Source organism: Heptranchias perlo, chromosome 1 (genome assembly GCF_035084215.1).
Source record: "Heptranchias perlo isolate sHepPer1 chromosome 1, sHepPer1.hap1, whole genome shotgun sequence".
In the NCBI taxonomy this organism is placed as follows: domain Eukaryota; kingdom Metazoa; phylum Chordata; class Chondrichthyes; order Hexanchiformes; family Hexanchidae; genus Heptranchias; species Heptranchias perlo.
This window is the reverse complement of record NC_090325.1, coordinates 172,784,955-173,028,892: the sequence shown is the minus strand read 5'-3', so window position 1 is coordinate 173,028,892 and position 243,938 is coordinate 172,784,955. Positions and strand designations below refer to the sequence as shown.

The 243,938-nt window shown below is 43.0% G+C and overlaps 1 protein-coding gene across 1 annotated transcript; it reads right to left on the bottom strand.

Annotated features, from left to right (window-relative positions):
* Positions 1-21,327: 21,327 nt before the first annotated feature.
* rnf150a (ring finger protein 150a) lies at positions 21,328-182,680 on the bottom strand. Its single transcript, XM_067993870.1, has 7 exons — positions 181,616-182,680; positions 138,550-138,800; positions 85,783-85,854; positions 84,426-84,508; positions 81,645-81,741; positions 66,874-67,087; positions 21,328-30,617 (listed from the first exon to the last, which is right to left on the bottom strand). Exons 1-7 carry the CDS (start codon positions 182,067-182,069, stop codon positions 30,499-30,501), a joined length of 1,290 nt encoding a protein of 429 aa, XP_067849971.1. The 5' UTR covers positions 182,070-182,680; the 3' UTR covers positions 21,328-30,498.
* Between the last annotated feature and the right edge of the window lie 61,258 nt (positions 182,681-243,938).

The window sequence follows — 243,938 nt, the reverse complement described above, 5'->3', positions numbered from 1 at the left end:
TTCTTTTTCATGAAAGTGAGGCCTTAATTTTGCCACGAGGTCCATTTTCCACCCCGATAAGTTTCAGTTAGCAGTACGGTGAGAAAATTAAAATAAGTCAGAGGAAAAACCCAATCTAGTTCTAAGAGGCAAAAGCAAAATACTACGAATACTGGAATTTGCAGAATCTGCAGTATTTTGCTGTTGTTTTTTTGTTTAATTCGCTCCCTTCCAGAAATGCGACCTCGAAGGAGTTCTGCTCTTCTCTTCAAAATGATTTTCATTTGTCTCTTTTACTCTGATAACCTTCATTGCAAGCTGTCTCCCTTCTCATGTTTGATCATGCGTTCACTAAAACTCGCTTTCACAGCAACATCTCTTTTCTCAGCAACTGTCTCCGGCTCCGATTTATTCCACATGGATTCCAACTTAAATTCCACCCTTCCTGTTTCTGATCCACCCATGATCACAGATATCGCCATGATAGTCAAAACAGTTCTGATGAAAGGTCATCGACCTGAAACGTTGGGCTTGATTTTGAAAGGGCGGCGGGATGGCAGCGGGGGGGGGGGGCGGGGGGGGGGCGGTCAATGGGCGTGCGGGTAACCCGGCTAATAAAATCTTACCATTCCCCACACGATCGCAAGTTAATTGGTGGCCCTTAACTTGGCTTCCGGGTTTGCCGTCCGAAAGTTGCACAGCGGGCAGACTGTGCACCCGCATCTCAGGCTGTCAGCTGGAGCGGCTCTATTTAAAGGGCCATTGCTCCAAAGGCTTTTGCTGCAGCAAAGACTAAAAAGGCACAATGGAGCAGCACAGGGGCAAGGCTGCTCCAAGGTTTAATGATGCCTCATTGCAGCAGCTACTGGCCGGGGTGAGGAGGAGGAGGGGAGTGTATTACCTCGCGATCAGAAGGAGGCGCCCTGCCTCTGCCATAAGAAAGCCTGGCTCAAGGTGGCAGAGGAGGTCACCAGCAGCAGCAACATCTCCCGCACCTAGATCCAGTGCAGGAAGAGCTTCAATGACCTAATTAGGTCAGCCAGAAGTGAGTACACTTATTGATTCTCCTGCATTCTGTGTTCCACATCACCGCCCCCACCCCCCAACTCATTCTGCACTGCCAACACCACTCCATCACATCACTCCTCACACCCACTTAAAGCTCATCCTCAACATACCTGCCCTTCCTGAGCAATTCCTCACCTCCCCATTAGTCACCCCACCACTACCACTCACCCCAATCCTGATCCAATGTAATGGCTCTGTCTCATACTCACCCCCTCTGATGCACCTCTTTGACGGTCAGCCTCACCCAAAGCAATGCATTCATTGGTTGGCCATTTCACCCTCGCTCACTCATACGTCTGTTCTTTCTCCCCTTCTAAGAGAAGAGAGCCCAAAATGCACGCGAGAGGGCGAGGACTGGAGGGGGGCCGCAACAAGTAGTGGTCCTCACAGACACGGAGGAGGAGGTGCTGCAGATCAGCCACATTGTCGGGGAGACTGGCACCCACAAACATCTGAAGATGCAACTTTAACATTCATCACATACCATGAATTGATGTTAACAATGCTTGGCATGTTGATAACCTCAGTATGCTCATTGTAACATGACACATCTGTGATGAAGCTTAATATTGCCTTCTGTTCTCTTACAGGCCCTTCAACGACCACAGTGATGGCAGAGGGTGATCCCTCAGAGGAGCTCCAGGCCTCTGTGGGTGCATCGTCGCATCTTAGCAAGCCATCCACCAGCGCAGATACTCACACCTCAGTGGGTCCTAGTAGTCAATTAGTTGGGTTGGCACCTGGTGAGTCACCACGCACGAGTGAGCATGAGCAGACACTGGTGGCAGGGGCAGCTATGGAGAGTCCACGTCGGTGGGTAAAGTTGGTAAATATGCGTAAACAGAACAATTCTGAGTTAAAACCAAGAATTTTCAGTCTAAGCACAAGGATCTCCCAGCCAAAAGTTTGACTGAGAGAACTGAGTGCCCTGCTGTAATAACTCACCTTTTATCCCCATATGTCCAACTGGCTGCTGCCTGAAACACGGCTCCTTCAACATGGATTTTTTCCCACAGCATGGGAAACACACTGAGGTTGAATTAAAATTGCACCCCTGCCTCAATCTCCACAAAATTAACGACAAGATCAACGATGTCAATAAGTGATTTAACTATCGTCCCGCCAGCTTTAATTGCCGGCGGGACTTCCAAATTCGTGAAGCGCGCGCACACAGGTGCGTCTGTGGCAACCCCGCAATTCCATTTTAAAATCGGCCCCGTTAACTCTGTTTCTCTCTCCACAGATGCTGCCTGACTGGCTGAGTGTCTCCAGCATTTTCTGGTTTTATTTTTAGTTCTAAGAGGCATCAGTTAGACAAGCTTCTGACTAAATATGGAAATGCTGAGGAACAGTGGTGCAATTGTTCTGTTCTCCACTGGCAGACTCTGTACTCTGGCAGACAAAGTATATAGGTCAGACTTTTATCAATCACTTAAATCTGTGAGTTTAGCATCTATTTGGAACAACTTGTGCAATGAACTGCAGTAGCAGTTTGTGTGATAAAGCTAGATACTTATGTGGTTTTATATTCTCCTACGTTGTCACTGGTTGGGGAGCTCGCCTTCTAATTTACCACCTAATGGAAATTACAGACATTTACAGCGTGGAACATCCTCAGTTCATCATTACTTTTCTTTACTGTATTTAACTGTCACCTCAGTGCTTGTTTTTAGCCTTTTGTGTGGGAGTGGAAAGTAAGAATGGTTAGTAAACAATTTTCTGATTCAAAACTGTAACAGTTATGTGAGTTCTAAAATGTTCACAACAGTAGTTGGAATTACAGCCAATGTATGTTTCTTCTGAGAGTGTATTCTCTCTGTATCCTCCTGTGTCAAAACCACTTATAGTTGAGTAGCAGAGAGCATCAAAGACTCAAATGAGGTACTGTCAAATGAACCAAAAGCCAATTCAGCCTGAGGAATATGTAAGAAAGTCAACCAGCAGCTGTAGATACGGCAAAACCTTCTGCAAATCATGGTGTACAATAATTGTAAAATTGTAGAGGGAAATGTAATGGTGCGGGACGATGCATGGTTTATGTTCACCCATCTCCAGACACAAGTTGGTCATCTCAACTATGGGCATTTTCCCATGGGGAGGAAAGGAAAATCGGAGAGTCACCCCAGTCCGTCCTGATATAACTTCTCACAATTGGCTCAAATCCAGTGCTGGGGGAGACCTGGGGGTTATTTTAACATCGAGGTGGGAAGAGAGCTGGGGAGGGGGGATTTCCGGATGGAAAACCAGGTAGTCTGAGTTTCCCAGAGGTCCTTACAATCTTGATGTAAGGACATCATTCAATTTTTTTTCAGTAGGTTTCCCAACTGACAGCCAGCCAGATTGACAGACTGGGATGGATGCCAGCAAGTAAATCTTAGATCGGGAGGGGGAGTTGGTGATTGCAGTGGGAGGGCGGGGTTTTGTGGTCATCGCGTCGGTGGATATCTGGTGGGGGAATGGGTCATCAAGGGCTTAGTCCTGGGGGGGGGGGGGGGGGGCGTCAGAGCTTGTGGGATTGCGGCAGGTAGGCTTGTTAGGCCTGGAGGAAACACTCCTGCTCCTCCTGGCCCTCAAGCAGTGCAATAAAGACACATACCTGTTGATCCGGGCCTTCCTGCCTCCTTTTATGTGGCGAGAATCAGAAGGCCCGGGAATCCAGGCCCCCAGGAGTTAAAAATAAAAATGCTGCTAAAATGGAGGCCTGCAGCCTCCTTAAAAGATTCTACTGGCTGACCTGCCTCCTGACAGTGGGTTGGTCGCCCACCCCTCGTCCTGCCTCCGTTAAAACTGGAAGTGGGTGGTTGGGGTCGGGTTTTACATTTTTACTTTCCCACCTGCCCCCAACCCACCCATTCTTGGGGTTAAAATTTACCCCCTGGTAACAGGTCAGGAGGGGTGGAATTAAATATCTGTAAAGGTGCCTCAGTTTGGGTGGGGGGTGCAACAATGCAAAAAGAACAAGAAGTTTCCTATCTGAAAAATGATTAACTTAGATATGTATTGTGGTGATGGCAAGGATTTAGAGCCAATTTTTTAGTGCTGATTTTTTTCTTGCTCACAGATTTTTCTGGGTTTAAACAAAACATTCTAAACTTGTACCACACGGTAAAGTAAATTGGAGAACAAACTTTAAAAATAAACCATTCGGCATATATTTTATGTTTACAGAATCCTCTAGCAGATTTAGCTTGTAAGTTCATCACAGGACATTTACGGCACATCATTTGAATCTCTGAGGCACTCTACTTAGAGACTCTCTACTTGGGGCTTAGAGTGCTAAATTATGAGAACACGTTGCATATACTTCACTGATATTCCCTTGATTAAAGGAGATTGAGGGGTGGTCTTATCAAAGTGTTTAAAATGTTAAAAGGATTTGATAGGGTAGATACAGAGAAACTATTTCCTCTGGCAGAGGGAAGTCATGAACAAGGGGACATAATCTTAAAATTAGAGCTAGACCATACAGGAGCAAAATCAGGAAGCACTTTTTCATACAAGGGGTAGTAGAAATTTAGAACTCTTGCCCCCTAAAAGTCGTGGATGCTGGGTCAGTTGGAGCTTTCAAGACTGAGATATATGGATAGATTTTTGTTAGGTAAGGGTATCAAAAGATATGGAGCAAAGGTGGCAAAATGGAGTTGAGGTGTGGATCAGCCATGGTTTAATTGAATGACGGAGCACGCCTGAGGGGCTGAATGGCCTTCTCATGTTCCTAATGTTCATACTGTGTAGTAAACTGTAAGACATCAGTAGGTAGTTCTGACAGAAGGGACGTTGAGAGAATACACACACAGAAGAAAGGTAAAATTATTATACTTCCAATTATCAGTTTATAAGCCTAACATCAATAGTAAGTAAAATGATGGGAAATATTCCAAAACATAAGACCATATAGCAATAATTTAACAAGAAATTGTTAGCATAGTTTTAGAGGGCAGAAGATTGTGACAGAAAAATCTCCTTGACTTCTTTGGGGATGTTGCATATAAATTATTTGGACCTGTAGAAAACATTTGATGACGTTTTGTAAAGCCATAAGAATCCAATGTTGAAAATAGGACTGGATAAGAAAGGAAAAAAAGAGGAAATTTAAAAAAATATGGAAATGAGAGAGAGGAGAAGCAAATAAATTACAAATATACGTCATGTTTATACTGTGCTGAAGGGTGCAGTATTTATTCCATTTTCACTGCCTGCTTGCATCACTGTGAATTTGAGGGAGGCAGAGCTCCATGCATGGTACTCAAACTGCTTACCCCACTCTCAGCACCAACAAGTTTTCATGATCGAAAACAGCTGCCAAGTTAGTCGTTCTTTTCAATCAAAATGTGAATGATGGTGGAGCAGGTCACCAGAGTTCAACTTTAACGGCACACCTTTTTTTGATGAAGCTTCACACCATTGCTGATTTTATTATCAATGTTTATCCCTCCCAGTGTGAGACCGGTTCTTCAAGATTTTCTCCGTGTGCCAGACGCAGCCTGACACTTTTAACCAGATTTATGTTTTTGATGTGAAGTGACATCAGGAGTATGGAACTGAAAATTTCGCATCTGGCATTTGCCCATTGTTGACAGCCTTGATTGTTAAAATTCAGGCTCTCTCCGAACAATCTTTACTTGGCTTCACGTCAAAAAGCAGTTTCCATAATCAGGCTCTTGTCTCCTATAAACTGAAACTTGCAGCTTTATACATGATGTGAATGGGATAGCGTGCCACAGGACTAACAATTACCTTTTTACGGTAGTATATCATACTGGAGATTGTTCAGGCTCACCCACCACAGTCTCCTGTCCACTCTGAAAAGTGGAAAGCATCACATGGTCAGTCGCGTTCAGACTAAGATGAATATATTTATTTACAAGTTATGTAACTACAAACAAGGGAATTTTTTTTTATTCATTCATGGGATGTGGGTGTCGCTGGCAAGGCCAGCATTTGTTGCCCATCCATAATTGCCCTTGAGAAGGTGGTGGTGAGACGCCTTGAACCGCTGCAGTCCGTGTGGTGAAGGTTCTCCCACAGTGATGTTAGGAAGGGAGTTCCAGGATTTTGACCCAGCGACGATGAAGGAACGGCGATATATTTCCAAGTCAGGATGGTGTGTGACTTGGAGGGGAATATGTAGGTGGTGATGTTCCCATGTGCCTGCTGCCCTTGTCCTTCTAGGTGGTAGAGGTTGTGGGTTTGGGAGGTGCTGTCGAAGAAGCCTTGGCGAGTTGCTGCAATGCATCCTGTGGATGGTACACACTGCAGCCATGGTGTGCCGGTGGTGAAGGGAGTAAATGTTTAGGGTGGTGGATGAGGTGCCAAAGAAGCGGGCTGCTTTGTCCTGGATGGTGTCGAGCTTCTTGAGTGCTGTTAGAGCTGCACTCATCCAGGCAAGTGGAGAGTATTCCATCACACTCCTGACTTGCGCCTTGTAGATGGTGGATAGGCTTTGGGGAGTCAGGAGGTGAGTCACTCGCCGCAGAATACCCAGCCTCTGACCTGCTCTTGTAGCCACAGTATTTATGTGGCTGGTCCAGTTAAGTTTCTGGTCAATGGTGACCCCCAGGATGTTGATGGTGGGGGATTCGTCAATGGTAATGCCGTTGAATGTCAAGGGGAGGTGGTTAGACTCTCTCTTGTTGGAGATGGTCGTTGCCTGGCACTTGACTGGTGTGAATGTTACTTGCCACTTATCAGCCCAAGCCTGGATGCTGCATGCGGGCACGGACTGCTTCATTATTTGAGGGGTTGCGAATGGAACTGAACACTGTACAATAATCAACAAATATCCCCATTTCTGACCTTATGATGGAGGGAAGGTCATTGATGAAGCAGCTGAAGATGGTTGGGCCTAGGACACTGCCCTGAGGAACTCCTGCAGCAATGTCCTGGGGCTATGATGATTGGTCTCTAACAACCACTACCATCTTCCTTTGTGCTAGCTATGACTCCAGCCACTGGAGAGTTTTCCCCCTGATTCCCATTGACTTCAATTTTACTAGGGCTTCTTGGTGCCACACTCGGTCAAATGCTGCCTTGATGTCAAGGGCAGTCACTTTCACCTCACCTCTGGAATTCAGCTCTTTTGTCCACGTTTGGGTCAAGGCTGTAATGAGGTCTGGAGCAGAGTGGTCCTGGCAGAACCCAAACTGAGCATCGGTGAGCAGGTTATTGGTGAGTAATACAGAAAGCATCCAGCAATGCAGTGCTTGACTTACATAACACTTGAACTAATAATAATGCACTTAAAAGCTTAGTGCCTTTTTCAAAATCTTTAGCTGAGTCTCTAATGATATGTTACATAGCAAACACATTTCACAAATTCCCTTTGGCCATCCAAACCGAGATCTGGAGATACAAGGAAAGCTTAGATCTAACCTACACTTTTTGGAACTCTAAAAGATTTGAGAGCTCAAAGAGATCTGTTCCACTAGGTAAAAATGTTATTATTCAATTCTACTATTCAAGCAAAAAGGAATGCGAACAGCAATATTTTGGCCATTCTGGTGGGTTTTGTTGGCTTAGACACCTGACTTCCATATCAAACAGCCTGCTTGCTCTCATTTATGATGTGGAGATGCCGGTGATGGACTGGGGTTGACAATTGTAAACAATTTTACAACACCAAGTTATACCTGAGGAAGGAGGAAGTCTCCGAAAGCTTGTGAATTTAAAATAAAATTGCTGGACTATAACTTGGTGTTGTAAAATTGTTTACAATTGCTCTCATTTAGATAGCTTGGCTCCTGGAACAATTTGAGGCCCCGGTATTTACGGGGAGGGAGCGGGGGAGAGGTGTAGCAGCCGGGAAACCCTGAAGTACGTGTTTCCCGGAGGTCCTGCTGAATTTAACGGCAGGATCTCATTTAATTTTTGGACTCCGTTTCCCGGCCGCAGCCAGACAGATCGAGAGGCTGGCTGGCTGTCGGGAGGGAAGGCCTGCGGCACCGGGCTGCAGCCGGTAAGTGGAAAGGAGGGAGGGAGGGAGAGATCGTGGGTCGGGGGAACGTGGATCGATCTGGGGGGCTGGAGACATCGGGGTGGCTGGGGACATTGGTTGGGGGGGTGTCGGAGACATCGGGGGGAGCGAAGACATCGGGGGGAGGGGCCGTGGATAGATCGGGTGGGGTCCGATTGCGGGGAGGTTAAAAGGTTAGCTTGGGAGTCTGGGGGGGAAGCACTCCTGCTCCTCCTGTTGGATCCAGCCGTTCTCGCCTCCCTACAGTTGTCGGTTTTCCCGAGGCCTGGAAAACCCGGCCAGCCAGCGTGAAATCTGAAACAGAGGTAAAATTTGAGGCATCGAGCCTGTTAAAATATTTAAATTAGGGACCCAGCTCCAGATAGCTGATTAGTCACCCATCCCCCAACCCTCCTCTTTAAAACCGGAAGTAGAGGCAGGTTGGGGTTGGGTTTCCCATAAATTTTAACCCTCCCCCCCCCATTCCCACCTGCCTGTCCTGGGGGGTTAAAATTACCCCTTGAGTGTTTGATACAAATCTCCAAGCTTGTATGTGTTAACATTTCAAAAACACCAGGAAATTTTGATGCAATTAATGTGTCAACACATGCGATTACATCACTGCAGGAAACTGGTTGGATAGCTCCACAGAAACATAGCTGTCCCTAGATGGTATTCATGTACTGCCTTTTTCTCCACAATGTCAAAGGAATGTTTAAGAATACTGTTGAAAACAATTTTAAATTTACAATATTTTACCTGGTTGAGGTAACATAAAAAGATATAGGCTCTGAATTTCAGCAGGGGTTCTCCTCATCTGTTGCCATAACCTCAGTGGGAGATCAGGGCAATCCCCGGGGAAATGATGATGGGGTTCACGGGGTCCTGGCTGCCATTGGCATTTGGTGTAACACGTAACCTGATTAATTTAGTTAGATAACGTCAGGAACATTGCCAGCACTGCTGTCACAGTACATTAATCTCCATGGACTGTTCAAAAATAAAACAAGTTAAAAATGTTCCCATTTCAGATCACATAGAGCAGGATCCACATAGATCACTTCACTAGTAAGCAGTTCCGCACAGTCTGTAGCTTAACTGTTCATCATTCCAAGAAAGTGACTGATAGCTGCAGTCAACGGGATGCAGAGCTTGCTTCCCAATTGACAAGGCTGAATTTTAACTCAACGCACGTAAAGTTTTGGCTACTATGTTGTTCTGCAAAACTAAACCATATTTTTTTAAAATTTAACCAGTTTGGAGAACAGTTTGTATTAGAGGCACAATAAAATCTTTTTTATATTTCGTGGGTGCAGTTACCGTGGCCCTGAAGACCTGCGGGAGGCCCGGCAATAACTCCTGGGGGACCACCAGGAAATGGCAGAGATCTGGTTGTGCCGGGTCTCCGCCACTTCTGGAATTTCCCAGCCAGCCTTGTAGGGGACAGAACCTCTGGCCACTCCTTACATGGTAAATGATGCTAGGAATTCCCACTTTCCTGGTTCAGTTGGGAACCAGCATTAGAGGCACGCTGGACTCCAGAAGGGCAGTTGTAGGCCCAACTGGAGGTGGGGTGGGGTATCTCGGCCAGGAAGTGATCCTAGCAGCAGCTGAATGGCCCGAACTTTAAAAAAAATAATCAGGAGACTGTTGGAAGACTGCGAGGGTTCTGGGGCGGGTCTGGGTAACACCCCTCGCCCACACACAAAGGCAGCCAAGGCACCAGATTTTTCAGCTGCATGGGGCAGGCGGGTGCCAGAGATGTGCCCACCGGCCACGTGCAATTTAGGTACTGAACCCACAAACTCTGGTGGGTTCAGCACGGGAGAGCATCGATAGGCATGATCCTGGCAGAACCACTGGGATCATGGTCCCGGGTATTTTTAGGGCCTGTGTTTAGTGTTTCCAATAATTTTATATGTTTAGAATAATTACTGTGGCAAATAGAGAATAGTTCGTGAAATATAACAAAAGTTTCCTCAATTTCATGTGACCTCAATTATCACAGCACGTAATAATCAAAGCAGATGAAAGAGTGTACACCTGAAATATTAAACAGATCCTGACTGACTTCTTGTATAGTTCTAGTATTTTCTATTTCATCGTCCAGCATTTGAAGTCTTTGTTTTTATTTGAAGCAAATGAAATTGTTCTGTATTTATGAAACCTGAAATTCACCTGATACAAAGTCAGATTATGAGGATAATGAAACACTCGCAGATTCTTGAGTTTCACTAAAGAAGGTTCATTGACTCTAGGGGGAGCCTGTTTCCGTGCTGGAATGATTTCTTTTGTGGTTATGGGCTTCCCTCTGGTGGTAAAATTATTTGTATCTAAACACTTGCTACCGTAAATTGTGCTGACTGAATATTGAGTATTCTTCACAATCTGTTAATTGGGTAATGTTTTCTGTCATTGAAAATTAATTTTCCCCTAATGTGCTCGATGATGCCTGTCACAATGTTAATCTTGGAGTTGTGTCAGAAGTGAAAACCACCACACCATAAATGCAATTTTTTGAATATAGAGTGGATCTATAGAGTGTAGCATTACAACTATTGTCTTCAAGTTTTCACTTCTTCTATTCAGCAATAGATATGACGATTAATATCAGTGCATCAATATTGATCAGGGGGCAAGAGGAAAAATATACAGGGTGTATCAAAATATTCTGTGTCCTTTTATAGCTTTGAGGTCATAAAAACAAATTTAGATAGTTTGAATTGTTTAAAATAAATGTATCCTCCATGTAACTGATTGAGAACTGTCAAGTAAATGGTTCATTTGGGGATCTAACTTTCAAAATAATATGTTTGTGGCATGCTGTAAATTTACACAAAAACATAAGAGCTTTTATCTATCTTTATTTGAGAGAGAGCACACTCCACAGACTTTTGAAATGAATCAGGCCGGGGTCCTATTCTGTAGAATCTACTTGAGGCAACATCCTTTAAAGGTGTTTCTGATGTTGGTGCGTGCATGTGTCATATGGCAATGGCTCCTGACAATACCTTCTCACCCCTCTTGGGCATCAAAAATACCTACATGTGTGTCGGAACGTCAGCACATTTTGACCAATACTAAACAAAAAGGATTATAAAAATTATCATATGAATTCCCCACAAAGCTGATTCCTCCACTGGGTGTGATTGTGATATGTAGAAATTGCCTTTTTTGAAGAAAGGTTCTACAAAGTAGATACTTACTTTCATTTTCATTTGTCATTCTTCACAGAGCTCTAAAGCAATAGAACTTGGTACAAGGAGTAGAAGGGCCTTTGGAACATAGGAATTGCTAGACGAGAAAAGACAAAGGCCCATCTAGTTCGCCTTCTACCATCCTGGTAATCATATAGAATCATAGAATGGTTACAGCACAGAAGGAGGCCATTCGGCCTATTGAGCTCGTGCCGGCTCTCTGCAAGAGCAATCCAGCTAGTCTCACTCCCCTGCCCTTTCCCTGTAGCCCTGCAAAATTTTTCCTTTCAAGTACTTATCCAATTCTCTTTTGAAAGTCATGATTGAATCTGCCTCCACCACCCCCTAATTGTTTAATACAATGATAATAGAGTTGTTGACTAATCATAACAATCAATCTCTATCAATTAGTCTACAATAGACCCAAAAATGACACGAGGAAAACCCCAGTGGTGGAGAGCTTTGGGAACCTTGGGTCCAAAGTTATCTTTTTCCTCCCAAGTATGCTGCACTTACCACATGTCACGTCTTAAATTACTCACAAACTGGATTCCAAAAGGTTATTTTCTGAAAGAAATCTATCTAATTTGCACTTGAATGTTTCAATACTAACTGCTTCCACTGTCTCCCTAGGGAGCCTGTTCCACAGATTTACCACTCGCTCACTAAAATATTGGCCCAAAAATTGCTGACCAAACAACGGGGTACCTCAACAGCGTCCTCTGTCTCCAACGGCGAATCGAAGGAGCAAGATCACGAATTTGCACATTCGCACTAAAACCCGGAGATCATGAACTTGCTCCCATTGGATCGCCGTCGATTTGACAGCTGCGAATTAAAGGGGAATCGCACTCTAGAATCATTGAAATCACAGAAAAATTGTAAACTTGCCCATCTGTCCAGCTGGAACATAACTACTTACACCACCAAAAGGTATGCTGAAAAATACCAGGTCTACACTACGTTTTAAAAGCACAATGACTCTTAATGACTGCCAAGCAACTAAAAATTAAATTTTAAAAATGTGGAGTCTTATATTATTCCTTACTGTAATATTTTTTGGTCATTAAAATATTTATAAAATTTTTTTTTTAAGTTTAAACTTTTTTTTAACTTTTCTGTCTCTTTAATTTAATTAAATTACTTCTTTGGCTTTTTATAAAAAAAAGTATTTTTTTATTTACAATGACTTGCAGAATATTACTTTCTTTGAATGAACTTTGCTTGCCTGCTTCTAGGCGTGACTTCTCTTCCTGACAGATTTTGCAGGCATGTCTTCCATTAGCGGTCCACCAGTCCTCTGGCACTATTCCCTTTTCTAATGAATTTTTATATATATATAATATTGCCTCTGTTTTCTCTTCCCTAACTTCTTTTAATATACGTGGATGCAATCCGTCCGGACCAGGGGTTTTAAGCTCTCAAAGTTTGATTAGTTTATCAATTATCTCCCCCCTTTCTATCTTAAATGTCTTTATATCTTTTTTTATTCTCTTCTTCTAATGTCATGCCCACCATATTAGTCGCCCTGGTAAATACTGAGGCAAAGTAATTATTTAATATTTCTGCCATTTCGCTGTCATTACCTGTGAGTTTAATCTTGTGTATCCCTTAGTGGCCCTCTCCCTATCCTGATTTTTCCTTTGTTATTTATGTGTCTGTAGAATACTTTACTATTTCTTTTTATGCTCCTTGATAATTTAATTTCGTAGTTCCTCTTGGTTTTCCTAATTGTTTTTTGACTTCTTTCCTAACCTCTTCGTATTCCCCTTTGTAATCCTCTCCTTTATTGTCTATGCATTTATAATATGCCTTTTACTTTAGTTTCAATTTTATCCTTATCTCTTTATTCATTCATGGTGTTTCATTATTGTCTAGTTTGTTCTTGTTTTTTTTTAAAAAGAGAAATATATTTCCCCTGAACTCTACTGATCACCGTTTTAAATATTTCCCACTGCTGTTCCAGCTCTTTCTCTGTCAATTTTTTTTCCAGTTTACCTTCCATTCTCATCCCCTCAAAATTAGCTTTTTTCCAATCTACTACTTTAGTCTTTGTCTTACTTATGCCTTTCTCAATCATCATTTTAAACCTCATTATGTTATGATCTCTATTGTTTCCCTAGATGTTCCCCTACGCTAACTTCTCTTATCTCCTCTGGTTCATTTCCCATTACTAGATCCAGCAGTGATTCCTCTCTTGTTGGGCTTTTTACATACTGGGTAAGGAAGGAGTCCAATACACACTGTAAAAACTCCATTCCCTTTTCTCCTTTCCCTACCACTTCTTGCCAGTTTATTTGGGGGTAGTTGAAATCTCCCATGACTATTATTTGATGTCTTTTACTCATATCCATTCAATAGCTGCAATATCCTTTTTGTACTGTGGTGACTAGAACTGTACACGATATTCTAAGTGCGGTTGCACCAATGATTTATAAAGTGGCAGAATTACCTCACAATTTTGGCTCAATATTGACCTTCTGATAAATCCCAACATCTGATTTGCTTTACTCACTGCCACAAAGCATTGTTGCAATAGCTTTAATTTATTGTCAATCAGGACTCCCAGATCTCTTTCATTTGCAGAGGAACAAAGATCTCAACTGCCAGGATTGGCCATATGCACTATCACCATGTGCTGGGAGAAAAATGTCCCTACTGGTGCGTGAGATGGGACTTGGTACCTAGAGCTTCAGTGGCAAGAACCATGTGACCATGGCACTGACCTAGCAGGTCTATGAAGACCCTCATGTCCTTACCAAAGCCAAGAAAGGGCTTGTACTGCTGATCTGCCTGTCTGAGTATGTAGACTGGCTCCTCTGTACCAAACCCGAAGTCACTCCAAAGTTTTTTTTGATGGCGCCTGACAGCTTCCAGTAGATACCCCAGTTGGCTTCCCAAAGAGTCCTTCTTCATCAAAGGGCACCTGAGACGCAATGAAGAAGGGCCATTAGGCCAAACAAACCCATTTAATCACCATATTCCTCAATCCCGTTTTCGCACTGAGGACACCATCCAACATGTTGTGTGGCACTATCATCGTGCTAAATGGGATAGATTCAGAACAGATCTAGCAGCTCAAAACTGGGCATCCACGAGGCGCTGTGGGCCCTCAGCAGCAGCAGAATTGTATTCCAGCACAACCTGTAACCTCATTGCCTGGCATATTCCTCACTCTACCATTACCAACAAGCCAGGGGATCAACCCTGGTTCAATCAGGAGTGTAGAAGAGCATGCCAGGAGCAGCACCAGGCGTACCTAAAAATGAGGTGCCAACCTGGTGAAGCTACAACTCGGGACTACATGCATGCTAAGCAGCAGAAACAACATGCTATAAACAGAGCTAAGCGATTCCACAACCAACGGATCAGATCAAAGCTCTGCAGTCCTGCCACATCCAGTCGTGAATGGTGGTGGACAATTAAACAACGGGAGGAGGAGGCTCTGTAAACATCCCCATCCTCAATGATGGCGGAGTGCAGCACGTGAGTGCAAAAGACAAGGCTGAAGCGTTTGCAGCCATTTTCAGCCAGAAGTGCCGAGTGGATGATCCATCTCGGCCTCCTCCCGATATCCCCACCATCACAGAAGCCAGTCTTCAGCCAATTCAATTCACTCCACGTGATATCAAGAAACGGCTGAGTGCACTGGATACAGCAAAAGCTATGGGCTCCGACAACATCCCGGCTGTAGTGCTAAAGACTTGTGTTCCAGAACTAGCTGCGCCTCTAGCCAAGCTGTTCCAGTACAGCTACAACGCTGGCATCTACCCAACAATGTGGAAAATTGCCCAGGTATGTCCTGTTCACAAAAAGCAGGACAAATCCAATTCGGCCAATTACCACCCCATCAGTCTTCTCTCAATCATCAGCAAAGTGATGGAAGGTCTCATCGACAGCGCTATCAAGCGGCACTTACTCACCAATAACCTGCTCACCGATGCTCAGTTTGGGTTCCGCCAGGACCACTCGGCTCCAGTCCTCATTACAGCCTTGGTCCAAACATGAACAAAAGAGCTGAATTCCAGGGGTGAGGTGAGAGTGACTGCCCTTGACATCAAGGCAGCATTTGACCGAGTGTGGCACCAAGGAGCCCTTGTAAAATTGGAGTCAATGGGAATCAGGGGGAAAACTCTCCAGTGGCTGGAGTCATACCTAGCACAAAAGAAAATGGTAGTAATTGTTGGAGGCCAATCATCTCAGCCCCAGGACATTGCTGTAGGAGCTCCTCAGGGCAGTGTCCTAGGCCCAACCATCTTCAGCTGCTTCATCAATGATCTTCTCTCCATCATAAGGTCAGAAATGGGGATGGGGTTGTTCGCTGATGATTGCACAATGTTCAGTTCCATTCGCAACCCCTCAGATAATGAAGCAGTCCGTGCCCGCATGCAGCAAGACCTGGACAACATCCAGGCTTGGGCTGATAAGTGGCAACTAACATTCGCACCAGACAAGTGCCAGGCAATGACCATCTCCAACAAGGGACAGTCTAACCACCTCCCCTTGACATTCAACGGTATTACCATCGCCGAATCCCCCACAATCAACATCCTGGGGGTTACCATTGACCAGAAACTTAACTGGACCAGCCACATAAATACTGTGGCTACAAGAGCAGTCAGAGGCTGGGTATTCTGCGGCGAGTGACTCACCTCCTGACTCCCCAAAGCCTTTCCACCATCTACAAGGCACAAGTCAGGAGTGTGATGGAATACTCTCCACTTGCCAGCTCCAACAACACTCAAGAAGCTCGACACCATCCAGGACAAAACAGCCCACTTGATTGGCACCCCAGCCACCACCCTAAACATTCACTCCCTTCACCACAAGCGCACTGTGGCTGCAGTGTGTACCATCCACAGGATGCACTGCAGCAACTCGCCAAGGCTTCTTCGACAGCACCTCCCAAACCTGCGACCTCTACCACATAAAAGGACAAGGGCAGCAGGCACATGGGAACAATACCACCTGCACGTTTCCCTCCAAGTCACACACCATCCCGACTTGGAAATATATCGCCGTTCTTTCATCGTTGCTGGAAATCCCTTCCTAACAGCACTGTGGGAGAAGCTTCACCACACGGACTGCAGCGGTTCAAGGCAGCGGCTCACCACCACCTTCTCAAGGGCAATTAGGGATGGGCAATAAATGCTGGCCTCTCCAGTGACGCCCACATCCCATGAACGAATTTTTAAAAATCCCTTCTCTCTCCAGAAAAAAAAATCTAATTGCCTCTTGAAGCTATTTGAGCACTTTACTAGTTTTCTCTTGTAACTTATTTCATAAATCACCTCGGAACTGATTTTAACTGTGGCCGCCTGGTGGCAGCCGAAATGCCATTGGGGCATTTACCACCCTATTTATGTTGGTGTTGCAGCCTCTCTCGGTAGGGGCCTGCGATGGGCGGCCAAAGTGCCTGCCTGTTTCAGGTGGGACGCCACTTTAACCATGCAAATTGGGGTGTACGTCGGACCCCCATTGCGATTTTGAGGTACAAATGGACGGTGTGTGTGTCGTGCACACTCTGCCCATTTGTGCCTGTGTTGAACAACCTAATCAGCGGTCCTTAAAGGGATTGCTGGTGCCCACTCAAAAAATGGCCTGAAATCATTTTCATCCTTTATTTTTGTGGGGCTGGGGGAGTCGGTGACCAGCTCCAGGTAGGAGTCAGATGATTTCCTACCCTTCGCAATCATCGTAACGCCAGTTTGTCTTGCTCACTGGATCCATATAAATGAGGCCTGAGCCTCAAAATGGTTCAGGCTTCATGGCAGCAACAACGGGAGGTGGCGGGCGCATTAGTCCCGCCAACCGCCCTTTTTGCGGCAAATGTCAAAATTGCTCCCTTGCCTTTCTTAGTTAACTTGTGCCCCATGAAATTTGAAATCTTTGTCATAGTTAAAACAATAAAATGGTGGCGTTTTAACGCCCTTTCTGCAAGTTTCGGCGAAACTTCAATTTGGAAAAATTCTGAATTAAAATGTTAATTGAAATTGGGCGTTGAACCAAGGTATCCTAATTGGGAGCTCAAGATTCTAGCAGTGTTGCTACTAGACTGGTGAAGATAATGTATTTTTTATTTTCAATTGGAACAGTGCATGGATAATCCAAGCAGAAAGCAGGATTATGCAAAGATTCCTGCAGGTTGGAACCCTGTCTCATTGTATATGGTTCCTAGGTTTGAATCCTGGGATGTCCCAGACAGCAGTTAAGGTCCTAAATTAAATGTGTGTGTATAATCCTTAGTGGACAAAACTAACCATAATTAATAATTTGCCAATCTAATTCACAAGATCTTAAGGACGGTTGGTAAAAAAAAATGGAAATGTGCAGTTTGAGGTGCTGTTCTGAGCTTGGGTAAAAGGACTGATTCTCAGAATGCACACTTCCAGCGTGGAGTCTCACTTGCCAGAAGCTCAGTTTGGGAAATTGTGAGTGTGCTTCCATTCATCACTGTGCTGGGAGCACGATATTAGGGAAATCGGCCGGTAGAAGTATATCGTTGTAAGGTAGAAGTCAGCTCCACACTCAATCTGAAATGCGAGTGCTTAATGCAGAATAGGCAGAAGACATATTGGGTTGAAGGGTAGTATGGTATACAGTCCCCACTGCTTATAGCAGGTGTGTTGGTGTCAACGTGATTTACCCGCTATAAATGGTGGACGGTGTAACCAAGAAATTTAAAAACAGTACTTTTTTTTTGGCAGAATCCCTTGGTGGATGCTTTATCTTAATTGATTTACTGTGGTGCAAAAGAGTACTCACTTCCTTTCAAACGTAAATCATGTGCGAGACCATCAGAGCCGGAGTCCTCGAGTACCTGACGGCGGAGGTCCTGGAGCTGGTGGTCAACGTGGCACGGGACAAGTCGTCGTTATGCATCACCCCCCGCCTCCTGCAAAGACGAGGAGCTTTCCGCCCCCTTTCTCCGCGGGCCTGAGACCAACCCTCTTCGGTGCACAACGGGTCCTAGGGTTGGCGAAGGGGCATCGGACGAGACCAGAATGAACTCGGTCGGACACCGGGAAGCCGACTGATATAGTGTACCTTGACTTCCAAAAGGCTGTTGACAAAATGCTTCAAGACAATTAATCAAACTCAAAGCTTTGCAGATTCAGGGTTAAGAAACTGGCTTAGGGATAGGAAACAATTTCTAGTCATTAGAGGAGTAATGTCAGGGTGGGGGAAATATTGAGGTGCCCATAGGCTCAGTGTTTGGACCACTACTATTTCTCATTTACATAAATGACCTGGATGTAGAAACCTGATGCAAAGTGGTCAGATTTGCTGCTGATACCAAACTAGGAGGGACACTGGAATTAGGAGGAAGCAATTCAGAAATTACAGAATGAGTTGGACAAAATAAGTAAATGGATAGATCAATGACAGATGAAATTTAATGCAAACAAATGCAAAGTACTACACGTAGGATAGAAAAATAAGTTACACATTGAAAGGTGCTATATATAAATGCAAGTTCTTTCTTCTTTTATGCATGTACTCCATGAACGGTGCCGAAATAACTTAAGGATGAAGTGGAAAGTGGCCAAGAGTCTTAGTAGACTCGACACTAAAGATGTCCAACCAATGCACGGCAGCAATCAACAAAGCCAATAAAATGCAAAACTACACAACTAAAACAATTGAGTATAAGTCAAAGAAAGTTGTGATTAAACCGTACACTACTGTGGTCAGACCACACCTTAAATACTACATCCAGTTCTGGTTGCCGAAACACAAGGGAATAATTCAAGCATTGGAGGTAGTGCAGGCAAGAGTCTAGAGGCTGATTCCTAGACTCAGGGGTTTGACTTATGAAGAAAAACTGATGGAAACGAGGCATCTGAGAGGTCATCTCCTAGAAGTATAAAAGATAGCAAGTGGTATGGAAAAGGTAAATGTGGAATATTACTTTAAATTAAAATGTGGGAGTAGGAAAATGAGACAAAGGTTCAAACTAGTAAAAGGTAAATTTAGGACTGATTACATGAAGAAGAATTTCATGATAGAGAGTGGGCAGCACCTAAAGGACTTTCTGGTGGAGTGGTGAAGGTGAAAACCCTGGATGCATTTAAGAAATACTTGGATGTTGAAAAGGGGGGACTGTAGGGTGCTTCTGGATGGAAGAACTAATATGGGCTGAATGTTCTTCCCTATCCCTAATTCTCCTATGGTCTTGTGACTGAAGCAGCTGAAAAGCACGGTACTCAAATAAATTGTGTGCTGTGCTGGACCTCCACTCAGATCCTCCAGCTGAGGCCCAAGGGAGCTCCCGGAACAACAGCCCTTCCTCAAATGTCCTCCCTCCTCCTCTTCCTTAAAGAAGACAGAGAAATTGGCTTGCTGACGTGGACGCTATGAATTTGTGATGCTGAAGCTGTCCTGATACTGACTGGTGCCCAAACTGGTACTGCTATTGAGGTGCAGTGGATAGGCCCAAGCATGGGGTACACATTTTAATTTGTTTAGTGAGACTTTCAATAACCTTGGGCGTCAAAGTAAATGAGTCCTTCAGAAAACCTCTTAGTGGGGCTCTGTAATCAATGTTTTGTTCTTCCATACAAGAAAGTTAATAATCAATTATGTGGTCAGCTGGAGTGTGGTATCAAAATCAACATCTGTCCTGGACTTGAAGTGACTGACTGTAGTGAAGGTTGCACGTGAGTGCTAGTCAGGGATCACTTGATTGAAACCAACATTAGCCAATACTAGAAGCTGAATCAGTGGGTTGAGCCAATTTATGGACAATGCTGGAGAAGATTATATGAGGCCATATCTTGCTATCTTTAACTGTGACCATGAAAACTAACACCAAGACATTGCTACAGCTTTAAGGGGGAAGAAAGAAAAAAGTAAAAGAACTACTTGCATTTATATATGCACCTTGCACAATTCTGCGACCTTTCGAAAAACTTCACAGCTAATGAATTACCTTTGAACTGTAATTGTTATGCAAACAAATATGGTCCCACAAACAGCAATGAGATGAATGTCTTGATGGGGTTGGCTGAGGGATGAATATTGGCCAGGACACTTGCAGAACACCCTACTTCTCTTCTTCAAAAAAAATTACCATGGGATCTTTTAAGTCCATCTGAACAACACACTTCAGTTTAATGTCTCATCTGAAAAACAGCATCTCTGACAATGTGGCACTCTCTTACTGCTGAAGTGTCAGCATAGATTATACGCTCAAGTCTTGGAGTGCGGCTTTAGCCCATGACCTTCTGGCTCAAGAGGCAAAAGTGTTATCACTGAGCCAAGCTGACATTTAAGGTAAGTGTCTTATGAATGTTCCCTTCTCACTTTCCATTCTCAATTTAACACAGGAATGGAGAAAAGCTTCTGTGCAGAGAACATCTCTGTGTACCAAGAATCATCTAGTTTTGACATTCTGTTAACCAAAATCTCCTCCCACTGGATAATTCAGCCACGTAGAGCTTTTGTGCTGAGCATATGCTTCAAACTTCAAATAATTACACAACAATGGAAAACAGTGAAGGCAACTATTTGCGGAGCCCATTACTGGGAAGAATCTATGGCACTGAATGGAAATATTAAAGCCAGGAGTTGGAGAGACCAGTTGCACAATGGAAGTTGTACCAATTGAAGTAGACAAAGTCAAAAACAGTTAGTAGAAAACTGCGCCAGAACTTTTCAGACTCTAAACAATCAGAAAACTTTTACAAGACAAAAAGCCCACAGGAGAGCTTTTAATTGTTTTGTAGAAAATAGAGGACAAATAAACACTGTCTGAACATTGTTGTAGGAGACAACAGAAAGTGATCTACAGCTAATGATAAGACAAACAGAAATGTAGGCTTGTCTCAGAAAAAGGCCTATATATAGCAGGGTTGGGAAGATCACCTGACTGTTTCTTAAAAGGGGAATCATCCCAAGTAATTTCACCCTGCAATTCCTATTGTACATGGAAACTGAATGAATGAGAATCAATGTTCTGATTCTCAGCACCATCATTTCGCCTCATGATGATCACAACATTCTCCAATGAATAAACCACCTACAATTTGAAGATTCAGGTTGCATGTTGAAGCAGTCCTAGGAAAATTGCTACTAATATGGTTAAAACAAAATACAAACATGGGACTCACTTGTTAAGAAAACCGTTCAATTAAAATTTATTGGAACTCACCAATTTTTTAATCTTGTATAGTTGCAACATCTTACCGAGTACATATCAACACAGCTGCACATATTTACATTTTTTTTGTCTGCTATGTAACAAAATAGTAGTAATAGGCTACTGAATAGTGTTTCCACATTTGAATTTAACCCCTCCCCCTTTATACAAACATCAAGTGTATGTTCAAGCAATATTAAGTACTGCAAACCAAAAAAGAATTATGCTTTATTATTGATTGTATCAGGCAAATCCCTTTTCCCCAGTAACATCCTTGGATGCCATCTTTTTCAAGAGATATAAAGTGCATTATGGGGGAAGAAACAAACACATTGTACTTCAGTAATAACAACTCACTTCAAATAGAAAACAATTGCAACACCATACATAAAGAAAATTCTAGAGAAAAATGCATTACAACCGATAATACAACTACACAATATTTTAGCCTATTATCTTGCAGGCTGCAGCATCTGGCAAAATGCCAACTAAAAAAAAATCTATTGAAATCACTGCCTAATTCGTTTGCCGCTTGGCTTAACACTCAACAAACTAAGCATTTATTTGAAATGAAAGCATCTAGAAGAAATAGCATTGAGAAAGCAAAATAGATGTTTCTCATTGAGCTGATGTTTCTGAGGACAAAAGCAGCACACCCGACAATACAGCGAGCTGCATCATAAAGGAATAAACCCACATCTTTTAATCTATTTAGCATAAGGCAAACAATGAATCCACCTGCACTAACATAACCAATGACTGACTGAATGGAAAACCATGTTTTGCTAAAGTCAGGTAAAACTTGGATTACATGGAGTCAACTTTAACATCCTTTGATAAACACTCGATTGAAAGAAACGAGGTGCCTGGGAAGAGGTACTTATTAAAGTAATGAATGGAACCTTATACATAGTATTGACCACTCTGAAAAGACTGGACAGGCACGGTGCGATATACGGCACTCTCAAATGTTGAAAAACTGGACTAATTTCCTCTCATGTGTGGTTCATTAACACCCCATTTATAGCAGCAATCCGGCAATGAATGGCGACCTAATTCCACTATTGTTTGCTACCAGAAGTGGTTTGATTGGTACAATTCAACTTTCTTTTCAGTGGGTGCCAGAAGATAGGAGCACAATACGACTTCTAGACTTTACTTTTCTACCATGGTAAAAACTGGTTCTGGTGAAAATGAGGGCTTTGGAAAATGAAAAATATGACTACTGTCTATTTTACTGGCTGAAACACTCCCATTTCCTCCCCGCTCCCTTACAAGTAGTAAGACAGCACTTCTCAAATAGTGTTCAACTGGGTTGGCGTTGGGGGGAGACAAAATTGATTTTCTTAAAAAGAAATGCACACCTGTAAACATCAATGGAGAACCACTGTACTGGTAAGTGGATTAGTCTAAATACTGCTGCATTACTGGTATGGGCGAAGAGGATTGGGTGAGCCTCAGCCAGTCAGTCTGGCTATATCCATAATTTCTGGCTGCTGCCTTTCCCATCCTGCTGGTAAAACAGGCCTGTACTATAAAGTTTTAGCAGCAAGAGGGTGGAATGCTAAGTGTTAAGAGCAGCTCTATATCATAAATGGAGTATCAATAGTATTCAAAAAACAACTGTAAAGATTATAAGTTTCTCTTGTCACCTCTATCTGTATAAAGATGTTTCAATTATATGGTCTCAGACAGCAGTAGGCACTCTGCACCTAAACAGCACTTTCTTTTAGTACTTGGAAAATTACAGGTTAAATTCCTAATTTATCCTTCCCACTGATCAGAAATTCTATTGAATGATTTTATTCAACATGCAAATATAATTGAATAACACCGAAGCAGGACTGAATTCGGCATTCGTCTGTTAGACTGCGACAATTCAACAATGGGAGAAGTGGACTGATCTGATGGACCCATAAACACACAAGCGCAGTGCACTGCAGTCAAACATAAAATAAGCTTATTTAGCTTTTTTTTAATATAATTGCCTCAAAGTCATCTGTGTACTGGAAGGCAAGTACAGCTTTTAAAGTTCTATAACATTAACTGACAAGTAGCATTTGCAGCAGGCCAGTGACATTTTTCAGTCATTGGTCATGGTCTTGCAGACTTATTTGAAACCCTGTTTAGAATAAGGGGAAACATGGAAATGGCCAAATTGTGTATGGTTCTCCCATTACTATAGTCACATTTAGAGAGATATTGCAACTACCGTTTCACTTCAAGGATGTACTTTTGACTCTTTGGTTGTTACATTGATGACATAATTCAGTTGGTACTAACCAAGACTTAAACTAACAGTTAAAACTTACCGAAATACTGGTTAATATGCTGCTTTAGTGACCCCGTGCACAAATAATGTGTCTAAATGAACACTAAATGGAAGTGTATTCTGGCAATACAAGAAAAATGATTGCCAAGTGCTTTTTAAAAAATTATCTTTAAAAAACCTTATTGCTTGGCACCTTTGTAGAGCATTATGATAATATTGGTTGAAACGTTTTTGAAACAAAGTTATGTTAGGACAAACTAAATTTTATTTAAAGAAATCCATAAGAAAATCTATTTACAAGTTATCTTCTGTAGTGTTATGAAGACAAAACCAGTGACATCTTTGGTGAATGCAGATCTCACATTCTTATAACCTGTTGAAGGAAACACAAACTTGCATTCAAAATGAATTTTTACACCTTTTGGGAAAATTCATTTGTCACATACATTATAATTAAAAATTGTTTCAATGACATATGAAAAAATTACTATCCTGATATATTCAAGTAGAATGGGTTTTACATGTATATTTATTTTAAAAAAGACTTGTCAAGTGTGGATTGAAATGGTTTCTCTATGCAAATGGCCTAGCAATAAACAGTCACAAATTGATAGTACTACCAACCATTTATAATGCACTGAATTTATATCCTATATTCACAGCAATGTTCTTCCTGACTTATGAACTTAAAAATGTCTTCTAAGTTGAACAATTGTTGTGGAAATGCTTACATACAAAATAGCAATTCAAAATTAATACACGAGAATATCTGCATTGTTTATAAGTAATACATTCCAGAATTGATCCAGATACAAATGTATTTCTTTTGTTCATTTGCTCCTAAATTAAGCCATGATTAGAACATTTTGCAATGTAGGCAGTATAGAATAGGAAAACATGGTTCAAAATACAACAAACTATAGTTTGGGGCGAACCATAACCCTCATGCATTTTTGCAAAATTACTTGGGGCATACTTAACATGCTTGAATAATCAAGAGTTTGAAGTATAGTCATAAGAACATGTAATGTTACTTTTATCTCAGTCATGCTTAACTTCTTCCCTTCTGAACCCTGATCTAATTTCCCCCCCTTTTATGTCTCCCTGCACATCCATTTCCAGCCAGTCCAGCAAAGTATCCCTAGATTTCTGCCAATGCTACTTACCATCAGTGAATTAAAATTGTGAACCTGCATCTAACCTTTGAATAGCATTGCACACTGGTACACGGACCTACCACACAACTAGACAAATAGGTTTTGATGATAGGAAATCACATATAAAATGTGAGTATGATTACCTAGATAGTTCAGAAGTTAATAAGCCTGGGAGTACTGTAATTGATCTATTTGAATTTAATTGTATTGCATCCGGTTCTTAAAAGGAAACATGATTTTTCTGGTGAAACTCATCTACAATGTTCAATAACCTACAAAACTCCAAGAAAACCTTACATGCTACCAGACATCCTTTCTGATGGAAGTCTTGAATTTAATTTGATGGTGATAATCAGGACTCGAGCTACCTGTATGAGATTTGATGAGTGCCAAAGAGTTTCAGCATTATGTTCATCATCGTGAGTTTGATATGACCAATTTGGAAAGGAAGCAACTGTTGCTGTTAAAAAGTCACATGCAAGATATATGGCTAAATGAAACTCTACTGCAGCCAGAAAATATTTACAGTGTTATTTTCAACCACTGTGACTTCAATTTGAATTTAAACGGATCAGTGTCAATTTTCGAAAGAGAACATGATTTTCAGGAGCAAAAAAAGGGTTTAAAATGTTTAGTTAAGATTGAACAATTCAGAGTTAATGGAGTCAAGTCCAAAAGTATTCAAAATACTTAAAAATATTAACTCTCCTCATCTGTCCCTTTTCCCCATTTAAACAAAATCAGAAATCTTTGTGGTATAAAATAAATGGAAGAACTGAGTTTAAGATTAAGGATTTTGTAAAGACAGAAGATTTTCATTAGAGAATGAAGACTGTAGAAAGCAGACGTCCCTTTGGAATGTTTGAACACTTATCCTCAGAATGGTCTTTCTCATTCTTTGACTGAAATTCAACATCTGATACAATAGGATAAGGCTCTAATTCCAAAGTGGAAAAGTCAGCTGGAGCATGAGCTTTTTAGGAGCACAAGCTTTACTCAAAGTTTCTGGTAGAGGCTATGCTTTGCAAGTAAAGCATCTTACCCCAGTTGTCCATTTGTTTCAATTCATTCTCAGGAGAAACTGGAGTTTGCTTTTGGATAAGGAACTTGCCAAACTTTATGTCTGGACCTGGAAGACTACTGGTAAATCAGTTGTTAGCTGTCAAAAAAGGAAGGACGTTTGGTCACGATAGTCTGGCCTGGGCACCAATGTAGCTGTTTGGAATAGATTGTTTTCACTGTCATCCATACTGAAAAGGGATATTGAAATCCTATAAATGTGTGGCTAGCAAAATTATTTGGTAGGTCAAATATGGTGTCTTTGCTGATGCTGCAGTGCACCTGGGCTTGAATCTCCAGCTGTAAGGCAATCCAGGAACTGTAATCCTTGAGTGAGTCTATGCAATGAATCTACGATTTATCTGTGTGTTCCTGTCAATGTTTGTAAGCGGACTGCAATTGCTAGATTATCACCCTCTTTTCCCTTCTTCTCATCTACCTGCTCTTCTTTGGAGAAAATGAAGGGGTGTGCAGCCGGGTTTCAGCAACAAATAATGCCATCTCTTGACGATTCAGCAAAAGGCATGATCTGACTGTCTTAGGCAAAACCGGTGCTGTCCTGGCATCTACTGGAACTGGTGCTACTGAGGAGCATCAAAATGCTTCACAGAAGTCCAAGTGGGTAGGCAGTGAAAGAGGGGACACAACTAATTTAGCCAAGGTGGCCATACAGTGGGAAAGACTCTTGTTGGCTGTCGACATGGAAGTAAAAGGAATTCTTACAGTAAACTAAGTGTAGGGGGGGTGCAGTCCTATGGAAATGATTTGTCCTTCCTCTTCCTATAATAATGTAGGTGGATCAATGCAGTGCCATCGGTGGAACTACATCTGGTTGGGGCTTGGTAAGAGTCAACGCGATTGACATCTGTTTGAAGCTGAGGTAACAGAGTTTGTTGGTGCGGACGTCTATACTTGGGCAAGTGAGTAACACTGGTTGTCAAGCAGGATACTCTGGTCAATCTGTTGATGCCAGCTTTGGCTGACCCTAGGTTGGTAGCTGAATCTGACGGCAGGTTCAACTTATGATCAGTGCTAGAGAAGCTCCCCTCCCCAACATCTTTTTCATGGCCCGCTGAACCTATGCAAAACATTGTTCAAACAGTGCTTCTTTAAGGGAGGAGTGCTGCAGGTGCTCCCTGTTTGTATTTAATTTTTCTGTGTTTTTGTGCCACGCTGAAGTCCTAGGTGACTCAATGCCAAGAAAATTTGAGCTTAACCATTCTGGTGGCCAGGATCACCTTCTAATAGTCAAGCAAAGCTCTTCTGCTAAGACAGGAACAGGCTTGCATATAGGGAAAATCATGCAATGATGGACAGCAGAGGCAATATTAGTCAATCAAGTCACTCAATGAAAATTTTAAAACCAGGAGTCATGATGGGCAGGTAGCCATTATGGGTGTGGATATAAGAACACAAGTAAAGTATAAGGTGAGAAATGGACATCCAGCCCACTGAATCCCAAATTTCTAGCTCCCTAACTTTTCCAGCCTAGCAGCATCCATCTATGTTTTGAACATGTGTTCACTACCTTGTCTAACATATTGTTCCATACATTTATCAGTAGATTTGCATGTAGATGTACCTTGTCATGTCTGATCTAAATATATTTCTGTTGTTCATACTTAAAAACCTCTGCTCCTACCATCCAATAAGCTTCAGGATTGACCTCATCTGAGTCATTTAATATTTTATATAATTCAACACAGTCCCTCCTCCTTCCTGCCCCTCCCAAACATCATCTCTCTAGGCTCCAAAGATTGGGCTTTAAAAATGTATTTTGTCATAGCTCACCCCCATGGACTTGAAATCATTTTTGTTGCTCTTCTCTGCACCTTCTCCATTGTTTGTACTTTCCTTTTGTAGTTTGATGACCAGAACTGTACACAGCATTCCAAGTGTGTTCTGACCAGCACATTGTACAGCCTTAGCATTACCTCAGTAGACTTGTATTCCACTTTCTTGCTGTATATCTTAGCATTTTCTTCAGTCTTTTTAAAATTGCTTCACCTATCTAGACATTGCCCATGACAATCCAACCTGGTCCCTTTCTGAGGAAGCCTGCACTAATTATATTATTTTGTTCTTATGTTGCACATTATTTTATCCAATAGACACAACTTTGCATTTGTCAGCATTAAATTTTATTTGTCTTTTGTACATCTATTTAAATAAATCATTCAAATTATTCTGCAAATCTTAGCTGCAACTTCAGTTTTTACTGATTTTTCTATTTTAGTACCATCTTCAAATTTGACAATCTTACTGCTGCTTTCACAATCCTGCTAATTTATGTAAATTGGAAACAACAGGGGTCCAAGCACTGACCCCTGAAGAACTCCACTTAGCCCCTAGTCCTCAGGGTTGTTCCGATTGAGATAGATCTTCGTAGGATGCAAAATGGCACTGCTGGAAAATGACCCAAGAATTTTGCAGACTAAAACTAAAGTAAATGTAAAGTGCAACCACTCAAACTTTGATAAAGCTTTCTCTCTAAAAGCCCAACAACTTCAGGGGAGAATCTGAAACTGTTTATAGCAATAAAAAACTCCTAATAAGCATCAATTCAAACCCTTTCTGGTGTGGGAGACAGTATAGAGATTTGCTGCTGACACGAGAAGGAGAACCAAGAGTGCAGTCTTCAGCAAGACATCTTGTACAACAGAGCATGTGGCTGTTTAAAGTTTAATTTTCTTGAGGAAATGGTTCAAATGATTTTCCATCTTGCAATGATGGGCTACATCCTATGGTACATGAAGGGTGAACGAGTGAGGAAGAATAATAGCTTACTTAGCATTAATAATGGATATTCTGATTTGTTCGGACAAAGTATCTGCAATTTCATTAATACTTGATTTTTTTCCATCAGTAACGTAAGCAATCTTAATCTTTTGTCTGAGTTGGAAAAAACACTTTAATCCTTTAAAAAGCTAATATCAGAAACAATTCATTATCAGATAACTTTCAGTCAACTGGATTTCTATAATTCATTAGCATGTTAGTATTTTTAACATTTATCATCAAGTGTAAGCCAGCAAATAGTATGCTGCTCAAGAGTCTGCTATATCCAACCACCTTTCCAGTCTAATTCTAGTCCTATACACAAATGAAGATATTTCCTTTCAATGCCAAACAAACTGCAACCTCATAAAGTTTTAAAGTCTTCAGATAACACACCTGGTACTTTGCCTATTGCTGTGCTGCTCTAAGTCCAAAAAAATGCACCAGGGTGATTACAAGCTCTATACAGTATACGATAAATATCCATTATGGTCCATGGGTCAACGTAGGGCTTTTAATTTGTTCTTTACCAATACAATTGTAAAAGATTGCCTATTATCAAATGCTAATGTCTAAACAGTCAATAATCTACATATAGGACAAAAACAATACAGTAGTTTCAAAAATATACAACTTCTGTTGCTTTGTGGTATTTGTCTTTCCATCTGGAGAGAATTTATAAATATTTTTTCAGCATTATGAATTACATTATTGGGTCTTTTTGTGGGAGGGAAGGATCTATCTACAAAAAGGCTGCAGTAGAATCTCACGACTTGAGCAGTCATTTTTTCAGATTCAGTATAACAAATCTGTAATTCTGATAAATTTTCATATGCTTTCACTGTACAATAAGCTATTGTTAGGACAGATGATAAGTAACTGAAATTCCAAATTCCATGAAATTAGAAAATCATTCTTTTGAAGTACAGTATATAGTGTAAATTATCTTTTTGCTGAGGTTGGTTGGTGTAAAGCAATTCTGTAAAGACTAAAATTAATTTTGATTTCCATCACTTAAAAGCCATTATGGGTACAAAGCTTGTGGTTTAACCTATTTGGCCACTTTCTCAATGCTTTGTGTTAATGGCCACAATGTCACAGACATGGGGGAATGCCAAACATGAACCATACACACAAACATTCACACAACCCAGTCTACCATGAATTCTTAGAGTGCAAGCGGGCTGTTGCTGGAACATTCACTCCGTCTAAATTCCCGTCAGAGCACACTGTATATGAACAACATCCCTGTACAATACCACTACTAGCTCTTCTATTGGCAAAGATATGTTAAGAGATGGCAGATGAACTTCTAGGAGTCTTTTCCGCACCTGCAAGCTGCTGCTCTGAATGTTTATTGAGCAAAAAAAAACTTTACTTAAAGCTGACCACAAAAAAAAGCTAGTGATTCACAGGAGTGCAGGACTTGCAGCCAATTTTAAAATTCAGTTCATAACTTAAAAGCACCGACTGAATGTTTTAATGTTGAGGCAGTGATTCCAAGATCAATCCTTTTAATAAAAATATTTTAGGATCAAACTCTGGAAAAGCTGGAGTGAGCCGCAAAAACAAACTTAAAAACACAGATAAATTCTTGACCATTGTTGAAGGTATAAAACAATAAGTAAACACATAAAATTGTTATTTTCTTCATTTAGGTCAGTCACTGAATAGTGTTAACAGCATTTTTAAATATCGGAATGAGGACAGAGATAAGCTTGCAGGTTCCTCGTGAAGAAAACTGACATCAAATGTTAAAGAATCTGTATCTAAGGAAGAGTAAACGATTGTCGCTATTGCTCTCACAATCATCCCAGTTCTGAGTGCACTAGATATTTGTTGCAGTCACTCTGTGGGCTTGCCTGATCCAAATCCAGAGATAAAATTAACCCTCCTCAGGATTTCACTTCCTCGCAATCCTGATCAGTGGAGAGCTCTACATCAGAAAGTCCAACTTCAACAGCCAGAATCAGTGAAGTGTCTGAATCACTGCTCACAACTGGTCCATCATCATCTTCAAGAAGGAAGAAAAAAGAACAAAATTATCAAGTGTGAATTTACTCTATGACTAATATTTGTGACAAAATTCAACAGAAGCCTCAAGCTACAAGTTACTCAATTCTGACCATATGAATTAGGGAAATTGTACTGTGTAAACTTCTATTACAAATCATAGAAATCATAGAATCATAGAAAATTTATGGCACAGAAGGAGGCCATTCGGCCCATCGTGTCCGCGCCAGCTGAGAAACAAGCCACCCAGCCGGTGTGGTCGGTAGCCCTGCAAGTCACGGCTCTTCAGGTGCACATCCAGGTAGTTTTTTTTTAAATGAGTTGAGAGTTTCTGCCTCTACCGCCCTCTCAGGCAGTAAGTTCCAGACTCTCACCACCCTCTGGTTTAGAATAGAAATCTAGGTTTTCAGTCAACACAGGATTAAAACAACTTAGAAGTCCCTCCTGAAATGCTTTGATTATTAGAACCGTCAATTCCAGCATCCCTGTAGACTGGAATGCCATTACCAAAAACATTTCTCCACTGTTAATCAATTCTCATCATAGGTGCAAGTTGAAGACACTTGTCATAATCATGCTACACTCTATCTCACTCCCCACACATTCGCCAAAAAGGGCGTGAGGAGCGGTGAGCAATGCAAAGCAGCATTGATAAAGTTGTGAATACATAGATGACCCTGCTCTCCAAGTCTTGGAGCCTGACTGATGACAAGTATGGTGACTGGGCACTTCCCTATAAGTAAGGTTGGAGGAGGAGAAAACAAAGGAAGTCAAATCAGGCCAGTCACACATGTGAGTAGCTAGTCACAGAATTATAATAGCAAAGTCATGAAAACATCATGTCTGGCCATCTTTTAAGGCAGGGATGGAGTGAGGCACAGATGAACTGCCCCCCCACCAAAAGAAAATCCAGTAAGGCATTAGCATTCAGTGTATAGAGAACAGCTGATAACTAAATATTGTATCAGAACTATCAAGGTATCATGCAAAGACTTCTAGTTTTTCAAAACATTTAGAAAGATTTGCTATTATCAAGTGTGAATTAAAAAAGAAATCACTATGCCAGTCATTGTATCTGCAATAAAGCAATTCTTTCTTTTTAAAAAGGGGGCTGGGTGGACTAGTGAGTTAGCACATTGTTTTTTTCCCTTTGGGCCATGGGTCTAATTCCAGTTCAGACTGTTGGAATAGAGATTCATCTCTGTTGGCTACAAGGAAAGATCTATTGTGTAATGTATTTGGTAGTCCCTTGTAGGATAGGTTCACAGCACAAAACTCCCAGAATTCAGGACAAGCCAGGGCTAACTTGATAATTTAACAAAGAGGTCATTAAATAGCTGGTGTAGAAAACAGAAAAACTCTCGCTGGCACAGCATGGGGTGCTCTTCTACGTTGGGGTTAAAGTATGATGTAGGGGCTGAGTGGAGGGAGCTTCCCCATTCATCAGGCTTGTGCTACAGCTGACCAAACAACAACAACTACTTGCATTCATATAGCGCCTTTAACACAGATAAACGTCCCAAGGCGCTTCACAGGAGTGATTATCAAACATAATTTAACACCAAGCTACATAAGGAAATATTAGGCCAGGTGACCAAAAGTCTGGTCAAAGAGGTAGGTTTTAAGGAGTCACTTAAAGGACGAGAGAGAGAGGTAGAGAGGCGGGGAGGTTTAGGGAGGGAATTCCAGAGCTTAGGGCATAGGCCGCTGAAGGTACGGCCACCAATGGTGGAGCACTTAAAATCGGGGATGTGCAAGAGGCAAGAGTGCAGAGATCTCGGAGGGATGTAGGGCTGGATGAGGTTACAGAGATAGAGAGGGGCGAGGCCATGGAGGAATTTGAAAACAAGTTTGAGCATTTTTTTAAAATCAAGGCGTTCCCGGACCGGAAGCAAGCAAGCAAGTAAGTCAGCAAGCAAAGGGGTGACGGGTGAACGGGACTTGGTGAGAGTTAGCATACAGGCAGTAGAGTTTTGGATGAGCTCAAATTTATGGAGGGTGGAAGATGGGAGACCAGCTAGGAGGGCATTGGAATAGTCAAGACTAGAGATAACAAATGCATGGGTGAGGGTTTCAGCAGCAGAAGAGCTGAGGCAGGGGCGGAGACAGGCGATGTTACAGAGGTGGAAGTAGGCGGTCTTGGTGATGGAGCAGATACGTGGTCGGAGGTGGATAGATAAGAATGGAACCAGGCCAGTGTAGTTCCACCCAGCTGGACGACAGAGGAGAGGCGTTGGAGAAGGATGGAGTGGTCAACTGTGTCAAAGGCAGCAGACAGGTTGAGAAGGATGAGGAGGGATAGTTAACCACTGTCACAGTCACACATGATGTCATGTGTGTCATTTGTAGAAGATAACTTTAAGGTAAACATTAAAAAAAATTAATTTATAATTGGGCCCAGCAAAGTGAAGAATATCAATGCTGGAGAATAAATTACTTTGGGTAGCCAGAGCCAGGAATGAAAATTCCCTGGTCCACAAAAATCACATCGTAATAATATACACTGCATCAAATCTGACAGGGAAAGAGAAAATTCAGAGCAGACTGTTCCTGGAACTGATTCTGCCCAAAACTCATCAAAAGGGCTCTTGATTATGAGTCTGGAATCTGTAAAGTTACAGCCTGTATCACTCTACACTATTACTGTGCCATCTGGCATCACTTTGGCCCAGGGACTGCGGAGGAATAATGCTGCATTGGGTCTTTCGGCAGTGAATGAATTACTGTACAACATCAAATTGCTTTAGAATTTATAAAATTCCATCCTCAGTCCTTCTGAACAGCTTCTGCTGGTAACTGGTGACTTGCCTATAAAATGTTAATATATGGAGCCGAATGCAGGAAGTACACTTAACAATTAAACAGTTAAAGATCATACAGAAGTTGCAGACAAGAGGCAGTAAGTATATTTTTTGCCCCCAAAATATCATTTGATATATTACACTTCAGGGTAAATTGCACGAGCTCTCTTTGTCTCCACCATTCTTTGAAATTTGGCTGCAGTTAGCCATAAAAAACAACTTACACCACTTCAAATATCACTGACATTTATTTTGACAGGAACTAACTCACAGCAATATTCTATAACTGGAGAACTGCAGTCTGCAGACATTAACATCGCAGCACCAGAGACAGTGAACTGCAGTGTCTTCCTGCAGCTGTTAAACACCAGTGGCCATTAAGGCCAGGTCAGCCATTTTTTTGTCTACGTCTGGCACCATGGAGCTAATGCATTCATAACCAGCCTACTTGTGCACTTAAAATATTGACTGCCTCTATCTAGTAGCAAGTGCTGAGATTTAGCCATAAAGTTTGTATTTTTGACTTTCACGTGCATACAATATTACCCCACAACGCAAGTACAGTCTGCATCGCTTACAGCAGGCATGTGAATGATAACGCAATTTGCCCACCATACGCAGTGGACGATAAAACCATAATAGGTTGTACCATTGAAACAGCACATCTTGGTCGAACGAAACCAACAGCATATCTGCACCAAAAACCTCATCTGGACATAAGGATCATTTTCTGCACGTAGTGGAAACATTTCACAAGTAGATTTTTTAAAAATCAGGCTTGATGCAGAACGCCTGAACTCTCTACTAACCAACTGCCTCTTGTAAATGTTGGCAGTTGCATTCAAATCAATACCATTGCTAAGAATCTCATCACTAAGGTAATCGCACTTTAACAAGGTGCAAACAGCTGATTCAAGTCTTCAAGCAGCTTCACTTTGTCTGAAATCAACAGAGCTTATTAAATTGGTAAATACAGGTAATTAAAGAGTGCGAAGAATTTAATGGATTGCCCGAAATAGCTGGCGCACTTATACGTTATAAGCGGCGCCTTTGTAATTGACTTCTATGGTACTGACAAATGGTTAGCGCTATTTACCCGATATAGGCTGCTGCTTATGATAAGCGTGGATGGTGTAAGTGGTGGCGACTGTATTTTGTTTAGGCAACCACACTGTAATGTTTTGTTTCCAACTTTCTCACTTTCCATGGGATAAAACCTTCATACACAAGCTGGGCATGTTCCTGGCTAAGGCTGATATCACTGTGTACAAAGTTGGGATGTTGGAGATGTGCCTCATGGTCATTGTGGTCTCCTGCAACTTGTTTTGAGCGCCTTCAGGGGTCAGAGAAGAATTTCCCAGAATTCTTCTTTGCCTCTGAATTGGCCTAAGATTTTCTTAATATGTTTTTTGCCTCTCCCAGATTATGGGGCTGCTGGCGAGTGGGAGCATTGAGGGCTATGATGATTAATTGCAACATGACTGTATGGAACAGGCTCGATAGACCATCTGGTCTTTTCCTGTCTGTCATTTTCATATGTTCAGCTAAACTAATAACTAAACTAATGAGGTACAGCAATTAATCAAGAGTTGTGCCAACCAATTGTTTTAGAAATTGGATATTTTACTGCTCATTGAAACAACCAAATATTCAGAGACAGAATGAATGTTAGAACTCCTGTGAGCTCATCTCTTACACAGCAACAACAACTTGCATTTATATAACACCTTTAACATAACAAAACAACCCAAGGCACTTCACAGGAGTGTAATCAGAAAAATTGACACTGGGCCAAAGAAGGAGACTTTAGGACAAAGAGGAAGTGGTGGTTGCAAAGTTGGGTGGTGTTCACATGTTCAAAGACCTCAGTGAGCAAGGGGAGGTTAGAATTGGGTTTGTAAAGAAAGAACTTGCATATATATAGCGCCTTTCATGACTTCAGGACGTCTCAAAGCGTCTTAAAGCCAATGAAGTACTTTTTAAAGTGTAGTCACCATTGTAATATAGGAGATGCTGTGGCCAATTTACGCACAGCAAGGTCCCACGAACAGCAATGAGATAATGACCAGATATTCTATTTTAGTGATGATTGTTGAGGGATAAATATTGGCCAGGACACCAGGGAGAACTCCTCTGCTCTTCTTTGAATAGTGCCACGGAATCTTTTACATCCACCTAAGAGGGCAGACGGGGACTCTGTTCCTCATCCGAAAGACGGCACCTCCGACAATGCAGCACTCCCTCTTCTCTGCATTACATCCATGCCTGAATGTCTCCGTTAGGTCTCAGTGGACACAGTATGCAGTCTGACTAGAGCTCTATACAGTTTGATCATGGCATCCTCTGACTTATTTTCTACAGTTTTGGCTATATAATTCAACATTATATTTGGTCTTGTGGAATGTTGCTCTGCAACGTAAAACTTCTAGGTCTCTTTCAACTTTATTCTTAGCTATTTCAACGCCATTAATAGAATACATGTGTCATCCATTTTTCCTTCCTATGAGCAGTACTTTATATTTACTTGTAATTAAATTTCATGTGCTGTGTTCTGCCTACATACATATTTTGTCCAACTCACTGAGGGAAGAATGTTGGCCAGGACCCCAAAAGAATGGCCTGCTCTTCAAATGCCATATCATCTTTAACACCCACCTGCACAAATACAAAGGGCATTGGTTTAACATCTCATTTGAAAGATCGCACCTCAAATAATGAAGCATTGCTTCAGTACTGCACTGAAGTACCGGCCTAGTTTATGTCCTGAAGAGAACCAGGGAAGGAAAAGAAAGATGTTCTGGGCTTGTAGCTGAGGTGGGGGGGGGGGCAGTTGTGAGGGGTCTCAGGGCAGCAGGACCCTGAGGCAGTTGAGTGGATAGTTTAATTTTTGAAAACAAAGAAATCCATCAGCTCCTCACCACTGGCATCAGAAGCGAGGATAGGCCAAGGGCTGAGATTGATCGAAGGATGCAGTCTGTTAGAGGAGGAATCTGGGGTTGCCCTTATCCTCCAGGATAATCCTGGAGAAACTGGTACAGAGAGGGAGAGGTGATCTGACAGTGAACAACCTGGCCAGCTGCACTCAAGCCTGTGTCCCTTAGATTTCAGGTCACAAAGGTGGCTGTTGAATCAGGGGTTGTGTTATGGAGTAGCATCTAGCAAAGATGAGGATTTTAGAAACGGGGACAAGGCAGCTGCTTAGCAGATCATCAAAGACCATAATATCACAACTGTTGGAGACAGGGTTTGGAACTGGAGAATGTCGTTTTTTTCTAGGGTAAGGGAGTCAGGGAAGTGGTTAAACTGTCTTGCCAATGATCGAGACTTCAGAGATGGTGAGGCCTTTTGTCTTGGCAAGACTAAGGAGTGTGCATGGGGGTGATAATGTGCACGGTGAGAGTAAATGAGAATGTTGGGGAGGAGAAATTAGAGGAAACAATAATCTGGGAGAAAACTAATTGGCACTTGGAAAAGTATGGGCTAATAAATGAAAGTCAGCACGGATTTGTTAAAGAAAATCATGTTTGACTAACTTGATTGAGTTCTTTGATGAAGTAATGGAGAAGTTTGATCAGGGTAGTGCGATTGACGTGTATATAGACTTTCAAAAGGCATTTGATAAAGTACCACGTAATAGACTTGTTAGCAAAATTAAAGCCCATGGGATTAAAGGGACAGTGGCAGCGTGGATACAAAATTGGCTAAGGGTCAGAAAGCAGAGAGTAGTGGTGAATGGTTGTTTTTCAGATTGGAGGGAAGTATACAGTGGTGTTCCCCAGGGGTCAGTATTAGGACCACTGCTCTTTTTGAAATATATTAATAACCAGGACTTGGGTATAGAGGGTATAATTTCAAAGTTTGCAGATGACTCGAAACTCTGAAATGTAGTAACTAATGTGGCAGATAGTAACAGACTTCAGGAGGCCAAAGACAGACTGGTGAAAGGGGCAGACACATAGCAGATTAAATTTAACGCAGAGAAGTGTGAAGTGATACATTTTGGTAGGGAGAATGAGGAGAGGCAATATAAACCCGGGGGTGCACATACACAAATCTTTGAAGGTGGCAGGACAAGTTGAGAAGGCTGTTAAAAAAGCATATGGGATCCTGGGCTCTATTAATAGAGGCATAGAGTACATAAGCAAGGAAGTTATGCTAAACCTTTATAAAACACTGGAGTACTGTGTTCAATTCTGAGCACCACAGTTTAGGAAGGATGTCACGGCCTTAGAGACCTTGCAGAAGAGATTTACTAGAATGGTATCACGGATGAGGGACTTCAGTTATGTGGAGAGATTGAAGAAGTGGGGTTGCTCTCCTTAGAACAGGGAAAGTTAAGGGGATATTTGATAGAGGTGTTCAAAATCATGAACGGCTTTGATAGAGTAAATAAGGAGGAACTGTTCCAGTGGCAGAAAGGTCAGTAACCAGAGGACACAGATTTAAGGTGATCGGCAAAAGAGCCAGAGGCGACACGAGGAAACATTTTGTTACGCAGCAAGTTGTAACTATCTGGAATGCAATGGAGCAGTGGTCCTAGTACCGACCCCTGGGAAACACCACTGTATACTATCTTCCAGTCCAAAAAACAACCGTTCACCACTATTCTCTGTTTCCTGTCACTTAGTCAATTTCGTATCCATGCTGCCACTGTCCCTTTTATTCTATGGGTTTCAATTTTGCTGGCAAGCCTATTATGTGGCGCTTTATCAAACGCATTTTGACAGTCCACAAACACATCAACCACATTGCCTTCATCAACCATCTGTTACCTCAGCAAAAAACTCAATCAAGTTAGTTAAACACGATTTGCCTTTAACAAATCCGTGCTGGCTTTCCTTTATTAATCCATACTTGTCCAAGTGACTATTAATTTTGTCCCGGACTATTGTTTTTAAAAGCTTCTCCACCACCGAGGTTAAACTGACTGGTCTGCAGTTGCCGGGTTTATCCTTATAACCTTTTTTGAATAAAGGTGTAACATTTGCAATTCTCCAGTCCTCTGGCACCACCCCCCATATCTAAAGGAGGATTGGAAGATTATGGCCAGCAGCTCTGCAATTTCCACTCTTACAACCTCCCTCAGCAACCTATGAAGCAGCCCATCCGGACCAGGTGACTTATCTACTTTAAGTACAGCCAGCCTTTCTAGTACCTCCTCTTTTTCAATTTTTACCCCATCCAGCATCTCAACTACCTCCTCTCTTACTCTGACTTTGGCAACATCTTCTTCTTTGGTAAAGGCAGATGCAAAGTACTCATTTAGTACCTCAGCCATGCCCTCTGCCTCCATGCGTAGATCTCCTTTTTGGTCCCTAATCGGCCCTACCCCTCCTGTTATTACCCGTTTACTATTTCTATGCCTATAGAAGACTTTTGGATTTCATTTTATGTTAACCACTAGTCTATATTCATACTCTCTCTTTGCACCTCTTATTTCCTTTTTCACTTCTCTGTACTTTCTATATTCAGCCTGGTTCTCACTTGTATTATCAACCTGACATCTATCATATGCCCCCCTTTTCTGTTTCATCTTACTCTCTATCTCTTTTGTCATTCAGGGAGGTCTGGCTTTGGTTGTCCTACCTTTCCCCCTTGTGGGAAAGTAGCTAGACTGTAACCGAACCATCTCCTCTTTAAAGGCCACCCATTGTTCAATTAGTTTTGCCTGCCAATCTCTGATTCCAATTTACCCGGGCCAGATACGTTCTCAACCCACTGAAATTGACCCTCCTCCAATTAAATATTTCTACTCTAGGCTGCTCCTTGTCCTTTTCCATAACTAACTTAAACCTTATGATACTGTTCGACAAATGTTCCCCCACTGACACTTGCTCCACTTTATCCCCCAGAACTAGATCCAGCAATGCCTCCTTCCTCATTGGGCCGGAAACATACTGATCAAGAAAGTTCTCCTGATCACGCTTCAGAAATTCCTCTCCCTCTTTGCCCTTTACACCATTACTATACCAGTCTATTAGGTAAGTTGAAGTCCCCTATTATCGCTACTCTATGGTTCTTGCACCTCTCTGTAATTTCCCTGCAAATTTGCTCCTCTATATCCTTCCCACTAGTTGGTAGCCTATAGAATGCACCCAGTAGTGTAATGGCACCTCTATTGTTTCTTAACTCTAACCAAATAGATTCTGTCGTAGACCTCTCAATAACAGCACTGCAATATTCTCCTTAATCAATACTACCAACCCCCTACTTTTTTTCCTTCCTTATCTTTCCTGAACACCTTGTATCAAGGAATATTTAGTACCCAATCCCATCCTTTTTTGAGCCAGGTCGCCGTTATTGCCACTACATCATATTTGCCTGTGGGCTATTTGTGCCTGCAGCTCACCAACCTTATTTACCATGCTTTACACACATGCGCTCTAAACCTATCTTAGACCTTCTTGTATTCTCTCTCAGTCTGATCCCTAATACTGTACTATTTCTTATTCTGGTACTATCTGTCTCGCCCAATCCTTTGAGCACCTTGTTTCTCCTTTCTAATGCTACATTCCTGGTGCCCAACCCCCTGCCAAATTAGTTTAAACCCTTCCCCATAGCACTAGTGAATCTCTCCATAAGGACATTGGTCCTAGCTCTGTTGAGGTGCAACCCGACCATCTTGACCAGGTCCCTCCTGCCCCAGAACTGGTCCCAATGCCCCAAGGATCTGAAACCCTCCCTCTTGCACCATGTCTCTAGCCGCGCGTTAACCTGCCTCATCTTCCTATTTCTGTACTCACTAGTGCGTGGCACTGGGAGTAATCCAGAGATTACTACTTTGAAATCCTGCTTTTTAAACTTACTCCCTAGCTTCTGAAACTCTGACCGCAGGACCTAATCCCTTTTCTTTCCTATGTTGTTGGTACCCACATGGAGCACGACTTCTGGCTGTTCTCCTCCCCCCCCCCCCCCCCCCCAAGAATGTTCTGCACCCTCTGATGTCATTTACCCTGGCACTATTATTTATTTAAATCTGTAGGTGGGTCACCAAATTCCATGCAATACCCATTAAGCATGTAGATAAGTTTGCAAACTTTACAAACAGCTGCAAATGTTTTCTGGTTTCTGGAGAATAAACTGTATTCCACACACCCACCACCAGGTAGCTCTGCAGCAATGGCTCTGATGTTTCACAAAGCCTTATGAAGTGCTTAGATGATCAAAATTTAAAGAGTTAATTTAAATCTAACAATTCTTAAAGTTGCTGTCCTAGCATCTGACCTAATTTATCTTCAGGACTATTTTCCTTGGCCCTCCGAAATCAAAACTAGGATGCTGAAACCCCAGGCCGTCGACAGATTTGCAGTCTCTTCAGGCCCCTCTCTGTCCCGCCAATGTGGTAGCTGGGGTTGTATAACCCAACCACAGTGAATATTCAAACGCTCAAAGAATTTATTGGCCCAGAACACCTGCACCACTCCCTACTCCCACTCCACGAGAGACTGTACTGGCACTGCTCCTCCCTCCATTGCTGAGAGTGTTTATTGGCCTCCTCCCCTCCAGCTGGGGTAGTCTCCTGGCCTTCCTTAACCTCACCCCATTCCTCTCCCGCATTCCCCTCCTCTTCCCCAGTCCACTTAGCTCCATTTTACTTGAAGACGACACTTGGTCTTCACTTCCCGTGTGCAACACCATGGGAGATCGACTTGTTCAGAAATTCTAGACTGAATCTAACTCATGTGCCACCTTTGTACTTGTGACTGAATAGCGGAAAGACCATACTTCAGACTTTATAAAGCCCAATGTAGTCAGTTTACTGAGTAAAGTGGCAGAGAAACTTGCTTGGAAGTCTTCATTTGACCTGGCCGTTGAGTAATAATCTTGTTTTGTTTCATCTCTGCATTGCAAAACTAAATCTTTCTTTATAGACTGCCTGAACATATCCCATAAGGTTACTTTTACTGCACATTACATATTTATTGCCTTACCCATTACTATCTTCCTTCAACTGGACAGAAAATCCACTTGAGCACAGAGTGCAAATAGGTTTTATGTAGGTCTGGCTCCACAAATAGTAGCAATTAATGATCCTGTAATTCCAAAGTGTTCCACAGGATCTGAACGTACATGCTTACCTGTTCCAATAATAAATCCCAATGTATTCAAACTCCTTAATAAGAGCAAGAAGCACCAATGTCAAAACAAAGACATCTGAGCTAGTGGTATTTTACAGATGCTACAACTGGATCTTATTAAGACCGTGTGTGGATTTTCAAGTTTATATTTCAACATTGGGCACATTATTAATGCTGCTTTTAGTCTGTGTCAAGTGAGGCAGATTCTAGCCATCAAAGAATGCTTCAAAAGAACAAATCTCTCATTGGAGTCCCGCTTCTGCATCCAAATTAGATCTAGGAGCCAAGAAAGCATTGCAAAAATGAACAAATATCTCTGTTAAATAATAAAGCAATTTAGAGATGATTTTCCAGACAACAAGCCAGAGTGTATCTGTTGCAATCTAAACCCTTGGCGCAGGCCTATTAAAGTTAAATGTATAACTCAATTGCGATTATTTTTTTGGTCAGTCACAAGATTTGTCTCTCATCCTTCTGCCTCTCTATCTACCTCTTGCTCTCTCTCCTTCCTCTTCTCCCATTCCCTCCATGCATTATTTTACATCTGGATTTCTGAAATGTAAACATCTTTCAGTGAATGTTTTAATTGTTAAAAATTCAAAAATGTTAGTTTATGAAGATTTTCAGCAGAAATGAGGTACATAAGCTTTGCGAAAGGAATGTCCCTCCTTAACTCTAGATTGTCATCACATCAAAAAGTCAGCTACTTCCAAGGCAGCAAGTTCCTAATCTTGGCAATGTCATCAGGGCAGGCACTTAAACATCAGTAGGAAGAAGAATTAAAGTGTTTAAATCTGAGCCATTCCAATGCACAGATAGACAATTACAGCTTTCTGCAGCAATATGTCCTAGCACCAACAAGGGGGCAGGCCATATTAGATTTAATAATAAGTAGAGCCAGATTTAGTTAACAGCCTAATGGTATGTGAACATTTATCTAATAGCGATCATAACATGATCGAGTTCAACGTTGTGTTTGAAAGGGAGAGACCCATATCAGCTACCAATTTAGGTAAAGGCCGACTTCAATGGGATGAGACAGAGACCGTCCACAGTAAACTGGGCAAATCTGTTAACGGGTAAGTCAACAGGAGATCAGTGGGAGGTGTTCAAAAAAGAATTTACCGTGATACAGAACCAGTTTATACCCCTAAGGGGCAAGAGCTCTACTTACCAAAAAAAAAACAGCCGTGGACGACAAGCGAGGTAAAGGACAACATAAATCTAAAAGAAAAAGCAAACAAAAATGCAAAAAATAGCACAGATCCTGGTGACTGGGATACCAAGAACAGCAAAGGGTGACAAAACAGATAGTAAGAGCTACAAAAAGAGAGTATGAAAAGAAACTTGCAAGGGTTATCAAAATCAATACAAATTTTTTTTACAATTATATAGGAAAAAGAGGGTGGTCAAGAGCAATGTGGGTCCCTTAAAAACTGATAATGGTGATATTGTAAATGAAAATAATAATGAAGGACATGTTAAATAATTACTTTGTGCCAATATTTACAGCAGAGGAAGAGGATAATATGCCGGACACACCAAGGAAATTAATTTTGAATCAGGGACGGGGACTCACCATAATTAACGTAAGCATATTAATGGTAGTGAAGAAAATAATGGCACTAATGAGTGACAAATCCCCAGGACCACATGGTTCCCATCCCAGAGTTTTAAGGAAGTAGGTGAGAACATTGCAAAAGTCCTAACTATAATCTTCCATGTACATGTAATTCCGCTATTTAAGGTGAGAGAGGGAAATCAGGGAATTATAGGCCAGTTAGCCTAACATCTGTTGTCAGGAAATTACTAGAATCTATAATTAAGGATAGAATGACTTAACACCTTGAAAATTTTCAGCTGATCAGAGAGAACCAGCATGGATTTGAAAAGGGTGGGTGATGCCTGATGAACCTGATTGAATTTTTTGAAGAGGTGACTAAAGTAGTGGACAAGGGAATGTCTATGGGTGTTGTTTAGTTGGGCTTCCAGAAGGCATTTGATAAAGTCCCTCATAAGAGACTGTTAGCTAAAGTTGAACCTCATGGAATTGAGTGCAAATTATTGACCTGGTTAGGAATTTGGCTGAGCCTGGAGAACTGTCTTCAGTTCTGGGCACCATACCTTAGGAAGGATATAATGGCCTTGGAGGGAGTGCAGTGTAGATTTACTAGAATGATACCTGCACTCCAAGGGTTAAATTACAAGGCGAGATTACACAAACTAGGGTTGTACTCCCTGGAATTTAGAAGATTAAGGGATGATCTGATTGGCGTTTTCAAGATATTAAGGTGAACTGCTAGTTTCTCTCTATCTACCCTATCTCCGCTGGTTGGGGAGTCTAGGACTAGGAGACATAGCCTAAAAATTAGAGCCAGAACATGCGGGAGAGATGTTGGGAAACACTTCTACGACAAAGGGTGGTAGAAGTTTGGAACTCTCTTCCGCAAACCGCAGTTGATGCTGGCTCAATTGTTAACTTTAAATCTGAGGTTGATAGATTTTTGTTAACCAAAGGTATTAAGGGACATGGGGCTAAGGTGGGTATATGGAGTTAGGTCACAGATCAGCCATGCTTTCATTGAATGGTGGAACAGGCTCGACGGGCTAAATGACCTACTCCTGTTCCTATATTGATAGAAACATGGGGGAGGTTGCCTGCCTGTCCCCTCAGCCTGAAAACAGTACATAGTGGCATATTTCACTGACAGAACAAGAAAGGCTACATCTACAGTGAGTAATTTACAATACTATTCTATATGCACATACAAACAGCAGTACTCCAAATCAGTACTAACTGACGATAGGGCTCTGCTGAACTGAACCCATAATATAGTCTGGAGCAGTGCCGTCTTAGGCAAGTACATGGAGTGCTTGGACCTAAAATAAATCATGCCTGATCACAGCAACTTCCCAATGAAAACAATCCTACTTCTTTTTCCTCTCTTTTTTGGTTCCAGAAAAAAAAGCTATTTCTTAGAACCTTTTTTAAAAACCTTTTTTTCTATCATAAATGCTCAAATGCATAACTATAAACTAACTGGTTCAAATTTCCTCTCTACAGATGCTGCCTGACCTGCTGAGTGTTTCCAGCATTTTCTGTTTTTATTTCAGATTTCCAGCATCTGTAGTAATTTGCCTTGTGTCACCTTTCCAACTCTGGAATGTTCCCAAAACATAATATACACTGTGATGTATTCTCTCACCACCCTCTGAAAAAAGCTGGAATTTAAAAAAAATTTGCTCTCTGAATGAGAGGTAAAGCCACATTTATTGTCCATCCCTGAAATGGTGGTGTTGGGCATTCTCCCATGATATTGCTGTTCATTTTGCTCAGTGTTAGAGGTTGCAAGGGACGAAGGTGCTGTTAAAGTAACCTCGGTGAGCTGCTGCAGTGCATCCTGTAAATTGTACATATTAGAGAATATATGGTCCAGTGGCAAGGGCACCAATCAATTGAATTGCTTTGTCCTGGACAGTGCAGAACTTCTTTTGTTGTTGCGGTTGCACCCATCCAGATGAGTGGTGACTATTCCATCACGCCCCTGATTTGAGCCTCAGAGGTGGATCGACTTTTAAGTTTCGGGCGGTGAACCATTTGTCGCAGAGTATTCAGTTACTGTTCTACTGCTGTAGCTACGTTGCTGCTAAGGCTGTTCCAGCTAAGCTTCTGGTCAATGGAGATCCCACCCTCCACCCCCAAACCGTTGATGGTGGGGGACTCGACAATGATGGTGATACTAAAGGTCAGGGGCGATAGTTGGGATTTCAGTTGCTTGGGATGGTCATAACCTGGCACTATATGGCACGAATGGTACCTGCCACTGGTCAGCCCAAGCCTAGAAATAGTACAGTATTAAGTGGGGTCAGGCTAAGGGAGAATACGAGAAGGTCTAAGAAAGGCTTACAGTGCATGTGTGTAAACGCACGAAGCGTGGTAATTAAGGTTGGTGAGCTGCAGGTGGAAATAGCCACATGGGAAGATGATGTTGTGGCAATAACGGAGACCTGGCTCAAAAAAGAGCAGGATTGGATCCTAAATATCCCTGGATACAAGATATTCAGGAAAGATAGGGAAGGAAAGAAAGAAGAGGGGGTAGCAGTATTGATTAAGGAGAATATTAGAGTGCTGGAGAGAGAGGATGCGCTTGAGGGGTCAAGGACAGAATCTATTTGGTTAGAGTTAAGAAACAATAGAGGTGCCTTTACACTACTGGGTGTATTCTATAGGCCACCAACTAGTGGGAAGGACATAGAGGAGCAAATTTGCAGGGAAATTACAGAGAGTTGCAAGAATCATAGTGATAATGGAGTAGTGATAATGGGGGACTTCAATGCCCTAATATAGACTGGGACAGTAATTGAGTAAAGGACAAACAAGGGGAAGAATTTCTGAAGTGTGTTCAGGAGAACTTTCTTGATCAGTATGTTTTCTGCCCAAAGAGGAAGGAGGCATTGCTGGATCTGGTTCTGGTGAATGAGGTGGGTCAAGTGGAGCAAGTGACAGTGGGGGAACATTTAGGGAACAGTGATCATAGTATCATAAGGTTTAGATTAACTATGGAAAAGGACACAAAGCAATCTAGAATAAAAAATACTTAATTGGAGGAGGGCCAATTTCAGTGGGTTGAGAACGGATCTGGCCCAAGTAAATTGGAATCAAAGATTGGCAGGCAAAACTGTAATTGAACAATGGGTGGCCTCTAAAAAAAGAGATGGTTCGGGGACAGTTTAGATACATTCCCACGAGGGGGAAACATAGGACAACCAAAGCCAGATCTCCCTGGATGATGAAAGAGATAAACAGCAAGATGAAGCAGAAAAAGGGGGCGTATGACAGATGTCAGGTAGTTAATACAAGTGAGAACCAGGCTGAGTATAGAAAGTTTAGAGGGGAAGTAAAAAAGGAAATAAGAGGGGCAAAGAGAGAGTATGAGAATCTACTGGCAGCGAACATAAAGGAGAATCCAAAAGTCTTCTATAGGCATAGAAATAGTAAACGGGTAGTAAGAGGAAGGGTGGGGCCTATTAGGGACCAAAAAGGGGATATACACATGGAGGCAGAGGGCATGGCTGAGGTACTAAATGAGTACTTTGCATCTGTCTTTACCAAGGAAGAAGATGTAGCCAAAGCCATAGTAAAAAAGGAGGTAGTTGAGATACTGGGCGCTAAATTGGGCCATGTAGTGCCCATTGTTTCGGCGCTACCCGGCCTCTTCAACATCCAAGATGGCGTCTTGGATGCACACGCACGTTTCCAGCGTGACGTGCGCCAGACGCCATCTTGGTATAGGAGTTAGCGCAGGCGCAGATAACGAACACTGAAATCATGTAAAGTAGGAAGAAAATGGCTTCAATCAGTGTGCAACGCTGATTTAAAGTGATAGACACCATTTTGGGACTTAATGCTCAACTCAACGCACAGTCTTAGCCCCGACCATCCAAACGTGTCTTAGAGTGCCTGGAGGACCCCCCCCCCCACTGGCGCTATTTAAAGGGACCTTGCAGGATTTACAGGTTAGTGGCTGGATTATTGCTTCTGGCTGCTGAGACATTGCAATTGTTTTTGGAGGTCTATTACACTTGAATACTAGGACGCGGGGTCATAGCCTAACATTTAGAGCCAGGATGTGCAGGAGTGAAGTTAGGAAATGCTTCTACACGCAAAGGGTGGGAGACATTTGGAATGCTCTTCTGCAGATGGCAGTTGATGCTAGCTCACTTGTGAATGATAAATCTGAGATTGATAGATTTCTGTGAACCAAGGGTATTAAGGCATATGGGGCTAAGACAGGTATATGGAGTTAGGTCACAGGTCCACCATGATCTCACTGAATGGTGGAACAGGCTTGAGGGGCTAAATGCCACGGCCACTTGCTGCCTCTTGATATGCGCCGCCTCCTCCTGCAAGAAAGCGGGACGTGTGCCTGGGTGATGTGCCTGTCATGGTTGAATAGCTGCCAGTGTATGTGGCCTGTGAATTGTGGGTGGGCAGCTTGGAACAGTGGTAATGTGTAAGGGTGAGAGGAAGCATCTGATTGGAAAAGTTGAGTACTGATGGAAAGAGTTTGTTGGTATGTGGGGGATGGGGGGTGTAGTGCCTGGTGCAGTTGGTAGGAGACGCCACTTGACAGTTGACCTCACTCACCTTGACCACTCATGTCAAAGCATTGAACTTCTTCCTGCACTGCATCCACGTTCATGATGCTGTGCCCCTGGCATTGACTTCGACCCCCGCTGGCTCCCATTGTCTTTTGAGTATATGTCTGGAGGGCCTCTTGCTCCCCCCCACCGCTGCGGATATAGGATATCCCTGGCCTGGTACCAACTCAGATCGGCAGATTGGTGAGGTCTGGCGTGCAGATTGGAGGATGTAGGATTTAGTGGCACGCAACCTTTATTCAATATTTTAACATAACTCATCAGTGTGTAAACATAGGGATGGGACCTGTATCTGTGTTTTACGTGTGTGATATCTGATGTCTGTTCAGTCTCCATTCAGACAGTAGACTGTTATTTTCAGCAAATAACAGGTACCAGCTACGTTTAAGAGATTTCTAAGAAACATCCTCCCTTTAAGAGATTGAGCTCCCTCTGGTGGTGGAATGTGCAAATTGCATTCATTCCACGTGCAAGGCCAGGAAAGGAACGCTGATTGCAGGTGAGTCCTCGGGTGGGTTGAAACTTGCGTTCTGCCTGTGTAGGGGCCATTGGGCGCAGGGTAATAGCACGTCACTCTACCTGTGCCCAAGAACAGTCCCTATTGATTTTTTTCCCCCCCAAGTGTGTGGGATAAAAATTGATACTGGCTGTACTTAAAATAGATAAGTCACCAGGTCCGGATGGGATGCACCCTAGGTTGCTGAGGGAAGTAAGGGTGGAAATTGCGGAAGTACTGGCCACAATCTTCCAATCCTCCTTAGACACAAAGGTGGTGCCGGAGGACTGGAGAATTGCACATGTTACACCCTTGTTCAAAAAAGGATGTAAAGATAAACCCAGCAACTACAGGCCTGTCAGTTTAACCTCAGTCGTGGGGAAACTTTTAGAAACAATAATCCAGGACAAAATTAACAGTCACTTGGACAAGTGTGGATTAATAAGGGAAAGCCAGCATGGATTTGTTAAAGGCAAATTGTGTTTGACTAGCTTGATTGAGTTTTCTGATGAGCTAACAGAGAGGGTTGATGAGGGCAATGCAGTTGATGTTGTGTATATGGACTTCCAAAAGGCGTCTGATAAAGTGCCACATAATAGGCTTGTCAATAAAACTGAAGCCCACGGAATAAAAGGGGCAGTGGCAACATGGATACAAAATTGGCTAAGTAATTGGAAAGAGAGGGTAGTGGTGAATGGCTGTTTTTCAGACAGGAGGAAGGTATACAGTGGTATTTCCCAGGGGTCGGTACTGAGACCACTGCTTTTCTTGATATATATATATATATATATATATATATATATATATAAATAAATGACTTGGACTTGGGTGTACAGGGCACAATTTCAAAATTTGCAGATGACACAAAACTTGGAAGTGTAGTAAACAGTGAGAAGAATAGTGATAGACTTCAAGAGGATGTAGACAGGCTGGTGGAATGGGTGGACACGTGGCAGATAAATTTTAACGTTGAGAAGTGCAAAGTGATACATTTTGGTAGAAAGAATGAGGAGAGGCAATATAAACTAAAGGGTACAACTCTAAAAGGGGGTGCAGGCAGAGACCTGGGGGTATATGTACACAGGTTGTTGAAGGTGGCAGGACAGGTTGAGAAAGCGGTTAAGAAAGCATACAGGATCCTGGGCTTTATAAATAGAGGCATAGAGTACAAAAGCGAGGATGTTATATTGAACCTTTATAAAACACTGATTCGGCCACAAATGGAGTATTGTGTCCAATTTTGTGCACCGCACTTTAGGAACTATGTGAGGCCTTAGAGAGGTGCAGAAAAGATTTACTAGAATGGTTCCAGGGATTAGGGGCCTCAGTTACGTGGATAGACTGGAAGAGCTGGGATTGTTCTCCTTAGCGCAGAGAAGGTTGAGAGGAGATTTGATCGACATGTTCAAAATCATGAGGGTAAATAAAAAAAAGTTCCCATTGGCGGAAGGGTCGCGAACCAGAGGACCCAGGTTTAAGGTGATTGGCAAAAGAACCAAAGGCGACATGAGGAGTAACGTTTTTATGCAGCGAGTGGTTAGGATCCGGAATGCACTGCCTGAAAGGGTGGTAGATGCAGGGTCAATTGTGGCTTCCAAAAAGGAATTAGGTATGTACCTGAAGGAGAAAAATTTGCAGGACTACGGGGAAAAAGCGGGAGAGTGGATCTTGCTGGATTGTTCTTGCAGAGAGCTGAATGGTTACGGCACAAAAGGAAACCATTCTATGATTCTATAATTCTAGATATTATCCAGGCCCTACTGTAGGCTGGCATATGCTGTTTCATTATCAGGGGAGTTATGAATGAAGCTGAACATTGTAGAATTGTCAGTGAACAGCTTCACTTCTGACCTTGTGATGGAAGGAAGATCATTGATAAAACAGCTGAAGATGGTTGGGCCGAGGATGCTTCTTTGAGGAACTCCTACAGTGATGTCCTACAGCTGTGGTGACTTGACTACAACAACCATAACCATCTTCCTTTGCGTCAGGTATGACTCCAGCCACTGGAGGTTTCTCCCTTTAACCTCAGTTTTGCTAGGGATCCTTGGTGTCACAGTTGGTCTGTGTCCAGTACGCTCAGTCGTTTATTAATGTGATAGGGAGTGAACCAAATTCATTGGACACTTATATCTATGATAGTGGGGATCTTGGGAGGAAATGGAGTAGAATCATCCACGCAGCACTTTTGGCTGAAGGCGCTTTCAAATACATGGGGTGATTTCAGAGCTGGTGGTTTTCTGCATGCTACACAACTATGCTATTCAGAGGGGCCAAACCTTGCAGCTGCCACAGGAGGAAGAAATACAGGAACAAGATGAAGAAGGGGCCAAGGAAGAAGAGGATGATGAAGAAAAGTAAGGCCAAACTGTACTGCCAGCTGCCAGAGCTGTAATGCAATAAATTATTAAGAGATTCTCCTAAGCAAACCCTCCCCCAGCACACCAACAACCCCACCATTTGACCTACTCCTGCCACGCACCAGCAAAATAGTCACATGGGTCTTCCTCTTACATAACTAAGAATATGAAGACCAATGTCAATGTTTAAAAAAAACCTCTTTACTTCACATCATGCACATTGAGGATTTAATAACTTTTTCTTCTCTTAATATTGAACTGAAATCACCCTAGTGCAATCTTTTATTAACTGGCGTCTGCGCTTGTTCACCTATTCTAGTGCATCGACCCATGGTCTCCACATTCCTCTCCATGTTCTTCATGAATTTTAAGGCTAAGGAAGTACTACACCTCAGAGCATAGATATACCTAGCAGCAGTCTGAGTCCCAGTGAAGTTATCAGAACTATCATTGTAGGGCCCACGCACTCGATGGTTATTCACTTTGATAGGAAGAATAGAAAAACAGAATATTTTTTAAAATGGTGAGAAACTATCAAATGTTGTTCAGAGAGATCTGGGTATCCTCGTACAAGAAACACAGAAAGTTAGCACGCAGGTACAGAGAGCAATTAAGAAGGCAAATGGCTTGTTGGCCTTTATTGCAAGGAGGTTGGAGTACAAGAGTAAGGAAGTCTTGCTACAACTGTACACGGCTTTGGTGAGACCACACCTAGAGTACTGTGTACAGTTTTGGTCTCCTTATCTAAGGAAGGAAAAAACTTGCCTTACAGGCAGTCCAACGAAGGTTCACAAGATTGATTCCTGGGATGAGAGGGTTGTCCTATGATGAGAGATTGAGTAAAATGGGCCTATATTCTCTGGTGTTTCAAAGAATGAGAGGTGATCCCATTGAAACATATAAGATTCTGAGAGGGCTTGACAGGGTAGATACTGAGAGGCTGTTTCTCCTGGCTAGAGAGCATAGTCTTAGGATAAGGGGTCGGCTACTTAAGATTGAGATGGGGAGGAATTTCTTCACTCAGTGGGTTGTGATTCTTTGAAATTCTCTACCCATGAGGGCTGTGGATGCTGAGTCATTGAGTATATTCAAGGCTGAGGTATAGATTTTTGGATTCTCGGGGTATCAAGAGATATGGGGATCAGGTGGGAAAGTGGAGTTGAGGTCGAAGATCAACCATAATCTTAGTGAATGGCTGAGCAGTCTCGAGGGGCCTACTCCTGCTCCTATTTCTTATGTTGACTGCATGGTCTTAATGCCATGCTGGACTACCCCACACAAGCTAGAACAGGATTCTGCTATTCCCTGTGCCGTTGTAAGCAAGCTTGCTGGCAGGCTGCCCAGTGCATTTAAAAGGTCCTGGTGTATAGGGATCAGCCTTTAAATGTGAGCTTTGCCCTCGAGATCTTCATCTGTGCCCTCTGCAACAGGGCTAAGATGAGAGTTCTCCCTCCGGCTAGCTGCTTCCTGGGTTGTTCAATCTCCCTGCCTACGCTGCTGTGCACTAATGCTTGGTGAATCTCCCAGTGTAGACCCCTCTAGTCTATGTTCTAAAGTACGCATAGTGCCAGTTTCTGAGCTGATGGTTGTTAAAGTAAGATTGAGTGACGCTGTGTCAACTTGGATGATGCTTTCTGCCAGCTGCTCAGCCTCCTGGCGCTCTATAATTTGTTGACCTGAAAGGGAGGAGAGGAGCAAGGATTAGCATTTAGTGTGAAGGATAAGTAGAGACAGATGAGTGGCTGCTGGAAGCAGTTGCACTTTGTCATGCATAGTGTGAGGGCGAAATTTCAGTGATAAGGAGTAGAGTATAAGATAGCCATGAACCCTTCTGGATGAATCCTCAAGCCTCGCCACGCCCCTGATGCAACCCATCCCCACGATTTGCATTACTTCCTCCTCAATTGGGGAGAGGACCTGAATGGACACTTTGCCTCCCCTTGTCCTTGTTTCCTCATTATTATTGTTCGCTAGCGAGAAAGAAAGAATGTTAGTATTAGCCAAGTGTGATGCTTTGAGGATGTGCATGTCAAGGTCGAAAGAGGTGCTGATGTGTGAAAAGTGACAGAGGTGTGAGAAGGTGAAGGCAGTAATAGAAAGGAAAGTAGGTACAGAGAATGGCAATAGGAACAGAAGGAGGTGGAGTGGTGTGCTGCAATGAATTGAGGAGAGTGCTGATAATCAGAGGTGGGAAGGGTTGTGAGTGCTGAGACTTCAGGTAGTGCAGGGTTATGCAGTGATGAGAGATAGGAGTTAGGAGTCTTACCTTCGAAACCCTGGTCAGGTCACTGAATTTCTTCTTACATTGCAGCCACGTCCTGGGAGCGACGCTACTGGCACGGACGTGCTCTGTCACCTGTGCCCACTACTACTACACAGCTTGGCAGAATGCTTTCCTGCCACCTGGTGGAAAGACGACATTCCTCCTCCTGCTGGCCTTCTCCACCAGGACCTTCAGTCCTAGACCCGGGAAGCGGGGGGGGCCCTTGAAGCTGCTCCTTTGGCTTGTCATCTCCCAAATTGCCTTCCAGTTGCCTGCAGCCAAAGTGCACCTCCCCTTTAAGAAGTGCAGGCTGCCTTTAATCTTAAGGAATGTTCGATATTCAAGCCCCCGATAAGGCAAGCCATCAATCAATGGTGGGACTAGCGCTGGCAGCCTGCCTATTTCAGGATAATGAGAGCCCCTGACTAATTTTGGCTACTAACTGCGCCTGTGTGATTAGGTGCAGCTCAAAAATGAAAACGGACCCACGTGAATTTCTACCCCAATATGTAAGTGGGCACAGCAATGGCACATGAAATTTATGCAGATAAGCACAAAGTGCTACACATAGGACGAAAAAATAGATGACACACATGCTATATGAATGGTGTCAGAATAGCTATGGTTGAAGTTGAAAGAGATCCAGGGGACTTGACACTAAACATGTGCAACCAATGTACAGCAGTAATCAACAAACACAGCAGGATGTTCAACTATATAGCTAACACAGTATTTTTTAGCCATTAATTCCTAAGTTAGAGGAATTCATGATCAAACAATGGCCCGGAATTTGCTTATAAAATAACGGTGAGGCTAACAGCGTTATTTCTGAGCATCTGGTACAGCAACTTCTGGTGAGCGCACATGTGCAGTCAAACGCGGAAATCCGGAAGTTGCTGTACAAGATGCGACCTTCCTCCGAAAGCTGCACTGGAAGGACAGCTCGCCGACTGGAATGAATGGACTAGCGTGAAGTTGCTCTCCTGCCCAAACTAATCGACAGAAAAAGGTAAGCTGGTTTTTTTAGATTTAAATTAACTTTTGACGGCGTGGTAAGTCTTAATGACTGCCAAACAACCTCTCTGGCACTGATAACTAACTTTTAAAAATGTGGAGTCTGATTTTAATTGTTGTTGGACATTATAAAAATTTCTAATTTTATTTTTTCACTTTTTCATTCTGTCCCTTTTCTCTCTGTCTTTTAATTCAATATTTCTCTCTTTATTTTGCTTTCTCTAACTGATTTTACAATGAATTAACTGTCGTAGCTTGCACTTCCTGGTTCTGACTGCGCGGCTCATCAAGGGTGCTTCAATCTGATTGGTTGAGGGGATAGAGAGATCCTTTCCCCGCAGACACAGCTCACAGATGTCCGGGAGAGGACGTTGCATTTTTGCAGCTCGCCATTAGAGAAAGTTCCTGCACTAAAGCTCGTGGATCGTTTGTGGGTAAGATTAAATCTAATGAGCGGCGGAGTCTGTTCATTCGCGCTCAGAGCAAATTCCGGGCCAATGAGTTGGGATTAAAACCCAGAGAAATCCCCACCATGTGGAGGAGCCTTGACACATTCTGTTCTCTGGTTACTTGAATAAACAGCCTCCCCTACAATCCTGCTCCACCTCAGTGACAGTGAGCGGAAAGGACTGACCAGTCGCCACTCACCATCCAGGCAAACACAGGCCTTAGTATCAGGCATTTCACTAACAACTTCTCCAGCTTGCAGCCATCATCGATTCTTGATCTTGAGCAGTTTGCTGCATTGGAGCTGAATTTTATGGGGTTGTCATCGGTGGCGAATTGGCTACAAAACCGGAGAAGGGGTGGATCGGTCCAGGCAGAATGCACACGGAGCACTGAAGTGGGTCGGTGGCTGAAGGTTGGAATTGCACCTGTCTCTTTCACTCAGAACATGTCCCGAAAAGATTTCTCAATAACAGCAATTTCTGAACATTTACTATGCAATCACCATGTGTGAGTGCCTGTAGCACCTTTCACACCCACGCTCTGTGTGGTCCAGGACTGCACGTTCTTTTTTAAGTTTTATTTACCGTTTTCACTCTAGATATGTTTCAGATTGCTCTCCTAGGTCAGCCCCAGCTCCCTATATCCCAGAGTTTTTCCACTTGCCTTGATATCCACAACAAGAGTTTGCATTCATATAGTGTTTTCAACTTACAAAAACATCCCACAGTTAATAAAAGAATGGACACCCAGAGAAGGAAGGAGATGTGAGGAGGGCTGACCAAAAGCATGCTCAAAAATGTAGTCAAAAGTGGGTTTTCAGGAGGGACTTAAGGGAGGAGAGGAAGGTGGAAGGATTCAGGGAGGGAACTGCAGAGCATGGGGCGTATAGACAGCTGAAGGCACAGCCACCAACAGATGAAGGGAGGGGGGAGAGGCACAAGAGGCCAGAATCAGAAGAACGGAGAGTTTTTTTTAATTGGGGGAGGGGTTGTTGTAGGACTCAAGGAGGTTGCAGAGATAGGAAAGAGTGAGGCCATGAAAGGATTTAAACAGAAGGATGAGAATTTTAAATATGAAGCACTGGGGACTGTGAACCAGTATAGGTCAGCGAGTGATGAGGACCAGGACCTCATGCAGGATAGGATGCAGACAGCAGAGTTTTGGAAGAGTTGACATTTACAGAGGATGGGAGACCAGCTCTTAGACCATTGGAATTGTTGAATCTCAAGGTGACAAAGGCATGGATGAGGGTTTCAGCAATGGATAGGATGAAGTAGGTGTGGAGGCCGGTGATGTTATGGAGGTGGAAGTAGTATGCAGTGTTTGTAATGACGAGGATGTGTGGTGGGAAGCTAAGCTTGGGGTTGACTGGGACGCAAGGTTGCAAATAGTCCGGTTCAGTCTGAGATAGTGGTCACAGAGGGTATGGTGTTGGAATGCTGGTAAGGGTACAGGGTTTGTGGCGGGGCCAAAGATTATGTATTTGGTCTTCCCAGTGCTTAACTGGGAGAAACCGTGGCACATCAGAGACTCGATATTGGACAAGCAGTCTGACAATACGGGGGCAGTGGAGGGGTTGAGACATGCGGTGGAGAAGTAGAGCTGGGCATCAGCAGTGTCCACGTGGAAACTGACTCCATGTGGTTGATGTCAGCAAGGGTCAGCATGAAGATGAAGGAGGAGAGGCAGCCAAGGAAAGATCCTTGGGGGAGTCCAGAAGTAATGGTGCAGAGGTGAGAGAAGAAGCCAGTGCTGAAAATGCTCTGGTTACAATCAGCTGGACAGAGTAGAACCAAGTGAGGAAAATCCTACTGAGCAAGGCAATGAAGGAGAGGTGTTGGAGGAGGAGGTATGGTTGACCATGTTAAAGGCTGCAGAGTGGTTGAGGAGGATGAGAAGGGATAATGGACTAGGATTACAGTCACAGAGGATGTCATTTGTGACTCTGGTTAGGGCCATTTCAGTGCTATGGTGGAGTGAAACCGGATTGGAGAGATTCAAACAGGGAATTGTGGGAAAGATGGGGATCAATTTGGGTTGTGACAACACATTCAAGGAATTTGGAGAGGAAGAGGGGGTCAGAGTTGAAGCAGTAGTTTACAAGGATAGAGAGGTCTAAAGCAGAGATGGTGCTGAAAGTGAAATTTGGAAAGTTAAGTATGATTAAGTGCTTTACCTGACCGAAGTAAATTTGTAAGGTGCATAACTGAGGCTAAACATAAGTCAAACATTCTTTCACTACCGCAACAATAGGAGGGCAGTTATGAAAGTAGTAAAAACCGTAAGAGATGCAAATGGATTCAAAACTGAAGTTGAGCATTTAATAGTAAACGTTCTGAATGACTCCTTCCTCCAAGTAATCACAACAAAAACGTGAAGTACTTTAGAAGAGTAATCACTATTGTAATGTAGGGAAACACCAGTCAATTTGCACACAGCAATAGTTAAATGGCCAAGTAATCTGATTTTAGTTGCAGGATTAGTGTTAGTCAGGACAGTGGGAAAATTTGAATGTACCATTTTTAATTTTGGAAGCTTCAATAATTTCCAAGAGTAAGGATCTCCCCTCCCCCAATAAATGTGGTCTCGTAGGCATAATAACTGAACTGGTGGTGGAGAAAACGAGAGGACCCACCTAGGCACAGAGACTAGAGCAACCGTGTGCAACAGTGAACATTAAACCAACTCAGCACTACTCAAAAAACCCAACCCTTAACTATTGGAAGTAGCTGAATTGGTTAGAATAAGCATGGACCTGTGCTCATGTTTTGGACTGAGAACTGGTGCTTGCAGTGCTGAAGCCTGGGGTGCTAGGGATTGATGGGAGCTGACTCAAAGAAGCAGAGACTCTTTCATGGGGAGCTAAGATCTGAGATTTGTTATTATAGATCGCCATCAGGGTCCTTTCTGATTCTAAACATTTACATAGTTACTAAAAAGAAACTCCAATGTAGTTCAGTCTTTAAACAGCCAGGAAGGTGCACATGGTTCAGAGGTCACCTATACTTCTCACTCTGTAAACAGGGTCTGGTCAATTCTCACCTCTCCAAACACAGTGGGTGGGAAAACGTGCTACACATGAAAACACTACAGCCCGGAAATTGTTCATAAAATAACGGTGATGCTAACAGGGCTCAACGTTATTTCAGACAAATGGAAGAGCAAGTTCCGGCGAGCACACATGTGCAATCAAACACTGAAATCAGGAAATTGTTCTACCACTTGCCCTGCTCCTCCGAAAGCTGTGTGGGAAGGACAGCTTGCCGGTGAAATGAATGGACCAGTGCGAAGTTGCTGCACTGCCTAGCTGGAAACAAACTAATCTGCACAGAAAAAGGTACGCTGAGTTTTTTAGGTCTGAACTAACTTAACAGCGGGTAAGTCTTAAATGACAGCCAAACACCCTCTCTGGCATTGAAAATTAACTTTGAAAAAATGTGGCGTTTCATTCCTTCCGATTTTAATTGTTGGAGATTAAAGATATTTTTAAAATTTTTTTTTTACTTTTTATTTTTGCCTCTTTCATCTCTGTCTTTTAATTCAATTTTTCTTACCCTCTCTTTATGTTGCTTTCTCTAACTGATTTTACACTGAATTTACTGTTGTGGCTTTCACTTCCTGGTTCTGACTCTGCACAGCTTGTTAAGGATGCTTCAATCTGATTGGTTGAGGGGAGAAAGTGATCCTTTCCCTGCTTACACATGCCCAGGAGAGGACGCTGCACTTTTTACAGCTCACCATTAGAGGAAGTTCCTACACAAAAGCCCGTGGATCGTTTGTGGGCAAGTTTAAATCTAATGAGGGGCGGGCGCTGTTTGTTCATTGCTCAGACCAAATTCCAGGCCATAATAGTGCACTGGTCAAACTACACCTTGAATACTGCATCGCGTTCTGGTCGCCAAGAAACAAGAGTGACATTCAAGCACTGGAAGCAGTGCAGAGAAGAGCCACGAGGCTGATGCCTAATCTCAGGCTGGTGAGTTATGAAGACTGGAGAAACTTGGGTTTTTCAGCCAGGAAAGGAGGTGATTTGAGAGATGATCATAGAGGTAAACAAGATTGTTACAGTTATAGAAAAAATTAACCCAGAATTTTATTTCAAATTAAACTGGAGTAGAACAAGGAAACAGGTTCAGACTTGTAAAAGGTCATTTTAATCTAATTATCAGTATAATCTTCTTTCACAAAGAATGATCAATATGTTGAATAAACTTCTAGCTAGAGTAATGGAGGCAAAAACTCTAGAATCATTTAAGAAACAAATGTATGTTACAATAGGGTGATGTTAGGATCTCTCTGGATGAAGGAATCAAGAATCTTCATTTGTAATTATCTTTCAATCTTTGAGGGCGAGTGGATAGTATTACTCAATAGGTGAGCAATCACAAGTCAGTGCAATGCCTAGGCTAACATCAGATCTCGAGAGTGAACCATTGTTTGGAGACTTGTATATGCTCAGGGAATTGAGGGCAAATTATTGACTTGGTTAGGAAATTGACTGAACGGCAGGAGACAGAGTAGGTATAATGGGCAGGTACTCAAATTGGCAGGATGTGACTAGTGGTGTCCAACAGGGATCTGTGTTGGGGCCTCAACTATTCGCTGTTTTTATTAACGACTTAGATGATGGGCTAGAGAGCCACATATCCAAATTTGCTAATGACACAAGGATAGGCAGCATTGTAAGCCGTGTAGACATAAGCATAAAATTACAGAGAAATATTAATAGATTAAGTGAATGGGCAAAACTGTGGCAAATGGATTTCAATGTAGGCAAGTATGAGGTCATCCACTTTGGACCTAAAAAGGATAGATCAGAGTACTTTCTAAATGATGGAAAGCTCAAAACAGTGGAGGTCCAAAGAGACTTAGGGGTCCATGTACATGGATTAAAATGTCATGGACATAATCAAAAAGGCTAATGGAATGCTGGCCTTTATATCTAGAGGAGTAGAAGTTATGCTACAGCTAGACAAAGCCCTGCCTAGACCACACCTGGAGTACTGTGTTCAGTTCTGGGCACCACATACTAGAAAGGATATATTGGCCTTGGAGGGAGTGCAGCGTAGATTTATTAGAATGATACCTGGACTTAAAGGGTTAAATTACAAGGAAAGATTACACAAACTAGGGTTGTATTCCCTGGAATTTAGAAGATTATTGGGTGATCTAATCGAAGTTTACAAGATATTAAGGGGAACCGATAGGATAGATAGAGAGAAACTATTTCCACTGGTTGGGAAGTCTAGGATTAGGGGATATAGCCTAAAAATTAGAGCCAGGTCTTTCAGGAGTGAAGTTAGGAAACACTTCTACACGCAAAGGTTGGTAAAAGTTTGGATCTCTTCCACAAACAGCAGTTGTTGCTGGCTCAATTGTTAATTTTAAATCTGAGAATGATAGATTTTTGTTAACCAAAGGTATAAGGGGATATGGGGCTATGGTGGCCAGATCAGCCACAATCTCACTGAATGGCGGAACAGGTTCGAAGGGCTAAATGGCCTACTCCTGTTCCTATGTTGGGACAGGGTTGATACCAAATGGAGACAAGTACTGAGGGAATCCAAGAAAATGCAGATATTGGATGGAATAAAGTTGTTAAAAGAAGCAAGAAAGATAAAATAGCCTGAAAAACTATTCATGAGATTATAATAACCAACTGATTCTAGGCATTGTCCAACACTGCAAAAGGAAACAAGGTCCTGGAAGAAAAGACAGCTAGAAAATTAGAGAGGACAGCTTGGACATAGTTAAAATTTGCAGGTCACTGAGGTTGTAGGGGATTCTTTGCTCAGGAAAATAGGCAACACTGTGTGTCATAAAGGCAAGAATAGACATTGGGCTCAAGCAGTAATTGAGGAAAGGTTAAGAGGGATGCTCAAGGAGACAGAACTGTGCACTGCAGTGGTAGTCCACATAGGGGTAAATAACATTGTGAAAAATAATATCGGTGACTTGAAAGGCACGTACACAAGGATTGCTATAAACCTCAAAGATAGGGGATGCAGTGTACTATTCTCTGGTTTACTTCTGGTGCTTGGGGAAGGAAAGTTCACCAATAAAAGTGAGGATGTAAATGAGTGGTCGGCAACCTGGTGTCAAAACAACAATACTACCTTCATAAATAAATGGGCACATTTTTAGAATATTATTAAAGAAAGGTGAGAGAGAGAAACCAGGAAATTCTAGACCTGTAGTGGGGAAGTTATTGGAATCTATAATTAAGGAAAGAGTGACTGAGCACTTTGAGAAATTTGAGCTGATTAGAGAGAGCCAAAATGGATTTGTAAAGGGTAGGTCATGTCTAACAAAACTAACTGAATTTTTTGATGTGATTTGAATTTTTTGAGGAAGTGTAACTAATAGTAGACAGGAGAATGTCTATGGATATGTTTTATATGGAATTCCAGAAGGCGTTCGATAAGGCCACATCAGAGACTGTTAGCTAAAATTAAAGCTCATGGAATTGAAGGCAAATTATCAACCTTGTTAGGAGATTGGTTAAGTGGTAGAAGACAGAGAGTAGGGATAATGGGTATGTACTTGAATTGGAAGGAAGTGACTAGTGGTGTCCCACAAGGGTCCGTGCTGGTGTCTAAACTAGTCACTATATTTATAAATGACTTAGATAACACAATAGAGAGCCATATATTCAAGTTCGCCGATGACACAAAGATTGATGGCACAGTAAGTAGTGCAGATGGGAGCATAAAATTACTAAGAGACAATGATAGATTAAGTGAGTGGGCAAAACTGTGGCAGATGAATTTAAACACAGTAAGGCAAGTGTGAGGTCATCCATTTTGGACCAAAAAGGGATAGATCCAAATATTTTTTAAATGGTGAAAAGCTAGGAATAGTGGAGGTCCAAAGAGATTTAGGAGTCCATGTACACAGATCACTAAAATGTAGTAGTCAGGTACAAAAAATACACAAAAAGGCTAATGGAATGTTAGCCTGTATAACAAGAGGGCTAGAATAGAATGGGAGGACGTTTAGCTACAGCTTTACAAAGCCCTGAACCCAAGAGTACTGTGTACAGTTCTGGGCACCGCGCCTTAGAAAGGATATATTGCCCTTGGATGAAGTGCAGCGCGGATTCACCAGAATGTTACCAGGTCTCCAAGGATTATATTACGAGGAGAGATTACATAAACTAGGCCTGTCTTCCCTAGAATATAGAATGATGTGGAGATGCCGGTGATGGACTGGGGTGGACAAATGTAAGGAATCTTACAACACCAGGTTATAGTCCAACAGTCACTCACCTGACGAAGGAGGTAAACTCCGAAAGCTTGTGATTTTCAAATAAAACTGTTGGACTATAACCTGGTGTTGTAAGATTCCTTACTAGAATATAGAAGGTTAAGGGGTGATTTGATTGAGCTTTTTAGGATTTTGAAAGGAATTGAGAGGGTAGATAGTGAGAAACTTTTTCTGCTGATGGGGGAGTCTGGGACAAGGAGTCATAACCTTAAAATCAGAACCAGGGCATTCAGGAGAGAAGCTCAATGGAAAGTCGAGGAACAGCACCTCATCTTTTGTTTAGGCACTTCTGGACTCAACACTGATTTCAATAACTTCAGGCTATAACCACTGTTCCCATTTTTAAAAAAATATTATTTTTTTTATTTAAATTTTTTTTGGACTGCAGCTGCTGGTAATGGCTCTGCTGTTGCCATTTACAGCTCCTCTAGACTGACCTTTTGTTTCTTAACTTGTCCCATTACTCCCCTCCTTGCCTTGTGCCATTATCCCTTTTGTCATTTAATCACTCATGCCTTCGAGCCGATCACAGACCTCCCCTTTTGTTCTTTCCTCCTTTCCCCTCCCCCTCTTTCCCTGGCTCTGTACTTGCTTAAAAACTTTTAAATCTTCCAGTTCTGACGAAAGGTCTCAGACCTGAAACGTTAACTCTGTTTCTCTCTCCACAGATGCTGCCTCACTACCTGAGCTTTTCCAGCATTTTCTGTTTTTATTTCAGATTTCCAGCATCCACAGTATTTTGCTTTTGAAGTCAGGAATCAGTTCTTCACACAAAGGGTGATAGAAGTGTGAAACTCTCCCACAAAAAGCAATAGGTGCTAGCTCAATTGATAATTTGAAATCTGAGATCAATAGATTTTTGCAAGCCAAGGGTATTAAGGGAAATGGAGCCAAGGTGGGTGGATGGAGGTAGGATACAGATCAGCCATAATCTCACTGAATGGCGGAAAAGGCTCGAGGGGTTGAATGACCTACTCCTATGTTCCTAATAAAAAGGGCTGCTACAGGAGAGACAGGCTGCATCTGAATCAAATAGGTACAAAAAGACTTATGAGGAATATTGACAATTGTAAACAATTTTACAACACCAAGTTATAGTCCAACAAATTTATTTTAAATTTCACAAGCTTTCGGAGGCTGAATGACCTGAGGAAGGAGGAAGCCTCCGAAAGCTTGTGAAATTTAAAATAAATTTGTTGGACTATAACTTCGTGTTGTAAAATTGTTTACAATTGTCAACCCCAGTCCATCACCGGCATCTCCACATCGAGGAATATTGAGGCAGCAATGGAAAATCATTTAAACAAAGCGGGAGAGGGGGCGGGGGGGCAGGAAAGGAGGTAGCTATCTTAGGCAGCATGAACCGTAGGATAAATGGTATTCATCAGGTGCTCATGTCGACAAACCCCAGACCTATGCAGAATATCAAAATTTAATAAACGAATAATCTATGTTTGAAGATGCAGCAGGTGAAGATGATCTAGTATTGGATAGCCACAGTAGTATCAGGTTTTGTTTTCCTGGTAGCATACCAGAAGAGTACTTAAAATATATACTATAGATTACATATCATCATTTCTTTCATATTTTACATAAATGAGTAGTTCACTATTTCTCTCCTATAGCTGTTTAACTTATATTACATGTCGGGAGAATCAATTTGAGTGGGCACTCGACATCAAGGCAAAGACAGAGCTGTATTCTTCTGTGTATTAACACAAGTTAGATTACTTTTTACTGGTATATACAGTCCATCTATTTCAAGGAAGGAGTAGTATAATATTTCATATAAATGCTTTTGTGTAATTGTGTTACAATTCACACTTTCTCTCTCAACACTTCTAACTTGTGTTCACAGCAAAAAGGCAGTTTCCACAAGCAGACAAGGAACCAAAACCTACACCCTTGTGTCCACTGTGAATGAGACAGCATGCTGCACGTCCAACAATTACCCTTTAATTATGTTATAACATACTGAAGACCATATGGGATAACCACCACACTCTCCTGCCTACTCTGAAATACCATACTTTGAGATTGGTATGTTCAGGCTAAAGCAAATAATTGATGTATTAACAAGTATAACGATAACACCGAAGCAGAAATACAAAGCAAGCTAATTAGAGTACAAATACTTGGAAAACGATAAATATTGAATCAGGCCACAAAGGGGTTAAAGTATCATCTTCAGAAGAACCTCTGAGAACCTCTAAGACTTTTGGAATCAATACTCATTTGTAGACTTCCTGCTGGGATGATTGCAGTGGGCAGGAAAATTGTGTCACCCAAATGCAGAGTCCAAGCGTTCATTCCAGAAATTGAACTGAACTCAAGATATAGAACATGAAACTAAAGACATTTAAAAAAGTTTCCAGTATCTCAGAGAAGACTTATCTGAATAGAGAGCCATCAATCAAATTCAACGGCAGAATAATGCATCCATTGCATGGAATCACGATGAAATGCAGTTCACATCTCTTCTAGGTCTCATGCATCTATTAATGCTTTGATCATGTATTTCTTGATTTGTATCTGGGACAAAGCTACCACATCCTGGCTCAAAATCACATCAAAAAACTTGTTTGTATCTTCTAAGAAGCTGGGCTCTAGCCTCTATGATGTACTTTAGTGAGGAAAGGCTGCTTCTATCTTAATGCTAATTATATCTAAAACACTTTTACTGTGTGCATCTAAAGTCATATATATTAAAAAAACACAAGATTTTTTCCTTTACAGAACAAAACCTTTGCTTTTGCCACAACCACACAGGCACAAACATAAAACTAATACCAATTGCCTAAACTACTCGAATATCTGAAGAGAGGAATTTACATGCAAAACTGGATTAACAATTAAATACTTCTTATGAGGTCATACATCAGTATTGGTAAAAGGAAAAAAAACTACAAGTGCTGGAAATCAAATAAAAACACAAAATGCTGGAAATGCGTAGCAGGCGCATCAGCATCTGAATAGGGTAAAGACAGGTCAATGTTTCAGGTACAGACCGTTTGTAAGAACTAATGTAAAGTCTGCACTCAAAACAGTTGCTCCCAGACCATATATGTCTATGTTTATGGGTGCTGGTATGACTTTCAGCTTACCTATGATAAAAAGGAAAAAAGAACTGAAGAGTAATAGCGTTGATTAAATATATTGTGAATCAAATACATCTCGTTATTGGAGTGACAAGTTAGTAGTTATTAACACCATAAAGGTATGCCATCCAGTTAATTAAACTGAATTCTGTGCAGCCATATATTCCTTAAGGACCTTCATTAAAAAACAAAAGTAATGAGATGTTAATTGTTCCCAATTACTCTCTCTTGTGGATTTTATGCTATTTGTAAGTAGTTCTGAATATATGTGGAGAATATGATGATTATTGACTAATTTTGTACTGATGTAATACATGTAGTCATCAGAGCTCTCTTTCTTCAGAGAAATTCAGTGCTCTGACAAGCAATCAATGACCAAACATAGGTAACACAACCACTACAAAATAAAGTATAAGGTACATGGAAGATGCTAGATAAGATTAATGCTTTTCTTTCAAAGCATACATTGTGATGGCAATTTGTACTCCTTGCATCACACAGTGATATAATTCATCAGGACAAAAACTGTTTTTATTGTACTAGGGTAAGGAGGAAATTTGGTTATCTAACTGCCATTTTTCATAAAATCCTTAAGTACAGCACGACCAAATATTAATGTGTTTAAATATGGATTAAACAAAACTTACCCATTTCCTTCTTACTCAAAAAAAATTGTAAGCCAAGTTTACAACATTAGTTGGATGTACTTACCTCTACACATACACAACAGGAATATTCTTGGGGAGTCTCCTGATCAGCTGCCATAACTACAGCAGAGACACCATCTGTTTGCTTACGCATCTACATGGGGCTTCTGCCGATCTTGTGCCAAAGTTACGGCAGCCGATTGGGAGGTGCCCCAAGGAAATTCCAGGGGATAGTGTTTGAGACTTTCATACACTTGAGCTTAAATGTGAGCCAAGTAGTTTTACAACATGCAGGGGGATGGCATGAGATTGCACTTCATATATTGTACTCTGTTAGTTAGAGGCATAATGTTATTATAAACTATTAACTCACTTGGGGAGGAATAGGCAATTACACATCTAAACACCATTATTGCTAACTCACAGGTACAATCAAAGTAGTTCTATGCATTGAGGTTTTAAATCAATTATGGTCCATAATGATTCTTCTGCAGGAGCAAGGCAAGAATTTGTTAGAAAAGTATTAAATATTTGTAAGTGTTCCAAATGCTCCAGGTGGTGCTTGAAAATACCATTCTTTCCCAGGTGGATTGTTTTTGACTGATGGTGTGCTGCTAGGGTTACTGTGCAGCTTTTACTACACAGATGGGAGATGCCGCACTATATAATGTATTGTTGCATATCTAATCATTTCTCCCAACTAATGGGGAAGTTGTTACTCTCCATTTCCCCACAAGAACTACCCCTCCTCCTCCTGATCAGTCTCCAACAGTAAGTGGGGGATGTAACTTGGAGAAGATAGATTTTGTGGGGTCTTCTCCATTCTTCTGAGCATCCACTACTCTCAATGCTCCTAACCATCCAACCCTGTGAAGAGTACAAATAGGGAAATTCTTTATTTCCCCCCCCTCCAGAGACACACTTGGGCAAAATAACTGACTCTCTAGCATTGGCCACACTCTTTTATACTGTGCGAGAACTGGGTTAGTAACATGGGGACGCATCTGATGCCTTGATGTCACAAAACATTTTAAAGGAAGGGTTATAAATAGATTTCCTTCAGAAAATAATATGTTGGGATACATTATATATGAGTAATTTGAGACACAACATGTGGTAACTGTGGCTTGCCTGGGAGGAAAAAGGTGACTTTGGTTCCCAAAACTCTACGCCACTGGGGTTTTCCTCATATCATTTCTGGGTCTGTTGATAGAGATTGATTGCTATGATTAGTTAACAACTCCATTGTCATGCGACTACCAGGATGGTAGAAGGCAAACTAGATGGACCTTGGTCTTTCTTCATCTAGGAATTCCTATGATCCTACGTTATTCCTTGTGTGATTGGTTCCCAGGGAATGTGAATGAATGCTAGTCCATTCCAGTGTTGTGTGGGGGATTGAGATATGCAGAAGAATGGTGCTTTACAAAATCATTAGCTGACTCGAAATTGCAGGAAAAGGAAAACACATGAACATAGGCAAAAAAATGTACTACCAAATTACATTTTTTCTTAAAATCTGGAGATACAACCAACCCACTAGTGCAGTTCATTGCTTTCCTGCCTCTAAATATATTGCAGTATGGGACGAGAAAGGCAATATAATTCAAAGTTAAACTTACTGTTGCTAGTAGTAATATTAATCTCTTCAACTTGCTGAAGAGCTTCATTGTCCTGAATGATCTGTGAAAGGCCAATAGTTCGAACAGGAGGATCAAGGCTAACAGAACTCTCATTCACTGTCACATCACTAGCACCTGTAATCTGATTAGTTGGTGGCCCTCCTATGGATCCTTCAAAATCAGTCGTTACATCGTCTGCACAATCTGCGTTTGGCTATAAGAAAAAGAACACAAGTTACAAGTTAAACAACTAGTTTTCTCATTTCCTGGTAAATAAAAAAAACATACAGCTATACTGCAACAGGCGTCTCCTATTATGATTTCACCTAATAATTTTCTCATTACATGGACTAACAAATGATTGAAGAGAGCAATCAAAGTTTGGATGGCTACTGTCAGATGGCCAAAGGTAAAAGAATGTTAAGGGTGTGACAAATGCAGAGCAGAACACTCACAAAATAAATGAAACAGATTTTTACAGAATGTGCATTTTTCAGCCCAGAAGATAACACTAATCAAGAACAATCTTTACAAACATTCCCATTCCTTATATGGATGCAACAGAACAGACTGAATGTTTAAATACCAACAGATGTTTCTCTTTCAAACATTGCAGAAAATCCTGTTTCAAATTTTCCCTTAGCAACCACAATGCTACTAATCAGCAGAAGTTACAAGCTAACCAATTAAAATGTACCATGCACTCACAGCCATGATAATTACACAACCAATTTACCCCCACTCCCCCTTTCACTATTTGCAAAAGATGTCACTTATGTCACAACCTTATTATGCCTCTTTTAATAAATCCTTAAGGAGACACTGAATTGCCCCCAGTGTCATTGAACAAAAAATCTAACAAAAGTGCCCCCTTTTTGGTGGGGCAGTACTAATAAAACTCAAATCATGAAAAAGGACAAAGAAAATGTAACAATGTAAATAATATTATTTCCTGTATCAACTACACACTCCAGAAGGCCTCAAGCATACCGGCGGACTCCAGGGCCACAAAGCTGCGGAAGAGAGGCAGGCAGCCAGCCAGAGAGACCACCCCGGACCCGTGGACGGCCACCTTGGCCAGGCCCAGGAGCAGACCCACGAGGAAGTCCTCCGATTTGCCCACCCCCCCCTTCAGACCGGATGGCCGAAGGTTAGGAGCGTGGGACTGAAGTGGAGCCAGAAATTGAGGAGTAGCCCCTTCAAATAATGGAACAGGGGCTGCAACCTCTCACACTCCATATATACATGATACACGGACTCATCCTGGCTGCAAAAAGTACAGGCGGCTTCAGTGTCCATGAAGTGGCTTAAAAACCGGTTTGTCGCTACTGCTCCGTGCAACACTCTCCACCCAGATCCCCAGTGGTGCAGGAGAGGACTCCAGTGAAGAATGCCCTCCATTGGGACCCCCCCCCCCCCCCGCCTCTGCCGGATGGAAAGATGGCATGCCAGGGCATGTCTGCACCTCCTGTAGTCTGCGGTAAATGTATCTTACTTTTATTTGCATTCTGACTTATTATAAACCATGAAGTTTGTATTTATTTCTGTTTATACCCAAACAGAAGACATGTCAAGAGTTCTACTGGAGATTAAATTTATTTAGTGATGTGGCTCAACACTGTTGCACATTATTGACTTTGCTGTTATTATATTAGTGATCTTTTGTTTAAGAATGTACCATTAATTAATTCCTTTTTAAAAAAAAAACACATGTGCTGTATTATAAAGTTGCAGTGGGGGTTGGGGGGTGGGGGGGGGGGGGGGGGGGAGATAATATGATGAACGACAAGAATAAGGATTTGAGCAGTTTATCGATATCCTCTGAACCATGAAATGTGTTGCTATCTTGGAACATATACTTAAGACTGTATGATTCTGTACAATATACAGAGATGCAGCAAACAGTTATCGTTTTCTGGGCTTGGCTATGGTTTTCCACTTCTTTTGCTGGTTGAGGGATGGTCAGCTCCTTGCAATTAGGTCAGAAGTGACATCAGTCACCTGATAGTTCAGTGAGTAAATACAGCACCTGGTGTGGTACTGAGCCACACAGACCAGTAGGTTCAAGGTTTCATCCTTAGTCTGAAGTGAATTAGTTGTAGTACAGGCTACAAGTAGTAGAAGTAGTACAAGTCAGGAGGTGGATATTTTCAGCAACATTTAATGGGACCTCAGTTGCTCTCAGGTTAAGCTGTATAGAATTTTAGGAGACATTTTTCTTGCGATAGTTTATGGGTTTCTCCACTTTAAATGTTTTGAATGTGCTTGTAGTAGGTTCTGAACTGTCAAGGGGCTTCTGACATTGCATTTCTTTCTTCATGGAAGTCCTGCAAGGAATCCAACTCTCAGAAGAGGAGAAAAAGCTGGAACAGGAGGAAGGAGCAAACAGCTACAGCTGGAGGGAGAGCAGACAAAAGGAGGCATGCTTGGAGGAATCCTTACCCTCTAAAGAGTTTAAAGGCCCAGGATAACATACTTAGTTATCCAAGGAGCCGTGCATATGAAGGTTTCAATTCACTCGGGAGGCTGTGACACAGTAATGTAGCTTCCTGCAAGAAGACCTGCAACCAACTGCCACAGATAGCACAGCATTGCTTGTTACAGTCAAGGCCACTGCAGCCCTCAACCTCTTTGCTTCTGGCTCTTTCCAGGCTGTCACAGGAGATATCAGCAAATCAGTTAGTCTGCAGTTCTTTCCTGCATCAAGCAGGTGACTGATGCCCTGGTTGCTAGAAGAAACACATTAATCATTTTCCTCATGGACATCTGGAAGCAGCAGGACAAGTAGTGGCAGCACAACGCATCTGGAAGCAGCAGGACAGAGCTCTGGGATTCACACAGATTACTGGCTTCCCCCAAGTCCAGGGAGTCATTGTCGCCCTGTGGGCTCCTTCACACAACCACACTGCCTTTGTAAAGGCTTCAATTCTTAATGTGACTGACCTAGAGAAAGGGAGGAGGGATAAGGGTTTGCATGTAATCACAAGCGTATGCACCAAACGCGTGGCAGCACGACACATCACCAGGTTCTCATGCTGAGTGTGCAATTGTGCATTAAGCAAAAAGAGAAAAGGGACGAGGCCCAAACACGCTGGCCTCCACCCTCGTCATCTCAGACGTTGTATGTCCTCTCTCTGCCAATGATGATGATGGCAGCCTTTTCTATTATTGTCTATTGTCAGTAACTGTAGAGTGGCAGATCTCCTGTTTTGGAGCCCTCCCTCCTGTTGTGTCAGTTTCTCCTGCAAGAAGCGGGGAAGTGGGTTAATATGTGGCTTGGACAAGAGCGTTCAACATTCTATGAGGCAGGTTACCACAGTGTGCAGGAAGAAGCAGGAAGTGAGGCCAAGAGGCAATAGCAGATAAAACACTGGGACTACAATTTTTTGATCCCAATTAAATTGGGAAGAAACCTCAGATTAAAAAGTCCAGGTGACTACGAAGGGCCATCCTGTTGGAATACAGACAAATACAGACCATCACAATAAATGATTTGTAGACATCCAGCAATGCTGTAACTGCCAATAACCATTTTTTCTCTTCAGATATCAGCCTTGGCTTAGTGGTAGCACTCTTGCCCTGGTGTCCTAAAGTTGTGGGTTCAAGGGAAAATTTGCACTTTGTTTTTATTATCCCGGAGGAGTATAGTCGAAAAGATGCCTGTCTGGTTTGGAATTGGTTCAGCGGCATTATCCTGGATGATACAAAGACCTCTAAATTGACGATTGCTGTCTGAGGGAACACCCATGTTATTGACTGATAGTTGCCTCCTCTAGGATCAGATGTCATCTACCTTCAATTTACTTAAAATCTGTGTCGGTATTTTCTCGGTGGGTGGTCTTGTCTTGGTATCAGTTGTCGGGGAGGGAGGAAGAAGGGACTTGCATTTATATTGCGCCTTTCAAGATCCCAAGACATCCCAAAGAACTTCACTGCCAATTAAGAACGTTTAAAGTACAGTCGCTATTATAATGTAGGGATACGGGGCAGCTAATTTATGCACAGTAAGTTCACAAAAACAGTAATGAAATAAACGGCCAGATAATCTATTTTAGTGACATTGGTTGTTAGATAAATGTTGTCCAGGACATCGAGAGAATGCCGCTGCTCTTCTTTGAATAGTGCCATGGAATCCTTTATGTCCACCTGAGAAGGGCCTCAATTTAGTGCCTCATCCAAATGACAGGACATCTAACAATACTGCATTCACTGAAGAGTCAGCCTAGATTATTGTGCTCAAATTTCTTGAGTGGAGTTTGAACCCACAACTTTAGGACACCAGGGCAAGAGTGCTAACCACTAAGCCAAGGCTGATATCTGAAGAGAAAAAAATGGTTCTTGGCAGTTACAGCATTGCTGGATGTCTACAAATCATTTATGGTGTGTGACGCTGGTCTTCACTCAGCACCGTGATCGATGCAGTTGCACAAGTCCAGGGGCTACATGTAACATGGGAGTGAGAGACTACATAAGGTACTGTCTATCTGCAACGTTAGACATTTTCATGTGCATACCCCTTAAGCTGTCTCTATGGGTTTGCCTAGAACCCATCAGACTAGGCTATGCTAACAATGTATGGAAGATGCAGAATGCCGAATGATCGCTAGAATAAGGTACTGTCGGATATAATGCTAAGATGATACCAAATAATCCTAATCAATTTTGCCAGAAATATGACAACTATCCAAACACATGCTAAAATTAGTCTTCATATTACACAATTTCAAAGTCAATATTGCTTGTTTAATGAAACTCTTCACCCCGTTCTCACTTCCAGTGATAAAACACCTATGCTTCACATTATTAAAGGACATTAATCTTTCAGTTATGGCAATATTGATATAAAAGGATAAATTTACTTTGCTTTTTCTGAAAACATATTTTCATAGCCATTAAGAAAACAAGAACGCATCTGGAAACTTAATTCAAAGCTAATGAAATAGTTGAAATTATGCCATTATTCTTGTAATTAATATATACATAACAATAATTAATAAATAAGCAGAGTGTTGGGTAGGGAGTTATAGGACTTTGACCCAGCAACAATGAAGGGACAATGAAGCTTGTGCAAGTCAGGGTGATGTGTGACTTGAAGGGGAACTTAGATGTGATGATGTTACCCAGTCACGTATAATACAGGCTAGTAGAGTGAAGCTCTTTTTACTCTGCCCCAACAATACAGTCAACTCCAATCTCAAAATAAGCTCCACCACCACACCAACAGACATCATAAACTGTTGCCCTGTGGACTCATGCCACGGTTAGATGGAGTGAGGTTGTTCCAAACTCATTTCACTTAGGGCCCTTATAGTAAACATAGAGAACTTTCATTCTGTCAGTCTCAGGCAGATTCAAAACCAGGTTCCAGAGGTGAATCAATCGTATGCTAATCTAGTCCATTATTGAGTCCCCAGATTAAGGAAAATTAACACAATTCAGCAATATGTTATACCCCTAAAAATGTATTTAAAGCTAAAATGGTTTAAAATATTAACTTTCATCTCAACTTATTAGCCAATTCTAGTGGACGCCGGTAGAAAATTTCTGCTATAGATTGATATCCTATCCATGACTCAAACAATTTCAAACTTTTCCTGGGCTCAGAACAAGCAGATCATATTTGATATTGTAGAGCTGTATCACACTTAAGTAGTTCAACATCAGCTCAAAGTCCCAGTTTAATGAATAATGGGCATAATGCATCGTGTTTTTGACTTCACCATAACCTATCAGAAGCCTCTCTCCGCACCAAGTCCAAATATGAAAAATCCTAGCACCAGCTCATCAAAAGAACAATTACAAGCTATCTTTGAACTGCACAATTTTCAGGTCTAGTGGAACATAGTCAAATATCTAACATCAAGCTCAACCTCACTATTACCCCTTCTTGAGAAGGCTGGAGTAATGTACCACATTTCTGCAAAAGGAAGAGTTGATGGGATACTATGTTTGTTGAAAAGACATTTGTATTAAGGTTAAATACCAAACTTCCCACTGAAGTTTAGCAACATGTAACAAACATATGGATTTATTAGTCAGTTTAAGATGTAGTTTAAACAATGGTTACTGATTAAATCATTAATGGCTACATCAATGAAATAGCAGTATTGCCTGCTTTTTGAATGAGCCAATTGAGGGTGTGCATGCTTGTGTATGTGTGTCCACTGTTCATCTAGTAACACATAAATGAAGTAAAGCTGTGCAGATGAACATATATCTTGGGCTCTGTAGAATACTGTGTTTAATATCATTCAGCATCCAGAAGTAATCTCATTGCTAACAGGATAACTCAAGTCATTTATTTGCCCTTGCCAGTAAAGGAAACATTTGAGATTTCATAGGATGGATGGCTCTGACACCTTAACGTTAGAAATTACAGGTCTCTGTGGTTCAGCAGTTCATTCTGAATTCTGATATTTGGTCAGACAGGAGAACTTTAACTACCCTCTGAGTGAAGAAATTTCTCCTCATCTCAGTCCTAAATGGCTGACCCCTTATCCTGAGACTACACCCCCTAGTTTTAGACTCTCCAGCCAGGGGAAACAGCCTCTCAGTATGAGAATATAAGAAATAGGAGGAGTAGGCCACACAGCCCCTCGAGCCTGCTCTGCCATTCAATCAGATCATGGCTGATCTTCCACCTCAACTCCGCTTTCCTGCCTGATCTGATATCCCTTGATTCCCCTATAGTCCAAAGATCTATCTACCTCTGTCTTGAGCATACTCAATGACTCAGCATCCATAGCCCTCTGGGGTAGAGAATTCCAAAGATTCACAAACCTCTGAGTGAAGGAATTCCTCCTCATCTCGGTCCTAAATGGCCAACCCCTTATCCTGCGAATATGTTCCCTAGTTCTAGACACTCCAGCTATGGGAAACAGCCTCTCAGAGTATAGGCCCATTCTTCTCAATCTCTCCTCATAGGACAACCCCCTCATTCCGAGGACAACCCTCTCATTTCGGGAATCAATTTAATGAACTCATTGAATACATTCAACGCTGAGTTAGACAAATTTTTCATCAGCAAGGGAGTCAAAGCATATGGGGAAAGGGCGGGAAAGTGGAGTTGAGGTAAAAATCAGATCAGCCATGATCTCATTAAATGGTGGAGCAGGCTCGAGGAGCCGAATCTCTTATTAGGGTCTAACCTTCACTGCACTACCTCTAAGGCAAATATATCCTTCCTTAGATAAGGAGACCAAAACTGTACACAGTGCTCCAGGTGTGGTTTCACCAAAGCCCTGCACAATTGCAACAAGACTTCCTTGTTCTTATACTCCAACCCCCTTGCAATAAAGGGCAACACACCATTCGTCTCCCTTACTGCTTGCTGTACCTGCATGTTAACTTTCTGTGTCCCCTGGTTATCGACCCTCCTGCCCGTGGAAACAATTTCTCCCTATCTACTCCATCAAAAACCTTCATAATTCTGAACACCTCTACTAAATCTCCCCTTAATCTTCTCTGCTCTAAGTATAATCCCAGCTTCTCTAGCCTCTCGGCATAACTGAAGTCTCCCATCCTTGGTACCATTCCAGTAAGTCTCTTCTGCAGCCTCTCCAAAGCCATGACATCCTTCCTAAAGTGTGGTGCCCAGAATTGGCCACACCAGTGAGTTAATGGTTTAGCATAACTTCCTTACTTTTGTACTTTATGCCTGTATTTATAAAGCCAAGGATCCCGTATGCCTTTTTAACAGCCTGATCAACTTGTCCTGCCACCTCCAAGATTTATGTATGTGAACCCCCAAGTCTCTATGTTCCTGCCCCCTTTAAAATTGTACCATTTAGTTTATATTGCCTCTCCTCATTCTTCCTTCCAAAATGCATACTGCACACTTCTCCGCATTAAATTTCACCTGCCACGTGTCTGCCCTTTGCACCAGCCTGTCTATGTACTCAAGTCTGCTACTATCCTCCTCACTGTTTACTACATTTCCAAGTTTTGTGTAATCAACAAACGTTGAAATGATGCCTCCCATACCCAAGTCCAGGTCATTGATATTATATCAAAAAGAGCTGTGGTCCTAATACCAACACCACTGTATACTTCCCTCCACTGATAAACCACTACTCTCTGCTTTCTGTCTCTTAGTCAATTTCATATCCACATTGCCACTGCCCCTTTATATCATGTGGGCTTCAATTTTGCTAACCAGTCTATTATGTGGCACTTTATCAAATACCTTTTGAAAGTCCACATAAACAACAGCAGCACTACCATCATCAACCATCTCCGTTATTTCATCGAAGAACTCAAGTTTGTCAGACCGGGTTTATGCCTCTCCCCCTTTTTTAAGCAGGGATGTAATGTTTACAACCCTCTAGTCCTCTGACACCACTATCATATCTAAGGGGCATTGAAAGATTGTGGTCAGAGCCTCTGCTATTTCAACTCTTACTTCCCTCAGCAATCTAGGATGCATCCCATCTGGATTGGGTGACTTTTCTACATTGAGCGCTGCCAACGTTTGAAATACCTTCTCTTTATTTTTATCCTATCCAATTTCTCTACCCCCTCCTCCTTTACTGTGCCATTGGTATCATCCCATTGTTTTGTGAAAATAGATGCAAAGTACTCATTCTGTACCTCAGCCATGTTCTCTGCCTCCACAAGATTATTTCCTTTTTGGTCCCCAACCCTTCCTTTGACTATCCTTTTACTCTTTACACGTTTATAAAAGACTTCAGTGTTCAGTTTGATGTTAACCGCTGATCTTTTCTCATAAATTCTCTTTCCCCTCTTTTTCAGTTTTCCGCTGCACTTACAGTATATAATCAAGCAGAATGCTGAATTATGAATCTGACATTTATCATAACCCTCCTTTTTCTGTTTCATTTTAATCTCTATATCTTTAGTTATTTAGGGAGTTCTAGCTTTGGATGGCCTTCCTTTCCTCCTCATAGGAATGTGTTTAGTCTGTATCCGAACTATCTCCTCCTTGAAGGCCTCCCATTGCTCATGTACTGTTTTACCTGCCAATCTGTTTTGAATCCCTCTTCAACTCACTGAAATTAGCCCCTTTTCAGTAGAGTATCTTCACCTATGATTATTCCTGGTCTTTTTCCATAACTACTCTAAACTTAATGATATTGTTTCCCAAAACGCTGAAACATGCTTTACTTGCCCCACTTCATTCCCCAGAAGTAGATCCAACACTGCTTCCTTCCTCATTGGGCAGGAAACATACTTTACAAGAAAGTTCTCCTGTACATATTTCAGGAATTCCTCCCCCTTCTTGCCCTTAACACTGTTTTATCCGCAGTCTATGTTAGGATAATTGAAGTCCCCCATTATCACTACACTATTGTTTTTACATCTTTCTGAAATTTGCTTGCAGGTTTGCTCCTCCATCTCCTCCCCACTATTTGGTGGTCTATAGTATACACCCAGCAGCATAACAGTCTACTGCTCCTTAACCAAATACAGTCCGTCTTTGAACCCTCAAGCGCATCACCCCTTTCCAGGTCCGTAACAGTATCCTTGATGAATATTGCTACCTCCCCGCCCTCCACCCCCTTTTCTTCCTTCCCTATTGCTCCTGAATATTTGTAGCCAGGTATGTTAAGTGCCCATTTCTGCCCTTGTTTGAGCCAGGTCTCCATTATAGCCATTTCATCATAACCCCAGGTGGCAACTTGTGCCTGCATCGCACCAATCTTATTTGTCATACAATTAAGAATGCTGGCTTAGGAACTGGTTCACGCTGCAGGGAATGATCCCTGCGCCGTAACGGGTAGACTTGAGGCCCAGTCGATATTGGACCTTGGACCAGCGAGCTGCAGATGGCAACTGGGCGTCCCCAGGCAGCTCGCTGATGAAGACGATTTGTATTTCAGGCCATTGCATTGCCTTTAAGGATCGTTGGTTAGGCCACATGTAGACCCGGTTTTCCTGAATGCACCTAGTCTGGTTCTGGCTGCGTGCAGGGCAAACTCATTTGGTAAAGAGGCAAAAGCAAAGAGCCTAATGCCTGCTTCAAGCATGGGCCCTGGACATATCTTTTGATGCCTATGCCAATATGGCGGGTGGCGCACATCCGGCTCAGAGTATATGCGTCAGCCCCATATTAGACATTTTGCATCCGTTTCACTCACTGACTCACCAAATTCCCAAATTTAAAATTCTTAACATTATGTTTAAATCACTCCATGGCCTTACCCCTCCCTGAGCTGTATAAATCTCCCCGAACTTTCTGACTCGGACTCCAGCTTCTTGTATATCCTCCTCCCTTTGCCTCACTATTTTGGTGGCCGCGCCTCCAGCCACCTAGGTTCCACTCTTTGGAATTCTATACATAAACTTCACTGCCTTTTCAACTCCCTCTCCTTAAGACTCTGCTTAAAACCAAGCTCTTTGACCAAGCTTTTGATCACCCCTCCTAACCTCTCCTCCTTTGGCTCAGCATCTGTCATCTTCATGCCTCTGTGAAGCATCCTGTGATACTTTGCTAATTAAAGCTGCTGTAAGATGTAAGTTATTGTCACCTTATCACATCTCTCAGAAATGTCTCAAAAGTGCCACACACACATACACAAACACACTCCCTAGCTAAGCTCTCCTACAAAAAGGATACAAGGAAGTCCCCAATTGATATACACCAGCTGAATACAATTAACACTAATTGATATCATACAATTAACAGATTTCCTTCTCTCCAAATAAAAAATAAACTTTATATATACACACACAAATATAAAATAAAAATTTCAAAAACTTCCATACTCTTTACGACTTATACTATTCACAGCATTATATTGTGAGGCAACCCTTCTCCAGGACCCCTAATAATTTGTTCATACATGTACCTCTTTTAGTGAAACAATCCAACAGCTGATGGCTTGAATTCACCCTTTTGATTTTAGAGATTTCCTTTCTCTCCAGCGTTTGTTTCAAGCCAGCAAGGTCAATCAGTAATCTTTTCTCACTCACATTTTTCGTAGAGTGTGCATTATCTCACAATGAACGATTGTCTACATAACATTCAATGGGTATACTATCTTCAGTACTCCCATTATATGGGATGTCACTCAAAATATTTGCCAAATAGAATCCCATATCCCCAGCGTTGACAAGAGCCAGTGTTTCAGCAGCCAGAGTACTTTTAACAACCCTTTTTATTTTCTTAGCTTCCCAAGCTAATAAAGGACAATATTTCCCATTCTCATCCATAAGAAACACTATGAAGCCAGCTGCATTAGTATACCTATCAGGAAGATTAGCATGCGAAGCATTGCTAAAGATAGCTAGCTTCATTTTCTTTGGGGCACCTAAGGATGGGAACTTAAGTACACATTTATCTATATTTAATTTTCATAATGTTTTATTTGCCCTTAAAACATTCTCTACTATGGGGCGATTCATTGAAGTACTTAACTCCAACACATCAAAACTAGCATCTGGTCTAGTCTGAGTGCACAACCAGTTCAACTGACCAATCAAGCTTTGTGATTGCTCTGTCTCTTTAAATATAACATCACCTTTCTGCGATTCACCAGGATGGGTGAATCGTACTAGGCCATCTCTAAATAGGACTGTTGATTTAAAGTTATACTACACCCACTCTGGGTGTAGTATAAACCAATATATTTAAAAGCCCCAAAGGCCTAACTCCCAATTTTAAATTCTACTCTAATCTTATTAATGACGAATCTCAAATTCCGCTGTACCACCCCATAAGCAATCATCAACATGCATCATGAAGATGCCTGAAAGTTTTCCATTATGGTACCAATAAAACATTGCAGGATCTGCTTTTAGTAGAACACAACTTCTTGTCAGAAAAAAGGATCTCACCGAAAAATACCAAACCCTGGAAGCATCATTCAGGCCATAGATGGGTGCCACTTAGGACCAGTTGCCTGTCCATATGAGACACCTTAGCACAATCTAGTCATTTAAACACTAGTACCAATTCAGGGATTCCCAATTTGAACTTGTCAACCTTTTGTACAATTTGTTAAAGTCCATGATATACTCTTCCATTGAATGACCATCTTTTTCTGAAATCTGTCAAATGCTGACCAGGCCTCTTAGGCACTTAACAGGTCACCCCTTTCTTGTAGATTTGATCCAGATATTCTATTAGAAAGGTAAAACCTTCATCGTTATCCAAAAGATCTGTATCCATCTCAGGAAATACTTTACTTCTGATTTTACTTTGTTCAGGAAGCGACAACGTCAAGGCTATGCCTTGTTTTCTCTTTGGTAGAATAGAAACCAGTGTCCACATATCAACCTCATTCTTCCGCTGGTCATACGGTTCAAACTCCGAGAACATCGGAGGGGAATCGTACCTCGATGATTTAAACTTGCTTTCTGCCACTTTCCACAATGGCCACTGGGCTTTCAAGTTTTGTTTTGTATGTCCAAAAAAAAAATCGTAGTTTCCAACCTCCACCTTTAAGCAACCATTCTCTGCTCCTATGTTAAAATTGGATAGCCATGTGGTGAAGGATCGAATACTAGAGCCTGGACTTTAGCAGCTTCCAAGCCTTTATTCACAGAGATTCCCCTTACACACACACCACACCCAAACGAAGCTCTCCTATAAAAAGGATACGAGAGTCCCCAATTGATACCCACCACCTGAATACAATAAAAACTAATTGATATAAATCATACAATTAACAAAAAGAACCACTTTGAAGTGCAGTAACTGTTGTTATTTCTCATTCTTTGAAAGAAATTCAACTTCAGTGGTCTGAAACCAAAATTTTGTTGGAAACCCAAAACTTTAATTTTTGTAGGACTACTAAGAGAATTGCATACTAGAAAAACACACCATTTTATAATGGAGAAAGACAAAGGAGAAAATATTTTTTTCTTGTATTTAATTGCCAAAATGGCTGCTGATGATGGGGGAAGAAAATAAGAGTGGGAGTTGAACTGAGGCCTTGTACACAGTGGGAGAAGATCACCCGACCCAAATGGCTATGCAAGGATGTAAATTTCTTTAAAGGACAAAGCACAAGGTGATTTTCTTCATTAATTGTATTTATAGACTGGATGAACCCCACATCCTATCTATCAAGGCCACTTACTTCTACCCCCCCCCACCAATGTTATCTGCCTCTGTTCCGCTTCAGCCCCTCTGCCACTGAAACCTTTATCCATGCCTTTGCTGACTCTACTACTCTATCCCTCTCCTTGTTGGACTCCCATCCTCCATAAACTCCAACTTGTACAAAGATCTTCTACATATATTCTGTCCTGTACAAACTCCAAATTGTCCAAAACTCTGCTGCACGTATCCTGTATCCCGTCCTCACCAGTCCATACTGGCTCCCCACCCCTAATACATTCAATTCAAAATCCTTGTCCTCATCTATAAATCCCATTACTACTTTGCCTCACCCTTTCTCTGGAATCTCCTCCAGCCCTGTAATCCTTTCTGAAAGGTCTGTTCCTCTGGCTCTGGCCTCCCGTGTATTCCCCTCCTTTTGATTCACCATGAGTGGCAGAGCATTCAGTCACCTCAGTCCTCTCTTTGCAGCTCATTCCCAAAACCTTTCTATCTTTGCACTTCTATCTCTACTTATAAAAACCTCCTGAAAACCCATCTCTTTGACCTAGCCTTCAGTAACTCTCTTAATCTCTTCCTTCCTAGTTCGGAATCTATCTTCATTGCGTCTATTTGTGAAATGTTGGGCCTTTTTTTAAAGAAAGGTTAACGGAGCTCTGTAAATGCAAATTGTAGTTGTTGAATGAGGAAGAGTCACATTAGCCAATATAGTGCAGTATCCAATATGCCTGAAATACTGATCATCCTGCCCCAGATCCCATATAAACCTGTTAAACTATCAGTATGAAATTTGCAAAAGATTTCTCAAGTTTTTGCATTCCCAGGCAGGCATACGTAAGGACGGAGAAACAAAATTAAAATAACTTCAATTTCCCTTTGTTGGGATGGGGGGGGGGTTAAAAATAGGGACAGTAGTCTTTACTCCCTTCTTGTCCTTACTGAAGGCACAGAAGATCACACTGCTCTGGAGTGACATAATTCAATATTTAGCACCTGCATTAGTACCATCAAGATAGAATATGAGAGTGAAAAATTATTCTGGTGCTGAAGCCTTCCTAACTATTAAAAGAATGAGATTGTGGCATACTGCCAGGGACTTGGAAATTGCTAATGCTTGAATAGATGTAAAGTCTTTGTTTTCCTACAATATTGAAAAAGCAGTAAAGTAATAAGTGATGGACTGGACAGTGCGGCAATTAAAAATTAGAACTGCTCTGTAAAAATAGCATTTAGTAATAATGATCAAAGATATATCTGGAACAGCACATAATACAAGTACTATTTATAGCTTAGAATTTCAGAGACCCACACCCCAATTTTTTTGTTTCTTCACAACACAGTATTTAGTTGGTATATTAAAAAAAAATGTTGAACTCAAAACTATAAAAATAACAAATATTTTACACCTGGTGTCGAATTTTAGTGATTTTCAATTGGAGTCTTGTGCAACTTTAGAAGCCAGTTGCACTTGGTTAAAAAGACAATATTTTCATTTGTGAACACAATCTAAATAGGCAAACCAAAAGGTCACTGGCTCCGAGAGCATGCCTATCTGGCAATCACCATTAAAATGGAGATACTAATTATAGTAAGACAAATGCTTGATATACACACCATTACTTATTTGTGTGTGTTTGTATACGTATATATATTTAAAATGCTTTAAAAAGCCACACAAACAGAAATGGAGGAAATCCTGATCTGTAGAACATCAGTGATTTAATTGATAATATTTGTACATCCCTACCGGAATTCCTAGTGCTTTCAGAATGTTCATTTTGCACATTGGACACGTGCGGTGATCTAGTAGCCATGGATCCACACACGTCTTATGGAAAAGGTGCCTGCAGCAGACAAGACACAAATTTCAGTCAACCGTCACAGTATAATTTGAAGTATCCAAAGCTAAATTGAAAATAACAACTATTACACTCATAGACTAAAGGCTGCAAACTGAAAGCTAATGACTTACATATGTATTTAGAATAGCTCACATGCAACTGATAAATTCAGTGATCAACATTGCTACATAATTTTCTATCTGACTATGCTCTAACTGTAATCACGTTTTTGTCATTGGTGAACTAGGAACAAGATGACCTATATTTTCTTCATGGAGTAGAATCTGAGCAGTACTTCCATCAGTGACAATATATGTGCCTTGTAGTGTTGGTCAAAAAGTCTTGCTAATGGCATACACTTGCAATTTCTTCTTATTCCCCGCCCCATCCCCCTCAAGCACAGGCAACAGGAAGTTACAATAGGTTGCACCAAGCTACAAGTCAGTAGAAGCTTTGCTTCTCTTGATCTAGCTGCCAATATCAATAGAGAAAACACCAACTGGAAGCTGGCCATATCTTTGTCCTTATTCATTTAATAAGGAAAAATCATGTGACCTCAAATGGATTGGTGTTTAAGTGGAGACATAAGTCTTACAGATTTGCCACAAAGCAAAATTTGGGCAGTTTTTCAAAAAACATATTGCTAATTTTCACTACTAAAGCATGATGTGCAAAAAGAAGTTTGCATTTTGACACTTGGTAGCTCCACCTGAAAGGGAAAATAAGAGTTTTGCATGGAATTGGATTTTATACTTGTTTCTACTGTGCAACCACTGCTACCACCAGACCAAGGAAAAATATAAAAATAAATCACATTTGATGTATCCTTCCAACAGATCATAATTTCTAGATACGTGTTCTGGAATTTATGTGCTGAACTTTTTTTTAAAAACATGAATCTAATTAGTTTTCAGAATCAGAACTGCTGTATGTATGTGTGTGGTCTGCAATTAAGTCAGTTATCAGCTGAAATAAAATGCAGTACCAACATGATGAAATTTGCCAGCATCAGTTAATATGTATTGAAAACTCTGCACTGCAACTGACTGAAACTTTAACATGATTTTTTTAAAAATGCATTGTGCACTTTTCTTTTGAGAACTCCAGACAAACACACTATCTTCCTCCATCTGCTACATCACCAAAGGACCACCCACAGGCTTAAATAGGTTACAATTCTGCTGAAATCTATAGCCTTACTCAAATTTCTCTAACCTATCCAGTGAATCATTGCATATTTATCTTGATGTAGTTTGTCAAAAGGCAGAATTTTGCAACAAACCAGCTAGTTTGACTAAGATTATTAACAGCCGGAGCAAACCTTCTGTTGCATTCTATTACGGGAAAGGAGAAAATTCAGAGGGAAATGTCAAATAACCTAGAATTCGATAACGTGAGAAGACACGAATAATGCATTTATAATACCCAAACAGAAGTTTAGAAAAATTAGTTTAATATTTGACATGTAAAAATTAAATTATATATTTGTAAAAATTGCTAAACATTATGTCCAAACCATTAGCATTTTGCTTGAAAAATGTGCTTTTTTTTAATAAAAAGGAATCAAGATTCTGTGGAAAGTTTGGCAGCAAAGCTGCACACTACATGAAATCATCACACTAGTGTGGAATATTTCTAGAATGTGACAAATATAGAAGCAATGCTGTCTTCTAGGTGTAATGTTACTGATTTGATTTCCCATCACAGCTGCACACTGTTCAAAATGAGGGTGCCTGAGTAAACTATTCAAACTTGCTTTCCTTTTAGTGTAGAATAAAATTCGCCTTTCAAGAATCATAATTTCCTATCCTTTCTTTTTCAGTCTGTGTACAATGTAAAGTTGTATGCCCACAGCAAAGGAGGCACAAATTCTGTTTTTCAAATCTAGCTAATCCTTCACATCAATTTGTGGACAGATTGCAGATCCAGTAACATATGTGGACGTCATTGAAGTATGCGTTATCAAGAAACTCAAGGAATTAAACATCTGCAAGGCACCAGGGGCAGCTGGAATACATTCTACAACTTTCATGGAAATAAGTGGAAAAATGGATAATGTCCATGTTAATACAGTTGATTAACATAATTAATATAATTTAATTTCACAAATACAGGACTTAAATCAAGCACTGGAAGATAGTAAATTGCCATCCCAAATAGTCAGAAAACAACTGAGATATAAAGCTGGAAATTATCAACTAATTAGCCTAACATATGTAGTGAAGAAAATGCCCAAGAGCATTTTATGAAATGCTATAAATGCTCATCTAGTGTACAGATGTCATAAGGAGTAGACACCATGGACTTAGAAACAATAAATAGTTCATGTCCCATAAGTCTACTGGAATTCTCTGAAATGGAAATGAAATTAGTGGATATGGTCATTCAATGGATACAATTTTTGAGAGTTTTCAGAATTGGCTTGGGTTAGGGAACAGAAAGTAGGTCATGTAACTAAGTAGTGAATTTCTGAAGGAACTGTTTTGGGTCCCCTATTGTTCACAAAAGATATGGAGCAGAGTTTTTCATGTAATATTAATAGATTTTTGATGATGCTAATCTACATGGGCAGTTGAAAGGTAGTATATCCACAGATTCCTGCAAATTGATATAAATCACAATATTCCATACTACTTCTCATGGAGAAATAGTGCACGATCAAAGCAATATTTACTAAGGTAACTTACCGACATGGTAAAATTCGCACTACGTCATTTGGCTTGTAGCCTTCAATACAGACAGCACAATTATCAAAGTCTGACTCAGTTTCCTGAGGGGAAAAAAAACATTAAAGGGACAGAGTTAAAGCTATGCACAGCCATATTGTTCTCAGTAATCCATTTAGATGATTTACTGGTTGCTTACTTCTATTGCTAGAAAATACACAAATATAAAACTTCATGCACTATATAGTGAAACCCAGAGTATAGTTAGTGGCAAAGTTAGAATCTCAACCAGAAGTGGTTTATTTGAACCACATCCTTTGGGTCCAACTGGAATTCTGCTGCATCTTAACCATGTGCCTCAACCGGGATCTTGGGTTCATGTCATGCTACACGTAACCCCACCAGCGGGAAAAAAAAGTTACCTGTTTTTAATACAACTGGACATTCTCTCTCTCACTCTCTCTCTCTCTCTGCCTTTCCGGTCTCTTTCTCTCTCTGTCTGTGTAGTCTGACCCATTGTCTATTCAGTATACTGGGATGTAATGTTTTCCGTGGCTAACCTGTCTGAACACTAACGACACCTTTGATTGCTGTGATTGTCTCCCAGCCTAATATATGCTATGCGATTTTAGAACCCTTCACTCACTCACCTGACGAAGGAGGTAAGCTCCAAAAGCTTGTGATTTTCAAATAAAACTGTTGGACTATAACCTGGTGTTGTAAGATTCCTTACATGTGAATAAATGGAGTAACGTGGAACAGCAGGGCACTATCTCACAGGGCAAAGAGAAGAGGAAAAAAATGCAACACAGACTGGTCTTGCATCATAGAAGTGAACCTTTGGTTGGTTTATCACAGCGCAGCAGACACTGGCTGAGGAGATTCTAATGACTTGGATTCCCTTTCCACCCTCTCAGGTAAAGGAGAAACTGGAGTGGTGACAGCACTAATGAGGATCTACTGGACAAGAAGAAAGGATATGAGCTAGGCAAAAATATAAGTAAGCAAAATGGAATGTAAAGGCTGCAACTTTTCCATTTTCCTTAAGTAGTCTAAATGGATTAACGATTAGATAACAAACAGTGATGGAATATTGTATCCCTGTTTGAAAGGCCACAATGAAAATCCATCTTTTGCTCCTGGATTCTGTACAGTCCAAAATCATATAGACCACTGGACTGTACAATGTTGATGTATTCCATGGCAGACAATACCCTCTGCAACACTGGAGAGATGTGGCTCAGCTGTCACTACCCAAGGTATTTGGTTAATTCTGTTACTGTTGCCAATTGTAATGTGTGAAGGCCAAGTTGTATGAGTGTTATCAAGCAGAAAAGAAAACAGAATTGAGGGAGCTAATTTTTAAAAAAATTATTACCTTATCACCTTTCTTGATTGTTCTAATTTGAAGTTTACCAATGGCTTTTTTAGCAGCATCTCCAAGACGGCGCTAGCAAAACAAAAAAGTTCAATTTATTATAACAGGAACAGTAAGTGAAATTGTAAATCGCGTAACTGCTACTATATGCTTGGTTCAACATTCATAAAACTGGGTGATGAGATCTGTAAAATCAACACAGTATAATGCATCACTCATTGAGCCCTACAACCTCCACCCCTCTCCCCCCACCTAATTTAACTTTCCATTCCTCTAACTCTGCCCTCTGGTGCATTCCCCCCTCTTCCTCTCGTCCCACTGATGGTCATGCTTTCAGCTGCCGAGGTTCCATGCACTGGAATTCCCTCCAAGAACCACCCTACCTCCTTCTCCTCCTTTAACATCCTCCTTAAAAAGCACCCTTTTGTCCAAGCTTTTGGTAACTCCTCCTAATCTTTCCTTCTTTGGCTTAGTATTGGTTATTCCTTACATCTAAGGCATACAGCATCCTTGACTTTATAAATAGAGGCATAGAGTACAAAAGCAAGGAAGTTATGCTAAACCTTTATAAAACACTGGTTAGGCCCCAGCTTGAGTACTGTGGCCAATTCTGGTTACCACACTTTAGGAAGGATGTCAAGACACTTAGAGAGGGTGCAGAAGAGATTTACTCGAATGGTACCAGGGATGAAAGACTTCAGTTACGTGGAGATGTTAGAGAAACGGGGTTGTTCTCCTTAAAGCGGAGACGGTTAAGGGAAGATTTGATAGAGATGTTCAAAATCATGAAGGGTTTTGATAGAGTAAATAAGGAGAAACTGTTTCCTGTGGCAGAAGGGTAGGTAACCAGAGGAGACAGATTTAAGGTAATTGGGAAAAGAACCAGAGGCGACATGAGGAAATATTTTTCTTGCACTGCGAGTTGTTATGATCTGGAATGCACTGCCTGAAAGGGTGGTGGAAGCAGATTCTATAATAACTTTCAAAAGGGAATTGAATAAATACTTGAAGGGAGAAAATTTGCAGGGCTATGGGGAAAGAATAGAGCTGTGGGACTAATTGAACATTCTTTCAAAGAGCCGGCACTGGCACGATAGCACTCTTTCTGTGCTGTATCATGAATTCTATGACTCTACGATCTACATGAAGTGCCTTGGGACCTTTTTCTACATTAAAAGCACTATATAAGTCCAAGTCGTTGTACTAATCTACGGTTTGACTCAGTTTGGAATCCAATAACCCAGGAGAGGTTATATACAGTGCATTAAATTTTACTGAGGATGAGGACCACATTCACTAAGCTTTCATCTTTAAAATAAAACTGTCATTTTTATTTTCAGTGCTGAATCCCTCCAATTTCAATCTCTTCATTTCCTTTTGTTTTTCGTGCAACCTCATATTTTTAATAAATTATTTTCTACTTTATCCTCTGCTTCTTCTGTTATAGCACCTGACCATTAAATAAAACCATCACCAACAAGTGTACATGAAAGACACTAATCAGCAAATCAAATTGCAATTAAACTGGCACTATAACGAGACAATAAAACGGCAATCGCATGGAAACGATGTGGTTCAATATGTCTATAAATCAACATTCAATGGAGATTTTAGTTTCTATAACTTTGAGATCTTACACACCTGTGTAACACAATGATAACTAAGCACAAAAAAAGTAGGATTAACAGGACTTTTCCCAGATTTAGACCGCATTACTCAAAAGTAGAAATTCAGTTAATTTTACTGGAGGCAGGAAAATCTTTTGTAAGTTCAGTGAGGGAAAACCAATAAATTATTTTGATTAATGGCTGATTTACTAATTTGTGAAAAGATTATGACAATAGACTTTACTTGTTCTTTACTGCTGCCAGGAGGGTAGGGCAGTCACAGCAAAATTAAGTACCTGAGGCCAAAGTAAGCCACAAGATGTACAACATGTTCAGGCTGAGGGCTTGCAGTCAAGTGCATTATTGGGCGATCCCAAAAGCAGCTGATTTTTCTGCCCCTGTGTGAACTGCACAACCTGAGGCTGGAAATGCTGATGTCTGCTCTCAAAATGAATGGTTAACAACTAACTACCTACTCAAGATGGTCACATACCACTGGCTAAAATTTGTATCAATCAGATTGGACATCTCAAACTAGAAGGAGTTATAAGGATAAATTCAATAATCTGCACTCCCAGTGATCATTGAATTAATCCTCATCACTCATTTGACAGCAGGATCAATTAATTTACCAGATACAATAAGGTCAGTTTTAGGGAATTATTGTGATTGGGAGAATGAAGAATAAAAATCTAATCTGTTCCAATAGGCTGTAATGTTATTTTTTTCTCACTTTAGGAAATCACATGATTCCATTTCAGCCAGATGCAGCCTGTGAACCCTGTAAATCTAGCCCATGAAGTTTAGACGACTCAGTTCTGCTTCCATTTTTATTTCATGCTCGCTAGTTCAACCTCTTTGAATATTCTAGGCCTGGAGGTTTGGCAAGGACTGTTTTCAGCATTGTTGCTACATTGGGTAAATTTGAAGGCGTATTCGTATCAGCAGCTTGAAATAAAGGCAAGAACACTAAACTTTATGACCTGGGCTTTCCGCTCAGCTGGTGGAAATCAGGCAGGCGGGTACTTCTGCCCATCTTAGAGATGCCCTCCTCAACCCCAGCTGTAACTCGGGCAATGGGGACGTTACCATATGGAAGACAGGCTCCCCAGCTTCCACCAGAGTAACAGAAAATGTGCTGTGTTGGGACGCAGCAGGAGAAGGAGGCAGCCAGCAAGCCCATGGAAATAATTGTTTAAAAAATTTCAAAATGTTATCTTTCTTTGGCACAAAACTTTCAGAGCACTGCGATGCACAGGCCTCCCTTCTGTATTTGGCACAAGGCGCCCCTCTGATGACACTGGAATACTTGAACATTGGACACTGGGACCAAACAAGCAGCTTTAGCGTCCAGCATTGGAACAGCCAAATAGCAGAGAACACGGCAGAGGCAGTGTTTCCCTCATTACCAAGATTTTCATACACACCCACATATGGGTCAATGCATATTACGCTGGTAGGATTGTCTCCCAGAAAACAGGGTTTGGGGGGGGAAGGCAAGGTGGAGACATGGTAGTGCACGTCCCTGACCGCATTTTCAGCCCCCTCCACCCTAGATCCTTAGGATGGGACTGGATTGCGTAGGCCTACACATGGTCCATGAAGTTGCAGGGTGTGCACCCTAGTTCCCACAAAGAGAAAAAGTTTGGACATTCCTGTTTAAAGGAATCAAAAAAGTACACATTCAACACGAAGTATTACTTATACCTTGAACGTACTGCACTTCAAATATGTTTGTTGTAGAAGAGCAGCGATCGCCAACTGTAATTCTCCAACATGACATGCAGTTTGCTGACGGCACAAACAACTATAATAGGACCCTCAACATTCAGATGTTATGCCAGAATGCATTGTTTATGCTCCAGCTCTTGCTTTTCCCTCCATGTTAAAGAACTATATTCTGTAGTGTCCCAAGTTTGGAGTTTAGTCTCAAGTCATGATCTAGATCACAAGTTACAGTTGGACACTGTTTGAATATGTTACGTACAGTAGAATTAATTGTGTTGTTTGACTTGCCAGTGAGTTATGTATGGATGCTTTGTATGCCTACCCATCCTTATTGTATAAGCCTGAAAATATCTCCTACATAATTATATAATCTTATATAAACAAACTGTTATAAATACAAAGTAAATAAAACTCCCAGTGTATAACACAAGGTTTTAAATCCACAAGCTGGGATTTTCCACTTTGGAGGAAAGCTAGAGTGGCATGCTTTGCGGCTGTTGATCCTGGCAGAATTTCCCAAGTCAGCCTGATTCCTATCTACACCAGAAAGCTCCACTGGGACGTGGGGTAGAAATGGCCGCTGGCTGGCCTTCAGCATCTGCCTTGGCAGAACAGGGACAGCATCTGAAGAGCAGACAGGTTTGTTAAAAATTTTAAAAATTGCAGGGCTGTGGAGTGCAATCAATCACCTCCAGATAGATTGCATTCCTTAATAAGGCCTTTTATAATTTAAATCCTGTCCTACGCACTATAAGAACACTTGACGCTAGGAACATACTGGTATTCCTTGTGTCCAGTGTTGCTATGCCAAAATCGATGGAAAATGTCAATCCAACATTACTTCACTACTTGAATACACCCACTTATATTTGGGCAGAAGTATTGAATGGCTGCCGTCACTTCCAGTGGAAAATCTCAAAGTAACGGTGATCGGTGGAACAGTTCCCTAGCCACTTTGCCACCGCTGCCTTTCATAGATCCACCTGAAATCAGGCAGAATCCAAACATAAAATCATGTCTGCCACACATGAAAATAGTTAAACACTATTTATTTCACTGGTAAGACCTTGATAATTCACTCACACTTTTGTTATTTGTGAGTTACACATTTTCCTTCGTGAGTGGAGTAAACATGCTATCCCACAAAATTACCTGCAGCGTTTCCATTACCTCCAATCAATGCCTCTTCAGGTGATCCAGCCAAGGAAAGAAACTTGTCATGAGGAGAATTGTGGAGCGAATTAACAGTTGTGACATGGAAAGACGAGATACTACCACATTAATGCAATGTTCTTTTTTATTCATTCATGGGATGTGGGTGTCACTGGCAAGGCCAGCATTTATTGCCCATCCCTAATTGCCCTTGAGAAGGTGAGCTGCCTTCTTGAACCACTGCAGTACGTGTGGTGAAGGTTCTCCCACAGTGCTGTTGGGTAGGGAGTTCCAGGATTTTGACCCAGCGACGATGAAGGAACGGCGATATATTTCCAAGTCAGGATGGTGTGTGACTTGGAGGGGAACGTGCAGATGGTGTTGTTCCCATGCGCCTGCTACTCTTGTCCTTCTAGGTGGTAGAGGTCACGGGTTTGGGAGATGCTGTCGAAGAAGCCTTGGCGAGTTGCTGCAATGCATCCTGTAGATGGTGCACACTGCAGCCACGGTGCGCCTGGTGAAGGGAGTGAATGTTTAGGGTGGTGGATGGGGTGCCAATCAAGCGGGCTACTTTATCCTGGATGGTGTCGAGCTTCTTGAATGTTGTTGAAGAGCTGCACTCATCCAGGCAAGTGGACAGTATTCCATCACATTCCTGACTTCTGCCTTGTAGATGGTGGAAAGGCTTTGGGGAGTCAGGGGGTGAGTCACTCGCTGCAGAATACCCAGCCTCTGACCTGCTCTTGTAGCCACAGTATTATGTGGCTGATCCAGTTAAGTTTCTGGTCAATGGTGATCCCCAGGATGTTGATGGTGGGGGATTCGGCGATGATAATGCCGTTGAATATCAAGGGGATGTGGTTAGACTCTATCTTGTTGGAGATGGTCATTGCTTGGCAGTTGTCTGGCGCGAATGTCTTGATGCATGCGGGCACGGACTGCTTCATTATCTGAGGGGTTGCGAATGGAACTGAACACTGTGCAATCATCAGCGAACATCCCCATTTCTGACCTTATGTTGGAAGGAAGGTCATTGATGAAGCAGCTGAAGATGGTTGGGCCAAGGACACGGCCCTGAGGAATCCTGCAGCAATGTCCTGGGGCTGAGATGATTGGCCTCCAACAAGCACTACCATCTTCCTTTGTGCTAGGTATGACTCCAGCCACTGGAGAGTTTTCCCCCTGATTCCCATTGACTTCAATTTTACTCGGGCTCCTTGGTGCCACACTCGATCAAATGCTACCGTGATGTCAAGGCACTGACTCTCACCTCACCTCTGGAATTCAGCTCTTTTGTCCATGTTTGGACCAAGGCTGTAATGAGGTCTGGAGCCGAGTGGTCCTGGCAGAACCCAAACTGAGCATCAGTGAGCAAGTTATTGGTGAGTGAGTGCCGTTTGATAGCACTGTCGATGACACCTTCCATCACTTTGCTGATGATTGAGAGTAGACTGATGGGGCGGTAATTGGCCAGATTGGAATTGTCCTACTTTTGTGGACAGGACATACCTGGGCAATTTTCCACATCGTCAGGTAGATGCCAGTGTTGTAGCTGTACTGGAATAGTTTGGCTAGAGGCGCGGTTAGTTCTGGAGCACAAGTCTTCAGCACTACAGCCGGGATGTTATCGGGGCCCATAGCCTTTGTTGTATCCAGTGCACTCAGCTGTTTCTTGATATCACGTGGAACAAATCGAATTGGCTGAAGACTGGCTTCTGTGATGGTGGGGATATCGGGAGAAGGCCGAAATGGATCATCCACTTGGCATTTCTGGCTGAAGATTGTTGCAAACGCTTCAGCCTTGTCTTTTGCACTCATGTGCTGAACTCTGCCATCATTAACGTGTAACCAAATTCATTGATTTTTTAAAAAAACATATCAGCGTGCAACTACATCACCTTCAGGCAATGTGTCTAACAGGTTTTTCAGTTACAACAATGCAAATGGAATTTTATTTCTAGTACCATATGTGTTAGTGAACTTGATTTATGTACTGTATAATCTCTTGTACCCGAGTTTTAAGGGTAGCTGTGCTTTGTATGGTATATTGTATAACTAACCTAGAAAACTGAAATCAAAAATGTTATGTAGCTTTTTTTTAATGGACTGTAGCTCAAGGAATGTTTCAAAAAAACTGAACGCTAAGCAAAACTGCCTCAAACCATCACAACTCTGTCTCCATAATAAAAAGATCAGATTTGAAAGGAGCCGAGTTATGAGATCTGACAGAGAGCTCACAAGACTCGCTGCAGTGCAAAATCAACATGACTGAATTAGCTCATGGAAAATTATACCCAAAAAATGAGCGTCAGGACTTTGACCCCGATTATATCGCCTACTGTACTAGGCCAATTTAGAGCATACAGGGTAAGGTCAGGCAGAAAAGGAAAGCTTATGTCAGACACCGAGAACTAAATACTACAGAAAGCCTAGAGGAGTATCAAAAGTGCAGGGGTGAAATTAAAAAGGAAATTAGGAAAACAAAGAGAGGGCATGAAAAAATATTGGCAAGTAAAATCAAAGAAAATCCAAAGATGTTTTATAAATATGTTAAGAGCAAGAGGATAACTAAGGAAAGAGTAGGGCCTATTAAAGACCAAAAAGGTAACCTATGTGTGGAGGTGGAAGATGTCGGTATGGTTCTTAATGAATACTTTGCGTCTGTCTTCACAAAAGAGAAATGTAAGGAATCTTACAACGCCAGGTTATAGTCCAACTGTTTTATTTGAAAATCACAAGCTTTTGGAGGCTTTCCCCTTCGTCAGGTGAAGTGTGGGATTCTTTGAACGTTACCGCATTTATAGTCAGAGAACAATACCTGGTGATTACAGATAATCTTTCCAACTGCCCGTTGTCAAGGCAATCAAAGTGTTCAGACAGAGAGATGTTACCTACAGGACCACCGAATATACAAACGGCCAGAACAAAAGACAGACAGAGAGAGAGAGAGAGAGAGAAACATCCGAAAGGAAGAGAAAGACAGAGAATGACCCGTTGTATTAAAAACAGATAACTTTTATTCGCTGGTGGGGTTACGTGTAGCGTGACATGAACCCAAGATCCCGGTTGAGGCCGTCTTCATGGGTGCGGAACTTGGCTATCAATTTCTGCTCGACGATTTTGCGTTGTCGTGTGTCTCGAAGGCCGCCTTGGAGAACGCTTACCCGAAGATCGGTGGCTGAATGTCCTTGACTGCTGAAGTGTTCCCCGACTGGGAGGGAACCCTCCTGTCTGGCGATTGTTGCGCGGTGTCCGTTCATCCATTGTCGTAGTGTCTGCATGGTCTCGCCAATGTACCATGCTCCGGGGCATCCTTTCCTGCAACGTATGAGGTAGACAACGTTGGCCGAGTCACAGGAGTATGAACCATGTACCTGGTGGGTGGTGTCCTCTCGTGTGATGGTGGTATCTGTGTCGATGATCTGGCATGTCTTGCAGAGGTTGCCGTGGCAGGGTTGTGTGGTGTCGTGGACGCTGTTCTCCTGAAAGCTGGGTAATTTGCTGCGAACGATGGTCTGTTTGAGGTTAGGTGGCTGTTTGAAGGCGAGTAGTGGAGGTGTGGGGATGGCCTTAGCGAGGTGTTCGTCGTCATTGATGACATGTTGAAGGCTGCGGAGAACATGGCGTAGTTTCTCCGCTCCGGGGAAGTACTGGACGACGAAGGGTACTCTGTTGGTTGCGTCCCGTGTTAGTCTTCTGAGGAGGTCTATGCGATTTTTCGCTGTGGCCCGTCAGAACTGTCGATCAACGAGTCGAGCGTCATATCCTGTTCTTAGGAGGGCGTCTTTCAGCGTCTGTAGGTGTCCATCGCGTTCCTCCTCGTCTGAGCAGATCCTGTGTATTCGCAGGGCCTGTCCATAGGGGATGGCCTCTTTGACGTGGTTAGGGTGGAAGCTGGAAAAGTGGAGCATTGTGAGGTTGTCCGTGGGCTTGCGGTAGAGTGAGGTGCTGAGGTGCCCGTCTTTGATGGAGATTCGTGTGTCCAAGAAAGAAACTGATTCTGAGGAGTAGTCCATGGTGAGCTTGATGGTGGGATGGAACTTGTTGATGTTATCGTGTAGTCTCTTCAGTGATTCTTCGCCGTGGGTCCATAGAAAGAAAATGTCATCGATGTATCTGGTGTATAGCGTTGGTTGGAGGTCCTGTGCAGTGAAGAAGTCTTGCTCGAACTTGTGCATGAAAATGTAGGCGAATTTGGTCCCCATGGCTGTTCCATGTGTTTGGGTAAAGAACTGGTTATCGAAGGTGAAGACATTGTGATCCAGGATGAAGCGGATGAGTTGTAGGATGGCATCTGGAGATTGGTTGTTGTTGGTGTTGAGTATTGATGCTGTTGCAGCGATGCAGTCATCGTGGGGGATACTGGTGTAGAGTGCCGAGATGTCCATCGTGGTGAGAAGTGTTCCTGGTTCAACTTGTCCGTGGGTGCTGAGTTTTTGTAGGAAGTCTGTAGTGTCGCGACAGAAGCTGGGGGTTCCCTGTACGATGGGTTTCAGGATGCCCTCGACGTATCCAGAGAGGTTCTCACACAGGGTTCCGTTGCCTGATACGATAGGACGTCCAGGTGTGTTGGCTTTGTGTATCTTTGGGAGGCAGTAGAAGTCTCCCACGCGGGGAGTACGTGGGATGAGAGCGCGTAGGATGCTTTGAAGGTCTGGATCGAAGGTCTTGATCAGTTTGTTGAGCTGGTGGGTGTGTTCTTTGGTCGGGTCTGCGGGTAACCGTCTGTAGTGTTCCTGGTTGTCCAGTTGTCGGTATGCTTCTTTGCAATAGTCCGTTCTGTTCTGTATGACGATGGCTCCTCCTTTGTCCGCTGGTTTGATGACGATGTTGCGGTTGGTCTTGACCGCATCGATGGCGTTGCGTTGTGCTCGGGTGACATTCTGGACTGTCTTGAGTGCAGCTGATGAATCTGGCATTGACGCATTTCCTGACAGCTTGAGCATACATGTCAAGCTTAGGGCAGCGACCCTCCGGAGGAGTCCAGTTTGACTCTTTCTTCTTCGATTGCTGTACCGCGGATCCCTCTGTCTGCTGTTCTGGATCGTTGATTGTCTCATTGGATTCGCTGCTGAAATCTTGGGATTTGTGGAAGAATTCCCGGAGCCTCATTCTCCTGATGAATTCCTCTGTGTCCGCCGCGAGACCAATGGGGTCCATTTTGGTGGTGGGGCAGAAATTGAGCCCTCGGCTGAGAACTTCGATTTCGTCTGGTTGAAGGGTGTGGTCGGACAAATTGACGATAGACTTCCCTGTGGTTGCAACCATGGTACCGGGGGAGGCTTGGTTGATGCCGGTGGTGATGCCGAGTTTCTCAAGCTTCCTGCTCTTGGTTTTCATGTAGGCAGCGTAGTTCCGTTGCCTCGTCTGTTTGGCGGTGTCTCGTAGCTGGTCTGCTGTGTCCTGAGTACAGGTTGAGAGTATGGACTCTATCTTGGTTTGTACTTCCCTGGAGCGGAGAAACTACGCCATGTTCTCCTCAGCCTTCAACATGTCATCGATGACGACGAACACCTCGCTAAGGCCATCCCCACACCTCCACTACTCGCCTTCAAACAGCCACCCAACCTCAAACAGACCATCGTTCGCAGCAAATTACCCAGCTTTCAGGAGAACAGCGTCCACGACACCACACAACCCTGCCACGGCAACCTCTGCAAGACATGCCAGAGATACCACCATCACACGAGAGGACACCACCCACCAGGTACATGGTTCATACTCCTGTGACTCGGCCAACGTTGTCTACCTCATACGTTGCAGGAAAGGATGCCCCGGAGCATGGTACATTGGCGAGACCATGCAGACACTACGACAATGGATGAACGGACACCGCGCAACAATCGCCAGACAGGAGGGTTCCCTCCCAGTCGGGGAACACTTCAGCAGTCAAGGACATTCAGCCACCGATCTTCGGGTAAGCGTTCTCCAAGGCGGCCTTCGAGACACACGACAACGCAAAATCGTCGAGCAGAAATTGATAGCCAAGTTCCGCACCCATGAGGACGGCCTCAACCGGGATCTTGGGTTCATGTCACGCTACACGTAACCCCACCAGCGAATAAAAGTTATCTGTTTTTAATACAACGGGTCATTCTCTGTCTTTCTCTTCCTTTCGGATGTTTCTCTCTCTCTCTCTCTCTCTCTCTGTCTTTTGTTCTGGCCGTTTGTATATTCGGTGGTCCTGTAGGTAACATCTCTCTGTCTGAACACTTTGATTGCCTTGACAACGGGCAGTTGGAAAGATTATCTGTAATCACCAGGTATTGTTCTCTGACTATAAATGCGGTAACGTTCAAAGAATCCCACACTTCACATGATGAAGGAGAAAGCCTCCAAAAGCTTGTGATTTTCAAATAAAACAGTTGGACTATAACCTGGTGTTGTAAGATTCCTTACATTTGTCAACCCCAGTCCATCACCGGCATCTCCACATCTTCACAAAAGAAAGGGACGATGCAGACATTGTAGTTAAGGAGGAGGAGTGTGAAATATTGGATGGGATAAACTTAGCGAGAGAGGAAGTAACAAGGGGATTAGCATCTTTGAAAGTAGATAAATCACCAGGGCCGGATGAAATGTATCCCAGGTTGTTAAAAGAAGCAAAGGAGGAAATAATGGAGACTCTGACCATCATTTTCCAATCCTCACTGGATACAAGCATGGTGCCGGAGGATTGGAGGACTGCTAACGTTATACCACTGTTTAAAAAGGGAGCGAGGGATAGGCCAAGTAATTGCAGGCCAGTCAGTCTAACCTCGGTGATGGGCAAATTATTGGAATCAATTCTGAGGGACAGGATAAACCGTCACTTAGAAAGGCACGGAGTAATCAAGGACAGTCAGCATGGATTTGTTAAGGGAAGGTCGTGTCTGACTAACTTGATTGAATTTTTTGAGCAGGTAACAAGGAGGGTCGACGAGGGTAGTGCATGGATTTTAGCAAGACTTTTGACAAGGTCCCACATGGCAGACTGGTCAAAAAAAGTACAAGCCCATGGGATCCAAGGGAGAGTGGCAAGTTGGATCCAAAATTGGCTCAATGGCAGGAAGCAAAGGTTAATGGTCGAAGGGTGTTTTTGTGACTGGAAGGCTGTTTCCAGTGGGGTTCCGCAGGGCTCAGTACTAGGTCTCTTGCTTTTTGTGGTATATATCAAAGATTTGGACTTAAATGTAGGGGGTATGATTAAGAAGTTTGCAGATGATACAAAAATTAGCCGTGTGGTTGATAGTGAGGAGGAAAACTGTCGACTGCAGGAAGATTTCAATGGACTGGTCAGGTGGGTAGAAAGGGGCAAATGGAATTCAATCCAGAGAATTGTGAGGTAATGCATTTGGGGAGGGCAAACAAAGCAATGGAGTACACAATAAATGGGACAATACTGAAAGGTGTAGAGGAAGTAAGGGACCTTGGAGTGCATGTCCACAGATCCCTGAAGGTAGCAGGACAGGTAGCTAAGGTGGTTAAGAAGGCATATGGAAATACTTTCCTTTATTAGCCGAGGCAAAGAATGTAAGAGCAGGGAGGTTATGCTGGAACTATATAAAACACTGGTTAGGCCACAGCTAGAGTACTGTGAACCGTTCTGGTCACCACATTACAGGAAGGATGTAATTGCAATAGAGAGGGTACAGAGGAGATTTACAAGGATGTTGCCAGGACTGGAGAATTTTAGCTATGAGGAAAGATTGGATAGGCTAGGGTTGTTCTCCTTGAAATAGAGGAGACTGAGGGGTGATTTAATTGAGGTGTACAATAGAGTGGATAGGAAGGACCTATTTCCCTTAATACAGAGATCAATAACCAGGGGGCATAGATTTAAAGAGACTGGTAGAAGGATTAAAGGGGAGCTGAGGAAAAACATTTTCACCCAGAGGGAGGTAGGGGTCTGGAACTTACTACTTGAACGGGTGGTAAAGACAGAAACCGTCAACTCATTCATGTGCACCTGAAGTGCAGTGACCTACAAGGCTACGGACCAAGTGCTGGAAAGTGGGATTAGGCTGGGTGGCTCATTTTTAGCCGGTGCGGACACAGTGGGCCAAATGGCCTCCATCTGTGCCGTAAATTTTCTATGATTCTAGGCCAGTGTTACAATTTTGCTCAAGACCAGTCTTGCAGAATGCTCCAACACACTGCAGAGAATTGCAACATGAATTCTCCACATAGAAAGCTCCTGATTTCAATCCTACCACCATCTCAGAGCCAGGCCCTTCCCCGCAGGAAGAGACACAAAAATAATACTGTAGGACCAACAGTTCTATTAACTCATTCAATTTTAACAGGGCTATTTGCCTTGCTCCATAGAAGTTGGAACAGCCATGTCTCTGAATAGCATTCCTTTGACTTCTTCCTGAAGAACAAGAAAGGAGAGGGAACAGTACTGAATCCCAGCTTGGTTAATAGTCCACTAGCAGGATCGCAATAAATGAAGAGAGTGGAGCACACTGAACAGCAAGTCTGCTGCAGGACAGAAGTGATGGACAGACAGACTACAAATGGATCCCAGGTCAAATTCTGAGCATTATTATACTGGTCTAAGGCTTTTTTAAAATAAGGTGTAAATAAAAGCACCAAAATGATTGATGTTAATGGTCAGTCATTTAATGCCAACAGGGTTATTGGATAACAGCAGCAAAAAATGGATATTAAACTCTTTGATAATACAACAAGCTTAGATCACTATAGCTACATAGTCATTTGTGGTGTAAAAAAAAACAGGTGATTTTTCCATTCCTCACCCATCCTAATGTGGGTATAAATTAAGACAACTGTTACATGACTACTTACTTTTAATTAAAACAAAGTTTTTATATGAAAAGCAAACATTGCAAGTATAGTGGATGAATAATGAAAACTCAAAACATTTGAAATGCAGTCCACCATCATTATAACAAAATACAACCAAAAGGTTAAAAAATGCACCAACATTATAAAATCATTGTAAAATTTGTTGCATCTGTTGTGTACGTCATGACCATGTTTTTTATTTATGTTGTAACTGTCCAAATAGCTTCCTCCTCTTTGGTTAAAGGTGCTCAGGTTTCTGTGACTTGCTGCTTTCATCATTCATCAATCCAAAATCATCCCTCCCCAATTTCAATTACCTACACAATTACATTGCAGCTAAGTTTTTCCTGAGCTACAGCTGCCATGACACTACTTATCTAGGCTCAAATAGGGGGAATAGTATTTGATAGTAGCATTGCTTTAAATGTTGTGAATTTTGCAGTGAGTGGATCACATGCTCCAAGGAATAAAGTGGTAGAGAGGTTATCTGCAGAAACTCGTATGTCTATTTACAGCACACTGATGTAGTCATGTCTGGGCCTCGACAAGTTTACACTCAATTTAAAGTATCGCGTGCCCCACTCCACACCTGCCTGTACTTCACTTCTGTATTTAACTTTTTACTTAACTTTCTTTCTTTTGGACATCAATTCACCCTCCCAAAACCAGATCCACTACTCGCACTACCCAAAATTCAACCTGGTAAGTGCCCTCACCCTAAACTCTCACTAGTACATTTTGCACATCATCTTGCTGTGTATCCTCAGCTTTTAAAATGGTAAAGGCTAAAAATCAAATATATAGGTCAAGGAATATATAAAACATAAAGGCCACTCATATACAGTATTCAGTCGCTGTAGATCAGTTGCCTTGATATTATGCCCTACATGTTACAAGACCCCAATTTTTGTAATTGGCTGTATTGTCCAGCTCACAATGAGCAACACCACGGAAGTTCTGCTAGTATTTTAGATGCACATAGATTATAGATATAGAGGACCATGGGTGGGTGAGTAACCAAATTTACGTAAGTATGGTATAATGACTGACACAATTTATTTATGCTACTTGGATGGGTAAGCATTTGACCGAGTGTGGCACCAAGGAGCCCTAGTAAAATTGAAGTCAATGGGAATCAGGGGGAAAACTCTCCAGTGGCTGGAGTCATACCTAGCACAAAGGAAGATGGTAGTGCTTGTTGGAGGCCAATCATCTCAGCCCCAGGACATTGCTGCAGGAGTTCCTCAGGGCAGTGTCCTAGGCCCAACCATCTTCAGCTGCTTCATCAATGACCTTCCCTCCATCATATGGTCAGAAATGAGGATGTTCACTGATGATTGCACAGTGTTCAGTTCCATTCGCAACCCCTCAGATAATGAAGCAGTCCGAGCCCGCATGCAGCAACACCTGGACAACATCCAGGCTTGGGCTCATAAGTGGCAAGTAACATTCGCGCCAGAGAAGTGCCAGGCAATGACCATCTCTAACAAGAGAGTGTCTAAACACCTCCCCATGATATTCAACGGTATTACCATCGCCGAATCCTCCACCATCAACACTAGGTCAACTCACTCAGTTTTGGAGGAGCCGTTGTATTCTTTTCTCTTTTTTTTCTCTGGGTCAACATTAAAGAATAGGTTAGATAGGTGGGTAAGGAAAGGGGAATAAAGGGATATAGAAACAGCATGAGCACATGGGATTAGGACTACTGATTGTGTGGAGAATAAACACCTGCGCAGACTGCTGGGACCGAAAGGCTGGCTCCCGTGTTGCAATTTCTATGTAATTTAGTTTGAAGCAATTTTCCGACTCTACCTTTTTCGTACTATTTATTATCTTATACACCTTTCAGTTGCCTCCTTTTAAAGCTGAAAGGCCTAAGTTTTGAACCTTCTCATGGCAGATTCAGTATGACTGAACTTTTGTACATTTCACTAAAGTTGAGGAAGTCATCTGGTTGCTCTGAAACCTCTCAAGTATATGGCAGGAGTTTAGGGATTCCAATAGTACGGTCATGCAGCAGCACAGCACATGTGGTGGATTTTTAAGTGGTTACTCTTAGTCGTTTACAGTGGGATGTGGTGCAGATGTCAGATTATATTTCATCCCACGGTTCCCCAGATTCTACTGCATCAAAGTGTTTCCCCAAGTCTTCCCATACATGGCTATGGGTGAGGATGGAAGCAAGAGGAACACCAATTTCCCTTCTAAAAGATAGAAAGTTATGAAATTCTTCTCTGACCGGGTCAGAAAGATATCTGGATGCAGCAGTTTTTTTTTCGTTCATGGGATGTGGGCGTCACTGGCGAGTCCGGCATTTATTGCCCATCCCTAATTGCCCTTGAGAAGGTGGTGGTGAGCCGCCTTCTTGAACCGCTGCAGTCCGTGTGGTGACGGTTCTCCCACAGTGCTGTTAGGAAGGGAGTTCCAGGATTTTGACCCAGCGACGATGAAGGAACGGCGATATATTTTCAAGTCGTGATGGTTTGTGACTTGGAGGGGAATGTGCAGGTGGTGTTGTTCCCATGTGTCTGCTGCTCTTGTCCTTCTAGGTGGTAGAGGTCGCGGGTTTGGGAGGTGCTGTCGAAGAAGCCTTGGCGAGTTGCTGCAGTGCATCCTGTGGATGGTACACACTGCAGCCACAGTGCACCGGTGGTGAAGGGAGTGAATCTTAAGGGTGGTGGATGGGGTGCTAATCAAACAGGCTGCTTTATCTTGGATGGTGTCGAGCTTCTTGAGTGTTGTTGGAGCTGCACTCATCCAAGCAAGTGGAGAGTATTCCATCACACTCCTAACTTGTGCCTTGTAGATGATGGAAAGGCTTTGGGGAGTCAGGAGGTGAGTCACTCGCCGCAGAATACCCAGCCTCTGACCTGCTCTCGTAGCCACAGTATTTATATGGCTGGTCAATGGTGACCCCCAGGATGTTGATGGTGGGGGATTCGGCGATGGTAATGCCGTTGAATGTCAAGGGGAGGTGGTTAGACTCTCTCTTGTTGGAGATGGTCATTGCCTGGCACTTATCTGGCACGAATGTTACTTGCCACTTATGAGCCCAAGCCTGGATGTTGTCCAGGTCTTGCTGCACGCGGGCTCGGACTGCTTCATTATCTGAGGGGTTGCGAATGGAACTGAACACTGTGCAATCATCAGTGAACATCCCCATTTCTGACCTTATGATGGAGGGAAAGTCATTGATGAAGCAGCTGAAGATGGTTGGGCCCAGGACACTACCCTGAGGAACTCCTGCAGCAATATCTTGGGGCTGAGATGATTGGCCTCCAACAACCACTAACATCTTCCTTTGTGCTAGGTATGACTCTAGCCACTGGAGAGTTTTCCCCCCGATTCCCATTGACTTCAATTTTACTAGGGCTCCTTGGTGCCACACTCGGTCAAATGCTGCCTTGTTGTCAAGGGCAGTCACTCTCACCTCACCTCTGGAATTCAGCTCTTTTGTCCATGTTTGGACCAAGGCTGTAATGAGGTCTGGAGCCGAGTGGTCCTGGCGGAACTCAAACTGAGCATCGGTGAGCAGGTTATTGGCGAGCAAGTGCCGCTTGATAGCACTGTCGACAACACCTTCCATCACTCTGCTGATGATTGAGAGCAGACTGATGGGGCAGTAATTGGCCGGATTGGATTTGTCCTGCTTTTTGTGGACAGGACATACCTGGGCAATTTTCCATATTGTCGGGTAGATGCCAGTGTTGTAGCTGTACTGGAACAGCTTGGCTAGAGGCGCAGCTAGTTCTGGAGCACAAGTCTTCAGCACTACAGCTGGATGTTGTCGGGGCCCATAGCCTTTGCTGTATCCAGTGCACTCAGCCGTGCAATGGATGCACTATTGGAGTTGCCACCAGCTAAGTGAAATTGTTGTGGTGACTCATATTACTATTCGCAAATTTTATTCATTTAAAAAAATCTAACACTACTGCTCATCTTATCTAGTTCTTTATCTATGTTTACATTGTAAAAAAGCACCAAATGATAATGCATTCGCTCCCCCCACTCAGCAGAACAACATGGGGTTTATTTTCCTCTATTCACTGTTAGCAAAAATGCCACAAGTCGAAAGCAAGGTCCTTCACTTTAAATGCTCATTGCCAACATTAGTGAACAGAGTAAAACAAACCAGAGCAAAACAAACATGGATTAGATCTTTTCACTTGTGGTGGAGCCAAAAACTAGGGGCCATAAATATAAGTTAGGTACTTATAAATCCAATAAGGAAACCAGGAGAAACTTCTTTATTCAGGGAGTGGTGAGAATGTGGAACTTACTACCGCATGGAGTGGTTGAGGCAAATAGCATAGATGCATTTAAGGGGAAACTAGATAAGTATGTGAGGGAGAAAGGAATAGAAGGGTATGTCGATAGGCTGAGATGAAATAAGGTGGGAGGAGGCTCGTGTAGAGTATAAACACCGGCATAGACCTGTTGGGCCAAATGGCCTTTGTCTGTGTTATAAAAATCTAAGTAATACCTGGTTGTTTTTTTAATATTGTAACTGGTTCATTTTGTCTAAATTGTGTTTTTCATGTAGAATCGCTTCAGTATTGGCATAAAACAAATGTTATATCATGCTCTTTTCATGAGCTGTTACACAGAGAATAAAAATGTTTGCTGATCAGAAGCTTAACTGGACCAAAGAAAGAAGAACGAACTTGTATTTATATTGCTCACTTTACAGCCAATTAAAAACTTTTGAAGTGCAGTCACTGTTGTAATGTAGGAAAAGCGGCAACCAATTTGCACACAGCAAGCTCCCATAAACAGCAATGCGATAATGACCAGATAATCTGCTTTAGTGATGTTGGTTGAAGGATAAATATTGGCCAGGACACTGGGGAAAACTCCCCTGCTCTTCTTTGAATAGTGCCACGCAATCTTTTACATCCACCTGAGGGGGCAGACAGGGCCTCAGTTTAACAACTCAACCGAAAGTCGGCACCTCCAAAAGTGCAGCACCCCCTCAGTACTGCATTGAACTGTCAGCCAAGATTTTGTGCTCAAGTCTCTGGAGTGGGGCTTGAATCCACAACTTTCCAACTCAGAGGTGAGAGTACAACCACTGACACCCATCATATCAACTCCACGGTAAGGGAAACCGGGCAGAGGCTGGGCACTCTACAACAAGTGACTCATCTCCTGACCCCCAAGCCTCTCTACCATCTACAAGGCTCAAGTAAGGAGCGTGATGGAATACTCACCACATGCCTGGAGAAGTGCAGCCACGACAGCACTCAAGAAGCTCACACCATGCAAGACAGAGCAGTTCACAAAAACAGACATATGCAATCTAAATTGAAGACTTAAAATTTAAAAAAAAGATAACCAATCTCAATTACCCCCAATTTTTCTTTTAAGACTATCTCAATACTTCTGCTATAATCTGGAGCCTTCTTCTCTTTCCCAAATCCCCCCCCCCCAACTGATCAAAGCTGACTGTGATACATCTAGTGCGTCTAAAACAAATGTTGTGATCCAAATTTGGAATGATCGTGACGGAAGTTGGTCCATGCAAGTGCACAAGCAAACCCTGAATATGGCAATATGCCCCAAAAACAGAGGAGCTTTGAAAGTCATTATTTCTGTTTCAGCAATGATGTTTTGATTTTTCAACTTTCCACCAAATCAGACAACAGCACCATTCACTGAGGAGCATTGTCCACACCCATAATTTGTGACTTATTATGTAAACTATTCTCTCAACACGCTACAGTGCGGTAGCATAGTGGTTATGTTACTGGGCTAGTAATCCAGAGGCCTGGACTAAAATCCAGAGTCATGAGTTCAAATCCCGCCACGGCAGCTGGCGAATTTAAATTCAATTAATTAATTAAATTCAATTAATTAAATAAAAATCTGGAATTAAAATACTAGTATCAGTAATGATGGCCATGAAACTACCGGATTGTCGTAAAAACCCATCTGGTTCACTAATGTCCTTCAGGGAAGGAAGCCTGCCGCCCTTACCCGGTCTGGCCTATATGTGACTCCAGACCCACAGCAATGTGGTTGATTCTTAACTGCCCTCTGAAATGGCCTAGCAAACCACTCAGTTGTAAAATCTCGCTACGAAAAGTCATAATAAGAATAAAACCGGACGGACCACCCGGCATCGGACCACTAGGCACTGGACACGACAACGGCAAAACACCAAGCCCAGTCGACCCTGCAAGGTCCTCCTTACTAACATCTGGGGACTTGTGCCAAAATTGGGAGAGCTGTCCCACAGACTAGTCAAGCAACAGCCTGACATAGCCATACTCACAGAATCATATCTTTCAGCCAACAGTCCCAGACTCTTCCATCACCATCCCTGGGTATGTCCTGTCCCACCGGCAGGACAGACCCACCAGAGGTGGCGGTACAGTGATATACAGTCAGGGGGGAGTGGCCCTGGGAGTCCTCAACATTGACTCTGGACCCCATGAAATCTCATGGCATCAGGTCAAACATGGGCAAGGAAACCTCCTGCTGATTACCACCTACCGTCCTCCCTCAGCTGATGAATCAGTCCTCCTCCATGTTGAACACCACTTGGAGGAAGCACTGAGGGTAGCAAGGGCACAAAATGTACTCTGGGTGGGGGACTTCAATGTCCATCACCAAGAGTGGCTCGGTAGCACCACTACTGACTGAGCTGGCCGAGTCCTGAAGGACATAGCTGCCAGACTGGGCCTGCGGCAGGTGGTGGGCGAACCAACACGAGGGAAAAACTTACTTGACCTCGTCCTCACCAATCTACCTGTCGCAAATGCATCTGTCCATGACAGTATTGGTAGGAGTGACCACCGCACAGTCCTCGTGGAGATGAAATCCCGTCTTCGCACTGAGGACACCATCCAACGTGTTGTGTGGCACTACCACCGTGCTAAATGGGATAGATTCAGAACAGATCTAGCAGCTCAAAACTGGGCATCCATGAGGCGCTGTGGGCCATCAGCAGCAGCAGAATTGTATTCCAGCACAATCTGTAACCTCATGGCCCGGCATATTCCTCACTCTACCATTACCAACAAGCCAGGGGATCAACCCTGGTTCAATGAGGAGTGTAGAAGAGCATGCCAGGAGCAGCACCAGGCGTACCTAAAAATGAGGTGCCAACCTGGTGAAGCTACAACTCAGGACTACATGCATGCTAAACAGCGGAAGCAACATGCTATAGACAGAGCTAAGCGATTCCACAACCAACGGATCAGATCAAAGCTCTGCAGTCCTGCCACATCCAGTCGTGAATGGTGGTGGACAATTAAACAACTAACGGGAGGAGGAGGCTCTGCAAACATCCCCATTCTCAATGATGGCGGAGTCCAGCACGTGAGTGCAAAAGACAAGGCTGAAGCGTTTGCAACCATCTTCAGCCAGAAGTGCCGAGTGGATAATCCATCTCAGCCTCCTCCCGATATCCCCACCATCACGAAAGCCAGTCTTCGGCCAATTCGATTCACTCCACGTGATATCAAGAAACGGCTGAGTGCACTGGATACAGCAAAGGCTATGGGCCCTGACAACATCCCAGCTGTAGTGCTGAAGACTTGTGCTCCAGAACTAGCTGCGCCTCTAGCCAAGCTGTTCGAGTACAGCTACAACACTGGCATCCACCCGACAATGTGGAAAATTGCCCAGGTATGTCCTGTCCACAAAAAGCAGGACAAATCCAATCCGGCCAATTACCGCCCCATCAGTCTACTCTCAATCATCAGCAAAGTGACGGAAGGTGTCGTCGACAGTGTTATCAAGCGGCACTTACTCACCAATAACCTGCTCACCGATGCTCAGTTTGGGTTCCGCCAGGACCACTCGGCTCCAGACCTCATTACAGCCTTGGTCCAAACATGGACAAAAGAGCTGAATTCCAGAGGTGAGGTGAGAGTGACTGCCCTTGACATCAAGGCAGCATTTGACCGAGTGTGGCACCAAGGAGCCCCAGTAAAATTCAAGTCAATGGGAATCAGGGGGAAAACTCTCCAGTGGCTGGAGTCATACCTAGCACAAAGGAAGATGGTAGTGGTTGTTGGAGGCCAATCATCTCAGCCCCAGGATATTGCTGCAGGAGTCCCTCAGGGCAGTGTCCTAGGCCCAACCATCTTCAGCTGCTTCATCAATGACCTTCCCTCCATCATAAGGTCAGAAATGGGGATGTTCGCTGATGACTGCACAGTGTTCAGTTCCATTCGCAACCCCTCAGATAATGAAGCAGTCCGAGCCTGCATGCAGCAAGACCTGGACAACATCCAGGCTTGGGCTCATAAGTGGCAAGTAACATTCGCGCCAGATAAGTGCCACGCAATGACCATCTCCAACAAGAGAGAGTCTAACCACCTCCCCTTGACATTCAATGGCATTACCATCGCCGAATCCCCCACCATCAACATCCTGGGGGTCACCATTGACCAGAAACTTAACTGGACCAGCCATATAAATACTGTGGCTACGAGAGCAGGTCAGAGGCTGGGTATTCTGCGGCGAGTGACTCACCTCCTGACTCCCCAAAGCCTTTCCACCATCTACAAGGCACAAGTCAGGAGTGTGATAGAATACTCTCCACTTGCCTGGATGAGTGCAGCTCCAACAACACTCAAGAAGCTCGACACCATCCAAGATAAAGCAGCCCGCTTGATTGGCACCCCATCCACCACCCTAAACATTCACTCCCTTCACCACCGGCGCACTGTGGCTGCAGTGTGCACCATCCACAGGATGCACTGCAGCAACTCGCCAAGGCTTCTTCGACAGCACCTCCCAAACCCGCGACCTCTACCACCTAGAAGGACAAGGGCAGCAGGCGCATGGGAACAACACCACCTGCACGTTCCCCTCCAAGTCACACACCATCCCGACTTGGAAATATATCGCCGTTCCTTCATTGTCGCTGGGTCAAAATCCTGGAACTCCCTTCCTAACAGCACTGTGGGAGAACCGTCACCACACGGACTGCAGCGGTTCAAGAAGGCGGCTCACCACCACCTTCTCGAGGGCAATTAGGGATGGGCAATAAATGCCGGCCTCGCCAGCGACGCCCACATCCCGTGAACGAATAAAAAAAAAACAACTACACACTGGATTTCAATCCCAAAGCAAAATACATGCAGACATAGTTCAGTTTGGCTATACACAGAATAAGGACACAATTAACTTTCTGCTATCAAGGTTTTTCTGCAGCTCTGGTTAAAGTGCCCTTGTGGCTAATAGAACAACTCAATTATCAATAAGATGACTTCACAATTTTGTCCATATGACCTTGCAATAGGAATAGTAAAAAGAAAACCACAAACACCAGAAAAACAAAAGACAGGTTAAATTTCTCATCAGTACTGAGTTAACCCATTTTTGTTTTACAGCTTCAATTGATCTGCTACACATTTTTGGCACTCTCTGTTTTATTTGTAACAGAAAAGCTAAAGACCCCACCAAGAAATCACCCACATTTTAAATCGGGCATTTGGTTAAATTGGGAAATAGCGCAAACCATTTGCAAATACCATTATTGTTAATTACAAAGTCGCCGCTTACAGTGCGTTATGCATGCTGGCTATTTCAGGCAGAAACGGGTGTTCAGTGAATAGTTTGCACCTTGTTAAGATGAAATTAGCCAATATACTTCTCAGTTATGGAGCCACACACGGCTGTTGAAAACTAGCTGGGTGAAGATGACTGATCTTTGCGGACATCATCAGTATGGAAGTCCAAGCGATGAGTTCATGGTTCTTTGCCATGTGCCACCCGTATGAACATTACACAATAATTATGGTGAATAATTCAGAGAAAAGGATGAGCGGGTCAGAATTCTACAGCACTGAGTTCCAGCAGCGCCTCCCATCTACCTGATTAGTACAGGATAATTCAGGTATAGTCAGCAACAGGGGAAATTAATGGGCTTTAAACGGAACACTTTGAAGTATAAACTGTCCAACGTGTATAATGGGCAAGTGACATTAGCACCAAAGTGTCCGCTATATGCAACTGTATTTATACGAACAGTGTAAGAAAATGATAAGTACTTCTTTTTATATTCAGCTTCTCCTGATCTTTAATGAATAGATTCATTTATAGTTTTCAAGTAAGATCAAAACAAAAGATGAGAACAGACACCAAACACAACTGATTTGCTTTGATAAAGACATGAACTACACAAACTCATTTTTATGTAGACTATTATTGCAAAAAACAGGCTGTTGGTTTTATGATTACCAGATCTACTTTCTGTCACAAAATCAGTAATTTGATGCAATGGTGATGATTGTCCTTTTACCTCTGGAACCAACACTTTTGGTGCCTCTTTGCTGCCCATAATCTGAAGTGAATTCAAGCAGTCCCAATCCAGCTCTTGGTGGGCATGCAACTACAATACAAGCTGTCCAAAATGCATTATAAATTGGCAATCTCGCTCAAAGAAGCTAATCTGGGAGGTAGAAAAATTCATACTTGTGCTGCAGTTGGGGTGAAAGCACATCATTATGATTAGATAGTGGGAGCTTCATTCTGGGCTTCTACAGTTGCTAAATGTTGACACTTGAAGCCCAAAGTGGGAACTCCAGGATGCTTCCCGTGTCCTGGACAACCACATGTGCAGGAAGTGTCGTCAGCTGGTGGAGCTCGAGCTCCGGGTTTCGAACCTTGAGCAGCAGCTGACGTCACTGCAGTGCATCCGCGAGGCAGAGTTTCGTGGGTAGCATGTTTCAGGATGTGGTCACCCCGCAGATTAAGAGAGTGCAGGCAGAGAGGGACTGGGTGACCGCCAGACAGACAAGACGACCAGGCAGGTGGTGCAGGAGTCCCCTGAGGGTATCACACTCTCCAACCAGTATTCCGTTCTGAGTACTGGTGTGGGGGGGAGAGGGTTCCTCTGGGGAGTGCAGCCAGAGCCAAGTCCAAAGCACCATGGGTGGCTCAGTGCAACGGCATAGGTAAAAAGAGGGATGAGGTCCTGCAAGCAGAATATAAGGAGTTAGGAAATAAGTTAAAAAGCAGGACCTCAAGGGTAGTAATCTCAGGATTACTCCCAGTGCCACGTGCTAGTGAGAACAGGAATAGGAGAATAGATCAGATGAATGCGTGGCTGGAGGGTTGGTGCAGGAGGGAGGGATTTAGATTCCTGAGGAATTGGGACCGATTCTGGGTAAGGTGGGACCTGTACAAGCCGGATGGGTTGCACCTCAAGAGATCCAGGACTAATATCCTTGCAGGGGGGGGTTTGCTACTGCAGTTGGGGAGGGCTTAAACTAGAGTGGCAGGGGGATGGGAACCTGAGCGGGAAGACAGAAGAGAGTGAAGTTGAGAGCAGCAAAAGAGGGGAGGACCCAGGGGAAATTTACAACACAAATAGTTGTTAGGAAAAAGCGTACAGCAGCAGAAAGAAAGTGTACTTTAGGCACGACAGATAAAATAAAAACTAGAAGGTGTAAAGCGATTAACCCAGCATCAAAGCTGAAGGTCAGGCTAGGGTGTGTGGCCCAACTAAGAGTTCTATATACAAATGCACAGAGTATAAGGAATAAATTAAATGAACTACAGGTACAAATTCAAATTGGAGGGTATGACATGATAACTATTACTGAGACTTGGCTGCAGGATGGTCAGGATTGGAAACTAAATACACCGGGTTATAACGTCTACAGGAGAGATAGGGAAAATGGAAGAGGGGGAGGAGTAATCTTGGTGATTAGAGATGAAATTACTTCAATGATAAAGGAGGATATAACGAGGGGTAAGCAGCCAACAGAGACCTTATGGATTGAATTGAGAAATAGGAAAGGATCTAAGACTATTGTGGGAGTTGTGTATAGGACCCTTGGCAGTAGCTCTGAAGTGCTAGATTGTATAAATGCAGAGATTAGACAAGCGTGTAACAAAGGCATAGTGGTCTTAATGGGGGACTTTAACCTTCACATAGATTGGGAAAAGCAGACTAGCAACTGTCAGAAAGGTAGTGAATTTCTTGGGTGTGTCCAGGATAGTTTTCTACAGCAGTATGTCCTAGAGGCAACAAGGGGGCAAGCCATACTAGATTTAGTAACGAGTAATGAACCAGATTTAGATAACAGCTTAACTGTGCGTGAACATCTATCCAATAGCGATCATAACATGATAGAGTTCAAGGTAGTGTTTGAAAGGGAAAAAAGTGAATCAGCTGCTAAGATTCTAGACTTGGGTAAGGCCGACTTCAATAGGATGAGACAGAGACTGTCCACAGTAAACTGGGCAAATCTGTTAATGGGTAAAACGACTGATGATCAGTGGGAAATGTTTAAAGAAACATTTAACGTGATACAGAATCGGTTTATACCCCTGAGAGGCAAGAACTCTACTTGCCAAAAAAAAAGCCATGGACAACTAAAGAGGTAAGGGACAGTATAAGACATAAGGAAAGGGCATATAAAAAGACAAAAAATGGCACAGATCCTGGCACATGGGAAAGGTACAAAGATCAACAAACGGTCACAAAACAGATAGTAAGAGCTACAAAAAGAGTATGAAAAGAAACTTGCAAGGGATATCAAAACCAATACAAAGAACTTTTATAGTTATAGTAGGAAAAGGAGGGTGGTCAGGAGCAGTGTTGGCCCCTTAAAAACTGAAAGTGGGGATATTGTCATTGACAATGGGGAAATGGCGGACATGTTAAATAATTACTTTGCGTCAGTATTTACAGTAGAAAAAGAGGATAGCTTGCCGGAAATCCCAAGAAAACTAATATTGAATCGGGGACAGGGACTCAATAAAATTAACATAAGCAAAACAACAGTAATGAAGAAAATAATAGCACTAAAGAGTGACAAATCCCCAGGACCAGATGGTTTCCATCCCAGGGTTTTAAAGGAAGTAGGTGAGCATATTGCAGATGCCCTAACTATAATCTTTCAAAGTTCTCTAGATTCAGGAACTGTCCTTCTAGATTGGAAAATTGCACATATCACTCTGCTTTTTAAGAATGGGGAGAGAGGGAAACCAGGGAATTGTAGACCAGTTAGCCTAACATCTGTTGTGGGGAAAATGCTGGTGTCTATAATTAAGGATAGGGTGACTGAACACCTCGAGAATTTTCAGTTAATCAGAGAGAGCCAGCATGGATTTGTGAAAGGTCGGTCGTGCCTGACAAACCTGATTGAATTTTTTGAAGAGGTGACTAAAGTAGTGGACAGGGGAATGTCAATGGATGTTATTTATATGGACTTCCAGAAGGCATTTGATAAGGTCCCACATAAGAGACTGTTAGCTAAGTTAGAAGCCCATGGAATCGAGGGAAAAGTATGGACTTGGTTAGGAAGTTGGCTGAGCGAAAGGCAACAGAGAGTAGGGATAATGGGTAAGTATTCACGTTGGCAGGATGTGACTAGTGGAGTCCCGCAGGGATCTGTCTTGGGGCCTCAATTATTCACAATATTTATTAACGACTTAGATGAAGGCATAGAAAGTCTCATATCTAAGTTTGCCGATGACACAAAGATTGGTGGCATTGTAAGCAGTGTAGATGAAAACATAAAATTACAAAGGGATATTGATAGATTAGGTGAATGGGCAAAACTGTGGCAAATGCAATTCAATGTAGGCAAATGTGAGGTCATCCACTTTGGATCAAAAAAGGATAGAACAGGGTACTTTCTAAATGGTAAAAAGTTAAAAACAGTGGATGTCCAAAGGGACTGAGAGGTTCAGGTACATAGATCATTGAAGTGTCATGAACAGGTGCAGAAAATAATCAAGAAGGCAAATGGAATGTTGGCCTTTATATCTAGAGGACTAGAGTACAAGGGGGCAGAAGTTGTGCTGCAGCTATACAAAACCCTGGTTAGACCGCACCTGGAGTACTGAGAGCAGTTCTGGGCACCGCACCTTCGGGAGGACATATTGGCCTTGGAGAGAGTGCAGCCTCGGTTTACTAGAATGATACCCGGACTTCAAGGGTTAAGTTACGAGGAGAGATTACACAAATTGGGGTTGTATTCTCTAGAGTTTACAAGGTTAAGGGGTGATCGGATCGAATTTTATAAGATATTAAGGGGAACAGATAGGGTGGATAGAGAGAAACTATTTCCGCTGGTTGGGGATTCTAGGAGTAGGGGGCACAGTCTAAAAATTAGAGCCAGACCTTTCAGGAGTGAGATTAGAAAACATTTCTACACACAAAGGGTGGTAGAAGATTGGAACTCTCTTCCGCAAACAGCACATGCTAGCTCAATTGCTAAATTTAAATCTGAGATAGATAGCTTTTTGGCAACCAAAGGTATTAAGGGATATGGGCCAAAGGCAGGTATATGGAGTTAGATCACACATCAGCCATGATCTTATCAAATGGCGGAGCAGGCTCGAGGGGCTGAATGGCCTACTCCTGTTCCTATATTTCTATGTTCCTAAAGTGAAGAATGGTTTTGCTTCCCAGAATTAATACATATAAAAATCTAAAATATTTAATAAAGAAAAACAACTCATGTTATATATTTTATTAGGTTATTGAATATGCGGCTATTAGTTTTAATACCAGCCAAATATATTTCTATAGCTACATCTTTCTGAGGAGGAAAAGAAGTATTTTCAAAAATCTGCCAGCTGTAAAACAGCCGATGCAAAATTTAAGTGCATGCCTTTCTGATATCTAATACTAATCAAATATATTTGGCATCGGAGGACTTGTACAGGAGTTTTATTTCATTGGTGTGTGCAAACAGTAGTTTTGTTGCTTCTGACCTATGTTAGTGCAGCTCAAAGTAGATAGTGATGACATTTCACCATAATATTAGAACATTTGAGGCTTGAGGCTTGTGTCTTAGCCTCCATCCTTAAAATATTTTCTGATTCAATGCCAAAAGGTACAGTAATTTAGTACAATCCAAATATTACACATGCTACTTAGGTAAAGAACCAAACACATATATACTAGTATGCAATGAAACTTGTTACTTACAGTTCCCACAGAAATGAATATAGTTCACAGGTGACTTTACTGCACAGCTGTCCTGTGCGAGTACAGTAAGTTACAATTCTATCTCAATTATAGATTTTTTTTAAGCTCTGGGGGAAAAAGCCTATAGATGCCTGTTTTTCTTTATTCATTTGAAGTGAATGTGAAGAGTAAACACATCAAGCAATCCATCAATAAAGCTTACCAACCTGATCATGATCATACAAGAAAATTAAGTTTTAAGTAACTACAGGAACCCACAAAACAGGCAGTAGCATAAAAAGAATACAAGAGGAAATGTGCCAATATCAAACTGAGTTTGTGCTTATCCGTTAAAAAGTAAGGGAAAGTAAACAATACCAAGCACCAGCACTGCTATCAGACAGAGGAAAGATTGTTCTACTGGTTACAAAAAACAGATTCTGTCACAATATGTTGTTGATAATCGGTAAAGCTCTGCCATCTTAAGCCTGAAACCTGGATTTGCTTATGCTCATTGGATAACATTAATGATTGTGCTGTTAGATTATGTCATAGATATAGTTCCATATAGTAACTAGTTAGTCGCACAAAATTTGTTGTATCAATTCTTCATGTCTCTAAGGCAAGACAGAGCTTATGTGATTGACGCTTAATGCCCTAAGAGGGGAACTGGGGATGGGCAATAAATATGGTCTTTTCAGTGTCCACATCTCAAGAACAAATATTAAAAAAAACCTCCTAGCTGTGAAACAGTATAATAGGAAAAGCTTTTGGTTGTGCTCTCTTCTTGGTATCTGAATTACTTTTATGGTTTAAGGGATGAAAATTAGAATTACACCAACAGTAACTATTTCTAAATTGACTTCTCCTACAGATCAAAACAAGATGGAGGAAAAGAAAAAGTGTTACAATGAAATAAATGAAAGTTCAGTGTGCAAAATAAGTTCAGTGCATCTATAACAGTATTCGAAAGATGGGGATCATGTTTCAGGAGGGTTCACCTGATTAAGAGGAACTACAGCATTTACTCTGAATATGCAAATTGCCAGACCCAAGCCTCCTACACACTCACTGACAACTGCTTTGGTGTCCCTGGTTTAGGGAGGGAAAAATCAGCCAGTGTTCTCATTCCTGATCACATTCCAGTGATCCGAGTATGGACATCATTGGGTACAACTGTGCTAACCATTGCAGTTGAATAGTCTGCCGTCACTCAGCATTTAGATTTACACATGAAGAATGGTCACGTGGGTGAGGTTCTGGAGAGGGCCCAGCGTCCATTGATCAGTACCCTAGCAAAGAGACAATGGCTTCAAAAGAGGGATCCAGAGAAGACTGAGAGAAAATTAATGGATGGGAGTGGGAAATGCTGAACATTACACTTACAATTAAGCTATGAAGTCCATTTAACTGTTCCATTTTCAGTTTTTCCGCTATCCTCTTTTATTCCTCCCTCCTCCCTTGCAACATCTTCTCATAACTGATCGAAAGTAGTTTGCTGGTCATTTGGGAACAGTGGGGGAAAGCACAAAAATGGAGATTGAGCATTTGACATAGAGACGGCCAAATTTAAGATTTATGAGGACATTTCAGCATTTCACAGGCTTGAACTAGGGAGAAGGATGTGATTTGTTTGTGCTAAATGTATTTCAAGGTGCGTTGTTCCCATTCTTTAGTCCAACCGAACACTATAATTATGCTGCCAAGAGTATGGCAGACGGTCTTCGAACAGGCCCCCAGCAATGTCCCTTTTGACCAGCCAGTAAGAATGTTAAATTGGCATCCTGGCTGGACAACTCTGCTCTATTCTTTCTCGCTGAACCGAGTCAAATCAGTGCCTCCCACTCTATTGGGCACCAAATCATGGGCTTTACTGGGCTATATGGTATAGTCACTCACTAGGTAAACACCTAAACAGAGCTACTTTGGGTCATTGAGCCATTAATCTACATTTGATCTATATAAGGCTTCCTATCCACTCATTTGAAAATGTGGTTTTCTCTACCATGTTTAATATGTGGAGTTAGAACTATTAAAATGAATATTTACCTTATTTGATATATTTATTGCATCTGCCTTAATTTATTTGCCCATAGAAACTCATAAATCAATTTAGTGGGCTGTGGGTTACAAAGGATGAGGAGAAGGGGAGGGAAGTACCTCATCTTGTTTTTAAATGTTACTATTGAGCTTTTCAAATTTTGATGACTAGCCTCCAACCTGGAACATTTATTGATCGAGATGGGAGAACTTTTCCCTTCTGTCTCTTTAATTCAATTATTTCTTTGGCTTTTTATTTAAAAAAAATTAAAATATTTTATTTACAATGACTTTCACAACACTAACTTTAAATGAATGAAGTCTTTTGTATGTTGTCATTCTGCTCTCCTCTTACATTTTATATGTTGAGTTGTTAGAAAGATACAAGATCATTCTTTAGATTACCTAATGGGCTAGAACTATCGCAAAGTGGCGTGGCAACGCTCGCTGCAGCTCCTGCAAATTAAATTAACAAATGTACTTGCAGTGGGCTCTGTGGTGTTGATTTGCTGGACCTTGAACTTTTAAAGGATTGTGCGCTATCAACCCAGCCCCTGAACAGGGTAAGTTGATGTGCATGGAACAGTCTGTGAGAATAGAAGACACGCCCACAAAATCTGTCAGGAAGAGAAGTCACGCCCATAAGGAGGCAAGCAGACTTCATTCATTTAAAGTTAGTATTGTGAAAGTCATTGTAAATAAAAAAGTGTAATTTTTTTAATAAAAAGCCAAAGAAATAATTGAATTAAAGAGACAGAAGGGAAAAGTTATTTTTTTTTAAATTACCAAAACTATTAAAATAAGGAGTAATACGAGACTAATCTTTTTCAAAATTTAATTTTTAGTTGTTGGCAGTCATTAAGACTAGCCACGCTTTTAAAACTTAGCTTAGACCTGGTATTTTTAAGTGTACCTTTTGGTGGCATAATTAGTTATTTGCCAGCTGGGTGGATGAGCAAGTTCGCGATTTTTCAGTGATTTTAATGATTGCAGCATGCCTTTAATTGCTCTTTAATTTGCAGCTGTCAAATCATTGGCGAACCAATAGGAGCAAGTTCACGATTTCCACGTTTTAATACGCATGTGCAAATGCAGGAATTTGCTCCTTCAATACGCCATTAAAAACGGAGAGCACTGTTGAGCTCCTCCGTTATTTCGGGAGCAAGTTCTGCCCCAGTATTTCTTCCCAGTGACCTTGTATAGGTTAAGTCAGAAACCAGTTTCTGTAACTGGTATGTAACAGGGTTACAACACTTAAGTTTCCACTTTCCGATGACACTTGGTTGGATTGTTGTTTCTAATGCCTGTAAATTCAGCATTTTTTTTGCAACACCAAATTTCTCACTTTCTATCTTTCAGAAACTAATGTAAAAAAAATTCAGCAGTACCTATTTTATTTATTAATAGTTTTTCTCAGTCGTGCAAATTGTAGGTGTTCTTTATAAGATATGTATGAATCAGACCGTAGTATTTCAAAATGTAAACATTAATTGAAAAAAAGTGATGGACACATGCACAAGGCCCAGTGGTTTGCAATTAACGTACAGAAATACAATTTAACTTTTTCCACAGATTTTACTTTATTTCGCTTATTTAAACAAAATTCCTTGCATGAAGATACAAGACTACTTAAGCCAGATATTTTGCATGTCCTTGACTGCAATTTTATTCAGATGACCACGAAACGCATTTCAGCTTCTCTTCATAATATACCTGTAAGCTCATCTATTAATAAATATCAGGCTCATTTTATTGATGCTGTATGTTAGACTGAGACTCTTATTAATATGTTTGCTAAGAAATATATTCCTAATAGCTGGAAAAGCAATACTGCTCACCCCACCTTCTGCTTAATGAATTAATCCTTAAATTGTTCACAGGTTCAGAGAAATTTCAGTTTTCCTTGGCCTGACTTTTTTTCAGCTTGTGCATTTTAATGCTAAAATATTACAGTAGTAAAGGTACCCATAGATCAGGTATAGCTTTAGGAAAGAAAACAAAGCCTTGCATCTATATAGCATCTCATGTCCTCAGGACATCCCAAAATGCTTCACAGCGTTTTGAAGTGTAGTCACTGTTGTTTTTATCAGTAAAAGTGGCAGTCAATTTGCCTGCAACAAGGCCCCACAAACAGCAATAAGATAAATGGCCAGTTAATTTGTTTTTGGTGTTGTTGCTTGTTGGCCGAAACACCAGGAGAGTTCCCTCCTCTTTTTTGAAAAAGTGCCATGGGATTTTTTTGTTCACCTGAAAAGGCTGGCAGAGCTTGGTTGAATGCCTCACCCAAAAGATGTCACTTCTAACAAGCACTCCTTCAGCACTCTGCTGAAGTACCAGCCTAGTTTATGTGGTCACGTTCAAATGGGTACACTCCAGCAGTACTCCTGTGCACGCTTAGGGGTTGGCTCTGCATTGCACCTAAGCTCTCTGTACCTAAGTAAGTGGTGTGCCCTATGGGCAATGAGTGCACACTTCAAATTGGACAAACAGAAACTACACCTGTGCAGAATTCACAGCAGTTTGGTTTGGAGATTCTTAAACGTGATTTCCAAGTGTTGGGTGCCCAGCTGACCAAAATAAAAAAAGTCTGGAAACGTGTGAATTAAATGGATCTCCACGAACAGAAATGTATTTTCCTTCTTGTATATATTTAGTCTGTTTGTGTACAATTGAATATAAGTGGGAAGTATTACCTAATCAGGTTATTTGATTTGGCCTGGGAAAGATGATTATTATGATTTTCCAGAATGGATGGCTTCAATACCTAATAAATTAAAAATTTAAGTTTGCACCAGTTGGTCATTTCTTTTAAAAATCCAGCAAGTGAGCAGATGGAAGGTTCTGTTTTGCTTTCAGCATTGAGTGTCATTATACTGATAATGAACATTTGCAAGAATACAAAACTTACTGAATTTTGTGCATCAATAACCAGTACTTTATGAAGCGTAATTGACCCATTGCAGGCAACCTTGTTTTGTGTACATTTAAATATATTTTTAGCATCTGTAAATTTTTCATGCTTTCTGTCATTAAAGACTTTAAAAGCTTTTGTTTAATATCTACCATTTAGAAGTGAATTTTGTGGTGTTGTGCAGAACTACGTTAAATCTAGCAGGAAAAAGATAATTATTAAACATCAAGCACCAACCTCTACCGGAGGTGAATTACAGAAACGATACAACTTACAGGAATCAGTTAGGCTATGGAGTGAGACATTGGCCCAGAAATTCTGGAAAAATAATGGCAAATTAACAACGCTTATCATTATTAGTTTGTAAAAAGTCCAACAGTTTGTGGTGAAGAGATAGCCATGAGTTCCAATTCTCCACAAATTGCTGGATGATTTGCACCACTCCGCCATTAGCCTTGCAAAAAAAACAAAAAAAATTGCAACTTCGCCATGAGGTTGAAATTCAATGCGTGTCATGAAATTGCTCGATTTGCGCCATATATGCGAATTAAGGTTAGTCAGAGGATATGATATTTTATAACAACAGGGGCATATCATGTAACACCCAATATAGTTGATCTCCAATGACTTTACTCACTGACAAGAAAAAAGAATTGCTCTCTTTCCCCATAACTGTCTCTATGTTTCTTTCCTGCCCTCTATTTCTTTTTGACTTATTCCTTTTGTCTTTGTCCTCCCCTCTCTCTGTATGGCTTTCATGCACTTTTCTCATTGTAGCTTCTTATCATTCTGTCTAATGCTTTTTTTACTCAATGGCCCAGAATTTGCTGGAGCAGGGCATCTCACGGTGAGCACCATGAGTTGAACTTTGTTCACCCTTCAGTTCCAATTATTTTTGTGCTGCAAATTGCTGTAAGTGCGAATTGATAACAGTTCAATGGGGCATCCGGGATCTTGGTGAACGACGGGACCAATAGTCTATCTACTTAATCAATGAAATTTAAGGATAGAGAAAGAAATAGAGCGAGCGACGGAGAAGGAAATTGGGTCAATTAGAGTCAAATTAGATACAGAAAGAAAGATTAGATTGGGAGAGAGAAAAAAACAAAAAGAGAAGAAAAAAAATTTAAAATTTAAAATTACTCTAGGAGCAATTCATTACCTACAGGAGTGAGACTCCACAGTTTCAACTGTTCCCTTTCTGGGCCTCCGAGGTTGAGTAGCTTGTCAGGACCATTCATCACGCCATTAACAGGGTCCTTACGCTGTGACATAGCAGCCCTAACTTTCAGCGGCGAGTTTAATTCATACTTATGGCGCAAATCCAGCAATTCCTTGACGCTCATGGGGAGGTTGACGACGAGATTCCGTTTTTGTGAGGCTAATGGCGCAAATCGTCCAGCAACGTGTGGCAATTCGCAACTCACACCGTATCTCTTCCTTGTCACAAATTGCTGGGCTTTTTTACATATTGATAACAGCGTGCACCATGAATTCGCCATTGTTTTCCTAGCAAATTTTGGGCAACGTTCTGTCTCACTTTCTGTAAACCTCTCCACTCTTCTCTTGTTATTCTCAAATGTTTCTGGGTAACACTCATATGTGTTCTTTTACTAATGTACTAAATAATCCGTCTCTTATCTTTTCTAAGGCCTCGGGTGCTGAGAAAGAAGGCAGGAAAGATATACCAGTATGGAGGAGATGCTGTCGGAGAAACGCTATACCATGGGCAACAACTGATGAGAGAAAGTGGGACACAGGGCCAGAGTTAGGAATTGGAGGGGGAAAAGAGAGGCCTTAGCAGGGAAGAAACAAGGGGATGTATTTGGAGAGTGGGAGGGAGCAACCAGAATGCAAAAGGAGTCAATATCTACAAGTAATGCCCAGGTCCCCAGTATGGCCAGACCAGGGAATGGAGCACAGATGCAAGCCAAGAGATTAGCAAGGCAGTCAGATCAGTGAGTAAAGTTTTGTGCAATTCAATAGGGAATTCATCTGGCCCTGGGGTTTTGGCAGACTGCAGGCTTGTGACAATTCTTTGGAATTTGGTAATCAAAATTTGGCATCTCGCACCTGTGGATTTTCTTCTGTAAGGTAGGAGACAAGGAGGTCCTGCTGTGTCACCTGCACCTTAAGAGGTGTGGAGGGAGACAAACTATTTTATTTCAGTAGGATCACTGATGTTTGGTTGTCTGATTTTTAGACTTGATGCAGTGGTTCTTTTTTTACACCCATCTGCACAGGGTATATGGTATGAGTTTTCAAGGTTTATCCATGCTTATATTATTTATCATTGGTATAGTGGAGTTATCTGCTCAGCACCTGTGAACAGCACGTTATTTAGCTCTGTCTTGGCCTATATTAGAAGTTTTTCATACTGGCTATGAGGAACTTCTTGTGCTAGGATTCTAGTTCATCTCCTCTGTTCCAGGTCCTTAGTTTGAAGCTTCTGGTTTTAGGCTGCAGTATAGGGTATTATGTGGCTCCCAAGAACTATGTTGGCACTTTCTGATAGCAATGTCCTGATGTCAGGACATCCTTAGAGATGAACTGGGTAAACCATTCCAGATTCCAACCACTCGCTGTGTAAAACAGCTTTTCCTCAGGTCATTGTTGGTTCTTTTGACAATCTCGTTAAACCTATGTCCTCTGGTCCTTGACCCTTCCGCCAATGGGAACAGTTTCTCTCTGTCTAGTCCCTTCATGATTTTGAATATCTCTATCAAATCTCCTTGCAACCATATCTGTTCCAAGGAGATCAACCCCAGCTTCTCCAGTCTATCCAAGTAACCAAAGTCCCTCACCCCTGGAATCATTCTAGCAAATCTCTTCGGCGCCCTTTCTAAGGCTTTCACATCTTTCCTGAAGTGTAGTGCCCAGAACTGGACACAATACTCCAGTTGTGGCCAAACCAGTGTTTTATAAAGGTTCATCATGACTTCCATACTTTTGTACTCTATGCCTCGATTTATAAAGCTCAGGATCCCATATGCTTTTTTACCCACTTTCTCAACCTGCCCTGCCACCTTCAACGATTTGTGCACATATACCCCCAGATCTCTCTGTTCCTTTACCCCTTTTAGAGTGGTGCCCTCTAGTTTATATTGCCCCTCCTCGTTCTTCCTACCAAAATGTATCTGCGTAAATTTCATCTGCCACGTGACCGCCCATGCCACCAGCCTGTCTATATCCTCTTGAAGTCTATCAATATCCTCTTCAGTGTTTACTGCTCTTCCAAGTTTTGTGTCATCTGCAAATTTGGAAATTGTGCCCTGTACACCCAAGTCCAAGTCATTAATATATATCAAGAAAAGCAGTAGTCCCAGCACTGACCCCTGGGGAACACCACTGTACACCTCCCTCCAGTTCAAAAAACAATTATTCACCACTACTCTCTGTTTCCTGTCCCTTAGTCAATTCTGTATCCATATTGCTACAGCCACTTTATTCCATGGGCCGCAATCTTGATAAGCCTACCGTGCGCCACTTTATCAAACGCCTTTTGAAAGTCCACATACGCTACATCAACTGCATTGCCCTTACCTACCCTCTCTGTTACCTCATCAAAAAGCTCTATCAGTTTAGTTAAACACAATTTGTCTTTAACAAATCCCTGCTGGCTTTCCCTAATCAATCCACCCTCCTCCAAGTGACTGTTAATTCTGTCCCGGATTACTGTTTCTAAAAGTTTCTAAAGTAGATTAGCAACATTTCTACTTTTGAAAGAAAATGAGGCAGTCAAGGTTTGCACCACTCTGTCTTGTGAGATTTTTGCATGTTTTGTGAGGTTAAGATAGGTTTCTTACAGAAAGGATAAATCTGTTCTTTTTTTTAAAAAGGTAAGTCAGGATTTTTTTTTTAAATTGGCTGATTTAGTTCCCTAGTGTTTAGGGATATTATTTAAACATCACCATATTAAGGGTTAGTTTGATTTATTGAGCCATAATTTGCTGTAGCAGGGCATCTAACACCATCTGCTGTTACTTAGACTTGTCCTTGCACGGTTAGGTTTTTAATTTTTTTGCATGGCAAGTTGCTGAAAGTGCAAGCTGATAACATCACAGCTAGGGAAACAGGGCATATGGGACCTGAGTGAACACGGCAAGGAACTGTATATCTCCTTAACCAATCAGATTGAAGGATTGTGAAATTAACAGCGCAAGGACTGAAAAGGAAATGTAAATTAGAGTGGGTGAATTCCATAGAATGTACAGCACAGAAACAGGCGATTTGGCCCAACAGGTCCATGCTGGTGTTTATGCTCCACACAAGCCTCCACCCACCCTTCTTCATCTAACCCCATCAACATATCCTTCTATTCCTTTCTCCCTCATGTGTTTATCTAGCTTCCCCTTAAATGCATCCATACTAGTCACTTCAACTACTCCTTGTGGTAGCGCATTCCACATTCTAACCACTCTCTGGGTAAAGAAGTTTCTCCTGAATTCCCTATTGGATTTATTAGTGACTATCCTATATTTATGGCCCCTAATTCTGGTCCCCCCACAAGTGGAAACATCTTCTCTACATCTACCCTATCAAACCCTTCCATAATCTTAAAGACCTCCATCAGGTCACCCCTCAGTCTTCTCTTTTCTAGAGAAAAGAGCCCCAGCCTGTTCAATCTTTCCTAATAGGTATAATCTCAATTCCAGTATCATCCTAGTAAATCTTTTTTGCATCTTCACCAGTGCCTCTATATCCTCTTTATAATATGGACACTAGAACTGTTCACAGTACTCCAAATGAGGTCTAACCAAGGTTCTATAAGTTTAACATAACTTCTCTGCTTTTCAATTCTATTCCTCTAGAAGTGAACCCCGGTGCTTTGTTTCCTTTTTTTATGGCCTTATTAACCTAAGTTGTTACTTTTAGTGATTTGTGTATCTGTACCCCCAGATCCCTCTGCTCCTCTACCCCGTTTAGACTCTTATTTTCCAAGGTGTATGTGGCCTCCTTATTCTTCCTACCAAAATGTACCACCTCACACTTGTCTATATTGAAATTCATTTGCCAATTACATGCCCATTCTGCAAGTTTATTTGTGTCTTCCTGTATTTTGTCGCAGTCCTCCTCAGTATTAACTATAGTCCCCAATTTGGTGTCGTCCACAAATTTTGAAATTGTACTTCCGATTCCCGAGTCCAAATCGTTTTATAAATGGTGAACACAGTGGTCCCAACACCCATCCTTGTGGAACACCATTCCCACCTTTCGCCTAACAGCTCCTTCCTGTTAGTTAACCCCTAACATTTTAACCCCTAACAGGAAGGAGCTGTACCGCTGGGACGGGCTGCACCTGAACCGGGCTGGGACTAAGGTCCTAGCGGAAAGGATAAATAGGGCTGTAGAAAGGACTTTATATCAATGAAGAGGGGGAGGGGTCAGGCAGAAATAAAAATAAAATTAGCCTAAAGATTAAAAAAAGGGATGAGAGTGATGTCCAGGTCATCAATAGTGTTAAAGATAATATAAATACTTCAGGTGCAGAAAAAAATGTAGAAACTAACATCAAAATAACTGATCAAAATACAACTGAAGTGATAAAAAAAACAAGGAGTGTGATAAGTTAAAATATGTGTTAAAAACATCAGGGCAAAAGGGCAGGGTAGGGTCTGTTGCCAAATTAAAAGTTCTATAGGTTAATGCACGTAGCATAAGAAATAAAACAAGTGAATTGGGAGATCAATTTCAGCTTAAAGGGTATGACGTAGTGGTCATCAGAGACCTAGCTACAAGTTGGGCCCGACTGTGAGATAAATATACCAGGTTATAAGGTCTTTAGAAAGGACAGGGAAATTGGAAAAAGAGTAGCAATATTGACAAAGGACAATATTACACCATTAGAAACAATGGATATCAATAAGGGTGAGCAGGCAGTAGGAATTCTCTGGGTAGAATTGAGGAATAGAAAAGGATGCAAGACTTTGGTGGGAGTTATTTATAGACCTCCTGATAAAGTAGTTGTTTATAGACCTCCTCATAAATGTGGAGATCAGAGAAGCTTGTTGCAAAAATAGAGTGGTTACAGTGGGAGACTTTAATTTTCATATCATAGAATCATAGAAGTTACAACATGGAAACAGGCCCTTCGGCCCAACATGTCCATGTCGCCCAGTTTATACCACGAAGCTAGTCCCAATTGCCTGCACTTGGCCCATATCCCTCTATACCCATCTTACCCATGTAACTGTCCAAATGCTTTTTAAAAGACAAAATTGTACCCGCCTCTACTACTGCCTCTGGCAGCTCGTTCCAGACACTCACCACCCTTTGAGTGAAAAAATTGCCCCTCTGGACCCTTTTGTATCTCTCCCCTCTCACCTTAAATCTATGCCCCCTCGTTATAGACTCCCCTACCTTTGGGAAAAGATTTTGACTATTGACCTTATCTATGCCCCTCATTATTTTATAGACTTCTATAAGATCACCCCTTAACCTCCTACTCTCCAGGGAAAAAAGTCCCAGTCTGTCTAACCTCTCCCTGTAAGTCAAACCATCAAGTCCCGGTAGCATCCTAGTAAATCTTTTCTGCACTCTTTCTAGTTTAATAATATCCTTTCTATAATAGGGTGACCAGAACTGTACACAGTACTCCAAGTGTGGCCTCACCAATGCCCTGTACAGCTTCAACAAGACATCCCAACTCCTGCATTCAATGTTCTGACCAATGAAACCAAGCATGCTGAATGCCTTCTTCACCACCCTATCCACCTGTGACTCCACTTTCAAGGAGCTATGAATCTATACTCCCAGATCTCTTTGTTCTATAACTCTCCCCAACGCCCTACCATTAACGGAGTAGGTCCTGGCCCGATTCGATCTCCCAAAATGCATCACCTCACATTTATCTAAATTAAACTCCATCTGCCATTCATCGGCCCACTGGCCCAATTTATCAAGATCCCGTTGCAATCCTAGATAACCTTCTTCACTGTCCACAATGCCACCAATCTTGGTGTCATCTGCAAACTTACTAACCATGCCTCCTAAATTCTCATCCAAATCATTAATATAAATAACAAATAACAGCGGACCCAGCACCGATCCCTGAGGCACACCGCTGGACACAGGCACCCAGTTTGAAAAACAACCCTCTACAACCACCCTCTGTCTTCTGTCGTCAAGCCAATTTTGTATCCAATTGGCTACCTCACCTTGGATCCCATGAGATTTAACCTTATGTAACAACCTACCATGCGGTACCTTGTCAAATGCTTTGCTGAAGTCCATGTAGACCACGTCTACTGCACAGCCCTCATCTATCTTCTTGGTTACCCCTTCAAAAAACTCAATCAAATTCGTGAGACATGATTTTCCTCTCACAAAACCATGCTGACTGTTCCTAATTAGTCCCTGCCTCTCCAAATGCCTGTAGATCCTGTCCCTCAGAATACCCTCTAACAACTTACCCACTACAGATGTCAGGCTCACTGGTCTGTAGTTCCCAGGCTTTTCCCTGCCGCCCTTCTTAAACAAAGGCACAACATTTGCTACCCTCCAATCTTCAGGCACCTCACCTGTAGCGGTGGATGATTCAAATATCTCTGCTAGGGGACCCGCAATTTCCTCCCTAACCTCCCATAACGTCCTGGGATACATTTCATCAGGTCCCAGAGATTTATCTACCTTGATGCGCGTTAAGACTTCCAGCACCTCCCTCTCTGTAATATGTACACTCCTCAAGACATCACTATTTATTTCCCCAAGTTCCCTAACATCCATGCCTTTCTCAACCGTAAATACCGATGTGAAATATTCATTCAGGATCTCACCCATTTCTTGTGGTTCCGCGCATAGATGACCTTGTTGATCCTTAAGAGGCCCTACTCTCTCCCTAGTTACCCTTTTGCCCTTTATGTATTTGTAGAAGCTCTTTGGATTCACCTTTGCCTGATCTGCCAAAGCAATCTCATATCCCCTTTTTGCCCTCCTGATTTCTCTCTTAACTCTACTCCGGCAATCTCTATACTCTTCAAGGGATCCACTTGATCCCAGCTGCCTATGCATGTCATATGCCTCCTTCTTCTTTTTGACTCGTGCCTCAATCTCCCGAGTCATCCAAGGTTCCCTACTTCTACCAGCCTTGCCCTTCACTTTATAAGGAATGTGCTTACCCTGAACCCTGGTTAACACACTTTTGAAAGCCTCCCACTTACCAGACGTCCCTTTGCCTGCCAACAGACTCTCCCAATCAACTTCTGAAAGTTCCTGTCTAATACCATCAAAATTGGCCTTTCCCCAATTTAGAATTTTAACTTTTGGGCCAGACCTATCCTTCTCCATAGCTATCTTAAAACTAATGGAATTATGATCACTGGTCCCAAAGTGATCCCTCACTAACACTTCTGTCACCTGCCCTTCTGGGGGAAGCAGGACAGCTCGAGTCCCAAAGGCAGCAAATTTCTTGAGTATATTGGGGCCAGTTTCTGGGACATTATGTTCTTGAACCAACAAGAGAACAGGCCATATTAGATTTAGTGATGAGTAATGAGTGTGCATTAGTCAAAAGTCTAACAGTAAGGGAACACCTAGCTAACAGAGACCATAATATGATAGAATTTGATATTAGATTTGAGAGGGAGTCGGGTGAGTCAAAAACTAAGGTTTTAAATTTAGGTGAAGCTGACTTTGGAGGGATGAGGCAGAAATTGACCACAGTAGACTGGGCAGACCTATTAAAGGATAAAACTACAGGTGAACAGTGGGAGGTGTTCAAATCAGAACGAGAAATAAAAAGAGGGAAAGGAAGATTGGATTGAGAGAAAAAAAGAGACAGAAAGGAAAAGTATCATAGTAGGTACAGCATAGGAGGCGGCCATTCGGCCCATCATGCCTGTGCCGGCTCTTTGAAAGAGCTATCCAATTAGTCCCATTCCCCTGCTCTTTCCCCATAGCCCTGCAAATTTGTTCCCTTGAAGTATTTATCCAAGTCCCTTTTGAAAATTACTACTGAATCTGCTTCCACCACCCTGTCAGGCAGTGCATTCCAGATCATTATAATTTGCAGTGCAAAAAAATGTTTCCTCATGTCGCCTCTGGCTCTTTTGCCAATCACCTTAAATCTGTGTCCAATGGTTACGGACCCTTCTGCCACTGGAAACAGTTTCTCCTTATTTACTCTATCAAAAACATTCATGATTTTGAATATCTCTATCAAATCTCCTCTTAACCTTCTCTGCTCTAAGGAGAAAAAACCCAGCTTCTCCAGTCTCTCCACATAACTAAAGTCCCTCGTCCCTTCTACCACTCTAGTAAATCTCTTCTGCACACATAGCCTTGTGCAGTCTTTCCTAAAAACATATTTCCTAAAGTGTGGTGCCCAGAATTGAACAATACACCACCTGCAGCCTAACCAGTGATTTATAAAAGGTTTTGCATAACTTCCTTGCTTTTATCATCTATGCCTCTATTAATAAACCCCAGGATCCCAAATCCTTTGTTAAACAGCCTTCTCATCGTGTCCTGCCACCTTTAAAGATTTGTGTACATATACCCCCTGGTGTAAAAAAAAGTAAAAATTTAAAATTTTGCATTTTTAAAATCTCCATCAACAATTAAAACCTGAAGGAATGAGATTCCACACTTGTAATAGTTAATTTTCAGTGCCAGAGAGGTTGATTGGCTGTAATTAACACATATCACATCGTTAAAAGGGTTCTTAGACTGGAATAGACAAGACTTAACTTTCTCCACATATTGTAGTGCACAAATTGGCAGAGACTCTGAAGACCTACCTGTTCCGGCCAACTTAGAACATATCATCTCTGTACTACCTGTTGCCTTGAGCTGCCAGGTGAAAGCATACAGTGACAACAAATTGTTACAAAGCTAAGTGGCCATGGTGTGGTAATGAATGTTGACAAAGCCAATATAAAGTAGCAATAAATGTTCTGTAATCAAACATGACATTTAACATTGTAAAGACATCATCGGACCACCTACAGGCATAACAGGTAATGCAGATAAACATGGCCTGTTTACAATATGTGATTTTAACCAGTGTTGGGAATCTTATTTCGCAATTCCATCCATTTGTCCATGAAAACACAAACCAGTGCCTTGTCAATGAGTGACCTCGCTATGTAGAGTTTGAGCTTGAACTTTTTTTAATGAATGGAAAAACTACACCTACATTAAGTAAACTAACAATGTCATTATTTGTTCAACCTCCACTCTCCACATATAATCATCATTGTAGTGCAAATTGGCAGAGACACTCTGAAGACTCACATATTCTGGCCAACTTAGAACAATGCACCTCTGTACTACCTGTTGCCTTGATCTGCCAGATGAAAGCATACAAATTACTCCAGATAAACTCAATAGCCTGCTGTTATGTGTCAGTACTTTGTCATTAGTCTGAGAATATTATATATGAGAGCAACAAAATGCTAACATTTATCTTTTTTGCATGTTTTTTGTTCGCCTCTTGGTAACTGGCAGAGTAAAAGACTTTGAATTCTCTCTCGAACAGTAATCCCACCAGGGGACATTTGAAAATTATGTAAAATTTTTTATTAAACTACATTGGAGGTAACAGTACTTGTTAATTAGGGAACTATATTAAGTAAGCATGACAGCCTGGTTCCTTAGATCATCAAAAGCAGTCATACAAGCATTTCAGTTTACAAAATGTTCAAACTCATCAACTTTTGTTGGTAATTGTGTATAGGTTGTGTGTTTGAGCAGTACTGTGCACCTTATTTATAACTCGCATCCATGATTAATCCAGTAAGTTGATTGGCTTGGCAATTTGGCAGATCATGCACATTCCATGCTTACAATTTTAAGCTTTAAGACTCAGAACTAGCTTTAGTGTTGTGGAACATTTAAAAAACATCAACCTTCAAAGCACAGTATCAGTCAAAGGAAAAGAAATTTGATTCTATTCCATCCAGCTGTAGAGGTCTAATTATAGTTTATTAGATTAGACTAAACTGCAATAAAATAGTAGACATAGGGTTCAATAATTTGCACAGATGTGAAAATTTACCATTTTAACCCTTTAAACAGTTAAGCTTGGAAAATTAACCTACTTACTAGAGATTATAGCAGAACCTTGATTATATCAATAAACTAGATTGCCAAGATACTTTATGCTTGAATCAGGTTCTCTCTAAATTGAAAATTGATTTAAAAAAAACGTATCCTGCAGCCTTCCTCAATTTCTGAATGAGTAATGAAAATTAATGCAAAATGGTAAAATCTCAAATTGGTCAAACTTGCAGATAATACTAAACTACATGGGGCACTGGAATCAGAAGGGTCAGCTCTGAAACTACAAAATGAGTTGGACAAGATATGTAAGTAAATGGCAGGTTACATTTAATACAGACAAATGTAAAGTGCGACACATTGGAAGAAAAACAGATAATCCACATACTTCCCGAATGGTGTTGAAATAGCCAAGGATGAAGCTGAAAGAGACCTCTGGGCCCCGATATTACCAGGGAGGCGGGATGGCAGCTGGGGGGGGGGGGGGGGGGGGGCGCAACTGGGCATGTGGGTAACTCGCCCAGTCAAATCCGTCCGTTCCCCACGCGATCGCGGGTAAATTGAAGCCACTTAACGTGGCTTCTGGGTTTCCCGTCGTCAAACGGCGCAGCGGGCGGACTGCGCAACCGCATCACAGGCTGTCAGCTGGAGGGGCCCTATTAAATGGGCAGTCCTCCAATGCTGCTCCTGGAGCAAACACCCAAAATTATAGAATGGAGCAGCCCAAGCGAAAGGCTGCTCCCAGCTTTACTGATGCCTCACTCCAGGTCCTACTGGATGGGGCGAGGAGGAGGAGGAGGAGGAGGAGGAGGGATATATTCTACCCGGCGGACGGGAGGAAGCGGCCTACTCTGCCACCAAGAAGTCCTGGCTCGAGTTGGCAGAGGAGGTCACCAGCAGCAGCAACATCTCCCGTACCTGGATACAGTGCAGGAAGCGCTACAATGACCTAACTAGGTCAGCCAAAGTGAGTACACTTATTGATTCTCCAACACTCCGTCTTCCACATCACTGCCCCCATCCTACTACTCATTCTGCACTGCCAACACTACTCTATCACATCACTCCTCACACCTCCTCAACTTACCTGCACTTACTCACCACTTCCTCACCTCCCCAGTACTCATCCCACCTTTACCACTCAACCCAATCCTCATACAATGTCATTGCTCTGTCTCACACTCACCCTCTGATACATCTCTTTCTCGGTCAGCCTCACCCAAACCAATGCACTCAGCGGTTGGCCACGTCACCATCACTCACTCGCCCAGAATGCACGGGAGAGGGAGAGGTCCGGAGAGGGGCCGCACCGAGCACAAAGGAAGATGGTAGTGGTTGTTGGAGGCCAATCATTTCAGCCCCAGGACATTGCTGCAGGAGTTCCTCAGGGCAGTGTCCTAGGCCCAACCATCTTCAGCTGCTTCATCAATGACCTTCCCTCCATCATCAGGTCAGAAATGGGGATGTTCGCTGATGATTGCACAGTGTTTAGTTCCATTCGCAACCCCTCAGATAATGAAGCAGTCCGTGCCCGCATGCAGCAAGACCTGGACAACATCCAGGCTTGGGCTCATAAGTGGCAAGTAACATTCGCGCCAGACAAGTGGCGGGCAATGACCATCTCCAACAAGAGAGAGTCTAACCACCTCCCCTTGACATTCTACGGCATAACCATCGCCGAATCCCCCACAATCAACATCATGGGGGTCACCATTGACCAGAAACTTAACTGGACCAGCCACATAAATACTGTGGCTACAAGAGCAGGTCAGAGGCTGGGTATTCTGCGACGAGTGACTCACCTCCTGACTCCCCAAAGCCTTTCCACCATCTACAAGGCACAAGTCAGGAGTGTGATGGAATACACTCCATTTGCCTGGACGAGTGCAGCTCCAACAACAGTCAAGAAGCTCGACACCATCCAGGACAAAACAGCCCGCTTGATTGGCACCCCATCCACCACCCTAAACATTCACTCCCTTCACCATCGGCGCACTGTGGCTGCAGTGTGTACCATCCACAGGATGCACTGTAGCAACTCGCCAAGCCTTCTTCGACAGCACCTCCCAAACCCGTGACCTCTACCACCTAGAAGGACAAGGGCAGCAGGCACATGAGAACAACACCACCTGCACGTTCCGCTCCAAGTCACACACCATCCCGACTTGGAAATGTATCTCCGTTCCTTCATCGTCGCCGGGTCAAAATCCTGGAACTCCCTTCCTAACAGCATTGTGGAAGAACCTTCACCACACGGACTGCAGCAGTTCAAGAAGGTGGCTCACCACCACCTTCTCAAGGGCAATTAGGGATGGGCAATAAATGCTGGCCTTGGCTGCGACGCCCACATCCCATGAACAAATAAAAAAAAATCTAGTCCTCACAGATGCGGAGCAGGAGGCACTGGAACTGAGCCGCATCCTCGAGTGCCTGTCCATTGGGGACACCGAGACTGCCACCCGACAAACGGCTGGTGACAGAACTTTAACATTCAGTACACCCAATAACATGCCATGCCATCTTCAGCACCTCAACATCTGTCATCATGCTTAATATTGCCTTCTGTTCTCTTACAGGGCCTTCAGCGACCGCTGTGACGGCACAGGGCGATTCCTCAGAGGACCTGCCGGCCTCTGAGGGGGCACTGTCACATCTGAGCAAGCCATCCACCAGCGCAGATGCACACACCTCAGTGGGTCCCCGTCCTCAGAGTTGGGGTTGCACATGGTGAGTCACCACACACGTGAGCACGAGCAGACACTGGTGGCAGGGGCAGCTGTGGAGAGTCCGCGTCAGTGGAAGCAGTCTTCTCGAGGCTCTGCTCAGCTGCACACAGATGCTGAACCCTGGGGCCATCCATGAAAAGAATGATCAAGGGGCAGCAGCACATTTGCAAGGTGCTGGAACAGGTGCCACACGCACTCTCCCCAACCGCGCAGATTCCAACTCCTGCATGACTGGAATCGTGGAACAGGTAAGGGAGGGTATGTCAGATATTGTTACAGGGACATACGGGCATCTCTGAGATAGTGTCGTGGGCAAGTGCGGGAATGTCTACGATGGAGGGAAGGCTAGCCCTCATGGAGTTTCAAGCACGGCTCACCAATGAACCTGCAGCATGCTCAATTGTAGACCTAGTAGCGATGTGGCTGTCGTTATAGCGACGCTGTTGCTCGTGGTGGGGTTCCTTAGAGGTGTCATGAGCTATGTGTGCAGGGGATATCCCTTGTCCCCGAGGAGCCAGCCCTTGTGGGTGTTCGGTGCATGGAAGAGGGGAGGGATATTGGACTCCCGGAGGATGAAAGAATTGTAGCAGCTGCCAGGGCATCTGGTGCACACGTGAAGGAATCTCTTGCGGTGGTCACAGATGAGCTGAGTGTTGATGGAGCGATAGCCCTTTCTGTTGATGAACAGTCCTGGCTCGTGTGGAGGCGCTCGTATTGCTATATAGGTGCAATCAATTACATTCTGCACCAGTGGGAAGCCAACCACAGCGTGGAATCCCACTGCCCTCTCTCCGTCGGGCTGAGGTCATCTATGGGGAAGTTGACATAGTGCGAGGCCCTGCGAAACAAGCCGTTGGTGACCTGCCTTATGCACTTGTGTGCAGACGACTGAGAGACCCCGGCGATGTCCCCGGTGGTACGCTGGAATGATATGGAGGTGAAGAAGTTGAGGGCAGTGGTGACTTTGACAGCGACAGGTAAGGAGATGCTGCTCAGGCCAGCCGGGAGCAGCTCAGCATGAAGGAGGCTGCGGATGCCCACGACTGACTCTGAGCCTCCATATGCACTGCTCCTCAGAGATGTCCAGGAAGCTGAGCCTTAGTTTGTAGACCCTGCTGCAAGGGTAGCGTCTCCTGCAATGTCGTTCTCTCTGTTGCTGCCCTCCGTGCTGTTGTGCTGGTGCCTGTGGCGCAGCACAGTGTTGTGGAGTTCGACGGCGTGCCTGGCGAGGCTGGCAATGTTGCTTGTCCTCGGATGAAGTGATGAATGCAGTCATGGCGCCCCACATCCTGATGGTGACGGTTTGAGGGGGTCTGCAAAGTAGGTAAATGTCTTTGCACAGCAGAGTTTTGGGTATAAATTAAGAATATTGAGTGGAAAGACAAAGGTGTTGCAGCCAAAACTTTGTCTGAAGTGGCAGTGCCCTGCTGCAATAAATGAGGTTTCCCCCTACCTTTGCATCTCCCGCTGGCTGAAACACATCTGCTACAACAGGGAGTGTTTCCCACAGCGCGGGAAATACGCTGAGGACCCTTCAAAATTGCACCCCTGCCAAAATCTCCACTCAATGAGGTCTCCCAACTACCTCAACTATCTACCTAACTACGTAAAGCAGCATCCCGCCGGCTTTAATTGCTGGTGGAATTCCCACATTCGGGAGCTGCGCGCGCATCACTGGGGAACCGGAAGTCAGCAGATTGGAGCAGGGCTCCGAACCCACTCCGGGATTCTGCCATTTTACGAGCCCCCAACGCACCCGCTCCGACATCCGAAAATCGGCCCCATGGTGTCAGAGTAAACTCAACACTAAACATGTCCAATTTATGCAGAGCAGCAAACAACAAATCCTATAAAATGTTGTATTCTACTGATTTGGCTATGTAGACCAAGTCAGAAGAGGTAATGATCAAACTTTATAGCACTTTGGTCAGGCCACACCTTGAATATTGCATCCAGTTCTGGCCTCCAAAAAAGAGAGACGTGCAGGCTGTGGAGGCAGTGCAGAAAAGAGCTAAGAGGCTGATCCCAGATTTAGCAGTCTGAAATATGAGGAAAGACTGGAGAAACTTGGGCTTTCAACCTGGAAAGGAGGTGTCCAAGAGACGATCCTATGGAGGCATATAAGATTTTCAGACTTTAGAAAAAATTAACCCAAAATATTACTTTAAATTAAACTGTGGGAGTAGAACAGGGGGTCACAAGCTCAAACAAGAGGAATGAGCTTTTAAGACTGATACCAGGAAATTTTACTTCTCACAAAATGTAATCACCCTGTGGAATATACTTCCAGATGGAGTACTGGACGCAAATATCCTCTTTGTTTATTCTGACTTCTCCCTCACCTCACACACTCTGCATGACACGCTGCAGATGCTTTCAACACCCACTTTCTCATTGCTCTTCCTCACGCCACAAACTAACCCTTCTCTCTTACTTTCATTTCAGCACTAAGAATGTCGACGCTCCTCAGGCAATGGAAAAAAAAAGGAGTGCTGTGTTGCAGGAGATGAACAGTCACTTAACCACCAGCTCAGATACTGACAATACACGGACTTTAAAGACTTAGTAAGAAGAGGGATATGCACATGATGACTCACCGGGCACAAGTGTGCAGGAGTTTGGGCAGGGGGATAGGACGCTACAGATGCCAGCTCGCCAGAGGGCAAGGTCGCATACTAGTTCTACTTCATAGTACTCAGATGCTGACATTGGTGGCTCAGGCTACCGAAGAAGGCTCATGGACATACACCGGGAAATGCTTGGTGCACTGGGCAGCCTGCCAGAGAGCTTGAACACAATGTCATGGAGCACGGAGGACTCCAGCTCCAACTTGTCGCAAGGCTTTGCGCAGAGCTTTGGGACCATTCTGTCCAATTTCAGCTCCATCAGCTCCACATTGAAACCCACCATGATGGACCGTCTTATTACAACAAAATGAGTGACCCAAATTAGATCAATTCAAGTTCATTTCCTGAATTCTTCAATTTAACTCTACTCGCATACTACAGATTCAGATTTTCCTGGCCCTTTTACTAATTTTTATTCTTAACAACAGTGCTGCCCATGTGCAAAAAGGGCAAAATTTCAATTTTCCACATGACCCTGAAGTGTGGTAAGCTGACATCAACGTAGCCAGGTTCTTTGGGATAACAATATTCTATTATTAATTGGAAGTTGCATAATGAGGACAAATAATTGAAGGCTACTTCCACATTTATGATTTTCCAAATCTCACATCAATGTGCATTCTTGGCTATATCTGGCTTACAATTATTTCATGCAGTAGAGTAAGCAAATTATGTACTCGGCATACCAACACTCAAGCATAAAAGAACAGCAATTCTTCAAAAATTGTACCATTTGATATCCTAAAATGGACATGTTTTGGTTTTAAAAGGCCAAATTCCAATTTTTCTTAAGTAAAATTAGCACTTTCTATGTAAACTGATCATTGAACCAAAACATACATTATAATCTATGGCTGAAAAGTATGAGTAACAAGCTGAGTCAGCCCCTCCCTGAAACCTTAGAACTGCACGTGTTCTTTAGACAGAAAGACACTCAACCAACGTTGACTGAAAAGACGCAGTCAGACAAAAATTAACACTGAGCCAATGGCGGCGGTATTAGGAGGAGTGACCAAAAGCTTGGTCAAAGAGGTGGATTTTAAGGAGGAAAAGGAGGTGGATAAGTGGAGGTGTTTAGGGAGGGTATTGCAGAGCATGGGGTCCAGATGACTGAAGATACGGCCACCAGTAGTGGGACGAAGGGAGCAAAGTATGCACAAGTCTAGAGTTGAAGGAACAGAGAAATCCGGGGGTACTGTCGGGCTGGAGAAGATTACAGAGATAGGAAGGGGCAAGGCCATGAAAAGATTTAAACACAATGAACAGAATTTAAAATTTGAGGCTTTGGGGGACTGGGAGTCATTGTAGTTCAGCAAGGACAGGAGTGATTGGTGAGCGCAACAGGATACGGACTGCAGAGTTTTGGATGAGTTGAAATTTACAGAGTATGCAGGAAAGGAGGTTTGCCAGGAGATCACTGGAACAGTCGAGTCCGGGTGTGACAAAGGCATGGATGTGAGTTTCAGCAGCAAATGGGCTGAGGCCTGGAGAGATTGAAGACATGAATATTTGATTCAGTTCACAAGGGAGTACTTACTGTCGTACCTCAGGTTTTGGTATCATACAATTAGATACAGGGCAGCATGAGTCAGCTCTGATAAAAGGCGGAAGCCCCAATTTTAAACCTGCCTGCCCGGTGTGAATAGTGCAGGCGGGCGGGCAGGTGGGAGGGTTCAAATTATAGTCAAGGTGCTGCCTGTTGTGTTCTCACACCACCATTTAAACTGCGCCAATTCTGGTCGAGGGGAAAGTGGCCGGTGCAGGCACCTCATAAATATCCAGAATTCGGGGTCTAATGACGTCATTTGAACCTCTGAATTTGGGGCCCATCATTTTATTAAATCATTTTTTTTTACTTTTAAAGTAGATGATATTGATAGATTTATCCAGAAAAGTGGTTGTAGTGTTTTTTTCATGTCAATCCTGTTGATAGTACAGACTACAATATGGCAACGTGTGCTATTCTCATGGCTTACAATTTAACCCCTGAAGCATTCAGTCACAAATTTAAGAAACTAAGAAAGAATCTGGAATATAGCTATCCACCTCAAAGACACGTGCCAGAAATGGCTGGAAAATGAAGGCATAATAGACTATGAACGTTTTGCCATTTAATATTAATGGACAGATTCCCGGAAATAGGCTCAAAGGAATTTAATAATCTGGTTACCTGATCATGAGTAAAAACTCTCGAGCAGCTAGGTACATGCGCTAATCATTTCATGGCCTCATGAGCACAGGTGAGCCGTCACACAGTTGGGAGACCAGATGCCTTATGCTGTCTCATGAATGAGCTACTCAGTGAGCCACCTGCTCAGCTTGCTCGGGCAGGGCCCTAGGGCGGGGGTGGCAGGAGACAGCCCAGCAGAAGCTAGAGATCTGAAGATAATGAGATCGTGTTTTAAATGCAGTGAAGTAGACCACAAAGAGAACCACTGCTGATGTCTTAAAAACGCAAACCAGGAGGCCACTTGAGCTCATGATGGCCAGTTACACAGTTGCCGCTGATATAGATAGGTTGACTCATAACCTTCACTCAGTCAAAATGAATGGGATGCATATAAAGGGGTTGAGAGATACTGCCTGCTTTTTGACGACAGTACATAGCAGCCTGATGAAGGACTACCATTACATAAAGGCAAAGTTGCCTGCATCTAGGAGCTGTGGATGACCACAGAAGTACCTATGGTCAGAGCTTGGCTGGATTATTTGGGCTATGCAGGGGTTACGGAAATGAGAGCTTATTCATTCATGCTGTTTAATGTTTTAATAGAGAATGACGTAGATAGAACGGGGGTTACAGACCAGCAGCTCAGAGAAGAAGTGATCGGGGGAAGCACAAGGTTGGTCTTATTGGCCCACTGCAAACAGCTGCAGAAGTCACTGACCAAGCAGCACAAGTTCTAGGGTTTCCCACACTTTCTAAGAGTGATGTCACAATCATGCACTTCTAGCTAAGGTTCAGAGATACAGCTGCTAGCTCACTGCTGGAAGCATATGATCACAGGATCAATTCCTTTTCCATGAATCACTCCTGATGGATTCATGGCACCAGTGCCTATCATTCGTTTGAAATTAATACAATGAATTGATTTAATTTGGGAAACAAAAACACTTTTTTTTTAAAAAAGCTTTTGGTTCCCATGGGTTATCCCAATGTAAAACAGAAACAACAATTGTCATCCCAGGGACAAGTGACAGAAAACATTTAAACATTGTTTCTGAATATGCAAGGTTTTCAAAATAAAACTAAATAGCCAACTATACTGTTAAAATCCAAGGATTAAAATTACCTTACCTGATTCCGATCTCGAGCATTTGCATATCTGAACCTCTGGATATAGTAGAAGACTAACCAGGCCAGCGAAATGATCATTAACACAATGAATGAGATCGACACAAATACAACTGAGGTACGGCTGACATATTTTTGTAAATTACGTGTTCCAATTGTTATGTACATCATTATGGTGACATTCCTTTCAAGTAGGCTCATAATCTCACGTCCTTTCAGCTCAGGAATCATAATGGCTACAATGTCTCCTGTACCTGCAAAACAGAAAAAGAGAAATACTAAAACTGAATTGCGAATGCAGTTTACAGAAATGCTTTTCCTTTCTAGGTCATTTTGAACCCTAGATTACTACAACATATTATTATTTTGATTTTCAAGTTTTGCCACAATGTCTGTATAACATGAACATGTGGGAACAACTAGCAATTTATTTGTTAAATTGGCCAGTACCCTTGTGTTTTGAAGCAGGATTTATGTCGGTTGTAATTGTGGTTCCAAAAGTGGTAATCAATGGCTCCGAAAGCGATAATCAATGGGCTATCCTCAATTTTCAGTATTTGGTCAGCCGGAAGTCTGGTATGCACAGAAACATGCTTAAGAATCTCAAAACCAAATTACTGGGAAATCATATATGTGTTTGCCCGACCTGAAGTGAACACTCCCTCTCTGTGGTGACACACTTCATTACCTAAGCTCAGAGAGCTTAGGTTCTGATTGGCAAAAAATTACTTCCCCTTTCTGAGTGTGCATAGGAGTACTTTTGAAGCTTAACCAGCCAAAATTGTGCAAACTTACCAATATAAGACACTGGCAAACTTTGGTTTCTCTTCCCACTCCCACACTGTTACCTCCGGAGTTCCCCAAAGATCTATCTTTGTCCCCCTCCCCATCTACACCTGGCCCCTTAGCAACATAATCCACTTACATGGGGTCAGCCTCCACATGTACGCTGACGACACCCAGCCCTACCTCTCCTCTTCACTACATAGTTTTTCTACTTTATATAAATGCAAGTTGTTGATGATAATCGCTCCTGTGAAGTGCCTTGGGATGTTTTACTATGTTAAAGGTGCTATATAAATGCAAGCTGCGGTTGCTGTTGTTTATTATAAATTTCTATATTTAAAGTTACTGCGTGACTACGTCAAGTTGGCATATTTTCGCTGTGCTGTAAAAGTTTAAACATGCCTCACTTAAACTGACTAGAAGCAGATCCATAGTTGTATATGGAAGGCATAGCACAGGTACTGCACACAAGATGTAGCTGAGACATTACCGCAAACTGCAACGTTTTACACCATGTTGATCACCCACCATAAAACTTCTTAAAAAAAAAGTGGAGATGTGTCTGATGTGAGAAATACAGAAAGTTACTCCACGTAAACAGAGTAATGGACAAAACAGAATTTTATGGAGAAACCAGAAAACATTTTTCTAGCGGTACATTTTTGCTGAAATTGATTTTTAAGCACCTGCTTTTAATTGAAGGCTGTATTGCAGCTGATTTTGTTCTTTAAAACAGAACAGTCCTACACTGTAATAGTTCTCATTGCAATGCCAAACAATTTTTTAAAAACTTTTATAAAAATCTGACTCAAATACAATTGGGTAACATTGTCAAATATAGAAACTACCATCAAAATAATTATAATATAGATTAGTGCAATCAATAGCTACTTTCTTCTTGCATTATAAAAATACAGTAGTTACAAATTGAAGGCAGAGTAGCATTATGCACATGACCTGTGTTATTCGTGTAAAATGTCTTTATAGATCAAATCGCATGACAAATAAAAAATAAACCCCTAGAAGCATGACATAGTATGTCACCCTTCAAATCACAAAGACAACTGGTTGAGAATTATTGATTTTCTATGGACCCAATCATGCTTGTGTAGTCCAATCTGTGAAACAAAGGAATCCCTGCAAAGGAATCCCTGCAATGAACACCATCCTGTTTCGGTCATTTAGTTACTGCTGCTAATGCAGTTTCCACAGTAACCACTTTTCTTGTTGCTGTTGATAACGCAGCATTCAAAATAGTCCACTCTTGCTATAATATTGAACATCATCTTGGTCAGTCTGCTGTAAGCATCTCCCAGTTGTGCATCAATGGCATATGGCTTCAGGATATGCTTCAATACTCCCTCTGCTCGCACCCAAAATGCATCACGTTTGAGCTCACCATACAAAGCATGCGTGGGAGGTTACATTATCCATCTAAACAATACTTGTCGCTAAGCAGAGTTGTGCTTTTATTAACATCGTCTCAATGACGTTCCACATTTCACCATCATAGAGTTGGCAATGTAGTCTTGTCATTTGATGTGCATGTTGGTTCTGAGGTGCTATGGGTGAAACTTGTCAAGCTCTTTCACATAATGGCCCAGAATTTGCTGGAGTAGGGCATCTCGCTGTGAGCGGCGTGAGTTGGATGTTTTTCCCATCCTTCAGCTCCAATTAATTTTGTGCTGCACGTTGCTGGAAATGCGAATTGATAACAGTCAACGGGGCATCTGGAACCTTGGTGAAATAGTTTATCTCCTTAACCAATGAAATTTAAGAATTTGAATGGTTAGCAAAGTTCTGAAATGGCAGCTTAGACATCTGAATATTTAAACAATGTTTATTAAAATATCACCCAATTACACACCTATGGAACATGACACATACATATGAATAAGACAGCCTCCTGCCCAGGGTTCAGGTTGTTTTTTAATTCATGAAATTCAAAAACCGAAAGCAGCTGCTGCCTACACGCAAAAGTTACATATTTTCTATAGCAATTCACAACAAATCAAATTTGATGATCTTCCTCTCTACTGGTCAGAAACATTTCTTGCTTTCCCAGCCAGTTACCAGCCTGCGAATTCTCATTCGCAGCCAGTGAAACACTTTCCAATCTGTAATCTCTCTGTTTCCTTTCAATTCTATCATTTAGTTGCATTCCCTAACGCATTTTTTTTCTCTGCAAAGGATTTATTTCCTTTTATAATTTCCCCAGTTTAAGTTGCATCCAGGTTGCGTGCTTTATGTGGCATGTGCAGAACAATTATCATTAATTACTAACTAGTTTCAAAGTGAAAGGCCACTGGAAACAAATTACCCCATAAACAGGGTCCTTATGCCGTGAAATAACAGCCCTAACTTTCTGCAGCAAGTTTAATTCGTTCTTACAGCGCAAATGCAGCAATTTCTTGACACACATGGGGAGGTTGATGACGAGCTCCGGATTTTGCGAGGCTAACAGCGGAGTGGTGCAAATCATCCAGCAATTTGTGGCAATTCGCAACTCATGCGTATCTCTTCGTCGCCACAAATTGTGGGGTATTTTACACATTAATAAAGGTGTGCGCCGTGAACTCGCCATTATTTTTGCAGTAAATTCTGGGCCAATGTTGGTAATGCAGCCAGGTTTCATAGGACATAGACTACAGGATAGACTGTTTAATGTGCAGCCTAATACCATGTTGACTCTACATTCTTTCATTCTGACATAGTATAGGTAATGCAGGTAAGAAAATGATTTACTCATGAAAAACAGTCTTCTACTAGATAGTTAACACATATTCATAATTTCACTGATCTGGGACTCTGTTTCAGATCATGTGCTCATTAATACGAGCTATTATGTGAAAACACCAGGGACACCTTCTTGGGATGACGTCATCTGCTTTCACAAATTTTTGAATAACTTACTACATTTTTAATTAAACAGCAGTTGGTGTCTTTTGATCCAAAGATCAAAGTGGTTTGTTCCATTGATTGACAAGGCCTTGGTTATTGTGTTCAGACCTCCAGCTGAAATGCACTTTCCTGCATGGTGTGAATTCCATCCAGTACCACATTTACATAATGTAATTATTTATATGTAGCACTGTCAATTCCATATTTATATATTCACCAAGTTTGTTTGAATACTTGTTTAAAAAAAATAAGAAACTGAAAGCCAGAGCTTGCTTCAGTTCAAGAGCTGTTTCTGATCCTTTTACTTAAAACAAGGAACTTCGTTTTTTGCTCTGCTTGAGACATTGCATTACAACATGTTACTACAATAATATACCAATACTGTAAGTAGCACAGAACTTGAAATCTATTGAATTCATCTTACTTGAAACCAGGGCTTTGTTTAGTGAACCATCAGCATTATTTATTACCATTTTTGCTAAGTTTCTAAATTCAGTGAGGCGTTAACTTTTGTAAAATAAAGCTTCCATATTTCTTGCTAGAGCACTTAGCCAAATAATGATGGGGGGAGGGGGGAAAGGAAAACAAACACCAATAAGAAACTGAAAGATTTAACCCTGAAATCATCTAAAACTATTGTGGGTGTGGGAGGTGAGCGGGAGAAAAATTACTTTTGGAGACAAAATGAAACATTCAGTGGCAATGTGAATTGGGGAACAAAGCTCCCACATGGTCTGTGGACTACTCCACAAAATGTGTAAGATGAGAGGTATAAAGCAAATGTGCTAAAATAACTGTACGATTAGTTCATCTCAACTGGTAAGCAGGCAGCCAGAACTGCAACTCTCAGTATCCCTTGCACGCTTAAACAGGCAGAGCACACAAGTCCCAAGCCCCAAAATACAAATAGTGATACTAAATAATTCTTAACTACTGGTGAGGTGCAGCTAAAAAGTAATACAGTTATCAGCTGATCAACTAATCAAAAGCATTGCTAAAAAACCACTTGCACAGAAATTTCAACATAGTGGCTAAAATAGGCATATTCAGATAAAACATGCATGATTAAAAAATACCTCCTAAGGCAGGCATTTAATGAAAACTCCTTAAATATATTCTTCATTATCAGCCATTAATTTTATATTTGTTCGGTGGGTCCACATTGCTGTACAGTTAATTATGTTTTATCATCATGCACAAAAAGTGGTGGAGATCTTACGTGACTTAGTAAAATTTCAAAATGGAAGGGAGGACAAAAATAACTAAATTTGCATCAAAGACCAATTTTCTTGCTTATTATCTGAATTAGTGATGCAATTCATGTCATCAACAGCCGGTGATCTTCTCAAATTTAACAATATGTGCAAATCAACATGGCTGTACTGTCCCAGGTGAGATTTGCACAGCAGTTTGGAAGGATTTTTAGCACAAATTTCAAAAACAAGTATATCTGTGTTGTGAAAAAATCATATTAACCAGTATCACTTCACACATTTAATGTGCTGTTTTGAAAGAAGTTGAAATGCTTTCATTGAAATGAGCAAGACTGAACTTATTAACCAGTATTATTGCACACTCAGTGCTAAGTTTGGTCTTACTTATTTCAATTAAAGCACTTCATTTTTTTAAAAATGGCACATTAAACAATCGGTAAACCTTTCCAGAGGTAAACAAACTATTCATCAAACCTGCCATCCCTGTGGAAAAAAAAACCTGCAGTTCAAATGCAATACAAGGTGCTTAGAAAACATATCTTTGTATAGCCACCAGTTTATGACATTTCAAATTATTATTTTCATATATACAACTTTATTCACCATTTTCCCATTTGGAAGAGAGTATAGTGTGCTATCCATCAATCCAAATATTGTAACATCTATATGCCAATACAACTGAATAAACTTCTTACTATTTTATTTTAAATTAATTGTGAGCCTGCTACTCTAGGTAAATGTAAAACTTTGTTGCAATGTTTTTCATCCTAAACTTGTTCAAGAGGTTAGCAGACCTTACTGGCAGCACTTAAGCTATTTTGGTGTGCACCTATTCCAGCAGTAAAACTGTATTCTCACAGCCATGTTCAAACTACTGAAATGCTTGCAGCAAATATCTTGGTGACATAATGTCATTCTACACTTTTGCTTTACAAACCTTGTAAACAACATCATTTTACCAGGACAATGATATCTCTTTAAAGGCCCTAAATGAGATATGTTGCTCTTAATCCAGTTCCCACCAGACAAGAATCTGCAACACGAAGCTACTCTTAAATTTGGCAACAATTCAGGAATCTCACCCAGAAAAGCCGTAAGTAGCAACAGTACAAAAAAGGAAAAGCCACTTTGATAGTTTATAGATTGTGAGATTGGGAATTTAAGCACATTATCAGGAGTTATTCCAACTCTTCTGGTGCTAAATGTAGTTAGAGTGTACATAACGGAAAAAAAAGTTTTCTGTGTATGCTTAAGAACAATGTAAAATAGACTAACTATATCTGCCTGACTCAGACCTCATTAAAAGTCTTAAGTGTGTGCCATATGTTGACAAAAGGAGAGATCCTGTTAAAGAACATATGTTATTCTGTATTTCTTTACGAGATGCTGTGTACCTATTTATATGACTCCTTCATGTACAGCGACTCAGCCATAAAGTGCATTTTTGCTACAGTTCTTTGACTAACGCTTCCATTATGCTTACTTACCAAGTCCAATTACTCAATGATTTATATGGAGGGTGAGGGGGCGGAAGAGAAATAAGGAGCAAAAAGCCTGACAGATTTTGAATTTTCACCATCCTAAACCAGGGTGCTGAGTGAATTGAAAAACTTCCACCACTGGACACCAAACTTGGGGGGCGGGGGGGGTGGAGACCATCCATAGGTAGAAGTGTTCAGGACACTAGAGGTGAAGAAAATTCAAATACCATATGTTACAAAATTCAGACTCCCAACAAGGCAATTCAGATTCAAGACAACCCCTCTCAAAAATCCATTTCCCTCATATAAAACAAGTGTCAGCATTATAAACTTTCTATCCACCAAAAGTCCCATATTCACGTCAATAGGTGTTCACAAATACATTTTCTCTCTTTCCTTTCTCATTTCAACCAACGCATTCCTATCGGCTATTGATTTGCTCCTCAGTGTGCTTTTATATTCAAATAACAATTTCCCTCCAGACTTCAGCCCTAGCTTCTGCTGCTGATTTTGAATCCCCTCGTTCTGTATTTACCTCACTGACCTGTAGCTGATTTTGAATCACAAGCAGGTGCCTAGACTGAAGTTGGGTGACAAGAGGGAAAGTTGCCTTTCAAATATCAGTGTTGGAAGACCCACAATTGACAGCAACAGCCAGTCAGAGCATACTGTTATGGTGTTGCTGCTGGGCCTAAACTCCCATTATCTAATTCGCAAAGCCCTAGATCATTATTAATTTTTTGGAAAATTGTTCTGCTAGGAGGGAAACCAGTCAGGAAGGAAATCTGAGGGGTGATAGCACTCAGATATAAGATGACCACTCACTTTTAGCACCAAAACCAGGATAAATATTTCTAGTCTTACACAACTATTCTTGGTAATTTGAAAATAGGAAGAAAAAAACTTATTGCGTGATTCTTATGTTCGAGATGGACAAACATTCATGACCTCTAACAAAGTGGTGGAGTCAGTCTGCCAATGGACCCACGTTTTAAATTTTTAAAATATTTTTCACAGCATCCAGGCATTTATCGCAGCACTAAAAAGCGCTCTGCAAATATACACATGGTGTGCCTGGTGCTTATCAAAATGGTTAGTAAAATAAAGAGTCACCAAGATTAGCCAAGATTTTGAAAGTACTATATGGGATGTTCCAAAACTGTAGCCCTTATCATTCTCATCTCAAAAGTGCTCCAACGTGTTGCACTATAGAGTGACTACATTTAGTTTCACGATGTCAAGCACACAGAAATACTCTAGATGTTTTCAGAGTGATTTTTTATTTTTAAATAGTATGGTGATAAATACATACCACTGGGGGAAAGTAATGGACCGGAAATTGGTTTTAAAATAATGATGAGCTTAACAGCGCTCACCGTTATTCATGGCGAAATCAAAGAGCAAGTTCCGGCGACTGCGGTGCAGTCAAACACGGAAATCCGGAACTTGCTCTTCCTGGTTCGCCAGTGATCTCAAAGCTTTGCATTAAAGAGACCTCGCTGGCTGCAATAAATGGACCAACACCAACTTGCTCTCCTGCCCAGCTGAAAACGAACTAATCTGGCACTGAAAATTAAATTTTAAAAACGTGAAGTCTCATTCATTGCGATTTTAATACTTGTTGGACATTTTTTAAAAATTTAATTTTTTTCTTTTTGTTTCTGTCCCTTTTATCTCTGTCTTTTAATTCGATATTTCTTACCCTCTCTTTATTTTGCTTGCTCAGGAAACACAGGATCACATTGCTCTATGGTGAATTATAAGGTTTTCCCGCACAACGAAGTAGCTGGACTATCAGATTTTTCTTCACAAAAAAAGCCTCATTGACCAAAAGGGTCAACTCTTAAAATATGGAAAGACATGTATGTAATCAAATTTCCAAAGTGTAAATGGATGGTTTTCCTCTTTTTACTACTCAACATCTAGAGTGAGATATGTTGACTTGCAGTAAATATGTCATGGTCCGCATCCAATTCAATCTCAGTCCTGCATAAATGCGGGGAGTCAAAATAGCGGCCAGGTACTATTCGCAGCAGTCTAGCAGCTTTTGCGCTCCCCCGCTAATTTAGCTTGAAGATTTTCGGGAACATCCAGGCCACCCACTGCAGGCAGTCAGGGACCCTCGAGTCCCCAGCGGCGGCCTGCACCTGGGTGATTTCCCACTCTGCCTACATGTCATCCCCGCCAGTTTTGGGAGGGAGTCAGTGTGGAGAAATTAAAATGGCCCGGGCCTCACAATGATGGGAGCCAGATGGATTGCTGACCACAACAGCCCCTGAACGTAGCACTTACACCCCAGGTTCACCTGACAAAGGGGATAATCTCTGAAAGCTTGTGATTTTAAAATAAAATTGTTGAACTATAACCTGGTGTTGTAAGATTCCTTACATTTACCCCAGGTTAAAATCAGGGTGTATTCTCTCTTCTCCCCCCTCAACCCCACCCCATACCTTTAAGTTGTGAAGAGAGAACCTGGAGTCTTTCCTGATACTTTGCCCTGAAAGGTTGTGCCAAAGGGAAAAAGAATGGTACAGACATACCAACTGATTAGGAGCCAGTACTGACGTAGGCTGTTATTAATAGTCTAGTTTTTTGTTAATTCAAAGTCACATGTTGAATTACTTGTTAATTTGAATTTTGTTTCCTGCACAATAGCCTCCTATGCTGTTTTACTTAAATTACTTAATTCAAATGTATTTTTAGTGCAAAAAGATTTTGAATTAGCAGGAGTACATCAGAAAGGTCAATGTTGGAGAAAATTTACCAGAAACATTTTAGTCAACATAGCATTCATTTTGTGTCAATTCAGCACATCAAGAAGTTGAATAGTAATAAATTTTCACCATGAGAATACTGTAGCAGAAACCTGGAATGAGTATGTCTGAGAAATATCTAAACAAATTGGATGAGAAACATGACCTAGTTAGAAAATCTCACTAGAGAAATCTGGTATGATAACTTAATGTTCTATTCCTAAGTATCACAATTGTAGCAAATCTCCATGCTACACAAGCTCAATGCCCAAGGTGCTTCACAGGAGTGTAATCAGATAACAAAATTGACACCAAGCCAAAAGAGGAGATATTAGGACAGATGACCAAAAGCTTGGCCAAACAGGTAGGTTTTAAGGAGCGTCTTAAAGAGCGGTAGAGAAGTTCAAGGAGAGAATTCCAGAGCTTAGGGCCTAGCTGGCTGCCAATGATAAAGCGAAGGGAGTGACAGTGTTCTTGGAGGGTTGGAGGAGGTTAGCAAGATAACAAGGCAAAAGGCCAGAGGGGTTTGAACACGAGGATGAGAATTTTAAATTTGAGTTGGTGGACTGGGAGCCAATGTAGGTTTGCGAGCACAGGGGTGATGGATGAGCAGGATTTGGTGCAGGTTAGGATATGGCAGCAGAGTTTTAGTTGAGCTCAAGTTTATGGAGGGTTGAAGATAGGAGGCCAGCCACCGGTTACATAGTGGTCAGACCTAGCTTAATATCCACAATTCTCTACATGGCAAGATCCCAATTATCTTCATACCAATATGGGAAGGTGCTGAAATGGAGGCCAGGCACTTCTGGAAGAAAAACAAAGGAGAAGGTTACTGGAGCACTTTGAGTTCAAGAAACAAAGGCATCAGACCAAGTTGCTTGCCTTCCTGTTCAGTCTGGAAATGATGTGTAGCAGGCATGAGTGTGAAGAGAACTAAAAGAGAGATGAAATGGGTCTTAAAGATGCAAGAAAAATATGTATAATACAGTTTGAAGAGCACAGCGAATGTGGTTTTTGTTTAAACATCAAATGGATTGAATATTTTCGGTTTGGTATTAACTTTGTCAAACAACTATGAACATAATAGTTTACCTTGCCCAATAAAGGATGGGTTTATGCTAGTGGGTTATGCCAACTGGGCTTTACCATCAAATTTTTTTTGAAAACACTTTCAACATGTGAGCCCCTAAAGCACTGCTTGCTCAAGTGCCATTTTTTCTAGAAACACACCAGAATGCCACTTATGCTGATTCTATGATTCTATCAGGGAAAGAGCCGGGGAATGGCTTGGAAATATATTGCCGTTCCTTCATCGTCGCTGCATCAAAATCCTGGAACTTCCTACCTAACAGCACTATGGGAGTATCTTCGCCACACGGATTGCAGCGGTTCAAGAAGGCGGCTCACCACCACCTTCTCAAGGGCAATTAGGGATGGGCAATAAATGCTGGCCTTGCCAGCGATGCCCAAATCCCATGAATGAATAAAAAATTTAAAAATGGGACTAACTGGATTGCTCTTACAAAGAGTTGGCACAGCCTCGATGGGCTGAATGACCTCCTTCTGTGCTGTGATTCTATGAATATGGAGCATTTGATCATCTCAGTCTACACCTATCCCTATAACCAGAAATCCCAATTCAAACCAGATATTTACTCAGCTCCTTTTAAAAAGGAGTTAATCATCTCAGTTTCAATTGCTTTTGTTGGGGATCTGTTCTACATATTTACTACTCCCCAGGGAGAGAAAAGTTTTCCAGTCTTGGTTTTGGTGTGTTAATTTTGCACCTGTGCCCTCTACATCTGATCTTACTGTCCAAATCAAACAGCCTGCTTACATCTACGTAATGTATGATTCTCAGCATTTAAAGACTTCATCATGTTTCCCCTCAATCATCTTGCTTGATTTAAAAAAACAAGTTCAGCAAGTCTTAAAGCTCTAACTCCTAGAATCATTTGCCACCTCTGAACCCTCCTCAATGTCCTTTTTAAGGTGGGGTAATGCAAACTGCACATAATTCTCCAATTCCATTGCTACTGATCTATACAATGTTAGAATAACTGCGTTCAATTTGCCCAAATTCCCTCAAGATATACCCAAGTATTCGATCAGCTTTGTTGTTAATGGCTTCATAATAACCTGTAACTGTCAGTGGTTGACCAAGATCACATCCAAAAATCTTTTTCACCTCTACTAACAGACACCCTTCATCACATATACATTTGGCATTTCCTGTTCCAACAGGTATTCCATTTATTAACATAAAAATTAATCTGCTATTTCCAAGTGCATCCAGTTACTTGGGCCATACATCTCTTTGAATGTTGTTACCTCCCTTTTAGTTGTCATCTGACCATACAGTTTGACATCCTCAGCAAACAATGTGACACAATCAAATTCAAAAACTTACTGAAAGACTACGCTAATGATGCATTTAATGGTGGTGACTTTAGCTCTCTAATCTGTTGAGCGCAGTAATACCTCACTCAAAATCAAATTATTAAAAATTAAATCAGAACATTCAAAGTGCTGCAGCCAAAGTACTCAACCACACAAAATCCCATATTCCCATCATTTTCATCCTTTCCAAGTTCCACTGGCTCTCCACTCCCCAACAAACTGACTTCAAGATCCTCAGGTTAGTTTTCAGTCCCCTTCATGGCCTCACTCTACCCAACCTCTGCAATTTTTTCTAGGGCTTTGTCACCCATTGTAAAAAAAAATTTCCCTGTTTGATATCCAATGTTTTCCACTACTCTGTAAAGCACTTTGTTGGCATTTTTCCACATTCAGGGAATAATATAAAAGTGGGGAAACGGCATGGTTTATAAAATGGTATAGAGAGTAAAATCTTAACGAACGGCGTTAGTGAAGTTTTTTTTTAAAAGATTGAAAATAAAACCCACCTTCATGGGGGAGGGGGAAAAAGTAGGAAATAATTAAGGCTTAGCATTCTGGGTTTTCATTTTTGAGGAAACAAGCCACCAGGAATTTTAAGGAGTTTCTTTTAGACTTCTGAAAGTCAAGTAAAACTCGTGTGGGGGAAAGTGAAAAGTTTGGTGGAAATCAGAGAAAAAAAGTTGAGAAATGTTGTTGGGCAGCATGTCATCAGAATCCATTCTCAGTGTCTTCTCTGTATACACAAGTCTGCAAAAGGATTACACTAGTACTTTGATTTTCTCATTTTATTAAACAATGAAAAACTAAATGCATCAATGAATAAACAACTATTTACAAAAACATTATATTTTGTTTCTTTTAACTTTGATATTCATCTACAAAAGCCAAAATATTTTATCTTTTTCTCCACTACATATCTATTTCTTTTACAACATATACAAATTTGTATCTTTAAAAATTGAACTCAATGACAGAACAATACAAAATAGAGTTCTAACATGCAGAATGTCAGCAGAACCTGGTGCCCTTTCCACATTAGACACTGATCATTGCAACTCAGAGTTTGGAATTCTTATGTCTGCAGTAAATTTGAGTGTTCCTCCTTATTTCAGAAGTTGTGAAAGCAAGGAACACTCACTGGTATCATTTGTAGTGATCGTTAAAGGTCTTCTTTAGCGACTGACTTAGTTGATTACAGAAGGAAACATTCAGATGAAAAATTTCAGAATTCATATATTAAGGAATGGTGGACTCCCATCTTCAAATACAACCATGGCCTTTCTTTCTTCAAGAAGCATATCGAAAGAGGCGTTGGGTTTTAGATTCACTAGCATGCTATCATTTTCTCATGTGGAACAGCATTTCAGAAATCGTGAGGACTGACTCCTTGCAATCCTTCAAGAAGCCATTAAGCAATTTTTTGGAAAACTACAAGATCACGGCAGAACGAGGGTAAGATTTTGGATAATAACTGAAGGGTTGGAACCTCTTGGAGCTTGACTGCCTTTGAAGAGTTGAGGTGAAATTTTTGGAAGAGGCTTCCCAAATCAGATACCAGTCTCTGTGATTTTGTTTTTGTCTCTTCCAAGAGGTCATGGGGTGGGGGGGGGGGAGAAACAGTTGGGTGGGAATATAGGGAGAAGTTGAGTAAGAAGTTGGGCAAGCCTGGTGGCCTATTCGCGCCTTGAATACATAATAAAACATTTTCTACGAAAGAAACCAAGTTAATTCAACTCACATCTTTAGACCCATGGTGGTTAAGTAGATTCCAGGCTTCCTGGAACTAGGATATCAAAACAAACCTAACACTGCAGTAATAAAACTACTCATAACAGTATCTGTTAATGTAATAACAACTTGGATTAATATAGCACCTTTAATATTAAAAAGCACTTCAGAGGCGTAAGGAACAATGGGACACCTAAGATGATGATGATATTAGGAAGGGTGACCAAAGTATTGGTCGAAGAGGTGGAGTTTAAAGAGAGTTCTTAAGGAAGAGATGGAGGGGTTTAGGGAGGTAATCCCAGAACATGAGGCCGAGGCAGTCCATGGCTCAACCATCAACGGTGGGGTGAAGTGCGCCAGAGTTAGAGAAACAGTTTGTGGGGGCCGGTGTAGGGCTGGAGAGGTTACAGAGATAGGGATGGGTGATGGAGGGATTAAAACACAAGGATGAGAATTTTAAATAGAACCATAGAAAAGATACAGCACAGAAGGGGGCCAGTCAGCCCATCGTGTCCGTGCTGGCTCAAAGAACAACCAGGTGCCCTTTCTAATCCCACCTTCCAGCACCCAGTCCGTAGCCCTGCAGCTTACAGCACTTTAGGTGCAGGTCCAGGTACTTTTTAAAAAAGAGTTGAGGGTCCCTGCCTCTACCACCAATTCGGGCAGTGAATTCCATACACCCACCACCCTCCGGGTAAAAAAGGTTTTCCTCATGTCCCCTCAGTCCTTCCGCCAATCAGCTTAAATCTATATCCTCTAACTCTTGAACTCTCCGATAGGGGAAACAGTAACTTCCTGTCTACTCTATCTGGGCCCCTCATAATTTTGTACACCTCAATCAAGTCACCCCTCAGTCTCCTCTGCTCCAAGGAAAACAACCCCAGCCTATCCAATCTCTCCTCATAGCTGCAATTTCCAAGCCCTGGCAACATTCTTGTAAATCTTCTCTGCACTCTCTCCAGAGCAACTACGTCCTTCCTGTAATGTGGTGACCAGAACTGCATACAATACTCCAGCTGTCGCCTTACCAGCGTTTTATACAGTTCCATCATTACATCCCTGCTTTTGTGTTCTATACCTCGGCTAATAACAGAGAGCATTCTGTATGCCTTCTTCACAATCTTATCTACCTGTACTGCCACCTTCAGGGACCTGTGCACATGCACTCCAAGGTCTCACCTCCTCTACCCCTGTCAATATATTCGCGTTTACAACGTATTCCCTTTTACTGTTTGTCCTCCCTAAGTGCTTTACCACACACTTCTCCGGGTTGAACTCCATTTGCCACTTTTCCACCCACTCCACCAACCCATTGATATCTTCTTGGCGTCTACAGCTATCCTCTTCACTATCAATTTTTGTGTTGTCTGCAAATTTGCCAATCATGCCCTCTACATTCAAGTCCAAATCATTAATATATACCACAAACAGCAAGGGACCCAAGACTGAGCCCTGTGGCACACCACTGGAAACGGATTTCCATTCGTAAAGACATCCATTGACTTTTACCCTTTGTTTCCTGTTACTGAGCCAATTTTGGATCCAATTCGCCACATTTCCCTGTATCCCATATCCTTTTACCTTTCTGACCAGTCTGCCATGTGGGACCTTGTCAAATGCCTTACTAAAATTCATATAGACAACATCCACTGCACTACTCTCATCAATCCTCCTGGTCACTTCCTCAAAAGAATTTAATCAGATTTGTAAGGCATGACCTTCCCTGAACAAATCCATGCTGACTATCCCTGATAAAACCATGCCTTTCCAAGTGACAGTTTATCCTATCTCTCAGTATTGATTCTAATAGTTTGCCCACCACCGAGGTAAGACTGACCGGCCTATAATTGTTCGGCCTTTCCCTCGTACCCTTCTTAAACAATGGCACAACGACGATGTGTTCAGGGACTGGGAGTCAATGTAAGTCCGCGAGGACATGGATGATAGGTGAGCATGACTTGGTGTGGGATAGGACACAGGCAGCAGAGTTTTGGATGAGCTGAAGTTTACAAAGGATGAAGAATGGGAGGCCCGCTAGGATAGCATTGGAATAGTCGAGTCTGCAGGTGACAAAGGCATGGATGAGGCATCCAGCAACAGACAGGCTGAGGTTGGTGTGGAGGCAAGCTATATTACGGAGGTGAAAGTCGGTGGTTTTTGTGATGGAGGGAGACGAGGTCTAAAACTCAGCTCAGGATTGAATAGGGTGCAGAGCTTCTGAACAGTTTGGTTCTGCCGGTCGGTGGTTGGGGAGGGAATTTTTTTTTTTATTCGTTCATGGGATGTGGGCATCGCTGGCGAGGCCGGCATTTATTGCCCATCCCTAATTGCCCTTGAGAAGGTGGTGGTGAGCCGCCTTCTTGAACCACTGCAGCCCATGTGGTGAAGGTTCTTCCACGGTTCTGTTAGGAAGGGAGTTCCAAGATTTTGACCCAGCGACGATGAAGAAACGGCAATATATTTCCAAGTCGGGATGGTGTGTGACTTGGAGGGGAACATGCAGGTGGTGTTGTTCCCATGTACCTGCTGCTCTTGTCCTTCTAGGTGGTAGAGGTCACGGGTTTGGGAGGTGCTGTCGAAGAAGCCTTGGCGAGTTGCTGCAGTGCATCCTGTGGATGGTACACACTGCAGTCACTGTGCGCCGATGGTGAAGGGAGTGAATGTTTAGGGTGGTGGATGGGGTGCCAACCAAGCGGGCTGCTTTGTCCTGGATGGTGTCAAGCTTCTTGAGTGTTGTTGGAGCTGCACTCATCCAGGCAAGTGGAGAGTATTCCATCACACTCCTGACTTGTGCCTTGTAGATGGTGGAAAGGCTATGGGGAGTCAGGAGGTGAGTCACTCGTCGCAGAATACCCAGCCTCTGACCTGCTCTTGTAGCCACAGTATTTATATGGCTGGTCCAGTTAAGTTTCTGGTCAATGGTGACCCCCAGGATGTTGATGGTGGGGGATTCGGCAATGGTAATGCCATTGAATGTCAAGGGGAGGTGGTTAGACTCTCTCTTGTTGAAGATGGTCATTGCCTGGCACTTTTCTGGCGCGAATGTTACTTGCCACTTATAAGCCCAAGCCTGGATGTTGTCCAGGTCTTGCTGCATGTGGGCTCGGACTGCTTCGTTATTTGAGGGGTTGCGAATGGAACTGAACACTGTGCAATCATCAGCAAACATCCCCATTTCTGTCCTTATGATGGAGGGAAGGTCATTGATGAAGCAACTGAAATGGAATCGGATGGCAAGGATGCAGAGCTTATTATGGGCGCCGAAGACGATGACTTCGGTCTTCCCAGTGTTTAGCTGGAAGAAACTGCAGCACTTCCAAGACTGGATGTTAGACAAGCATTGATACCAGAAGCAGTGAAGGGGACAAGAGAGGTGGTGGAGAGGTAGAGCTGGGTGTCGTCAGTTTACATTTGGAAGCTGACCCCAGATTTGTGGATGATGTCACTAAGGGATAGCCTGTAGATGAAGAAGAGGACGGGGCCATGGATAGATCTTTGGGGACTCCAGAGGTAATAGTGCAAGGGGTAGAAAGAGAGGCCATTGCTGGAGATACTCTGGCTACTACTGTATAGGCAAGAGTGCAACCAAGCAAGTTAGTCCCACTGAGCTGGACAATGCAGATGGGGCGTTAGAGGAGGATGCTGTGGTCGACAGGGTCAAAGGCTGCAGAGATCAAGGAGGACGAGAAAAGATGACGCACAGTCACAGAGGATGTCATTTGTGACTTTGGTTAGAGCCATTTCAGTGCTGTGGCAAAGGCGGAAAATTGATTGAAGAGATTCAAAAACGGTGTTGCAGTAACATTGATCTATATAATTAAAATACTATAAAATAATTATTTAAATTTTTTTGTGAAGTGTTTTAATTGTATAGATTAACCTGTATTCATCAAGATCCACAAATGAACAAAAAAAGCCTAAAATCAATGGTATGGGAAATGAATATCATTCTCACAGTGTAGCAGGTGTTGTTTAGAGAGCAATTGTTTAAGCCACATTTTTGGGAGAGATCAAGTTTTATTTTGAATGTGGCTCATGCAATGCCTACCCTCGGAATAGTTAATATCGACAAATGAGTCCCAAAAGAATAAAATTGTTCTATTGTCTAGCATGGATACAAGAATATGAAGAAATACATAAAATGACAAAGGGCAACAATCCATATAGTACAGCAACAGACAAGTAGAAATATGAAAAAGATAAAAGTAAATAACAGGAAAGAAAAGCTAAAGATCAAATCTAATAAATCGGTGTTCTTTAAACTGTAACACCCACACAAAATTGATGATTTAAAGTTAAATTAAATTACGCATAATTATAAATTTAGTCCTTAAAAACGTGCAGACCATGAATTTGTATTTAGATTCATAGCAACCAAAGTTGGGGGACTGACCATGACACTTTTTGAACCTGAGCAACGGTCACATACACAAAAGATTGGTCTGGAGCCTTGCACTGAATTCCTCATTACATGGCATGGGTAAGGCAAAGCAACCCTTTTGGTTGATCTGCAACCTAGTCTGCATTTTCAAGTTCAACTAAAATCAAGTGCACATACTACTCTTTGATACAATCAATCATTAACATTCACATTCAAAACACTGAAACTAACTGGGAATAATCAATTTCTTCAGTGTGAAACCTTTTTTTAAATCTAAAGGAATTATCTGGAAAAAATGTGTATTTAAGTTTTTTTTTAAGCAAAACACAAACAAAATTTGTTTTCATTAAGGGAGGCAAGTGGCAAACATTGCAATATTTTTTTGCAATAACCAAAATGGAGGAAAAATGTTATCTTAGGCTAATATTAACTCCAGTTGTCCAAAAATCTTGGTTAAGCTTCCTACTACTAACTGGGTACGGTAGCATAGTGGTTATGTTACTGGGCTAGTAATCCAGAGACCTGGACTAAAATCCAGAGTCATGAGTTCAAATCCTGCCACGGCAGCTGGCGAATTTAAATTCAATTAATTAATTAAATTCAATTAATTAAAAATAAAAAAATCTGGAATTAAAATACTAGTATCAGTAATGATGGCCATGAAACTACCGGATTGTCGTAAAAACCCATCTGGTTCACTAATGTCCTTTAGGGACGGAAACCTGCCGTCCTTACCCGGTCTGGCCTATATGTGACTCCAGACCCACAGCAATGTGGTTGATTCTTAATTGCCCTCTGAAATGGCCTAGCAAGCCACTTAGTTGTAAAATCTCGCTACGAAAAGTCATAATAAGAATAAAACCGGACAGACCACCAGGCACCGGACACGACAACGGCAAAACACCAAGCCCAGTCGACCCTGCAAGGTCCTCCTTACTAACATCTGGGGACTTGTGCCAAAATTGGGAGAGCTGTCCCACAGACAAGTCAAGCAACAGCCTGACATAGCCATACTCACAGAATCATATCTTTCAGCCAACAGTCCCAGACTCTTCCATCACCATCCCTGGGTATGTCCTGTCCCACCGGCAGGACAGACCCACCAGAGGTGGCAGTACAGTGATATACAGTCAGAAGGGAGTGGCCCTGGGAGTCCTCAACATTGACTCTGGACCCCATGAAATCTCATGGCATCAGGTCAAACATGGGCAAGGAAACCTTCTGCTGATTACCACCTACCGTCCTCCCTCAGCTGATGAATCAGTCCTCCTCCATGTTGAGCACCACTTGGAGGAAGCACTGAGGTGAGGGTAGCAAGGGCACAAAATGTACTCTGGGTGGGGGACTTCAATCTCCATCACCAAGAGTGGCTCGGTAGCACCACTACTGACCGAGCTGGCTGAGTCCTGAAGGACAAAGCTGCCAGACTGGACCTGCGGCAGGTGGTGAGCGAACCAACACGAGGGAAAAACTTACTTGACCTCGTCCTCACCAATCTACCTGTCGCAAATGCATCTGTCCATGACAGTATTGGTAGGAGTGACCACCGCACAGTCCTCGTGGAGATGAAGTCCCGTCTTCGCACTGAGGACACCATCCAACGTGTTGTGTGGCACTACCACCGTGCTAAATGGGATAGATTCAGAACAGATCTAGCAGCTCAAAACTAGGCATCTATGAGGCATTGTGGGCCATTAGCAGCAGCAGAATTGTATTCCAGCACAATCTGTAATCTCATGGCCCGGCATATTCCTCACTCTACCATTACCAACAAGCCAGGGGATCAACCCTGGTTCAATGAGGTAGAAGAGCATGCCAGGAGCAGCACCAGGCGTACCTAAAAATGAGGTGCCAACCTGGTGAAGCTACAACTCAGGACTACATGCATGCTAAACAGCGGAAGCAACATGCTATAGACAGAGCTAAGCGATTCCACAACCAACGGATCAGATCAAAGCTCTGCAGTCCTGCCACATCCAGTCGTGAATGGTGGTGGACAATTAAATAACTAACGGGAGGAGGAGGCTCTGCAAACATCCCCATTCTCAATGATGGCGGAGTCCAGCACGTGAGTGCAAAAGAAAAGGCTGAAGCGTTTGCAACCATCTTCAGCCAGAAGTGCCGAGTGGATGATCCATCTCAGCCTCCTCCTGATATCCCCACCATCACGGAAGCCAGTCTTCGGCCAATTCGATTCACTCCACGTGATATCAAGAAACGGCTGAGTGCACTGGATACAGCAAAGGCTATGGGCCCCGACAACATCCCAGCTGTAGTGCTGAAGACTTGTGCTCCAGAACTAGCTGCGCCTCTAGCCAAGCTGTTCCAGTACAGCTACAACACTGGCATCTACCCGACAATGTGGAAAATTGCCCAGGTGTGTCCTGTCCACAAAAAGCAGGACAAATCCAATCCGGCCAATTACCGCCCCATCAGTCTACTCTCAATCATCAGCAAAGTGATGGAAGGTGTCGTCGACAGCGCTATCAAGCGGCACTTACTCACCAATAACCTGCTCACCCATGCTCAGTTTGGGTTCCGCCAGGACCACTCGGCTCCAGACCTCATTACAGCCTTGGTCCAAACATGGACAAAAGAGCTGAATTCCAGAGGTGAGGTGAGAGTGACTGCCCTTGACATCAAGGCAGCATTTGACCGAGTGTGGCACCAAGGAGCCCGAGTAAAATTGAAGTCAATGGGAATCAGGGGGAAAACTCTCCAGTGGCTGGAGTCATACCTAGCACAAAGGAAGATGGTAGTGCTTGTTGGAGGCCAATCATCTCAGCCCCAGGGCATTGCTGCAGGAGTTCCTCAGGGCAGTGTCCTAGGCCCAACCATCTTCAGCTGCTTCATCAATGACCTTCCCTCCATCATAAGGTCAGAAATGGGGATGTTCGCTGATGACTGCACAGTGTTCAGTTCCATTTGCAACCCCTCAGATAATGAAGCAGTCCGAGCCTGCATGCAGCAAGACCTGGACAACATCCAGGCTTGGGCTCATAAGTGGCAAGTAACATTCGTGCCAGATAAGTGCCAGGCAATGACCATCTCCAACAAGAGAGTCTAACCACCTCCCCTTGACATTCAACGGCATTACCATCGCCGAATCCCCCACCATCAACATCCTGGGGGTCACCATTGACCAGAAACTTAACTGGACCAGCCATATAAATACTGTGGCTACGAGAGCAGGTCAGAGGCTGGGTATTCTGCGGTGAGTGACTCACCTCCTGACTCCCCAAAGCCTTTCCACCATCTACAAGGCACAAGTTAGGAGTGTGATGGAATACTCTCCACTTGCCTGGATGAGTGCAGCTCCAACAACACTCAAGAAGCTCGACACCATCCAAGATAAAGCAGCCCGCTTGATTGGCACCCCATCCACCACCCTAAACATTCACTCCCTTCACCACCGGCGCACTGTGGCTGCAGTGTGCACTATCCACAGGATGCACTGCAGCAACTCGCCAAGGCTTCTTCGACAGCACCTCCCAAACCCGCGACCTCTACCACCTAGAAGGACAAGAGCAGCAGGCGCATGGGAACAACACCACCTGCACGTTCCCCTCCAAGTCACACACCATCCCGACTTGGAAATATATCGCCGTTCCTTCATTGTCGCTGGGTTAAAATCCTGGAACTCCCTTCCTAACAGCACTGTGGGAGAACCGTCACCACACGGACTGCAGCGGTTCAAGAAGGCGGCTCACCACCACCTTCTCGAGGGCAATTAGGGATGGGCAATAAATGCCGGCCTTGCCAGCGACGCCCACATCCCGTGAACGAATTTTAAAAAACTCGCCCCAGAACTAATAAGCAGACTACTAAAATGGTGTGATAAATGATCACTTTTAATTATCCAACACACTTTGTTCATCTATGTCGTTAGTTGTAGTAAATTAGTTTATCTAGCAGGCAATAGTCATATTACTGAACATGTCTATGCTAAATAAAATATACCTCACAGGATGCAGATCTGCCCAGCATATCAACTAGTGCACAAATACAGTTTCATGACCTTCAACATACCAGTCAACTGATGCCTCAGAATGCGAGACAACACAGCCTACTTACTACACACTATGCATTCTACCAGTAAATCCATACCAGCCAAAAGTAAACAACATATGTTCCAATATTCTGCACAATACATAAAGTTATGAGTGCAATACAGAACTGTAAATGGCTTTTCATATACCGTCTAAAAGCACGACTGAAAATTCCTGCGTGCCCTTGGGATATTGAAGAATTTGCATTAACAGCTGGACTACCACCTACTCTGCATTTTTCACAGCTTCTAAAATCATGAATAAAATGCAATTTGTTGCCATCCCCTTTTGAGGTCCAGCACAATCTCTTCCCCCGATCCCAAAAGTTTAAACAAAACATGTTTGTTGCATGTAACCAGGTTAAAAAGCAAAAAGCTTATAAATCTTTTGGTGGTTAAGTTTTTGTGTGTCCTAGCAATAGCAGCCAAATACCTAACAAGAGCTTTGCCTGTCCCCAAGACTTATAACAATGAAGTTAACTATGGATTCACTTTTCATTTGTTGCTCTGCATAACTTACACTTAATTTGTCCATGTCAACTTTTCAAAAACATCATGTACTGGTCACTTCAGTCAGAACAAAATTGCTAAAGCTTTATTGCAAGGGGGCAGGAGTACAAGAGTAAGGAAGTCTTACTGCAATTGTACAGGGCTTTGGTGAGACCTCACCTAGAGTACTGTGTACAGTTTTGGTCTCCTTATCTAAGGAAGGATATACTTGCCTTAGATGCAGTGCAACAAAGGTTCACTAGATTGACTGCTGGGATGAGAGGGTTGTCCTATGAGGAGAGATTGAATAGAATGGGTCTACAATCTGGAGTTTAGAAGAATGAGAGGTGATCTCATTGAAACATACAAGATTCTGAGGGGGCTTGACAGAGTAGATGCTGAGAAGTTGTTTCCCCTGGTTGGAGAGTCCAGAACTAAGGAGCATATTCTCATGATAAGGGGTCGGCCATTTAAGACTGAGAGGGGGAGGAATTTTTCCCACCCAGGGGGTCGTGAATCTTTGGAATTCTCTGCCCCAGAGGGCTGTGGATGCTGAGTCGTTGAATATGTTCAAGGCTGAGATAGAGAGATTTTTGGACTCTAGGGGAATGGGGATCGGGCAAGAAGGTGGAGCTGGGGTGGAAGAGCAGCCATGATCTTATTGAATGGCGGAGCAGGCTCGAGGGGCCATACGGCCTACTCCTGCTCCTATTTCTTAACTTATCTACAGTTTTGGCATTACCGTCCTAATCTCAAAACAAATACTCCAGGCCCAGCATTTGTGCAAAAATTTGGAATCAATCATTCTTACGGTCCAGTACATTATATTGCCTTACAATGGAATCAACTTCTCAATGTAAAAAAACCCTCAGAGAAATAATCACATCAACTGTAAGTGAATCTAAAGGACAGAGGAGAAATTTTTTTTTTAAAAAGAGTATTCTCAAAAGTAATTGGAGGAACATAAATCCTTTAAACTTGTCTAATCAATGCAACAACAACTTGTATTTATATAGCGCCTTTAACGTAATAAAACTTCCCAAGGCGCTTCACAGGAGCGATTTTCAAACAAAATTTGATATCGAGCCATATAAGGAGATATTAGGTCAGATAACCAAAAGCTTGGTCAAAGAGGTAGGTTTTAAGGAACGTCTTAAAGGAGGAGAGAGGGGTAGAGAGGGGTAGAGAGGCAGAGAGGTTTAGGGAGGGAATTCCAGAGCTTAGGGCCTAGGCAGCTGAAGGCATGGTCGCCAATGGAGGAGCGATTAAAATCGGGGATGTGCAAGTGGCAAGAATTGGAGGAGCACAGAGATCTCGGAGAGTTGTAGGACTGGAGGAGATTACAGAGACAGGGAGGGACAAGGCCATGGAGGAATTTGAAAACAAGGATGAGAATTTTAAAACCGAGGCATTCCAGGACCGGGAGCCAACGTAGGTCAGCGAGCTGGGGTGATGGGTCAACAAGACTTGGTGCGAGTTAGGATACAGGCAGCAGAGTTTTGAATGAGCTCAAGTTTATGGGGGGTGGAAGATGGGAGGTCAGCTGGGAGAGCATTTGAATAGTCAAGTCGAGAGCTAACAAAGGCTTGGATGAGGGTTTCAGCAGCAAATGAGCTGAGGCAGGGGCGGAAACGGGCGATGTTACAGAGGTGGAAGTAAGCGATATGTGGTCAGAAGCTCATCTCAAGGTCAAACAGGACGCCAAGGTTGTGAACGATCTGGTTCAGCATTAGACAGTGGCCAGGGAGAGGAATGCTGTTGGTGGCTAGAGAATGGAGTTTGCTGCAGGGACCGCAGACAATGGCTTTGGTCTTCGCAATATTTAGTTGGAGGAAATTTTTGCTCATCCAGTCGGACAAGCAGTGTGACAAATCAGAGACAGTGGAGGGGTCGAGAGATGTGGTGGTGAGGTAGAGCTGAGTGTCATCAGCGTACATGTGGAATGTTTTAGGCTGGTGCTGCCGGGGGCTAGCATGTAGATGAGAAATAGGAGGGGGCCAAGGATAGATCCTTGGGGGACTCCAGAGGTAACGGTGCAGGAGCGGGAAGAGAACCCGTTGCAGGTGATTCTCTGGCTACGACTGGATAGAAAAGAATGGAACCAGGCAAGCGCAGTCCCACCCAGCTGGATGACGGAGGAGGATACCATGGTCAACCATGTCAAAGACAGCAGACAGGTCGAGAAGGATGAGGAGGGATAGTTTACCATGGTCACAGTCACATAGGATATCATTTGTGACATTGATAAGGTCCGTTTCGGTACTGCAGCAGGGGCGGAAACCTGATTGGAGGGATTCAAACATGGAGTAGCGGGAAAAATGGGCACGGATTTGGAAGGCCACAACATGTTCAAGGACTTTGGAGAGGAAAGGGAGATTGGAGATGGGGCGATAATTTGCAAGCTCAGAGGGGTCGAGGATGGGTTTTTTTTTAGGAGGGGAGTGAGGATAGTAGATTTGAAGGGGAGGGGGACAGTACTTGAATGGAGAGGGAACCGTTAACAATATCAGCTAACATGGGGGCCAGGGAGGGAAGTTGGGTGGTCAGCAGTTTGGTGGGAATAGGGTCGAGGGAGCAGAATGTGGGTCTCATGGTTGTTCCTTAGTCCTTCATGGGATGTGGGCATCGCTGGCTAGGCCAACATTTATTGCCCATCCCTAATTGCCCTTGAGAAGGTGGTGGTGAGCCGCCTTCTTGAACTGCTGCAGTCCGTGTGGTGAAGGTTCTCCCATAGTGCTGTCAGGTAGCGAGTTCCAGGATTTTGACCCAGCGACGATGAAGGAACGGCGACATATTTCCAAGTCGGAAACGTGCAGGTGGTGTTGTACCCATGTGCCTGCTGCCCTTGTCCTTGTCCTTCTGGGTGGTAGAGGTCGCAGGTTTGGGAGTTGCTGTCGAAGAAGCCTTGGCGAGTTGCGGCAGTGCATCCTGTGGATGGTACACACTGCAGCCACTGTGCGCCAGTGGTGATGGGAGTGAATGTTTAGGGTGATGGATGGGGTGCCAACCAAGCGAGCTGCTTTGTCCTGGATGGTGTCAAGCTTCTCGAGTGTTGTTGGAGCTGCACTCATCCAGGCAAGTGGAGAGTATTCCATCACACTCCTAACTTGTGCCTTGTAGATGGTGGAAAGGCTTTGGGGAGTCAGAAGGTGAGTCACTCGTCGCAGAATACCCAGCCTCTGACCTGCTCTCATAGCCACAGTATTTATATGGCTGGTCCAGTTCGGTTTCTGGTCAATGGTGACCCCCAGGATGTTGATGGTGGGGGATTCGGCGATGGTAATGCCGTTGAATGTCAAGAGGAGGTGGTTAGACTCTCTCTTGTTGAAGATGATCATTGCCTGGCACTTGTCTGGTGCGAATGTTACTTGCCACTTATCTGCCCAAGCCTGGATGTTGTCCAGGTCTTGCTGCATGTGGGCACGGACTGCTTCATTATCTGAGGGGTTGCGAATGGAACTGAACACTGTGCAATCATCAGCGAACATCCCCATTTTTGACCTTATGATGAAGGGAAGGTCATTGATGAAGCAGCTGAAGATGGTTGGGCCTAGGACACTCCCCTCAGGAATTCCTGCACCAATGTCCTGGGGCTGAGATGATTGGCCTCCAACAACCACTACCATCTTCCTTTGTGCTAGGTATGAATCCAGCCACTGGAGAGTTTTCCCCCTGATTCCCATTGACTTCAATTTTACTAGGACTCCTTGGTGCCACACTCGGTCAAATGCTGCCTTGATGTCAAGGGCAGTCACTCTCACCTCACCTCTGGAATTTAGCTCTTTTGTCCATGTTTGGACCAAGGCTGTAATCAGGTCTGGAGCTGAGCGGTCCTGGCAGAACCCAAACTGAGCATCAGTGAGCAGGTTATTGGTGAGTAAGTGCTGCTTGATAGCACTGTCGACGACACCTTCTGTCACTTTGCTGATGATTGAGAGTAGACTGATGGGACGGTAATTGGCCGGATTGGATTTGTCCTGCTTTTTCTGAACAGGACATACCTGGGCAATTTTCCACATTGTTGGGTAGATGTCAGTGTTGTAGCTGTACTGGAACAGTTTGGCTAGAGGCGCGACTGGTTCTGGAGCACAAGTCTTCAGCACTACAGGGATGTTGTCCAGGCCCATAGCCTTTGTTGTATCCAGTGCACTCGGTCGTTTCTTGATATCACGTGGAGTGAATCGAATTGGCTGAAGGCTGGCTTCTGTGATGGTGGGGATATCGGGAGGAGGCCGAGAGGGATCATCCACACAGTACCTCTGGCTGAAGATGGTTGCAAACACTTCAGCCTTGTCTTTTGCACTCACGTGCTAGACTGTGTCATCGTTCAGGATGGGGATGTTTATAGAGCCTCCTCCTCCAGTTAGTTGTTTAATTGTTCACCACCATTCACGACTGGATGTGGCACGTCTACAGAACTTTGATCTGATCCATTGGTTATGGAATCACTTAGCTCTGTCTATGGCATTTGGTTCCACTGTTTAGCATGCATGTAGTCCAGTGTTGCAGCTTCTCACCAGGTTGGCATCTCATTTTTAGGTACGCCTGGTGCTGCTCCTGGCATGCTCTACTACACTCCTCATTGAACCAGAGTTGATCCCCTGGCTGGTTGGTAATGGTAGAGTGAGGAATATGCCAGGCCATGAGGTTACAGATTGTTCTGGAATACAATTCTGCTGCTGCTGATGGCCCACAGTGCCTCATGGATGCCCAGTTTTGAGCTGCTAGATCTGTTCTGAATCTATCCCATTTAGCACGGTGGTAGTGCCACACAACACGTTGGATGGTGTCCTCAGTGTGAAGACGGGACTTCATCTCCACAAGGACTGTGTGGTGGTCACTCCTACCAATACTGTCATCGACAGATGCATCTGCGAAAGGTAGATTGGTGAGGACGAGGTCAAGTAAGTTTTTCCCTCGTGTTGGTTCGCTCACCACCTGCCACAGGCCCAGTCTGGCACCTATGTCCTTCAGGACTCGGCCAGCTCAGTCAGTAGTGGTGCTACCGAGCCACTCTTGGTGATGGACATTGAAGTACCCCACCCAGAGTACATTTTGTGCCCTTGCTACCCTCAGTACTTCCTCCAAGTGGTGCTCAACATGGAGGAGGACTGATTCATCAGCTGAGGGACGGCGGTCGTTGGTAATCAGCAGGAGGTTTCCTTGCGCATGTCTGACCTGATGCCATGAGATTTCATGGGGTCCGGAGTCAATGTTGAGGACTCCCAGGGCCACGTCCTCCTGACTGTGTATCATTGTACCGCCACCTCTGGTGTGTCAAGATGAGCTTGGAGAGGGCATGAGGGGAGACAGGAAAAAAAACTACAGAAAGATGAGAGTTCATGGGTAGGGCAGAAGGGAGCCTTAGGGGACATTTGTCTTGGTGGGCTAGGGGAAGGGAGGGAAGCGGCAGAGGCAGAGGCAGAGAATTTTGTGAATTAAGTACAGTTAATCCCATGTAAAATCAATGGAAACCTAAAACTAATATGACACACTGCCTTGAATCTGCTACGCCTATTTTTTTTTACGGCTACATTTGCTGACCATGACACTTCGCCTAGTGAAGAACTGTACTGACAACGCAGAGAAGTGGGAAGCGTAATCGGACAACACTCACCGAGCAGTCTGCCTGGAATGTGTAATTTGATCCAATCAATGGCAGTCAGGCTGTAGACAGACAGTCCTGCAACGAAGCTCTTTACATTCCTGAGTTCAGGCAAGGCACAGCACTAACGCTCCTGAGTTCAGACAATGCACAGTGGTAACACTCCCCAGTTCCGACGAGGCACAGGGCTAACGCTCCTCACTATTCAGTGATTTTATAAATAATGCCTTTGTCCCTTCAGCTCCCCCTATTTTTGAGATCGTAATGGCAATAAAGGCGGGAAAAGCCATTGAGCCCATTTTACCTCATCCATCTAGAAAAATCTCTAAATATAATATCAAATATAAAGAGATTTAGGACACAGAGCAGGAGATTTTTAAAAAAAATTTACACAGAAGGTTGTGAGGCTGTGGCATGTACTACCAGAGTTAGTGAATGAAGCACGACTATGTCAACATTTAAGAATAGGTCCGATAGCTGTTTGAAGGAAAAGGGAATAAAGGGATATGGGAACAGGGCAGGCACATGGGATTAGGTCAGCCACTCGTGAGGAAGATAAACACCAATACTAGTTGGGCTGAACAGCCTGTTTTCGTGTTATAATTTCTATGTAATTCCCATCTAAAAAAAACTAGTCTCCCATCAGAACCGAACAGTCCCCTAAATAACTTCAAGTTTTTATCTCCACTACCCTATCCAGACATTCATTACAGATTGTGATCAATATCTGTATGGAGAAGAGTGTCCTGATATTGGTCTTAAATTTACCTTTCACCAATTTGAATTTGTTCCCCCTTGTTCTATTCACATGGCTTACCTTGAAGTAGTGCTCCGATTTACTTTTTCTATACCACATAATATCATATACTTCTATAAGGTCCTCTCTCTGTTATCTCCTTTCAAGGCAAAAAAGCCCAAGTTTCCTCAGACTCAATAACTTTTGGATCTTTATTCAACTCAAAAAAAAATCTATTTTTTCAACTGAAGAAGATTCTACCACCAACAGCATTATGTACTCTCAAGTTACTACATTAACAGTTGCTGGTTATAATAAGCAATGGCTGGGTTTTTTTAAAATAACTGTATTGGAAAGTATAATTCCTTCAGCAGCAACAGCGCCTACCTTCCTATAGGTGGCCTATTCAGTGATGAATCAGCAGTTATTAAAATATTTTCAAGAAGGGAGAAAAAAAATTAAAACAGTATAAACAAAAACTAATTTTCTTTTGAATATTAAAGGACCAAATTTATCAAAATGTTATCAGATATGTAAAATTAAACACATTAAAATATTTACTGAAACTAAAAATTACTGAAACCAAATAAGTCAATTGAAAGTATATGCCAACCCCAACATTAGTTAGCTGACTGCCTTCAATCCAAACACTCAGCATTATATTGATAAGAGCTTGTGCTGCTTCTTGACATTTTTTTAGTAACTAAAGTCATATGTATTGATGACTATGAAGAATCACCTTTTAGTACACAGAATTCCCATTTTGCTTCCATATATATGAGGTATTAGAAATGCAAATGTGTTACAAACTGTTCCAGGCATTTATGGAAAATATTTTTCAATTGTTGATATCTGGCCCAGAATAACCTATTCAGGCCAAACTTAATTTCTCTCAGGCTCTTTTAAATATCAAACATTTGAAAAGAATTGTTCAACATTAACATCCTTTACGATCAATTTTTAATAATATTTCTTGTTTAAATCACAATTACTGGTAACATTATTATGACTGTGATTAGATCATGACTGATCTGTATCTTAACTCTACCTGCCTTGGTTCCGTAACCCTCGCCTAACAAAAATCTATCAATCTCAGTTTTGAAATTTTCAATTGACCTAGTCTGAACAGTTTTTTGGATCAGAGTTCCAGATTTCTACTGCTCTGTGTGAAGAAGTGTTTTGTGACGTCACCCCTGAACGGCCTAGCTCTAATTTAAGGTTATGCCACCTTGTTCTGGACTCCCTCACCAGAGGGAATAGTTTCTCTCTCTCTCTTCCCTGTCAACTCCTTTGATCATCTTAAACACCTCAATTAGATCAGCCCTAATCTTCTATATTCAAGGGAATACAAACCAGTCTATGCAACCCATTCTCATAATTTAACCCTTTTAGCCCTGGTATCATTCTGGTGAATCTGTGCTGCACCCCTCCAAGGCCAATATATCCTTCCTGAGGTGCGGTGCTCAAAACTAAATGCAGTACTCGAGACGGAGTCTAACCACAGCTCTGTACAGCTGTCACAAAAATTCCACCCCTTTGTATTCTAGGCCTCTTGAGATAAAGGCCAACATTCTATTAGCCTTGTTAAATATTTTTGTACCTGTCCAGTAGCTTTTAGTGATTCCTGTACTTGGGCCCCTAAATCTCTCTGCTCATCCACAATTCCTAGCTTCTCACTATTTATAAAATTTGGTATTTGAGAGTTTGCTGGTGACCTCAATCCATACATATGCAGGAGCATTATTGATTTGGGTATTATCACATCCTGTATATGTGACTGGAAGTGACAGGTCTACAGCTAGTTTCAAGAAGTTGAGATGGCCTTATATTAATAGCTTTTAATTGCAAAGCCATTAGAGTTGATTGCACCAGAAGCACTTCTGAATTTCTGCATAATTTTACCAGTCCAATGACTCTGGAATATTGTTAGCCTATCACCTGTTTGTCTAGAGTAAACGGCTGGGAAGCACGCATAATGCCTTTGCACATTCTCATTAAAAAATCTTTCTTTTGTTTGCTGTTGACAAATAAAAATATGGGTGCTGCTTAACAGAGGTGTTGTCTTGTCTGTGAGCAGTTCATAATAACGTGAACAAAGCAAAAAAAAAACTCATCTTCACAGGACATACCCTTTACTTCAACTCAGGAATCTATCTGGGAAATTCTGAAAACTGCATGTATACAGACTGCATGCTGGGACATTCTGCAAATTACACAAGTTCAGAATGCACAAGTGTGGTTAGAAACCCTCCAATTGTTCCGGGGGAAAGAAAAGTCAAAATCCAGGCTTTTGAAACATTTAAGAACAACATTAAAAGCCACAAAAGACAATTCAATGGGTAAATTTAATAATGTTATTATGAATCACAAAATTGTTCTACTTTGTTTCAAACCTTATTTTGGACATCAGAAATTCCAGTTACTCTGAAAAAAATAGCTAATGAATAATATTTTAAAAGGCATTTTGAGCCATTCGACTGGTTCACCATTTGTGTTCTTTTAAAATAGGTAAGTTCTCCAGACTGATCATTCAGCTTTGGTTGCTTTCACAAGTCCTTAGCAGTTTCTCAATGACAACTTTCCGCCGCTGCCCAGCGGGACATCTGTGGAAGAGGAGGGCAATGAAGAAGGAACTAGCTCCCTCTTTGAAATTTGCCTCCCACAGAAAACAGAATTATCAGCCATCATGACTACGTTTATGTGCTAGAGTACCTTAACTAACATAAAATAGTGGTTGTAAACATAGAAAATAGGAGCAAGAGTAGGCCATTCGGTCCTTCGGGCCTGCTCCGCCATTCAAAATGATCATGGCTGATCGTCTAACTCAGTACCCTGTTCCCGCTTTTTCCCCATATCCCTTGATCCCTTTAGCATTAAGATATATATCTATCATAGAAATGGTGTATGGTGATTAGCTGCCAAATTAAAGCACTGATCACAATGAAATGAAAAAAATATCCCTACAAATTGTTGAAGGAAGTTGTAGAAATCACTCAAAGGTGTTGAAACACAACAATTATGTACTAGACCTTGTGAAAATTCCACAAACAAATTTAAGTTCTATTTTAAGGGGCAACAAGATATACTTGCACCATTTTAATTTTATTGTGCATCTTGCCATTTTGCCATGGTGCAAATTTAGGGGTGTTTCCACACAAAATTACATACGATATGAATTCAGAGTCTAATTGAGAAAAATATGGTCTATGGTGGAACTGCTGTGCTGAATGGATGAATTTGAGTTAGTTTGAGCCAGGTGAATAATAATTTTTTGGTCAAGCAAACTGAGCTCTGTTCTACATGTGTGCAGAGCTCCAATCCATTTTCAAATGTTAGTGAAGTGCTAATGGAACCATTGATTCTTTGCTAACACCAAGAAGTTTAAAAATGGCATTTAAAAAGTTGTGGGTCAGTCCAACGAACCTGGGAGCTCTTTAAAGTTCACTTTGTACTGCTTGCAGTTACAACGTAGTCAATTGGAAACTGAAGTGGTGCAATATTTACTTCCCCGCGGCAGTCTTGCACCACTTCCAAAATCAGTTCAATAACTTCATTCTCTGGTTATTATATTACAGTGTTTGTGCTGATGCAAAGTAAATACCAAGCTACATTGATGTAAAAGAACAGGATAACTGTGCCATCAATCTACTTAATTTTAAATCAGTCTTATTTGTTTTAAACAGTGAATGAACTAGTAGAATGATCTAGTACATCAGTTACACCCAACAAATAGTGCAAAATCTATTGAAATCTTTAATTTAACAAAGTTAGCATTTATTTATTAGTCTATAAACATATTCTGATTTGGCTTCCAACTTGCCTAGCAAATTAAATGGACAGCAAAGAACTGGGTGACGCATTAGATTTCAAGTTTCAATCCAGACAAGAAGGATTAAATAAAATTTACCCTCAGTTGAATTGACAACTAGGTAAACAGTACTTGAATACCTGTGATAATGGCAACTCGGAGGAAAGCAAGCCTAAACAAAACCACAGCGTGTTAAGAACAAATGGTTGCCAAAGAGGAGGAAGTGAAGTGTAGAAAAGCAATAGTAATAAGGGATCCCAGTCAGTGAATAGATAGTTATCAGCAAACACTGAATGGTTTGTTGCCTCCTAGGTGCCAGGGTAAAAAATATCATGGAGAAGGTGCAAAAGGTTTTGGAGGGGGAAGGGCAACACCCAGAAGTCATGATTCATAGGGAGAAATATAATTGAGGTTCTGCAAAAGAAGTTTCAGCAATTAGGAGATAGATTAAAGAGCTAATGCTCAAAGGCAGTAATCTCAGGATTATTCTCAGTGCCACATTAGTCAGTATATAAATAGTAAGATAAGGGAGGTAAATGTGTGGCTGGAGAGATGGTGTTATTGGGAAGAGTTCACATTTCTGGGACATAGGGGCTAGCTCTGGTTTAGGAGTGGCCTGTGAAAGATGGAGGCGCTTCACCTATTTAAGCAAGGACCATTCCCTCTCCTGAGAGGGAAAATAAGATAAATAATCAGAAAGCAAAGGTATAGAGAGCTTGGGAAAGATAAAAGCAGAAAATTATAAAAATATCAGAAGGAGGAGGGAATTAAAATGACTAAGATTATCAAACAAACAGAAGCAAGTTAGGATTGTAAGTACATAAATACACAAAGAATTGTGAATTAAATTTGTGTGCTACAGGCATAAATTTCCATGAAGGAGGAGCAGCATCACATAATAGCATTAAGAGATGTTAACAGAGATTCCCAACTGCCCAGCCTTTGGCCCTCAATTCACCACGATACTTCTGCAGCTACCGATATGCTCAATCATACCCTCATCTCCACCTTTGATGCCCTTGACCCCAGTAAAACTCTACCTCTCTCCCACCGTGGTCATTCCCCTTGGAAAAAAGGAAATCTTCATAGAGGCTGACAAAATGGGAGAGATACTGAGTACTTTGCCATGGTTTTCACCTAAGAGTGTGCTGGTGGGAATGAGAGGGTACAAGAGGAACAGGTGGAGCAATTAGATGGGATAACTATAAATAAGGAAGTAATACTGAAAAAATTAATTCAAACAATATTTTTAGGATTTTGATCCAGCCATGAAGAATGAACAATGGTGTGTAATTTGGAGAGGAACTTGGAGGTGATGGTGTTCCTATGTACCTGGTGCCCTTGTCCTTCTAGGTGGTGCAGGTCACAGGTTTGGTGAAGTTGCCGCAGTGCATCTGGTAGACAGTTCATACTGCAGTCATGGTACACTGGTGGTGGAGGGAGTGGATCTTTAAGCTGGTGGATGGGGTGCCGATCAGGCGGACTGCTTTGTCCCATCCAGGCAAGTGGAGAGTACTCCATCACACTCCTGACTTATGCCTTGTAGTTGGTGGAGATGCTTTGGGGAGTCAGGCAATGAGCCACCCGCCACAGAATACTCAGTCTTTGACCCGCTCTAGTAGCAACGGCATTTATGTGGCTACTCCAGTTGCATTTCTGGTCAATGGTGAACCTCAGGATGCTGATGGTGGGGGATTTGGCGATGGTAATAACACTGAATGTCAAAGGGAGGTGGTTAGCCTCTTTCTTGTTGGAGATGGCCATTGCCTGGCACTTGTGTGGCATGAATGTTACTTGCCATTTATCAGCCCAAGCCTGGACGTTGTCCAGGTCTTGCTGCATGCAGATTTTCAAAAGGCACCCATTAAGGTACTGCATAGAGGGATTGCTGATAAATTTAAGGCATTTGGTATTAAAGGGAATGTGGCAACATATATAGAAAGCTGGTTAAATGACAGGAAAAAAAAAGTGGGGTAATGGAAGTTTTCACATTGGAGAAATGTAAATAGTGGTGTCTACTATGGATCAAAGTTGAGATCAATGCTCTTCTCAATATATATGATTTGGGTATGATGGCACAGTGTCAACATTTGTAGACAACACAAAAATAGGGAACATAATTAACTGAAGACCATTGTAAGAGACGTCAGGAGAACAGAGACAGGTTAGTAGATTGAGCAGATAGATTTCAGATGAAATTTAAATCAGAGAAATGTAAAATGATACATTTAGGGAGGAGGAAAAGGGAGCGGAAATATATACTAACTGTTAAAATTTTAAAAAGAAATAGAGGAGCAAAGAGACTTAGGGATTCAGAGACATAACTCTTTAAAAGTGGGAGAAGACAATAAAACTATAAAAAGCATAAAGGATTCTAGGTTTTATAAATAGAGACATAAAGTACAAAAGGAAAGAGATAATACTAAACCTATACAATTCACTGGTTAGGCCTCACTAAAATACTGTGTCCATTTCTGGCACCCTCCTTTAAGAAGGATGTCAAGGCCATGGAAGGGGGCAGAAGAGATGCCAGGATTGAGGCTTTAGCTATGAGGAGAGACTAGAGAACTCAAGCTCTTTTGATTAGAAAAGAGAAGGTTAAGGTGGATAAATATCTACAGAAGTAAAATTTAAAAGGGCATAAGGAAGGCAAGAGAATGGGATTAAGTGAGCAGCTCTTTCAGAGAGCCAGTACAGGCACAATGGGTCAAATGGCTTTCTTCTGTACTGGAAAACTCTATGATTCACACTAATTACTTCAAGAGCATGCAATGAGAAGCACTACTTGCTAATCACACTGCATAATGCTTTAGCAACCTTGGTTTTTTTTAGTTTTTGAGATAATGCATTATTTCTTATACTAATGTTAATTATGTTAGTTCTAAGCATAGCATTTTCAAAATGAACCCAGTGCCCTACAAGCCAAGCAATGGTCATCTTCAACAAGAAAGAGCCTAACCGCCTCCCTCTGACATTCAGTGGTATTACCATCACCAAATTCCCCACCATCAATAGATCAATATTGAATCATAGACATTATTAGCAATAAAAAATTATTTGAGACTGTAAATTAAAAATAGATTTTCTAGCAGGATAGTATTCCTTCTACATTACTAAGGTTGCCATTTTCAATATGCTGAGTAGACTTCAGCTATGTGTTTCATTGATGGCCATTGGGTAATAACAGACACAATAGACAGTTAATTATATCAGTCCAGCTGACACACAGGTAGATGGAGCCAGCTGCTTTAAACATAATGGAAAAAAATCAAGAGATGAGGGAAAATACACCCTCATTTAAAAACAAAATCTAACCAAACTTAGAAGTGTGGTGTGATATCTGAGAAATTATTTTTATATATTTTATCCCACAGAAAGGGGAGAGAGAATCGTCGCTACACTGCTCTCACACATTTCTGACATCCAATTAAAGAGGCTGAGAGCAGGTCACCAACAGGCGCTGCATGACCTGGAGAAATTAGGAAAGGGAGACAAACATGAAAAAAAAGTTAGAGGGCATCACACATTTTAAATGGATAGATACCTGTACACTTACTTATGTCACTCAGTTTTGGTATGGTTTTAAGTTCTTACCTGGAAGCAGTGAGTTTGTGATGAACTTTCCCTGATTTAAACACCTTGTAATTTCATTCTAGTGGCACTCTGAATGTAAATGCTGGGCCATCAAAAGCATTCTCCTGGACCTGATGATGTAACATCAGTTGGAGTTCTACACAAAACCTGTGCACCTACATTCAACTAGCAGTTTTAGAACAAAAAACACAGTAACAAAGAGAAACTGGAAGTATAGTAGGGGCCGGATTTTGCTATAAAAATAACGGTGAGGCTAACAGTGTTCACCGTTATTCATGTGCAAATCGGACAACTTCCGGCGGCCACGCACACGCAGTTAAAGTTGGAAATCCAAAAGTTGCTGTACCAGATGCCCTGCTCCTTCAAAAGCTGTGGGAAAACAGCATCTCGCCAGCTGGCTCCCTGTTGAAACGCGTTGACCAGCATGAGTTCCTGTACTGACATCGCAGATAGGGACTAAAGTCGCCAAAAGTTAAGTCAAGTCATTTCAAGCCAAGTACCATTGTAATGGCATGGTAAGTCCTAATTACTGCCAAACAACCTCTCTGGCACTGAAAATTTACTTTTACAAGCGTGGAGTCTCATTCCTTCAGATTTTAATTACTGTTAAATAAAAAAAGCTCTTACTTTTTCTCTGTCTCCTTATCCAATATTTCTTTTCCTCTCTATTTCACTATTCTAACTTACACTTCCTGGTTCAGTCTGCCCTGCTCATTAATGATGCTTCAATCTGATTGTTAAGGAGATACACAGCTGCTTGCCCTGTTTGCACAGGTCCCAGATGCCCTGTAGAGGGCGCCATGCTTTTTGGCTCTCTAAATTAGAGGAACTTGCCATGCAGAAGCTCATAGAAAGTCTACGTTCGCCACTCACAGCATAATCCAATCCGTGTAGATGCAAGTTAAGTGGCAATCCAGTGCAGAGTATATTTTCCCTTTAAGCATACATTGGGCAGTGTGTAGATATGATCCTGAGAGCAAGAGGGAAAAAAACGTACATTTATAAAGCATTTTATATTCTCAGGATGCCCAAATTGCTTCAATTCCAATAAATTACTTTTGAAGTATAGTCACTGTTGTTATGTGACAAACACATTATTTGCATATGGCAAAATTCTATAAGCAGTAATTGAAATGAATGACCAATTGTTTTCTTGGGTGGTGTTGATTCAGGGAGGAATGTTGGCCAGGACACCAGCAGAACCATCTGCTTTTCTTTGACGAGTACCAAGAGATCCTTTATGTCCACCTGAACGACAGAGGGGACCTGGGTTTAAGGTCTCATCTGAAAGACAGCACCTCTGACAATGCAGCAGTCCCTCAGTACTGCACTGAAGGTGCTATAAGATTGTCTTGCATATTTCTCACTCTGTGTTGACTTTCCCCAGTATTTATGTGTTTAAATGTCATTGCGATAAGTCACTTGATCCTCGACAATAAATTTTTTTTTTTTGTTTCATGGGATGTGGGCGTCGCTGGCGAGGCCGGCATTTATTGCCCATCCCTAATTGCCCTTGAGAAGGTGGTGGTGAGCCGCCTTCTTGAACCGCTGCAGTCCGTGTGGTGACAGTTCTCCCACTGTGCTGTTAGGAAGGGAGTTCCAGGATTTTGACCCAGCGACGATGAAGGAACGGCGATATATTTCCAAGTCGGGATGGTGTGTGACTTGGAGGGGAACGTGCAGGTGGTGTTGTTCCCATGTGTTTGCTGCTCTTGTCCTTCTAGGTGGTAGAGGTCGCGGGTTTGGGAGGTGCTGTCGAAGAAGCCTTGGCGAGTTGCTGCAGTGCATCCTGTGGATGGTACACACTGCAGCCACTGTGCGCCGGTGGTGAAGGGAGTGAACGTTTAGGGTGGTGGATGGGGTGCCAATCAAACAGGCTGCTTTATCTTGGATGGTGTCGAGCTTCTCGAGTGTTGTTGGAGCTGCACTCATCCAAGCAAGTGGAGAGTATTCCATCACACTCCTGACTTGTGCCTTGTAGATGGTGGAAAGGCTTTGGGCAGTCAGGAGGTGAGTCACTCGTCGCAGAATACCCAGCCTCTGACCTGCTCTCGTAGCCACAGTATTTATATGGCTGGTCCAGTTAAGTTTCTGGTCAATGGTGACCCCCAGGATGTTGATGGTGGGGGATTCGGCGATGGTAATGCCGTTGAATGTCAAGGGGAGGTGGTTAGACTCTCTCTTGTTGGAGATGGTCATTGCCTGGCACTTATCTGGCGCGAATGTTACTTGCCACTTATCAGCCCAAGCCTGGATGTTGTCCAGGTCTTGCTGCATGCGGGCTCGGACTGCTTCATTATTTGATGGGTTGCGAATGGAACTGAACACTGTGCAATCATCAGCGAGCATCCCCATTTCTGACCTTATGATGGAGGGAAGGTCATTGATGAAGCAGCTGAAGATGGTTGGGCCTAGGACACTGCCCTGAGGAACTCCTGCAGCAATGTCCTAGGGCTGTGATGATTGGCCTCCAACAACTACTACCATTTTCTTTTGTGCTAGGTATGACTCCAGCCACTGGAGAGTTTTCCCCCTGATTCCCATTGACTTCAATTTTACTAGGGCTCCTTGGTGCCACACTCGGTCAAATGCTGCCTTGATGTCAAGGTAATAGTTACTAGCAACAACAGTGGAAGATTGTATCAAGTTTATCTGTACATCTAAACAATGGAGGATGTTGTATAAGTATTACCCTGGTACACTTCTGGTGATATACATTGAGGAATGCAAGTGATATGCATGTAGATTCTACAGAGCTGAAATCCTTGGGCAAAAGTTAAGAATAGTAAAATATCTTCACTGCTGAGTTTACTGGGGTGGGGGGGGGGGGGGTGGGGGGAGATGTAATTGGTTTAATCAGAATTTCATCAATTACTTAGTACAGTTATTAAATAACTATCCTCTTAGGAAAGGAAGAGATCAAGTGGTCTCCAAGATGACACACTGGTGATAGGAAATTGGAACCATGTGGATCCTCTGTGACAAAGCTGAAAATTTAATACCTGATTCATGCCTGTCCACAGTACTATAGGCCACTGCTGCTGATGGACCAACTAGCCTGGCTCATCTGACAGGACACAGAAGAATACAAATGTCATTCGAACTGGGATTCTTCTCATTCAGCTCCACATAACCCTGCAAGCCATTGCCCAACAGAAAGTCTAATCCTCGCTGGACCAAAATTCTCTGATGGGGTTCCTAATCCTTGTCTCTTGCAAACCTGCACCTCAGTTCTCTGGGCTTAGGTAAATAGAGTGGGTTTGTACAGGGAGGAAATGTGAACTTATCAGGCAAACAGAAATTCTAATTGTGTCACTGTAGTTTGATTTGTAATGGGTCTCTACAAGTGTCTCACACCCAGCTGACCAAATAAACAATTATTTATTTTAAAAAATCAACGAGTCGCAATTCACTTAGCTAAACAATGTACACATGCCCTGGATCTCCTGCATTTAAGTAGCTTCAGAAAAATCACACCAAGGACATTCCCTTTAATTCTGGCCTGTCAATAAATCTGCAGACTTATGATCTGATCTACAAAACGCTTTCGGGGTTTAGCTTTTCGGAGGAACACAGAGAATCATTTCAATACCACAGACTCTTCCACTTAATACTGCAATACCTTGTTACCATAAATGAGATACTAGAACGGTTTAGTAATAAGCAGGCTCACAAAAGTTTATTTTCCATCTTGAATATTTCAATGTAGTCAGGCTTTGAATCAAAATGTCCACACAATTATTTAAATACTGCATTAATTCCTTTTGGTTTAATTATAAATACAAGATATAACTTGCACACAGTGCTTAACTAGATCTCATTTCACAAGTACCACTAATAATTACACATTCAACTAGAAATCTCTGCAAAAACTTGTTCTCCCTTCCTTCCCCAAGGACTCCTCAATGCACCCTAGGGTTAAATACACTCAACTCAATTACTGCATAACACTTTCCTGTAAACATCTAGTTATTTTCCTTCAAAAATATAAAAATAGTCCTAGCTTGACAAATCAAGGTAAATTTTAGCAATGGTTTGATTTGAAACAGACTGTTGTGCTGTGGCAAGACTTAAGTAACTGCATTTTTTTCTAAAAACATGCATGATGCAGCTAAAAAAAACTTACATAGGAACCAAATAGATTTATTTTGGGTTTGCTCATGATCCCAAGGAAATGTCAACTGATAACTTTAATAGAAGATTGCAAACATTTGTTACCACGTTTTAATAAAGTCATTCAAAATTCCCTCATCAAACAGATACTAAATTAAAATAACACAATGATATAAATCAGAACAGCGCATGAAAGTATAACCATCAAATCAGTGAGGATACATGTACATTAGAGTGGAACCTCTATTCACAGAAGAATCATATAAAATTACGGCACAGCAGGAGGCCATTCGGTCCATCGTGTCCGTGCCGGCCGAAAAAGAGCTATCCAGCTTAATCCCACTTTCCAGCACTTGGTCTGTAGCCCTCCAGGTTACAGCACTTCAAGTCCTCATCCAAGTACTTTTTAAAAGAGTTAAATGAGTTGAGGGTTTCTACCTCTACCATCCTTTCAGGCAGTGAGTTCCAGACACCCACCACCCTCTGGGTGAAAATAATTCTCCTCAGCTCCCCTCTAATCCTTCTACCAATTATTTTAAATCTATGCCCCATGGTCACTGACCCCTCTGCTAAGGGTATTAGGTTCTCCCATCCACTCAATCTTGTCACGTCATAATTTTATATATCTCAATTGAATCTCCCCTCAGCCTCCTCTGTCCCAAATAAAAAAACCTCAGCCTATCCAATCTTTTCTCATAGCTAAAATTCTCCAGCCCTGGCAACGTCGTCGTAAATCTCCTCTGTACCCTCTCTAGTGCAATCACATCTTTCCTGTAATGTGGTGACCAGAACTGTATGCAGTACTCAAGCTGTGGCCTAACCAATATTTTATACAGTTCTAGCATAAGCTCCCTGCTCTTATATTCATTCTATGCCTCGGTTAATAAAGGAAAGTATTCCGTATGCCTTTTTAAACCACCATATCTACCTGTCCTGCTGCCTTCAAGGATCTGTGGACATGCACTTCAAGGTCCCTCACTTCCTCCACACCTCTCAGTATCCTCCCATTTATTGTGTATTCCCTTTCTCTGTTTGCCCTCCCCAAATACATTACCTCACACTTATCCGGATTGAATTCTATTTGCCACTTTTCTGCCCACCTGACCAGTCCATTGATATCTTCCTGCAGTCTACAGCTTTCCTCCTCACTATCAACCACATGGCCAATTTTTGTATCATCTGCAAATTTCTTGATCAAGCCCCCCACATTCAAGTCCAAATCATTAATATATGCCACAAAAAGCAAGGGACCTAGTACTGAGCCTTGTAGGACCCCACTGGAAACAGCCTTCCAGTCGCAAAAACACCGGTCAACCATTACCCTTTGCTTCCTCCACTGAGCCAATTTTGAATCCAACTAGCCACTTTCCCTTGGATCCCATGGGCTTTTACTTTTTTGACCAGTCAGCCACGTGGGACCTTGTCAAAAGCCATGCTAAAATCCATGTACACTACATCAAACGCGTTACCCTCATCGACCCTCCTTGTTACCTCCTCAAAAAATTCAATCAAGTTAGTCAGACACGACCTTCCCTTAACAAATCCATGCTGACTGTCCTTGATTAACCCGTGCCTTTCTAAATGACAATTTATGCTGTCCCTCAGAATCAATTCCAATAATATGCCCACCCCCGAGGTTAGACTGACTGGCCTATAATTACTCGGTCTATCTCTTTCTCCTTTTTTAAACAATGGTACAACGTTAGCAGTCCTCCAGCACCACACGTGTTGCCAGGAAGGATTGGAAAATGATGATCAGAGCCTCCGCTATTTCCTCCCTTGCTTCTCTTAGCAGCTTGGGATACATTTCATCTGGGCCTGGCGATTTATCTACTTTCAAAGATGCTAAATCCCTTAATACTTCCTCTCTCACTATGTTTATCCCATCCAATATTTCACACTCCTCCTCCTTAATTACAATCTCTGCATCAGCCATAATGGAAAGACCCATTGGTGGCTAATGAAAATTGGACAGAAAGTCCATAAATTTTGATTTTACACTTATGGTACAGCATTGCCCTACGGCACAGGAATTAAAAATAAATAAAGTAGGAATAAAACAAACATTATGTACTTTTATTCATTAAGAAAAGATGAAATGCAGAAGGGCTACGCAGTGAGCAAACATCTCATGCAAGGCTCTGTCTCACAAACATTCTGAAAGGGGACAGTGGGGGTGGATTCCATAGTATACAGTGTTTGATTTTCCTTTGTTTCCCCTAATTGCACAAGTTATTCAAGCTCTTTGAGCACAATTTCACAAAACCAACTTTTGTTTTTTTTTTAAGTATCTTAAATTAATTAATGCTTCACACTACCAGTGATGGGATTCTGACCAATTTTTAATCACAGAATTTCATTTGGGTCTTTAAAACAGTCAAAAATCTTTAAATTAATGACTATGCAATCCATGGGATTTAATGCTAAATCTAATGTATAATTAAAAGTGACTCCACTCTCAGGTACATTTAAAGTTAAATTAATAAATCTGGTCTGAAAATTCAAGTGCAACAGACTTACATTTTAGTGGCACTGAAAGTTTTAGCTTTTAGACCACAAATTTGGCAACAACTATGTCAAGATAACAGCAATCCTATTACTCCGTTGGTATTATAACAGAACAGATGAATTTAATGATTATGGATGGCATTTACTTTAGGATTAGGATCAGTGCAGGATTATGCCTAACAATGTTAGTGTTAGAGAGATGGCACAACAGGGAGTTTGGGGATTAGATCCTTCTAACCCTATTTTATGACACAAAAATAGGTTTGGGGATGAAAGAATGGGAAGATATTATGCAAGACCTAAACACTAAATGAAATTGTTCCATTTTAGTAAACTGATGTTTTCAATTCTACCCTAGAACAGAAATTGCGACTACACCATAACTAAATTAGCACCAACTTATTCTTCTTTTGGGGAGAGGGAGGGGGCATATGGAGGTTGCAAGTTACTTAATATAAAATTACTAACTGTTCCCCACAATATAAACCCGTACCCATCCTCAAGTGCCTTTCAAACCTGCTCACCTGCATGTGGCATCGTGATGGTCTCATTGACATTGCTAGCCCCCACGTTGTAAATGACCACAGCGGATGCATTCTGCCTGGCAGCGTGCCAGATCTTCTCCTTGTAAGTGCAGTTCCCCTTGGGTATGACTGCGATCCAGCCCTTGGCGGCGGCGGCGGGCACCTGAAACTTGGCGTGAGGGTCACACGCCAGCCTGTCGTGGTGAGCGGGAAGCGCCAGCAATCCCCTGGTGTCCTGCTTGAGCGAGTGCTGCCCGTAGCGGCCGCACTCGCTCTTCTCCGACCTCCACTCCGAGGTGGCCGGTTCCACGTACGTGATGTTGACGAAGGCCGTGTACCATTCCTCCTTCTCCGCCACCGTGAAATCCAGACACAACAAATGCACGAAGCAGAAAGAAAGCAGCCATGTTGAGAGAGCCAGACTGCGGCAGGCTTGCACCAGAGACACCGGCATTACTAATAATGGTTTAATAACAATTATATCCGATAATTTTCTGGTCTTCAGTGCACCGTCCTCCTCACTACGAGACTTTTCACTTTCACTTTTCGCCTTTATCCAAAGGAGCAAAGGGGGAGGGGAAGGGAGCCGCTTTTTAGATTGTTTTTGTCTTTCCTTCTGTTGAAGGATGCTGCTCGCAGTGCAATGTAAAGCAATCGTTTGTTTAAACAAAATAAATAACTTTTTGTTCTTTCTATATATACATATATGGTTAATATTTATAGTTTCCGATCCGCCTTTCTCTGAGGCCTATCTAGCTCGCGGTTGCTAGAGGAGCTGCTGCTCCTGCTGTTGCCGCTGCCGGCGGTCGGCTCGATGCTGCTGTTGTTGCAGGAGGAGGGTCATGATGTTGATGATACCGCGCTATCCGACAAAGCCGCTGCTACTTCTCTCTACATGTAAACGATGGGGAGGGGAGTTCTTTCAGAGCTAAGGAAGAAATATATAACGTATATTTAAAAAGCGCCACCAACTGCAAATCTCCAGAACCGCCGCTCCGCCGCGTTTATTATATTTACAGGCCCCAGCCTCATGCCTCTCTCCTGTCTCCCTGGAGACCGGGACCGACCCCGTCCAAAAAAAAATTACACGCAAAACGTGAGTTTTAGAGCGTTTGACGCAATCACGTACAAGAGGGCGGGTGGGGGAAAAATCGAATGTTCTATTATGATATCATAATAAAGGCAATGTTCCCCTCTCTAACACACGCCCAATCGTGGCAGGCAGTAACGTCAGGTTAAGTGCGATTTTAGAGGTCTCAGGATCACTGCTTTAAAAGCACAGATTTTTCATATTGCCACTCATTAGGAGTCGCTGGTTTGTTTTAAAAGTGCAGATCTGTCAAGTGCCGCTCATTCGGAATGACAACCACTTTGTTTCATTTTTTTAAATTTAGCCTATTTTGATGTAAGTCACTCGTAAAAAAATAAACGCAGCTGCATTTACTTAAGTAAGCTTACAATCTTATGTTGCTGTTATTAATGATAAATATCTTAACATTCAATTGATTTTTTTTAGTGCATGTGAATTTTTTTCAGTTCAACAACATGCATTTATATAGCACCTTTAATGTAGCAAAACATCCCAAGGCACTTCACAGCAGCGTTATCAAGCAAAATTTGACACCGAGCCACGTAAGGAGATATTAGGACAGGTGACCAAAAGCTTGGTCAAAGAGGTAGGTTTTAAGGAGCATCTTAAAGGAGGATAGAGAGGTAGAGAGGCATAGAGGTTTAGGGAGCGAATTCCACAGCTTAGGGCCTAGGCAGCTGAAGGCACGGCCACCAATGGTGGAGCAACTAAAATCGGGAATGTGCAAGAAATCATATTTCTCAGAGGGTTGTAGGGCTGGAGGAGGTTACAGAGATAGGGAGCAGTGAGGCCATGCAGAGATTTGAAAACCAGGATGACAATATTAAAATTGAGGCATTGCCAGAACGGGAGCCAATGTAGGTCAGCGAACACAGAGGTGATGGGTGAATGAGACATGGTGTGAGTTAGGATACAGGCAGCAGAGTTTTGGATGAATTCACGTTTGTGGCGGGTGGAATATGGGAGACCAGCCAGGAGAGCATTGGAATAGTCAAGTTCAGAGGTAACAAAGGCATGGATGAGAGTTTCAGCAGTAGTTGAGCTGAGCAGGGGCGGAGACGGGCAATGTTACGGAGGTGGAAGAAGGTAGACTTGGTGATGGAGCGGATATGTGGTTGGAAGCTCATCTCGGTCAAATAGGATGCCAAGGTTGCGAACGGTCTGATTCAGTCTCAGACAATGGCCAGGGAGAGGGATGGAGTTGGTGGCTAGGGAACAGAGTTTGTGGCAGGGACTGAAGTCAATGGCTTTGGTCTTCCCAATATTTAGTTGGAGGAAATTTCTGCTCAACCAGTACTGGAGGTTGGACAAGCAGCACGACAAATCAGAGGCAATGGAGGGGCCGAGAGAGGTGGTGGTGAGGTAGAGCTGGGTGTTGTTAGCATATACGTGGAACCTGACGTGTTTTCGGATACTGTCACTGTGGGGAAAGCATGTAAATGAGAAATAAGAGGTGCCCAAGGATAGATCCGAGTGGGAGCGAGAAGAAAAGCCATTGTAGGTGATTCTATAGTTACGACTGGATAGATAGGAATGGAACCAGGCCAGAGCAGTCCCACTCAGCTGGACGGAGAGGCGTTGGAGGAGGATGGTGTAGTCAACCGTGTCAAAGGCTGCAGACAGTTCGAGAAGGATGAGGAGGGATAGTTTACCACAGTCACATAGGATGTTATTTGTGACTTTCATAAAGACCGTTTCAGTGCTGTGGCAGGGGCAGAAACTTGATTGGAGGAGTTCAAACATGGAGTTGCAGGAAAGATGGGCACAGATTTAGGAGGCATCGTTAGGTATTTCAGTGCTAGAGAACAGAACATTTTCAATTTTGGGCACAAGCACTCTCAGGTTACTCCATCCTTAACATACAAGGTTCCATTGCTGCCAGATCTGCCCCACTTATATTGCAGAATGGAACCAATGACAATGAATAAATGTGAATCTGGAACATGAGTAGATCAATCAGTGCCTCGAGCCTGTTTCCCCATTCAATTAGATCATGGCTGATCTGTACCTCCACTCCATTTACCCGCCTTTGCTCCACATTCCTTGATACCCTTATCTAACAAAAATCTATTGATCTCAGTCTTGAAAATTTCAATTGACCCAGCATCCACATCTTTTTGGGAGAGCAAGTTCCAGATATCCACTACCCTTTGTATGAAAAAGTGCTTCTTGATTTCACACTTAAATGGCCTACCTCTATTTTTAAGATGATGCCCTCTTGTTCTGGATTCCCCCACCAAAAAAAAAATCCTTTGTATCTACCCTATCAAAGGCAACTCCTACTATGAGGCACTGTTGCATTGCTGATGCTGAATGTAAACGCCAGATGAGGAAGTCTTGCTTGAAAAATAAAGATTCCCAGCCTGGTGTATCCGGGATCCACTGTTCAATCTGTGGATGTTCATTCCGAGCAAAAATAGGTCTCATCAGTCACGAAAGAACTCACTACAAAAAATAAATGGGATGATATTCTGGCTGTCTTCTTCGATATCGAAGGATGAATGACAACAATGAGTGGAGCATATCTTTGGCATCCTTAAGTAGCAATTGCGCTCCCTGCAATTCAACTTCATTTGCTTCTCCTCACACATGCACCTAGTGCTCCTTCCTGCGACTCACTAACTCACCCCTGACCCCCACAGTGGCTATGTCTGTGATGGTGTCTGCCACAGCAGGAATGGGTGACACAATGTACTACAAAGTACTTGGTTGAGACTGTACATTGGGCTCGACCATTTCCTCCTCTTGGGCACTTAGAGGAGGAGAAGATTTTACAGTGCTTGCAGTAAGACCTTGAAACACTGCTTCACATAGCAAGAGATTGTAGTCTGTTAGGTTGAAATGCTACAATGTCTTCCTGTGTGTGAAGAAGTGAGTGAATGAGGAGATTTGGAATGAAAAGTTAAGGACACTAGCCATGAACTAGTCAGAGGTTCTCTGACCTCCTGCTCCTCCACTCATATAATGTCCATGCCCATAATCTTCATGGACCATTCCTCATAACGAGTCATGGCTCACCGCTTTAGTGGCCCCTGTCCTGTTTGTATGTGCTGCTGCTTTATGTGCAGTCTTCTCCTGCAAGCAGATATAAAAGGGACATGTGTTCAAAAAAGGAATGTGAGAGAAAATGGATGCCACCCAAATCCCAAGGGCACTAGTCACCTTGTGTGAGCGTGTTAACGTGCAGCATTAAGAAACCTTGTGCCAACATTGTACTTAGTGAATTTTTACTTTCCACATTTAGTGGGCAATACGGTCAGTGCTTTGATTTAATTCAGAGCCATGGAAAAACATGAGTATGCCTGTGAATTTAGAAAGATGAATAGTTGCCAAAGTGCAAGGCATTTTCCCTTTGTGACAGTGCACCAAGTTTAATAAAGAACAATAAAGAATTTTGCCACATGCTTTCACACTTACCTTAACAACCTTGCCTAGCCCAACACATTTCTTCACAGTTTTCAGAGATTGGCAAAACTGCTTTTATGTGCTTCCTCACCTCCATCCATGTTACTCCAGTGATAGTCCTTATTGCAGGGTAGCTTTCCCCTCCAAACAGGGCCATTCTTTGTCGTTGGACCTCCTCCAGCAGGACCTCCCATGCCTGATCACTGGGTCCATTCTGCTTCCAACCATTTTTGTTAAATAGCAGCCCTTTAAGAGCAGCTGGTGCTGGAGATGAATACTCTAAGCATTTCATATGCTAAGTGTTGGAAGTGCCATCCAAACATTTAAATTAGCTAACCTTGCTTTATTGGGCAAGGTCAGAATCTTTCTACACATGCATATGGAGCGCCTGATCTGGAGATCCTACTGTCACTGCACTAGCACCACATTATTGGACCTGATTTCTTTGCCAAAGGGAAATTCAAATCCACCATCATTAGATCATAATGGAAAAGTAGAACAATACCCATGAGAGTCAAAGGTAAAGGAATGTTGCAGAGATGCCAACACTAAATTTTTCAGAGCTGCACAATCTAAATAGAGACCGTGTCTGCAGGGTCACGATGTACAAATCTCCAGAGAAAGGGGGGAAAGGCGTGCCCAACGTGGCCCTCATCCTGATGGCCACCTTTGTGTGCGGCTGCATCAAGCTGTGCATAGACCCTCAGTACGCAAACACAAAGTGTCCCCGATGTTGAGAAGGATGGGCCTGGCCACGCTGCCACGGAACGCTCCGTCCAGTTGGACCGTTCCGCCCCACCTGTCCTTCGTGGAAAAGTTTGTGCAGAAAAACACCTTTGACCACAAGGCGATCAGCAAGTGGTCCGCACATAACGTCCTCGAGACCCTGCGGGAAAAGGAGATGGTGGATCCTGTCGGTTGGTTCCCCGAGCAGACTGTCAATGTCATTTGGCAGAACGCCTCATCGCCAGAGCTTTCAAACAAGCACCAAGACCTAGCTTGGCTGGTGGTGAGAAGGGCCCTTCCCGTCAGATCCTTCATGTACTCCCGGACTCTCAGCGCCACCGCGCGCTGTCCCAGAGGAGGCTGCGTTGGAGACGAGACCGTCACCCATCTCCTTCTGGAATGTGCCTTTGCAAAGAAGGTCTGGAGAGAGATGCAATGATATCTGTCCAGGTTCGTCCCGAGCAGTTCCGTAACACAGGATTCTGTGCTCTACGGGCTGTTCCCGGGGACGCACACTGAGACAGACATCAGCTGCTGCTGGAAGACCATCAACTCGGTGAAAGACGCCCTTTGGTCTGCCCGAAACTTGCTGGTCTTCCAGTACAAGGAGCTGTCCTCGACCGAGTGTTGCAGACTGGCACATTCCAAGGTCCAGGACTACGTGCTGAGGGATGCACTGAGGATGGGTGCGGCCGCTGCAAAGGCTCTGTGGGGAAAGGCAACCGTTTAGAGCCTTCCCGCCATTGTATACCAAGGGGCTGCAATCAGGGAAAAACCCCCTCGGGCAGAATGTAAAATTCTAACTGATGTAATGTAACTGTAATAAATCTGTATTGAACCTGTAAAGAATCTGTAACGTACCTGTTATCAAAAATGTGTATTGAGTGTATTGCAATGAGGCACCCTAGAGTGTCATGAACTGTAATTATGTCCAATGTGTTCATTGAACTGTACTTGATGTAACCTGCAAATTGTATAATCTGTATTGTGTACGTTTGGAATGTGATATGAGAACTGTATTGTATGTATTGCTGCAAATTTTATGAATAAAGTATATTTTTTGAAAAAAAATAGACGTTGTCACCTACATGACAGAGCATGGCTAATAATGACCATTACTTGGACTTTGGTATTGTGCATTCCTTAGAGTAGGTAAAACCGCAGTATTCCGCAATAGCAGGATTAAGTTATACTGTCATTTAAAGATTCAATCAAGCCACACTTAGGCATGAGACAGTGCACTTGAGAATAGCTATGTGACATTATAGGTGGAAAAATATCATCTATACAGCTCACTTGGCATTTACAAATTGCAGGCCCATGTATTGCATGCAGTCTCTGTGCAAAGTAATTTCTACAGGCCTATATACACAATGTGCTACGCCTGCCAAAGTATAACATATGTACAGTTCACAAATTTTGTGCAATAATTAATACGCTGCACAATAATGAGGGAGCGGAGCAAAAGTTAAACTCTATTCAGCCCTGTATTTGTAAATACATCTATAACGTCATGAATAGTCAAGCATCGAAACATTCTCAAGATTAGGGTGGCACAGTGGTGTAATGTACTGGAATTTACAAACATACGAAAAATGACGGACAAGAAAAGACCTACAGTTCCATTCAGCCTGTCCTGTGCATCACAATACATACACTCCCCACTCCACCCAAAAGCCCTGTAATCTCCTGGGAGAGGCAAAAAAACTGATAAAAACCTAGGTCAAGTCGGGAAAGAATCTGGAAGATTCCTTTCCGACCCCCTAGGGTGATCAAAACTAGTCCAGGAGACCATTCTGGCCCTGATTAACATTATATATGTACCTTTTTGTGTGAGGTAACCTCCATCCCAGTGAGAAACAGGTCCAGTTCTCACTTAAAGGAATTCAGCGAATCAGCTTTCACTGCCCGAGTCAGCAGTCTGTTCCACAGGTTCGCTATTCTCTGGGAAAAGAATCGTCTCTAACATCTAACCTTGTTCTGCCTTTACATAACTTGAGATCGTAGCCCCTGGTCCTCCCTAACCTATTTATTTAAACAATTTGTCCACACAAACACAATCTAATCCCTTTATCATCTTATAAACCTTGATCAAATCACCCCTAAGTCTACGCTAGAGACCTAGCTCCTTGAGCCTATCTGGGCAACTAAGATGCTTTAGGCTGGGAATTAATCTTGTGGCCCACTTCTGCACCCTTTTGAAAGCCTCAATATTATCCAACATGTGAGGAGACCAAAACTGGACACAGTAATCTGAGACCTAACCAAGGTCTTGTACAAGGACAAAATAGTATGCTTTGTTTTATAGCTAATTGTCCTGTAAATACACCTTAGTACCCTATTGGTTCTAGCTACAGCTTCATGGCATTGATCATGAACCTTTCGAGATCTATGCACCCAGCATTTGACATGCCCACATGCATATCACAGCATTTTTCTAAGTTAAACGTTATTTGCAAGTCACAGTCTAGTGCATCTAAATCTGCTTGTATTAGTCGAGCCCTGACTCTCACACATATTTTGGTATCATCTTCAAATTCATTGCATGCTGACTGCATTACAGTAACTTGCACTGGTAGTCTGTCCCCTTCTCCTTACATGCCCGTTATCGGGCACTGTCCAGTTTCTAGGTCCATGTTTCTGTTGTGCATCTCTCATTAGCTGTTTACAGAGTAGCCCATCAGGTAGTATAAACAGGTTTTTCAATTATTCCCCTCCCCCCACTTTCCCTGGCTCTGTACTTGTTTAAAAATTTTAACTCTTTAACATCTTCCAGTTCTGACGTAAGGTCTTCGATCTGAAATGTTAACTCTGTTTCTTTCTCCACAGATGCTGCGTCACTTGCTTCTCCAGCATTTTCTGTTTTTTTTTTCAATTACTTGTTATTTCATTTTCTGCCTTGCACTGACTATAAATCAAGAACAGTGCAAAACCTCCTGTGGTATCACTTGAAATCTCTTTCTAGAACTCATCTTCTAAACATCTAAACATTTAAATGTAAAACCCTGACCCAAACATAAATGTTCCTTACGGCTGGTTTCAAATGCTTAGTTATCAACCTCCCTGGTTACCAAGGCCCCCAGCTTTCCTACTTTGTGTAACATAGCGTCATAGCTTTAAGGAAAATGGGGACAGGAAAATGATGGGTGCTTATGGCACATATATCCCTACATATGGGTGCATATGTCCCTACTAAATTACTCCAAAGAGATATATGTTGCTAATTCCCATCTGAAGGAAATTATCTGCACACATCTAAGCTTATTATGTTAAAAATAAATACAAAGAAAATTAAATCAAGAGAATGATGCTCACCCCAAAATGTGGGCTTTTTGTATTCATTCCTTTTATGTGCACTATGAATGTTATCGGTAAGCAAGTGTACACTCAGGCCATTTACATGATTTTTTCAACAATATTTTTTCCCTGTACAGTAGAGAGGGTGCAAGGTCATTTGCACTTGATTCCCTGCCTAGTTTTGACGCAAAACGCAAACCGTAATATGTAAATTCACAACAAAATGTATCCTAAAAGCAGCAGCAAATTTTAGAAGCTTAATTATTTATTGGATATGCATTTATTAAGTGTTTTCTATTGGCTTTGTTTAGGTTTAATTGCTGAATGAACAAAAATAGATTAGTGGCATAAAGATTTGCAAATTGACTATTTTTATTAAGAGTATATATGGAAATTCCCATTTTAGTACAATATTTCTTGGCAAATTTCACATGCATTCATCAGTTACTACTCAGAAACAATGTGTAAACTGGGTAAAGAACCTTCAAGCACCAATTACTATTCTGATGTTGGAATTGCTGTAATGGTGGGACTATATAGCCCCATATTGAGGTCATGCAGTCACAAAGTTAACAAGTTCCCCCGTCCAGATGGGATGCATTCTAAGTTGCTGAGGGAAGCTAGGGTGGAGATAGCAGAAGCTCGGACTACAATCTTTCAATCCTCCTTGGATATGGGAGCGGTGCCAGAGGGCTGGAGGATTTTAAATGTTACAAAATTGTACAAAAAAGGAGAGAGGGATAACTACAGGCCAGTCAGCCTAACGTCAGTGGTGGGAAAACTACGAGAGATCATTGTCAAGGACAAAATTAATTCTCACTTGTAGAATTATGGGTTAATAAGGGACAGCCAGGACAGATTTGTTAAAGGCAAATTGTGACTGACTAACCTGATTGAGTTCTTTAATGAAGTAACAGAGAGGGTTGATAAAGGTAGTGCAGTAGATGTCACGTATATGGACTTTCAAAAGGCATTTGATAAAGTACCACATAACAGACTTATTTGGAAAATAGAAACACATGGCATTAAAGGGATAGTGGCAACTTGGGTGCATAATTGGCTAAGGGACAGAAGGCAGAGAGTAGTGGTGAACGGATGTTTTTCTGACTGGAGAGAAGTATGCAGTGGGGTCCCCCAGGAATTGGTATTAGGACCATTGCTTTTCTTGTTATATATAAATGACCTGGACTTGGGTATAGGGAATGCAATTTCAAAGTTTGCGGATGATACAAAACTTGGCAATGTAGTAAGTGGTGAGCAGGATAGTAGCAGACTTCAGGAGGACAGAGACTAGTGAAATGGGAGACACACGAGAGATGCAATTTTATGCGGACAAATGTGAAGTGATGCACTTTGGGTGGAACAATATTGAGAGCCAGTATAATCTAAATGGTACTATTTTGAATGGGGTGCGAGCTCAAAGGGACCTAGGGATGCATGTTCACAAATCTTTGAAGGTGGCAGGGCAAGTTGATAAAGCAGTTAAGAAAGCATATGGGATACTTAGCTTTGTAAATAAAGGCACTGAATACAAAAACAAGGAAGTCACGCTAAACCTTTACAAATCACTGGTTAGGCCTCAGCTGGAGTGTTGTGTACAATTCTGGGCACCGCACTTTAGGAAGGATGTCAAAGCCTTGGAGACATACAGAGGAGGTTTACCGGGACCATACCAGTGATGAGGGACTTCAGTTATGTGGAGAGATTGGAGAAGCTGGGATTGCTCTCCTTAGAGCAGAGAAGGTTAAGGGGAGATCTAATAGAGGTATTTAAAATTATGGGGGGTTTTGATAGAGCAAGTAGGAGAAACTGTATCCTCTGGCAAGTGGGTCGGTAACCAGAGGTCACGGATTTAACGTAATTGGCAAAAGAACTAGAGGGGAAATGAGAAGCAATTTTTTTACAGAGGGTTGTTAAGATCCAGAACGCACTATCTGTAAAGGGTGGTGGAAGTAGATTCCATAGGAACTTTCAAAAGGCAATTGGACATGTACTTGAAGAGGACTCATTTTCAGGGATATGGGGAAAAAGCTGGGGTGTGGGACTAAATTGGACAGCTGATTCAAAGAGCTGGCACAGGCACGATGGGCCAAATGGCCTCCTTATGTGCTGTAAGATTCTATGGGGTTACATTCGATTAGGCCGGAAACTGGGCGTTGGTACCACGATCCGCGCCTAACCCGCGCCAGATGCTTCCTGCACAGGCAGGACGAGACATTTGTCCGGCCTGAACACTTACCTGCAAGCATCGTTAAAAAACAGGCCTGACATGAGGATTCAAGGACATGCGCACTTTCCACCAGCAGGGGGAGCCAGACTCTCTTAAAGAGAGGATGTCTCTTAAAATCTCTTAAAGAGTCATAGAGTTATACAGCACGGATAGAGGCCCTTCGGCCCATCGTGTCCGCGCCGGCCATCAGCCCTGTCTACTCTAATCCCATATTCCAGCATTTGGTCCGTAGCCTTGTATGCTATGGCATTTCAAGTGCTCATCCAAATGCTTCTTGAATGTTGTGAGGGTTCCTGCCTCCACAACCCTTTCAGACAGTGAGTTCCAGACTCCAACCACCCTCTGGGTGAAAAAGTTCTTTCTAAAATCCCCTCTAAACCTCCCACCTTTTACCTTGAATCTATGTCCCCTTGTTATAGAACCCTCAACGAAGGGAAAAAGCTCCTTAGTATCCATCCTATCTGTGCCCCTCATAATTTTGTACACCTCAATCATGTCCCCCCTCAGCCTCCTCTGCTCCAAGGAAAACAAACCCAATCTTCCCAGTCTCTCTTCATAGCTGAAGCGCTCCAGCCCTGGTAACATCCTGGTGAATCTCCTCTGCACCCTCTCCAAAGCGATCACATCCTTCCTGTAGTGTGGCGACCAGAACTGCACACAGTACTCCAGCTGTGGCCTAACCAGTGTTTTATACAGCTCCATCATAACCTCCTTGCTCTTATATTCTATGCCTCGGCTAATAAAGGCAAGTATCCCATATGCCTTCTTTACCACCTTATCTACCTGTTCCGCCGCCTTCAGGGATCTGTGAACTTGCACACCAAGATCCCTCTGACCCTCTTAAAGGTATCTGGTATCTATTATTTGTCTGCTGTCTGCACGGAGTCTGAATCAGACATCGCACACATAAAACACAGATGCAGGTCCCGTCCCTATGTTTACAAACTGATGAGTTATGTTAAAACATTAAATAAAGGTTGCACACTACTAAATCTCACATCCTCTAATCTGCATGCCAGACCTCACAAATCTGCCGATCTGAGTTTGTATCACGCCTGCGCGAGTGCGTGCACCACGGTTCTCTGCTTGGCCTAGGTGCAAGAGGTGGACAGAAGGAGAGACATCCTATATCCACAGTGGGGGGGGGGGGGGAGCAAGTGGCCCTCCAGACATATACCCAAAAGGCAATGAGAGGCAGCAGGGACGAAGTCAATGCCAGGCGCATAGCACCACGCACATGGATGCAGTGCAGGAAGAAGTTCAATGCTTTGACACAAGTGGTCAAGGTGAGTGAGGTTAACTGTCAAGTGGCATCTCCTACCAACTGCACCACTAGCCGCATCCACTGCTCCATGCACTACACCCCCCATCACCCACATACCAACAAACTCTTTCCATCAGTACTCAACTCTGCCAATCAGATGCTTCCTCTCACCCTTACACATTACCACTGTTGCAAGCCGCCCACCCACAACTCACAGGTCACACATACTGGAAGCTATTCAACCATGACAGGCACATCACCCAGACACACGTTACACTTTCTTGCAGAAGAAGGTGGCACATAAAAAGAGGCAGCAAGTGGCAGTGGCATTTAGCCCCCAGAGCCTGTTCTGCCATTCAATGAGATCGTGGTTGACCTGTGACCTAATTCCACATACCCAACTTAGCCCCATATCTCTTAATACCCTTGGTTTACAGAAATCTGTCAATCTCAGATTTAGAATTCACAATTGAGCTAGCATCAACTGCCATTTGCAGAAGAGCGTTCCAAACTTCTCCCACCCTTTGCATGTAGAAGCGGTTCCTAACTTCACTCCTGCATGTCCTGGCTCTAAATGTTAGGCTATGTCCCCTCGTCCTAGTATTCAAGTATAGGAAACATCCAAAAACTGTTACAAATGCATCAGCAGCCAGAAGCAATAATCCAGCAACTAACCTGTAAATCCTGCATGGTCCCTTTAAATAGTGCTGGTGGAGGGTCCTCCAGGCCATCTAAGATATGTTCAGCTAGTTGTGGCTAAGACAGTGTGTTGAGTAGAGAGTTAAGTCCCAAAATGGGACTCAACGCATTTCGCATAGCGCTAAAACTTCGCAGGGAAATAGGGCCGCTCTCCACTGCTCTACTTCCTTCAACAGCTTTTCAATAGCCTCATCATCAAAACATGGTACCGTTTGTTAGGTTTTTGCTCCCTAATAGGCTAAACATAGATTGGGTTTTTACAGTTTAATCCTTATCCAGACACTTTTTAACAAGCTCAAAAACTGGGAAACAAAGAGACGTCTGTTTAATGCTTTTTATTCAGGTTACACAACCCGGTACACACCGTGACCATGAGATTACTAGTACAGACAGTTACTCAGTGGAGGACTCATCAGGAAGAGTTGTAAGCATGTAGTCCTAATCTGCTTACACTGGTCAAGGCTAGAAGCTCCCCTGAGCTTTTGTGTGTTGTACCTTTTATAGTCTTAGTAATGTCCTGCTAACATGATGATAACATGTCAACAAGTTCTGGTTATTTTTAATTAATACATATCACGTTAACCCATTAAGTCATCTTGTGAATTATGCAATCCTCTTTAGTGAGTCTGCACGACACTATCATTGTTTTTCCCACGGTTTGTACCTTACTATCTCGTCTTTTCTGATAGTCTTAATAACATCTTTGTATTCAGTTCATCTCTTGATTGCCTGGCTTGGTGCCTAGAATATACCATGTCTGTCCTTGGAGATTATTGGTCCAGTAATGTTTGTTCACACATTCTAATCTTGTCCTGAATATGACCTCTTAGAATCTGCATATATTGCAGAGACTTAATTTTAATATGTGTAAGTGTCTTTAATATTGAGAAATGTTTAATAAAGTTATTAGAATGATTAGATCTTCCCCACCTGGCCTACCTCTGACTACATTCCCCACCTCGAGGCTCAAAAATAATCTTTTTGTAGCCTTGAAGCTTATCTTTTGGTCAGTGCAAACATTTCCATTATATTCTTTCTCCTCTTAACCTGTCTTAGTGTTCTCTTAATCATACATGTTAATTGTATCCATATGATTTATATCAATTAGTGTTAATTGTATTCAGGTGATGCGTATCAATTGGGAACGCTCTTATATCCATTTATATGACAGCTTATCTAGGGTGTGGAGTGGGTAATGTGGATCTCTGTGAATAAAGGCTTGGAAGCAACTGAAGACCAGGCTCTAGTATTCTATCCTTCACCACCTGGCTATCCAATTTATTATAATACAGACCATTGCTATAAGGGCAATTAGCATAATCATCTGTAATACCACCAGGAAAGCAGAGACTATTCTTATCCAAGGATGTTGTCCTGTATTGTACACTATCTCCCACCAGGGGTGATCACCCAGGATGGCAATAGACCGCTCAATGTTATTGCTTTGTTGTTGCATGTGTACCAAAAGCTTTTGCAAAGTACTATAGGGATGTAATACAGATTTAAAGCTCAAAGAAAGCCGTGGAATTGGATGACCAGAACTTACAACTTCTCATAGTGCTTCTGCCTGGAGGGTAATGTTTACTTGAATTTCTGTAACATTGTGGGCCCTTACAGGCACCAATACTTTATCCCCATTTTTAGTTATATTGGTTGGTGTGAGGCAAAATGTTGATTGCTCAGTTGAGGATGAAATGTCTCTGTGTGTGTAGTGCTTTTCATTAGTTGTAACACCCTACCTTCCTCTCTCCGAGATTGCGATGTTGGTTCTTTTTGAATTCCATCGAGCAATGTGAATAGTACGATTAGGGGATTCTTCATCCAGGGTGAAACCACAGGCTGGCAGTGCACTTTGTAAAATGTCACATCTGCACAACCAGGTCCCACTTCTCCTGGAACATGAGTGTCTGGTGCTTTCCAGAACCTTTCTTTCCCCCTCATTAATATCCTTGGATAGTTCACATTCCTTGTGTATATCATCCCCCAACATGCCGATTGATTCACCTTTGAATACTTCCATTGGTTTCTCATCAACAAAGGGATTCTGTGATGAATCTCTCTGATAATCACCCTCTGATGTATCTGCTTCATTGTCAGCCTCACCCAAAGCAATGCATCCATCGGGTGACCACATCACTGTCACTCACTCACATGTCTGTTCTTTCTCCCCTTGAAGGAGAAGAGAGCACAAAATGCACCTGAGAGGAGTAGGATTGAAGGGGGACCAACCACAAATAGTGACCCTGAAAGAGGCAGAGGAGGAGGCATTAGATCTCAGCTGCAGGATTGAATGCCTGGCCATCGGAGATGGTGAGACTGGCAATCCGCAAACGGCAGGTGACAGAACTTTAACATCCTTCACACACATCATGAATTGATGTTATCAATGATTGACCTGAAGCACACCTAAAGATGCTCTTCGCAACATCACTTCTGCGATGATTCTTAATATTGCTGTATGTTCTCTTCTAGGGCCTTCAAGGAGTGCTGAAGAGGCACACGATGTGGACGAGTGCGATTCCTCAGAGGAGCCCCATGCCTCTGACAGCACATCATCACGTCATAGTGAGCCATGCACCAGCGCAAATACTCACACCTCGGTGAGTCCTATTAGAGAGTTAGTTGGGTTGTCACTTGGTGATTCACCACACACAAGTGAGCACGAGCAGACACTGGTGGCAGGGCAGCTGTGGAGAGTCTGCATCAGTAGGCGCACTCCTCTCCAAGCTCTGCTCAGCTGGACACAGATGCTGAATCCTGGGAGTCATCCTTGAAAAGGGGAATGATCAAGGTACAGATGTACCTTTGCAACGTACTGGAAAACGTACCATGCACACTCTCCACAATAGCGGAGAGGATGGAGGAGTCCACCTTCAGCATTAATGGAATGGTGGTGCAGGTAAGCGCGGGAACGTCTGCGATGAAGAGAATAGCGACCTCCATTGAGCTTCAATCAGACCCTGACAACGGCCATGCGGACTCAGGGTGACCAACATTCCGCCGCCTTAAACAAGCAGACAGAGACATTAGAAGTGACCTTATATGGCATCACAGATGTCCTCCAAGCTGTTGTCCAGCAAGGGGGTAGGAGGGATGTGGCCTTGGCCCAGGAGAGGGATGATGGCGAAAGAGGACGTGAAAGTGGGGACTCCACTCAAAACGCTCCCACGTCTCACCTGTTGCCCCCCCCCCCCACCCCTGCCCAACCAGTACCCGCAATGCTGCCTCCTCTTCAGATGGCCGAGTCTGGCCCTGCACAGTTACAGGTGGAGTAGTCTTTGGTGGGACCCTCACGGGCTCCAAAGCCCAGAGGGCGTAGGCCGAGAGCATCTCAGCAGTCAGGGCACGAATCTGAGCAACCTGCCACTACCTTTGCTGAAGCCACAAGGAACGCACCCCGTAGGAAGAGGAAGGCAAAGGTTTTGTGATCACCAAGGGTATGCATAAGGGTGTCTGACTAAATGTCATGTATTTCATTTCTCCTTGTTTTTTTATATTCACAATAAATGTCATACTTGTCACCACCACTGCCACATCTTGTCCATTCTTGAGTCCCTTTCGTGCATGTTCCTCATCATAAATGGCAAGACTTGATGTCACCCATTCGGTGCGTTTACAATGGGCATATGTGTGGTTGTAGGACTGTTTTTTGCAAATGGAGATGGGGGGGGCGGTGGGGCTGGTGTTGGTGGTGGTGGTTGTTGGGACTTCTGGGTTTCAGAACTGCGAGCAACCAGATGTGTCTGGGTCAAACCTGGAAGTCGGCGGGTTGGAGCCGTGATGCGGTACTATTCCGAAAACCTACAATTTTCATTGCCCATCTGCCCTCAACCCACCCGTTCTTTGGGGTTAAAATTTACCCCCTGATTCTAACACCCGGTATTACATTTATAAGCTATAAAATAATGGCATAACAGTGACTCACTGCACCAAATTGGTTACAAAAGCTGAAATCCTTTACAGTTAGATCAATAATAAATACAATTTTTAAAAATTGTTTTGTGGGATATAATTATAAATTTGGAACTGACCCAATATCAAATTGAAATAAAATTTCTAACCATTGAATTTATGGGCACATCCTTCAAAGGTTTCTCATGTTAAGAGTCTGACTGACAAAAATCACTAATTTACAATGCATCTGTCCCTACATACATAATAAAAAGCAGATTGGACACTTGAAATTTTATCTGAATTTTTAATGTTTGCATTAATTAGATTTTTTCATGGCACCTGGTGATTTCTTATTGTTGATGTTTGGGTTTTCATACGGAGAATGTTAGAAAAATATCTCCAAAAGATAATCTCTAATAAATGTAGCCTGGTTTCTGCTGCCAGGAAAATCGAACAACTTGCTTGTGCTATGTTAGTGATATCAATACACTATATTCAGTTCAGCCACCTGGGCATTCTTATGTTAAATTAAATCAAAAGGAGATGCAAATGATTCTATTTGCTTACAGTCTATCCAAACAGCATTGATTTCAGGATTTTGAGCACTCCCCTATTCAAATAGATTTTGAAGGCTATCTCCAAGTGTTGAGGAAGGGACAAACAGAGCCATACTATCCTTTTCATTCAAATTGTAATATACCCACCTCTCCCCATTCATATCCCTATCAATGGACATGGACAAAATATTATTAAAGCATGTTTTGCTGCAGTGTTAAGTCAGTGAAGTTAAACCATTCCAAATACAACTGGTAGAGTGGGTTGACATGTGTTGTTCTTTCTTTCTTTCCCCTGCTCCATTTTTGTTGTCACTCACCCACACACTTAGGCAAACCTGTGCTTTGAAAATGTAGGAGAGTAGAAAAACCATATCACAGAACACAATAGCAACAGATTGCTGTTATACATTGGCAGGGCTGAAGTTTCAGTGGATCAATTATCAAATGATTATTCATTCCTGCTGTAGTCACCTAATATTATCTATGGCGCTTTGAACATTGTGTTATCCTAGGTCTTTTGTTGGCAACCCCTTTAGTTGCAAGATAATTGTTTAGATACAGAAAATATTCTTGTCAATGACAATCTGGTAGTGTGGGCATCATAGCTACTAGGTGGAGAATAAAGCATACCAGTTGTAATTTTGTCAATATGTATTAAATCATAGAAATTTCAGCACTGGAGGACGCCCTTTGGCCTATTGTGTAGTATGCCAACAATAGTTTTGTATGGGAGTTATCTAATATAATTCCATTTTCATTCCCCATAGCTTTCAATATATTTCTTCAAATGTTTCTTTTATTCCCTCTAAAGTGTCATGATTGACTCAGCTTCATAAACTCCAACTTTCATGGCTGAGATAGATAGATTTCTGTTAGGTAAGGGTATCAAGGGATAAGGAGCAAAGATGGGAAAGTGGAGTTCAGCCATGATCTAATTGAACTGCGGAGCAGGCCCGGGGGGCTGAATGGCCTACTCATGTTCCTATGTTCCTAAATCACCTGTGGTAATGCATTTTATATTCTAATGGCCCTTTCTTCCTTCTAAAAGCTCCCCCTTTATGTTTCTAGTACTAATCTTATTTTCATGTTCCCTTGTTACTGATCCACCAACAGTGGGAACAATCTTTCACTATTTATCTTCTCAAACCCTTTCAAAATTTTAAAAACTTCTATTAATCTTTTCTGCTCCACTGAATATAACCCTAGTTTTTCAAATTATTCATTAAAACTATAATCTCTCATCCCTGGTATAATCCTGGAGAATCTACAGTGCATTTTTTCTATGGCTCAAATATACTTTCGACAATGGGGTGACCAAAAACTACACACATCCACACACATAGAATGCACAAATCCTGCAGACTAACTAGTGTCTTGCACGGATTTATCATCATCTCCTTGCTTTTGTATTTAATTTGCCTACTTGATGGATTGGAGATCTCTCTTGTTTCATAGCATAAAAAATCTATAGGAGCAATTTTGCTGAGTCTCATGTTTGAAGTATGCCTATTTTAGTAGTGCAACTTGCAGACAGTATAAGTGCAACTCAGAATGGCCGTATAGCTCCCCGTCCCTGCTGTGATCAATTATCCTGCCTGCCTCCGCTTCGCATTAGATTAGCTACACCTAAAACGATCACAGCCATGTAAACTAAATGTAAACAGGGGGCACAGGATGTCACCACTGCCTGAGATCAGCTTTATTGCTTTTCCACTGGTCACAGATCAACAGCAAGGCTTGGCCATTTAAGCAAGGGTGCAGGGTTTCAGGCTGTAATGTTCCTGCAGCATCTTGTTAAGGAAGTTACAGGAGCTTGTTCTTTTGTGCAACTTTGCTAACTGCTGGTAAGAAATTATTGCTGTGGTCAGAGGGGAGCACCTGAAAAATTTGAAATAATCTCTTGGGAAAGCTTTGCCACTGTTGTCCCCAATAGTGATAGCTTTTGGAATCTCTCTGGACTTTGCTTATTTAGAGTAGGAGGGGGAAGAATTTTTGGATGCCAGGGAGGTTAGACTGGCAACTGCATTTTCACAAGAAGCTCTTCGGATTGAGGAGATTCTTGATCTGAGTCAGACCAGGCCCCCTCAGGTTGTGACCTTCCAGTGATGCGTCTTCAGCCTGGCCCTGCCTGCTTCCTGGATCTGGTGAAGTCATCAGATGCGGGGGCAGGACTGCAGTGGTGGGGTTTCCAACATGAGAGATAGAAACCTCATCCCTCTGCAGTTCTGTCCAGGCCCTGCTGGAAGCCTCTGAATCACTGTGCCTTGTGTGGGAGCAGACCCCATTGCAGCAATGGCTTCATTGAAGACCCTTATCTCTAGCATTTTTCAGTCAGCCAAGCTGATTTCATAATCTGTTGAAGGAGGAGGTCACATTTCTACCCAAGGCCTTTACGGCTTTAGTTTGAGCATTCAAGATGGATTCAAAAATTGGAATAATGGCCTGTGCCATTAAGGAAATGTATTGCAGGTGTCTTTGAGCTGTCTCTTGCTCTAAGATGCACTGCATACTTTGGAATCCTTCCAATAGCACTCTGCACAAACAGGAGTTGGACTCCTTCACCCCATCTGCCATATAACAGAAGCTCGAAGGCACTTCCCCCACAGACTCCAACAATCTTTCATGCTCTTTAAAAGCTGAGCCCTGGAGATTGGAAATCCTGGCCTCCCCAGCTATGGACAAAGGTGACATTGTCCTCCAGCCTCTGGTTCCTCCTCTACCACTTTTACCTGCTCCTGCTCAAATTGACTGTCTAGATTCCCTGGGAGTGATTTCTCTGAGTTGGTGCTTTGTAACATTAAGGCAGAGTTTCAGGTAAGATATCTGGGGATTGCTGCTGCGAGGCACCCACTGATTCTTCATATTGTGAATACATAAAGAGATAATAGGAGAGAGAAACCTGCTGGATTGTATACACAACTGTCCAGGGCAGGGAGCAGCTATGGTGCATCAAATGGTTCTCAGCACGTGTAGTAGTGCCTCTGGTCAGTACAATGAACAAATACTGTCTGTTTTGTACAGGCTCTGCATAGGAACATGTCATCTTGCTTCACCATCTCTGACCTCTGTTGTAAATTGGATTGCCAGGGGGTGAAGGATAGAATACTGGAGCCTATCTTCAGTTGCTTCCAAGCCTTTATTCACAGAGCTCCACACCACACCCAAGATCAGCTCTCTTATAAATGGATACAAGAGATTTCCCAATTGATATGCACTACCTGAATACAATTAACACTAATTGATATAAATCACATGGATACAATTAACAACCTCCTGAAGGACAGTATACCCTTGATTCTCCATGTTCCTCTTTTCAAATTATGTTAGATCACGTGATGCTGCTGGGCCATCTCCAGTTCGATTTCACTCCCTCCTATTGTGTGCAGCTTTTTCCCTACAGAAGACTAATCTTCCTTCAGTCACATTACCATGTGGAAAAGCAATGCTGCTACCCAATGTGTGATGGTGAACATCAGCAGTATTGTGCGGTCAGGTGTTTGAAGCATGCAAGAGGTTTGCATCAGTTGAATATTATTTGCTCGCATGATCTAGATGTAGGTGTTGGGGGCACAATCTGTAAATTTGCAGATGATACTAAGATCTGTGCAAGTCTTAGGACTGTAGACGATGCTCGACTGCTTCATAGAAACATAGAAAATAGGAGCAAGAGTAGGCCATTCGGCCCTTCGGGCCTGCTCCGCCATTCAAAATGATCATGGCTGATCGTCTAACTCAGTACCCTGTTCCCGCTTTTTCCCCGTATCCCTTGATCCCTTTAGCATTAAGAAATATATCTTCAGGCGGATCATGATGTGTTGGGGGATTGGGCTCATGACTGACAAATGATGTTTAATTTGGAAAAGTGCAGTGTTATGCATGTGGGCTGGGCAAATGCTCAACATACTTACTCTCTTCAGGGAAAAGCATTAAAAAAGATGGGGAAAAAAAGAGATCTGGGCGTTCTAATGCATAGATCTCTAAAGGTTCATGAGTGGCCGTATGGCCTACTCCTGCTCCTATTTCTTATGTTCTTATGTAATGCCATGAAGTGATAGCTTGAGCAAATAGGGTGTATTTACAGGACAATTGGCTATAAGACAAAGTGTAGTATTTTGTCCTGGTCAGGCCTCATTTGGAATACTGCGTCCAGTTTTGGTTTCCTCACATGCTGAGTGATATTGAGGCTTTGGAAAGAGTGCAGAGGAGGGCCACTAGACTAATTCCCAGTTTAAAGCATTTTAGTTATCAAGATAGGCTAAAAGAACTGGGACTCTACACTTCAGAGAAGTGCAGACTGAGGGGTAACCTGTTCGAGGTTTATAGGATGATGAAGGGAATAGATTGTGATCGAGTTGACAGTTTGTTCCAATTAAACAGGTTAGGGAGGACCAGGGTCACAATTTTAAATTATATCAGGCCAGGTCTAGGTTAGATGTCAGGAAGTGGTTCTTTTCCCAGAGAATAGTAGACCTCTAGAACAGGCTGTCGGTGGTGCGATGAATGCCGATTCACTGAATTCCTTCAAGTGAGAGCTGGACCTGGAGTGGAGATCACCTCTTACAAAAGGTATGTAATGTAATGCATCGAATAATCAGGGCCAGAGTGATCTCCTGGACTGGTTTTGATCACCTATGGAGGGTCGGAGAGGAATTTCCCAGATGTTTTTCCCCAAATTGATCGGGGTTTTTATTTGTTTCTATTACCTCTCCCAGGAGATCACATGGTGGGATGGGGAGTCCATATATTGTGATACACAAAGTATCACAATTGTGTGGGACAGGCTGGATGGACCAGAAGTTCGTTTCCTGTCCATCGTTGTTCGTATGTGATGAAGGGGTGTATGGCAAGGAACAAGATGGATGATGCATAGATTAGATGTTGCTCTATGAGAAGATACAGAATGTTGGAGGAGTCTAATAAGGATGAAGCACTGTAATATGCTTCTGCTATTATTTGAAGATCATAAATAAGAGCTATCCTTGCACCTTTCTATCTTGGCCCTCCTGGTAAGATCATAGAACTTCTTTCAGCACTGCAGCCATATCCTGTGCACTGTGCGACTTACATTAATGTACTCTGCCACCTGCTGCCATGTTCTTCTAGCTGGAGCCTTTGGTAGCTCTTGACTGTGATGAAGAGAAAGGATTTCTCTCCTGTGATCTATTTCCTGCAGCAATATTTCAAAACCTGCAGCCTCAAAGCTGGTGCCCTGTTTCTTCCAGATTTGGTTGCAGACGTTGAGGAGCTAGACACAAGACTGCCACTGCAACAAACAATTCCTCTACTGTAAAATGAGCTGTCAGTGAACAATTCCAGAGCTAAGAAAGCAGCTTTCTCCTCTCTAGTCAGCACATAAACTATTACACAGGTAATAAATGTGGGCCAGAAATAGGCAGTGAAGTCAACACGTTAAGGTGGCGTAGGATTTAAAAGCCTGCACTAGAACTGGGGTTTCTAGAGGGATACCCAATAACTTCACTCCACGCTCACACAGACCATGCCTAGTTCATGCTAAACACGGGGGCCAAAAATTGGTGCGCTTTTCCAGACCTGCCCGAAGAATACACTTGTGTCGCGTGGCACTGGTGTTGCACTCAGTAGCCACTCCCCCCTCAGCAAAATCGGCCTTTATATTTTTACTGGGATTTTTGGTAGCTGGCCAGATTTTGGCCATTTGAAAATTTGATTTCTGCTTGCTGGATGCAGCCTGTCTGTGTGTACATAGAATGCACATTTTGCACTGCATTTTCCTCCACCTGAATTGTAGGGATAGATTTTAACTCAGCCCACCCAACGTGAACGAGGCAGGCAGGTCGCAAAAATACTAGACCGGCGGGGGTTCGTGCTTCATTTTTGATGCATTCCCGCCATCCCCCACCGTATCATTGTAACTCACCTCAAAACAGGCAAGGGAGGGCCGCCCACCTCAGGCATGTGGGGACTTACATTACATTCAAAAGTCATGGCCCAATGATGTCATCAGTGCCACGATGCAATTTTACTCAGGAAATCAGGAGATCCGAACGGGCCGAACTTGACAGCCAGACCGTGGCGGGAATCGGCAGAGTGGCCAGAAGAATCCATGGTAAGTATTTTTGTTTAACATTTCTGAAGATTCCTTCTGGTCCATGAGGAGCACAAGCACTCCCCCGGGCCCCGAAAGGATCCTCGGGCCTTCCCAGCTGCGGCTTGTCTCTTCCTCCAAACGCCGGCATCTCTTTTCAAACCCCCACAGCACTAAATTTTGCCGGAGATCTTGCTCACGTCTCAATTCCCACACTCGCACACCGACCCTGACAGCGCTCTCAGTTTTGAACGGGAGACAGCTCTGCCAAATGCTAATGAGGCCTGGGAGTTGAAATGGCCTGGCCCTCATGTTCAATTCTCTGAGAGGGTGCCCCGCCCACCCTCAGTTAAATTCAACACCGTTCGATCTGCTGGAGTGTTATTTTTCCATCAGTTGGAGAAATCAGAAGATTAAAGTGGTAACCCATACTACTGCCAATGCATGCTTTGTTAGTAATAAGGTTCAAAGTTCAACCTGCAGCCCTCTATCACAGATTACTTCATGCATAAATGCACATTTAATTCCTTGGGAGTATGGACTTATGGCTGCAGACCTTTACATTGAGCATGAGAAATGTATCTGCCCGAATCGTAGACTTACATATAAAACAAAGGATCTTATTTGTCCTTTTCATGTCATTTTCCATCTGTAGCCCTGTATTTAAAGTTCTCTGTCCTAGAAATTGGATCGTGCTTGAATCAGGACACGTGCAGAGCATGCTGCATGCGCCTAATCAAGTCGGTGACAGGACCACGCAAAATTGGTCCGCCAAGCTCATTTGTTTATTACCGGCAAGCTGTGAGTGCCAGTCACAGCTCCAGAGGCAGCTCGCTGGTCCCAGGTAGAAAGAAGATTGGCCAGCTCATACATCAACCGAGTTGGTAAGCAGACGTAGCAGAGGCAATCGGGAGGGGCGAGCGGTGGGCGGCAGCAGCCGAGAGGAGCACCCCTACTCCACAATAAGATAGGTAAAAAAATCAAAACTTTCGGGAGGCAGCCTCCAACAGTCCCTTTAAGGACCGCTGGTTTGGCTGCCACGTGCCTCAGAACACTGACCACAGCATGTATGGTGCATGCTGCGGTCAGGGCAGTGTCCTAGGCCCAACCATCTTCAGCTGCTTCATCAATGACCTTCTCTCCATCACAAGGTCAGAAATGGGGATGTTCGCTGATGATTGCACAGTGTTTAGTTGCATTCGCAACCCCTCAGATAATGAAGCAGTCCGTGCTCGCATGTAGCAAGACCTGGACAACATCCAGGCTTGGGCTCATAAGTGGCAAGTAACATTCGCACCAGACAAGTGCCAGGCAATGACCATCTCCAACAAGAGAGTCTAACCACCTCCTCTTGACAGTCAACGGCATTACCATCACCGAATCCCCCACCATCAACATCCTGGGGGTCACCATTGACCAGAAACTTAACTGGACCAGCCATATAAATACTTTGGCTACAAGAGCAAGTCAGAGGCTGTGTATTCTGCGGCGAGTGACTAACCTCCTGACTCCCCAAAGCCTTTCCACCATCTACAAGGCACAAGTCAGGAGTGTGATGGAATACTCTCCACTTGCCTGGATGAGTGCAGCTCCAACAACACTCAAGAAGCTCGACACCATCCAGGACAAAGCAGCCCGCTTGGTTGGCACCCCATCTACCACCCTAAACATCCACTCCCTTCACCACCGGTGTACTGTGGCTGCAGTGTGTACCATCCACAGGATGCACTGCAGCAACTTGCCAAGGCTTCTTCGACAGCACCTCCCAAACCTGCGACCTCTACCACCTAGAAGGACAAGAGCAGCAGGCACATGGGAACAACACCACCTGCACGTTCCCCTCCAAGTCACACACCATCCCGACTTGGAAATATATCGCTGTTGCTTCATCGTCGCTGGGTCAAATTCCTGGAACTCCCTTCCTAACAGCACTGTGGGAGAACCTTCACCACACGGACTGCAGCGGTTCAAAAAGGCGGCTCACCACCACCTTCTCAAGGACAATTAGGGATGGGCAATAAATGCTGGCCTTGCCAGCGATGCCCACATCCCATGAACGAATAAAAAAAAAGTCACGAATGAACTTTGGAAAGAGGGCCTTAAGTGGGCATATTCAATTACAGTTCACGAATGGCTAAGAGCTAATGCTCTTTGAAGTCAAATCTTAGAGACTTGACTTAGGGTGTTAAATGAAGTATGTTGCATGAAGATTTAGAAACATAGAAAATAGGAGCAGGAGTAGGCCATTCGGCCATTCGAGCCTGCTCCGTCATTCAGTATGATCATGGCTGATCCTCTATCTCAATACCATATTCGCACTCTCTCCCCAAACCCCTTGATGCCTTTTGTGTCTAGAAATCTATCTAGCTCCATCTTAAATATATTAAGTGACTTGGCCTCCACAGTCTTCTGTGGTAGAGAATTCCACAGGTTCAGCACCCTCTGAGTGAAGAAATTTCTCTTCATCTCAGTCCTAAATGTCCTACCCCGTATCCTGAGACTCTGACCCCTCGTTCTGGACCCCCCCCCCCCCCCCAGCCAGGAGAAACATCCTCCCTGCATCCAGTCTATCTAGTCCTGTCAGAATTTTATATGTTTCAATGAGATCCCCTCTCATTCTTCTAAACTCAAGTGAATACAGGCCGAGTCGACCCAATCTCTCCTCATGTGACAGTCCTGCCATCCCAGGGATCAGTCTGGTGAACCTTCGCTACACTACCTCTATGGCAAGTATATCCTTTCTCAGGTAAGGAGACCAAAACTGCACACAATACTCCAGGTGTGGTCTCACCAAGGCCCTGTATAACTGCAGTAAGACATCCTTGCTCCTATACTCAAATCCTCTTGCAATGAAGGCCAACATACCATTTGCCTTCCGAACTGCTTGCTGCACCTGCATGTTTGCTTTCAGTGACTGGTGTACAAGGACACCTAGGTCCCTTTGTACGTCAACATTCCCCAATCTATCACCATTTAAATAATACTCTGCCTTTCTGTTTTTCCTTCCAAAGTGGATAACTTCACATTTATCCACATTATACTGCATCTGCCATGTATTTGCCCACTCACTCAACTTGTCTAAATCACCCTGAAGCCTCTTTGCATCCTCCTCACAACTCACGATCCCACCTAGTTTTGTGTCATCAGCAAACATGGAAATATTACATTTGGTTCCCTCATCCAAATCATTGATATATATTGTGAATAGCTGGGGCCCAAGCACTGATCCCTGCGGTACCCCACTAGTCACTGCCTGCCACCCCGAAAAAGACCCATTTGTTCTTACTCTCTGTTTCCTGTCTGTTAACCAATTTTCAATCCATGCCAGTATATTACCACCAATCCCATGTTCTTTAATTTTGCACACTAACCTCTTACGTGGGACTTTATCAAAGGCCTTCTGAAAATCCAAATAAACCACATGCACTGGTTCTCCCTTATCTATTCTACCAGTTACATCCTCAAAAAACTCTAGTAGGTTTGTCAAACATGATTTCCCTTTCATAAATCCATGTTGACTTTGTCTAATCCCGTTGATATTTTCTAAGTGTCCTGTTATCACATCCTTTATAATAGACTCTAGCATTTTCCCTACTACTGATGTTAGGCTAACTGGTCTATAGTTCCCTGTTTTCTCTCTCCCTCCTTTTTTAAATAGTGGGGTTACATTTGCCACCCTCCAATCTGCAGGAACTGTTCCATAATCTATAGAATTTTGGAAGATGACAATTAATGCATCCCCTATTTCCATGACTACCTCCTTTAGTACTCTGGGATGCAGATTATCAGGTCCTGGGGATTTATCGGCTTTCAGTCCCATTAATTTCTCCAGTACTATTTTTTTATGAATACTAATTTCCTTTAATTCCTCCTTCTCTCTAGTCCCTTGGTTCCCTAGCATTTCTGGCAAATTATTTTGTGTCCTCTTCTGTGAAGACAGAACCAAAGTATTTGTTTAATTGCTCTACCATCTTCCTGTTCCCCATTATAAATTCTCCCGTTTCTGACTGTAAGGGACCTATATTTGTCTTCACTAATCTTTTTCTTTTTACATACTTGTTGAAGCTTTTACAGTCCACTTTTATGTTCCTTGCAAGTTTACTCTCATACTCTATTTTTCCCCTCTTAATCAATCTCTTGGTCCTTCTTTGCTGAATTCTAAACTGCTTCCAATCCTCAGGTTTGCTACTTTTTCTGGCAACTTTATATGACTCCTCTTTGGATCTAATACTATCCTTAATTTAACAACAACAAAAACAGTAACTTGCCTGCTTTTCATGTATCTGAAAAAATTGACTGTATTTGCATCTAAGTTTGGCACTACACTCAAACTTGGCAACAAAAATGGGGCATAGGGCCTGACCAAGAGGCAGAGTGGATCCACATTAAATATTATGGCCCAGAAATTGGGCTATGAAGCCCCCAAAATGACAGGCAGGAAGCAGGCACATACTTCTGACCGGAAATGCGTTGCCCGCCATATTGGGTAAAGACAAACCAGAGGTGTCCTTTACCTACACCTGATGCAGGTGTTAGGCCCTTTAAATATGCAAATAAGGGGCCTAACATGTGCTTGAGCTCCCAGCGCCAACATTGGTTTGCCCTGACGCAGTCAGTGCCATCGCGGGCCACGCTCAGACAAACCAGCCCTACAGATCGCCTGCAACAAAAAGGGTAAGTTACTCAGCACTGACTGCGGAGTGCTCCTCCTGGCTTCATATTAAAGGACCCTTTCTATCCCTGCTGCTCCCAGCCCTGAGATCCCCGATCTCTCGGCCCAGAAATCCCCGACCCCCGATCTTCAGGCCCAGAGATCTCTGACCCCCAACCTCCCTCCACCCCCTGACCCTGACTCCTGATCTCCCTCCCCCCAGCCCCGAGATCCCCGACCTCCCCCAAACCCGGACCTCCAGGATCCCCGACCCTGCGGGCCGCAGCCGGATCTTTCTCCACTCACCTTCTTGGGTGCCTCCCACAGCGCCATCATTATTCGAATGAGGTTTGAGGCCCAATATGTAGGGCTCCTCTGACCTTTCCATTTGTGCGCAGGGTATTAACGAATTTTTAGGTCAATGGGCTGTATTTTCCTAATAATGTTCCTAGGGCCAGGGTGGAACTTCTACTCTCCACCCTGACCCAGCCATGTCCCCGATTTATTTTTCTGGGTTGGGGCTCATTCAGCCCATGGTGAGCTCCCGGCGGAATCTCTGCCACTAAGGGAGCCTGCTGCTGCGAACAAGGGAAACCTTGACAACACTGCAACAAGACCACAGCTGCAGCACAAGAAAAGGTGGGAGGCTACATCAAGGGGCAGAAAAGCTTTGAAGACTTCAGAATTTTTTTTATGAAAGCCTCTGCTAAGACCAAAGCCTTCAGTAGGTAAGGGATTGGGCCAGTGAAGGCTGCTACTAGGCCCTCTCCCTCTGTCAAGGGGCTTCATGGCCTTCCAGACTCCTACAAGGCTTCACCTGGAAGCTCTGGGGAATGCCAGTAAGAGGAACGGATGGCAGGGAAAGGGAACCTGGGCCCCACATTCTTGTTAGCATTTGCATGTGGCAGGTGGGGTAAGATGGCCAGCAACAGTCCTGGCGGGGATGGGAGGAGAGAAATTATGGTCAGGGCAGGAAGGCAGTACTAGGCCTCACTGCCCACTGCCTGTTTTCACCACTATCTCACCCAATTTGGAGTAGGATTGCTGATGAAAATCCAGAACAATGGCCTGGAAATTCCGGAGAAGTTCTCCCAATCACCTGCCATAATTTTGGAAGGAGATTGGTAGAATCCACAGAGAAACAATGTGAATGGCTGAAAATGGCCATTTCTCTGGGGATTTCACTGGTGTTCCACTGAAGTTAAGGCTGGAAATTGAGAAAACATCTTTCAATTCTCCAGTATTGCAGTTATGATTTCTTTATTATTATGGAGTTTTGTTATAAAAAAAACTAAGCATTAGAACCCTTTTATTGTGATCTTCTGTTCTACAGTTTATTCTAAATAAATTGTAACAATTTTGATTCCTCGGAAATAACCAGAGGATACAGAGCAGGCTTCTATCTCCTGCACTCCTTGAATATGATGAGCCTCATGAAACCGTTCAATTGTTTATTGCTAGTCTCATGTAAGTACAGTTTTCAACTGATGCGATCTTAAGCACAAAATAAAGCAATCACAAAAGTACTGGCTTTTTGTAACCATCATATTGGATCAAAAACTGAAGAGTTGTGTAAGAATTCCACTCTGATATGGTTACCAACAACAACAACTTGCATTTATATAGCGCCTTTAACGTAGTAAAACGTCCCAAGGCACTTCACAGGAGTGTTATTAAATAAATTTGACACCAAGCCACGTAAGGAGGTATTAGGACAGATGACCAAAAGCTTGATCAAAGAGGTAGGTTTTAAGGAGTTCATCCAAAACTCTTAAAGGAGGAGGGAGAGGTAGAGAGGCGGAGAGATTTAGGGAGGGAATTCCAGAGCTTAGGGCCTAGGCAGCTGAAGGCATAGCTGCCAATAGTGGAGCAATTAAAATCAAGGATGTGCAAGAGGCAAGAATTGGAGGAGCGCAGATATCTTGGAGGGTTGTAGGGCTGGAGGAGGTTACAGAGATAGAATGGGGCGAGGCCATGGAGGAATTTGAAAACAAGGATGAGAATTTTAAAATTGAGGTGTTCTTGGACCAGGAGCCAATGTAGGTCAGCAAGCACAGGGGTGATGGGAGAATGGGACTTGGTCCGAGTTAGGATATGGGCAGCAGAGTTTTGGGATGAGCTCAAGTTTACGGAGGGTGGAAGATGGAAGGCCAGCCAGGAGAGCATTGGAATAGTCCAGTCTGGTGGTAACATAGGCATAGATGAGGGTTTCAGCAGCAGATGAGCTGAGGCAGGGGTGGAGACGGGTGATATTACGGAGTTGGAAGTAGGCGGTCGGAAGCTCATCTCAGGGTCAAATAGGATGCCAAGGTTGTGAACGGTCTGGTTCAGCCTCAGGCAGTGGCCAGGGAGAGGGATGAAGTTGGTGGCTAGGGAACAGAGTTTGCAGTGGGGACCAAAGACAATAGCTTCAGTCTTCCCAATATTTAGTTGGAGGAAATTTTTGCTCATCCAGTACTGGATGTCGGACAAGCAATGTAACAAATAAGAGACTGTGGAGGGGTCGAGGGAGGTGGTTGTGAGGTAGAGATGGGTGTCGTCAATGTACATGTGGAAGCTGACATTGTGTTTTCGGATGATGTCGCCGAGGGGCAGCACGTAGATGAGAAATAGGAGGGGGCCAAGGATAGATCCTTGGGGGACTCCAGAAGTAACCATGCTGGAGTAGGAAGAGAAGCCATTGAGCTGATTCTCTGGCTACAACTGGATAAATAAGAATGGAACCAGGCGAGTGCAGTCCCACCCAGCTGGACGACAGAGAGGTGTTGGAGGAGGTGGTCAACCGTTGAGAAGGATGAGGAGGGATAGTTTACCATGGTCACAGTCACATAGGATGTCATTTGTGACTTTGATAAGGACCGTTTCAGTACTGTGGCAGGGGCAGAAACCTGATTGGAGCTATTCAAACAGGGAGATGATGAAATTTCAAAGTGCTGGATATTATTCATCAAAGGGGTTTGTCAGCATTCAGAAAAGCAACTTTATGCAATGAAATACCAACTGTGAACGTTTACACTTATTCTCATAGGTCCACAGAATTCCATTCAGTGGTTTGATCTACTTTCCATTCCTAGTATTATTTATTTCTTTTTCCTATCTCCTTGTCTGGGCACACAAATAAAGCTAATTGTACCACATAGAAAAATAGCCCTGGGCATAAACATTGTCTCAAAAAACACGCACACATTTCTTTTAAACCGAGGATGGAAATTTACATAGCAAAAGTAAGCAGAGTGGCGGCTCACATTAAGAAAAAGATGAAAGATTTAACACACTCTATCAGAAATAAAAGGTCCAATCGCACACACAAGATCAGCTCAGTGCCTTTCCAACATGGCAAGATGTTGCCTGTTTACCCCCAAATGATTACTCTCATGACCATTTCCCCTTGTAAAGTGCTAGCTCATTGCAATGTATCCAAGGAATGGTACTGTGCTAGATATTGAATTTGTCAGCTGAGTATCCGACACATGCGGAAACCATGTTTAAGCATCTCCAAACCAAGCCACTGAGAAATCTTCACATAGAATTCCTGTTTGCCTGATGCTGGGTGTACAATCTTCCCCTAGGGTTACAACCGACTTACTTAAGTCCAGAGAACTTAGGAGAAGGCTGGTACAGCCAAGGCCTAAGGACTCCAACTAGATGCAGGAATACAGATGGTCTTTAGCCAGCTAAAATTGTGTAGATTGCCAGCAGAGCACTGATAACCTCCCTGCTATTTGTCCAGGCAGAATCATCCCAACAGTTAGGGCATTGGCTTACAGGGTTATCTGCAGCAATGTGGGAAGAATCACAGCCCCAGTCACAGGTTTGTCCCCTCAGGCTCCTTTAGTAAACCGGACAGGGTAGTCAATCATTAATAGAGGCCTGGAGTACTGTGGCCCAGTCTGGTTCAGGTATTGGATTATTGAATCTACCATAGAGGGTTGACTTTGAGCCAGGTTGACTGGAAAGGGACCCCACTTTGCCCCCACTCAGGAGGATAGTCACTTATTGGATGTCAGACAAATGAGAATCATGGGTTTGAGCATGTGTTACGTAGACAGCTGATACCAGGAGCTCCTCTCGAGTGGTCTGGTGAGCAGAGCAACTCACCACAAAATGTATGAATGCTTTGCTTCCATATTCCTTGCCACAGCATAGACACACACCAGACCCCATTGAATGGTAGTTTCAACATTTGGAGGCATGGAGCATCAGCAGCAGCTGGTTGCCTCTCTGCAACCCTGGATATATGAGTGTGTGTTCTCGTACCTGGTATCCAGGTAACACCTTCAAACAATGTTATCCCATATATCATTTTATTCTCATCAGTTGTATTACAGATGTCTGCATGATGAACTGACCTAAACAGGACAGCTTACATTGTGTCAGCCACCTTGATGTTCTAGACTGGGTTAGGTCAAATTTTAAATAATTGATAATAGACTGCAATTTTAACTCTCTGGTGAAAACTGGGTCTGGGGTTGGGGGGGGGGGGGAGTTAAAATGAGGGAAACAACTTACCCCCTCTGATCCCGCTGCCTTCCTGATGGGTCCAAATATTAACCTGCTATTTTGAACAGGCGAGCAGGATACCCCTCTCAAGCTGGTGAGGTCTTGTTTAAATGCAGATTGGGGCCTGATGACATCGTCAAATTGAAAATTTGAATTATCCCAACATCCACAGCCTTTTGGGGGAAGAGAGTTCCAGATTTTTAGTGTAAAAATGTGCTTCCTAATTTCACTCTTAAATGATGTGGAGATGCCGGTGATGGACTGGGGTGGACAAATGTAAGGAATCTTACAACACCAGGTTATAGTCCAACAGTTTTATTTGAAAATCACAAGCTTTCGGAGTTTACCTCCTTCGTCAGGTGACGAAGGAGAAAGCCTCCGAAAGCTTGTGATTTTTCAATAAAACTGTTGGACTATAACCTGGTGTTGTAAGATTCCTTACATCACTGTTAAATGGTCTAGCTCTAATTTTAAGTTAATAATTCCTTGGGCATAATTGTAATGTATCCAAGGAGCCGGGAAGGTATTGGGGGGGTCGAATTGTGGACGGGAAACCCGGAAGTATGGGTTTCCTGGACGTCCTTATGATTTTGATGTAAGGACGTCTTTTTTTTTGTTGACGGTTTCCCACCCGACAGGCCAGCCTGATTGACAGGCTGCTCTCAGTCGGACGGGAGAAGAGCAAGGAAGAGGTAAGTGTTCAGGTAAGTCTTAGATTGGATGGATGGAGGAGCATCGGTGGGGGGGAGCATGGGGCACTGGCAGGCATGAGGCATTGGGGGCATTGGGGCATTGTGGGGAGGTAGTCATTGGTGGGGGGGTCAGTCATCAGGAGGGGACAGTCACTGGGGGGGAGTTAGTCATCGGGGGTCAGTCACAGGGGAGGTCAGTCATCGGGGGTCAGTCATTGTGAGGGAGATTGGGGGTCAGTCATCGGGGAGGATCAGTCACCGAGGTGGGGGGTGTCAGGATCCGGGGTCATCGGGAGGGGGATCGGGGGTCAGTCACCGGAGAGGTCAGTCACCGAGGGGGAGGGTCGGTATTGGGGGTCATCGCGGGGGTCGCGATTGTTGGGGGTGGGTCGCGATCGTTGGGGGGGATGTCGGCGATTGTTAGGGGGTCGCTGCAGGTAGTCATGTTGGGCCTGGGGGAAGCACTCCTGCTCCTCAGGGCCCACAAGCTGTGCTATTAAGGTACTTACCTGCAGTTTCAGGACTTCTTGCTTCCTCTCCCACGGTGTGAAGCAGAAGGTCCGGGAATCCCGGCCCCCAGAGGCTAAAATCACAAAACTTGAAAAAATGGAGGCCCGCAGCCTCCTTGAAAGGTTTTAGTGACTAACCCACCCCGAGAACGGGTTGGTTGCCCGACCCTCGTCCCACCCCCGTGAAAACCGGAAATGGGCGGGTTGGGGGCGGGTTTGAAATTGTTGTAATTTTGAATGCCCCCCCGCCCCCAACCCAATACCAAATCAAAACCAATACAAAGAACTTTTATAGTTATATTAGGAAAAAGAGGGTGGTCAGGAGCAGTGTTGGCCCCTTAAAAACTGAAAGTGGGGATATTGTCATTGACAATGGGGAAATGGTGGACATGTTGAATAATTACTTTGCGTCAATATTAACAGTAGAAAAAGAGGATAGCATGCCAGAAATCCCAAGAAAACTAATATTGAATCGGGGACAGGGACTCGATAAAATTAACATAAGTAAAGCAACAGTAATGAAGAAAATAATAGCACTAAAGAGTGACAAATCCCCAGGACCAGATGGTTTCCATCCCAAGCTTTTAAAGGAAGTAGGTGAGCACATTGCGGATGCCCTAACTATAATCTTTCAAAGTTCTCTAGATTCAGGAACTGTCCCTCTAGATTGGAAAATTGCACATGTCACTCCACTTTTTAAGAAAGGACAGAGAGGGAAACCAGGGAATTATAGACCAGTTAGTCTAACATCTGTTGTGGGGAAATTGCTGGAGTCTATAATTAAGGATAGGGTGTCTGAACACCTCGAGAATTTTCAGTTAATCAGGGAGAGCCAGCATGGATTTGTGAAAGGTAGGTCGTGCCTAACAAATCTGATTGAATTTTTTGAAGAGGTGACTAAAGGTGACAGGGGAATGTCAATGGATGTTATTTATATGGACTTCCAGAAGGCATTTGATAAGGTCCCACATAAGAGACTGTTAGCTAAGTTAGAAGCCCATGGAATCGAGGGAAAAGTACGGACTTGGTTAGGAAGTTGGCTGAGCGAAAGGCGACAGAGAGTAGGGATAATGGGTGAGTATTCACATTTGCAGGATGTGACTAGTGGAGTCCCGCAGGGATCTGCTTTGGGGCCTCAATTATTCACAATATTTATTAACGACTTAGGTGAAGGCATAGAAAGTTTCATATCTAAGTTTGCCGATGACACAAAGATTGGTGGCAATGTAAGCAGTGTAGATGAAAACATAAAATTACAAAGGGATATTGATAGATTAGGTGAATGGGCAAAACTGTGGCAAATGGAATTCAATGCAGACAAATGTGAGGTCATCCACTTTGGATCAAAAAAGGATAGAACAGGGTACTTTCTAAATGGTAAAAAGTTAAAAACAGTGGATGTCCAAAGGGACTGAGAGGTTCAGGTACATAGATCATTGAAGTGTCATGAACAGGTGCAGAAAATAATCAATAAGGCTAATGGAATGCTGGCCTTTATATCTAGAGGACTAGAGTACAAGGGGGCAGAAGTTATGCTGCAACTATACAAAACTCTGGTTAGACCGCACCTGGAGTACTGTGAGCAGTTCTGGGCACCGCACCTTCGGAAGGACATATTGGCCTTGGAGGGAGTGCAGCGTAGGTTTACTAGTGTTGTGGGAAAAAATCACCACTCGGAGTTCCAAAATCCACGCTAACACTAGAATGATACCCGGACTTCAAGGGTTAAGTTACGAGGAGAGATTACACAAATTGGGGTTGTATTCTCTAGAGTTTACAAGGTTAAGGGGTGATCTGATCGAAGTTTATAAGATATTAAGGGGAACGGATAGGGTGGATAGAGAGAAACTATTTCTGCTGGTTGGGGATTCTAGGAGTAGGGGGCACAGTCTAAAAATTAGAGCCAGACCTTTCAGGAGTGAGATTAGAAAACATTTCTACACACAAAGGGTGGTAGAAGTTTGGAACTCTCTTCCGCAATCGGTAATTGATAAATTGCTAAATTTAAATGTGAGATAGATAGCTTTTTGGCAACCAAAGGTATTAGGGGATATGGGCCAAAGGCAGGTATATGGAACTAGATCACAGATCAGCCATGATCTTATCAAATGGCGGAGCAGGCACGAGGGGCTGAATGGCCTATTCCTGTTCCTATGTTCCTAACCCACCCATTTTTCGGGGTTAAAATCATGCCCCTTATTCTTGATCCCGCCACCAGAGGTAATAGTTTCTCTGCATCTATCGAATTCCTTTATCATTTTAAAAACCTTTATTAGATCACCCACAATCTTCTAAACTCGAGAGAATACAAACTAAGTTTATGTAACCTCACAATTTAACCCTTTAAGCCTTGTTATCATTCTGTAGAATCTGCTCTGTATCCCTTCCAAGGCCAATATATCCTTCATGAGATGCGGCGCCCAAAATTGAATGCAGTGCTCCAGATGGGGTCTGACCAAAGCTCTGTACAACTGAAGTATAACTTCCTCCCCTTTGTATTCCAACCCTCTTGAGATAAAAGCCAACATTCCATTAGCCCTTTTGATTACTTTTTGTACCTGTTCACTAGCTTTTCATGATTTTTGTACATGGACACCTAAGTCCTTTTGCTCCTCCACAGCTCCTCGTCTCATGCCATTAAGCAAATATTCCGATTTTTCTTTCTCGGATCCAAAGTGGATGACCTCACACTTCCCCCACATGGAACTCCATTTGCCATAGTTTTGCCCACTCACATAGTCTATCGATGTCCCCTTGTAACTTCCTGATCCCATCTACACAACATACTGTGCCTCCTAAGAGTGTCACCTGCAAACTTGTATATAAAGCTCTCTGTTACTTCATGCAAGTCATTGATAAATATGGTGAAAGGCTGAGGCCCCAATTGAGATCTCTGGGGAACACCATGTGTCACATCCATCATTCAGAGAATGTTACCTTTATCCCTACTCTCTGTGGGTACTGGCGACTGCATTAACTCAGGTACCGACCTCCTCCCAGCCATGGTGCTCTGGGTAGGAGGCTCTGAATTCCAAACAAGACTTCCCTCCTGGCTTGTACCTCAGGCAGCCAGATCTCTACTGCTCCATTACAGAATCTGGCTATTCTGTTGCTGTGACAATTTGTGCTGCACTTGTTTATTTATGTGCTGCTTTAGCAGGTTGACAAATATAACTGAAATAATGGAATGGTTATGTATCTTACAAATACAATGATGCAAAAATGTAGAAAGATAAATACGGGTTCTGCAGCAGGGAGTCCTTTCAGATCTCACAAAAAGTTGGAACAAATATCTTATGTAAGAGATATTACAAGTTTAATATAACAGTTTGGATTGCTTGGCAGCCCACAAGAAATGAGGCTATTTTCAAATGTATTCAGATCTGGCAGCCTGCTCTGTTAACATGGTGGGATGTGGATTTGACCCTGTGATTCCCCATATCGTATAATCTTGATCTCAGTTGGTCACCAGAGTGGGTGCTGCTTCCACAGAACCAAAGATGGAAGTCAACGGTGATTGAACGCCTATCATGTGTTACATCTCCTGGAAGCATCTTAAGAATGGCATTGGTAGAGATTAAAAAGAAGGCACCTACCTACAGTCCTTTAGCTAGAATACAGATATAATTAAATGGTGGATTGCTTTTCATTTCCATGAGTTTGAATTAATCTAATTGAATTCTATTTGACTGGTAGTCAAATAAATTATGCCTGCAATGATGATCATAGGCACTCTTTAATAAGATAAGTAGTTACCTAATCCCTGTATTTAATGCATGATCATTAAATATAACTGTTGTTAGAGCAAACTTGAGGGTAAATGAAGCAAAGAAGACAGTAGGAAGCTTGTTCAGTAATGACGCCCTCAAAACTCTTGACCAGCTTGTGATACAGAGTCACTGTTGAGATAGATGAAAAGAAATCTGTCCCCTTCCCCATTGATGAACAGCAAGATAAGCAAGCGTGGGATATATTATTGAATAGTTCAATCAATGCAGGGTCACGCACCCAACTGACATGGGAGGAAGTCAAAAAAATATGTCTAACCTGAAGAAAACCACAAAATACCAAATATTAATGTGACTGATATACATATGCCACATTATGAGCTGGGACAACCTAGCAAGTGAGCAAGAGATTCACCTGTTCAGCTTTTTAATTATTGCCCTTATATACAGAGGAATAAGTCATATACTCCACAAAGAAATTTAATAATGCTGAATAAGGTGAACTGAGACCTGCATCATTTGTAAGAAATGCTGAGGAACACAGTTTGCCAAAGAAATATGATTATGAAATCTGGGAGCACACCAAGAGCAAGCAGTTCTATTTTAGACTTGCAAGTGGGCAGTTAGCAGCTTAATGAAATTCTACCTTCGCTGTGCATGATGTCAGAAACATATAGCAGCAAATGTGTATTGTCAGTGCAATATGCTTGGTTACACGGTACACATTATTCTTCCTTCAAAGAAAGAATGAACTTGCATTTATATAGCACTGTTCACAACCTCAGGATGTCCCAAAGCACTTCATAGCCAGTGAAGTACTTTTGAATTGTCACTGTTGAAATGTTGGAAACATGGCAGCCAATTTGCACACAGCAAGCTCCCACGAAGAGCAATGAGATAATGACCAGATAATCTGCTTTAGTGATGTTGATTGTGGGATAAATATTGGCCAGGACATCGGGCGAAGATGGTATTCAATTGTTAACAGCAGATGCACATGGGCAACAGGAAGGACCAGACTAGATAGTGGGCATCATAGACCAAGTGACTATAGAGGTTATGGGAGCCGCTAAATAGCAAGGAAAGGACTAGGTCAAAGCTTGCACTATATTGTTCAATCTGTGCAATGTTACCAATAAACATTAATCAGGGAACATATAGTAATAAAGCAACAGCACAAGGAACAACGTGTCCTATTTCTGCAGTCACAATAAGGATTAATGAGGCAATGTCATGGCCTTGAAATTTGATCGATCCCGAAAATGGGCAATTCCATCCTAAACTTGAATACAGTTCCCATATTTGGAGAGGCTCTATTAGCATCTCTCGTTCACTGCTGGACAAAAGAAAGGAACAAATTGACACTTGATAAGTGATCCCTCTCTCACCTCTAGACTTCAACCATTCTCTGCCTCAACCTTTGTTGTCTCTCTCTATTTATATGGTCAGTGCTGCATTGAATTTTCCTCTTTTGTTGCTTCTAAACTGCAAATACACCATTCAACACGTCCTTTCTCCTTCCTGTATCTCTACTGTTTTGATAACAATCTCCTAATGTAACTCATTCTTTCCCAAAACCTCAAAACTGTGGAACTCCTTATGACAAAAACTGACACATTTTTGTCCATGATGGCCACAGTACAAAAAGAGTTAAGTTAGGTACTGTGGCCCTGAACTTCTACAAACATTCTCACATTGTCAGCCATTTATGCTGTTTCTCTAGGGGTTGCGCCAATCTCCCGCCAAAGTTACAGCGGGAGACCATAGAGAACCACCATGGAATTTCTAAGCCTGTGAAAGGAGTCTTCAAGCTGCATTGAATATATGTTACAGTCTGGGATGCAAAAGGGTCACCTCAGATATATTATTCCTAAGAAGCACCCCTTGACACCTTTCTGCTTAGTTGTCATTTTATTCATATTTGCCAGTTTGAGGCCTTGGTCAGGCACACAGACAGGTTAAGAGGTATCTTCAAACTTTACTGTGAGTGGCAGCTGTATTTTTGTGAACAAACCTTTACTGTAAATGGCAGTCGTATTTGTGTGGATAACCTGTAAACAACTGACCACCTGATGTACTGTAGGCAGAACAGCTCATTGAGTGGCTTAGTAGTAAATCATTCACGGCATTTTATGCATGGATCCAATGGATAATGCAGGCTACGGAACTGCAAAGTGTGCTATTCTTACTGCTTATGACTTAAGTGCACAAGTATAACTTTAAAGAGCTATGAAAAACTCCATGTGGGATGTACAGAGCAGGAGAATATGTGGGAATTGTGAAGAATGTAACTAATTATAAGGGACTATTTCAATTAATGTTGAAGAATTAGTTTCTGAGAACAGTTGTAAATGATTTGAGAGAGTAGTTGCTTGATCAGGAGTGCAAGATACTCAAGCAGTTAGGTGAACTTGCTTATTATTTTGTGGCCTCGGCAGCACCAGGGAAACCATTGCACAGAGGAGGGGGGAGTTGGTGTCCGTGGCCTTGCCCCTCCCTATCTCTGTAACCTTCTCCAGCCCTACAACCCTCAAAAAACTCTGCGTTCTTCCAATTCTGGCCTCTTGTGCATCCTCAAATTCCTTCGCCTCACCATTGGCGGCAGTGCCTTCATCTGTCTAGGCCCTAAGCTCTGGAATTCCTTCCCTGAACCTCTCCGCCTCTCTATCTCTCTCTCCTCCTTTAAGATGCTCCTTAAAACCTACCTCTTTGACCAAGCTTTTGGTCACCTGTCCTAATATCTCCTTATGTGGCTCAGTGTCAAATTTTATCTGATAACCCTCCTGTGAAGTGCCTTGGGATGTTTTACTACGTTAAAGACACTGTATAAATGCAAGTTGTTGTCCACACTGTCGAACCAGTGAGCTGCTTGTCCATCTCGTCCAAGATGGCTCCTGGGCTGGCAGCTCCCTAGAAAGCTCCTTTGCTGTGCAACTCTATCCTTGACCATCCATTGGCATCTTTTGCTCTTTCTTCCCCAACTCCCTCTCTTCCACTGTTTAAGTTTCCCTGGCTGTAATAGTGGGTGCATTTTAGCCTTAACTACGTTCAAGCTGCAAGTTTAAAGTTACCTGGGCCCACTGCCCATTCCCCGACCATGCCTGCTCTTTGTTTTCATCAGTGAGCATTGGATCTTTGCTCAAATTTGGCTTCCAAATTCCTGGACTTCTCTGCCTTCAAGACTACACTACTCCACTGGACTATACTGCAAGATTCAGCTGGTGTGACTCTGATTTGCTATTCAGTTGCTTAAGTTTTAAGGTAAGTTTGTCTAGCCTACAGCCCATTCCCCCACTGCTGCTGTTACCTGCTGAGTTTATGATTGTCCTACTGGTCTTACTGTTTTTGTCAGCTTTATTTTGCTACGGTGTGGTTCCTGGCCAGAAATTCACTCTCCTGGGCCGTAGTCCATTTCTCTGCCGCTTCTGGATCTTACAGTGACCTCCAACTTCGCCACTGTTTTTCTGCCCAGTGATCGATTCTGCACATCTTCTGGCTCTTCATTCCCACGGAAATTCCTCCAACAGTGCGTCCTCTGATACTCTACCCTTCAAATATCTTCTGGACTCACTCACCCTCCACACCTGTCTCCAAACTGGGACATCTGATTGTCGACACTCCAAGCTGACTCCACCCTATCTACGTCAACTTTATCCCATCACAGGACCTCTGACTTTAACCTTGGACTCCCTCCTATTTTCTCCTCTCTATTCCCTGTTTATTACCAGGACATCTCTATCCCAATCTTGCTATGTAACCACGCCTATGTAACTTGAGCTTCTGTGTCCATTCATGTGTGCGTTTTGGCTGCTGCTCCGAACTCGAGCCCATCGCTTCTATTTCCCCTTTTTTCTTCTTTTCTCTTTATCCCTCCTAGGCCCCTCTCTCCTGTCATCATGCCTCCTTTCATTTCTCCCCTTTCCGGTACTCTGCCCCCCCCAAATCCCTATCCCAATCCTTCAGCATTACTCAACCTTCCTACTCTCCTGCCACCGTCCCAGGCTTGACTCCCTCTTAGATAAACCTACAGCTTCCCTCTGTGCCTCCCTTGGCATCCTTCGAAGGGCCCATCGAGGCACTCGTCGCTGCCTCCTTACAAGCAGCAACTCCAACTGCCCCATCCTACTCTCTCACCGATTTTCCCAACTAGTGCGCCCGCTGGAGGCTAATCTTGCCAAGCTCCTTCCCGTCCCAGTCACCCCTCCCAACGCTGACCCTGTTGACTCTGCCAGCCGATCAGCTATCATCGCCTCTCTCTGCATCTCCCTCCTGAATGTCCGTTCACTTGTGAACAAGGCCCTTGCTATCCATGAGCTTATTGTGGATGATGGCATTGACATCATGGCCTTGATGGAAACCTAGCTGACGGGTGATGACACCTTCCCTCTTAATGAAGCCTCCAACCACCTGCCCCGCCCAGACCACCGCAGTGGCGGTGTGGCCCTTATACCCAAATCACACTTTGGTCTGTCCCCCTACTCCTCTGGCACCTTCTCTTCCTTTGAGGATCTCACCTTGTTCAATCCTTCTCACCTCTCCTTTTAAATTCTTGCTCTCTTCTGCCCATCCAAGTACCACGCCAAGTTTCTTACCGAGATATCTTCACTGCTTTCCTCCCTCAGCCTCTGTACCGAGCGACTTCTCATCCTTGGTGATTTCATCCTACATCTCAACTCATCCTGCTCTTTCTCCTCTGAGTTCACTGGCCTCCTGTCCTCCCTTAATCTCTCCCTCAATATAATCTCCCCATATTCATGGCTACCCCCTCCACCTTGACATCTCATGTGGCCTCTCTACACCCATCGTGTCAAACGCGGAAAAGGCCATCTCTGATCACTTCCTTGTACCCCTGTCCACCTACATCCCCCTTCCCCCTCCCAACCCCACTTCCTTCTGTGTTTGCCCCTGGAAAAAACTCTCCCCCAAGTCACTTGCAACGGCACTTTCAAATTCCCAACTATCTAGCCTTTGGCCCTCAATTCACCACAATATTTCTGCAGCTACCTATCTGCTCAATCATATCGTCACCTCCATCTTTGGTGACCTTGTCCCCATTAAAACCATTACTCTCTCTCACCCTAGTCATTCCCCCTGGCACAGCCCTCATCTTCGCTCCCTCAAGTCCAAGGGACGAAGACTTGAACGATTATGGCGGACAAATGATTTAGCCATTTATCGCCAGATCTGGCTGGACCACGTAAAGCACTACCGGGTCCTGTTCTCCTCTGCCTAAACTGCTCACTGTTCCAGGATCATCCTGGAATGCAAAGATAAACCCCGGCTTCTCTTCTCCACTACAAACAGTCTTCTTAAACCCCTCTCCCCTGCCTCATCCACCCTGCTGTAAATCACGGAGTCAGCTCTTTTGCATACCCACTGGCATTGGCTGAGGGCAGTTCCCGTGTAACACAGCAGTAATGTGCTGGGAGGAAAGGAAGTTGCAGGTACAGACCTTTGGAAGGACTAGAATGGCTGTGCAGCAGTGGGATGGGTGAACAGCAGGAAAGTCATGAACATTTTGCAATATTGACGTTACTGTCAAGTAGCTGTAATAGATGGCTCATGTGAGACATTAGGCCATGCCATACCATTATCAGCGCGGACTTCCAGCAAATTACGGCGTCAAAAAGTTTTGAGCTGAAAGGTGCAGGAAAAGGTCTAACTAACGGCTCATGCTGCGAGATGCCCCACTCCAGCAAGATTCCGCCCAGTGAAACAGACCTTCAGGCACTCCAGGGGGAAAGGAGCAAAGGAGACAAGGATTGCTGCATGCTTATTAAAGGAAACCTCACGTGCCATGTGGAGGAAAATGGCGGCGGCACTGACTGCCACCTCTCCAAACCCCCAGAACTGCCGACCAGTGCCGGAAAAAGTTCTGTGATGAGGGCAGACAAGGTAACACAGCAGCCATTGTCTCTTTTGTTCCTTGGGCACCAACATACTGTTCACCCTCTAAAATTAACTCTTCACACTACACCAACTTGGGTCTTAGAAAACGATTTGGCATCTTCCCTAACAGCAATTGCTTGCATGCAGAACCCTAAAGCCTTTTCCTCCACTCCAACAGACTATTAAATCAGCTGCCTGATGCCACCTGGCAGGAAACCCTCAAATGCTTTTCCTAATTACCTCAATTTTGTTACAGGTGAAGGCCATGGAGCCACTGGGAAGGCACTTTGCTCTAGCCATGGGAGATGGGGGGATTGTTGGGAAAATGCAGGCCAGTGGGTGTACACCTAGACAATCGCCATGGCATCCTCGTGATGCACCACAAAGCCAGGTTTCACACCCTGCTCTATCTCCTTAATCCCAAAGGGGTTATACTCAGCCATTCTTAGTTTATGCCCTTCTTTCATACAGGTCCGTTACAGCAACAGGGGGCAGATGATCATAATGAGGAGGATGAACAGGAGGGAAGAAATTTCTTCCTCGTCAACTATGATGATGCTGAAGAAAAGCCACCACCCTAAAGCAAGATGTGGCCCCATGTTCCTCTGTCACAACTCCCTTGATGTAACTCCTCTGTGTCTCTTGCTTTCCCCCTCCCACATATCAGCTCTGATACTGTCACCCAGTGGCCACAGACAGCTGTGATTCTAGATTCTGTAGCCCTCATTTGCAGCAACATCAGGGATGCTTTTTTCTTTGTTGCAGGAATTATTGCGTCTCTGGCAGCGTCATTGAAATCTGCAGCAACTCCCCTGCACCCCACCCCCCCCACCCCACCCAACAGAAGCCTCTGTTAAAGCACAGACTGCTGCCCTGGTGGCAGTAGGGGACAGATGAGATGAAACCCTTCATACCAGCTTTCAGACACTGGAGGCCAGGATGCAGGGAATGGTCTCTCAGGGCCAGCAGAGTCTGTGAGCTACCATTAAATCAGCCAACCCGTTGTTCAATTGGGACACGGATCCAGAGTCCAGGACAATGACCATGCATGAGGCTGCCATTTCTCAGGTCAGCAGCACTTGCCAGGCCTCCGGCCTTGCCCCTCGGAGCACCACACAGGTAGCAAGTAGGGTGTGACACCACGCTGCCGAGGCACAAGTTGCAGAGATGCTGCCAGAAGTGGATCTTTCCCAGGACCAAACTAGTATAAGAGGAGGGTCACATCAGTCCCATGAGCCTTTGTACCACAGGAGCAACCAATCACGTCTCCTGACTGGCCCACAGGTTATCACCTAGGAAAAACAGCAGAAAAGGAGAATGATGGCATGTTTAGAGTTGCTTGTAATAATGGAGAATGTGTACTTATTTCATACTCACCTATTTATGGAGATTATGGTCATTCAGGAAAGGGTGCATTAATGCCATGCTCAGTTATTAATTCATATTATGTAGACTTGCATAGTCATATGTGGCCAAAGAAGTCTGATGTGATGTTCTAGAATTGAAGGAATTGTAATATATGTGAAGTCAGGGGCTAAACAGTATGACAGTGGTGACCAAGGGATACAGTTAAACAGATGAGAACACTTCATTGATAAGTTGAATTCTGCTGCCCCTTGCAGGTATCACTGAGAAGTCCTTTAACTGATAATCCTCCTGTCGTCCACTCCAATGTTCGTTTGCTTCCAAAGCAGCTAGGATCACCTCCCTAGGAATCTCCATGTCCAGGCCTTTACGGATGGCAAAATTGTGCAGGGCACAGCAGGCTACAATTATGTGGGGTACATCCTTCTGAGTGTACTGCGAGCCCTTCCTCATCTATCAAGGCAATGAAAGCTCCCCTTTAAGAACCCCTACGGTTCTTTCAATCACAACTCTGGTCGAAGCTTGTACCTTGTAGTAGTATTCCTCTGCTGCTCTTGCAACTCTTAGAGGGGTCATTATCTATGGCAGCAAGAGGTACACCCACAAACCATCTGTTCACTTGACTATCTTCCTGGGAGAGTTTTGGGAGGGCAGAATTCCTGAGGATGAATGCATCATGGCAACTTCCAGCAAATCGCACATTGACGTGAAGGAATATTTGCATCTGGCCACACAGAATCCAGACATTCAGTGAGTAGTACCCTTTCCTATTAAGAAAGTTGAGGGGGTAAACAGTAGGAGCTTGCAATCCTATGTGCATGTCATTTATTGCACCCTGCACTTTGGAGAACAAAGCAATTTGAGAAAACTGCCTGGCCCTATGATGCTGCTACCTTGCTATCATGCCAAACTAGATGAATTAGCCAGCTCTTCTAAAAAGTGTGTCAGTGACTTGACAAATGCATGCCCAGATGGCATCCTGAGTGATATTACAGATTCCCCCCTGGCTGCATGAAATGAGCCTGTGGCATAAAAATTGAGTGCGATCATTACTTTCACAGCTAGTGTAGTCCAGGTAGATGAACTTGGCTACCCCCGGTTCTCATGCAGCAGCTGACATAGCTCCCCTATTGCCTCTTTGGTGAAGCACACTTTTCTCTTGCAGAGCTCCTCATCAAGATCTTCATAAGATCTGCATCGCCTGTAAATTCTTTGGGGAGAGATAATATCCCTAAAGGCACATCTTCCTCACATGCTGTCTCATTTTCTTCCATCCTGGACGACTACTCCTCTTCCTCAATTAAAAGTGCAAATAAGGGAATGTCTATTGGGAATCCCATACCTGTTACTCAGAACCTCTCACTGTGGGTGGGGGCAAAAATATTCCAGTGGTCTCACAGGCCCTCAGGCTGTCAGAGGCAAGTCCAGCTCTAGCGAGGTGCATGGTAAAAGAAATAAACACTTTAAAAGCTCTTTTGTAAGTCCAGCAATCACTTCTCAAAGTTTCTTCAGGCTGCAGGCTCCAAAGTAAGTAATTTCTGCCAGTCACAGTTATGGCAGGAGATCGGGAGAACCCCTGCGGAAATTCCAGTCAAATGCTACAATATACCTCCATGAATAAGTTGGAAACTACTTTAAATGTTTCTATTTCCTTAACATTTCCCACTTCATGAGAGAGCCCTGTAAATGAATCAGAGAACGTGGAAATGGATGTTTGAGTGATTCATAGGACTTGTACTGTAGAGTTTCCTCAATGGACACCCACTGGGGAATACTAGGTCTGAGAGGAAGCAACTGCCCCTGATTTTCCTCCCCCTGGCTATTTGCAAGGGTTGGGTGAACTCCAGGTTTGGGCTTTCCCCCTGGTTGGGCCATATAACTAAAAGAAATTGTGAGGAAATCGGAGCACTGCTGTAGGCCTGAGAGGCCTGTGGACGTCCTGGAACATGCTCTAGCACTAACTTTCAACAAGCACTTCACTGATGGGATATCCAAAGTTAGAGAAAGTTGTGGCAGGAGGCCTGGAACCGTGCTCTACCTGCCTCATTAAAATCAGAACACTGGGCCTGTACTCACTACGCATCATGAGAAAGCTCCAGGAAATCCCAGCATACCGCAGTGGTGGTGGAGACCTGACGTAATGGGTCATCATCCTATTTTCCACTTCCCTGTGCCTGGGGAATCAGCGTGTGGAAGGTAGAGGTAGGTCTGGGAAGTGGCAGTAAAAGCCCAGAGTCCCACAATGGAGGGAGAGGGTCTTGTAGTGGCCTGCATCATCTCCCTTTAGTCAGCCACAGACCCTTACCTGCTGAAGGCCTCATTCTTTGCCAAGGCCTTCAGTGTGAGCCTGGTTTCTGATCTTGGGAACGCTTCTATCCTTTAAGGTCCCTTGCCACCTCTTCTGGTGCTGCAGTGGCATCCCCACTGGGATTCTCTGCCTTTGCACTGGTAGGCTCCCTCATGATGGCAGGGAGCGTGCCGTGCATGTGCAATGAGAAAATGGGTTAGGGTAGATATGGAGGGACAAATGGAAGCCTCATCCTACCAGAACTCCACCCTGAAGAGGAGAAATCCCCCCTCCTTCATCTTGGCGTTTCTTGTTGTAATCTAGAACTGGAGACTCTCAGCTAAAGATGGTGTCAAATCAATGGTAAGACCTCCAACATGACAACAAATTTTTGATACGTGATTTAAAAGATTTATAGTAAGTGTTTTTCTATTTTGAAAACCAAGAGAAAAGTTACCTTCCTCTGTGAATCTGCCTGATTTGTAATTTTCTCAAGTGTTAGCATATTTTGTGTTCAAAGAACTGATATATAGGGCCCGATGTTAGCAGGGCTGCTAAAGTGGGTAACGCGCCCGGTGAAATTAGTCAGCTTCCCGCGCGATTGTAGCATCCAATCCACTAACTGGATCCACTTACCTGCTCCTCCGGGTTCCCCACTGATGATCTGCGCGTCGGGCGGACTGCGCATGCGCAGTAAGATCTGTCAGCTGGAGGAGCTCTATTTAAAGGGGCAGTCCTCCACTGACAGATGCTGCAACAAATAGCAAAAATTACAGCATGGAGCAGCCCAGGGGGAAGGCTGCTCCCAGTTTAATGATGCCTCACTCCAGGTATCAATACATGGGGTGAGGAGGAGGGGGAGGACAGAGATCTTCCCCCCGGCAGGCGGGAGGAAGCGGCCTGCCTCTGCCACCAAGAAGGCCTGGCTCAAGGTGGCAGAGGAGGTCACCAGCGCAACCAACATATCGCCCTGCATACAGTGCAGGAGGCGCTCCAATGACCTCAGTAGGTCAGCCAAAGTGAGTACACGTAGTCTTTCCCCTACACTCCGTCTGCCACATCACTGCCCCCACCCCACATCTCCTTCAGCACTGCCAACACTACTCTGTCACATCACCCCTCATACCCACTCAAACCTCATCCTCATCTTACCTGCACCTACTCATCTCGCCAGTACTCATCCCGCCACTACCACTCAACCCAATCCTCATACAATCTCATGGCTCTATCTCATACTCACCCTCTCGTCCATCTCTTTCACGGCCAGCCTCACTCAACCTACCACTACCTGTGCTGCAGCCACAGGGCATGCATCACATATGTGCAGTAGGCAGCGTAAGGCAAACGTGTCGTGAGCATGAAGGGGATGCACAAGGGTGTTTGAGGGTTTGTCATGGGTGTTACTTATATTGAATTTCTGAGCAACTCACATTACATATTATATTGGCACCACTACTGCCATGTCTTCGCGAATCCTGTCTGGTTTGTGCAATAATGCCCTCTCCTGAGGATCACTATGAGGACCCACAACTGATGCCACCCATTGTGTCACTGCGGAGTGGGTGTAGGTGTATTTGCAGGGCTCTTTTGCGCAGACGACTGAGAGACATCGGCGATGTCCCCGGTTGCACCCTGGAAGGATGCGGAGGAGAAGTTGTTGAGGGCAGTGGTGACTTTGACAGCGACAGGTAAGAAGATGGTGCTCGGGCCAGCCAGGAGCAGCTCGGCATGAAAGAGGCTGCAGATGTCCACGACTACATGTCGAGTGACTCTGAGCGTCCATGTGCACTGCTGCTCAGAGTGGTCCAGGAGGCTGAGCCTCGGTCTGTGGACCCTGTGGCGAGGGTAGTGCCCTCTGCGACGCATCTCTCTCTGCGGTAGCCCTCCCTCCTGCTGTACAGGTGGATGTGTCACAGCACTCTGTTGTGGAGCTCCACGTGTCAGAGGTGGACGGCGTGGATGGCGAGGCTGGTGATGCTGTTCGCCCTCCGAGGAGGTCATGACTGCAGCTACGGCGGCCCCCATCCGCAAGATGTACATCTGAGGGGGTCCGCAAGGTAGGTACATGTCTCCGGACCCCGGGGTAAGTGTGCAGGTTGGTGACTTTGACTGTCAGGCGGAGGGTGGTGGAGGCCAAACTTTGTCCCAAGTGACAGAGTAGCCTCCTGCAATGAGTGAGGGTCTCCCCCCACCACCTGTCAAATGGACCTTTGCAGCTGCCACAGGCTGACAGCTGCAACACGTCCATTTGACCTGGGAGTGTTTCCCCCAGTGTGGGAAACAGTCCCAGTTTGCTCTAAAATCCCACCCCTCCTCACATAATCCCTTAATCAGGTCAGTTAATGACCTGAAATACCTAAATAAATACTTTCAAGTGGAACCCCGCTGGCTTTAATTGCCTGCGGGATTCCCACCAGCGGGGGCTGCACGCGCACGCCGGCGCGTCAGCGGGGAACCCGGAAGTGCGCGGGTTCGAGGCGGGCTCCGGTCCCGCTCCGGGATTCTCCGATTTTCGGAGCCCCCCCACCAGGAACGCACCCGATATCGGGTGTATAAATTAAGTCCATAGACTGCCAGAGTAACATAGGAACAGGAGTAGGACATTCAGCATCTCGAGCCACCTCTGCCATTCAATTAAATCATGGATGATCTATTTACCCGCCTTAGCTCCATATCCCTTGATACCCTTACCTAACAAAAATCTATCGAGAGTGATAAGTGACTTTGAATTTGATAGGGCAGGTCGCCTATATTTAACAGCATGGGTTATTGCCATAGCTCTAATGGGTGGACTTCAAATTTGACCCCAATTTTGGATCATCCAAACCAAATCCAAATTTACCTTAAAGCTCTTCACTAGTATATAATCCATCTGTTTACTTGTTTTTGCCCTGTTGCAAATACCTCCTGAGAACTTTCACTCTGCAGACGTTCAATATTGTGCTTCCTTATTAAGTCTATCTTTCCAAAGCTCATTATTGCTGAATTCTTTAATAGTTGGTAGTTTTAGTACTGAGTTACTCACTGCTTTGTTGTTACTGTAGTTAGTTGCTTACTGCTTTTTGTTTGTTACGGTCGGTAGCTGGTGCCTCGCTGCTTTGATGTTTGTTATGGTTGGTCGTTAGTGCCTCGCTGCTTTGTTGTTTGTTACGGTTGGTCGTTAGTGCCTCACTGCTTTGTTGCTTGTTACGGTTGGTAGTTAGTGCCTCACTGCTTTATTGCTTGTTACGGTTGGTAGTTAGTGCCTCACTGCTTTGTTGCTTGTTACGGTTGGTAGTTAGTGCCTCACTGCTTTGTTGCTTGTTACGGTTGGTAGTTAGTGCCTCACTGCTTTGTTGCTTGTTACTGTTGGTAATTAGTGCCTCACTGCTATGTTTGTTACTGTTGGTAGTTATGGATCACTGCCATTGGAATTTCTCAGATTGAAGACAGAAAGTGACAGGATATAATTTGTAATTTGTGCATCTGAGGCACATGTCTTATTCCAGTGGTGAAGAACATCTGAGAATCAGAAAGGCAATTTTTAAAAATAACTTTTTCACAGTAAGAATAAAACCTCCTTTGTACAATGAATGTATTTCCAAAAACTGAACATTTAGGTTTTACATGTAAAACCAGTGGTGAAACTGGATATTTTCTGGCATTGAGTGCCGTCAATTATATAATACTGTATTTCACATATAGTATCCCTGCAGGCAAAATACAAGAGTAGAACATCATTTATATCAACTTAATTATTGCATGAAAGGAAATGACTGGCTACATATGTTTAAGTAAATAAGATTAATTACTAGCCATGGTGCAGGTGACATACTCTTTCTTTAAACTTAACATCCTGCAATTAGATTAGATCAGAGACTTTGAGATCTCTATCTAGTAGCATTTAGATTTGGCAGCTCATTAATCACATCAAAAAGATGAAATCCTCATATATTACATCCATAGACTCTAGGAGCATGGTTACATTGCTGCTGGTGCTGGCTAGGCTGGGAAAGCCCAAAGGTTATGATAATGACTACAATTATCTTATCAGTTTTGGTCCCAGAATACTTGATTATGATAGGAAAACAAAATTCTTAATGAGAACACAATCTGAAAGAGAGGAGACAAAAAAACACAGAAATAAATAGATATCCTATAGGCAGAAAAAAATTGAGCAAATAAACTGCAAACAAGGAATAACAGTAAAGCTGAATGATTTCATAGATTACAAGAAAAAGAAGCAATAATACATGAACAGGACAAGCATATGAAAGAGCAATGTGAAATGAGCAGTAGGGCACTGGTGTTACTTTTCCATTTCAAATATTAGCTGAAGGCTTTATAATTATGTTTCTTTTTATAACTTAATGGCTTTCGAGTAGCAAACCTTTAATTCAGTTCTGGAAGTGCTCCCAGGTCAAGCTGGGTAAGATCTGTCACTCTACTATTTCACACATCAGGGAAATGGATTTGTGCCGTAGAGAAGTGTAAACATACAGCTGCAACACCTCTGCACTGCTGTGCTTCCACGTGATGAGGATGCCACTCCAGATTTGATTTATAATATTTCTAACTGGGGATGATAGTTTATCTTGTTTTAATTATATTGAAAAGAATTTGATGTGGAAAGATTTAACTCTGCTGAGAAATCACAAAAATGTTATCATACTCAATTGCTTATGTTGCAGTATTCTGTCGCTTATACTGTTACTTATTCTTCAGAACCATTTAATATTTTCAGTACTTTGAAAAGAGAAAAAGAAAGGAAAGGAAAGGAAAGATTTGCATTTATATAGCGCCTTTGACAACCTCAGAACATGCCAATGCGCTTTACAGCCAATGGAGTACTTTTTGCAATGTATGAAACACGGCAGCCAATTTGCGCACAGCAAGGTCCCACAAACAGCAATGTAATAATGACCAGATCATCTATTTTTTTGTGTTGGGGAGGGATAAATATTAGTCAGGAAACCGGCGATAGTTCCCCTGCCATGGGATCTTTTACATCCACCTGAGAGGGCAGACGGGATCTCGGTTTAACGTCTCATCCGAAAGACGGTACCTCTAACACTCTTGAGACTTGACCGCATAATCTAAGCTGACACTCCCTCAGTACTGCACTGAAGTGTCAGCCTAGATTATGTGATCAAGTCTCTGGAGTGGGACTTGAAGACCTTCTGACTCAGCGGCAACATATTAGAATCCAATCACCTTACACCTGCTGATATTTTCCTTTTCCATACGGCTTTCCTGGGGGTGGCCAAAGAAAAGTTGCTCTTAAATTGCTTATTTGTTTCCCCCCTGCCCAGGGAGTGCAACCTCCGTGTATTTTAAGATCATACTGGGCTCTGCTGTTGAATGTAGACACTTGGTTGCTGTATCAGGAGAAGTGCAGGGAACCAGCTCCCCATGTTTACTTTCCTAAAACTGATTCTTTTAATCTGTTGGCACATTCATACAACCACATTTTTGTGGGTCTATGATGCCATCAGTTCTGGAGCATGGAGGTGTTTATACTATGAAATGCAGCCAACTGAGGTAGATCTATGAATCTCCCATCGGCTGCTCTCTATCTTTATGAAGGTTTTGAGAGCGTCCATCACACGTGAGATGTAACACTTCAAAATGTCAAAAGTATCAAAAAAAAGGCAGATATTTTCTGACCTGGAGCCAGAAATTTGTAAACACCTTTTATCTCCAAATTCCCCAACTGAACCCTCGATTGAACTCTGACTGTCTTTACTTACAGCAATTAGACTTTGTCGCCTCAACGCATGAGGATAACATAAACATCTTAGCAGCAGTTATTTGGTATTATGCAATATAACACATATATAAAAATGTTTAACATCCAATTACCAAGAGCAGGGGTGGACTGGCAAATTATCTGTTTATCCCCATGAATGGTTCTATAGCTCTGTATTATTGGCACCCTTTTTTCCTGTGAAACTACCGAAGAATCTTTTGGGGGAGGCAGTCCACCCCTGACCACAAGCAATGCCATGAGAAAGGCACGACTAATATAACAGTGTCCACACTTTGCCAGGAATGGAAATGAACTAATAGGAAGATTGGAGAAGTTCAAGCTGTACAATTTAGAAAGCAGATGATTAAGGGTGGACAAAAGCAAAATACTGTGGATGCTGGAAATCTGGAAAAAACAATAGAAAATGCTGGAAAACACTCAGCAGGTCAGGCAGCATCTGTGGAGAGAGAAACAGAGTTAACGTTTGAGGTCGATGCCCTTTCATGAGTTCTGATGAAAGGTCTTCAACCTGAAACATTAACTCTGTTTCTCTCTCCACAATTGCTGAGTGTTTTCGAGCATTTTCTGAGATTAAGGGTGGACTTTGTCGAGCTATATGAAATATTAAGTGGCTCGACTCAGTAGTAGCACTCATGCCTCCGAGTCAGAAGGTTGTAGGTTTAAGCCCCACTCCAGAGACTGGAACCATAATCTAGACGGACACTTCAGTGCAATATTGAGGGAGTGCTGCACTGTTGGAGGTTCATTCTTTCAGATGAGGTGCCTGCCCTCTCATGTTTGCGTACTGAGCTTGAATAAAGGAGACTATGATGGTATGAGAGCGGAATTGATTAAAGTGGACTGGGAAAATAGATTAAAGGGTAAGACGGTACATGAGCAGTGGTGTTCATTTAGGGAGTTATTTTACAACTTTCAAAATAAATATATTCCACTGAGGAAAAAAGGGTGTAAAAGAAATGACAGCCACCCGTGGCTAAGTAAAGAAATCAAGGATAGTATCCGACTAAAAACAAGGACATATAAGGTAGCCAAACTTAGTGGGAGGATAGAAGATTGGGAATTCTTCAAAAGACAGCAAAAAGTAACTAAAGGATTGATTAAGAAAGGGAAGTTAGATTATGAAAAGAAATTAGCAAAAAATATAAAAACAGATAGCAAGAGTTTCTATAGTTATATAAAAAGAAAAAGGGTGGCTAAGGCAAACATAGGTCCCTTAGAGGATGAGACCGGGAAATTAATGGTGGGAAACATGGAGATGGCAAAAATGCTGAACAAATATTTTGTTTCAGTCTTTACAGTAGAGGACACTAAGAATATCCCAACACTGGACAAACAGGGGACTCTCGGGGGGGAGGAGCTAAATACGATTAAAATCACTCAAGAGATGGTACTCAGTAAAATAATGGGACTCAAGGCGGATAAATCCCCTGGACCTGATGGCTTCCATCCTAGGGTCTTGAGGGAAGTGGCAGTAGGGATTGTGGATGCTTTGGTGATAGTTTTCCAAAATTCCCTGGACTCAGGAGAGGTCCCGGCAGATTGGAAAACTGCTAATGTAACACCGTTATTTAAAAAGGGTAGTAGGCAGAAGGCTGGAAATTATAGGCCAGTTAGCTTAACATCTGTGGTGGGTAAAATTTTGGAATCTATTATTAAGGAGACAGTAACGGAACATTTAGATAAGCATAATTTAATAGGACAAAGTCAGCATGGCTTTATGAAGGGGAAGTCATGTCTGACAAATTTGCTTGAGTTCTTCGAGGATATAACGTATAGGGTGGATAAAGGGGAACCAGTGGACGTAGTGTATTTAGACTTCCAGAAGGCATTCGACAAGGTGCCACATAAAAGATTATTACTTAAGATAAAAAATCACGGGATTGGGGGTAATATTCTGGCATGGGTGGAGGATTGGTTATCAAACAGGAAGCAGAGAGTTGGGATAAATGGTTCATTTTCGGACTGGCAACCAGTAACCAGTGGTGTTCCACAGGGGTCGGTGCTGGGTCCCCAACTCTTTACAATCTATATTAACGATTTGGAGGAGGGGACCGAGTGCAACATATCAAAATTTGCAGATGATACAAAGATGGGAGGGAAAGTAGAGAGTGAGGAGGACATAAAAAACCTGCAAGGGGATATAGACAGGCTGGGTGAGTGGGCGGAGATTTGGCAGATGCAATATAATATTGGAAAATGTGAGGTTATGCACTTTGGCAGGAAAAATCAGAGAGCAAGTTATTTTCTTAATGGCGAGAGACTGGAAAGTACTGCAGTACAAAGGGATCTGGGGGTCCTAGTGCAAGAAAATCAAAAAGTTGGTATGCAGGTGCAGCAGGTGATCAAGAAAGCCAACGGAATGTTGGCTTTTATTGCTAGGGGGATAGAATATAAAAACAAGGAGGTATTGCTGCAGTTATATAAGGTATTGGTGAGACCGCACCTGGAATACTGCATACAGTTTTGGTCTCCATACTTAAGAAAAGACATACTTGCTCTCGAGGCAGTACAAAGAAGGTTCACTCGGTTAATCCCGGGGATGAGGGGGCGGACATATGAGGAGAGGTTGAGTAGATCGGGACTCTACTCATTGGAGTTCAGAAGAATGAGAGGCGATCTTATTGAAACATATAAGATTGTGAAGGGTCTTGATCGGGTGGATGCAGTAAGGATGTTCCCAAAGATGGGTGAAACTAGAACTAGGGGGCATAATCTTAGAATAAGGGGCTGCTCTTTCAAAACTGAGATGAGGAGAAACTTCTTCACTCAGAGGGTGGTAGGTCTGTGGAATTTGCTGCCCCAGGAAGCTGTGGAAGCTACATCATTAGATAAATTTAAAACAGAAATAGACAGTTTCCTAGAAGTAAAGGGAATTAGGGGTTATGGGGAGCGGGCAGGAAATTGGACATGAAGCTGAGTTCGGATCGGTCAATGCCCTGTGGGTGGCGGAGAGGGCCCAGGGGCTATGTGGCCGGGTCCTGCTCCGACTTCTTGTGTTCTTTAGATTTGTGGTTGGGATCAGATCAGCCATGATCTTATTGAATGGCGGAGCAGGCTCGAGGGGCCGATTGGCCTACTCCTGCTCCAATTTCTTATGTTCTTATGTTCTTATGTGGATGTAAAAGATCCCATAGCACCATTTGGAGAAGAACTGGGGAGTTCTCTCGGTGTCCTGCCCGATATTTATCCCTCAGCCAACACCAGCAAAACAGATTATCTGGTCATTTATCACATTGCTGTATGTGCTGCTGTATGGCTGCTATATTTAACTAGATGTAATAAAGGCCTTTGATAAGGTACCACATAGTAGACTCATGATTAAGGTGGAGTCAGGGGACAAGTAGCAGAATGGATAGCAAACTGGCTACAAAACAGAAAACAGAGAGTAGGAGTTAAAGGTAGTTACTCAGACTGGCAGAAGATTGGAAGTGGTCCACAGGGATCAGTGCTGGGACCACTGTTGTTCACCATTTACATAAATGATTTGGATTCGGGAATCGGAAGTACAACATTAAAATTTGCAGAAGACACCAGATTGGGGGTATAGTTAATACTGAGGAAGGCTGCGACAAAATACACGAAAGTCATTAACAAACTTGCAGAATAGGCATTTAAATGGCAAATAAATTTCAATATAGATAAGTGAGAGGTGGTGTATTTTGGTAGGAGGAATAAAGAGGCCACCTACTCCTTGAAAAATAAGTCTAAATGGGATAGGCTCAATGGGATCTAGGGGTACCGATTCACGAATCATTAAAAGTAGTAACGCAGATTAACATAGCCATAAAAATGCAAACAAAGCACTGGGGTTCATTTCCAGAGGAATAGAATTCAAACATAGAGCAGATATGTCAAACTTATACAGAAACATAGTTAGACCACACTTAGAGTACTATGCACATTTCTGGTCTCCATATTACAAAAAGGATATAGAAGCACTGGAGAAGGTGAAAAAAAGATTTACAAGGATTATACCAGAACTGAGAGGGTACAACTATCAGGAAAGATTGAACAGGCCGAGACTCTTTTCTCTGGAAAATAGAAGACTGAGAGGTGACCTGATATAGGTTCGATAGGGTAGACATAGAGTAAATGTTTCCACTGTGGGGGGAGTCCAAAACTAGGGGCCATAAATATAAGATAGTAACTAATAAATCCAATAAGGAATTCGACCAGAAGCTCAGGGTCACGCTTGCAGAATGAACGGAAGTGTTCATCAATGAGTAGCAAATACAGTATACTAAGTTGGAAGAAGTATACCGTTGTTTCACCTGAAAGGGGTGTTTGGGGCTCTGTACGGTGGGCAGGGAGGAGGTGAAAGGGCAAGTGTTGTATCTCCTGCACTTGCATGGGAAGGTGCCAGGAGAAGGGGAGCAGGTGTTAGGGCTGATGGAAGAGAAGACCGGGGTATCGTGGAGGGAACGGTCCCTTCTGAATACTGAAAGAGGAGAGGAAGGGAAGATATGTTTGATGGTGGCATTGCGCTGGAGGTGGCGGAAATGACAGAGGATGATCCGTTGAATGTGGAGGCTTAGTGGGGTTGGAGGTGAGAAAAAGGGGGACCCTCTCGTGGTTCTGGGAGGGAGGGGAAGGGATGAGGGCAGAAAAGCGGGAAATGGGCTGGATACGGTCAAGGCCCCTGTCAACCACAGTGGAGGGAATCCTCAGTTGAGAAAAAAGCAAGACACATTGGAAGCACTGGTGTGGAAGGTGGCATCGTTGGAACAGATGCGGAGGAGATGAAGAAACTGGGAGAATGGAACGGAATCCTTATAGAAAGCGGGGAGGGAGGAAGTGTAATCAAGACATCTGTGGGAATCAGTGGGTTAACTATAAAAATAATTATCTGTATATTAAATAACCACTGCACCATTTTTGTCCAATACTAACACATTTTTTTTATACAGAATGCCTATGCACTTTTTTTTTGCATTTCCTTCTTCTATTTCCAACTATTGATAATGTAAGAGCAACTGAACACTTTGTTTTGTACTTGCCAAATACTGTATTCATTTAACAGTTCTTAGGGTGACACTGTACTATACGCACAATTATATAGAACAAGTGTAATATTTGCATGAAATGTTATCTGGATATTGGTGGACAGCCTATCCCTAGACATGGAGATAGAGAAGTTGAAGAAAGGAAGGGAAGAGTCGTTGATGGACCATGAGAAGGTGAGGGAAGGGTGGAAATTTTTAAAAATTATTTGTTCATGGGATGTGGGCGAGGCCGGCATTTATTGCCCATCCCTAATTGCCCTTGAGAAGGTGGTGGTGAGCCACCTTCTTGAACCGCTGCAGTCCGTGTGGTGATGGTTCTCCCACAGTGCTGTTAGGAAGGGAGTTCCAGGGTTTTGACCCAGCGACGATGAAGGAACGGCGATATATTTCCAAGTCGGGATGGTGTGTGACTTGGATGGGAACGTGCAGGTGGTGTTGTTCCCATGTGCCTGCTGCCCTTGTCCTTCTAGGTGGTAGAGGTCGCGGGTTTGGGAGGTGCTGTCGAAGAAGCCTTGGCGAGTTGCTGCAGTGCATCCTGTGGATGGTACACACTGCAGCCACTGTGCGCCGGTGGTGAAGGGAGTGAATGTTTAGGGTGGTGGATGGGGTGCCAATCAAGCGGGCTGCATTATCTTGGACGGTGTCGAGCCTCTTGAGTGTTGGAGTTGCACTCATCCAAGCAAGTGGAGAGTATTCCATCACACTCCTGACTTGTGCCTTGTAGATGGTGGAAAGGCTTTGGGGAGTCAGGAGGTGAGTCACTCGGCGCAGAATACCCAGCCTCTGACCTGCTCTTGTAGCCACAGTATTTATATGGCTGGTCCAGTTAAGTTTCTGGTCAATGGTGACCTCCAGGATGTTGATGGTGGGGGATTCAGCGATGGTAATGCCATTGAATGTCAAGGGGAGGTGGTTAGACTCTCTCTTGTTGGAGATGGTCATTGCCTGGCACTTATCTGGCACGAATGTTACTTGCCACTTATGAGCCCAAGCCTGGATGTTGTCCAGGTCTTGCTGCATGTGGACTCGGACTGCTTCATTATTTGAGGGGTTGCGAATGGAACTGAACACTGTGCAATCATCAACGAACATCCCCATTTCTGACCTTATGATGGAGGGAAGGTCATTGATGAAGCAGCTGAAGATGGTTGGGCCTAAGACACTGCCCTGAGGAACTCCTGCAGCTATGTCTTGGGGCTGAGATGATTGGCCTCCAACAACCACTACCATCTTCCTTTGTGCTAGGTATGACTCCAGCCACTGGAGAGTTTTCCCCCCGATTCCCATTGACTTCAATTTTACTAGGGCTCCTTGGTGCCACACTCGGTCAAATGCTGCCTTGATGTCAAGGGCAGTCACTCTCACCTCACCTCTGGAATTCAGTTTTTTTGTCCATGTTTGGACCAAGGCTGTAATGAGGTCTGAAGCCGAGTGGTCCTGGCGGAACCCAAACTGAGCATCTGTGAGCAGGTTATTGGTGAGTAAGTGCCGCTTGATAGCACTGTCGACGACACCTTCCATCACTTTGCTGATGATTGAGAGTAGACTGATGGGGCGGTAATTGGCCGGATTGGATTTGTCCTGTTTTTTGTGGACAGGACATACCTGGGCAATTTTCCATATTGTCGGGTAGATGCCAGTGTTGTAGCTGTACTGGAACAGCTTGGCTAGAGGCACAGCTAGTTCCGGAGCACAAATCTTCAGCACTACAGCCGGGATTTGTCGGGGCCCATAGCCTTTGCTGTATAAAGTGCACTCAGCCGTTTCTTGATATCACGTGGAGTGAATCGAACTGGCTGAAGACTAGCTTCTGTGATTGTGGGGATATCGGGAGGAGGCTGAGATGGATCATCCACTCGGCACTTCTGGCTGAAGATGGTTGCAAACGCTTCAGCCTTGTCTTTTGCACTCACGTGCTGGACTCCGCCATCATTGAGGATGGGGATGTTTGCAGAGCTTCCTCCTCCCGTTAGTTGTTTAATTGTCCACCACCATTCACAACTGGATGTGGCAGGACTGCAGAGCTTTGATCTGATCCGTTGGTTGTGGAATCACTTAGTTCTGTCTATAGCATGTTGCTTCCGCTGTTTAGCATGCATGTAGTCCTGAGTTGTAGCTTCACCAGGTTGGCACCTCATTTTTAGGTACTCCCGATGCTACTCCTGGCATACTCTTCTACACTCCTTATTGAACCAGGGTTGATCCCCTGGCTTGTTGGTAATGGTAGAGTGAGGAATATGCCGGGCCATGAGGTTACAGATTGTGCTGGAATACAATTCTGCTGCTGCTGATGGCCCACAGTGCCTCATGGATGCCCAGTTTTGAGCTGCAAGATCTGTTCTGAATCTATCCCATTTAGCACGGTGGTAGTGCCACACAACACGTTGGATGGTGTCCTCAGTGCGAAGACAGACTTTGTCTCCACGAGGGCTGTGCGGTGGTCACTCCTACCAATGCTGTCATGGACAGATGCATTTGCGACAGGTAGATTGGTGAGGACGAGGTCAAGTTTTTCCCTCGTGTTGGTTCGCTCACCACCTGCTGCAGGCCCAGTCTGGCAGCTATGTCCTTCAGGACCCGGCCAGCTCGGTCAGCAGTAGTGCTACTGAGCCACTCTCGGTGATGGACATTGAAGTCCCCCACCCAGAGTACATTTTGTGCCCTTGCTACCCTCACCTCAGTGCTTCCTCCAAGTGGTGCTCAACATGGAGGAGGACTGATTCATCAGCTGAGGGAGGACGGTAGGTGGTAATCAGCAGGAGGTTTCCTTGCCCATGTTTGATCTGATGCCATGAGATTGCATGGGGTCCAGAGTCAATGTTGAGGACTCCCAGGGCCACTCCCTCCTTACTGTATATCACTGTACCGCCACCTCTGATGGGTCTGTCCTGCCGGTGGGACAGGACATACCCAGGGATGGTGATAGAAGAGTCTGGGACTTTGGCTGAAAGGTATGATTCTGTGAGTATGGCTATGTCAGGCTGTTGCTTGACTAGTCTGTGGGACAGCTCTCCCAATTTCGGCACAAGTCCCCAGATGTTAGAGAGGAGGACTTTGCAGGGTCGACTGGGCTTGGTTTGCTGTTGTCGTGTCCGGTGCCTAGTGGTCCGTCCGGTTTTATTCTTTTGATGACCTTTCGTAGCGAGATTTTACAACTGAGTGGCTTGCTAGGCCATTTCAGAGGGCAATTAAGAATCAACCACATTGCTGTGGGTCTGGAGTCACATATCGGCCAGACCGGGTCAGGACAGCAGGTTTCCTTCCCTAAAGGACATTAGTGAACCAGATGGGTTTTTACCACAATCCGGTAGTTTCATGGCTACCATTACTGATACTAGTATTTTTAATTCCTGATTTTTATTTAATTAATTGAATTTTTAATTAATTGAATTTAAATTCACCAGCTGCCATGGCGGGATTTGAACTCATGACTCCGGATTAGTCCAGGCCTCTGGACCACTAGTCCAGTAACATAACCACTATGCTACCGTACCCATAGAAGCAAAGTTAATGAAATTTTCCAGTTCGGGGCGAGAACAGGAAGCGGCATCAACACAGTCCTAAATGTGCTGGAAAAAGAGGTGAGGGAGGGGATCCTGTTAGGACCGGAACAAAGAATGTTCCATGTAGCCCACGAAAATGCAAGTATAGCTAGGATCCATATGGGTTCCCACAGTGACACCTTTTATTTGAAGGACGTGAATAGAATTAAAGGAGAAGTTGTTCAATGTAAGAACAAGTTCAGCCAAGCGGAGGAGGGTGGTGATGGATGGGGACAGGTTGGGAAGGAGCGGAGGGCCCGCAGGCCGTCCTGGTGCAGGATGGAGGAGTAGAGGGATTGGACGTCCATGGTGAAAAGGAGACACTTATGGCCAAGAAACTGGAAATGGTTAAAGTAGCGGATGGCGTCAGAAGAGACGCAGATGTGGGTCAGAAAAGACTGCACAAAGTGAGAAAAAATGGAGTTGAGATATGAAGAAATAAGTTCGGCGGGGCTGGAACAGGCTGAAACAATAGGTCTACCAGGGCAGTCTTGTTTGTGGATCTTTGGAAGCGGTGATGAATGGTATCCAAGGATCAGTACTGAGGCCGCAGCTTTTCATTATACTTATAAATGATTTGGATGAAGGGATAGAGAGCTGTATATCTAAGTTTGCTGATGACACTAAGTTAAGTGGCACAGTAAATAGTGTAGATGGGAGAAGAAAGTTGCAAAGGGACATTGATGAAGTGAGTGGGAAAAACTGTGACAAATGGAGTTCAATGTGGGAAAGTGTGAGGTCATCCACTTTGGGCCGAAGAAAGATAGATCAGAATATTTTCTAAATGGTGAGAAGCTAGGAATTGTGGATGAGCAGAGAGATTTAGGAGTCCATGTACAAAAATCACTAAAAGCTAGTGGACAGGTGCAAAAAATAATTTATAAGGCTAATGGAATGTTGGCCTTTATCTCAAGAGGGCTGGAATATAAAGGGGTAGAAGTTATGTTACAGCTTTACAGAGCTCTGGTTAGACCCCATCTGGAGTACTGCATTCAGTTCTGGGCACTGCACCTCAGAAGGGATATATTGGCCTTGCAGGGGGTGCAGTGCAGATTTGGCAGAATGATACTGGGGCTAGAAGGGTTAAATTATGACGCTAGGTTGCATTGACTAGGCTTATATTCCCTTGAATACAGAAGATTAAGGGGTGATCTAATTAGGTGTTTTAAAATGATTAAAGGA

Excerpts from the sequence above, each read along its gene's own strand:
- rnf150a (XM_067993870.1), bottom strand. The coding sequence starts at position 182,069 with ATGCCGGTGTCTCTGGTGCAAGCCTGCCGCAGTCTGGCTCTCTCAACA. Across the intron at positions 138,801-181,615 it reads CATCACGATGCCACATGCAG|GTACAGGAGACATTGTAGCC; the intron begins GTGAGCAGGTTT and ends TCTGTTTTGCAG. Across the intron at positions 67,088-81,644 it reads TGAAAGCACTAGGAATTCCG|CCAAACGCAGATTGTGCAGA; the intron begins GTAGGGATGTAC and ends TTTTTCTTATAG.